This window comes from Dermacentor silvarum, chromosome 6, assembly GCF_013339745.2.
Source record: "Dermacentor silvarum isolate Dsil-2018 chromosome 6, BIME_Dsil_1.4, whole genome shotgun sequence".
Lineage (NCBI taxonomy): Eukaryota > Metazoa > Arthropoda > Arachnida > Ixodida > Ixodidae > Dermacentor > Dermacentor silvarum.
This window is the reverse complement of record NC_051159.1, coordinates 135,086,961-135,375,318: the sequence shown is the minus strand read 5'-3', so window position 1 is coordinate 135,375,318 and position 288,358 is coordinate 135,086,961. Positions and strand designations below refer to the sequence as shown.

Below are 288,358 nucleotides of genomic sequence, written 5' to 3'. Positions count from 1 at the left end.
GCTGCCTACGGCAGGACGCGCAGAAAAAATTGCCGTCTCAACGAGATGTGACACGTACGTACGTGGAAATGAGTTCATCCGAACACGGAGCAACATGGAAGTTGCAAGAAAGTTCAATGATTATTCTTGGTACCGTATATCAAACGAGAGTACGTAAATATGGCCACTATGAACAGTCTATGAACAAATAGCGAGTCTTAATGTTCAAGCATAGAACATATTCCAACTACCGCAAGAACACTGTTCCTTTTGCGTTGTAACACAAACGTATTGTAAAAACAAATGTACTTTCTGCAATACTTCAACAATCCATTGTGGGTGCAATTTTTAAAGCACATTCAGCCAAATGACATTGACTGACGTGCCCCATAACATGCGCCCTATAAGAGTATTTACGTAGGCAGTTCAGCATTTCGATTTTATGTCCATTATTTTCTTTGTTTTATGTTTGTATATTGTTCTATTCGGGAATGCCTTTAATTAGGTCAGTAAACGAGGGTGCGTATACAATAAATGATTGTCATCACTAGTATATTCCCTAAATAACTACCTCTCTCCCCCAGTAACTATATACAGCGTTCAAAAGCAGCCTTATTGAGTAAGTTCTATTTAGTGTGCTAGAAAATCTGTCCCCTTCTGTGGGTACTAAAAAAAAACTATAATCGTACCGCGAGTGTAACTTCTATGAAGGCTAACCTACAGCCTTTATTCCACTATTCAACCGTCGCAAAGTAAACGTCTTTCGCTGTTACATAACATTTGTCTTCATACCAGACTTCACGACGACCTCATCGGCGGCCGCAGTGCATTTCAAACCGCGTCGATAACCATAATAAGGCAGGGATTGATTCGTCTTGCACGACGTCTTTCTTACAGTATTTCGTGCTCGAGAGTCCAACGAATGGAACTACCTTCCCCCAAGTGTCGTATCCAAAAAACCTTTTCGTGATCCATTGGCTAACATTGTATTATCAAGAGGCAGTTTCGCGTTACGAGAACTCACTGTACTTTTTTTTCCTATTGCTTTGTAAGCGCTATCCTATTTGATGTCATATGGCCCTCAAATTATGAAAAATAAATAACTAAACAAATAAATAATTAAATGAAAAAATAATTAATTAAAGGACACCTAAGAACTCTTGATGAGTTGTGAAAGCGAAAACATTAAATGTCAAATTCCACGCCGCTGACCGTCCTTCGAGATGTGAACCCCTCACGGGCAAGCTTGCGCGTTGGGACTGCTTGGCCAGTTTCTCCTAGACAGCACAAGGCCAGTGCACTTCGATCCATGACGTCATGCAATCCTGCCCGACTGCCATAGAATATGATGGGGGCGCTGCCGAATGAGCCGCGGTGACTTCGACGTGACTGCTTTCGACACGCCGGGCTTGGCAGTGGAAATTTCGGTCCAAGTAACATGATATTATAAACCAGACGGCGCAGACCTGCCAGCTAGGAGGTGCTGGTTTAGCCAAGTGAATAAGACACTCGGATTCTGAGCGTGGGGTCGTAGATTCAAAACGCACTATACCACCAACGTTCTTCCTTTTCAATTTATTCTGTTTTTTTATATATACAATAGTTTCTTTATGGCGATTTCTGAGGCGAAGTTACAACGCAGGCTGAGAGCTTCCGCGGTCAAGAAACGCGTGGATAACACAGGCTTTCTAGAGCGATAGCGAGGCCTGACATGGCGTCAGCGGTGATGCCCTCTGCCCCCACGCAACAACTGGCACGCCAGCGCGCCAGCAGCTGTTCCCTTTCGGCCGCTCTGCTCCGTCAGGGCACGCCCGTGACGTGACGTCGCAGCCAATGGGAATTTAAGTGCCATTTCACTGCTACAGACGCTGGCATTTTTGCTCAGTGGACCATTTGATGCTTTCGCATTATTAAAGGAATAGTGTTCTCCAACAAATAAATAACGGCTAGTAGTACAGAAGCGTAAGACTAACAATTATAGGACTAACAACTGAATTTCTATTGCTAGAGAAAACAAATGAATGAACTCCGGTAGTGCTCCCACAGTTGCGCAAAAACCATCACAGAAACCAACGCAAGAACCTAATATAGAAAGAAGTAATCGGATATGCTACCATTCAAGAATCATCTATATATATATATATATTTTTTTCACTTAGGCTTCAGGACGTTGCGCTAACACACGTGTATCACAAAAGTAACGCTTGTCTTAGCATTTCTGCTAGGCAGACATGAATTCACTACTCGTCAGCTTCGATCTCGTGATTGCTACAACATGTGCCCCAAAGTGAAATTTAAAAAGGTTAGTAGCACATTTTAGGTAATCAGCAACAATATCGCTGAAACTTCTCCCTGCTAATGAACTCATAGCCACGTTGCTTATCTGCATAAATGGCCGGGGCCTAGATATGACAGCTTCTTTTAAATGAAAGTGTTTCGCGTGAAAAGAAACACATGCTATGTTATCGCGCTTTTTGTTGTGCGTGTGGAGTTTTGTTCCTCACGCCAGATTCTGAGACTCGTAACCTGGATGCACATATTTCGGAGGCCATAGAATGGCAAATACTGAAGCGGACGGAGGTGCACGCGTCACATATGGGAGGCGTCTGCCCTGAATGACTGCTGGTGTCGAAACGAGTTCAAAGCCAAAGGAATACAGGACTATGCTAATTCCTTTTGTTTGTTTCCATGTTTGTAAATATTATACACCGCAGTAGATGAACTATGTACCACCGCGAGGTCACCTCACATTGTACATCACTACTCAAATGGCGTGATAAGTGCCCGCAGCACTCATCGGTGTAAAAGAAGCAAAAGCAGCGTGTATGTTCGTGAATTTAGCCTACATACTTGCTTATCCCCCCCCCCCTTTTTTTTATTCGTCATTTGGACTATAACCTGGAGCAGCGTGGCAGGCCTATTGCTATATGCCAATCTGCGCAGCATTAAACAATTTCTCCCCTTTTCTCTCATTTGCACCCGTCATCAGTGCACTCGATTTGCTTAGCAGCATAAATAGATCCACGTTCAAAGCTCGGTGCTTCGTAGGCAGCCACGAGGCCAGTCGCGACCAAGACGTTTTACATTAATGAACTCTTGAAAAGACCATCACTCTCTACCGTGGTGGATATGTGTTTATTGCCCTGCCGAGCCCTTCCAAAAGGGTTCGGTTGTCTGCTACAGTGGCGCCGTTCGCGTGTGGGTAGATTCGGAAAGCGCCATTTTGTCTAGGTTAAAGTAAAGGTTAAAGAACTTTGAGTAGTCAAAATTCAGCCATCTCGCCGTGATCTCTTACTCCGTGCAGATGTTGCTTTAGAACATTAGAGACCATCATTCAACCGATTACAAACTATAACCTAAAGGCTGCAACGCAAGTGGCTATTGACATATACTAGCTTAGCCTCAAATCAAAACTGGAATTTTGATGCCCGGGACGATACTGAACATTACTATATTGGGCAGTCTTTCAGGCCGTTGCCTTCCAAGATGCTGCTTTCACAGAGGTGACAAAGTTGCATGGGAATGAAAACTTACCGGAGGAAAAAGTCTGCTGAACCAAATCAGCTTTTAATTAATTATAAAACAAAAAGGGGTTTTATGATGCATTGCATGTCAACCGTCATCACGCACTGTTCAAATTCATACTGACCACGCGTTAAAAATCGGGCACTAAATAATTCAAATTAAGTTTGGGGTCTTAATTACGCGCCAAAACCACGATCTAATTAGGAAGCGCGCCGTAGTTGGGGGACTCAGGATTACTTATGCCTGCGTGGAGTTCTTCAACGTGCACCAAGTGCACGCTACAGGGGCATTTTTGCATTTCGCCCCCATCAAAATGCGGCCGCCGCGGCCGGGGTTCTATCCAGCGACCTCGTGCACAGCAGCGCAATGCCTCAGCCACTAAGCCACCAAAACGGGTAAAAAAAAAAAAGCTCGAGCATTTATTTTCGGCTCGAGAAGCTTGAATGTAAGGGTACCGTTCGTAAACACCAAGTACACTATTTTCGTTACATTTGGACAAAGTGTAATTAACAGCCCTGTGCTTCCTTTCCTCATTTTCTCTCTCTCCTGAATACCTTGCGCTACCGTCAACTGCGCGCTGACGGTAGCGAAACACGCTCGGTGCATTCACCAGCTGTGTAATTGCCGGAGCTGCTAAAGGCAGTGAGCAAACGCAAACAAGTTCGTGAACTTGTTTATGGTGGTTGAGTGCCAACACTGTGCTTGCAGAAGAAGTAGAAAAATGGAGGCGGTGCTCTACTGCTGTACACGAAGAAGGGCTTGCAGTTGAGCCTCGGTCCGATAAATCGCTTACAGGTATTTCGGGGCAAGTTATTGAACTGTAGGGAAGCTTTTACAACGATTGTGCCTTTCACTGTCCCGGTGCAGGTTTAGGACAGAAAATCTCGTCAATAACGATGGTCACTTCTCTCAAATCTCTTTTGGAGACCTAATTTTTTTCCAACACCACACAACTCAGGCATTCACAAAACTTTAATCATCAATAATACAGTGAAAATCACACGCATATTGCTCGCCATCGACTCAAGAAACAAGAAAAATAGTCTCTTGTCAATCACATCATTCTAAATTAAACTTATTTTTTATGTAGCAAGATCCCTACACATCGCCTTCATGAGAAGTGCTGTCCCTGGCACCCTTGTCAATATTGCTCCAGTTGAAGTGCTCCAAATTGTTTTCCCTGATAAATCCGGCGAGGTACTTCGCCCACGTAGGGACTCGGCGTCCGCCGACGGAAAGCCGCGTGATTGCCAGCGGCGGTGGACCTCCTCGACGGATCGAATTATTCGCCCCTTCTCTGCCTTCTGACTGTGAAAAAGACCACACAAGTTAAGTAAGCGAGTGTAAAACAAAACAGCGAGCACAAGCAGTAGGTTACTGCAACACGTTATTGTAAATTGTTATTTGCCTCCACCACTAAGAGTTGTAGAGGGGACCCTAAGGAAACCCGTCAGTTGAGTTGAAATTTCGACTGAAGTTCATAGCTTGCAGCTTTAAAATACTTTCCAAGTAAACTACGATGAAAAATAATACCCAAGATGGCGACGGCGCCCTTCGATAACTTCAAAATACGTTAAGCTAGAGAGTGGAAATGATGTGCTGGCGCTCCACGTTGTTGGTAGCAGAAGGAAAGCAATATATTAAATACAGACCAAACTAATTCTGCAATATTTGTTTAACTCATGCAATAACCAAGGCAAAGGCCAGTCAAATGACTGAAAATATATGACCTAACCAAATTACGTAATTATTTCGGCGCTTAGGGCAAACACTTGGAAAATTGAACCGCTCCCTTATTGAACCGCTTACGCAGTATGAACTTCGCTGTGTCACCCACAGGGCGAACCATTGACCATGACGGCAATGTATTAAAATGTTAGAAGTAAGCTGGCGTAGCCTTATGGTCAGTATAAATTGCAAGCAACGCGCTTGGTGTCACCTCTGTGAAGACGCACATGAACAGAGCTCACTGGCTGATCGCGGGCTCTTACGGTCACAACGTTTTCTTGGCGAATAATGCCGGCAGTCGAGAGCGTACAGGCTTGTCCAAAAGCGAACATACCGTATACCCACTCCTCATCATTTCACGGTGCTGCGCCTCCAAAACAACGGATCACGTGACCTCAAACAACGGCCGCACGGGAACTCACTCGGCTCGGCCTCGCTGTCACACTCGCATGCATGGAGGAAGGAAAAAGAAGAGAGCATACCGCAACGCGATTGAAGCGGATTGTGGTGGCCCAACAGATCAGAGCGTCAGAGCGTGCAGTAGGTTTTAGTACTCCCGGATGACTTTTCTTTTTTCGATACCCATTCGAAACTCTTCTAATAAACAAAACAAAACCAAAGAAAAAAGTCACAGGCCTGCGCGGCACACTCAGCACAGTTACAACGTAAGCTGGTGGAGCGGCTTAAGAGTAGCAATTTCCGCTCCACGCACAACAGGGTCTTCGCGGCAAAGTCTCTTCGCCTCGTTTTGACGAGGGCGATCTCAAGTGTCCGCCCTGCGTCGACGGCGAGCTGTGGTTTGTAATGCTCTCTGCACAGCAGTGTGCTGAGCCCGATGATGCTTGGTTGTAGGCGCGCAGGTAGCTCTACGATTCCCTTCTTCAGCAGTGGTTCGTACCTTGCGAGGAGACGCCATAACGTGTACGGAAGAGGAACCGAGAATACGTGGCGCACAGCTCACATCGGGATCGCGTTCACTGCGTGCCTCGTCTGAATGGCATCTCGTTGTTTGCGCCTGTGCGCGTGGCTCGCCTTAACTAGATGGCGCCACCATAATGGCGGAAGCTCGGGTCGTCTGCGCCTGCGCGCCTGCTTAGGGTGCGTTTATAGGGCCTTTTTCTGACGCTGATTGCAAGCACTTGCGTGGCTGAGTGGTAAAGTATCCGACTCCCACGCAGCGGGCCTGGGTTCGATCCCGGCAGAGTACGGGTACTTTTTTTCGCATTTCGGGTGATAGCGGTTACGCGGCGGTGGCGGCAGACAACAAAGCGAACCGAAACGGCTATTATAATGAGCCCATAACAGCTTACGCTGTAAAAGATCTTTTTTCTTCCTCTATGTGAGCAACTGCCGGCCGAGCGCGCACTGAATAAAAACTACCGGTAACCAAACGTCTCGGCAAATCTCAATTCTCCATGATATCGACGCAAGAGGTCACGTGTTGGGCCACCACCGCTGGCTACAGGAAGCGATCGCTTGCCAAGGCTGGCTGCGTGACGTAATGCTTCCTCATATATTTTTTTCTTCCTCCATGCTCGCATGACACGCATCAAGTCAGCACCTAGTGAAACGTATTAGATAACCCTAGCTTTGCATTCACGCTCCGTTAAGCTCAGATCAGTGCATTGACACAGCACCTCAGCAGGAACACTAGTGTCACGGCCGCTACATAAAAAAAAAAGGTGCCGCCTGCTACTTGGCGCCGAAACGGTGTCTCGGGCCTAGTTATCTTCGCGCCCGCTCTGGCGCCACTACTCGGGTACAGCCGTTCACAGAGAAGCGCTTCCACAGTCGCGTTGGTACGCGCGACAGTGACTCTAATCAGGCCGTAAATAACCGAGTTTTATAGTTGCACATTAGAGGTTGAATATTGAAGTCGTTATTAGAAGTGCCGATTACCCTACATATGTGGAAAGTCTGCCCTAAGAGTGGCAATCTTTGTAAAGTGGGCCTCAATGCTCTCCATGAATACTGCGCGCTCGACTCACCTGAAATGAAAAAAAAAAGTTCTCTATTGCGAATAATCGGGAGTGGATTTACGTGTTTCTTCAAGACGAATCAGTGAGTGATGCAGGCACTGAGGAGGGTGGACAAAGGGCCCTGACGCCTTTTCTCCTGAAATATAACTTTTCCTCTATCTCTCTGTTCTCTGCAATCTGACAAGTACGGCAGGTAAGGCAGGTTAGTGAAGATGCATGACTTGAAATCAGTAGCGCGTAAAGAGACGGTGGCAAAATAAGATACGCAGAAACGACAAGCACTGGTTCTGTGTATGTTTCTTCCTTCTGCCTCCGTTTTTGTTTTTTGGTTTTTTACACGCAGCTCATCTTACATCTTGCCCATGTTTCTTATATTCTTTTTTTGCATCGTACTGCGGATAACCGCGAAACAGTCGGGACCGCAGTCGGAAGCAATAGCCTAATCTTCGTGTTCTCTTGATAGTCATTCTCAGTAAAATGTAATGAACATATCAGCGACATGTCGCTTGGCTCCCACTTGCTTCCTTTCCCTGACCACGGCAGCGGCCGTGCCCTGACGGCCCTTGGCAAGAAATATTCTGCAGCCACGCTTCCCGACGCTGTAGATCGCAGGGGAATTCGTGGTACTTCTCAGTAGCGTCTCTTCTCGGGTTCGAGTTGCGCAGTGGCACACAAGGGCTTCGCGCCATCACACCGCTAGAAAAAACCGTCTGCCACCCACGCGCACACCAAAGAACCGTACTCAAGCACAGGAAACATGAGGCAAGCTTCTCACACACACGATCACACAAAAAATCACCAGAGAATGCCCACGAAAAAACAGCGGCCGCAACTGTTAACTCAGCCGAGATGCGCTGGCCCATTGACGGTGACGCGACGCAGCAGGCCGCACCTTTTTTTTTTTTTTTTTTTTTAATGTAGCGGCCGTTCTAGTGTGCTTATAGTATGCGCGCGCACAACGATGATGGCGGAAGAACGCCGAACGCTGATCTGGGTCCACCACCGAGACGATTGTGCGAAGCGCTGACTTCACTTCGTCATTTTTCCAGCCAAACGCACTCAGCGTCACTGTGGCCATCTAATACTCCGCGCACAAGCTGCGCGCGCATTCACCGTGAATAGTGGGACAGCACGACGACGCCGACGTCGCGAACACACCTCGAGTGCGATTATAATTATAATTATAATTGCTATTACACTTATAATTGCTATTACAATAATAAACTGAGGACGCTCGATTTGAAGTCTTTAAATACGGGCCCAGATGATGCCTTAACGATTGAAAAGCGGAAAAACTTTACTTATTCGTGACAGGACACGTCCCTCCCACATGGTGCACCTATTTTCACAAAGTCTGAATTGCTGTCTGTAATTACAAAATACATTTTAACCTGCCTAACAACAGTAACGTTCTTCTTTTTTGTTTCTTATCGCTCTATAACCCCCGAACAAGACTCACAACGTTGTCAAGGGCTATTGTTCAAATAGAGCTAAAGTCGATACCAACGTTATGGGGTTTTACGTGCCAAAACCACGATCTGATTATGAGGCACGCCGTAGTGGGGGACTCCGGAAATTTGTAGCACCTGTGGTTCTTTAACGTGCACCTAAATCTAAGTACACGAGGGTTTTTGCATTTCGCTCCCATCGAAATGCGGCTGCCGTAGCCTCAAGTCGACACCAATACACCTGATGCTTTGACGTGTTTGCGCTTTCAGAATCTGCTTATGTTGGCAGAGCTCCATCAATTACGTGCACAAAAGAAAACATAACCGCTCTATGTGACAACTCCCACTAGCCTGGGATAAACTGTCCAATTTATGCGGCATTCGCAACGGTGAGTCACAGAGGTCGCGCAATCAAGTTGGGCGCAAACGGTTACTTCGGACGGAAAGCGGCAGTTTCAGGTCAGTTCCTCGCTACTCAATTTTTCAACTCCCCGAGTTGAGTCGCAAAGCTGCTGAGCCAATCATCGGCGCAGAAGCAGCACTTCGGTATACGGCAACTGATATTTGATGTCGCGATGGCGGTGCGAGCAGTCTTGAGCGGCAAGCATTCTCTATGCGGCAAATGTCACGAGATATTTCGGTGTGGCGACGAGCATGACAGGCTTGCCGGTGATAAAATCAGGCGCTGTGAGTCGCTCGGTAGTTGCCATGTCACAATCATTCGCCTGACCTTTGTCTACTCCGGCGGGAATGTCACCTTATGGCATATTCGGGTGGTCGTGTTAGGGCGCTCTGGTAGCGCTACAAAAGTCATGTAAAACAGTTACTAAGCGTTACCGTTTGAATAAACAGGTTCCTCCGATGATAACGAAGCAGGATCATCACTTGCATACCCGCTTACTGTCGCAATACAACTTTAAAGTTGTTTTTCACCAGTTTTGTAGCACTTCCAGAGCGCTCTGAAACGACCACTCGAATATGCCATTAGTATAAACAACCTTGATGCTGCGTCTACCTGGATTTGCTGCTGCTGTATCCAGGTGGTATTCAGGACGCGTTCAGCGGAATCCCGAGTCATCATGGCACCAACGGAGTAATCCTCGTGAACAGAGTCCCACTCTTGGCAGGCGTCGCCGAACGGCAAACCGTCCCGCATCACCAGTGTTGTGGCATTTTCCACAACCAGGGTGCAGAGGTTACTGTTGGTCGCCTTATTCCAGTGTGTAGGCGGCGAACGGGAACATTTCTCCGGATTACTGCGAGGCACACCAGTTTTGACGACATAACTCAGTATTACTGCGAGGCACACTCATCTTAAGTGGATTACTCCATACTATTTCGAAGCACATCTACGGTACTTAAGCAGTTTTGCTTGTCTGGACGAATTCCTCAATGAAACACACACACACACACGCACACACACACGCACACCTCAATGAAACACACACACACACACACACACACACACACACACACACACACACACACACACACGTATTGTAAGGCTGATGTGCAACAGTCGCTAGGTATTAAACATTTGCTCGTAAACTTGAGCACAGTTACTGCCTTACTACGTAGCTGTTATCGCGAGTAGAAAAGTTCAAAAACCTACCTAAACGCCGTCAGAGCAATATTTGAAACTGTCTGCCTCTAATCCAAAGAATCAAACGAACATGCGAATAAATTATTACGTTGCCGGAAGTTATCTCAGCTTTTCCGTAATAGTGACGCCAGATATTTAAAGGTGCCAGATGAGTTTCGCAGAGGATCAGTTATGTCGAAATTTCGAAATATGAGAAGACTAGAGAGAGTAAACGGGAAATCACAAAACGTGCACTCATTTGCGTAGCGCCAAGTGAAAAACTAAGAACAAAACGCTTGCGACAGAAGAGGCATTCCAAATGCCATGTTAAACTTTCAAATAATGTGTGTATTCGTACAACGAACCTGCTGGCAAAATTGCATTCACGGAAAATTACTTAAGTCAGCGACGAATCAACAGAAAGTTACGAAAGTCGTTAATGCCGCCTTTTCGACTAGCAATATAATTTAAAAATTGTCAGAGCAAGAAATTGCGTACGTATCGACCTGTAATTTCCAACGTGTTTCATTCAAAGCACTTTTGAACAAAAACGTGTGGTAAGGGGACAATAAGAGAAAAATAGTTTCAGCTGTATTAGTAAGGTACGCTTCCACAATACCAAAATAGCCGCTCTTATCTTGAGAGAAGCTTTCCTAAGCCAGAACAAACGCAAAATTAAGGGCATGTGTCGATACCACCATGACGTTTATGCGCCACTTCGCTTTGACGTCCTGGAGTTTGGACGGCTGCGTTTCGGACCAAGTTATTCGAGTATTGGTAAAAATGTGCCAAATTTTACTCAAAAGGATCCATAAATGAGCTTAGCAAGTTTCAAGAACCTGTGCTTCTCCACAACAATAAAAAAAACAGAAAATACTTTTTTTTATTCCAAGCGCTCGCGTTACAACGCTGAACTTTTCAACGTGAAATTCCGAAAATGGAGGCTAGGCCTTCATATAGTCCCTTTAGATAATAAACCTTCTACCGCAAAAAACTGATGTGTGTGTGTGTGTGTGTTTGTGTGTGTTTGTGTGTGTGTGTTGTGTGTGTGTGTGTGTGTGTGTGTGTGTGTGTGTGTGTGTGTGTGTGTGTGTGTGTGTGTGTGTGTGTGTGTGTGTGTGTGTGTGTGTGTGTGTGTGTGTGTGTGTGTGTGTGCGTGTGTTCGAATACGCTAGAGCTTTAATTACAAGACAGTCTGCTCTCAAGTTTCGTCAGGCGCTGCATCGCGTCGTGCGCGGTTGGCGAAATTGAAAAGCTTTAGGGTCTTTGCAGGAGATTGAAAGTGTTTGCTCGAAATTGTTCGTTGTGCGAGAAAGTTGAGGGGGTTATATTCGCATTACCAGCTTCGCTGAAAATTGGATTGTGATTATGCAAAGTCGGGCACCTTTGCCAGTTCATTAAAGTGAGCCTTTTCTTTCTTTTTGCCTACTTTCCCGGTTTTCCCGCTGCCTGTAGGGTTGGTCGCTATCTAGGCGGATATATATATATATATATATATATATATATATATATATACTGAAGCTGTATGAAACTAGACACGAAGTGACCTATATAAATATTTTATGTTAACCAAGTACACGCCCCGGTGTGATGATTAAAAAAAATAACTTCCTTCAAAAAGCTTAAACACATAATGTCGGCTCACAGACATATCTACAGAACACCAGTCTGTTAATAGAATGGTGAATTACTTTTACTTGATTCTATTATTTTCCGTATTTTCTTTATTTAGTCACTCTGTATGTGCCACTGGGTTTGTGCCAGTTTTGCCAATCCTCCAGTAAGGGCATGTCCCACTAGCCGCCGTATTCTCACACCATCCTCGACTCGACCTTCTTCCTCCAGCCCACCGAGTTCAACACATCACCATCAATCGACCGAAGAAGACGTTACGCTTCTCAAGAATTGACGTCGAGCGTCAATGAAGCGCATTGACACTTCTGTCGAGGGTGGGCGCTGCCACCAAGTCGAGGTGGAGTGTTGAGTGGAGAGACGTTCTAGAATACGGGGTTACTAAAAGTCCTACATAAACGTTTGCATGCTGATCAAGTACGCGCGCCTCTGCTCTGCGTACCCAAAAAGTAACTTCCTGCGTAAAATCTAAACGTATATATAAAACACCAATGATCTTTTAACGAGATGGTGAAATATTATAATAGTTTTATGGAGTCGTTTATTTTCTTTGTTCTGTTTCTTTTCGTTTATCCACTCCGTATGGGCTACAGGAACTGTGCTCTTTCTTTGCCAATCCTTTAGAATGTTTAAGTCTCACTGTGACGGAAGAGGTACAGATTCACCAAATGATGCTTGATACTGTGTTGTACTTTTCTGTCCATGCACCTGTCATCATCATTCTTCCCTCAACAGGCATCATACATTGTTCTCGTCCTTGTGATGTCACTGCGTATACACACGCAGTGACATCACAAGGACGAGAGCAATGTAAACGTCTCACACCGTGCACCGACCTGATTTGGAGCGTGCATTTCGGCATAGCTTGCGAATGATACAGCGCGTAAACATAAAGATCGCATCAAAATCAAGTTGTTACCTTCGTGGTGGTTAAGATGAACCTTTAAGTGAAGTTACACGTTGAATAGAATAAACGTAAACAAAATCTTACGCATTGCCGTTAGTTGTAAAGCTTGTAATTAACCACTTAAGATTCACTTGAGATAGATTCCAACGTGTTCGTTGGATATTCCTCGTAACTTTTTTTCATTTCGAAATTTCTCGCTTCATAGAACGCAATCTTCACATTTTTCTAATAAATTCAGAACATCGGGTGAATGGGCCATTACCTGGCCCCGATGAACTGAACACGTACGGCAAAAAGAGGAGCGGAGGAGGAGGTGGATTAGACAAGCAAAGTTTCATTGCACAGCACTTGTTTGGCAGCCAAACACCACGTACGCACAATAATAAAGCCTTTCTTTCTTTTTTCAGTTGCCTCTATAAGCCCCACGCTCGAAAGCCCGAGCTGTTAGACTCTCAAGTCTAACACCTCTGACTTCCAAATTTCATTTATTCCGTAAACCTCAGCTGCTTTAACGTTTTTGCCGTATCGTCTCTTCGAACCATCCGTGCTTGAATTTGTCCGCAAGGAAAGGGATTGGCGTTGGTGTCACGGGTGGAAATGTGAGCATGCCTATAGTCTTCAGTATCAGTGTCTTTAAGCATTTTACATAACAGTGCTTAGGCTTTGACCAGTTGGCACGTATTTACACAGCTGCAGCTGCAGTACATAACCGAGGACATGAAGACAAGTAGTGGTACTTGTAATGTGCTTTTTTTATTGAAGGTGTCTAGATTGAGGAAGATGTGTATGTATGTCCTCATTTACTCCATGCCATTTTATCTGTTAAAATTGATGCGTTCGTGCGTTTGTGTACATCAGTGAGAATTTCGGCCGTTTCAAGGCACGAGCTGCTAGGAAACGAAGGAGAGCATATGCTGGCGTGCCCTGCCTCAAGCCACATCAGTCCGAGATAGAAGCCACATCAATGCGAGCCTATGGTAACGCACAGGTGTACTGTGCGGTACCATAGGCTAGGCTTGTTAGGCCTTCAATTCTCAATATAGGGAGCCAATCTTCACGAAGGCTGCCCAGATAACGCGCGAACTTTGCTCCCGAGGTGAGATGAACGATAGCGAAAGTCTACAACACGTGTTGTAGACTTTGTTGTAGTTCACTTTGTTGCTGTAGACCCGTTTTGCCTGAAGCAGGCAGGCTTGCCACTGCCATGACGGACCATGAGGTGGTTTCCGTTTGGCTCTGCTAATGGAAGGTTGCGGGAGAGCTTTTGCAGTGTGTTCCGTAGAATCCATTCATGGCATCTGTGGATCATCCTCCAGAAGTGTCGTTCATGTTCTTTGTTCCCCAATATCTCATTCAGAACCAGTTCCGTAAAATAATCTGCAATTGTACGGAAGACTAGAGTGACCAGTATGGCTCATATCCTTGTCATGTTCTTTTTTCTTTTTTGTCGCTTGCAAAGTGACTCATTTGCTGAGGTGTTTCGTCCTTGTGGAATTTAACGTTGTAATGTTGTGAAATATTTTTATGACATACTCGTATCTTCGCCTTTGTTACATATTTTAGCGTGGTGAAACTTTTACGTGTTCGATACTGTACGTTCACTTATTTACGTAGCTATACCGAGAAGCACAAGAGAAAATCTAATAGGTTTTAGCGGCGTAAATTTAAGAAAAATAGCGTTGTAATAAACGATTGCGGCTATGTTTATGGCAGTTTTACCTGGTTGTTTAAAACATATACAGCTGTCAACCGGATCGAGTAATTCAACGTTGAGCAAACTTTCTTTAAAGGGACACTAAAGAGAAACGTAATTTGAGCTGCATTAGCAAAGTACCCTTCTATATTATTACAAATACCAGACAGGCCACGTTAAAAGGCTTAGTAAGCTAGAAAACAAGCAAGATTGAGTGAATGGTGGTGACGCCGCTTTGAAGTTTTCGCACCAGCTTGCTGTGACGTCATGAACTGTAACACCACGGGCTCGTCTCTAGTTTTTATTTCTGTATGTGAAGGCGAGGCTACATTGTGTCTAATAGAACCAAAGAATGAACTTCGCAAGCTTCGAGAAGATTAACTAAGCCGCCATGAGCCAAACACGAGAATGTAATTGAAAACCTTGACCACACACTGGAACGCCGCTGCTGTGTGTAGCCGCCAAAAAAAAAAAAAATAAGGGTGGGGGGGTTTGGTTTTCAGTTTCTCTTCGAGCTAATCAACCTCTTACCGAGAAATTGAAAAAAAAACTAGAGTCCTGAAAGAATACTTTATCAAGTATAAACTGATTTAGTGTTTCTTTTTAGGGTCCATTTAATGTCAACAGAAGCTGGAAGTCAAGGCGGATTCTTTACTTCAAGTGAACTGCTCGTTATAGTTTTAACACTCACATTGCTTCTTTTTGGGGGCTTGTTTTACGAGGTCTATTGACTTCCTAACCTAAATTCATGTGGCCACCTGGTGATAGATGCAAAGTATTACTTTCGGGGGGTGGAGGAGGGAAAAGAACAATATTTCCAGCGGATAATTATATGCGGACACAAGTGTTCTGAGTTACTGAATAGTGGGCCATAACCTTTAGGTTATACATAACCTTACCCTGTCAATGCGAAGCAGGACAATAGGCTGGCGAGATTCTTGGAGAGGAGAATTTCCGTGTCCCCGATGTTTATCTTCTCCGAACGCAGACCCTGCAGATTGCCCGACAGGTAGAGCCAGTCGAGCATTTGGGGCGAGCCCATCCAGTGCGGCCACCAGCGGAAGTTCGGTACGTGCCGGAAATAGTACGCGTAAACGTTGGGGCCGCCAAACCGCCGCTCTCCGCGTCGCGTGTAGCTCTCTATGAATCGCTTCACCGGGCAGTGCACAGAAAAGTCGCCAATGGCGCGAGAGAGGGCACCGACAGTGCTGCTTGAGTCGTTGCGCTGCAGGAACGTCTCCAGAATTCGCTCGTCGATTCCGATGTTGTGGTGCCTCAGGTAGGCCTCCAAGATGTGTGACGCTGTCCCTCTGTCGATGTCCGTCTCCTGCTCGACACCGAAGAAGCTGAGCAGGGCGCTCGCGTAGGCGCTGCCTTCGTTGTCTGTCGTGCCGACGAGAATGTCCTTCCCGCTCTCGGAGAGAGCGCCGTCCGCTTCGCCGGATTGTACCGGCGAGGATCTCCGGTACAGGTCAACTAGGGTCCCGCCGAACGAAGGGTTGAACGCTGCGACAGCCCCGCCAAGCGTGGCCGATCGTTGGTGCTCGAGCAAGCTTTGTACCGACTTCATCTTGAGACACGTGGTGATGTGCTCGTCGGAGCCGGGTGCCTCAATTTCATCGCTGCATAGCAGCTCGTGAGAAATGTCGCGTATTATGATGTCGGCGTGCTTGGGCATAGGACGGTACGGTGAGCCGCTCAGCAATATTGCCCGGTGAAAGAGCGCGGAGCTAGTCGGAGACAAGAGGTGCAGGCCCACGGCGGTCGCACCAGCCTCGTGGCCGAGCAGAGTGACCTTTTTTGGGTCGCCGCCGTACGAGGAGATGTGCGTGCGCACCCACTCGAGCACCAGGACCTGGTCGGCGATGCCAGCGCCTCGAGTGGAATTATCGCCAGGCATCGTGTAGAAACCGAGCATTCCGACGCGATAGTTCGGAATAACAATCACCTGCATTTACGAAAGAAAATGTTTTTTTAAAGTGCAATAACGTGATAAATAACGGCAATCTATTCTTTTCTCAGCTCTAATAGGATACTGTAATTCAACTCATGCTTGATGCCTCGATACGGGCTAACTAAAGTGCCATTAAGATAATTTATCAAATTTGTCTAATTTATCTATGCCTCTAGTCCTGTTGCCTTATTCACGTTCTTATAACCAAACAGTTCATGTCATGCTGGTGCCAGAGAAGGGTAACATTAATGGTCATGCTGCTGCGGATGTCTTTTTGCGGATACGTTTATGTAAACTACTAAATCATGCTTTCCGCAGTTGAAACATACATCGTGGCAAGTTTCGTATGGGGTGGTTTGCCTATAATGTCGATTGTTATGACAGATAGGTGGACCACACTCTCCGAGTCTCATTCCCTCTATACTGATCCGAAGTAAAATTAAATAAAGTTGAGGGAAAAGCCTATTCTTACTGGACTGTAATAACTGGTGTAAGCCAATTAAAAATAAGTGACTAGATTTTGTCAAGTAATGCCTGCAGAACAAATTTCTGGAAAAAGAAATTGTGGGGCATTGTAACGCTTGGCATCCTGAGGGTACTCCCACCGAATTTTCGCTGTCCTTCCAATATCTACATGCGACTTTTATACATATTCAAAACCTCAGATTTCAGTGTCGGAGACATTCATTAAATACGTATGCGAAATGCACACCGCAACTGTTTTGTTGGCACCAACAACGATGTATGCTGCCAGATCGAGAACCTTTTAAACATTCTTTTTTAAAGAATACATCAGGCTGTGCAAGCGTGTGTGTCAGTAGCGCAACACGTTTTCATCAGTGTTACAGTATAACTTTTATACTGATTACGACTGTGACGTGGTAGATGCGCCATGTCTAATATAACAGGTCCTATTTGATACGCTTAATGAAGTGTCTTAAATAAACGTTTTGATAAACAATGTCTGCAAGCATGTGGCAAACAGGCACACATACACACACATCTATGTGTATGTAATATATATGAGTGGTGGCGCTGGCTAACACTCCCATGGTTACTTCAAGTTTTAAAACATAAATACCCCAGAAAGTGGATGGTAAAAACGGCTCGGCGGTAGCTCAATGGTAAGAGCATCTTACGTGTAATGCGAAGACGTGGGATCGTTCCCCACCCGCGGACAGTTAATTTTTCATCCATTTACATTTACATTTATTTATCATTTCTTTAATTCAAATAGTAAGTAGAAGTAACTTCTCCTATGTTGTCCTTGGTGTCATTGTTTGTTGGCTTCTTATGATATGATTATGTATATCATATATAATCGTTATCAGCCTATTTTAATGTCCACTACACGACGGTGGCCTCTCCTTGTGATCTCCAATGAACCCGGTCTTGCGCTACCTCACTGCACCTGGAAATTTTCTAGTTTCATCCCGCACCTTGTTTTCTGCCGTCCTCAACTGCGTTTCTCTTCACTTGGCACCAATTCTGTAACTCTAATGGTGCAACGGTTATCTAGCCTACGCATTACATTCTGTAACTGTAATTCTGTAACTGTAATTCTGTAACTCTAATGGTGCAACGGTTATCTAGCCTACGCATTACATGGCCTGCCCAGCTCCATTTTTTTCTCCTAATGTCAACTAAAATATCGGCTCCCTTTTTTAGCTCTGATCCACACCATTCTCTTCCAGTCTCTGAATGTTAGGCCTAACATTTCTCCTTCCATCGCTCTTTCCGTGGTCCTTAACTTATTCTCGTGCTTCTTTGTTAATCTCCAAGTTTCTGTCCCATATGTTAGCACCGGTAGAATGCAATGATTGTACACTTTTGTTTTCAACGACAGTGGTAAGCTCCCAGTCATGATTTGGTAATGCCTGCCGTATGCACTCCAACGCCTTTTTTATTATACATATATATGACACTAATTTACAGGCTGGTACACGTTATATGATTCTCTCATATTCGACATCTCTATAATTCGAAAAATATTTTTTAGAGATCTGCGAAACATTTAGCAAGCACACGTGCACAATAACAATAGTAGGGACCTTGTGGCGTTGAGCCTTAGGTTTCTTTATCACGCTTCCCGAATAAAGCCCATAAGGAAACCCTGACTGTTCCTATACCCTTATCAAGGACAGACGCTGTGAGGGGTCTTCGTTTACTCGCTCAAACCGAGACAGAAACGTCATGGAGCAGCCCGATTTTTACGAACTGTCATCTCCAACGGCTGGATCCTACACTGAGGCTACAAATTCCATCGAACTTCCCCCGCCGTGATGCAACTTTACTTTACCGCCTCTGGTTAGGAGTGGCTTTTACGAAAGCGTACTCATTTCTCCTGGGCATGTCCGACACACCAATCTGTGACTCGTGCAACTGTGAGGAGACGGTGGAACACGTGTTGTGTTTTTGTCATCTTTATGAGACCGAACGTGACCTTCTCCGGAGTGTGTTAGACTGATTAGACAGCAGACCGTTTTCAGAGACAAAGATTCTTGGACCGTGGCCCCACGCGTCGCAGGCTTACAAAGCAACGCGGGCATTGTTATGGCACGTACACACTAGCGGCAAAACGCGCGCGGCGCGCCGCCGGCGGCAAAACGCAGCAGCGGCAGGGCGGCCACACCAACCGGCGGCGCGCCGCTGCGGCAATCACGTGACAGACTAGGCTCCTCTCCCCTTCTCGAACTATCCGGGAGCTCACGCGTGCAGATGATAGTGCGAAACGAGAAACAAGCGGTCGGGCGGGTCCGCATGGCACCAGTTTCCCGCGCGCACGTCACGGAAGCGGGCCGCTCTCATTGGTCTCCTTCATCCGCGGCACGCGGCAAACCGCAAAAAATCGGTCCAGGAGCGATCCCTGCCGCGGCAACAAAAACCCGTTTCGAGGCTGCTTTCGCGGCGCGCGTCTTGCCGCCGGCGGCGCGCCGCGCACGTTTTTCCGCTAGTGTGTACGTGGCATTACAGTTCATGAAGTCCACTGGCCTCAGTGACCGATTGTGAAGTGTTGGACAACCGCACGTGTTTATACTGCGAGTACTTTCTTCCCTCTCTCTCCTTTCTTTTCATCCCTTTAATCCCCTTCCCCCGTGTAGGGTAGCAAACCGGACGTGCTTCTGGTTAACTTCCCTGCCTTTCCTTCTTTTTTTCCTCCTCCTCCTCCTTCCCGAATAAAGAGAGCGAGGTCGTTCTATAATAAGCGAAATGGCCTTGTGCTAGGCGCGAGAGACGACCGAGCAGTTCTGACACGCGGGAATAAAGCACCAAATAATGCTGCTCATTTGCATAAAAGAACCGAGGCCTCCACCTGGTTCCAGAGGGAGGCCATGACCGATCCGTCGAACAAATCGTAGTCGCCGCTTCCGCCGGACATGAAGTTGCCGCCCACCAGGACGACCACGACGGGCTTGGGCGAGATGTCCTCGTCACCTTTTCCCTTGAGCGGAGTCCAAACGTTGAGGAAGAGGCAGTCCTCGAACTGCTCCGACAAAGGAAACGGGTGTGACGGGAACGCGCTGTACGCACCGCGGGCGCATGGCTGCGGATGGTCCTGCATTGCCTCGCCGGACAGCTTGGCCTCGTACGGCTCGGCTAGGCCGAAGCGCTCCCGTACCTACAATGAGAAATACCACTGCGAACTAAGTGGGATGCAGCAAAGAGTAAACAGCTCTCTTGTGTGACTGCGCAGTACAGTCAGAGCGTTCACTCGTTATCGTGATTATTACAATCATCGCTATCATTATGTCTACTGCATGACGATGGCATCTCCCAGCGTTGTCCAATTACAGCCGTCTTGCGCCGGCTGCCCCAGTTTGTGCCTGCAAATTTCCTAATTTCATAAGACCACCGAATCATCTACCTTCCTCGACTACGCTTGCTTTCTCTTGGTACCCATTGTGCATCTCTAATTGTCCACCGGTTGTCTACCCTACGCATTACATGACCTGCCCAGCTCCACTTCTTGCTCTCAATGTCAACTACGGTATTGGCTACCCCATTCCCGTTTGCTCTCCGATCCACACCGCTGTCTTACTGTCCCTTAGCGTTATACCTATCATTTTTCGATCCCTCGCCCGTTTTGCGGTCTTTAACTTCCTCCCAAGCTTCTTTATCGAGTACCGGTAAAACTCAATGATAGTAGACTTTTTGAAGAAAGCTGTAAGCTGCCGGTCATGACATATGTAATGTTTGCCCTTTGGGCTACAACTAATGGCATGGAAGCGCAAACAGACAGATATGGAATGCGAAACATGACAAGCAGTTGTTCTATCTAGGTGTCCATGTGTATGCGCTTCGATGTCATGAATATCTGCAAACTGGTCCAGCTGTACACGTTCCTGCAGAGGGTCAACTGCTGTACGTTGTCGTACCCTTCTGTTTCTTTAGATACTGTGAGGAAACCTGTGATTACTGCGTGATGATTATGGCAGCGACCATATGATTACTATTAAAATGACGCTACTTAACCAGTATGATACTTGTGTGATCAGTACACCTGCGCAACAATTTGTTACAATAAGTGTGCACAATACAATTTGCAGCCAGTGTGCACCAGCCTTGCCGCCTCACTGTGACTGCGACCATCGTCGTCCTACAACAGCGTGATTTTGGCCCATGAAAGAGAGCACAACAGCTATGAATACAAAAATACGCTAAACGACAGAAGAAGCCACACGTGCGAAAGTTCATCAGTAAACTGTTCTCGTGCTGCCTAGCTGACCTTCCTAATTTTTTTTTAGTTGCTGCATCCAGCAACACTTAACATGCACCAACAGACCTGCCAAGCTACAATACTGAAACAATTAAAGGTGCAGTCATTCGCAAAATAAATCGGGCAAGCTTTTCTTTCCGCTAACGTTCCTTGGAGCGCATTACGTCGATACAATTTAATGCAATAAACAAATGCCTGGTGCTACTGTAAATATCTCTTTGTTTAGTTTTTTTTTCCTTCTTACAATATTTCTTACAAATGATTACCTGCTTCTTTCGTTTCACAGCGATAATTTTACTTGGGAATCGTGGTACAGCGTTATTCGGTAGCATTGACGTGATGCACAATATAAGCTTTATCAAAAGCATTTTGATGTTCCATACGAGTACTTCCCTCATAATGTGCATCGTGTGGTGTTCTGTATAATGTAACTCAGGGTATAGCTGCATTGTTCTAAAAGTGCCCTTAAGTTGTAAAGCTTTATTCATAGATGTTCTCTAACAGTGTTGAATTTTCGCTACAATGAGGCTCGCCTCCTTTTGCGACCAGATAAAACCGGAATTTATACAAGCATTGATGCAATTAACTTTTGTGGCGCATCAGAGATGATGCAAGCGCAGTGCCTTTGTAGACTGGTGAAATTAGAGGAACACAAATGAAAGAAACATACAGCAGTATACCGCAGGTCTAAACTTACACTTAAGATTAATTTTTTTATAACTCTTCACTTTGTCCAAGTGACAATGGCATTCTGATAATGGGCACGAGGTGATGTGTTCGGTTCCGGATCGTAGTGACCGCATTTTGACGATGCCAAAATCTAAAAGTGTTCTTTTAGCCAACGATTATAGGGCGATATTTTTGCTTTAGTGGTTTGTTGTAACAAGCGGTCAACAGATAGAAATCGATACTCTGTAAGTTCATGCGCGTTCCGTACCAACGTGTCATTGCGCATGATTTCTTTCACTGATGCTCATTTCGCCGCCAGATGTATCTTAGGTGTGCAGCCAGCGCTTGGTGAGCGGCGCTTACATGCACGTTACCTGAGCATAGCGCAGGTTTAGGTATTGCACCACGCCCCGGTCCATGACGCTGAGCAGCGTGCCGCCATGCACAAGCCCAGACCCGTAGTATATGTTCAGGTTTCTGTGCTTGTTCGCGCTCAGCTTCACCACGATCTGAGTGAGCGCGTACGCCAGAAAGCCGAAGACAACCAGGGCCGTCGTGGCTGCTGCAATGTAAATTCAAATCGCGTTTGATTATCCAAAATATAGATTTTTTTCTTGTATTAGCAGAGTATGCGCGCATCAAGATAGGAATGGTCAGTGTGAAATGCAGGAGCATTGCTTATAGTTATAGTAGCCCTTGCCTATAACTATACGTCAGAGCAAGGCTCAGGATTTCACGTGTTCTCGGACCGTCGTGACGCGACTAGTCCTCTACTTTAACCAAAGAAACCAAGACAGTAAAGAAATGTCTCATATGCAAAATGTGCGCTGTAACAAAATACGAGAGAATAGAAGAGATTACAATAATATAGCAAAACTTGAAGACCAAGGGCAGCATAAAAACACACTTGCAAGCTGCAGCCAAGCTATTTCGTACGCGAATTAACACGTCAAACACAGAAATGCTTTCAATACACAACCGTTCAACAATTTAACAAAATGTGTTGCAATCAGAAGATAAATCTTGATTCTACTGACTGTAAGAAGCAAAATATTAATTTACGGCCTTGATTTTTTGAAATACAATAAGCCTGTAAAACTTTTACAAAATGAGGCATCAGGTTTAAAATGCGTAACTCTGCATCAAAAGTAGATACCGCCTGTCCTGCATAACTGCGTCTGTTATAGACCATTTAAAGTGTACAAATGTGACATATGTTTGCAACTTAAGTGAAATTGTTAAAATGCTACGAGTGACTAGCATGTAATATATCAACTTCCTCTCCTTCGCAAGTCTCAGCAAGTACAGCTTACGGAATTGTATTACCTTGTTTTTCTTTTCTCTCAGATACTGAGTTGTAAACTTTATTCTTGGGGAAAATGTAATTTTGGAGATTTTCAAGAATTATATCAAACAATGATGGCTTTAAAAAAAAGACAACCCGTAGAGCCAGCAGATTATGGCCTTTACTTTCAGATGCAACAAATAAAACCGCACCAACATCAGTGAAGTAGACGCCGAGAAAAGGGATTTCTTCATTACCATGCATTTAAATAGTAGCTCAAGAAGTAAAGCTTCCTCTTGCCTCATGTACCACCACTGTTGCACTGCTTGTCGTTGGCTGCACGAAATTGCGCTATGTATGTACACTATGTTGTGTTGTAACCTATTCACTTTTTAAATATTAGGGACGTTTCGCACGTATGCATAGGTGTCTAAACACTACAACCTCGTACTGCGAAGCAGGTTCTCCTTTGTCGCCTAATGGAAGTTTTATCATTCGAACAGGAATCAATATACCTAGTGAGCAGAGTTCAGTTGTCAGTTTTGAAAAACCCACAACGCTGACTTAAACACGGCTAGACGTAATTCCTATAGCGTTTTAACATTATGGAAACAATGCATTCTGCATAGTTAAAAGCTTGTAAGTTAGAAGTCGCTAAGGCATCGGATATATCTGTTTTCAAACGAGACTCAAAGCGGCTGCATATAGGACCACATCTCTCTACTCACCGATAATGTTGTAGGTCTTGCGAGGAGAGGCGCTGGAAGCGATGATTGCCCGGTGGTCAGAATCGCTAGAGCTATCCATTGCCTCTTAAAAAGTTCAGCTCAAGGCGCCAGAAATTGGAGAAACTTTGCTTGTAAGAATGAGGCGAACGAAATGCGATTACGTTCGGCAGGGCGAGCTCAAGCGTGCCCACTTCGTCCTTCTTTATCACGCGCTGCGCTGCGTGGCGGTTGACCAGGAAAGTGCAAACGGAAACATGAAAAAAAAAAACATGTTCACAAAACACAACACGCACTTTGTGTCCGTCCATAAGGGCTATATTTTAATAAAGCGAAGCTTATACATGGTCCGAATGCAAATACTAGCCAACGGGCTTACATAAACTATGTATGCTGACAACCACAGTCGTGTGAATAAACACACCTGTTTCTCCACATGACAAATAAATAAATTTTTACATAAAACCGGAATTAATAATGTCGGATGATGTCTACCTCTAAGGCACACCAACCTCTTATTTGAATAACACGTGGATCAGGCTGCAGTTCGGAAACCCCTAGAGGTTGCTGGATTTCTCAGTGGATGAAGTCAGAAATCACAGGACCCTCGGGATGTGGCGCTGATAAAATATTTCGTAGTTCGTAGCGCACAACTGGTCTTAGAGTCTCTCGGCGCATGTCGTTGGAGCAGTGGGCTTGAACTTCTGGGCAGTCTAGCATAGAGTGTCGATGGTATTGTATAGCGCGCATTTGCAACGTCTTCTCAATCGTCGATGACAAATATTCTGCTATACTGTCTTGGGTGGATGGCACATCAGTTCGTCGAATAGTTCTTGCTTCACATCCCACATCAGGAAACGAACTTTCTTCTCCTCAGACATATTGGGGGCGAGGACTTATGGAGTCGCCATCTATCGGAAGCACCTCGCTTGCCTATTATGGGGAATAATGTGGCACGCTCCTCATAGGTATGGCCGTCGGCTCTCAATAAAAACAGCACGCGGGAGCCCTCCTGGACAATTCTGTAAGTACTCTCGACACGAGGGCGGCTTTGACTGTCGAAGTATTAATACTGGGCAAACAGAAACCACGCAATTGTTTACAGACGCTATCTCTTTACCGAACACGTACAGTGAGTGCCTCCTGCGCGCGGTCACCGCGATGGAGTTCCCCGAACCGGCTTCTTGCGTGAATGGTACAGGTAAACGCTGAGCGTAAACTATGTGAACTATGTTCTTATAGTGGGCTGGCTGTCTAACCAAATGGAGCATAACAGAATGAAGCTTCAATGCAGCGGTCGCACGGTTTTGTAGCCACCGGCTGCGTGCATGTCCGCGCACAGCGTTTCTCGCTCGCTGCGAGCACGTTTTCGCACCGTGGCGGGAGCTTTAGGCCGGAGTATATATGAGCATTTGACACTATACAAGCAACCTTTGTTGCGTGTACACTATCACAGCTGCTCAAAAATTATTTCGTTATAACTGGGACTTCGACGCCTACGGTGACTTGTGATGTGCCGTCGATGTTCGAAATTCTTGGAAGTTTCAGTACCATTATTTCTCCAGTTGCGTCGCACTGTATGTTTATCGGTCTACTGAACGAGCAATTTCCCGCTGCTTCTTTTTTGGTAATCCAGTACATTCATTCCTTGGTGCTAACACAAACTTGAGCATATGCCATGCCTTTTTATATGTGCTTCTTACCTTTCCATTTCAGTGAACTTGCCAGTATCTAGCATCAACACGTTCATAGGCCAAAGCTTCATGACATTAGCCGGGGAGCGCGCGCGGGCGAGTGTCTCAGTGTGCGTATCGCAGCCCCGATGCTGTAGCAGAAATCTTCCTCGCGGAAGTGCTTGCTGCACAACCTAATTGTAGACTTGACGATGGCTGCTTGCCGGTTCTAACTTTCGCGATCCAAGCTTCACGCAGCTTCTTGTCCAGCAGGCACGTGCGAAGGATGACACCACGCTCTGTTGCGTAGGTCCTGCACTGCGGCACCGAGCAGTAGCCTACCATGTCGGACGCCTTCAAAGGCAGCAGCTACCTATTATAGTGCTTTCAAGTGTTGTCAAGTCCTTGTAGCCTGGGCCTAGCTCGATGATCCGAGGCGACGTTGACACTGTCTTGACACTTGGGATTTGGCTCATGGCTTTACGGTGATGTCCTCAACATGAATGAAGCGCCTCCACCAGATGACACGCCGAGGGGATTGTGAAGAACCAGAGGGTGCCAAAACTGTGAGTCCGGAATCTAACTCTTTATTGGTGGAACTTGTGTGTAGAAAAAAATTAGCAGTCAATGCACAACGATAGGCGGTGAACGCAATAGTCGGTCGCTGAAAATAGGGACCAAATTCACAAATATTTCGTTCTTAAGTGCTATTTGTCATTCGCCAGCTGCCTACTATATTAATAAGTCAGGATAATAATCTAATGATTGGTAGAAGTTTTCCATTACGAGCGATGCTAGCGTAATAAGTTTTGTGTGAATACGTGTCATTATCTGTAGGTAAAGGGCGTCTGCAATTTATACACCTTTCACAGTACATTCCAGAATAATCGGTCGCACTCGCTCGCATTCGATAATGTACAACAACATTACGTCACACCCGCCGTCCATTTAGACAAGACTCTTTCTCTGTAGAATCGGTGACAACACGCGAGAAAGTTCTGATACATTTAGGTGTGGCTTCCGCCGACAGATAACCTTATACCAGTGGTTAACCGGGGGAAAGTGCTCATCGGAAAAAGATAAACATTGTGCGCGTATCAATATTCATTGGCTTCGTTGTTTTACTTGAGTTTCATCGACTTCTCCATACCGTACGTGTTACTGGGTGTGTGTCCATCCTTGGGTAATCCTTCAGAATGGGAATACGCCACTCAAGAATGGGTGAGACAACATTCTTGAGTGAGACAACAAGTAGTATTGAAATATACTCAGTGGAACAAATATAGGCCTTCAAGCGCATAATTCCTTAATAAATGTGAAACATTCTACGCCATCTTTCCCGTGGCATGGCGCGTCTGCTAAATCGGCTTCTTCGCGAGTAAGAGGAGACGTCCTTGGAAATAGTTTAGTAGCAATTAGGACTCATCCCGGAAACGGCGTGATAAAAAGTGGGTCCATCCTGGAGACAGTGTTAAATGCAGTCATGTGCGTCGCGTAGGTCGCGTGGTGTGAGTTTTCGTTTCTTGCTAATTTGCGGAACAGGCACGAAGCCACTGTGCTGCAAAACCCGGTACAAAGGATGCAGAGCTTTATAGCTTTTAATCAACTGCTTCACAAAATCTTCGCTTGACATTGGTTCAAACATGTGCGCCGGATGCGTATATTGATTTTAATTTATAAGTGGCTTCATAACACAAGGCTTTCCTTGGCTGCTTATGAACTTCTTGTATGGTTTGACGCCCCGAGGAAAGTACTTCGTGTCTTTCCTTAGGACGCGCATTTGCGCTGCAACACTCGCATATGATAAACCTCACTGCATTTTATCTTGGCTATTTTTTCCCCCAGAGGCATCCAGCCTTGGTCTCTTCCAACAATCTCTGCACTACCGTATTCGCCATTCCGCTCTCGTCTGTGTATGCTTAACCAATTCAAGAACACCTATAGCACTTCACAAGCATTTCACAAGCAGCACAACTTTTTGTACAATTTTACAAAGGGAAGAACAGAAACAAGTGTAATATTGGCACTTATAGAAGTTTGCGTTTTTCGACATGCCTGTGCCTTGCGCAATAATTAGACTCACAACTCGCCCACTGATATTCCATGTTTTATGCGCCATATTTCATTTTATAAACGCTGCCAAAACAGGACAGAGGGACTTTGTTTACACGAAAGGAAGAGAGGTCCGCCTGAGCAAGTGCTCTCTAGCCTTCTAAACTGCACTGAGGAAGAAAAAAGAGGAGCAAGAGTAGTGATGAATGATGTTGAGAAGATGGAAAGGAGTGGTTGCCGTATTTATACACTGCACATCGGCCCTGCAAAAACGATACGTCCAGTACCGTGGCATGAAGGAATTCCAATAAATCCCTTGTTTGCATTCCACTTGTAGTATCAGACCACGCGTCAAGAGGCACAATAGCAATGTTCAAAGGATATCAGGGCCTCCCACCTCTGTGCCTCGAACATGAGGCGCCACCTCTTGTAGAAGACGGAAACTAGCTAAACAGCGTCTACGTTGTCCTCGAGAGGTGGCTGAATGTGCAAACAATCTTATATGGCCTCCAGGGTCATTATTCTCAGCAAAAACGTTTTAGCTTATTTTTTAGGCATCCCTGAGGCCTTGATTCAAAACGTAGTATATCTGAGCCTATGTTACATTATAAACTCCCCGACACCCTATAAACGTTTCGTCAGTATTCTGACTGGGTCTCAATCATGCTGCTCTGCTGACGACGAGCTTGTATCGCGCCACTAATGTTGTCCTCTTCCTCCTCCATACTCCTTTAGCGAACCTTTTCCGCTTCCCTAGCGCAGAGTACGAGGTTAGAACGCCAGAACTCAGGCCGACCTCCCCGCGTTTTTATATATAATATCTTTCTCTCTCTCCTTTGTTAATAATCTCAAGACCACTCAAAATCCATCAGAGTGCGTTGGTGGCACCAAAGCTCCCTAGAGCACATTAACATCATTTAGAAGGCTTAGATCATGCTGCTTCCCAGAGACTCCTACCGCATATGCAGAGAACTAGACGAACACCTCGTTGCTTTTTCCGCGGAGAGGTGCCGCCACAATCCGGTTGTAATGGCGCTGCGGGGTCCGGTTGTTTCGAAGGCTTGTCGTATGCCTTTCGTACGTAGCCCTGTTTGGCATTAGTACCACAGTGTGGCTCTCCGAGCGTGTGACAACTAGTGACAACGAGCGGCGCAAAATTTAAACCTTCAATCCAGCGTTGGGAGCAAAGGCCATCACATTGTTCTTACAAGGAAATCGTTTCTTTTGGCTTCCATAGCTTGAATTATTAGCTTCGTAAAATGCCTTCCACCTTAAGTCCTACCGATGAAGCCAGCATATGAACATCTCCTATAGTTCCTTCATAAAGTATAGCTTCTAGCGTGCGATCCTAGTAAGCTGCTTCCGTTTGGTTGATCATTTAATAACTGAGAGCAACTTCGGATAATGGCATGCACATATTCTAGCTTGGCCTTGCTCGTTCCCAAATTTCTCTTCAAGGTGCCATGCCTAATAACGCATGCAGTGGTGACAGCCAGGTAACGCATTGATTGGCTTGTAGTTGCGGTCACTTATATGCCGCTGTCTGCAGAATTGTTACATCACTATGCTCTGGTTTTGCAGTGTGGTAACTTGCTAATCAATTTTAACCTCGTCCATCAGCACATCATCGCACATGATCGTGCGATGATGATCGGCGTCCATCAGCACATGATCCTCACCTTTGTAAGCGAGTTGAAAAAGTTAACTTACTAGCATCTTCTCGGCTTTGACCTCACAGGCAGACAGCTTTCTGGTTATTATTTTTAGTTGGTCATTCGAGTTGTGCGAATGATATTAGATGTGCGAGTGGTTCTAGAGATGTACGATAAATTATAGCTCTCGTTTATTCAGTGTTGGTAATTTTAAGGTTCCTTTTATATTGACTGTTTTACTCGATTAATGAAATAACAACCGACATTTCTGCTCTATTTGACTAAATTCATTGCCAACATTCAGAGGAACGAATTCCTGTAGTTTGGTTGAGGCTACTTTGCAACAGCATTTGACGATTTCTAGTGTGAAATACTGTTGAACGTTTCAGTCACTCATACCTGTATTTCCCGAGCTATTACCCCAAAAAATAACCTGTGAAATATGAATAATGCTCAGAATCCGAGGGATGGGCTCAAATGTCAACGGGGAACTTGTGAAACACGCAACAGACTACAAGAGCCAGTCGTGTTGGTTGGTTGCGCGGCTTTTATGTGCCATCAGTTTTCTTTTTTCACACGTGTTTGTACGCCGAGCTTTTTTCTTGGTGGTTCAGCAATGTGCTCCAGTTGTTGTTGTTTTTTTTAAAGGTAGGCAATAACCATCGTTTCTGGCCATATGAACATGATTCCTGAGAAAGCTGAAAAGCCTCTACGTGCTTGCACACGAAGGCAGCCACACGATGGAAAAAATAAACACAAAAAAATTTTGTACTCAGTACTTTACTGATAGGTTTTCGGATACCCACGAACCTAAGAAGACATGGTGCAGTGTTAAGGATATAATTGGGAAGACGCAAAACAAGCCATCTTAGGATAGGTGACAAATTATGAAGTGGTAAAACTCTCTCAGATAGGTTGAAATGATATCTTCTAACCTCTGGAGCTTTCGAACCATCAAGTTCCTTTCTTTTTTGAAGCGAAAGCTTCATTACGCTAACTCTGGCAGCCGTCGGCGACTCAACAGTTTTCACCTTGAGAGCTCGAGGTCAAACCACATGAGAACATTAGGGCGCGATTATAGTCGGACGTTACCGGTGTGCGTGTGTGGGTGCGTGTGTGGGTGCGTGTGTGGGTGCGTGTGTGGGTGTGTGTGTGGGTGTGTGTGTGGGTGTGTGGGTGTGTGTGTGGGTGCGTGCGTGTGTGGGTGCGTGGGTGCGTGCGTGCGTGCGTGCGTGCGTGCGTGCGCGTGTGCGTGTGCGTGTGCGTGTGCGTGTGCGTGTGTGTGTGCGTGTGTGTGTGTGTGTGTGTGTGTGTGTGTGTGTGTGTGTGTGTGTGTGTGTGTGTGTGTGTGTGTGTGTGTGTGTGTGCGCGCGCGCGTGTGGGCGACCGTCATCAGACGTGGGCGCGTCGGAGCGCACGCGCGTCCGGTTACGTTGGCGGCGCCAGTACGTCGCACCATCGGTCGAACTATAGCAGCTGTTCTCGCCAACGTGACATAACGTGTGCGCGCGTTCACGCTACGTCGGACTATCTTTAGGCCTTTAGGGAGCCCGGAAACGAGACATTGCCGCCATTGCCCGAGTAGAGTTGGGTCCGGCTGCGAGTTGCAACCAAGTCTCACTACTTCACTGATCACCGCAGTGTCTTCATAGGCATAAAAGATGATGAATAAACATTGTATTCATTGCAAACATGTCTGTATATCATTGCGAAACCAGACCTCGTTCACAGCTCGACAATGGGCCTAGACAGGGCAGTGAAGCTTTCGCTATCAACCAGGGTTAACCAAAGCACAACCACACCAATTTTTTACAATTGTATCATAGAAACGTTTCCGAATTATATTGATATTCTATACTGATGCCTCGGAAATGTTAACGCAATGAATGCTCTAAAGGAACATTATTCTGGAGGATTCGGTGGTGTCAAATCAGCGCCAATACCAGCGGTTTCTGACTAAATGAGGAGTCATTATCAATATCACTAACTTACTGTTTCAACAAAAACATTTCCTGCTAAAATAATAATTACCAGGGTCACTGTTCTGCCTAAAAGAAGCACCGTTATTGGTGAACAACTATGGAATGCAGGTGAGAAAGAGCGAATCGCGAAATACCCCGATTACGTACTAATACTCACTATAAGGGAACAGTCATCATCGTTTCAGAAGCCCCTGCAATATTTCTTTCATGACTGCTCTGTTTGCTTTTCTGATTAGGCTACTTCTTCGGTCGGTATCCCAGCGTGTATATATATATATATATATATATATATATATACAGGGTGTTTCAGCGAACACTTTCAAAATTTATTGAATGTTGCCTGTGGCAGATAGCCCAATTCTAGTTAATGAGCTGGTCTACTCGAAGACGCGGAGATTACTTGCACAAAAAATTGAAATGCATAATCGACTAATTAAGAAACATTTACCAATTAAGTTTTTAACTAATTACCTGATGGCCCATATTGCAATTTACAAATTGTAGCCGTGGAGTTCGCAATTCGGATGCCATTAGAATTAATTCTCAGGATCACACCAGTTTCGAGATATTAATTCCCGAACTTTGCGGAGAAATGCATTGGCGTCCCAGTTAATTGTGTGCTTCAATGCAAAAAGCGACGTTTTGTTAAGCACCTAACCAGAACGCCAATGCATTTCTCAGCAAAGTTCGGGAATTAATATCTCGAAACTGGTGTCACCCCGAGAATTCGTTCCAAGTGGATCCGCCTTGTGAACTCCACGGCTACAGTCTGTACATTGCAATATGCGCCATCAGGTAATTAGTAAAAAACCTTAATTAGTAAATTACTCTTAATATTCGATTATGAATTTCAATTTCTTGGGCAAGTTATGTCCGCCTCTTCGAGTAGACCAGCTCATGAACTAGAATTGTGCTATCTGCCACAGGCAACCTTTAAGAATTTTTGAAACTATTCAGCTGAAACACCCTGTATATTCAACATGAAACTTGTAATATAATATATTAGACCTTGCAGCATGTCCGAGAGCAATTTCTAAGAAAAGCTTGCTTCCATCTATTTATGCATGCACTATTCGGTTTCAACAGGACGCTCCCTGCAGCTAGAATAACTGTATATGTGCATCCATGTCTCGGGGAACTTGTTTATCATTTACTATGTCAGACAAGTTTTACATGGTTCTCAAAAAAAGTGGCAGCATGAACTAAAATTGTCGTACTAAAGAAATGTCATATATATGATTGATATATGCGTTGCAGAGGCTCAGATATAGGAAAATAAAAATTACACAGATATGGGATTTATTAGGCATTTCTTAATGTAAAACATACATCTAAATAAAGGTCATATAGGTTATATAGAATGAATCTAATAAGGCTATATAAATAATTGGAATGGAACGGAATTCTGGGGTTTTACGCGCTAAAACCACGATTTGATTATGAGAGACGCCGTGGTGGGGGGAATCCGGATTAAGTTTGACCGCCAGAAGATCTTTAGCATGCCCCCAATGTACGGGACAGGGAGTTGTTGCATTTCGCCCCCACTAAAATTCGGCCGCCGCGGCCGGGATTTTATCTCACGACCGTGTACTTAACAGTGCAACACCGTATAGGCGCTAAGCCACCACGGCGGGTATAAATAATTGAACGGATATGGTGATATATGCCCTGACTTATAAGAAGAAATCCAGATATGGCTCTAAAGGGTGTCTCAGCAAAGGTGGCAAAACAAAACAAACGATTATGAAACACGCTGAAATATATGACTTTAAGAACTACGGTATTTCTCCGTCAAACCACTGACGATCGAACACCGCGGGTCTTATAACTGTATATTGCACCGTGTTATTTATGCTATTTTTTTTTTCATTTGAATTGCTAGGCTAAGGCTAGTTGGAGCACACGGTATAAACAAACATTTTACAGATATGACCACAAATTGTTGTATTTATGTATGATCATATATGGCTCTATAGGGCCATACCTGCCCAATTCTGTATATCTGTAGACGTTTTCATCGGAGATGGCATCAGCCTCCTCTCTGGACTGTGGCGCGGGAACACAAAGGCACGCGCTGCAGCCTCTACAATGCTCTTGCGTGTGCGCTTACACGCGATTAGCACAGCACAGAGAGCAATATGGCGATGCCCAGGGCGCTTTCGTTGACAATGTGCATAGTCCTATCCAGATTCTTTAATAAACCACCACACTTGCCATTTCTACAGGAGCCGGCTCGGTTTACCAACACGCTCAAAATATTTTGCAACAATGAAGTGCTGGAGAAACCCTCACAAAATAAAAGCCGGCAGGTTCTTTTTCTTCTAACAGTTCCTGATGACAGAAATGATGACACCTTTACGCACCGAAATATTATCCGCCGTCCAGCCCTTAAAAGAAGAAACTAGTCTATTAAAGTTCAAATGTCCCGCCGTATAACCTCACGAACATGTGCTGCTGTGCGGTGGTTAAAACGTGAAGCTTGGTCATTCATGAGTCCCATTCTTGCCACTGGGTGCCAGCCCGCTCTGTGAGCCTAGTTGCTGCGCTCAGCGACAGGTGCCGCCATCAGTCCTTTAGTTAGAAAATAACTTTTTAGTTGGGAGGTTGGATTGTTTTCTAGTTCTACTGTTCTCCGTAAAAGTCCCGTGTTACCTCGTATTTACAAGATTTACAAACCGGTTTAAAATATGGTTCAGAAGTCCCTGTGGGCTCTATGACGGGCAAGTCAGAAGCGAAACGTTGGACAAAGGCTCAAACCCTCCCATAGTGGGCAAATGATATTAGAAATACTTCAAATAACCTCAACTCATTTCTGACACTCATAATTATGATAATGTTTGCGCAACCAAGGCTGCCTTTTATGCGATAAAAAATGCGGGGGCATTGTACGTCTCGCACAAAGGGACAATAACTACTCTGTTCGACTAATTATTCTGTTTTATTCTGTTTTAATGCAGCACGTGGTCGGTGAGCAGCAGTTGTAACTCGACCATAGTCATGGGAGGATGCTATAGCATTGGAACTCTTCACGGTCATTGCGGTTGTGTTTGGCGTAATGTATGACCTCAATGGTTCATGTGACAATGGCGGTGAAAGAAACGGGAATGGACACCTGCGGTGAATCTACAGACCTAGTACTTACGTCATTATTAAATAAATGTATTTATTTAAAGCTCCAATCAAATTTCAGTGTGGCTTAAGTTTGCTCTACTTGATATAGAAATACTTGAAGTGATACCAGGCCGTTGTAGTGGAAGTTGATGTAGCTTTCTGAAATATGACAACTACTCTTGAAGAAACGAAAGTTTGGCAGGTGCTTCTTGGGTCCACTACCGCATGGACATAAAATAATTCATGTCCATTAATTATACAGCAAACTATATAATGAATCAAACGCCCGTAACGTGATAGACGCGTTAATGCAAACACTTGCGCAAAAGTAGGTGCATTTGCGACCTTGAAAAATCCCATCTCAATTTCCAGGCTCGAAATTGAGTTGGGATTTTGATAATTTGAATTGATAATTTCCAGTGCTAATTTGATTTTCAGTTGAAAATTTTCAAAGATAATTACCCCTTCCCCCGTCACCAGCGAAGCTGGAAATTGACTTGACGCACATGACTAGCTTCTTTGAAACCACGCACGTCTATAGCGCTCTCGCGCTGTTGTTTTTACAGAGGCATTAATTCATCCGCACACATTTCACTTCGCTAACATCGGCAATAATTTTCCTCAAGTTTTACCTAAATTTGATCTCGGTGGCGTACACAGTTCTGCAAAGGCAGCGGGATGAATCCTGCGCCATTCGTGAAACACATTTATCACGCCTTGCAGTGCTTGCATACGTAACTTACTGCAAAGGTCACAATTAGCCCACAAAGTTTGAATTTTTCCTACATACCACCGATCACCTACCATTCATTTTCAAGAAATATGAACAAGCTTCCTTTCGAGTTCCTCGAAAACACCAGAAACGCCTATTACGAACCTCGTAAAACACATAAAAATAGAGAAAGAAAGAAGGTTTAGTAATTATTTGCAATGCTACTAATTAAGCCGGCAACAATAAAGTATCGCCACACATAACATATGTACCCCCCTCCCCCAACCTTAATTTTTTTAACCCATTCTAAGCTTGGTCTAGCGTAGATCTCGAGACACTGGGACAACTATTGCGTAAAATACTGCACAAAAATTTTGAACTCTTGCTAAAGGAAGATATCACAGAGAGTGTCTTTGTAACACACATATTTAACTTCGCATACAAATTAACCATAGCGTCCCTTCCCTTTCCGAGCAGGTTGCTCTTGGTGGCATTTATAGTTCTCCCAAGGCAGCTGGCTAAACTCTGCGCAGTTCATAAAACTCACTTATAACCTATTGTCCGGAGTGCTTGAAAACATAACTTATTGCATAAGCCGCAATTAACGAACACAATACTAATTTCTCTTACACATCCCACACAATCTTCTCTTATTTTACAATTAAGCAAAAAGACTGCTTGCTGCGCTTTAATTGTCTAGCTACATCTTCTGGCACATGGACGGCGGTAGGCAGTGTAAGAGGGGTACAGGGTAAAGGAGGGGGGGGGGGGAGAGTGGGAGGGCCATTGAATAGGAAGAGTTAGCAGAATACGACGAAGTAAACTATTGACGTCTTGGAAAATGTTGTAAAAATAAATAATAACTAAAATAAAAGCAACAATAGAAACATTCAACACCATAATTTGCTTGTGCTGTCAATTCAGCGAAATTCCTTTGCACATTGCCTTCAACTTTTTTTTCAAAATTCACTCAGAACTGATTACGCAAAATATTCATTCTTGGCATGAAGTATGGTCTTAGTGTAACTGTAAAGAGGTGGTTTACTCATATTCTTGTAATCTGCTTTCTAAAAAAATGACACTAAATTGATCTAGGACTCTGGGTCGTCCCAGACGGCCGAAAGCAACCTTGAGGTGTGTTTCGAAATCACTCTGATTGTGTGAGAATACCGGACGCGACAGCAACATGGCAATGTGCTACACGTAGTTCCATCTTCATCTCGGCGTTTAAGCAATGAAATGCAGTTTTTATCATAGCAAACATGAGGAGATGATGGAGATACCACGTACATGGAGACGCAACTTTTGGCATCTAATGGTGGTATTAAAATTGCAAAAAAATGTTTTTTCAAGTTCATACCATAACAATAGACAATAAAAACCACCTTGAAGAGCGATTATGGCCCATAGCTGTGTTCGAGTCTACCGAAAAAAATACCGGAAAAACGAAGGTTAAGTAATTATGTTCGATGCTCATAATTAAGCCAGAAACAATAATATTTCGCTATTTAACACACTCATTATGCTTCCCATCGCCACCAAATAAAAACGTACTTTAGAGTAGAGTTCCCTCGGAACATTGAGAAACATTGCAAATAACGATCGTAGACCTTCCGAACACTAGAATAAGAAATATTTTGCAAAGGCTGTATCTGATGCAGAAGTATTTAACTTCCGGTGCTGTTTTTTCATAGTTTTTCATAGTTTGTCATAGTGTTTTTCATAGTTTCCCATTTTTATTATGTTTGATCCCGGTATTATTTGTAATTAAACCGACAGCGGGACGAACTTTATGCGTCTCGTAAAGTGAACATTTTTAAACGCTTAGCAGCACTTGAACATGTAATTTACTACAAAGGCCGCAATAAACGCAGACATACTAAACTTTGCCTATACATTGCCCATAACCTTCCCCCTTAGTGTTACCAAATATCAACAGATGGCTCGTCTAGCAATCGTAGCTATAGCCGCTTTAGCCCCGGTTGGTATCGAGCGCTCATCTGGTCAGACGCCTGTCGGGTGTTCCAGGCCAGCCGAGCTCCAGCGCTAGCAGCGGGCTAGCTCATTGCCCATTGGTGTAGAACGAAATTTGAATTTCGCTACCAACAAAAAAAAACACACTGATAAAAACCAGTATGCGAATTGAAATGCTGCGCCAGGTCTTTTATGCAGCATGCTTTCGCTTTTTTATGCTTTATGCTTTCTTAATTTTTTGTTTTTTGGATTGACCAGGTGCACAATGTTATAGCGTTTTGCTGCGGCGCTTTCTGAAAAAAAAAACATAAAAGGGACCATGTCATACCGTGTGTCACCGGCAAAACGTCTTTTCGTAAGGGCTCCTTCAGCTCGAAGTGAGGGGGTTTACTTCAAGAAGCTTTAGTTCGCCCGTGTGTCTGCATGTTTAATCGTTACTGTGTGATCGAGCACCTCGGTTTTAATGGATGCCAGATGGGTGGGCACGTTCTGCAGCAGCGAGCCAGAAATGGCAGAGGTGCGAAGGCCAGAAATACCACTGTACGAATGCAAGACGACAGGAATGGGCATATTGTACATGTTGACCGTGTGGCGCATTAAGCACCGTCCAACGCATCTGACAACGATGAGGATGCTCCAGGTTGTTGAATAAATAATTGATTATTTGACTAATTGATTGACCGGTTTTATCGGCCTCAAGCAACGCAGAGCCTGTAGGAAACGCTGCAGGAGAGCTCCGTTATAAATTTGACCATCTGACATTCTTTAACTTGCACCCAAATATCTGTACAGGAGCATTTTTTTTATTCCAGCCCCGTTTCAATTCTATTAGCCACGTCCGGAAACCTAGCCCATGCCCTCCTGCTCCGCCATAGAACGCCATAATCACAAAGCTGTCACTGCTACTTATTAAGAGTCACTGAATTTTCTAGAAACGTTTGGTCGCTCTGGTCTAGATTATAGCAGTCGCTGATTGGTGGATTCCCAGGAGATTAGAGGTATACAATTTTATTTTTCTTTGTTATTGTTTTGCACTTTTTCATTCCGTTGTACACGTTATGCAACACGCGATTCCGTGCCTGTTTCAGCCGCTTGCGCCAGCAAAAGTATTACCACATCTCTTACTCCGGCTAACATGGACTGCAGCCTACATGGCGCGCTCACGTACGCACATTATCAAGTGTTCAACGCCTAATACACTCCAGTCTCAGTAGATCTTGAGATTTTATACATGTCAAGTCTTGTGGGCGCTACGCGACTGTATCCATATCATTGGTTCGATTTACGTCGCCTGACAAGTCCTAGAAAAGCGGTGTTCCTACAAATGCGTATAAATGCAAAAAAGCACCGTTTATAAAATTTGGAACCATGTAGGCGCTTAAAATCTGAGGAACTCTGGCACGAGAGTGCTCTACGTGGTAAATAGAAAAGTACATCTACCCGAAGGACTGACCGAGCGTAGCATCTATGTTGAAACTCGTGCTACATAGATTCTGAAGAACGTAACCTCACGATCTCTCTGTGTCTCTCACAAAAGAACCGTGTAGAAAATGTTTGTGCAAGAAGGGATTGCACCATGAACGCCAGCGCTGTACCTTGTGCAGTCATCGACCACTTGTAAAAAGAACGACCGAGACTCCGCCGTTACGAGCGCAACGGCCAAGCTGCTCTTCTTTTTTTTTTCAGCTATTTTCCAGTCACGTGCCTGGATTCCTATCCCGATCTTTCTGCAACCTTGTTTTCAACTCTTAGGGGAAAACGAGTTAACCTCTGATTTACGCGCTCCGTTTTATCTTACGTCTACTCCCACCACCTCCTCTAATTTTTTTTGTTACTGTCTCAATAGTTACCGGCTTTGCCACGCGCACGTACGCCCGTGCAATCATCAGGGGAAGTGTGTTGAATGAAGATGGATATCTCCGGCAGTCGTTACGAGGGCCGTAATGATAATGGAGTGCTTTGAGCTCACAAAGGCAACGCTGCCTTTGGTCCCCGCCGTCCGCCGCTTTTTTAAACTTACCACTGAAAATGGATGAGTCAGTCGGTCCGAAACTCGCCCGCTTTTCGAATCTTCAAACTTTGTTTAGTTGAAGAAAAACTAAAAATTAAACACAAACTATCCCGTGAGCTGGCAGTAGATTCTTCGAGAACGGCTAATCTGGCGAACTTCGCCACCGCTCCGCTGACGTTGACTATACATGTTTCGAGGGTAAGAAACTTGTAGGTGTTTAATTTTTAGTCCACTAGGGGCTCAGTTAAAGGCCCAAAGAGTAGGATGCACGTTTTCGGTGATTTGTCCGCACGAGTAAACGAATAAGAGCGGTTTGTGCGCACGCTCACGCAGTTGTGGTGTGTGCAGAAAGAAAAGAAGTGTGCACAAGTGATGAAGGTAATTGATGATTGTTCTATCTATGAACTTATTAACCTATTGAGGCCAACAATTTCAAGATTTTTTTAATGTTCCCATTCACGTACATAGTTGCAAAGCTTTGAAACAACAAATAATCTATTATTAGGTAATTGCTGGCGCAAGGTATCCATGCCACGCCATGCTCAACAAACAAGGAGACCATTTAAATTTTAACGGTTTTATATCGTTTTTTTTTAGGGAGTCCAAGATCCGACTCTTGGCTAGCTGGTCCTCGTCGTCATATTTGTCGTCGTTGCTATTGTTGTCGTCGTCGTCTCCACATTACCCAGCCTTCTGCGAAGTGGCCCGTGGCAGAATCTCGTGAAGGCGGGATGCCCTGCTGGATGGCCCCCTGCTTGGCACTGCAGTCAGACATGGTGACGGGGTGAGCTGCGTGCAAGATAGGGTTGCCCACAGTCCTTAAACCCGTTTGTCTATTCTACCATTCGCGAACAGCTACCCAACGGAAGGGGCGCGCGCACGTCTCTTGTTCACGCAGTCACTGTATCCTCGTTGCGGACAGACGGGTTTCGCCTGTTGTCTGCGGCAGGGATGAATTCTGCTCGCGTTTGTCTACCGCACAGTGGCGCCACAAGAAGGCATCCAACTGGCTGCCAAATGGTGGAGCCTGGCAGTGTCTCCTTGGTGTCCTCGCGCATACCGCAGTCGATACGCGTCCATATAATATTGGCGACAGTTGTTGCGGCATCAAAACATTACGGCAGGCCCAAGCCACGCCTCCTTGTCATCTTTCATGAAGACCTGCCTGTTTACCACTTTCCATTTGTAACGGTTCGCCCCGACGGCACAATTTCTGCACATTTATGCGCTTTGGCACCATGAAGGTGGCCGCCGCTGCACAGGTCTTCTTTCTTTCACGAAACTCATATCACTGCAAGTGCGGCGTTTGTGGTAGGAGTAGCATGAGCACCAACTATATGCAAGCATGTGACAGCTTTAATTCAGAAATTATAAGGCACGCACGTGAGGCCCTCGCATGTAATGTACGGGGCCTTTCCACTCGGTTGAAGTTCATCGGCCTTTCGTCCGGTCTTCGAACGCTTGCGGTCACAAGAAAAATGTGTACATGAAACGAAGTTATAAACAGTGTACTGAATAGCGGGCCGTTACATACTGTTGGCCACAATTATAGAGCATACTGTAACTGTTAAAAATTCTGTTGACATATATAAAGTGCCAGTGTTTCACAATCAAACGCGCGATAGCAGTGAACAGTGAGTATAACATGAACGCCAAAGTGAACGTTTACCTTTGCTGCTTTGACGTTCCCACTTTTCTTGCGTTCTTTTCTTAGAGTTGCAGTGGTTTCCTGTCCTCTGCGTCATACAAGGCAATGCCTATGCTGAAAAAAAAATCTGGGGTCTTACGTGCCAAAACCAGGATTTGATTATGAATACATGCCATAGTGGGTGACTTTGGATTATTTTTGACTACGTGGGGTTATCTAACATGCACGAAATGAAAGGTACACAGGCCTTATTGCATTTTGCCCCCATCGAAATGTGGCCGCCGCAGCCGGAATTTGGTCCCGCGACTTCGTGCTTAGCACCTCAATGCCAAAGCCACTAAGGATCCATGGCAGGTAATCGTTATGCTAACCGCCTTGCCGTAGCGACACGCAACAATATGGTGGAGACAATTAAAATACTATTTTCAAGGAAAGAGTGAGTGAGTGAAATAACTTTATTGAGGTCCAGAGAAGACGCAGGGGACACCCCGCGCCACCCGGCTAGTCCCACGTAGGGACCGGCAAGCCGAGCTTGACGGCCCGATCGCGGGCACTCTGGACGGCCAGGGTTTGGTCGTTGAGTTCGGAGCTGCCCAAAAGCGCAGCCCACCTATCCTCGCTGAAGGCGGAGCCGATGGCTTCACACTCCCACAACACATGGTTAAATGTTGCCGTTAGTCCACAGGCAGGGCAGTCCGCACTGGGATACCTTTCAGGGTATATAGCGTGAAGAACCGCAAGGTTAGGATACGCACGAGCTTGTAAAAGTCGAAGGGTCACCGCCCGCGCCCTGCATAAGGCAGGGTGCGGGAGGGGGAATACCCGTCTTGACAGATAATAATGGAAACGCAGCAACTCTTGTGTCTACTGTCGTGTCAGATTCCCAGAGTTTTGTGTAGGACGATGCGAATTATTGATACGATCCCCAGCCCCCCCCCCCCCCCCGCCTTTATAAAATTGATCTATCTTGTGAGTTTACCATGCATCGAGGCTTCATTGGCAAGACCAAGCATGCTTTCAGCACAACTGGTGCAATGTGGCTTAAACCAACCACTTTACACCGAAACTTCTGTTATTAGGCTCACCTGTGTATTTATTATTTGCGCAAAGCTTCCGCGGACTTATCGCACGTTTCGTGAGGTCTCTAAAAATTGGGAGGACGCTTAAGCTTCACCTTTAAGAGTGGAACGCGATAGCTTTCAAAGATCCCTGGCTGCTTATCAGGCTTCCCGGAAACTGAATTATATTTTCTCGCATATTCGCATTACAATCCGACGCTATCACTTCAGTAGGCTGTGGTCAAGTCGTACTTTCCGATTTTTTTTTTTGTGGATTTTATTTTGAGAAATTGAATTTTGTTCACTAACGCCTTGCACCACGCGGAGGGCCTGCGCGGTCAGGGTGGTTCGCGATGATTACGCCGGCGCGTTCGCGCCGACGCCGGATTTTCTGCGACACGGGGCCCTTAACGTTATTGCGTTAATAACCGAAGTTTAAGCTCTCCAGCAGAACCAATCCAACGATCTGCTACTGGCATTAGCGTTGTGCGCATGAACACTAGCGCTAGCGTTGTACAGCTGCGTACATAGTGTTGTCTGAGCAGAATGTACAGCACGCTTCAAGCTAGGAACGCCGACGGTTCTTCTCCTGTCTCATCTCATGCATCACTTAGGTGCGATGCCAGACAACGCCGCTGGCGGTTCCGTGATCGGGGTTCACAGCGCGCGCACAGCTAGAAAGAGGGACAGGCAGGGTCAAACAGCCCCGACTTTGAACTAGTTTTATTGTTATATAAAACTGAACATATACAGTAGTAAAAAAAGGAGAAAACAAAACAAGAGACTGATATACAACGATAACGACTTACATATCCATTGTATACTTGTGTATCAGTGGCGGAGCTCCTCATCAGGCTCTACACATCAGCATTGCGAGACATTGGAGACGCCAGGGCTCTGTTTCTGTAGCGCAGCTGCCGTTTCCTCGTGTGCTGCCCCGCGCCAACCTAGAAGCTTCAGCGCACCCGCGAACCTTAACACCCTTTTCAGTGAATCGCCCTTCAAGTGAAACTGCCAGTTTTTACAGCGAAGCTGTGTTTTTTAATTATGGGACTTAATGAGACTTTAATAACAGCTTCAATATGTACGCGCGCCTGGGGGTGCATGTTCTATTTGTGTGTTTTCGTGATTATAGCGGGTGTTGTATTTTTCACCCAACACCTGGAGTAGCAGTCCAGGCCATCTGACAAGTAAACACCTTAAGCGTTGTAATCAAGACAGGCAAATTTCTTCCTCTGTGTCTCCGCCTCCGTATTCAAGGCATAACATCGTACCATGAAACCAGTTGTGCAAATTTTCTTCTTCAACAAAAAGTGGGATCTCACCTGCGTAAAAAAAAAAGAAAAAAAAACAGAAACGGCGCGACAGCCTGGGTATAGATACACAGGAAAAATATCGTTACTGTCCGGAGATGGGCAACTCTGGCAAGATAAGCGTGCTTATCGGCACCTGCCAGGCTGAGACAAAATAAAAATAATAATAAAAATACATTTTATCCAGGGGCACCTAGAGAAAACACGAAAGCTCCGCCAGGGTCCAATAAAGGCGCTAGTGAAAGATCAATGTCCCTGCAGTGGAGCTGGGAAGTCGAATACCACTGCTTACGGCCAGCGACTCGATATGCACTAACTAATGCACTGGATCAAGGTGCGAGAGCTGCCGCAGACCGGCGACCCTAATGAATTATACATAACAGGCCTTACTGGCGCTGCGTTTGCACAGGCTCGAAGGGAGCTCCGTCGGCATGCTTCAGGATCGGGAGGCGCTTACAAGTGGCAGTTGAAGAGCGATTTCGACTTGATTAGGCGCGCTCCGAAAGCGTTTCATTACTGGGAAGTCTTAAGGCTTTAACAAGTAGCGGCACAGGAGGGGATACATTGAGTAAGCGCGGCGATTAGGTTTGCTCGCCAAAGCATAGGTCAAATCAAGTGGGCTGAGTCTGTAAAGCCAACATGATGCGATATCATATAATTTGAGTCTGCGATAGCCATGCTATAGGGAAGGATGCAAGGTATATGATGAGGAACGCTTATAGATGGACGCGTTATTCGTAGAGCATGTCTCTTATGCAAGATTTTATTCCACTTTGTATGACAATATCCATCCCCAATTACCAGTTTTCCCACAGAGGAGAGTGCATTGCAGCCTACCGTTAGTACCGTCCGAGATATTGAAACTTCTTTCACTGTTAATTTTAGGAAACCGGGTTTGTATTGTATACAACAGCAAGCTCATTTTGCCAACTTTGAGTCGTCACCATGAGCTAGAACCAACCGTCGTGGATGACGAGTGTTATAACGCCCTGCAAAGGCGTCCTTATATAATCGCCAATAATGCAGTCTCTCACAAGAACCTTGTCGTATTCAAGAAGAATCATATTTGGTATTGTATGCAATTTTCCGTACTCATTAACAGATGCGAACAGGGAGGGAAAATGTTTGATGTGCTCTTGAGACACGCACATTGTGCGCCGTAAACTATGGGAGATAGTCAGGAGTGGCGTTTACATGAATACGACAGAAGCGTATCGTATCAGCTTTCAAGCGTATCGCATCTCATGTAAACGTGGTAATTCGCTAGGAAGGCGTATCGCATCCAATGCGCCAAACAAGGGTAGTTTGAGATGGAGAATGCACATTTCAGCGGCGCATGTAAACAGAAGCGTATCGCATCAGGAATTATGGGAAAGCATTCGCTGCGGGATTACAATCGGCCAGCCAACCAGCGGCGCGGCCGCTGCCGCACTGCGAGACATCAAAACAAACATGGTGGCTGAAAAAGCAGGTGCGTCGCACGGTCCTGTTGCTCGCGAGTGTTGTGTCTGGCGCTCCTTCGGGACAAAGGAGGCCTCATCGACGGACGTGAACATATCAAGTGCTCTTCACGCTTGTCGTTTCTCGCGGCCGGGAAGTGTCACCGTCAGTCACCTTGGACTGATGGATGTGCAATTAGTCCCCAGACTGCAATGGGTCATCGGCCTCGTGCGTAGCTAAAACGACAACGTCGCTCTTGGTGTGTTTCGTGAAGCACCAGCGCCCGCCCGAGCTACGACGAGGCCCGGCACCGACTGTGACGCGCCAACCTGGAGCCTCTTCTGAGACAACAGCCACCGCTCTCCCTAGAAATGCTGGCTTCCGCGAACTGACCGCCACGGAGAGGCGACTAATTCTTGCAAGGGGCCAGCGTCAAGCATTCCCGTGGGAACGACATCAACGTTTGGTTTCCAAGGTGTCAACCGTTGCCTGTGTGCGGGGGCGATCAGACAAGATTGGAGGCGGAGCCCGGCGGTAAACGATGGCACATCATGAGCGGGATATGACGAACTGGTCGAAGATGGTCTTTGGCTAAGAAGAACCAAAGTGCATTCCCTCGTCGAGTGAAAGAGGGAAACGAAAGGGATAAAAAGCGCGACTTGAGTGTTTTGAGACGCTCGGAGATGTAAACGCTAGAACTTGCAAAGATGTTAGCATGTAGACGGATCCAATATCATGGAGCCCACCTTGTAAAATATGTACGTTTGTATAAAAAACCATTTTTCTGATCTCTCTGGACATCTCCTCCTCTCGGCACTTGGCACGGCGCCATCCATGGAACCTTCGCGGCCGCTCGGACTTAGCGACACGAGTATCTAGGCACTGTAACACGAGTAAGTGTCAACTCGCGTTTCCTTTACGCACTCGGCCCACTACCGGAAACCAGTTACGCCGGAAGTGGGCTTCACTTACCTCATACGACACCATGTGACGCTACATTCTCGCGACAGTTAATGCGCTACATGTAAACGGCGTCGCATCGCCTTTCCCAAATGCGCTTGGAAATGCGATGCGCTACTGTCGCATTCATGTAAACGTGGCTAGGTATGCGTATGCTTAATCAGCGTGTGCTCATCATATAAAGGAACAACGAAACATGTTAAATACAAATAGGTGCAAGAATTAGGTAACAAAAATCCAATTAACCTGAGAAAAAAAATGATATCGTATAAAACTGTAAAAGGAAGATGACAGCTGCACGAAAACTACATCATTCCCTTGCGTACAAACAGCACTAAATGCCCAGAGCGTCTGCAGAACGGACATTTCTTGACTACGTCTCCATACGCGTCGGATTCCTATCCAAATTACGGCAGGCCGTACAACGACCTCTCAAAGGGAAAATAAATAAAAGCAATAAATAAAAGAAACAGCCGAAAGCTATGTTACCTTGCGACAACTAAGTGAGCGAGGACTCCAAAATTGTTTGAGCTATTTCGCTATAGAGGCAATGTTGGAACGAGGAAGAAGCCTGCGTCCATTGCGTTCATTTCTGTGTCGTTCCGTTAAGCGCCAGAGACACATCTTGACAGTGTGTCCCTGAACGTGACAGTTTCCCAACCACAGCGGCGGCTGTCTTGACGGCTTCCCGTGTGCACCGCAGCATAGCCGCTTTCGGTGCTCGCGAAACTTGGGTGCCCGGGGAAAACGGTTGCAGCATTCCTTTGCTTTCTCGAAGTCTTTTCCTGTGGTTATTTTTTCCTCATATAGAGGTCGGCGCCGTCTTTCTTAATTCTTTCTGCGGACCATCACGGAATACATATAAGACGGTACGTCGCTAAGAAATTAAGATGGTGTTAGCTTTTAGAGACTGGTGCAGTCTCTTTTTTTTTTTGTACATGACGTGTTCTGTCACATCAATCTCGGCATTATGAGCATTTCCTGGATTTAAGAAAACTTAGCGTTACTGTCTGATATCCCGTTTCAAAGGGCGGAAAGCAGAAACGCTGCTCTGCTGTACAAGATAACTGAAACAGAGCGAAAAACAAGATACTCGTTCTCTCAGCCTCATCATCCTGACATTACCTCCAACTAGTTGCTTTTTATTGCGATAGCAATTATATGAGCACTCCAAGCGCATTTCTGCCGTCGCCGTCGTCGTTTCCGTGAGGTTCCGTATAAAGTCCACGGTGATAAAATAGTCGCCGCGCGCCGTATGTTGTATGTGCGAGTGAAAGCGCGCGAGGGACGCGCACTTTCACGCAGAGCGAACGCATGGCGGAGAGCAAACGCGACGTGTTCCGTCGTGCGAAAGGCTGTGGGGAGATGGGAGGGAGGGAGGGAGGGAGGGGAGGTGACTTTAGCTGCGGCACCAAATACATATCCTGCGATTGGCGCTGAGCCGTGCTCCCTCAAGGGCTGCAGAAGATAGCGCCAACCTTTCCCTTTCCCTCAAGAACCACTTATCATCATCATCCTGCGACTGGGCGCAAGGGGAATTGGTCACTCAATCTCCCACCCGAAAGGAGGAAAGCTGGAAGGCAACGCGGGAGGAAGGGAGCGCGGCTTCTACTCTTCTAGCAACCGCGTACTTGTACTTTGAGCGGCTGATGGCTGTCACGCGCACCGTATCTTGAAAGCGATCTCCACAGGCTCTTACCTTTGTATGCGCTGTGCTTTCGCCACTCAGTATCCGTTGAAGCGATAGACCGCACGAGCCTTCGGTCGGTGCTGCAACCGCGCTTGCTCATGCCAGCGTTTTGACAGTAGTTGTCTGCGGTCATCGAGTGTGATCTATTCATGTTTGCTTGTGCGCGCTGACACCATGCTTGTTAATACTGTTAGTAAGCGAATGTGTCCAAGTTTATGCAGACGATAAAACTAGTATCCTTACTCCGTATAGCTATCTGCTGGTAAATTTGCTATCGCAATTGATGCTTCGCCTTTCGGGCGAAGCTCCGACTTCTTTTTCGGTGCATCAAAAACGCTTACTCCACCACAAACACAACGAACAAGTGGAGGTCCCGTTCGTCAAGTTTCATATAATAACAGCGGTAGATGGTATGCAGCGCCAGCGCTATACAGGGTGTCCCAGCTAACTTTAGCCAAGCTGTTGAATCAGAAAAGATTGAAGGACCACAGTGCATAATCCAATTCTAAAACCTGCGATGTTTGGTTGTAAGGCCTCTAATGACCGAACACCGAAAGTCATATAATTTGAAATTATACAGCGTTTTTTTTAATTATTATTTTTTCATTGACAGCTTGGCTAACTTTAGCTGGAACGCACGGTGCATAAATGCACTCGACTATTTATTTTCTTCTATGCAGCAATGTTTCAATGTTGTCGATGATTAGAAAACACCTCGTCACTGTGAATGCTTGAGGCCGGAGTGAAACAAATTCTGCGAGTCTTCGTCGGGTGGCGTATCAATCGTTTCTCTTTCACCCCCCTCACAAAAAGCTCAGCACTGAAGAGGCAATAGCCCTCAGACTTATCCAAACAAACACATTCCCAAACCTACACAGATACAGCAAAATATACCCACAAACATATCGCAGCATCTGCCCCTGGGGCGGCGACACACGCCCTACCCTCTTACACATCTCGTGGGGGTGCGGGGGCAAACCTGAACATTTAAAGACGACTAATACGTCATTTGAGCAGGTGGGAGGTACAGCTGACCGGCGATACCCTGGCGGGACAAGAAGCTTTCGTCCAGAAAGTACGTCGAGCAGCCATGGCCAGTGGAGTCCTGGAATGAGGACACCACCCACTCGTCCTCAAGATCAACAATCTCGATGATCTGAATAAATGTTTTTCTCTCTCTCTTTCTTTCACACATCGCATCAAGAACCGCCACTTTCTTTTCTTCAGACATATCGGGGTCGGCGTGGCGGAAGAGGCGAGTCATCTCCTCCGTGAAGATCGTGAGGTTCTCGTTCGGTAATTGCACCTTTGTTTCTAAAGGCTCATTCACACTCGGCTGACACGACAGCGATTTTGGTCAGCCGACTGTTGGCGACAGCCGTGTACAGGAAAGAAAACGCGGTGGCCAGCGGTTTAAAGGAAGGAAAATCCTGTCGCCAACAGTCAGCAGGCCAAAATTGGTGTCGTGTTGGCCGAGTGCGAATCAGCCTTAAGAGAACTTTGGGCCTTTCCTTTCGTACGACACTCGTGAAGGTTCTCACGAAGTTTTCACGAAATACGTCCCATGTCACCAGGGTGGTGTCTCTGTTCTCAAACCAGGTCCGAGCAGCGTCATCTAACGAAACATAGACATGGCGCAGCTTGTCGTCGCTGTTCCAGTTGTTGAACGTCGCGGTCCTCTCGTATATCTCCAGGCAGGTTTCAGGTTTGGCGAGTGCAACTGATTCTTTATAGGGGGAACCTGTGAGCCCAAAAGCAAGGTACACTAGAAGAACAGCGATAGCGGTGAACACAGTCGACGATCGTCGAAATCTGATCAGCGGGTCAAGTGAGTCGGCTTTTTATACAAGAGTCATCGAAGGTTCCAGAAAATTCGCTGGTGCCTGCGTGTCTTCCAGAAAGTACTCCACAATTCGCGTCGCGCATACATACAATCAGATTACGCAAGGTTCGGTGAGAACAGACAGCTGATAGAACCATCGATAGCATTCGAGAATCTTCTGATACATGCAGGCGCCTCCTGCGCTGAGTGATAACATGACGGTGAAACGCTGGTCCCCCGAGACAGATGAACAAGTACACGTGTCAGTATTTTCAACTTTTTCAATTCTCTTTTTTTTTAGTTTGAAACTTCTTTCGCATAATTATGCTTCTAAATGGCCATCTTTAAAGCGTCTGTACGAGCCTGCCTGTACTTTGCTATAAACCATCTTCTACAAGGCCTGCAAAGAACGCACTCATGGGATTGTGTGATTGTGAGTGGCCCCGCATTTCGGCTATTGTATTTCTGTCTCCAACTCCCCTTTGTCACCGAAACTTGCGTAATGTGATTGTATGTATGGCCCATGCTCTCAGAGTAGATACCTCTCGCTGGCCAGAAACGAAGCACTGTTACTTAACAAACGTTTAGATAACCTGTCTCCTTCTTGAAGCTTTATTTATTAGTCAACCTACTTTTACTTGTGTTTGCTACATAAATGAAATCAAAATCCAACATGTAAACTACGAACTAAAAGTAACACAGTGGTTGGCATTGGTGAAGCAATACTCAGTAGTGTTCTGCATTAGCAAAAAACCGGTTTCACGTGCCGAACATACAAACATTCTATGCTATCTTTAACCTAACTACACCTTCTCTCTATCTATCTTCTTTTTCTGTTTGTTCTCTTTCTATCTTTTCTTTTGTATTTTCGCTTGGCGTTTACTGAGCCCCTTGGGTATCAGATTGTACCTGGGTAGGACCTGTGTTTTCAGTTGTGTTTCATTCGTCGGTGACAGTGCATCATGCGCGGTATTATTCCGTGCGTTCGAGATAAACTGACGTGCCGTCTCTCCTCAAGAAATCCTTCCAGCGTCATACCCAAATGAGTGCCTTTTGTGCTTCGTCACATATTTCTTTGACAGGTGACTATAAATCCAAAATTGACTTGCGCTCTAGTGTAATAAGCGTGTACTTCAAATTGTTTTTGCATTGAAAATGTAGGGAAAGCTTGGAACCACATTACAGCCTCTGTCGAATCCGTCGCCGACACAATCCAGTTCAGGAGCACTGTTGGTAATCAAAACTGTCTAACAATGCTGATTTGATTTCATAGTCATTTTTTCTGTTAAATGCCACCACTAACGTTTGTCTTTTATGCGTTTTAACATGCACGCATCTCTGTAACGCTTTAGCGTGGCGAAGGCATAAATTTAGCAATTAAATACAGTAGAATTGCGCTAAGCGGTACTTCAATGGACGGGATAAATATGTTCAGATAGACAGGAGTTTTGTTTACTGGGAGTGATGTGCTGAGGTGCGGCACTATATGTCACACACCCTCTCAACACTGTTACGAATATTAAACGTAAGGAATTGAATTTATCGGCTAGCTTGTCCCGTAGCTTGGACGTACTTCACGGCTACTGGATTGACTAGGCTTCACAATAGTTTTGGCCTCGACGAGTCGCTGATGACGTAACAGAACAAAAACATAACGCTTACTGCTACAGTCAGTGGAAGAATAACACGCGCTCGAGCAGTGGAGGAGTCCAAATTATCGACCGGCGCTCTGTATGACGTCCTAAGTTTCGGTTGTCCTTATTTCGATCGCCTATGGAGAGAGTGGCGGTGCCACGAAGCTATCTTCAGGTCCGTACATGATATGCAATACATATCTATCAAATAATTGCCAGCTTGAGTCTTTCCCGCCGCTTTTTAGGGATGGCTTCCTCAATGGAGGACATGTGTCGGAAGAAATGGATTTCAGATTCTGCCCCTTTCTTAAAACATCCCTTAGAGCGAGCTTATAAGGTTTCGTTTACAGAAAGTTGCGAAAAACTTGGAGCACGCTTAAGCTTTGCCTTTAAGTGTGGAACGCGATATAGCGTTGTCTGGACCCGTTCGCATCGCAACGTTCGCATACGGCAAGTAGGCTTCATTCACTGTAACACTGAACGTCGGAAAGCCAGCTTACAAAGACCAAGCTTACAGTGATCCCTTAAAGTCGGCTTCACTTTGAAACAGAAATGCATTGCTAGAAATACGTTTTTCTAGGCACAATATAAGTAGTCTTATAATAAAATGTGAAGGCTCTAGCACTTTTTTTATTATATTAATAATTGTTTGCTATTGGCCCGCCGCGCGTGCGTGTCCCAAAACGAATTAGCAGGCGAAGTCCCAATTTGACCTGCCTAGGATGTGAGCGCCATCTAAATATCATTTTCGCAAGTAAAGTACCCGAACGCGCGGCGGTAGGTCTGGTAGAAATGCTGGAAAAGGGGTTTGTGTTTGAGTTTCCTCGTAGCAGAATTAGGTTTTCTCGTACATTCAAATGATAATCCAAAAGCTTTTTTTTTTCGAGCCATTAGTCAAATACAAAAGCAACCAATTTAGAGGTGGTTGTTGCGTTGAAACAGTCATCACATTTAAGCAATCTATATTTGCCAAGATTTGCTGTAACCGACTGACACCCATCACGGGAGCTCAGTTGCTATGGCTTTGCGCCGCTGAATACGAGGTCGCTTGTTCGATCCCGGCTGCGGCGGCCACATTGTGACGGAGTTGGAATGCAAAAACGCTCATTTACCGCGCATTGAGTGCACGCTAAAGAACCTGCAGGGGGTGAAAATATTCCGAACTCCCTGAATACGGTCCAATGACGAGATCATGGAAAGCCCCATGCATTATTTCTAACTTTTTAGCCATTATAAATGCTCTCGAGGACACTGCAGTTTTCTTTTTTTTTGTTACAAAAGACCAATTGAAATGCTTAATTTCTGTAGATTTCGTACCAGAATGTAGCTCACAACTTCATATCTCGATCAGCCCACACTCTGGAACAGCGAGCGTCCCGATGCTGAGGATCCAAGCAAACACAAGCAGTGGAGCGTGTCGCTGAGCCACCGGTCGGCGTCATAACCACTCAGCTGTGAGATGCTAGACTCTTCGCATCGTCCCGTCTTTCTTATCCCTAAACTCGTGTCCGCCTTAATGCACACATGGCTACCGCCTCTCTCACCGCTCCAGGGTTTCTCCGCACGTTCAAGATCCTTGCTACTGCCGGATCCCTCTTGATTCAAGGTATGGCGTTCTTTTTTTTTTTTTTTACCAGCTTCCTCTTTTGTTTTCTTATTTAGCTTGTTTTTTTTTGTGTGTTTGCTAGCCTTATCACTTTATCCGCGCTGTCTCACCCGTTTCCCTTCTGCCGTGGCCGTTCTGAGTTTTTCCTTACCATTTTGGAGAGGCCGCCTCCGAGTGTCGAGACTGACTCGCGCCTGCCAGGTTTCTCCCTCCTCTGTTGTTACACCGAATAGCCTGGCGAGGCTTCTCAGTGCGCGACCATTACGGTCCCGGCAGCCGCGTACTTTACTCTCCGCTTCACTTCGTCCTCCTTTCTTGCCTCTTTCTTGCCCTTCACCAGCCGCTTTCCTTTTGTCTCGCGTATATATATATCTAAACTTGCCTTCTTTTCCAGTACTCAACCGGCGTGGAAAAAAAAGAAGCACGGAAAGGAAAGAAGCAGTAGAGCTGAAGCCATTGTATCTTTTCAAGTTTTCTTGAACGATAGCTTCGAAATGCCGACATTACACTCGTTTCCTACGCTTAGCGAGTTTTTATCTGTCTACACTGCTTTCTTCGCCCGTTGTCAACGCTGAAATCGTTGTGTTTTTTTCTTAATGCCCGCTGCCTTTGCTTATGGTTTCTTCATTGCTTTCTTTTTTCTTTTATTACAGCCCGCAAAATTCTTAGCTGGATAGCTTCCGTGCCGTTCAGAAGTGGCAGTGGCCGAGCTTTTGCGCGCGCCCGTTTTCTAACTGTCCCCTAGTTCCGCCATCTTGACTTTGGTTCTACTTAACTTCCTCCTCACACAGTGCTTATCTTTCTTTTTCTTTAAAGCTCAAGTTTAGTCCCACCTTTTTCTTGCATTCTGTTTTGTTTTTGCGCTTTCATTGGGAGCGTGAAAGTGGCGATGGCCACCCGCACTGGCTTGCAGTCGTCTCTTCCTCTTAAGATATCGCCGATTGTAGACCGACTGTACGGGAGCGATAGCTCGCCCTTCTTCGTTTTTTTTTTTTTTTTCGTACAAAGCCACTCGTGGGCTTGCGTCTTTCATTGCATCCCCTCTAGCTCCGCAGCGTCTGTAAATCCGCTTTTGTTCGCTTCAGTTTAAAGTCGATCAGCTATATATTTCGTACGGCCGCGACGAGAAGGGGGCTCACAATAAGATTCGCTCGTCAGTCTGTGCGTTCGTATACGGCGAAACGCGTTTCGACATTCTCGAAGACGTTTGACGTTCTCCATTCTGCTGCTTAGGTATTTTTGCTATTTGCTTCCTTCTTTTCGGTGGCGTCTCTCAGCGATCATAGCTCGCCGGTTCTGACCGTTTTAGACCTCCGTTTGTGATGATTTGCCTTAGTTGCATTGAACTCGATGCCTTCAGACAGTCTGAGCTTTGTTGAACTTCGCTTTTCTTTTTTGGCTGCGTGCGGTAAAAGAAAGAAAGAAAGAAAGAAAGAAAGAAAGAAAGAAAGAAAGAAAGAAAGAAAGAAAGAAAGCATTATCGAACGTCCGCCCCCGACCGGGCTGGTGTCGTCAGGAAGTGGACGCCTATTATCCTCCCAGAGACGCATCGAATGCAGTGCTGCCCCATCTATTAGCTTGTTCACCAAGCCATTTCGACCGCCAAGCTCACAAGGATCGCGGACTCGAAAGGCGGCGGATGAAAAGATGAGCCTCTTTCAGGCCTGGAAAGTTGCTCTGAAAGAAGTCGCGAGTTATAAATTACGCGTCGAAGATGTTTGACGAAAAAATATTAAAAAATTGACGAAAACTCTGGGAGAGAAAACGCGGGCGGAGCGAATCTATTGACTCAGCGCCGTTCGTTTTCGGCGCGCTGCGTTCTTTGAAGCGAGTGCTACACGGTTGCGCGCGAGAAAGAAAGCAAACAATCTGAACGATCCGCGTTTTATCCGTAAAAGCCACGTTCTGAGATAAAGAAGGCAGGCTAGGATGACCATTTCTGCATATCACGATAAAATAAAAACTTTTGAAATTTGTTTTCAAAGAGCGCATAAAGTTGTCAAGCCGGCGGCGATGCAAATTTTACGAATGCATCTACCCGCCGCATATTTGTTAAGCCATTGCTTTCACTTTTTTCTTCTTTTTTTCTGTAAAGCTGCAAAGTCAGTCGCTGGAAGAAAAAAAGAAAAAAAAAAGAATGACAAAGCTGTGTTTATGTACACACCGTCGCAACGAATATTTATGTGGCACCCAGATTTGAAATTCAGATTTTTTCGACACAACTCGCAGCCATATCTCTGTACATTTGCCGACAAATTATGCATTTAATGGTCGTTGTAGTGACGTCCTGATAATCATTATTCGAACATGCACAGCGCACGCTTGTCCTTCCCGTATCGCTGCTATCGCTGGTTTTGCCTTTCGCAAATGTTGTCCAACCGCCAGTAGTGAAGTTCATCGAAAGGAGGTAATAGGATGCACAGGGACACATGGTACTGCTTTTGAACCGATATAGAGCTAATTTTTTTTGTTATTCTCTTAAAAAAAACTGTGCTGTCTTCGTTGTCTAAAAAAAACACGTGGTCTAAATGTTTCTTTGTAGTCTAAATGTTTCGTAGCTGTTACTCATTCTGAAATGCTAGTAACTTATAATTACATATTTATTCCGACTTGTTCATTCTTTTCATAATGTCCGATGGCAGTGTCGTTTCACTTTCCTCAAAAATTAGAGGAGCCGAAGGGATTGGCAACCGCATGAATCCAAAGACAATGAAGCCAACAAAAGCACAGGGGTACTGAAATATGTATTTATATTTTCACTTAGCAATACTTCTCGCCGGGATTGTTGGTGCATATTCAGTAAATATAAAGGAGTGCAACGTGGAACACAGACGAAAAAAGAGGGCGGCTCTCGTCCCGTCCATCTTCTTCATCCATGTTCCTAGTTGCGCTGCTTTATATTTACAGATTTCAATTTCACTTTCGAAGTAAGTTGAGTAAAAGGTTAAACAGAAGATTAGTCTATTATAATAATTTTGGTAAGAGGACAGGGGGAATGAAAGTATAAAAAGCACCACCTGGCTGCCGGTGGTCACCGAACCCGTGACATCCGCACGACGAGTGCGGTGCTATATTAACCGGCTTTCCTCCCTCCATCCATGCTATTCCGCACTATTATCCACTTATGCTTGATAGACTTCCTACTCGAGGTCATCGGGGCGAACGTGCAACGTCTACTAAAACCACTCGCTCCACGTAGAAGGTGATCTGAGAAGCAGAGAGAGAGAGAGAAAACGCAAGGCTAGGAATGGCAAGCAGGCCAATCAGTTGAGCATCCCATTCGCTCTCCTGCTCAGGAGTAGTAAGAGATTGCTGAAATAAAAAGTAGGAAAAAAAATAGAGAGAGAGAGAGAGAGTGTGTGTGTGTGTGTGTGTGCGTGTTTGCGCGCGCAGGAGGATGCAAATGACTATAAGTGGTTACTCAAGCCAGTGAATATCAAGAATTGAAACAGTGCTCAGACAGCTCTTTTTTTTTTTTTTTTTTTTGCGGCTGCAGTTACACTCTGCAGTAGAAACCCGCGTACGCTACCACGTGCCACTAGGGCTGTCAGATATGCGCTCAAGGAGCACAGAGGGAAGTGATGCACTCAGTTCCCCCCTGATTCATGTAACAACTACATCGAACCCTTCGACATTGAAGTGAAAGATCGCACAGTGAACTCGAGGTGGCCACTGTCACGCATTTCCCACCCCTTTATTGCTTTTGAATATTACTTGCTGCCGTTAAACGAACAGCAAACACGTCATTCTTTCTAGCTGCTTTCGCTATCAGGGTAGCAGTAGAATGTGTTTTAACAGCGGAGCTGTTTAAGCCGGCCCTTATCCACGGCGCGTCAGAAAAAAATGCGGGCCGGTCCTGGTGGTAGTGCAGAAAGGGTCCAAGTGCACAGGCACATACTCCTGTGAACTAGCAAAGCTGAACCTGGATAAATCCAGCTAAGCATGCCGGGACTACTTAGACTTAGGCAGTCATCGATAGCTCATCGATAGCCAATCAATACGTAATCGATAATCGACAAATAATAAATAAATTTCGGGAAATCCTAGGGATGACTTAGTAGTGCTTAGCCTAGCCCAAATAAGTGGCCAATACCTTGCGATAGCCAATCGGAAAAATGCTGGGGATGACTTGGTAGTGCTTAGCCTAGCCCAAAAGCCAGGACTAGCTAGGTCCCCAGCAGCTCCGCTTTCTCTTTAGCATTGCGCATCCGGTGCAAGCTAGGCTAATTTTTAACAATATAATCCGTACAAACACACCAGGTTGCAAATTACCTCTTATTGTTGCCACCGTTGTAGCCTCAGGTGCAGTTGTAAATATAATTGTCATCTATTTAGCTACAGCAATGTCATAGTCAGGGGAGCAATTCGCGTCGCACCTTGAGAAGCGCCGGTTCCGCTGCTGTGCATGAAATTAAAAGAATAAATTAAAAATAGAAATGTGATAAAATACGCCGACCACGATAATTAATAATAACAAGTTTCGGCTTCCACACGGCAGCCTTGTTCACAACGAAAGGAAAGGATATCAGAAGATTGTTACCTAATCACCTTCAGATTTGCTTTCCTTTCATGAGGAACAAGGTTCCTGTATGGAAGCCGAAACGTCTTGGTATTCGTTATTAACAGTTGTTTAAAAACCACTTGAAATGCTAACATTATGTAGTAGATCTTTACTATATAGCTGTGATGCAGGTTTTTTTCTTTAATGGTTCATACGGTCCTCTTAGGCGAAGCCTCCGAGAGCCCAATTCAGGATAAAGCCGTTTGTTTCCAAAAAAAAACACACACAACAAAGTTTTTCATGCAACTCGAATAAAAAAACACAAAACAAACTATCAATGAAAAATTGACCTCCCGGAGCTATCCTCGGCCTCCTTGAGGTTAATGTCAGGACCTGTGTTGGTCCGTTTCCTGCCTACTTCTCTGTTGCCCTTTTGTTGCGTATCTAATTCTAACAAAAGACCGCGACGGCGTTCGGGGCAGTCACCGGACAGAGATTCGTAAACGCTCCAGCAGTAACTGCTTTCGGAGCGCGCATCAAATGATTGCTCGAATGAGCTTGCGTACGACTCAAGCTCGCGAATCTTTGCCGGTACACTTGCCCTTTCGACCTCCACGACCTTGAGGCGAAGCTGGAAAACTCGTGCCTCCAGTTCATACAGTTCTATTTCCGCATCTCGTTACGCAGTCCTTTCCTCTTGCGCTCGCGCCTCCGGCTCCTCGCGCCATGCGTTCAACTCGACTCCCTTGAGCCATACGTTCTCCTAAGGCCACTAATTCTGGCATGCTAACCATGGCTCAAGCTATTAAAATAACGAGAAAAACCAAACGAACGGCTTTGTCCTGTCGCGGACGCCAATTTGTGATCCAGGTTCTTTTAATGGTTCATGCGGTTCTCTGAGGCGAATCCTCCGAGAGCAAAATTGAGGACAAAGCCGTATGTTTAAAAAAACACACACGAAGGTTTTAAGGCAATTTGAATAAAAAAAGGCATAAAACTCAATAAAAAGTTCACAACAGAAAACACACTCTGATCTAGAACGCTATCAAGGATACGCGAGTTCGGGCAGGCCGCGAGTGTGAGTGCGCACTACAGTTCTGCGTGGAGAAGCGCATACTGAGAGTTTCGCTCTTCTTTCTCACAATTCATAACAGTCCAAAATAATTCGGGTTGCCAGATGAGGTCAATTACTTTAGGGACTACTTAGTTATCATAAAATCTGTAAGAGATACCTTCTACTACGTCCCAATGTTTACAGAAAATAGTGAAGAATTAAATTCAGGTTTGAACTGAAGAATATAGCAAATCGAATTTGAGTTTCAAGTATCAACTAATGAACACTACTTCTGGGCCCCACAACAAAGGTATCCAAGCTCTTCTAGCCTACGACCTATCGAAATTTAATACATTAGAAAACTTTTACTTCCGACAGGAATAAGTGAAACCGAACTTAATTTCAAATGCATCTCAACTGCATGACAAAAGACATCGTTGAACAAAAGGTATATGACAATTTGCCTCTAGTCGTGAATTATTTTATGTTGTTTCTTCAATTGGCAACTAATTCCTGCTTACTACCGCAACGTTCCCGCCCTTTTCATGACACAAGGTTGCGAATGAATGTTCGACTTCATTCAATTCTTCCTGTCAGCTACGAAAATGATCCCAACCAACATTTTGAGACAGAAAGAGAGACAAAATCAAAGGAAAGACTTGGAGATTAACCAAAAGGTATTTCCGGTAGGCTACCCTATTGGAGACGGCGAAAAAGGAAATGAAAGACCACAAAAGAAAGAGGGAATGAATGAACAATATAAAACTGTCTTTGTGGGCACTGTCACACAGTCGGTGAAGGAGCTACTAGGTCACCCACAGTGTCATACAACGTCACACAGTGCACAGTCACAATTTGTCGCAATCCCCAACATTTTAGAGCAGTGCGGCGACTCCGTAGTCATGGACAAAGAAAATTAAGACGGCTTAGTGTCTGCTCTATTCTGATACATTAAGCGATGTTGTGAGGTTGTAATTGAACAGGTAAATAAGAAAAGGGTTAACTGAGTGCTGCCTGCGTTTTGTCCTTCAAGTACATTGTCCGCGCCAGTTGTCTTCTTCCTTGATCGCGTCTTTTAAAATACATTTACATGTTCATCATGCTCAACGAACTCGCCCGTCTCTAGTCGCTCTTCCTTTTGGCAGGGTGACCTAAACGCACGCAAAAATTACAGCCAACCATATCGTTGTTGCTTACAATGCCGCCTCCTCACAGTGCACTGAAAGGTATGGATTGATGAACTGACACGTTGCTACCGTAGCGCCGTTGAAGTAAGAGGAGTAGTTGTAAATGGCACCCAATTTCTGTACTGTGAACTGTATATCCCAATTTGAATTGTCAATCTTCACTTGAACTCACTGTGAAAGACAAATGGAGGCAAAGCAGTACCACCAGCTATATTTATTTTATTCGGGAGGATTTGCCACGAAGCATAATGCGTAAAAGAAAGTTCAATAACAGCTTGCGATTCAGCATCGTGCAAGCCTAGGTGTCACGGAACACCGAAAGCACAGCGACACTCCAAGACGACAGCGCGGTTCTCATTCAGCAATATTGTGCTCAAGGGGGAATCAAAACCATCAGGTTAGCATTTAATGCTTTGCGATGGTTTGGCGGTAGTGACTGCTGGACATACATTGTAGGACACCGTTACCGATTGCACAGGCTTACTTGATGAGCTCGATAAATTTAGAAGCACGGTTCACCTCTAGTCAGCGTGTATCGGTGATATACATCTAGAATTTGAGGTACACAAGCATTTAACGCAGGCACTCACGGTCTGCAGGACTCAATAAAGTTTATTCCATCCATCCATCCCATCTATACCCAAGTGGAAGAAGTGAATTTTTTTAATTACTGCAACATCCAACCCTTGCCTTTCTAAAGCATTGCTTTGAAGCATACACATTCAAACAGTTTGTCACTAGCTGGTCGTCTTCTCAGGCTTCATTGCATTGCGCTAACAGAATATTTCTTCTTGTCTCGTGCTTGGAGATAAGGAGACCATTGTTTTCATTCTCCTTAAGGAGAAAAATAGTGTTACTTGTTTTCTTCAATTTGAGAGCCCATACGAGTATGGTCCTGTTTTATTGCGATAGCTATATATGGAGACTCTAGGCATATTTCTGCCGTGGCCGTTGCCGAGAGGTTCCGTATGAAGTCCAATGACGATAAAGTCCAACGCCGTGTGCCGTATGCTGCATGTGGGAGACAAAGAGCACGAGGGGAGCCGTCGATTGCGGCTAAATTTGGCGTGCGCGAGGGAGGAAGGTGGAAAGCAAACGTGAATCACGCGAAAGGCCGTGACGGGATCGGAGGGAGGGAAGGGGGCAGCGTTGTGCTCCGGCACCAACTGCGTATTTCGCGACCAGGCACATGGGGAACTGGCAATCCCGGCTCTACCTATCTTGCGAGCGGAAGGAGGAAAACCGGTAGGCAGCGTGGGACGGAGGGGGCGCGGTTTGTACTCCGCCAGCAACTCCGTACTTTGCGCGGCCGCGCACTGTCGCGCGCGCGCCGTATCTTCAAAGCGATCTGCAGATGGCTCATATCTTTGCGAGCACTGTGTTTTCGCCTCTTAGTTTCCGTTGAAGCGTAGACAGCATAAAGGTCACTTCGCTGGCTGCTGCCACCGCGCTTGCTCACGCCAGCGTATTGACAGCGAGTGTGATGTGTTCATGTTTGCTTGTACGCGTTGACACCTTGCTTGTTAATTCAAATATTAAACGAATGTTTCCAGGGTTTATACAGTCGATAAAACTACTATCCTTACTTCGTATAGCTGTCCACTAATTTGCTGTCGCAATTGATGCTTCGCCTTTCGAGCGAAACTGCGACATTTTTTTGTATTTCACACTGAAAGAGAACTTGGCATCAGACGAGCCTTACGCTGCAACTGTTATTTGTTGAATTATAGGCTTAATACCCCAGTGCGTCCCAGGAAGGTATATTTAAAATTTGCAACTGCCTGTAAAGCGTGCTTTGCCATGGACTTATTTGACTAGGGAGAAAGCCATCGCACAAGCTGAAGGAATGTATTTTTTTACTGGACATTCACGTTGAACAAACTCGAAAAAGAGATGGCGCTAGCGTTAGGCGGAAAGCGGAAGAAGCAGAAAGGGAGAAGGGGAAGGCATATGCTTGAAATAAAATAATAAAGTTTAACGGTAATGCTCGCGGCTGCGATTGAATAATGAGAAAGTTCACAAGGTTAGTATGTCAATGCATTGAATGAATGAAGCTGCTGTTTCTCCTTTTTTTTATTTGTTTATGTGTGTGAGTAGCTGTTTGTGTGTGTCCGTGCATGCGTACGCGTGTTGCATGCGTGTGCGTGCATGCGTGTGCGTGCATGCGTGTGCGTGCGTGTGTGTATGCGTACGTGTGTGTGCGTGGGAGGAAGGGGTGTACGCGTGCACACAGGGAACCACGCGTAAATTCGCGCCCGCACGCACACACGGGCACACCGTCTTAACCAGAACGGCAAGGGATTGACATAAGGGATTGACCGTAAGATTAATTACGACTATACTCTGCCCAAAATGTCTACTTTTAAAAGTGGAACATAGGTAAAAGGTGCAGCCCGTGTCCCTATCAAAACACTTTGCGTAAAGTATACTTACTTGACCCTGCAGCTTGAATACGCTATAGATTTTAAGAGAACTCTTTCGCTGGTTTTCCGAGCGAAACAGCATTCAAACCCACCGATCTATCGCAATCTCCGACTCTAGTGGAAACAGCGTTGCTCAATGTTCACAGAAAGAGTAAATACAGGTTGCACTAATGCAAAGAATTCGGTACACTTTTAAGGGGAGTTCGCTTTGAGCTTAAGACGGCCTACACTACGTGAGGCAACAGCCCATATGTCGTGGGAAAAGGTACCAAATATAAGGCAACATTCGTTATTTCTTCTACCTGGCGTTTTACGTGCCATATCCAGCTCTGATTAAAAGGCACGCCGTAGTGGAGGGCTTCAGATTAATTTTGACGACCTGGTGTTCTTTAACGTGCACTACAACGCAAACACACGGGCATTTTTGCATTTCGCCTCCATCGAATTGCGGCCGCCGCGGCCGGGATTCGACCCCGCGTTATTTCAATACTCCTCTCTACAGCAATATATAAAGTTCTCTGTTGAAATCAAACAGCTATTAGAACACTGTCGTTTATAGGTTCGGGCTCCCGTTTTCATATTTATCATCATGATCAGTGTAGCACCTATCGAGAATAGACAGAACTAGTATGGTAGAATGGGTTCTTGCGTGTATTTAAATAGGCAACAGAAAAAAGAAATGCGAATTCAGGCACCCTGGCATGCGATTTTTGTTCGTTTTACCCGGGTGAGGGCCCTGACCTTCGATCTGCAACCACACTTTCATAAAGCAGTGTGAGTAAGCGGCAGTCTCGAGCATACAAAAAAGAATTCCACGAGCAGCTTGCGTCCCCCTGTAATCCTTTTGCCGGGCAACGAGCGTAATATGACTTGACGAACGTTGTCGACGCTTGTCTCCATCCCTCTTGAGCCTCTCTTCCCCACATAGAGGATGGAGAGGGCAGCAGTAGGGGCGAAGCGGCTTTCGGCTGACAACCCGGCGTTGGTTCATGCCGCCAAAGCCGTCTCTGTGGTCGGCGCTGGCGAGCCGGAATTGATTTAGGTTATACCCTCGGAACAAGCCTCCCCGCAAGGCCTGGGGAGTGTTGGCCCATCGACTGGCATCTCCTTACCCGCTGTCGTGTCGCAACGTTCCTCTTTCGCCGAGGGGGAATGATGAGCGCGCCGAGACAATATCGGGGACGTAGAACAAGAATGCGGACCAGCTTTGTGCGTGCGTCATATATTTATTCCCGCGTGTCACTAACAGCTCAAGGAACGCCAAGAGACTCGTATGTCACTTTCAGAGCGTGCTGGCGGGTATCTGGCACCCGTGAAGACAGACGAACTGAAAACCGAGTTTGATTCATGGTTCGGTGATTCGTTAAAAAAATTAGGCGCACTCACGTGCTTTTAGGGCAAGCAAGATTGAATCAGAGCAGTATGGCTCTCTCTACTAATCCTTGTTAACACATAGTGAATGAACAAGAATATAGAGCACTAGTGCTTCAGTCAGCGCTTAGGGCTGAGAGAGAACTTTCATTTCCCTTATTCTCGCAACATAAAGCACTTTTGTTCTCTTTTTCCCTTGGCGTTTCTAAAAGTGCCAAGAAGAGCGGAAAGCTGTGCGTAACGGTTTCTGTCTGCCTACCTTTACCAGCATTGCGAAATTTCCTTAGCTTTTTCACCCCTAAAAGGAAATATTCAAATCGAAGAAAGCATTTGGGACGGACCAGAGGGCATTCTGGTTTTAAGTTTTCAGTTTGAAACAACTTAGCTCGGATCCTGCTTGAATTCTGCTGCAGCATTACAAATGAAATACGTCTGAGTTATCTAGAGAGAAGAACAAAAAAAAAGAAAGCAGGAAGGTATGTCTGATTTGCTACCCTGCACTGAGAGTGGAGGAACAACAAAGATAACATAAACAGCAAGCATCTTTCCCAAGCAGTACATAGCTGAAAATGCGGTAGTCTAAATTGAAAAAGAGACGAAGCTGATAAACTTTCCATGCATTGAAGCATCCGAGAAAGTCCTATTGATTTCAGATCATCCTCACATATCGCCTCAGGTCGAATAATATTTATTTAATGAGGGAAGTTTACCTAGTAAATGTATAACGTCATGCTTTCATTGAAAAATGATCAAACTCTGTGCCTTGGAATTAGACTTGAAAAACAAAATGCGCATACCATTTAGAGCACATTTTAATTTTACGTCAGAGTTCCTGATTTAGTCAATTTATTGTTTATTTTTGCTTTTACTGTTACGAGTATTCGATTTCTCATTTCTCGCCTTCAACACATACACAATGCGGTGGTGCTGAAAATGTAGGTTTAATTTGTCTTGAAGTTAAAAAAAGTAAGATATATATTAATCTTTCGCCTTCCACATTAATTTTCCTAAATTACCTTTACCGACACATACTGTATGTGTCGCCCTAAACCTAAGAATTAAGTTTTTAATGAACGCTTCAAACCTGAACTTTGTATGCATGAAGTCGACGCTGCTTAAACAGCGTCGACATAATACAGTGCTTATGCGCCTGCTCTGAAGTGTTGCTATGCCACATTGGTTTCGCAAAACTTCGAGTGAACAAAGAGACACTGCAAATGCAGGAAGAAATTCAACGTTCAAGAGAACAAGGATGCATCCACATGTTCCAATAACACTCTTGAGTCAAGTATTTTATTGCAAATGTTTTTATTCTAAGTAAAAACGAATCATACAACAAAAGTTATATTTATTACGTCTTATTGTCGTCGCACCTTTTCTCCATTTCCTTCGAAACTAAGGATCGGTTAATTTAGCCATCCTTGGACTGACCTTCAAAACTCATTCTCGCTCGATTCTCACACCAAATAAACCTAACCATTTGCTTGTTCACCGCATACCGAGAACATCAGATTAATCAACGTTACAAACACTCCCACAATTTAAATATGCAAACACCGAAAATAAAAAAGCGACTTGTGGACGAGTTCACTTCTGTTTGCTAAACGCATCTGTACAATAACATCAACGAGGAAGTGCTCTATTCCAGCACCTTTTTGACGTATTTCGGTTTGAAAGCGAAAATTGCAATATTTACATTGAGCTCAGCGTCCATGGAAATTGCGAAGTTGTGGGTAAAAGAAGACGAGGACGTATACACTTGACCTACTTTTTTGACAACCTACTCTGGAATGCTAGATGCATATATGTTTGTTATAAAAACAAAACTCTCATCTTCGAACGTAATCCACTCGCGACTTTATTCGTTGCACGAACCGACGAAGAACATGATCTCTCAAACTGAGCCGGGGCCACCAGGCTAAATGCACGCACAAAATGGCATTCGCGTCTGTGTAATCCCCTAGGCATCACGTGCAGCAGACTTAGCGCGTAACTGCGTTTCTACGACCAGCGACTTGTACGTTAAACAGCAATAACTTATAAGGTCAAGGTTCCATTGTCTTCGTCATTCATTGCCAAGTGCGCCGCATTAAGACGCCTAGCTCAACTCCGCAATTTCGGTGAACGGGAGCTTTAGAGACGCCGTTGTACGTATAAGCGAATGTTTTCATACCAAACGTCTGGCGAACACACTCGACTCATGTTTCGGTACCCATCATTTTCCTTCAAGTTTCCGGCATGCTCATCAGAGCCGGAGCACGTGAAAGGCCCCGCTCTTCGGGGGAGCAGAAGGGAGGGGGGGAGTCTCTGAAAAACAGTCTTGACACCACCGGGCCGTGCCATCGGCAAAATGTACACAAATGCCTAAGCAATGAGTAAAAACGCAAATGGCGCACTCGTTTCTAGTACGAAATCACCGCCACAATACACCTGGGTAAAGTTTCTGGCATTTACAACAGTATACACAGGCACACACATACGCTTGCAACCTAAAGAGAAGAAAACACTAACAAAGGCGCAGAAACACCAACGACGCTTGCACTGCTGTCTTGTTTCTTTGCTTTTTTTTTTGCTTTGTTTTGTCGTATCTTTATGCTGGGGTCTCCAACACGCTGGCACATTCTAGACCGCTGCGGCATTGTTGCTTCAGTATAAGATAATCACTTTGGGACGGTTCCAGTCACAATGGTTAGCGGTCTTCGCACTCTTCGCTGTGTTTCACTTGGGGCCTTCACACTGGGTTTGTCAAGAGATGTCCGCCGTCAGAAGGTGCCAACTCAACCTTCGCTTCCGAAACTCACTAAAGTAACTTTACCCTTTGTTTTATAGCAAATCAAGCTCTCACAGCCTCCTCGCTACGCCAGTTCTCGTTGCCCGCGAGAGCCACGCGATGGAAAGCATCGAGCAGTCCCGACTTATGAGCAGTGAGTTGTTCATGTTTCCCCGTGTGAAGGTTCTATGCGAAGTTATTTTTGCAGAAGCAGTTCATCTAGCACTTTCTGCAGCACTCGCTTGTCTCCAGCGACGCCCTTAACGTCTACGACAGCAGAATCTGAAAGCCGTTTCGGAAGAGCGTGCCCCTTGATGTACTCCGGTCATGGGCAGCAGACTCAAGTCACAACTGTGCTAAAGTCCACTGTAAAAAAAAAGAAAACAAAAAAAGAAAACAAAATCAGCAGCTGACGAAAGTGTTCGACAAAAGTGCACGAAGCCAATAGATTTTAATGAATTAAAAAAAAAAACGGTTGACTGCTGCGAGCAAAAGTAAGGAATCCCTGCGACCGTTTCATCGGACCGTGCCGAACCGCAACACCGTGCCACATATAGTGTCTTGCTGCTTGGGCTCCTGCGTGTCGAGAGCCGCGAAGTGCGCGTGTCCATATTGCTCGTCGGTATGATCATTGGCTTCATCTTATGCATCGCCTTATCACTTTTGGGAGACAATTGCTAGCCCGCTTTTCTTTCTCTTCTTTCTTTTTTGTATGTCTTTGCATGATTAAAATATAATAATCAATCAATCATTAATATACCATGCCCATGTACTAACCTAAGTTCTGACTGCTGGCGCACGCATACATTAAAAGATAAAGCTGCAGGGGAAACTAAGTTTTAAAAAATAATCCCTTTCTCGGTTTTGTTTGAGAGGCCGCCACCCCTCGGTCGTCCTAACGCTCTTATACTGCACTAAAGGAATATCTGCGCGCCACTTGTGGCGTAAGGCGCCGCTACTACGCGATCCCGCCAAGCCGTACGGGGTCAGGCAGCACTGGCTCACGCAGAACTCATCGGGCTAAGGGAACAGTCATGACCACGAGTGATATAGTACGCACATGCGCACTACGCGGGACTTCACATCACACGAGCTCGAGCCACAAGGCAATACGTGGCGTGGTGATGCAGCTCGGCATAGCCTGGCCAAGCGCTCGCAAGGGTCCGTTACTTTCGCTCATTGCAGTTCATTATGAAAACTTCATTGCACGCGAAAACACTCCAATTTCTCATAACGCGATAATTGCACGTGTACACGTTAGTGTTGCTAGAAGAAATTCTTTTGTTGACCAAGACTGCTCAATAAACGGCGAAGTCCTACGAATACTGATCCTTCGGGCGTTTAAACAAAGATAGCTCCACGTGTCTATAGCACCACATCGCTAGCATGAGCACAGCGAGCGGCTCTCTATTCGTTCCTTCAAGGTCTGACGAGCCAGAAGGTAAACTCTTGAGAAATTGATCACAACAGACACGGCTCTTATGCAATTAGGAAGAAAAGGCTGCCGTGTACTCGGTAGCGAAAAGCAACAAAAGGCAGCGAACTGCGCCGATTACTCTTGAGTACGCTTCTCTCGGTGCTCCCTTATAATCTAAGGACCAACTTTCTCCCGAGGGCATGTCTCCGCAAGAATGCGAACCGAACCGCGAGCGCCGAGACGTCGCAAAGGAGCCGCGCAACGAAAGACGAGAGCGCGGTCGGGCACTGGGCAAATCGCGTTAGGCTAACGCGACTTCGCGAGGGACGACGAGACGACTAATTAGAAATATGAGGTTGAAGAATTCCTTGCCCTGAAGGGGGGTGCAACGACACGGAGACGTCATGCCGTACCTTTCTCCTGTCGCTTGGCCCCCCTCGTCTTAAAGTATACGCCACCTCCTCGCCTCCACCCCTCTACACCGCAATGCAAGACAGAAGCCCACCTTCCATTGCAATCCCCAACTTGACTGCCAAACCTCCTTCCTTTTGCAGTCATCTCGGCTTTCCCTTCCGAGAAGCACGCCTAACTTCGATATGAAGCAATTTGCAATGCAGATGTAATATCACCGAAGCATACCCCGCAGGTATTTCCGGCCCTCACTTGCCAGAAATTTGGGCCGAGCACGGCTTTCTGCAACGTAGAATGGCTAGGATGGGGTGTTGAAGGGGGCTACTATAAAGGCACCAACCCGCTACGCGTTTCCGTTCCTGGACCTTGGAGCCGAAAGACAGTTGCCCCAAGCGTCACGCTTTTGACGGCTCTACCCTGGAGACGAGCGACGCGCTTAAAGAAAGCCGCCTTGCCGACATCACGGGCTGTCGTCCATAGCGGCGCATTCAACGTCTCACTCAAGCTTATAGTGTGGAAAAGCTGCATAACCGATACCTGGCGATAAAAATACCTGACGCATCGCACACCAATGCCCCCGAGAACGGTTGATGTAAGGTGTGCCGAAAGGGTTCTACGAGTTTTGAATGCCAATTTTAATACCGTTTTAGCCGAACAGCTCTTATTCGAGGAGCGTAGCAGCACTAGTTCTAATAGAGTTACTCCTGTGTGATGAAGCTCGCCAACAGCATAACTGAGTTAGCGCCAGTTGAATCCTTTTCAGAAGTATTCAGTTATTCAGAAAGATTTGAATTTCCAAACTTCCTGTCTCGCAAGGTATCACTGGAAAAAGAAACCAGATTCTGTTTGAAAGTCTCGAACATCATACTTTTTTATGGGCGCTCGTGCGCAATACCGAGGAACGACGTGTTACAGCGGAGTTCCCAACAACTTTCTGACGCCTTGCGTTGAGTGTTTCTGACAGCTGCGCGACTTGAGCAACATTAGCTGCCTCCCGTGTTTCATTCTGAGCTATATAGGCGACGCTTCTCTCTCTCTTTTAAAAGCAGGATACCGTATTAAAGAGCCTCCCAACGACACTTTCAGTTTTTTATGCAGTCTTTGATACTGAAACAAGACTCAGAGCTATGTCTCTTCTTTTTTTTTAGATTTCCTTTGTCTGGAAGAAATATTTGGCACATGCGACAAAACAGCCAGAAAACATGAGACACGAGTGACTTCGAGCGACATTCTATGATTTTGCTCTATAGAGAAACATGTTATGAGCATGCTCTGAATTCGCCGGTTGTCTTTCTTGAGTGAGACAGCTGTCGCTTTCGATATAACATTCTACGTGCTGAAGTCTGCCTATACATGTATCTAAGAATGCTACACGTTCTTGCGTTGACCTAATTCTCTGTATTTTTTGCGATTGCGATACGGGGCTAGCTTTTACAGCTTGTTGCTTTTGTAGCAAAATATCACAATCACTAATGTTTAGAAACGAAAGCTCAAGCCAGAACAAATACCAGCTAACTTCAATACGTTAGCTGGCAGCTTTTCAACCTGGTTGTCAAATGTAAAACTTGAACGGCCGCGCACATAGTCTATACACAAAAATGATCAGTTTCGATCAAATCGCAATGCGGAAGTCACAGCTGTCGCAGTACTGCGCACAGTAGTACTCGCTGTATCTCATGCAGTACCAAGAAGTGAAATGTGCCGCAAAGTGAGAATTCAGCTTTCTGAAATTTCTTAGATTTTTTTTTATTTTCCACTTTTCCTTATAGTGGGAAATAATTGTCAATCATTGCATGGATTGCTGCCGAACCTAAAGCACGCTACATCAAACCAGATCAGAAGCTCGTAATGAACACATACATGCGCACAGAGCGATTACGAGATATTATGCTCACAATGACAATACCCTTATGACGTTGTGAAAGATTATCATGGTTGTAGGGGTCAAAGTATGCTTCTGACAAGCTGTAATGCATCGACAATATGTGCGCTAATTTATTCCTAATATTATTACTGTTATTTTATTATTAGGCCATATAAATCACAGCGTGCCCGTCCGGCTTTTTTATGGGTGCTGTCTCATACGCGATAGGAAGCATTACCAACTCAATTGTGTCGCACTCTCCATTATTTCTCGCGACTTTCAGGAGACCACAATGTTTTGATCAAGTCACCGTCAAGCGTCCTGGCTCGTAATGCCTGCCTTATAACTTTTAACATGGTGCACGTGTTCGAGCGTTCAAGCACGGCTTTTCTGGGCTTACGTGCCATAACGGCAAAGGTTAGTCGGGCTCCATAGTGGTGTCGCTGCAAAAACCGCTGCTTAAGTTCCTAACAAACACGGCTCCTAAATAAAAGCGCGAGAGAGTGTCATGTGTAGGACGGAACTGTGAGAGGTCGAGTTCAAGTGGGTTGAAGCTCGGACCTGCAACCTGCGGTTGTGGCCATAGAGTCTCTGTGGCTTCATTGCAGTCCGTAAACAATGCCAAAAGTTTACACTACTATCGTTTATTCAAATGCCCAGCGCCTGCGAATTCGCCGAAACAAGGAAAAGTGGTCAACCCTTCTCGATACGACCTCGGGCCCAGAGTTTCCGGCAACCGATACAGGACCACGCCTGGTTACCTACACTGCTAGCATTTATGTGCCCGCAGCTTCGGTTCTTTAATATTCCAAACCAGCGGGGACCTCTAATTTGGGTCGCGGGGAAAGGCGGGCCGGAAGCAGCGTGCATGTGTCGCGCGCTGCGCCGCGCCTTCGTGGGGACGAGCCGCTTCGATTCGTATTCGCCACGTGGCGTGCCGCTCACTTTATCGTCGTGTGATGGATGGTCTGCGCGTGTATCTCCTGGTGGTGCGCGGGCTTCATCCGAGCTCCAGCGTTCCACGCCGGACAAGCCGCGTCGCTGACCGGTGCCCATCTTCGCTGTCGTAGTCTGCGCAAATAAGACCACGACAAGGAGAAGCGGTGACACAAATGTATTGTGATACGTAATGCGGAACACACAAGGACGAGCCAGAAATTACTACGGTCCGAGATGAACAAAGCAACATGTTGTATGTCGTTATACGGCCAATTAGGCAATGACTATGTAATTTGCGGCACATTGTAACGATCAATGCCGGTACAATGCCTCACAAAAAAAAGAAAACCTTGCGGAGAGAAGCTACTTACAAAATCCTAAAAAACAGTTCAGCACGCACTGCACCAAACCGTGACAGTGACTATATCTGATTTATACACAGCACATTCGGAAAGGGTTTGCAGCAAGGCCTGATGCACAAGCCTACGTAAAGATGCTCAGGAATTGTCTGAAAGACGTCTAGAGAAATAGATGCAGTTGAGGTAAGCACGGTTGCTTTTTGCTTTCATTTTCAGAGGCTTCGTTTCAAATATTGGCTTGCTTTTTAAGGTTGTTGCCTTGCTTAAGTTTGGCGATAACGGCGGCGTCTCTATAACAGATTGCAAACTTGAAGCGACCACTACATGAACAGCGAAAATATTCCGGATATTCTGCATGAGTTTCAGGCGGGTATGGGTATAAAAATAGCTGTGAAGCCAGCTCATGCCAAATTGAAGAAATTATTTTGTTCTATTCCGTCCCAATTGAATTAGGTGTGTATTATACCTCCAGCACTTACATCATCTCTGTACACACCCGCCGTGGTTGCTCAGTGGTATGGTGTTGGGCTGCTGAGCACGAGGTCACGGAATCGAATCCCGGCCACGGCGGCCGCATTTCGATGGGGGCGAAATGCGAAAACACCCGTGTACTTAGATTTAGGTGCACGTTAAAGAACCCCAGGTGGTCCAAATTTCCGGAGTCCCCCACTACGGCGTGCCTCATAATCAGAATTGGTTTTGGCACGTAAAACCCCATAATTTTAACCATCTCTGTACACCAAGTTTGCTAGACAGGCGAGCAGAATTTTTTTTTCAATAAATCTTTAAACAGACGACTTGTCATCAATAACACGGCGTCACTACCCCATTCGTATGGTCGCAGTTGGTGTTGTCAGTATACAAGATGTGCGCTACAAACAGATAACCGCAGTTCACGAAAACGTACGCTGAATTTAAGCCGCTGAAAATTCTATGAAGGAGATGTACCTTCTTCGAAAAGTGGGCTACCGTCACGTTTCATGTCAGCCAACAACGAGAGCTTTCCGTGGGGGCTGCCGTGGCCAATCTCCACGATAGCACTGGAAAACACGAGAGAGCGCCACCAGCCATTTTTCTTGTTTTTGCGCTTGCTTCTCGCGTTATTGGTATAGAACATCCCGGCTTGTTTGTTTCATTTATGCCGCGGTTAGCAGGTATTTAATTCTAATATGGCCCAAAGTTTAAGAGCAAGCAAGCAAAGTCTGAGGAAACAGTAGATTGTTACTTACTACAACGCAACGACTCACAATGAGCATAGACCCCTTATAAGTATATTGAATCATAAAGAAATTTGATGAGAGGTTAGGCCCAAGTACTGCAGTGAATGATGTGTTCTCTTTTCTACAACCCGTACCAGCTTGCAAGTTTTTCCTTGGACTCGCTACATCATTGTTGCACCCGATGACTATTGCTTAGACGAGACATTCGGAAACGAATACATGCGCTAGCGTCGCGGCTACTCGGCCACGCTGGGCAGTATGTATAAGACCTCTTTATGGCTATACGTAGGGTTTGGTTAACGGATAGATCATTTGGAGTCACGAGCGTTTCTAAGTCCATATTTCTCGCATCTATGCACTCTTCTTCACAGGTAGAAGCGGCACACTATAACATATAATACGAGCTGCGTTTCTGTTCCGAGTGTACTGCTTTTTATTCCCAATATTTATCACAATTGATAACGACAGCACATGATAATGACACCTTAATTGACTTCTGAACTTATCAGCATCAGGTACTGTCAGGAAAAGCTCAAATTGTTGTGACATGAAATTATTATGGCCTATCGATTATGGCCTATCGTGTGGCCAATTGTCGTTAAGCGGCGAATACAAGTTTGTTCAAAAGCAGTATGCTTGCTGGCTATACCAGTGCAATAAATTTCCAGCCTGCAAAATTTTCATCGACAAAGAACTAACTAGCATTAGTTGAACGAAGCCGAGATGAAACACTGCACTATTTGAGAGCGTCATAACACATTTTCGCACCACACTCTTAGACGGCGCACGGATGCCACAGTTACGAAGTAAAAGTAGGTGCAAAGACTGGGTTTCTCCGCAGGAATACTTTACTCACTTTTCGCGTTCTTCAAGTCGTGGTTTTGTGTTTGCTGAAAGGAATGAAAAAGAAAGAATTGTTAGCTCATTTAGCTCAAATGTTCCCGAAAAGCTTAGCTGTCTACAGACAATCGCACACACGCGCGCATGCGCTGCAGATATTTAAGCATGGAGTTGTGTCTGTAGAACCTTTTCTGTGTAACTTACTGGACACTATACTTCGCAGCAGTAACCATCATTATTAGCCTAGTTTGAAGCCACTACAACGCGAAGACATCTCAGGGTGATGTAGCACCTTACCATCTAATGTGTTACCGTCTGGTACGCCGCGTTTCTTCCGCTTCCGTCCATTTCAGTTACTCTAATAGAGCAACGGCTATCTGTTTTACACGCTTTACACGACCTTTCCAACTCCTTTTTCCTTCTACTCTCACAAGGAATATGAGCTGCAGCCGTTTTTCTGTCTAGTCCATACTACCGTATTCCTATCTCTCAATGTAATTTCGCGCACCACTTTCCGTTCCACCGCTCGTTTCATGGTCCTTACCTTCTTTTCAAGCTTCTTTGTTATCCCTAAAGTTTCGTCCCCTTAGGTTAATACTAGCAGATGTACGCTCACAATGTTACCTGCAAACCTCAGGTTTCTGAGATGGACCCCCGTTGATCCTGAGAAGTCAACATTTCAAATCTTGCAACTGGAATATTTCTTGCAAGCGTATAGGTAGTAACATTTGGAGCCAGTGTGTCTGCTTGCCTGATAGTCTCTTTAACCGTCATCTTTCAGCGATTTTTTAAGGAATTGTGCAGTTGCAAAATATTTGTATATATTTCCTAAACTATTCACGTATGTAGGCTAGAGCACTGCACAGGCTCGGGCTTACCCGAAAGCCCGGGCCCGGCCCGGCCCGTGGGCCGGGCCGGGCCGGGTAGAGGAGTTTTTTCACGGGCTGGGCCGGGCTCGGGCATGACGTGTGCTTTTTGACCCGGGCCCGGGCCAGGCTCGGGTTTTTTGACGCGGGCCCGGGCCGGGCTCGGGCTTTCTGCGAGTTATTCTCGGGCTTCTCAACTCTGAAAAACATGTATTTTTCGGTCTCGGGCCGGGTTCGGGCCGGTTTCGAGTCGGGCTCGGGCCGGGCTCAGGCTTAAGGTAAAGGGGTGGCGGGCCGGGCCGGGTGGGTAACGTAGATTACTTCCGGGCCCGGGCCGGGCCCGGGTCTCGCCATAAACGTTTTGATCGGGCTCGGGCGGGACGCCCAATGTAAAAACGGGCCCGGGCCGGGCCCGGGCCGCAAAAATCGGCCCGTGCAGTGCTCTAATGTAGGCCCCTCGATTGCGCTACGCCTCCACGACGACTGCTGCCTCAATTGAGTCGAATGCATTTACGTAGAAGATGAAAGCCCTATTAGGGCGCGTCAAGATTGAAAAAGAAAAGCAGCATGCTGCTCGAGAACTTGCCTCATGCACACTCGTACCTCTAGATGGTGTTTATGACCAAGAAGCAATAATCATAGGGCTGCTTCTTTCAGTCGTCTGGTCAGTTCATCCAACACAGCGAACAAATTTCAGTCTTCAAGTTTAGAAGCTTGTTTGATAGCTCTCGTGCGCCATCTTTATGCAATTTAAGGAGTCAGGAATTATATAGCGCTATATACGATGATCATAGCAACTTCCATCGAACGAGTGCCATAATTTAGGCCAACCCTACGCTTTATTTTGTTTCAAGGAGGGCAGTCGTTCATTCACTTACAATCCCTAGCGCAAGCATTAAAACCAGGGAAAATCGTATTTTAGAGAACTCTCTACAGAATGAAAGGTCATTTAAACGTTTTATATTTTTTTTCGTCGCTAATAGGCCGCGCCTAAAGTGGCCCCGATTTCAAAAACGCGGAACATCGCGTTGTGTACCGCGTTAAAATATTCAATGCAAGAGTCATTAAAACGGCGGTTCCCGCTCTCAAAAACTGAGCGCATCAGGAAAATTACTGCGACACGGGCATCACATGGAGAAGCGGGGGATCATTTCGTGAAGGCAAATGGCATAAAAGGAGCGAAAGATGGAAGCCTGAATGACGAAGGGGCGGTTAGAGCAGGCACACTATTACGTAGAAGAGACCACTCACACTGAATGCGCTTTCGGATAACAACGATGCTAATAATAACGATGAGTAGAACGATGATGATGACGACGCCTCCGGCAATGCCCGCCATGATGATGAGGTTCTCTTCTTTCAGCAGAAGCTGCGCCCAGCCGGCGGGACCTGCGCACAAGGCACGGTTTTATGACGGCGGAGCATCACAGCCGCGGCGTCAAGTTTCATCGTTTCGGAGAACACACATATAAATATGACGACATGCACAGCTCTGCGTGAAGCCGCGTCTTGACAGCGATACCGGGTGCTCTCACTATACTCGAACCGCTTGGCCAAGTCATCAGAATCGGTGTAAAGAAGGAACTGACGAGAGTAATTCGAGTGTGTTGGTGAACGACAAAATAAGTGTACGAGCAATGCTCCACAGAAAAAGACAAAGGTAGGGGTTGCACGCAAGCGCACCCTTCCTTCAATATTACATGGCCTACCCGAATTCCATTCTTCCCTCTTAATCCCCACTATGGAATATCAACTACCCTTATTTGCTCTCTGATCTCCACTGCCATCGTCCTAGTTTTTAAGGTTACACCTATAATTTTTTCGTTCAATTTCTCGTCACACGCCCCTTCTCCTAAAGCTTCTTTGTTATCTTCCAAGCTTTAGCTCTATAGGTTATTGCACGTAGAATGCGCCCATTGTGTGTACTTATCTCTTCAAGGATATTAGTAAGCGGCTGCTTGTGACTTGAGAGCGCCTGCCATATCCACTCGAACCCGTTTTTGTTCGTCTGGAAATTTTGTTCCCATAATCCGGGTGTACCGGGACTTCTTGAGCCCAAGTAACAGTACTCCTGTACCACTTTAGCAGGCGTACAACAAATCAAGAACTCTGCTTGCCTTGCCAGGCTGCGGAATGTTACTTTAGTCTTTTGTACATTGCTTTTGAAATCTGTAGCTAAACTATTGCCGGTTGAAGTCGTCCATAAATTAATGTGCGATACCTGCAGCATTGCTGAACGCGATAACGTCATTTGCAACCCGCAGATCGCTGAGCCATTCTCCGTCGACCCTTACATCTCATCGTCCCCACTATAAAACCTTGAATAATTCTTGCAAGTACGTAGTGAATAACGTAGCTTACGTAGTATTTTTTCGCTTCTTTTGCGCACTTGAACTTGAGTATACGTAAACCCGGTGTTCTACACTTACTCAACTCTGACACTCCACTGAAATTATTAGCAACCACTAACAACTGTGCCATAAGGTCCCAGTAACACGCAGTTCAAACTGAACGAGGAACGGATTCTATAAGTATTATACACGATCGCACGCATATTAAATTTAGACAGAGAAAGAATTTGCACGAGGTTCATGCAACTTTCAGCCACGAAATAACGGTGATTCGTATAAAGCACAATTATTATGTCAAATTAAACTCCGTTTGTGTATATGCGTCGAAGTGCGGTTGTACGTCGGCCTTAAGGGGCCATTGCACCCTATAATCAAATCACTTTATTTCGTACCCTGATCCCATGACTGATATTTCTCCTCGAACACACGTAGTGCAAATAACTCGCGAGGCGCTTCGCAAAAGCTGTTTCCATTCATAATAATGCACTCAAGTGCGCACCTGGGATGTTGTGTTGCTGCGTTTATGATGCACCCGATAATCTTCAAGGTGCACCAGTCCTCAATATTTAAATGAGAATGGCAGTTCGAAGTTATTCCTCTTATCTGTTACCTATACGAGATAACAGAATACAGTTGTTTTCTCAGAAAAAGATAAATTGTCTTTACAGTTCTCACGTTCACCGTCATCTGGCAATAAGCAGAAGCCTGTCTTTGTGAACGCGGAAATGCTGAATAGGACCGATAAACCAATGAAATAATCGATCAGTTTTGTTTTCAATGTGGACAGCTTCCTTGCTTTATAGCCATGTTGTTATGCTGGAAAGGAAGAGAGGCAGGAACTTTGTAATGAATCCTTGAGAGGTTTGCCTTGCGGCAGGCCTAGCATGCAATATTTAAACGAAAATGACGAGAAATGACTGCTGCTGCCTTTGGAAACTGTAGGTTGCATTGATGTCTGCTTTTCACCGGCAGTGGTGGCTCTGCGACTATACGCCAGGCTGCTGTTTGACACGATGTCTCGGGTTCGTTTAACGACCCAATTAAGGAGGGGGCGGTAGTAAAACGAAACTTGTGTACCGATGTTGAGGTTCATGTTAAATGACAGCGACTTTAGAAATTAAACCAAACCTCCTCGCTATGACGTCTTGCATTAGGGCTACCTCGTTTCGCGTCCATAATTTCAATCTGTCAATGCAGTCAACCAATCAATCTCTGTTTTTCACACCTTCATAAATACTGTCAAAATTGGATACACTGGCTACAAATTTATCCTAATGTGAAAAGCAAAGCAGAACTGAAAAGTCATTGTACGCAGTACCAAACATCGCTTTCTAAGTAAATATAGATATGCGGGATATTTAGGAAGTGATGTATTCCACAAATCAGTGTTATGGATAAAATACGTCCACCTCATCGATCCAGCGCAGCAAGTAAGCATGCTTTAAGAAAGCGATACCGTTTCATCTTGAGACACCCATCTTGCACCAAGAACCACTGTTGATGAGCGGCTTTCTGTTAGAAAAAAAAATCCTTCTTGCTCTTCAAAGCTTCCTAGACTCTACACAAACAGCAAGACTGCCACCGTCCTCATACCTTATCAGGCGAGGTTGGTTGAATAAAGCGAGTTGGAAACGCTAGAACGGCACGTGGCACCAGAGCGGAAGGCGGCGATTGGGTATCTCGCGCCACCTCCGCGTACGTTATCGCTACGACGGCCAAAAAGTAAGTTCCAAGAAGTTCTCGCTGCTTTCTTACGTTCCCTATATATGCAATCAGCGCGTTCTGCAGGAGGTGTCATTTGCAGACAAATTTATCTAGGCATCCCCCGCCCCGCCGAGTTTCGGCGATTCCCAACTCCCCAAGGACGCGTCGTCGTTTACGTATGAACCCTGATCTTCTTTACGCGCATACACGTCGATGAATGGTTGCTCAGCGGTGCGAACCTGCCTTCGCAAGGAAGCGAGGCTGGCAGCGAAGCAGCTGCCGCCTCGCACTCCTTATCGGGCAGCGCGAGCGATTGAGCGTCGGCTAGCGGAATGGAGAAAGCGCGTAAGAAAGACATACAGAGTGGATTCCTTATCTCGCCGTGGGACGTCTAATGAGGCACGCGGACAAGGTGGTGGGAGAGGGAGGGATTATACAGAGTCGTCGATAAGAGGCCACCCCGATTGCCTTAGGCTTCCTTGTTGGCGATTACATTTACTTGCGCTAAGGCAACTGCAAACTAAGGACGCCGGACAGCTTATCCCGATGGCACTTGGGCGGTCGTTAGCGCTGCCGCTCCCTACCACGCCCGTTCATGTACGGGATGTGAGCAGCTAAGGACACTGAGATCACGACTCCGTCTTCGTAGGGCAATTCTTCCTGTCTTTTATTTTTGTGACGGTGTCTGCTACAGCCTTCAGCCGCTTTCTTCTGCCGCTCGTTAGCATAGTGACCCGTCAATCCCGAGTGTGCATCTTGCTTGATGAAGATGGAGAAGCCTAGCTTCTGGCAGGGCACGCGGGTTTGCGAGGAAACGCGAGTTCACGTGCGTGCTTGCATGTGTGTGTGTGTGTGTGTGCTTCGCGTATTGAACATAAGACTCACTTTCAATGGCGTTACGCAATTTTTTTTTCTTTCACGTTTTCTTTTGGCAAGCAAAGTGACCTTTAGACTGCAGCACTGCTTACGCAATATCCTTCCAGTCTACTAATAAGTTATTCTATTATGCCCTTTAGGTTTTATAATAAAGCTCTTCTAATTGTACGTGGCCTTTGCTTCCATTTTCATAAAGAGGCTTAGAAGCAGGCGCTTTGTGTAACGCTAGTGTTGGACGCTTCTTCCTGTTCTTTTATTTTTATCCTCTCTCAATTTTGTATAAAGGTCACGCTGGAGGATATTATCATCAGTTGCTTATTTTCGCTATTATAGCGTTTATTCCACGTGCAAGGTATCAAGTGTTGTATTCCCTTTACTGTAAAAATAAGCTGATATATTGAAAAAGAAGTTTGCTGTAGCTTCTTTATGTCTAATTTGTAAGTTTAGTTTGTTTATCTATGACTACATTTGCAAGTTGAGCAACGTTGTCGGTGTTTTCTTTTTTGAATATCAAAGCCAACATCAAGAAAAAACATGTTACTGAAACGCGGCGAATAAGCTAAGCCATGTCGGCCGCACTCACACTTAAGGAATCATTTCGCCAACAATAATTATAATGCTTGCCGAAGGTGCAGAATTTGTTTTCATTTCGTAGAGAAAACAGAATAAATGCCAGAGATGCGCGAAAGACACTTGGAAAAATCCCCCAAATTGTTATTGCTTGACTAATTAAACATAATTAGTTACGCTAATATTAACAGTATTCCTTGACCGTCGCTTTGAAAGAGTCGCGAAAATCTTAAAAGTATTTTTTTTTCATGGAATGCTTACATTTTAATCGATTTTTCTGTAACTTGTTCTCATTCCAAGACGCATTGCTTGTGTTATTCTTTCCTAAGATGTTATATATACTTCTTTTAATCATTGTCTTAGGAAAATTCTGCCCTAGCTCTTATTAGAACCTGGCTCAATAATATTTTTCACTCACCCTTCAGCCCATGAAAAAGACCCAGCGGGCCTCAAAATTTCGCAGGAACCCTCGGCATTGACTTCCGTCATATATCAGCCATGACTTCGGATGACCAAACTCTATCCGTTATCGAAATATAAAGAGTAAAACAGAAGAGAGAACCTGCGGGGATGTTAACTACACGCACGTCCGGTTTGCTATCCTACACTGGGAGAAGCGGATGTGGGGCCAAAAAGACAGAAAAGAAGGGGAGGGAAAGTCCGCTGGTTGCGTCACAAGTGAAGATACGCTGAAAGTTTATAAATTGCCAAAGCAAGGCCGGAACGTTGTCGTCCTGCTAGTCACTAGTTCAGGCTCTTCGCATGCAGTTTACTAACTCCAGACGCAGTCAGCTCGAAGCCCCTGCATTCAATGTTTGTATGCCTTAGGTGAGAATCATGGTTTTACGAAAACTAAGCTATTTGTGCAATGCCCATGCGCGTCACTGGTACAGTACGGAAAGAATTTTCCTGCAAAACTTCAAGCCGACAGGTCTGTGGGGCCATATATCGCACTATCAAAATAGTTGACTTGGCTATTACTGTAGGGGGAATTTGATGCTTCATGCGAGCAACTATTCCTTACTAAAAAAGAACAACTGCATGGAAGTAAGGGATCACACTGTATCGCAACACACGAGTGTAAATACTCCTCAATATTTCTTACAAAATGTTACAGTGCAATAACCGTATTTAGCCATATTGATGCCATTGCGACCACATAAGTGACGTAAGAGCATACAACAAACTAACAACATGGGCAACTTGTTTTCATTTCTTAATGCGCTACGCATAGTAGAGATTAACTGTGCCTAAATTACTGCATAAAGCTAACATATTCGAGGCTCGAGGTAAAGTGAAAACTAAAGAAAGAGCAGCAAAGAGATTCTCCTCCTTCGTTTCACATACAACCGGTCCTTTCATATAGGATACAAAGGAGCGCGTTTGTCTCGTTCAGACCATGTTTTTTTTCTTCTATTTGTTGCCTGTCTCCGAACGGCTGAAGGCCCCGAGGACACGCGTATAGGTATCGGCCACACTCACTGGGCAGCTTGGTGAGCTTGAGCTGGCAGGGCTCGGAGTTCCCGACCGCGTTGCTCGCCACGCAGGAGTAGGCGCCGAACGAGGTCCGGTCGGGAACGATGAAGGTGCTGCGTGGACCGCGGTCCTCCTGCACGGTGCGGTTGTTCCGCAGCCAGATGAACGCGACCACGGGTGGCACGGCTTGGGCCTCGCAGCGAAGCACCACGTTGCCTGACGAGTCGTGCTCCTTCACCACGGTACACTGTGGGCGATCTGCGAAGGTGGCAAGGAGAACAAAAAAAAAAAAAAAAACGCTGAACGGTTGTAGATTACCGCGATACCCCGTGCACCACCACGGGCGCATGCCACGTGCGTGTTAGAATCGACGTCAGGCCGGAGCGTTCTTGAAAACAGTTCAGCCATCACGACTAAACTGTTCCGACTCGCTGAAATCCCCACTCTGTTTATTGAAAAATCTTTAATTGAATTTAATGCGAAGATGCGCATGATGCGTGCAACAGATCCAACGCACCTGTAGGAATCTATGAGAAGCAAAACGTTCGTGAAGTGGGTAAGTAAATGCTATGTAACTCAATTCGACGTGTACAATCGCCTTTATTTCAATCCGACGCAACGTGCAGTTTCACGCAATGTTTATGTCAATGCACCGCTCTGGGGCTAGCTTTATTGCCATGTAATGTTTGTGCTAACGCACTATACCGTTCACAACCTATACGTCTAAATACGAACAGCAGTTTATGCAGGAATTGACGTCGATGCAGGAATTGTCATGAGCGCGTAGGCGATGTTTGATGTTTTTCGAGGGGAGAATGTGGAGGATAGACGTATACGCAGACAGATGTGTAAAACATATCAGCAAATTTAAAGCTTCCATATCCTCCTGTGTCACAGTGGCAAAGACATAGTGACATATATTTGGTGAGCCAAGAATGGAGGAGGCTGTGTAGTAGAAGAAATATACGAATATCTAGGTAGCCGTTGAAAATAACGCGCTATTTCATTAGGAAGTCTCTGCGTTGTAGAGAAGTATATGCATTGTATAGATATGTGCCTACATTATGGTTACAGGTTTTATGCAGTAATTTATTATTTGAAAATGCAGAACATTGGCGCACTCACCAGCACTACATTGCTGATCGAAATTCATGCAATATAAGCATGGAGCATCCCATGGGACACACCCAGTCTTTAGGCTATGGAGAGTGCAAATTAAAAAAGAAAAAAAATGTGTTCAGCCATTCAGTATAATGCGCTATGCCATTAAGATGTTTGTGTGCTTTAAATATACTTATGAAACTACATTATACGTGAGGTTTCATGGGGTGATATATTGTTTGATTATGCGGAACAAAGATGTTCTGACCTGCACTACTTTGTCAGTCAACATGCAGTGGCCACAAAGAGTGGCGCCAATATATCGGTCTAAAAACATATCGTGCGCGATACGGACAGGCGGCATCGAAACCGTGATGGGCTAGGTTCAATTTAAAAAAGGTTCGATTAATACATATAGATCTTATTCACTGTAGAAATTGATGTTATGCCAGGCCTTTTTCCAGCCCATCGACTATCGCTCCAGGTTCGACAAAGCGTCGAATGAACGTTTTCGTGCAATGCGAGAGACTGCGTGGGATGCGAGAGCGAGTGGGACAACGATTTCGATGACGACGGTGCCGAGGATAGTGTGATGGTGATGGCACAGTGACTGTTCTGTTGTACGTACTGGTTCTACTTGTTGTTGTACTTCGGCGAAGGAATGCTATAGGGTTGTGCCGCCGAGGAACACATCACTAAGGTCATCCAATATTTATAAAGGGGAACGTATTCTGCGACAATCACATTCGGCGATTGTATCGCTTCGGCGGCAGTATCGGCGACAGGCGCGCGCAGATTGGCTGATTGAGCAAACTCAGGTGAGCTGATTAGCTGGTTGAGCATTACGTCACGCGAAGGCGATAGCATCGCCGATGCGAACGTCGCAGAATACATCCTCAGTGCGCCATTCATAAGCTGTGCCGAAACTAAAAAAAACTGAATCAGGAGGACGCACAGTGTGATAGGTCCACGCGGCGATGTCGCGAGGACTAACGTGACATATGCTGCTTGTCACAGGAAGAATGGTGATGAGAGGTGTACGGCACAGAGAAGTACGACAACTGTGGGTTCTATTCGAATTACACTAAAGGAGGTTCTATACCTCCTGTATCACAGTGGAACATACGTACATAATCTGGAGAAATTGCCAGGAATGTTCCGCAGTATCCTCTCATCCGCGAATGCTCTGACTCTCTGTAGTTAAAGGCACACTCCCGAACTATTCCGTGGTTAAAAGGAAGCACACATCACTACGCGTAGTCAAAACGCCTTCTCCTATAATAACTGACTCAGCCCAGTTCTTCCCGCTTTTTCTTTCTGTTATCTTGTCAGAACTCGCTTACTCATGGAGCCATGGCCGGTGGCAAAGAAAAACACCAACAAAAAAAGTAGGACATCGCGTTTCTCAGTAGTAGGAGCACTGCAGGCATAATGAGGTAATTGGACTCCCCCTGAAAAGCTTAACAAGCAAATTATTTAGCATGTTGTTTCAACGGTTCATTTCGGAATGTAGCTAGTCAACGGCATTTTAAAACATTGGTTGCAACCTTCGTCCGCGGAATTCACTATTGCCTTCCCCTTTTTTTTTCTTTTTTTTTTTACTGTGTAAGAGGTTTATGGGCTGCTTTCATCTTTCGGTGAGAAGCTGCAGCAGAAATTGCGTCATCACTGGCACCCAACTGAACTATTATTATGGTACGCAACAGTTGATATTCTCTCCTTAATACCCGTATCAAGTGGACTCCTTCCACGTTCGCGTACTTTTTATCCAAAACCAGATATTCGCGCGCTTTCTTTTTAGTTTTCCGGGACATGCGCAATTTTATTTATTTAACTTATTGAGATACCCTAAAGGTCCACAGGGGCATTACACTGAATCGTTTATGCTTTCAACCTAGTGATGCAAAGCAGTGAATGAAACCAAATCAAATAATTATCAGTGCAAATTCAAAAATGCTCAAATCACCAACGCAGAAAGCTCTAACTCTTTTGTAATATATTTGCTGCAGGATTCTGGGAAGCCTTGAAAGATAACGACTTTTTTTTTTTCATGCCTCCGTGCCTTATCGCTCCCCCTTCGAGCGTATCCTATACCAAAGTAGGCATAGGCACCGCAGTGTCAGCACTGAACATACCGTACCTCTTGGCTTAATTATGCAGGTAGTTACTTCTTTCCCACTTCCAACCTTGTCAGACAGAAGCCATGCAAATTTCAAAAGCCGCGTAATATTCCTTTACAACGGCCGTCGCGCAAATTAAATTCTGCACGTACTGTAATATGCCTCTCTCCACCCCCGACAAGATTAAGGCGCTTTCGTTTCTTCTTCTTTTTTTTTTAAGCGGAGAGGCCAGTGAGACGGGACGTGTACCCTTACTCTAAACTGACGCGCTTGGAAACTTCTGATACAGGGCAAAACAAAGCGCAGCATCAAGTGGGAGATTTAGCTAGGCGCTGCAGTGATGCACCTGTAACGAGGGCGGACGTTGGGGCTCATTACCAAACCATTAGCGAAGCCAAGCAGGGCGGAGACTGCGCTCGAAGCCGCAGCGATAAGCCTCCGTGTGAAGGGCAAGCGATGGCGAGGGGGAAAGGTGTCAAGAAGAAATCGATGAACTTGACGCGCCAGCAGCGGCTTCGCCTTCCGAAACGCTTGAGACGTTGTTTCCGCTACGCCTTTAATATTGGCGGCAGGGGCATGACTTCGTGGAACATGGTTCCCTTGGACCGGACGAAAATAAATATAAATAAATAAGTGAAATAAAAAGGCGAGAGAGATTTCGAGTTCTTAGATGGACACGCGAGAAGTTGCGCACCTAGTAACATACAAACTTCCAGACTACCTTTGACTTTTTTTTTTTTTTTTTGCCGTACGTTTTACTCTTCTGTTACTGTACAATACTTATATAATTCTTAATTTTTTTTTTCATTTCATCGAAGGGCTGTAACTGAGACAGTGACTTCAAAAAGCCACGGAACGTGTCCGGTCTCATCAGCGAAGCTTGGTCAATATTTTTCTGCTGCCTAATACGCTTTATATACAAAGTAAACTTGCTTAGTTCAAATGACCCGGTTAATTGACCTCCACTCGCGAAACTGAGGAACCGTCGCTGCCAGAAAAAGATATTGCAGTCTCACTACTATGCTGTAAAATGTTGGTGAGGACGTCAAATATCGTGCCTTGAGAAAGCAGCCGCCTTTGTCGCATGCCACGCCACTCATGCAGTAACTAGGGTTTTTTTTTATGTTGCACTCAACGAAACTTTGCCCTTCTTTTAATCAATGACTGTCCACCTTAGCGACATTCTTCTGACTGTCATTCATAGTGCTTTAGCTAATTTTTATCCTGTCGTCTCTGGTCGAAATCATGCGTGAGCTTTCCTTCTTTTCATTTGACTGACGGGAATGCACGTATATGTAATATTCCAACGCAATACGCCTAGTTGCCGTTATTTCTGATTTCTCTCAAGTTATCTACCCAGGCAGTCAGAAAATCTAACCACTCCTACTCGTTGGTTTCTTGATTTTTTTTTCATTGTTAGAATCATAAAAATTGCTTTCAGTCGGCGCCACCTCCGCTGTTATCAAATGGATACAGTATATCTCACATGAAAAACCACTGCCGAAGCGATGAAATTCGGGGTGGCAATCATATTTGCCTGCGCTCCGTATTCCAGGCGCCTACCACGCGGCTACGCATTCAGGTGGCGAATTCTAATCTGCATCGTTGGAAACGCGGCCAGCCAATACAGCCGCCACCACGGCGGCGTGCAAATCCTGAAACAAACATACACATGCCTAGGATGAAACGAATGCACCTTTCGGAGCAGACAGAGAAAACAAAAATATTGCGCGAAAAGAGCAACTTGCCACGGCGTATCCTTCATCGGCGCAGGAAAAGGAACCGCAACCGTGCACATCAACAACAACCTTTTCGTTTCCTTATTTTTAACGAAACGGAAGGAACGGCACGAGACACAAAACGCGACGCGGAGCTCGAAAAATTGAAGCTGCCGGGGGAAGCGAAAGCCATTTTGCGGAAGCCAACTTCTTGCGCGGCCTGCCAGCTCGAATTCCACTTCAAGCGATCGCCGGCTGGCGGAAGAGCAAAGGGCCACGTCGTAGTGAAAAATACGGGTGTAGAGAACGAAAAGGGCCAAAAACTCGTGACTTTTAAAAAAGAAAACAAAAAAAAACACAACGTTGACGTATTCCCAGCTTTCGTGGAGACAGGCTGCCCCGTCATACCCCTACGCGTCCTCCAGAAGCCGAAGAAATATGCATTCCTCTTTCCTGCAAAGTATTGCTGCACGGCCGGCATGCTCTTTGTTTTCTGAGCGTCTCTTCACTCTTTCATTCGACTTATTCTTGTTTTTACTTTTACCTTCAAAAGTGCTTTGCCCGTGCAGTATGCCACTCGCTTATTTCTTATTCCGTTGCGTTCCGAAGGTTATACCACGGGACACAAAAGCAGCCAGAGGCAGCACTCGGCTTCCCAAAGCAAACAGCAAACGTCGGGCGCAAGCCATTGCGCCCGAACTAAAAGATACAGCTGCGGCTTTCCAAACCAGCAACCACTGCTGCGCGCTGTCACGATGTAAAGAAGAATCAAATAAGCGCCGGCCAACGGGGACGTACGTGGTTCGAGTGTGCACAGCCGCTTGCTTGTAGAGAGCAGAAACACAGATCTACACAAATGCCGGCAAAGATACGAACATATGAGACTATATAGCGCAGCAGAAGTGAGGGAAACAGAAGAGGTACGTGGATGCCGCGGGTTTTGAAAGAGTCCCTCGCCAAATAACTTCGCAAACAGCAGAAAAAGAAAAAAAAGAGAAACTCATAACCCGTTGCCCGCATACGTGCTTCGGAGTAGCCCTCCGGTTGGAAGCCAGCTTCCGAGCGTGGCGCGACCTGTTTCAAAACTCAGGGTGGCCCGCAGCAGCCGCGGCCAGCGTGGATCTCGACGCTGCGTTATTGCTCGGCTGACCACAAATGCCGGGGCCCCCATTTCAAGCCGCCGCCGACGCTGCTGCCACCTTCTGCGCCGCCACCACCAACACCGAAGACGACGTTTCTTGTGCGCGCGGGGAATCCCGTCGACCCCGTTCTGGCCGGTTTCTTTCTATTCCTTTCCTCTGAAGCACGCACCGACTCCCACCTCTATATACTCCCCCTTTTGCTTCCTTTGGCGTCCCTACGGTTCTTTGGCGCCACATTTTCGCTATTCTATTCTCGCGTCGTGACTCGGGCGTGCCTGGTAAGGAAACAGCGCCATACGCGACCCTGTCTTCCTTCGAAAGAAAGCCGCGGAGCTCTTATTATTATTTTTATTACCATTATTTTTTGACACTGAAAAGGTGGCGAACACGGCACGGTATTGCGTCTATTCTGTGTGCGCCATTCGAAAAAAAAAGTGGGGCAGGAGGGGCGGAGAATAACGCAGATAAAAGGTAGACCACGCCGGAATGACGTTCGTCTTCACTGTTGAGGCATCCTTACACTCTTCTTCCTTCCTTTCTTTCTTTCTTTCTTTCTTTCTTTCTTTCTTTCTTTCTTTCTTTCTTCTTTCTTTCTTTCTTTCTTCCTGTCTTTCTTTTCTTTCTTTTTGTTTATTTTGTTTATTTTGTTTCAAACCTATTTCCTGTCGCCCCTTTGTTTTCTACGACTGCGTTTTCCTCATAGAATGTTTTCTGCTCGTGTTTTCTTCATTTCCGGCCACGCACTGTTTGTGACGGGTGACTCTAGTCATCGCGTCCTTCTGTTTCATAGAAATCACGAGGAAGCGGCGGATTTGACCAGAAGGGCGCATAGCAGAAAGGGGAGAAGTGAGCGTAAAAATAAAGAGAGAGAGAGAGAGAGTGAACGACGACAGAAGTGCCAGAAAGCATTGTTCTTTTTTTTCCCCCCTTTTTTCTTGATCTAGGGATTTTTAAGAATCCGGACAAGAGGGATTTAAAGAATTAAGCTTCACGGGTTAAATCTGGGTAAAGAGAGAAGAATAAGCCGCCAAACGAATGGTAGCAGCAAAGTAAAGAGAAGGTAACCCCGCCAACGGCACTGCAGGTCTGTGATCCTACGCAACCGTCACGCCGTCAGCTAAAGGACGGTACCGACGTCACTGAGCTGCTGCGTAGAATGAGGAACCTCAAAGAAAAGAGAAAAAAAAAACAGAAAGCAAGTAACATACTCAGCTCGAATCGATAAGTTTCAAAGAGACGACAGGAAAGGCAGTGGTCCGTGAAAAGCGTTCGCGTGATAAAGAAGGCGATTAAGCCCAGAATTGAACTCAAAAGGCGGACCTCGCCAATGGTTTCCAGCAATGAAAAGGTTGCGGAAGCCAGTGAGACTGGAAAGCGAAGAATGGGGAAAATAGGGAGGACACTGGATGGAAGAAGAGTGCGGATATCTTCCTTTCTTCTGTATAGACGTTATCCCTGCCTTTGACACTGCGAAGGAAAAAGAAAAGATATTCCTTTAAAAATGTGCGAAAAAAAAAAACTGGCAACCTTAAGATGCGGTTTCTTTTGTTTGCTTTGTTCGGCGTATAGGGCACTCACTCGATTCAGCGTTTCTGTTTTATGCCCAATCAAGTGTCGTAGCCATTTTAAGTGGTTTCGCCTATTGACATTCGCAAAACTCGCAATGTATCCGCTTGTATGTTTCTTTGCTGCGTCGAATGAGTTACGATTTTATCACATGAAACCCGTACATTGCGAAAAAAAAATGTTGTTCTCATGAAAACAGAATTCTACCTCCATCCCCCGAGGTATGCAATGCATAAGGAGCTTGCTACCAGCTTGCTGGTGATTCCGGTCAGTTGGGTCATAATGATGCGCGGAAACTTGGCGGGCAAATTTTCGTGTGTTTTAAAGCACTGCGCAACAAAAGATCTCCTCGGCGTCCTGCCCTACGGCTGTTTCTGCCCGAGCTGTTACCTTTACCAGTCCCTATCACGTGAGTGTAGAGAACTCTCTAGGATCTATCAACTAGCAGATGCGTCATTACGCAAGCATAGCAGAATGGATGCAGCAGGTGGTGGACCGCTCCTTTGGTTGCCAATGTGATCTCAATGTGCCGCGTTCTGCCATTCCTTTATGTGCATGAACGTCATGATGTATACAGCTCGGCTGAAGTTCCACTGCTGTATACACATGAGTCGAACAACTCTTAAAAATCGCTCATATGCGAGGGTGACCCGGGCTAAGCATCCAGTATAGCTCTAGGTTCTCAACGCTTAGGAGCTAACGAGTTAACAGTGCATCACTAATTCGGAGCGCAATGCGACCGATCCAGCCACGCTCTGGGGATGCGAGGCAGTTGTTTTTTAGACGAAGCTTTATAGGCTCACAAGTGTCGGCGGTGGTGGTAGTGGTGGCGGTGGCGGTGTCACGCTGAAAAGTGGGCCGATCGTGGCAATAGTGCAGAAAAGGTCCAAGCTCAATGGCTCATACCAGGGACAAAAAAGAAAGAGACAGAGAGAGAGAAAGAAAGAAGGAGGGAAAGAGAGAGTGAAAGGAAGAAAGAGAGAAAGAAAGAGAGAGTGAGAAAGAGAGAGAAACAAATAAGGAGACAGGGAAAGAAAGATAGAGAGAAAGAGAGAGAGAAAGAAATAAAGATAGAGAGAAGGATAGATAGAGAGAAAGAGAAAGAGAAAGGAAGTCATCACGAAGGTTAGAGAAAGAAAGAGAAAAAGGGGAAGGAAGACCGAGAAAGAAAGAGGGAGAGAAATAAATAGTAGGAGAGAAGGAAAGATAGAGAGAAAGAGAAAAGAAGAGAGAGAGAAGAAAAGAAAGCCACCACGAAGGTCTGAGAAAGAAATAAAGAGAAAGAGAGAGAGAGCATGGAAGAAAAACAGAAAGAAAGAAGGAGAGAGAAAGAAATATATATAGAGAGAGAAAGAAAGAAAATCACCACGATGGCCAGATACACACAAAAGCTTCGTTTACCCCCATTTTCTCGACAGGAGAAGGGCTTGTGATTTTTTTTTTTTTTTTGTTATGTAACGTTGGGCCAGAACGCTCGTACGGTGATTCACTTACGCCTGACGGTGACTAGCGTCGCGGCCATGGCTCGTCCGTGGCGGTTGCTGACGACGCAGGTGTAGTTCCCGGCCATCTCCCTCGAAGCGGTTGCGTTGAACAGCAGGGTAGGGCCGCGCGAGACGGTGAGCGCGCCCAGCCGCCACTGGTACTCGGCAGTTGGGTGCGCCGACGCCGAGCAGCTCACCTCACGCGGCGGCACTTCGCCTTCGGAGAGGTCAAGCTGCACCACGGACACCTGCAGCTTCTCCGGGGGATCTGCGAGTCCACACATAAGCCACGTTTGTACATGAATGGGACACTATAGCGCATCGCATTTGTCAACGCATCAGGCCAACAGCTGTGCGACATAGAAGCCGACATTCCTTGCATGTGACGCATGACCCTTCGTCCTAAGCATGCTGGAATCTGTCTACCAGCGATTTGCGCTCCACCTACCAGCGGAAGAGCTCACACGCCAGTAGCCATCGGATTTTTAAGCCAAGCTTTATATGGCTAGACGTAATCGTATATGGCTAGGCGAAATAGCCTGTGTACAGGAAAATATCATCGTCAGCATTGGCTAGAGCGTCGTCGTCTTCTTCTGCAGCTGGCTTGCTGGCGCCCCTCGGGTTGCGCTCGTGCTAGTGCTCGGCACGCGCTCGTGCCACTGGTCCCGCATTCGTCGTCGTCTTCTTCTTCCACAGCTGGCTGCATTGCCGCTCATCATTCCAGAGTAGAATTTCACTTCTCTTCTGTCTCCCTAATGGGGAAGGCCACGTTTACAGGTATATGAGCCATTGCTTAAGGGGGTATGAGCCATTAATTGTCTTACGTAACGGACAGATTTAATTTTGAAGCAATTTAATTTCCAAGAGTCGCAAGCGGCAGTAGCGGGCGAATGCTGCTAACCACTCCGCCGAGCAAACTCGCGAATTCAAACGCGAGCGACAACGGCGAACTGCAGGCATACCATCAGTGACGCCGTTCTCTAGGTCACATCTTAACGTGTGTGTGACCTCATAATTGAGAAATACTTTAATGAACCCTCGGAATTAACCCAATGATAAACACCGGGGCCGCACGTTTCAGCTTCGCTGGTTAACCATCTTGACGGAGTGGAAGGGCCGACAAATTTTTTTCGTCTCTCACTCAATGCGATATGCTAAACATGCGCCGTGTGAGACGACTTACCCCTGTAGCATCATTGCAGTTTGCCTTCCTATAGCGCATTACCGCTGTTTACATAGATGTGATGCGGTAGAAATGCGATGCGATTCTTGTATACGCCGCTATAAAAAGGAATGGACCGATTTCAAGAGCAGTGTCACTACTTCACCACTGCCGCAAAGTATAGCGGTAGTAGTACTCCTTAGAAGGCCGAAGAACAACTATGGTAAGAAACGTGTTGTGTTTGTACCAAGATAAATCCAGTTATCCCTGAGATCAAAAGGCAGAGAGGTGAAAATAAAAAGATCCTACCAATAAGAGTTGGGTTCAGCAGATGCAACCCCTGCATTCCCCCTAAACGTCACTGATAAAAATTCACCAATGGCATTGTCCTCGGCATTCCCCTTAATGTTGCCCTGAAGCCAAGTACAACGGGAAAGTGGCGAGGATGATTCTCATTATGGCGCCGACAGGACCTCTGCGCATGCGCTCTTAACGAGGTAAGATCTGTCTATTGGGATGTATTGTGCAGCGTTACATGGCCTGAAATACACAAAGGTAAATGAACGACACCAATGAAGTACATATTTTCAAATACAAAATTTCGCTTTGGGATCCGCTGTTCTTACACCATAGAAAGTGCGTCATAAATTCAATGCGATCCCAATTCAGTATGAATGAGCAACAAGCCCAAATTGCTACGTATGTCGAAAAATTATTTTGCAAGCGTCATTCATCCTTCTTTATATATGGCGTGTGAGTTATGCGAGCGTTTGAATGCTTTATCTTTCTTTTTATTCCTGTATATCCTTGCGGCGTTTGCAACTGGTGTATGTCGGTGAATGTGTCTGATTGCGTGTGAACGATTCATTGACAGACTTTAGGTTCGCGCAAGGAAAGAACTGTGCTCAGACAAGTCATTGTTGCTGTAGTCGATAACTTAAGTTTTAAGGATGCCATTGAAACATTCCATTAAAATACACGGCTGCAAAGGCAACTCGCACAAATAGTTTATGTGACAGGCTGGATAATAAACGCAGTGATTGTGGCTGCTTGCAAGCATTCAGTTTGTACCGCTATTTTGTCTTGCTTACGTCGTAGTGCTAGAGTAGTGGCAAACATGAGATGCCATAAAAAAATAATAAATAAAGAGTCCACACAATTCTTTCGGGTGAAATTTCAGCGTGGGTCAGACAAAGCTGACATCAACGCTACGAGACTAAAACAGCGAAAAACTATGTCGCACATTTCCGCGCGCCTGCCTCATACAGAGAACGAACCAAGCTATAGCGGTTGCAACCAAGTGTACTTCGGAAATTTACAATGGCACAAATTTCCGAAATGGCTCGACCAAAGGCTTACAGAGCGTTATTGGGTGCTTTGACCCCTGTCGCTTGCAGAAAAGTACACTGATACGACTAAACTCTACTTTTAGAGAACTACATTGTAATTTATCGCGAAACGACAAGCCTCATGGTGCACCGTGTCACGCTGATTATATATATATATATATATATATATATATATATATATATATATATATATATGTACTTCTGCAATTTCTTCAACCGCGTCCCTGACTTGATCCCCGACAGGCTGCACCCGAAGGGGGAGGGGTCGTTTCTTTACCCAGTCGGGCGCCTGTTCGCTGTCGGAACTTGACAAGCTTGCCTGCCCTCGCTCGCGATCGAAAAGCGTAAACTCAATTTTCACTTTTATAACCCCCAAGCCCCTCTTCTCCCGACCCCGCAACCGTGAACCTCCGACAGTTGTCTTTTGAGATGCTGTCAACTACTCTTTCGCGAGACATTTTCTCTGCGCACGGCATTTTTATTGCCGCTATTCTCGTAGTGGCACCTCTGTGTTCCCCCCTCCCCCCCTTTTTTTTTCTCGTCTGGGCCGTAATGTATCGTGTTCGAGCTTTTATTTCCTCCATTTCGAAATACGACATCCCGTCTTTCTATGTATATTACTTCTTTCGTGCGAAGTTGAGGCAAACCGGGTAGCGGTTATTTCCTACGCTACTTCTCACACTAAAAGCGGGCAGCGTTTAGGCGGAGTCCGGTGCAGGCATGAACTACTCAGCAGGTGAATTTACAAAGGTGGAAGCAAGGCGTAACGGTTACCGGATCGGCCACATAGCCTTGTTAGCTAGTCAATGAAGATAACGAAAAAAGCTGAGTGTTCACATTGTGGGCTTACAAAAACATTGTTTGCATCTGTGCACGAGGTTCGCAGACCCTCTATACAATGCCCACGGTCAAGTTATAATTTATATGGCTGCTTGAGACAGCACATGAAATGTAACTGAATTCCCTTTAAGAGCGAGAGAGATGCTGGCTTTACTGAGAAACTATAGATTGCAGCTTGGCTGACGACCAGGCTGTTTAATACTTAACTAACTTGTGGCAGCACATTGATAATCAACCATATTTTATAATATGCTCCTCGGTTATGCTTTACATTATATGTATATATATATATATATATATATATATATATATATATATATAGAGAGAGAGAGAGAGAGAAGCCAGACTGCTAAAAAAGATGTGTACACACTCCTGCCTTGTCTGTATCTTGTGTTTGTTTTTGTTTTTCTTTTCAGTTTCCTCTGTGAGAGCTATCCAAGTCGCTGTCTAATGACGGACCCTTTCTTACTTGCTACAAGCACCGTTCCTCCAACTGAGAGCCTCTCGCTGGTTCCGACGCGAAGGCTAGATCTCAGGGCGCTGCACCGAATTACCCAGTCGGGACGGTGGCACTCTCCGCCCGCAGTACGGTCGCGACATTTCCGCAAATGTCTCGCGATCATGGCGCGGGGTGCGCACGACTTCGGCGCGCCACGCGACCCCTATCGCGAACTACACGTCAAAGAGCAGGGATCAAAAAAAAAAAAAAAAAACGAAGAGTAGAGCCTCGATCCCCCCCTAAAAAAACAAAAGGAATGAGGAACTACTGGAGGGGGTAAAGTGGTGTGTGGCGGAGAGGGGGCGGGAGGGGAGGGGGAGGGGGGCGGTCGTTCTTGATGTGGCCTTTTTCCTTGACTGTCCATGTCGCGCGTAAATGACGAGCCTCCGGCTTTTCTATACGCGGGCCGCTTCTCGCAAAGAACCAAGAGCGAAGCGAATGAAACGGCGACGTCCTGTGTGCGAGCTGTTCTGACGGCGGCGCGGCGGTGGCCTCATAAAACCGCGCTGTCGCCGTGGCGCGCCAAGTGTGCGAGCGTGGGAGCAGCGAACGATGGTAGAGAAATGAAAGAAATAAAAAAAATGGAATGGAAAAGGACGGCTTGAGCAGCGGCGGCAGCCGGAGGGAGGTGAGTCCCTTTATCGCTTCCTGCTCCCTGTTTGCCCCCGCATTTTTTTTTATTCCCGCGTTCCATTCGTTATGTCGCGTGCTGGTGCCAAATTAGGGACGGCACTCTGTGTTTGACTCTATAATGGTGGCCCCGCGGAAACCTCGCGTCTTGCGATCCACCGCAGCTCAAACGAGAAAGACTCCCTGCTTCGCATCTTCTTTTTTTTTATTCCCCACATCTTTCCTTACTGGCAGATGTCGCAGCGAAAGCCGGAGATGTCCAGTGACTATATTTGCCGCAGGGTAGTTTCCGGATTCGGGGTTATTAGGTCTTTGTGTGCTAGCGGGTTACACTGCACACTTTGTGACGCCCTGTGTACGTGTACGTGGCACCGACGCTGTATGTGACTATATAGTTCCTTGGGAGTATTTGTGGCAGTGACCGTACAGATAGTTTTGGTTGGTTCTTCCTGCGCATATTTTTTATATCATCTAATATAGCCCTTTTCCTTCTCACTGCACAGGGCAGTCAATCGGAGATACCCTCTTGTTAACCTCCGGGTCTTTACTTTTATCTCTCTTGTGGTCACTACACAGTCGAAAGGCAAATATTAGGGGACACAAATGTAGAAACGGTAGTCGACATACAATAATAACTGCATTATCACACAATATTTGTCTTTCTTTTTTCATATGCGCAGCTCAGACGCGGTGAATAGAAGATATATCGCATCCTCACAATGCGCGCATGCATGCGTCCAAAAACTACACAGAAGTGTCTTTAGCGAACATGTGCACTGTTGGTTGCCGCTCCGAACAAAGGCTATTTCTTTACCACCTATTATGACACTTGTAACGGTATGCCTATACATATGAATATAAATGCTGCATGGTTTTACGAGCCGAAACCACCATATGATTGTGAGGCACGACGTATTGGCGGGGGCTCCGGGTTAATTTTCACCACCTGCGGTTCTTTAACGTGGACCCAGTGCACGACACATGAGTGTTTTTTGCAGTTCGACCACATCTAAATGCGGCCGCCGTGGCCAGGATTCGACCCCACGACCTCCGGCTTAGCAGTGCAGCGCCGAAGCCATTACACCGCCACAGTTGATGTGTATGCATGGGAGCGCAATACTACGCCTAGCAATACCTGTACTACTCGAATGATATCACCAAGCTAGTGTCGATTGAGTATGACGCCCTTCGATGTTCACAATATTTCACTCACACTTTCTCCTCTCTGTCGAGAAAAAGAAAATGCTTGCTTCTCTTGTCTCCCATTTAGCTGGCTTTGTATACAAATACTCAGCGAATGAAAAACTGCTCAAACAGGGTACACGTGCTCCTTACGTTCGCGAAGTCTTTCTTCACTCACTTGTAAAGCAGAAAAAACTCAAACTACTTAACCGAGTTTTAATTAAAGACACTATATAAACAGCATACACGCACAACCGTTTTAATTGCATCATGGTTAACTATTCTCCTCGTGTCGACATTGTGCGCCGCAGCAGCAACACTTTTCTCCTTATTTGAGGCTTCAGCGCAACCACAAATAATGAGCGCCCGCCGTCACCGTTTGGCGGTATGCAACTGCCCTGAGAGAGCATCAAAAGCGTGGCACTCTCGAAGTGTCACGTTTTCCTGCATAAAATGTGCATATTATTTCCTGATGGATGGTACGGTGATGCATGCTGGCCGCAAACGAAATAAATGAGAGAGGAAGGCACGTGGGCCCGACAGATTTCCCAACTAAGAAACCACTCCACGAATTCGCTTTCACCGCCGAGCTCTTGCATCAGCTCACCAGTGTCAATAATTCTTTCTGTTGGATCGAGCAAACGACTGTCTGCTGTATTTCACAACCGCTTCGCTTGCAGCGAAATAAACCCTTCCGCGCGCTAAACGTATGCAGATGAGGTAAGGTGAAGTAAGACAGGGAATGTTGAAGCAAACGATTTTGCTGTATCCCAGAAAGTTCTACTACCCGGGGCTGTAAACACTAGATCCCATATTAGAGCTTCAGGTCACGTGCCTAGACAAAAAGATCGTGTTGCTCTGAATGTGCTCCGGAAGGCACAGTTTAGAGTAGGACAAACTATCTTCTCGTTTACAAAATAAAAATGAAATACGTATGTGATTGGCTGGATTGCACCAGTCACAGTAGTGTTCGGTTTGAACACAGCGGGACTGGGACAGAGTTGGAGGTCATAACAACACTGCACAAGCTCTGACAACCCTGACCTGTCGTTTTTGTATTCTCCTGGCTTCATCTTAGTCAATCTATGTTTTAACAATGTATAAACCAACTCGGCCAAATCAAGGTTTTGCTCAATGGAGTTGTTTGAGATTGCACAAGCACACGCACTAACACTCTTCATGCAGTTCCAAATTATTCTGTGCGCCCCTTACAAAGTCGCGATGCTGTTTTGCTTGAAAGTTGCGTTAAGATCAATATTCAAATACCAATGGCCTTGTGGGTGCAACCTGAGCTTCGAGTATTCGGGTCTTAAATGGCTTTTCATCTAACACGGGGTCATATTAGGACAACTAAGCAAAAAATCGGACCGCTTCGAGCGCTTTTTTGCTAGTACACGTTTTCTACGTCAAATGCAAATATTTGATCTCTCTTTTTTTATTGTCGACACTAGTGTCCCTGGTGGTGTGTTTCGTTACGGAAGGTCCGATTTTTGTGGATAGGGTTTTACGCGCCAAATCCATGATTTGATTATGAAGCACGCCGTAGTAGGGTAGTCCGGAATAATTCGTACCACCTGGAGTTCTTTAACGTGCGCCTAAATCTAAGTACAGGGGTGTTTTAGCATTTCGCCGCCATCGAAAGGTGGCTGCCGCGGCCGGGATTTCACCCCGCGACCTCGTGCTTACCAGCCGAACACCGTAGCCACTAAGCAACCACGGCGGGTGATTTTTGTTTCCTTTCACTTTCTCGAAAATCATTTCGCTTAACCTCAGGGTTTTAAGAAATGCGATGCGTAACCGTAACTGTTAACTGAAATGTATCATGGAAATTTTCGCAGGATTTTCACTAATGTCAAATCTACGTCGATGTTATTCTGATCGCGTTCTTCGCAGAATAATAGGAGAGTTTGAGCTAGGAACGTTCGTCCTTCCCATCGGACAAATGTTGTGCTTGACAATAAGATGTCAAAAATTAAATAACATCTGGGGTTTTATGTTTCCGAACAACGAGCTGATTATGAGGAATGCCAAGGTGGGGGACCCGGGATGAATTTTGACCACCTGTAGTTCATTAACATGCGCCCAATGCCCGATACACGAGCGTTCTTGCATTCCTCCCCTCATCAGAATTTGGCTACTGCGACCTCATTTATGATCAGAAGCGCAACGCCACAGTCAACGAGCTCCCTCGGCGGGTTCCCCTAAGATTAAAATTAAGTTCTCGAGCTTTACGTGCCTAAACCACAATATAATTGTAACGTAATCCTTACTGCGGAGTCTTCGGGAAAAGCTTGACCACCTGCAGTTTCTTCGACGTGCACCTAAACTTAAGTACAGGTGCTTTTTCTTGCGTTTCGCCCGCATCGAAAGGCGGTCGCCACGGCCGTGATCGAACTATACACTTCGAGCTCAGCAGCACACCACCTGACACTAAAATTAGGCCTACGTGGAGCGTGAAGATGATGCATTTTGCTCTAAAAGCTCATATACATGTGGCGTTAGCGCACAAATAATGTCAGCGCAGTATACTCACATTCTACGCGGAAGAGCATGGTGCTGGAGACGCCAGGCCCGACGGCGTTCTCGCTGCTCAGGCAGGTGAAGGTGTTGTAGTCGAACGACGAAGGCGGCAGCTGGCTCATGTTCCACGAGAGCATCGAGGCGACCGAGTGGAAGTGTCCGCCGCCCTCTGGCCGCACCGCCTGGCTGGCGTGGAAGAAGGGCGACTCGTCGAGCGTCTCGTTGTTGCGAAGCCACCGCACCTCGCACACCGGATCGCACTCGACCACGCACTCGAGCGAGACGCCGGTCGCGTTGCGAAGGCTGCCGCCCGTAGCTGGCAGCGAGCGCACGAACGACGGTGGAGCTGCACGCGGAGACAAAGATGGTGAACAAGGTTACTGTGGCACGACATATTTACTGGCGCACGGCGCAGCATAGAGCTCGCTCTTCACGACGCAATAGAAATATCGAAAATACATGCTCGTCCACCTCTTGCTGATGCTTGTAGGTGTTAAGTCGGCATTCTGACGGCTTATTCCGCCGTTCTCTTGACTGCTTCTACGTCCTCAGTTTGATACAACTGTTATATTCGTTACATCTTCGACTGGAATCAAAGGTGAACATTCGGCAGAGATCTACCTGGTTGAGAACAGTAACGAAATTGAAAACCACCCATGTATTATATTGATTGTAACGATTTTACTTTGTCTTTGTTAGCTTAAGGTGAGCTTACAGGTCCTTGCTTTTTCGCTCTTGAATTTTATTGCTTTTTATACAGTGCTACTTTTCCAGTGATCGTCTTTTTAAATTATTTATCTTTTACATCAGCAACCAAGCGCTGTAGTTTGTGTTTAAGAACACTTAATAGAAGCACTAGGTCAGTTTAGACTGATAAAGTATGCATTGAAAACTCTATATTCGCTAATTCCGACACAATGCCTCGGCTATAGAATAGAAAATGAAGGTGAAAGTTAAACTTTCTTTTAATTTCACGCCAGAATCCTCTGCACAGATGTATCGTCACGGATTTCAAAGTGTTTTTTATTTTCGTATTTGGACCGTGTTAACTAGTAAGAGTTCCCGAAACGAGCCATTTTCAAGCTTTGTCTCCTTCAGAATACGTTGTAGTTCATTTTTATCGATGAACCATTAACTAGGCCCTAGAATATGCTGTCGAAATCCATGACGTCACGGTGAACTGGTCCTGCAACTTCAAGGCAGTGGCGCCACCTGTCCTTTCCTTTTCGGGCCATTGAAAATATGCTGGCATGTAACGCCTCTTTTCGCCGTAAGAGTGGTTTTTGTTGTATTCTAGAGGGGTGAGTAACTAATAGAAGTGAGATCACTTTTTTTTCTCTTTGGTGCCCCTTTAAGGGTAAAACAAATGATGATCGTGGTTATAATGATTGCTTCGAAGATGATGATGGTCGGTTGGGAACACGCAGTCCGTGTAAGAAAGCAAGCTGCATTGCGAAAATGAGCGGTGTAATAGCGGTCACGTACTTGCGAAGAGTCGAAGGCAGTTTTTTGGGGGGTTTTTTTTTTTTGCACAAGCGCTATCAGTACATGTATTAAAACGGCAAACCTGATCTCTCTCTGACACTAGTGTAATGAGGACAGCTGTAGGTGGGAGGCAATGGCGATCAATGCAAACCCAACAGCAGACGCGGTGTCGAGCTAGACCCCCCCTTCTTTTCTAGGTTTCTCACTGCTCGCCGCTCTCGCTGCATAATCAAGGAATGGAAGAACTGCTGGCGTAACACTGTGCTGAATGCGAGTGCTTTTTTGTGCAATGAGACGACCGGTGGTCGGCTCGTGTGTCTCATTAGGCGTGATTGACGTAGGGCGGTGAGCTGCTTACGCAATACTCCCCGGGGCCCTGCGCGAATTCTCAGTCGTTACAAATAGCAGAAAGCAAGTATTCACGCGAACGTGACATTTTCCACGTACTCGTATTACAGGTGCAACGTGAATACTGATTTCAGTTCTGTAACGACTGCGTCTGGAACGTGACCAGCGGAGTGTTAGCGCAGCGTCAGTTTAACGCTAAATTAACTAGGTCGAATGGTCTAGCGTAAGTCTAACTAAAGCACGGTGCTCCGACCAGCAGTTTCAGTTTTCGAACTGCTGCTTCCACAAACTCATTCCTATAATACTGTCGAAGTTTGTTTGCTATGAAGAATACCAGCATCGCTTTCCGTCTAATGACTAGCGACCGCAAAAGTTATGAAATACATTGATAAAGAAATAGAGGAGACGGGGGGAAGGGGGGGGGGGGGGGCAGGGGGACATGCGTGCTTACTTTACAGCCTGTGAATAAAAGGGATGGTATGGAAGCCTAGTGTATATAGAGTTAAAAAGATGGAACAAAATGGCTGCATGGTTGTTCAGTACAATTTCTCACAAGTGTGAGTTTCGTGTATTTTTGCGTTTGTTTTTGTAGCGAGTACCTATTGATACAATACACTTATTGTCTTCTACTTCATTTCTGCAGATATAAAGAATCATAAAGAGAAAACACGCTCCGGTACTCGGTGGAATAGACACTGCAACAGCCGCTATGACAGTCATGCAAATATACTTTCCTACCAGTCTCCATTTGTTGGGCTTCATCTCGACCAGCTTCAAAAAAAAAAAAAAATCCCGAGTTTTAGGTGCCAGAACTACAATATTATTATAAGGCGCACAGTAGTGAGGGCTGCGCATTAATTTTCATCACCTGCAGTTCTTCAACGTGCACCTAAATTTAGGTAGACGAGCGTTTTTGCATTCTGCACCGATCAGAATGCGGCCGCCTTGGCCGGGATCAAACCCACAATCTCGAGCTTAGCAGCACAACGCCGTAGCCACTAAGCTACCTCGGCGGGCGAGCAGCTGAAAGAGCTTGCGACAATGACCGAAGACGATTTTCGAGGGCAGCTCTTGGGCGCGCGTTCCATCTGCAAGCGTCGGCGTTGGCGTAACCGAGCGAACGAGCGCAGCGAAGGATCAAAGACGGCGATAGCGAAGAGAGCGCGGGGAGGAGGGTGCAGCGGAACCATGAGGCGGGAAGCGGAGGTGGAGGGTTTGGCTAAAACGGGAGAAGAAAAGCGTACTGCCGCGCAAAACGGGCTCTGGGGCGCCTTTTCCTCCTCACTACCTAACTCTGTCTCCCTGTGGCGACGATGGCTACTAGATGGCGCCAGAGAAGCGCGCGTCGTCTGGAATATCTGTCGGCGGTGGCTGCTGTGATTCGCGCCCACGCGTTACCCACGCGCTGGTTCTCGCGATCTCCAGATTAGCGAGGCAGTCGCGCCACTCTTCGCTCCGTTAGCAACGTGTCCCACGAGACATATGGTCCGCGCCAGCCAATATATCGCGAAACGAAAACACGTATAGAGCTGCGCTCAAATGTAGCATTAGGGAGTGTCGTAATCGTCGGCGAATTTTTTTTTTCTTTAGTAAAATGAAGCTCGACATGGGCTTGCCTGTTTGTTTGTTGTCTTTCTATCTCGCCAGAAGGGAAGCAGCAATCCGCACGTGTTAATTTGATTTAATATCATTGTATACGTTGCGGAAACATCGTTCAACAGTTCCTAACTGATGCCAACTCACTTCAATAATACCAGTCACCATCGACAGATGGAGCAATGTTGCAAGTGGCTTTCTTGCTTGCGCCTACTAGCCGACGGTTCATGTTTCGCTTCAATTTAAAAAAATGCGCCATCACGGCTGTAAGTTTTCTGCGAATCCTAGCGTTAGGTATAAATTCAATCAAGCGAGAGAGAGAGCGAGAAGGAAAAACAGGGAGGTTAACTATAAATTTATCAAGTATCTTGTAGCAATGGAATGATTGAGCTTATAGACTAAGAAGACCAACAAGCGCACGAACAGACAAAAGCGTTTCTAACGACTGATTTTATTTGACGAGGCAACGGTTAAATATAAGGCCATGGAGGACGATAATTAGTGTTAAATTCATGTTACCTTTATTCTGGTCTCTATCTTTCATATCGGCTGCGGCTCATGCCAAAATATACATGGGTGGTGAGTGGGGAGCATATATACCAAATAATTCCTTTCCTCTGCATTTATCTGTTAATGTCCGTTGCATCGAGTAGCTGATTCAATTACAATGGAGCCCCGATACATCTAACCCACATATAAAGAATTATTGTGTATATCGAACATCGGTAAAATCCCCTTGAAAATTTTTGTATAGATCTTTTATTTTATATATCGAATTACCGATATATGGAACTTTTTTGTGATCCCCTTCAGATTCGATATATCCGGGTGCGACTGTATGACGGTGGTGCGACTTCATGTGAGCCATTTAAGACAGGCAAAAATAACGGTAAAACGAAATCTGCTAACAATATTTGTCCTTTGCATGAAGCGCGTCCTTGAACTCAGTTACATGTGCCCACCAGAGCGATTGCGGCGATTGCGGGCGGCTCGAGAATAAAAGCCAGGCCAGAGCTTAGCAACGCAATCAAAGTATGCTGTCTCATACCTAGATTGTGATGGCTCGACAGCTGAGTACGAGCTCGTCATGGACAACCTTGTGCACCCTCATTTAGGAAAGGGACATTTCTATACTTCGTATCCCCTCCAAACTTGCGATTACGTGCACACTGTGACGTGCTCGCTCAATATACCTCGAGTTTTCTGATAGATACCTCCAACGTGGATGAAGTCCGCCTACAATGCTCTAAAGAAATGCATGACTGACCGACTGGTGGCATCGAAGCTCTGTCTTCCGCGACAGCAGCCCAGTGATCTAACCATTGCACCGCGATCGCACGCACGCTTCTCTCGTGCCAAAGTCGCTCTTTGAAACGTCATGCGCGTAGGTTCCGTGCCACATTCGCATTCAGTTTTTCACATTCTTTCCTCGTGACAGCTAGTACTTTGAGACGCCGTGTTAGACTGCAGTGCCTATGGGACTGGCCCACATTTTTCGTCACACGGGGATACCTAATAAGTGTGTGTGGTCCACTTATAATGCTGTCGCATTAATTTCTAATGAAAATGGACAGTTCTATTGAGGGCCCGCGTTTCAGAAGGGATGTTAAGCAGTCAGAGGAGGGCAGACGGTAACAATTGCGCAGTGCACGCGATTCACACGAGAACGCCAGTTGCGAACAACGAAGCAAGGGCAGCGGACGGGGTTGCCATCCGGAGGGGAGGAGGGGACGAGAGGCGTGCGACGACGGTTCATCGCTCTCAGAACTGCGCTGGCTGACCAATAAATCACGGCTATCGCCCAGCAAAACCCGCCGGCGCGTGCGGTGGCCGCGGGAACGCCGTCGCCGCGGACGCCGGCCGCGCGCGATTTGGAAGCATTACCAAGCTCGACGACGGAAAGGGGCGAGCCCAGTTTGAAAAATCGTACCGAAGGGTGACGGAAGTGGTCCGGCCGAAGGCGAGGGTTTTATCGGAGAGCGAAGCCGATTTGCTGAAAGCGGTAACGGAATGCGACGGTTGCGGCAAGCATTCGCGCTTGTGGTAGTGAACGAGGAACTTGCGCGCCGAACTAACCCTGTGTAGTCTGATGCAGCTTTGCGGCAATCGCATTCCCTAGGCAGCTTCTGCATTTCCCTCTCCCTCCTTCTTCAGAGCAAGCTCCGAATACTCCCAAACTGTTCCGTCAGGCATCGCGCATTGCCCGGCTGTGTAGATAAGCGGACAGTTTTGGTGTGCAGTCGTGTGCGCTGCGACAGCGTATCTGTGATGTTTTGGTCACCCGGCTTTAAGTCGCCTATCTGTTTCGATCGCACTGCCTTCCGTTCGCAAATCACTGCGTACAAGCTGCGAACGCTAGTCGGTCACCAGGCGGTTACTGTGACTGCTTCCGGAAGGATCCGTCATGTCGAGTACGATCACCGCTTTGCTCATGAAGTTAAAAGCAGGAAAGCGAGTTTCGATAACGCCTCCTAGATAGCACAAGGCACGTACAGAGTTGTCCACACCTAAGGTGAACATCTTATTAATATTCAAGACATCATAGAAGCTGATGTCCAGTACATAATTCGAAAAATAATTATTGTGTTTATCGACACCATGATTACACATCGTATAACGAACATTTCACTCGTGAAGTAGAACAAACGCTGTAGTTTTACCGGCTTGAATACTAATGAGGTGTTCACCTTAGATGTGGCACGTCGACCCTGTACACTTCGATCCATGACGTCATGACCTTGCGCGAATGGCATTGAATCTACTGGGATGCTCCCGAGTAAAGCACGGTGATTTTGACGTCACCAGTTTCGTCACGCCAGGCTTGACAGTGGAAATTTCGGTCCAAGTAGCATGGCGTCATAAAGCAGTTTGTACAGACCTGCTATCTAGGAGGCGTTGGTTTCCACCCGGATATGATTCATTCGACCAATGACACGTAGTCAACGCAAGGTAATGCTAATTCTCAGTGCCACAAAATTAGTACTATTATCGTTTCTCTATCTTCAGCATCTATGAAAATAGTAATCAGGAAATGATGAAAGTATATTTAATTTTTATGATCTACCTAACGTCCACAAAAGTGGATTCACGATCTGGGTCAGAATTCTCAGAGCTTTTCGTAGGTTTTTACCAATGTGTGGCCGCTTTCGCTGATAATAGTTTCAGCAATACAATTTGCTGGAATTTGCTCTTACGAAAGCTCTATTGCTAAAACTTCTTTGTGTTTATAGACGGTGAACTCACCGAGGTATTTGTAACTGTCTGTAACTGTAACTGAACGTCTACTGTGTTCGTTAAATACCCGCCCATTTGGGAAATTGTCGTGACATCCATCATTATCGTAAAAATATAAACGAAAAAGAGCGACAGAGTGCGGAAAATTGTGTGCATCTTTTTTTAAGGAGGGCATAATTCTAGTCGGCTACTTGAACCTTCTTGATTTTAAATGGAAAAATGGTGGGCGTTTCTTGAAGTCGAACATTGGAATGGGTTGTCAGTTGAAAATCTTGTAGGATTTCCTTGGTATTAATCAGCATGTTTCGCAATCAACTCGGGATCAAATCTTCTTGACTTGTTGTTTTTCCTTGTCCCTGATTCTGCATCGAAAGTGTGCGTCATCCAAGGTATAAATGATCATAAGTTGTTGTCTCCAGTTCAGCTGGTATTTCTCCCCACACCAAAATTACTAAGTCAAGTGAGGTCTACCTTTTCTATAGAGTTTTTATGCACCAATCTCAAAGGAATTGGAGAGACAATATGTAAGGTTTGAAAGTTTCACTGAAACAGTAACCATTAACGAGGTATAGTTGATTTTTAAGAACCGAATACTTATTCTCCCGCATTCTTACACCCCTATGGTTTCAAATAATAAATTAAAGAGAAAAGAAATGCCATAGATCAATGGCGAATGTATCCGTTTGACACGCCGGCGCAACTGAGCGTATTCTAAGCACTGCAAAAGAAAATCGCCCTTCACTGTTAACAAATTGCGACTTTTGACAGCAACATATAAAGAAAAGTTGGAGTGCGAAGATTGGTATTTTCACACCTTAGCCTCAGATTTTATGAATAATAATAATAATAATAATAATAATAATAATAATAATAATAATAATAATAATAATAATAATAATAATAATAATAATAATACTCAATAATTTCTTGAAATTTTTAAAAGATGCAGTAAATAATGCTCTGGTCCTCCTAATTTGGCGTATGAGTGCAGGTTACTTAGCGATGTAAAACAAAAAGCTGGTGTGTTTAATGACTAGCGGTCCAGTTTCATTACAGCCATCTATAGGACAATATGCTGCAATGGAGCCAGTGGTGAACTCTCTTAACGGTGTAGAGAAGCTCCTTTCTAATATTGGTTAATCAAGTTCTACCGGGCCAGATGGCTGTCTTCCAGAGTACAGAATGAATGCTCGCAAGTGGTGTCCAAACATCTCCTGCGTGCTCTACAATAAATATCTCCATAATGGAGAGCTACCCGACGATTGGAAGCTAGCTAGCGTCATACCAATTAAAAAAAAAGGTTCTAAACCTGATGAGTTACAGGCCTATATCGCTCACCCCCGTGCTGCAAAAATCTTGAGCATATTCTCTGCTCAGCTTTAATAAAACACGTTACCTTAAGCGGAATTTTCAATAACAATCAACTAGTTTTTTCTAGTTTATTGGCTTCTAGTGCACTACCCAATTAGTAGATTTTTACCATGATGCAGCCTCCACTCCTGATAACAAAGGACAAATGTAAGGTCTGTTGGGTTCCGTCAAGCTACTGTCGTAGCTTTTAGCCCAAAATGACCGTACGGTTTTTGTTTACTAAAAAATAAAGGTTGATTTGATGTGATTTGAAATCGACTCTTTATTTCTCAGTTTTCGAGAAGCTTTTGATGCAATCTCCCACCCTATATTAATGCAGAAGCTTGCGAATCTTAACGCTGAGAATTCTGTTAAAAACTGGATAATGGCTTATTTAACTTGACGAGAACAGCAATTGAAGCGTTCTTAGTGGATATTACGATATTACTGTTCTATTCATATTTCGTCTGGAGTCTCTCAGGGATCTGTGCTAAGGCCACTTCTGTTCCTAATCTTTATTAATGATATTTCAAAAGAAATGAAGTTGACTGTATGGTTATTTATCGATGATGGTGTCTTATATGCAAGAATGACCAATGAGACAGATTTTGCACAGTTGCAGGAGGATCTCGATCGTATTTAAGCGTCGTGTATATTGAAAAAAAAAAAACGATGTCGAACACTGCTAAGTGCGTACACGTGCGTTTTAATAATAAAAAAAAGGCTATAAATATTTTCAATTCCTATCTCTTAGATACCTACATTATTCGACAGGAATCGACATTTAAGTAGCTCGGGTTGTTATTTTGTTAGGATGGATCGTAGTATGCGCATATTGATAGCGTTGTTCGTATATCCGCTCCTTCACTCGTGTTCCTTCAGAGGAGCCTCAAGCATGTGGACAGGCATGTTAGAGAGGACGCTCATAAAGCTTACATTAGGCCAATACTCGAGTATACCTTCCCTGTGTGGGAGCCGTCTCATTCTCTGCGCATTAAAACATTGGATCAAATTCAGTCTAATGCTGCAAGATATGTTTTGGAGTGGTATAGCCGGTACGATAGAGCAACAAATATGAAGAAAGCTAGGCTGCGATTCTCTTTGCGAACACCGTAAAAATGTTCGCTTAAAACTTTTGTGTAAAATTTATAACCAACTCAGAATTTTGGCTCCGTCGTACTTACAACCACCTCATTATATATGTACCAGAAGAGACCACGTTTCGGAAATTCAGGAATACGTTCCCCCAGGACAGATATTTTTAAGCTTCCTTGTTTTCCGAGGACCATTAGCAATGGAATTTTGTTACCTGCCGAAATCGTGAGCCGCAACTCTGTTGATATATTTTGTTCTGGGTAATGCCCCCTCCTCGCGTTTTGGGTTTTCACTGAATAAAGAATTAAGAATAACCCCAGCACTTGGCCACAAAACAGCGATCATTCACTAGCCGCAAAGTACCACCATTCAGCACTACATGAGTGTCCTAGGAACGAATTCACCAAGCATTCCGTTCGTAAGTGCTCCTTCTCATTGGCCAGCCTGCTTCGCTAATGATATGTCCAGCGTCCGGATTGGCTCCAATTGTTTTTTCTTTTAGGAACAATCCCAACGCAAGACGTTTTAGTGAATACGGGCCTTGGTTCTAGCGAAGGCGTACCTAGGCAAGTCTCTGCCATCCGTCAACTAAATTTCTATTCGTGTTGACTCCGTGCGATATTAACGAACTGCACGCCGAATCGGCACACGGGAAGAAGTTTCGCGATGAAAGCAAACGCTGTAATGGCGCTATACACGCAAGCATCCCGACTATTGATAGAGAGACCGAGAAATTATGTTCAGGTGCGTTTATAGACGAATATATTTGCCGTTTCTCTGTTTCACCTTCTTCAAGAACGGCCATATCTCTTCTCTGTTGACCCGGTGCACTTAGAGGTCTAAGTACAAACCTCATCGAAACGCCCCTGCACAAGTGGGCCTGCTTAGTGCACCTGTCATGATCTTGATTAAGGGTTCGCGCTTAATATGCCTGATTGTGTGCAGCCCGGTAACGGCTGAAGCCATAACAGGAGAAGATATCGGAAGCGATGAAGAAACATGGCTGCATGTTTAGTCGCCAATTTTCACCACCAAAAATGTACACTATTTCCGCTCGCTTTAAACATTTCTTCTTTTTTTTTTCTTTGTACTAAGTGTACTGCCTACTTCCTAAGTACATCTACGTAATTAGGTGAGACCAAAGGAGAACTTGAAGAAGAATAAAAGCTTGGAGGACTTGGCTGATGAAGGAGGGGAAAGTCTTAGCCATTTCCACGTGTACCAATCATGACAAGTCCTCTCGACGAAACGTTCGCGCCGGAGATGCTTCCGTATTCTGTTATTTCTAACTTGTGATCTTGTAACTCAAGTAAATAAATCGAGAAAAAGGGTCACCAACTTAATATTTTCACAAAACAGTGACAGCCATATAACATTCTCGAGATATCCGCTAGCCCTTTCGGGCTCTCACAGCCCTCGGTACACTGCAGCGAATTAGTGGAGAGACCGGGCGTAGCCCATACTTGGCGCGAACGGTTCCGGGTGCGCACGACGACGTGTTTGGTAATGAATGATGCGATTCCGTCCCTAAGCTCCGCTAATTGCTGATCGGGACCACGCTTGTCCAGTCCGTTGAATGGGCCTCCTGGAGGATACGATAAGCGATTACCGGTTCCCTCGCTCCGGCGCGGCATTTAAGCTCCCGAACAAATCGGTTTTCGGGCGCGGGCCGGAAATTTGAGCGTGTTGGAATCGTGGATTACTTGCGATAATAGTTTATACGCGTTATCTCCGCGATGCCTCAGGTATAGCGTTCGTTCGCTGTTGTCAGTGCTCTGAACGGATTTTGTTTTTATTAACAGTGGAGCTGTTTAAGCTGGCCGTAAGTCCGTGACGCGTAAACAGAAAATGTGGGCCGATCCTGGTGGTGGTGCAGAAAGGGTCCAAGCGCAATGGCACATACCCCGGTGAACTAGCGAAGCTTAGTCGGGTTAAGTCTAGCTGAGCATGGTTGGGACTACTTAAGCTTAGTCAGTCATCAATAACCAATCAATAGCCAATCAATAGCCAATCAATAATCGATCAATAATCAATAAATTCCGGGAAATGCTCGGGATGACTTGGTAGTGCTTAGCCTAGCCCAAAAGCCAGGACTAGCTAGGTGTCCATCAGCTCCGCTGTCTCTTTAGCATTGCGCCTCCGGTGCAAGCTACGCAAATTTTTTTTTCGTATGGTGTACCTGCAACTTGCGCTAAACACGCATTTTAGCTTCTACAAGTCAAGTAAAAGCGCGAAATCACTTTGGAGCGACATTTTGTTTGCGTACTTATTATACCCTTTGTAGCTATCTTCCTTCGTTAGTGTTCTCCCGTCGTAGGTAATGGCGAAGAACCAGTTAACACTAAAAGAGTGAGTCAGAAACCTAACTCTTTATTGGGCGAATCTCTGCTTCCAACAACGAGCAGCATTCAAATCACAAAGGTAGCTGCAAGCGCAGTCATAGCTCGTCAAATCTGAACTCACGCATCAAGTGCGCTCGCTATTAAGCATCACTCATCGCATATTCCAGAGTAGGTGCGGGATCAGGCTTACATCCTAGAACGTATGCAACACGCTTCGCGACGCACGGACAATCTGATTAGACACGTCTCCTCTGCTGTAGAGTTCAGGACAACGTTAAAGAAAATTCGGATATACATGCTGTGTAGGTGTCTCTTGCATCGAGTGACAACTTAATAACAGTAATAATCCGATGTAAACAAACAACGGCAAAAAGTGGAGCGACAACGCGAGACAGTATATTAACCTGTTCCATAAACATTACTTCAACGAGACAAGAAAAGTTTAACAGGAGTGTGACAGAATTCTCCGGGTGTACTTCAAAATTCGCAGCAAGGCAAATATCCTCAATCCGAATGCGAATGCTTGATGTTCCTGTACTTACTCTATAACCAATGCGCAATAGAACCGAATGAATAGATAATCAAAGGAGCGTTGCTTTACTGCAAAGACTTAAAATATGCAAGGCAAGGAAGCGGCACATCGCAGTCAGAGGCTTTTTGCGACCACCTAGAACCCTGGCAGCAAATACGGCATCTTAGTGGATTAAGTTGCACGCGAGTGCACGCATATTACGAATTAAGTGCGACTACAGACAAGGTTTATAGACTATCGGGACTATGTTAAGCCGCTAACCAGTGGAGGACGCCTATTTGCCTCCGATCATCTCCTTATCCTGCCTACAAAGTCTGTCATGGAAATCATGATGATGCCTACCGCGTACGTAGCACTTCGCGGTGTAGTTTCTGCAGGAAGCACATGCTTTCAACAAGGAGCTGATATTCTCTGCAGGAGGGATCATAACTCAAATATTTCATCAACAAAAAACATTACTGCGATTTTCTCACTTTTCTATATGAAGAGAAGAGGTGGTATTTGGGCGTCGAAAAAAAAATACCGCACCAATATCACAGAAGCAAGTAAAAATAAAGACAGCAGTATTACCTCGGAAACACGAGTCGGCGAAAGTTGCCGTACTGTAACGACGTGCGTGTGTGTCCTCGCGTGTGTGCTTGGGTGCGCATGCGCGTGACCCTGTGTTTCTTACATAACTATAATTTTTGTTAATGCCCACCGCACATTGTTCGCGTCCTGTTCAGAGTAGCCCGACTAAACACGGCCTGTCTTGGCGGCAAAAGCACGCTAGCGTGGTTCAATCTCACAAAGTGAAGAGCCAAGGACGGCAAGTCATGTCGACAACGCCTAAACACGTCTTTTTTTTTCTACAGGGGGCAAGCCCTGCCTGTAGCGAAATATAAAGCGCGTATGCGCAAAGCATCATGCTCTCCCATGTAGTAGATGCGCAGCGTGTAATGATAGGCTAGAGCGCTGTCACGCGTTGCCTCACCTTCCGCTCACGGGTTCGTCACTCGGGATTCTTTATGAAGCGACAAGAGACACGCGCTGCGACCGCTATACAGCGTAATTAATTTATAATTACGTGTGTTACCAGGGAGATACTGATTGAGGCGAAAGGCCGCAGCGCGTGGAACATTTCGTGCGCCGGCGTGGCTGTCTGTTGATCCTTGCCATGGTAACCTGGGGCTACGATGCGCAAGCATTAGGAATCAATTAGTGATTCGACGTGAAAAGAAAACAAGTGGTTGCTTTAAAACAGCTTGCTATCATCTGCCAATCGCACCGACACTTTCGTTGAAGGTCTTCTAAAACCATCCCCCCCCCCCCCCCCCGCCCTCACTTTACATGATAAAGTTCGCCCCCTATATGTTCAATTTTATCGCAGAGAATTTGAAATAAGCGTACATGCAAGGTTGACTTGGGCAGGGGAAATTATGGTTCAACTGTGTCCGGCAAACCACGATTACATTTCCATGTGCCCGAAAGGTGGAACAGAAAGTGTACTTCTTTTTCAGAGAACCTAATTGCTTCCCTTCAGTTTTGTTACCTGACAACGGCTACAATCATTGCTGGTGTTATGCCATTATCCAGGCACCTGGAAGATCTACTTTTTCAAGGTTCGTAGTTTAGCGAACCAAAATTTCTTAGCAACGACCGTACAAGGTATGATCTTCCAGGTAGTATATCTAATCTATAAGAAGGGAATATACGGAGCGTTTATTTTTAAGTTTTATGGAACTTTTAAATATCGCCTGGGGCAGATGCCATAATTCTTGTCCTTGAGCTGTACTATTTGAAAAGGCTGACATTACTAGCATGAGAAATTGAAGCATATTCCACTAAATAACAAAACTTTACTAATTAACTTCCTAATTCATTACTTTACGGCACATATTACAATTTATGAATTGTAGCCGGTGAGCTTGCAAGACGCATTTACTTGAAATAAATTCCAGGATTACACTAGTCGGACTAGACAGAATACTTGGTCGTTCCAGTTAATTTATTTTGTGCTTAAATGCCTAAAACAGCGCTTGCTGAAAAAGTCAGGGGAACAACAGTGAACCTTTACAGTGAGTTTGATGGCGCATATCTGCAAACTGGTGTCATTCTGGAAATTTATTCCAAGCCTTGCAAACTCAGTGGCTACAATTAATAAATTGTCACATGTGCCGCAAAGAAATAATTTAAACGTTGATTAGTGCATTTTTGTCAATTATTTCAATACGTGTTAGGATTTCTCGTGCAAGTTATGTCCGCCTCTCTGAATAATCCAGCTCAAGAAATAGAATTACGTTATCGGCAAGAGGCGATTTTTGAAAATTCTGTAAATTTAAGAAATGATCACCGCGTTAATTCCTGGATGCCTTACTATCACCTACATCGTTAGCACTGTGACGAACTCGTTTTGGTGAATAATTCTATCTCTACTTCAACATGCACATAGCCAAAGAAAAAAAAGAAGGAAAAAGATGGCAAGGTTAATCAGACGTAGCAGGCTGCATTTGTCATAATTTAACGAATTCGCAATGCTTGCGACATCGAAACACCGCGCACGAAAAAGAAATAAATGCTCACGGCAAAAGTGGCACCACTGTTGCTGAGGTGAAACTTTATGCGCAATGTCACGTGTCTACACCTCTAGCGTCACGTATAACGCAGCATTAAGAAAAAAAAAAAAACACTACGCTTGCTCTAGCGGCAAGAAGTGCTCGAGGCATATCAGAAACCACGCCTCAAATGCTAGCTTCTTGCGCTGACAAATGCCTCGCCATTGAATTCAAGAAAGAACATAACACGGAAAGAAGCAGCGAAAGTGAGAATCACGCACCCTGGGCGTCGAGTATCCAGAATGCCGGCGTGCCCACGCCGACCTGGTTGACCGCGGCGCACGAGTAGTTGCCCTGCGTGGCCGTGGTCACGGGTTCGGTGACCAGCGTCGCTCCGGTCACGTTCAGAGGCACGCCCCCGTGCTCCCAGCGGAACGCCACGCTGGGCGGCAGTCCCGTGTCGTTCACGTGACAGCGCATTGTCACTCGCTGCCCTTTCAGCGGGGGCAGAGCCCCACTCTCGGGCACCAAGATCGCAGGGCCCGGGGGATCTGCGGTGTTCGGCGATGTCGGAGGACGAATGATTCAGTCGTATAGAAACTGCGCATTCATGCTCGCATATGGCAATCACAAATGCATTGCTCTGAGACGAGTGTTACATGGGTATAGATACGTGATCACTTGGTAACTTGCGAACATATACAAAGGCGCCTCGACACGAGACCAGGTTGTATGTGGCGCGGCCCTTCGTCGGTCCGACGTGCTCACAACAGTTCATCGACGCTGCTCGGATATTGCTCAGCTGCAAATTTGCAGCGTTGCTCTTTTAGCTTCTACTCCAAGTCAGTGAAGAGAAAAAAGTGCTCCTTGAAAAAAGCCCCTCCCCCCCCACTCGAGGCCTGGGAAAGTGCACTCAAGACGGATGACCAAGATTTCCAAGTGATGATGGCAGAGGTGGGCTAACCGCGTCGCGGTCACATGGCCTCCACGCTAGCTCCTCTGCCAAGGTCTCACCTACCGATTCACGCCTCCACTAAAGTTTACTTCTGTCTCTCTCTCTCTCCTCGAGGAAACGCCCAATGAGAAGGAAGGTGAGGGATGTGTGTCGGTCCGATTATGTATGCCCCAGTAAACATACTAAAACCAGATGGGATGGCATGGTCGTTTAAGATCTTTCATACCTTGCGATTATAATAAGCTAATTGGGCTTTTTACACGTAGTAAAACCACGTTAACAGAGGTGATGTCAGGGTCGGTGCGCCTAATCTAAATTGCGAGATCGTTTCTATTTTATTTATTTATTTATTTATTTATTTATTTATTTATTTACTCATTTATTTATTTATTTATTTATTTGTTTATTTAATTATTTATTTATTTATTCATTCATTCATTCATTTATCTATTAGTGTTGGCACTTTAATGTGGGGAATTAGTATAGGCCACACGATGACAAAACGAGAACACTGAGAAACACTGACGAAATTCTAAAAGCAGCCAAACATGCAAAGTTCCACACATGAGCAAAGAATTGCACGAACACAGTGTACGAGAACAAGCACACACAAGCTCAGTTACGCAAAGAAGTGAAATTGCTGAACAAAAGTTCAGTTTCACAGACGTGTAGACCAATGCAAATACACATAACGCCATGTTCCAAAGATAAGGGCACGTTAGACGGACCCTTACGTGCCCTTGTTGCATTTGTAACTGTGGTATCAGACACGAAGATTTACGCTAGAACAACAACTAGGTATGTAACACGCAAAGGGCGAACTCGCGTCGCTCGACATCTGAGGCTGGCAAGAACAAAAGCACAGTAGAAACCCTGGAATTGTGTAAGAATTATATTTATATATATATATATATATATATATTCGCTAGTTCACATACAAATGTTCATTTCTCTCTCTTCTTGTTGACAACAATCATCGCTTTAAAGCATTGGAAGGGTCAGAAACATCAAGAACAAACAGTGGGGTAGAGTGCTCTTTCGTTCCAACGAAATACCATGGTTCGAGTCTGGAGATCAAAACACACAGAAAAACAAATTGCATGTCCGTATCTAACTGTCACGTTTTCCCGGCTTGCACGTACCTGAGCCATGTATACAACAAAACTACGAGCACTTGGAAGAAAACAGCATCTGGATCTCTCTGGCAGCGAAATTGAATAAGGATCGCCGGAATAGTATCTATCCGGGCACAAGGAGAGAGGCAGCGGCTAGCCCGGCAGACAAGGGCACTGCCACTGCGCTACAGGGCTCGCCTACACCGCGCGCATGCGCAGTGGCCGGAGTAGCGTGGCGACAGCATCTGACAGTCGACGGCTACCAAGGGGAACGGCGGTGAACAAAGTTTGTTGAGGAATGTCCGAAATTCGCCGGTCGACACACGCAAACGAGGGCTCAATTGTCGGTCCAGCAGGGATGCGACTCCCCTTCTGTCTCCTGGTCTTCCCCCGAAGCCTCTATTGGGGATGCGGGAGGAAGAAAAAGAGAAAGAAGTGGGGAGAGCTAGAGGCCGAAAGAACGCAGGCGTCAACCAAGCGTGCGAGCTCGCCAGCGAAGCGGTTCAGCTTCGGCTTCGGCGGCAGTGACGGCTGCCGCAGTCGATAAAGCACACATCGATGTCTCCGCTGGCGGACACGGCGCGTTCGCGCTCCGTCGAGCTCCGATCGATGACCAGCGTCCCCTTTCCCCCCTCCTGTACAGCCTAGCTGCCTCCATCCTCTTTTTTTTTACAGCGCTGGCCTCTTCCTGGCACCCAAACCCAGCCTCTAAAACCTCCCGATGTAGAACGTTTTTAAAATTCCTTCCTTTACCCCGGTCTTCCCGCGCTCTTCCACACTGTCACTTATTACTTTGTTCGCCGCTTACGTTTTCATACACGTTGTCACTGCCGCTCAGCCTCTGTATGCCTTTCTCTCTCTCTTTACTCTCTCTCTCTCTCTCCCGCTTGGCTCACTGGTTCTGCACGAGAAGTAGTAGCTTGCCGGAGCGTGAAGCGTGTGAGTCAAGTTTTATCTTTCGAGGTTGTCGTATTTTTCGCTCGAGCTTCGCATATTTTCTTCTCTTCCTCCAAAGCGCTGACTTACACGCGCAAATTTGAAGCGCGAACGCTGACGTCGCGCCTGCGTCCGAGCATGCATGGGTGTGCGTGAGCCACGTGTGTGTTTGAAGTTTTCGTTTCCTCACAGGCACGTGATTGCCTCGGGGAAAGAACCGAAGGGGTTAATGTGGCGCATTTTAAAGTCTAGACATGGCAGGCAGTTTTATTAGAGTCAACGAGGAAGAAATGCCACGGCCGCGCTGCCTTTTACAGCTTATTCTCGGAAAATCAACCTTTTCTGCGAGGACCGACCAAGTTTATTCGAAAGATAGAAAATGCAAGAAATGAATGTGCGCACACTTTACTTTTCACTTTCAAGTAAAGACGCTGCAGATGTGTCTAGATCGCATATGCGCATGAAAAGACGTATAGGCATCTAACTCAGCATGTACATATTCCCAGGCGTCTGCGTGGCTTGTGCACCATGCTTTGCTTAGGAACAAAATGAAAGACGAAATAGCGGAGAAATAGTCTCGTAAGCGTACGCCAGATTTGAAACGAATGTCTTAAGAGTATTTCTTGTGACTTCGCGCTTGAGTGTAATTGAATCCATGCTGTAATTCGCTAGGTTCTCGAATTTTACAGCGCAAAAAATAACGCTTTCTACGCCACGCACACTTGGTATGAAATGTTTCAAAATGTTAAGTGATTTTCCATTTCCTGAAGAAGCCATAGACTCATACCTTATGCTTACTTATTGCTTACTCCAGTAACGCCCATAATCGCTCACTTAGAGACACAGTGTTGCAAAAGCCGATGTCCGAGGGGCCACGAAGGTTCCATGTATGGTGCCGTGCCAGGTGCCGAGAGGAGGAGATATCCAGGGAGATTAGAAAACTGTTTTATATACACTGTACAGGGTGGTATTTTACAAGAAGGGCTCCATGATATTGGAGCCGTCTACGTGCTCACATATTTGCATGTAGTAGCGTTTCCGTCTCCGAGCGTTCTACATGGTCGAGCGTCTCTTTATATCCCTTCCGTTTCCCTCTTTCACTCGACGAGGGAATACACTTTAGCTCTTTTAGCCAATGACAGTCTTTGATCAGGTGGCCATATCCCGCACGTGATGAGTCGTCGTTTCTCGCCGGGCTCCGCCTCCAATCTTGCTAGGTCGCCCCCGAACACAGGCAGCGGTTGACACCTTGGGAACGGAACGTTGATGTCGTTCCCCCGGAATTGCCAGACACTGGCCCCTTTCAATATTCGCCTCTTCATAGCGGTCAGTTCGTGGAACCAGGGAGGGCGGTGGTTGTCTCGAAAGGGCGCCAGGTTACGTCACAGTCGGCGCCGGGCCTTGGTGTGGTTCGGGCGGCGCTGGTAACTCACGGAACCGCACCAAAGGGTGACGCCGCCGTTTAGCAACGCATGAGGTAGCCCGGAGACCAACTGCTAATCCCTCAGTCCCAGGTGACAATTCTCGGCCGCGAGAAAGGGGCGCCAGGTTGGCGCGTCTGAGTCGGCGCCGGCCTCCATTGTCCCGAAGGACCGCCAGACACAACAACAGGGAAAAAAAGGTGCATGCTGAATACTCGTGACCACTTATAAACGTTTACCAGCAATGTCCCGATAAATTTTGTTGATTTATCGTTCCTTCGGAGGGCCATCACAGGGGACAGCACACCTGAATTACTATTTAGTTTCATCACTGTCTCGCTTTTGAAGCTCAGTCTCTGCATCAGTAATTTTTTGCGGTCATTATTATTCCGGTTCAGTTTCACAAAGTTTAAATTGTGATTTCGCCAGAAGCATAATGAGCTGTTCAATGCGAAAAATGTTTGTGCATATTCTATTGAAGTTGGGCTACTATGCATGTAACAACTAAATAACATTTAAACATACCTGATTTGCCCTCACAATGTATCATGCGTTCCGAGAGTGCTGCCTTGTTTTGCTGCGACTAAAGTATTGAGCTTGCTACTGTTGCAGAGAGTGGAAAAATCTAGTGAGGACGATAGTTCGGTCGTACTAAGAGCGCTTAAACTGGACGAACAAAATTCGACATCTAGACTACGCGAGGTGTCTAGATAATTCGCAAATCTCTGTTGCAAAGACCTCTTGCTGTTACGTAGGCCTAATGGTGCGAAACTAAGTATGCATGGAAAAATAAACCGCGATTGCGAGGGAGCTATCAGGCTTCCTACGAAAGCTCAGATGTATCCAAAGAAAGAAAAATAAGGGGGGGGGGGGGTGTTCAGGAAACACAGGCTTGGTGTTAGAAAGTCTTTTCTGTAGAGAAAACGCACAACGCCGACGTGCATTTCCATAATTTTCCCTAATGTGCGCTGCAACGTCTATAGGGCTTTCGATAGTGACCGCTTCAGTGACCATTAAACTATAGCCAAAATACAACGCTTAATTTTATGAGCCGTTGACTAAGTAGCAGACCGGGCAGGGCTTGAAAGGCTCTTGATCGACAAAAGAGAAATCGCAGCCAATTAGCGAAGTGCTCTCCAGTTTTCAAGACGTTGCATCACCATGGTGTGCGCACTCAACATTGTCCGCTCGTCCGTTTACCATAAAGCTTATCCTGTTAAGTGCCCAGTAAATCGGCTCGAGCATACAGCTGCTTTCTTCTTTTTCGTAAGTTATGCTCATTAAACTTTCCGAAGGTTCAAGCCTGCTGGCTTTTCTGAAAGCTCATTACGCCACCTTGTATCGCATTATTGCAACGGCATTATAATTTTTCTTACTCTGACGCTCGTTCCGGTACATCTTTTCGCATGGAAAGTTACAGCGTATACATGCACACAGATATCGCGGAGCGACAAGGGACGCTTTCGCGTGAAACACGTTACGGCCAATAAAACAACACTTGGCCGAGCAAGACTGGGGGTTGCGTGGTGTCCTGAATAAATGTCACAAACCACTCGTCCGGCGTATTTTACAGCCGCACAAACGCAGACGAAACAATAAAAAGAAGCGGGCTACAGCTCGCTTGCGGCAGAACTCTGGACAGAAGCCGACACTGCCCCGCCGCTCTGCTGAGCGCAATAACATGTAGCTTATCGCAAACTGCACCCACGGTGCGACTTTCGCAGGCCCGATGTGCGGGGACAGTCGCGGCTTCGCCCGCCTGGGAATCGGACAGGAAATAAAGCCACGGTCACTGAACAAGTATCGTCGGAAAATAAGCGAAGCGACGGTGGCGCCACCTCTCTCTCACAGTTAAACCGACGGCCCAGCAACCCTAACACGACCGCCCAACGCGGTGAGGTTTTTTTTTTTTTTTTCTTTCTCTCGTGCATTCCGCTTTCCGAATCCAATCATAGCACGAGAGAAGGGAACAACGGAAGAGTTTTGCCGAGAAACAAATACATAAACAAAAAAGGACAGTGTCGTCTGCGGCTGAGTGGGGAGATTCCGCAAAGAAACAAAGCTGCAAATATAAAGAGCACAACGAGCGCTAAAATGACTGGTGATGTCGACATCACAGTCTGCCTGACGAGCGATGGTCAGCGCCGAGCGTAAAGCCAGTGCGCTGTCAGACGCCTTCGGGCAGAAAGGCACGTCCAGTGGCCAGTCAATGTAGTTTCCTAACGCGAACTGTAATCAATAGTTCGACGTTTGCCCTGCATGGACTTTGAGCGCGCTTATGTATTTCTCTTCCTTCTGACAACCTATCCTCCCTATGTATCGTACATCCGATTGAGCAAGACATCGCCTTCACTGGATCTCACATCTTTTTACTAGAGAATATTCGCAGTTCCTTTATCTTCGCTTGCATGGTATGAGCGGCAAAAAAAGAGAAAAAAAAAGTTAAAAAAAAGTTCACTCAATTCACTTTGTTATTGTCTTATATTCTATTTTCGTCTTTGTCGAAGGTGGCGAACATGTCGAAGCGGTGTTGCAATCCGGACTATCTATACGTGCAACTAGCTTTTCTGAGTGTCCTTCAGATCAATACAACCATTACTTTATACAGAGAGCCGCAACCGAAAATACGAGATGTACATGCATATCACTATTACCATAAATAGGAAAGGAATATCAACAAGCTGCCATGCGAATGCACCTGAGAATAACGTTGACGATGTCAAGAGGTTTATTTTAGGAGTGGTATCGACGGCCCTCTCATGTGGGGGCTTTATATTCCCGCTTAATTTTAGCCACTGCAATGTCCTTTTTCAGAGTGAAGCAACCACGTGCACTCTGTTGAAACCAAATGAGCTGTTTCTATGCAGACGTGGGCATGCTGCACGTTAGCCCTTATTTTGACATAGAACATTAGTGCATTTTGCTGAGCACTTTGCTCGTTGCTTTAAACAAATGGTTACGGGCGTTTATATGCGCATTCAAACCACGTTATTGAAAGCGCGAATGACTGAAGATGTATGAATGGCTTGGACTTACCGACGTGAGCACACACCGAAGATATACATCGTGTCGTTCTTTTATATAGCATATTGTTACATACATACATACATACATACATACATACATACATACATACATACATACATACATACATACATACATACATACATACATACATACATACATACATACATACATACATACATACATACATACATACATACATACATACATACATACATACATACATACATACATACATACATTACATGAATGCGCACTCACACATGACGACAAGCGACTTCTGTGGAGACATGGGGCTCCATCCGGCGTCGTTCTTCGCCTCACAGCTGTAGTTTCCTGTGGCCGAACGCCGCAGTTCCTCGAGCAGCAGGTCAGGCTCCTTGGTCTCGTTGACCAGCTGCCCGTCGCGATACCAGCGCACTCGGCGCAGCTGCTGCGGGTTGCCGGACTCGGCCTCGCAGCGAAGGAGCACGGGTCCCTCGCCCAGTGCCACCACCGACGGGTTCACCCAGACGCTCACCAGCGGGGTGTCTGCGGACACGGTTTAGATCGAGTGAGCACAAGACATACGAAAGAAGACAGTGAACGAGAAGAAAAAGCAAAATCGAGGAGATAGATTTTTTTGGGGGGTTACAACGATATGAAGCAAATACACAATGAAGCTAGTGAAAGGTCATGAAAAAATTACCTTTTTTGTAATATAGAAATGATAAGGAAAGGAAATATGAATGGGGACGAAAAGGCAACTTGGCATAAGTGGTAGTCGAATCCGCGTCTTTCGCAGTACGCGTGTGGGGCTATACCATTAGGCCTGATTCCCCCAGCTCTCAAACACTCCGTCCCGTCACCGGAGTCTGTAATGAAACAACGCTTCTCGTCGGTTTTTCTTCAAAAATGAACACCGGCTACGTTAGGAGCACCGGCCGATGTCACCAGCATTCCTCTTCTGAGGAAAAACCGGAGAGAAAACGTTGTTTCATGACAGACGCAGGTGTGTGTGTGTGTGTGTGTGTGTGTGTGTGTGTGTGTGTGTGTGTGTGTGTGTGTGTGTGTGTGTGTGTGTGTGTGTGTGTGTGTGTGTGTGTGTGTGTGTGTGTGTGTGTGTGTGTGTGTGTGTGTGTGTGTGTGTGCGTGCGTGCGTGCGTGCGTGTGCGTGTGCGTGTGTGCATGCATTAAATCCTTTCCAAAACGTGTTGAGGCTAACTATAGCAATCCCAATGCCTCTTTCTACCCGTACATAGTGAAATTCGGCCTGTTACTAGAGAAGTTGTACACTCAACAACGCGTTAAAGACTTGCGTCTGTGCTTTTTGTGAACGAGCCAACTGGACTTCTTTTCTCTTCATTTCTTTACGTCGCGGGTTGAATTCGCGGTCGCGGCGGCCACATTTTGATAAGGGCGAAATGCAAAGCCTCTCGTGTCCGTCGATTTAGGTGCGCGCTAAGAAACACAGGTTGTCAAAATAATTAGTAGGCCTCCACTCCGGCATGTCTCATCGACCCAATGCTGCTTTTAGACGTTAAACCCCTTGAAGAAATTAAACCCTTTTTTTGGTTCACAGGAGTGAGGAGGAGAATGGCTAATAATCGGTAAACGCGATTCATCAACTTATTTTATTTGCCTCGAAGCAGGGCACTTTGAATCCACCTTCTTTTACGAATGACTCCAAAGACAAAGTGTTCTGTCGTATTACGGCACATAAGTGAGCTTAATTAACGTCATTGTTTTCGTGTATCCGGAAACAGGAAGGAAAGCATTCCGCATGTTCCATCACATCAATGTTCGTATGAGAGATTCCCCATTCCGTTGCCAGAAATACCTATGTAGGAGGGAATCCACTGAAACTTTAGAGTAATGTCTTTGCTGTTGAGTTCTTTCACGAGGGCTAGTGATTTGCGCGGGAACTTGATGGATGGCAAACCACGGTCCTCGCAAAATCAAGGCTCCAAAGAGTAATCAAGTGAAACAATCTGACATTAGAAATCACTTTGGGTCGCTTTGGGTTCCACCACATATGCCCTGCGTAACCAAGAGATTTTTCACCGACAGGAAGCCTCACTTTTATATCGAATAAGGACAGGATCTGCTTGTACACCAGCCTGGTTATTTAAGACGGGGCGAATCAATTCACCGAACTACACTGCATGCGAAGAGACAGGAGACAATGAACACTTTCTGTGGTCGTGCCCGAAATTCCAAGATGAACGGGACGCTCTCCTGCAGTTAATCTGCAAAAAAAAAAGGGACCTTCCGCATGCCTACCTACAACACCTTGTATTTCACGTCTCCTTATCGAATTCTTAAGAGAGACTGGTTTGATGGACATATGGTGAAACCCTGTAGCAATATTGTAAGCAACGCTCGGGCGGAGCAATTGCCGGCCTTGATCGCCAGGCTAAACCTGCCCGTTGCTACAATTCACCACCACCATCCGCATTCCGTTTACCGTCCAACGAATGCATGGTAAAAATCGCTTGTGTGCGTTGTTCCTCTCCTTTAGGGAAACAAAACGTGCCTCTCTCCTCTTTCTTCCTTCATTTCCTAGAAACAAATTCATTGCAATCAGTGCTCACAGTTCCACAATTTTGCACAACCGCTCCTCTTTCCCATTTAGCTTCAATGTCGCGCTGCCTTTTGCCTATAGGTTTTGGTTTGGAGCTGCGCTTCGCCCTGCGTACTTACAGAAAACGTCCAGGTATACGGAGTTCGATGCGTTCCCTCGTCCGAACGCGTTCTTCACGTGGCAGCTGTATACACCAGCATCCTTGCGCGTCGCGTTCCGGATGAGCAGCGTCGTCTTTGGCAGTAGCCTGTGTCCCCTGGGCCTGGGTGGCAGGAGCTCGCCATTCTTGTACCACGCCACCTCGGTCGCGTTGGGAGGATTTGCGTCGTAGTGGCAGGTCAGGTTGCACGAGTGCCACTCGGTCACGTTGACGCCCTCTGCCGGCAACACGCGGACCGCAGGTGGGTCTGCATTACCAGAAGCCGACCCTCTGTGTCGCAAGGCATAGGTATTGTGCGTGCAATCGTATAGCTGACCAACAATACTAAAAGTCGTGATTCCGAAGGAAAGGACAGCCTTATAGGACATATATTCGGCAGAATCAGAACCAATACTCCAGCGAAGCATAGTTTGATGCAAACATGCTGTGACACCAAATGGTGTATTCGTTATTGCATCAAAGCGTTCTCCATACAAAAAAGTTTCCGGATTCTGTAGTATACGGGACATTCTTCACTCCGTTTACCGTGCGACCGGTGCATTTCAAAAACTGCATGCGTGCAAGTTTTTGCAGAACTCAAGCTACCTCATGAGTGCCTCCGCGTGCAGCGCCGAGACATTTGCACAGCTGCCGCGCATGCGGCGTTGAACGCACGGCCGCTTATAAGTAGCAACAGGAACCTTGCACTAGCGCAAGGACACTAGGCCAGGGACACGAAGTACAAAGCCTGAACAAGTGTAGTACTAACTAATAACTGCCGTTTATTGCATAAAAGGCAGTTATTAGTTAGCACTCCACTTGCTCCGTCTTATCCCGTCACTAGAAAATAACAAGATGATTTAGTTCTCACAGTCTGCTGGCAACGACAGTTATGTAGAAGTATTTCTATACATAGTAGTTATGTCCAAGTAACTGTTCCTAACCTTTGGACAAGTGAAGCGATTTCGATAGTTCTGACAATACATTAACGTGCTCATACAGTTCCTTTTGTTTCGGCATTTCCTCAGCCGCTCAACGATATCCGGCCATGGTTCCCTACTGTGCTTGTTAAGCTTTCTTAAGCACCTATTTACCTTCGGCTGTTTTACAGGGGGCCCTTTAGTCGTCCAGTATTAACTGCGCCGAAGCAAGGCTGTAGCAACAGGTGCCACGCAGAAGCTTTGTGTCCACGTTCTTTCTCTTTGCACTTGAGTTCAGCTGTCGTGCGCACAAGCAACCTCATTAGCGCTTTCGGTGCTTTAGTCCTTAGGTGCACTTTCGCTTTTCCAGAAATATGCATACCTAATTAAGTAACTGTCTGCAATGGTAAGCTTCCGCGTTCAGCTATCAACAAAGAATAGCGAAAAAAAACAAAAAAAAAACATTATGCTTCTTTAACAATAAGAGGTTTACAAGCTCAGGATTATGCGTTTTTCTTAGTGGTGCCTCGCTCAACTTCCTTTTACAAAGGGATGTTTTCATTATGCTTCAAGAGAGCAGCCGGAGTGCAATTAAAGAACACGTAAACTCTTAGTGAATGTTCGCATCAGGCTTATTATATTTTTTATTAACACGCGGATTTCCCAGTGTTGTGCGCCTACTCCATGCTTTGTATCCGAAGAGCTGTGGACTAACTTTTCGCAGTCCTTTCTTTTTTTTCAATTCTTTATTGTTTGGCTTGGCTATGAAAAGTGAATTGCTCACTTGATAATCACAAAATGCCAGTTTTTCATGGGAAATAACGATAAAGACATCTGCAGCGAAGTATTTCTAATGTTGAGATTGCCTTCGGCTCCGAAGTGGCCGACACCGCAACCTGTGACCATTGCGACGAAGATGAATTCATGTGTCACATTATGTGCCAGTGTCCGCAGTATTCTGTGCAGTGACGTACAATAACCACGGTGCTCAAATATTGGACTTCCGACTTCTGTCGTAAGTGATGATCCTACAGCAAAGATGTTACTCGATGTCCCATAAAAAATACAGTGAAGCCTTATTGTCCTTTTTTTTTTGCAAGGCACAGGACTCAGTCAACACGCAAAGTAGTTACTAGTTTTCTCTTACAGCGCATGAAACAATGAACGAAGGTGGAAAGGAACACATTCGATGGAACGGGCGCTATCAGCTCGCATCCTGTCATCCTGAATGTAGCCCTGAAGCTCCTATTAACCTGAAAAGTCATCCTGCATGTACGTCATGAACGTACTTCCTGAAGGTCCTGGGAATTAGTGCCCACCCTGTCGCATGTTTTCCTTCCTGCCTTCGTTCTTTGCGCCTTTAGAACATCGTCCACAAGATGAACCAACTCGCCGACATCACGGTTGACTTTTTTTTTCATACTCTCTCTTCGCTTCTTTCTAACACCATTTTCTATCCATGCTGGATAGCAAACCGAACACTTCCATCTTGTTAACATCCCTGCCTTCCCTCTCTCCCTCTATTTGCACATGTGAGCAACAACCGTTATTTATGGAATGAACGTTGGTCAATAACAAAAAAACAACTGATATAGCTGGTCCCTTTACAGGTTTTGAAGTGCACAGGAATGCGCCAATATTTCTACGACACTTTAAAAAAATTTCTACACCCTCTCAGGCGTACCTAGTCTCCAAGCAATATTTGTCATCACAGGTACTCGCGTTTCCTTTGTTCAAAACTCTGCGCTCACTACTTTCCTTTGAAGAATGTTGTCACTCTGATAACACGCATGCCGTTGACGATGTGGAAGTTCCGGGTGCGCAGCGTTAAATAAAGAAAAGACACCCAAGATAGATGGTCAGCATTCAGTTGCGGGGGACAAATCTACGCCGCAAATTGTCTAAACTTTTTTTTTAGTGTAGGCAAAACGAATAGGTGATCCTATAGGCGACTCAAGGGAGCGCAGTAGACGAAGCGAGGCTGGTAAACTCACAGAGAACTTCTAGTCGGACGGCCTGCAGAAGTGGTGCCTCGGTTCTGTTTTTGAGCACCTGGTTGGTTCCTTTGCAGAAGAACTCGGCTTGGTGGTCGTAAAGGCTGGCCACGAACACCAACGTGCTAGCGGTGCGGTACGTGCCGTCGCTCATAAGGTCCTCAGCGGCCGGGGGCTGTGGACGCACCAGTTCGGACCGGTTGTACCACGTGATGTTTGCTGCCGGCCTGGCGCCCTCCACAATGCACGTGAGCGACACCATCTCGCCGGCCACAACCGGGTGGTTAGGGCCACGTAGCCGTAGAGCAAGAGGCCGTACTGCGTGGAGCATGTGTGAACATGAGCATTATTCAGAGCAAGCGCTTCTTTTCATCGGACCCTTGCGCTACACGCTGGCACGGGGTTAAATGTGCACCCTACACTACAAGCATTAGACGTAAGAAGAGCTCAGGTAAAGAGCACGTGTCTCTTAGCTGGTGGAGTTGTTCTAGCCTGCATAAAGCGGAAGATCAAAGACTGAGATGAAGATGTGCCTCAGCCAACAATCCGGGAACCTACATTCCTTTCCAATCTAAGCCCCAACATCGGGCGAGAGCCGTCTCCTTCCTTAAAATAAAGGCTTTATTCATTCATTCTTCAACCAATTGTTCGACAAGGCTATTGGGATAGGAATTCCAGAAGCGAATGGTAGTGCTAAACATAGAGTAAATACAGGCAATGGCGTTTCTAAGTGCATGTGTAATGTTGATGTGGTTACTCCCACGTTTAGAGCAATATGCGGGTTCAGAAAGCGTGTGGCTTGACATAGTTTATTTATTTATTTATTTATTTATTTATTTATTTATTTATTTATTTATTTATTCAAAATACCCCCAAAGGCCCTCATTGTGAGGGTATTACATGGGGGGGGGGTCACAGGCACTGGTCATATATTATGCATCATATTATAGAACAAGACAATATAACAAAAATAATAATAGAGTGATACAAAGGTAATATACAAAATGAGTCACAATTATTTCAGAGAAAACATTAGTACATATTAGGAGTGAATGTAGTGAATGTATTTCCAAACCAGGGGCGTAAATACTATATTACGCTGTCTACTTAGCTTAAGAAATAAACGATTGAGTTTGATTTTGGCACATTCAATGGTCGGCTACAACTCAGAGACTAAATATTTATTTACTTGTAATTATCAAGTGCAACTTCTCGATTTCGTGCGTATCATGAACGCAGCAGAAGCTTAAAAGATACTGGAAATGTTTGGCTTCATTTAAAGGTGGTGTAACACAACTGCGTTATGCGCGGCCCACCTATACGCCGCCCGCGTTTGCGCTCCAATGCTTGACCCCACAATATTACCAAGAAGTTGTAAAGTATACGCCCTGACCCACCATGCACGTCCAGCTGGACCCACTTGACGACGGGCGCGGGTGTGGCCTTGGTGATCACGACGCACTCTAGCCGGGCTCCCAGGTCCCAGCGCGAGAGCACAAAGCGCGCCGTCGACGTGACGTCGTGAATTCCACGTAGGTGCGGCGTTACAGACGTCTTTACGGGCAGCTGGGCGGACGCGTTTCGCCACAGCACCTGCGGGGCTGGTCGACCTCCGGATGAGAAGCAGTCGAGCACCACTGTAGTGCCCTCCAAGTAGGGACCGAGCAAGGAGCCATTGGCCAGGCGGCGGCCATCCATCTTGATCACGGGCTCCTTGGGTGTGACTGGAGATCGCATGCGCCATAAATAGCGATGAAAAAGAAAGAGCACATGAGCAAAGAAAGTAGAGAGATATAAAAAGAGAGAGAGAGAATCGACAAGGGGAATTCAGGGATGTTAACAAGGCTGAGCCCGGTTGGCTACCCTGCACTGGGGAAGGGTAAAAAGGGGCTGCAAGATGAGAAGAATGAGTAAATTCCAGAGTGTGCCGGGACACACAGAAATGAAGGGTTCGTAATACAGCATCATCAAACGCGGTAATATAGGATAGCGCATTTCAAGAAACGCAGCAGCGTTTTGTCGCTTTGCACGTCGCATACGCACGATGCGACGGTCCCAGGAACTTCTCTTTTAAAAAATTACAGCCTATCCACGGGGTGAATGATGATGAGTGGGCGAAGCTCCGGAGGGAATCATCGGATCTCCCGCTTAAGGGGACGCTAGCACAAACGCGTTAGAAATGTGCAGTACTCTCTAGTAAGGGGGAGCGGCCACAGCGTCTTACGCAGCCATTTACACATGCCGGAACGTGCACCGCGTTTGCCGACGCCATCACCTGACTGCTGAGAGAGTATACCCCCCGTATTCATAAACGCTCCTCGACTTGAACTTGACTTGCCACCGCTTTGGGCAGCGCGTTCGAAACGCGTTGAAGGTAAGGCGGAGAGGTCACAGCGTCTTACACCAGCTTCTTACACGGGCCGTAACGCGCTAGCACAAACGCGTTAGAAACGCGCTAGAAACGTGGCCTTTCGTTAATGTTGGGTATTTATTGCCATCGTGGTGCGTGTGTCCATGTCCGCTTCGTAGCGTAGTGGGCTAACGCCGCGCGCTCGGAAGTGAGGGGTCCCTGGTTCGATTCCGCGCTACGGACACAACTTCGGAATTTTTTTACTCATTTTTCTCAGACTGGTTACACACTACTGGTTACACACTACTACTTACGATGACGGGGACGGAACGGGTGCCGCTATAAGGAGCTTCGCCCCTAAAAAGCCTGTCATTTAAGTGCCATATAGCTGTCCGAAGGATATCATTCCATTGCTTATCAATGCGCTCATATTAACGACGAAGTTGAAATAAAGGAGCCTGAAAGCTCGCCGGATGAAAAAAGAATACACTCAGCTAGAACACGCATCACTGACAAAGTGCTCGTATACTGCGCTAATGGTTGCATAACAATCAGCGAAAACCATGTGACGAGGCAAAACATGACAAACCTCATCGCAATACGTGATCGTCGTACATCGGAACTAGGTTAGCAAGGTCACAACATCGCCGACGTGCGATGTGTGTGAGTGCCAGTGTCGCTTTTTGTAGCCGAAATCGCAAAGAAACCAGTTGAATCGGTGAACACAGTCTTTTTTTCACAAGTTCTGTACAGGCATTGTATTTGCTGAAGTAGTTGTCTGCAATTATGTCTTCCGGAAAGGGGCACTGCGAAATGTATCGTTGCTTTATTCGATAGACATAGCAGAACGATTCAGGCCTGCGATCTCTAGTAAGAGTTGTCTTCTAGCCCATGTCCCTGCATGGTACTAAAATAAGAACACTGCCCAAGCACTCCGTACAGATGGTTAACCAGCGAAACTGAAACGTGCGGCCCCGGTGCTTGGCAGTGGGTTAATCCCGACGCTGTATTGAAGCATTTCTCAATTATTGGTTACATGTTTGTGTTTCTAGTGGAACGCAAGCGCCAATGGCGGGCGGATGCTGCTAACCACGACGCCAAGCCAACTTGAGATATCGAACGCATGCGACAACGGCGAGCCGAGGAGGAGGCGTTGCTGGCTGAGCAGCGTCAACGTGGCAATGGCGGGAACGCACTCGCCTGCCGACGCCCGCTTTCGGTGGGAGTTTCTCGAGCGGCACTTTGGCTTCGGCTGCGACGAAACGTCCACGTTGAAATCGCGAAGTGGAACGCAAGCGTCAATGGCAGGCGGACGCTGCTAACCATGACACCGAGCTAACTCGAGATATCGAACGCATGCGACAACGGCAAGCCGAGGAGCCCGCGTTGCGGGCAGAGCAGGTACAACGCAGGGAATGACGTCACTAACGGCGCTGCCAATGGCGCGCACGCTTGCGTATGACGTAGAGGACTACGTAACTGACGGCGCAGCCAATGGAGACGTTTAGAGAAACATGGGACGAACGGTTTTTCGTTGCCATATACAGCTTTCACTGTAAAGCAAGAATCATCACCCTTTGTAAATATGGTGATATAGATGTACGGTGATACAGATGTGATGACCACGTTATGTACTCCATGTTTGGGATAATTCTACTTACTCGTCAGCATGCGTGCTCGCCAGCGCAACAAGCGTCAACATCCGTCTTATAACGATGACAGTTGTTTGCACTTACATGCTCAAAGGGATTCAATAGAAGCTTCTGTCTCCAAGCTCTTTATTCTGTTACTTTGGTTAAACAAAAGTTGGACCAGGACAGTGCTCAAAACGAAGTAACGCTTCTCACAGCTCGCTCTCCTCTCTTTCTGTCTTTTTGTTTTTATGTTTGCCTTCACAAGTCTTTCCTACGTGAACGCAATTTTCCCTCACATTCAATTTCTTTCTATTTCCGCTTTCCAACTCACGTTACGCGCCGAAGGAACACCGAAGTAAACAGAAAATGAACGAAGGCCAACTAAGTATTTGGGAGTGGAAGCCAGGGCCCCGACAGCGTCTCCTTGATTAAACGCAGCCTTGCGTAAATGTTTCAAGTTTTCCTCAGGCGTTTCTGCCATCTTTAACTCCAATGGCCTCTCGAGCTACTAAGGGCGGCTAAGGAGAAAATAACTTTGCCCCTGTATTTTCTTTCGATTGTCTGCTTTTGGTTAAGACGCGTTGTTTCCGAGAGTCTTTATGCCGCGTTGCACCCCACAGACAATAAAAATAACAAAGGAATAAATAATGTTTGGACAGATTGCATCGCTCGTGCGAGTCTAAGGCTGTTGCAATCATGAGATCTAGTTTAAAGGATTTTCTTTTAACAAGACTGGTTAGAAAAGTGTTCTTCCCGCTGCAAAGCCTGTAAAGGTTTGCCGACATGTCAAAGCAAAATCAAAACAGTGCCCGATCAACTTCACAGCGCTTACGCTGTGCTGCTGTTGCTCCTGGATTGGGTTGGCGACCTGCGCATGCCTGTGTGGCTAATCTATCAGTCTTAATCTACTTGCGCTATCACGTGCGCATTCCCATGGGATTGCATGCATTAGTCGAGGCCAGATAATCTACGTAACTCATAAGAACATCTGCGCTGTCGTCGCCACATAAAATAACTACACAGCTGAAGTATTTTTACCGTAATTTGCATCTATCACAAACTTGTACACGTTACAGAAAAAATGTTACCAATTAGAACTGCAGTTACTTCAAGCCAGAATGTAGTTGTAATGATTACAGTTACCAATTACTGCCCCACGAACATAACTGAGCAATTATTAAAAAGTAGTCGTTTACTTTTACGTTACTTTTCTTCCAATGTTTATTAATATTGCAATAAAAAATAAGTAGATTAACTAATATAGCGAGCTGGCGTGGCTCATTCAGTGCGTGGTTGCAGCCCTTCAGGCGTTGTTTAGCTTCCTTAAGAGTTGCTTTTCAAAATTTGTGTCAGTAATATTCATTTTTCTTTTCTTCTAAAGAGGCCGTCACCGACACTTTAAGCTCGCTCGATGTGCGCACTGGAAGGAATGGCGGTGTTGTAGCGCATGGAACACCTTGCGCACGAGATCGTGTTTGCTCAGTGCCACGATGCGCACATCTGGGTCCTCTGTGAAGCATAGCATTTCATTGTTAGTGGACCTCGGAAACGATAGTCCTGCTAGGGAGAAGCTGAAAAAAAAAGGAACGTGGGTGATTTACCGGCTACAACTTCCGAAGTTGCCATCGGCGTAGATTCATAGCACTTTCGGCTCAATTCTTCGGGCAAAGTCTGGTGGAGCTTCTGCCGGTCTCCTTTACTCGTTAACATTTAGACGCATACCAAGGAATTGTAAGGGACGCCAGCAGAAGTTCACGTTTCTTGAAAAGGTGGCTAAAATTGCAATGTGATTAAAAAAAACTGCTTATCATTCAGCCCTCAAATTACTGCTTGCGTTACAATCGCAAAGTAAGTGTATGCACGAGTCCCGTATCTTGCAGACAGACAGGAAGACATGCGTTTAACGGCCCAAAACGGATCTATATGGGAGATATCATAGACTACGCTGAGCAAAAAATTGAGTGGCAACTCTCACGGATGCTATGCATATCGCCTAAAAGCGCCTCCAAGAAAGGTGAGCAAAACTCGGGCTTGCCCGTCGAAACCGGCACATCCACGAGGCTGCCGCGTTAAACGACCGCGGGTGTCGTGCTTTAGTTGCCGCTAAATTCAAGTGCTAAAAGGTGTGTCTCCTGTTACAGCTTGTCCCACCAATAAAGTAACTAGTTAGATGTAAGTGATTCTTGAAAAATGTAATTGAATTACAGTGAACGTTACCGAGTAAAAAAAAAGTAATCGCTAAATTATAAAATTGCTAAGAAATAGAAATCTTTCCAAGTAAATAATTATATTTCAGTCTTTACGCGCAAGTCTGATATATCAGCACATTTTTAGGAACGCGGGGATCGTTCTTAGAGTCGTGCGTTGCAGAATCGAGTTCATTAATAACTTCCCGTGTTTGAACCTCATAGGCAGCAGTCTTGCGAAACGTTTAAGCGCCTGCTTGTTAGTTTTAACGAGATAATTTTATGCTTGTAACAGCGCAATAAAAGAGTAATTTTATTTTTATTATGTAATGCACTGTTATCTCTGTCCGCAACCACAATCCCACTGCTGCTTTTAAAAACACGCACCCATGCCCGGCACAGAAGTGTACGGGGACCTTTTATAGCCTCGAGATGAAAGAATTGAAACACCGCCATATTCGTTATTATCTCAGATATTCAATTTAGATGATTGGATTTTACTTCGTGAAATGTTCTTTGTGAAAGGCACTCCACCGTTGAACATAAGTCCAAGACTAAAAAAAATCGAAATAATCTAAGTTGGAGCAGGCACATGCAAGTGGAAACTTGTCCACAAAAGCAAACGATAGCACTGGCTTAGTGACTCCAATTTTCCTTATGGCTAGAAATACGATCGTCACTCTAGCAAATGAAAGTTGGGGTGTATCTCAGAAGCTAATCAGGGCTCTTTCTCTTGAGGCCCTCTCTGTGGTGAAGGCTCTGCTTAGTTTTCTAAAACGCGCACTTTGATTCTTCCTAACTAAGATAAAAAGGACAGCGAGTTAAGCTTAGGCACGCTAACCAGACCTCACTAGATAGTAAACTGGGCTTCTGACTTCTCGCTCTTTCAAAAAAGCACCTTTTTATTTCATACGCGCTTTTGTTTCATCCACTGAGATACGACTTCCGCAGTTTCTTAAGCTTGGGCTGGTCTGGCGTCGCTCGCCGCTGTGTTAGGCAATTTCAATAGCTAAGGACAATAGAAGTAGCCCAGTATATGAGTCGGCCCTAACGTTCAATGGCACAGGTCCATCCCTCGAAATAACGACCGCTGTAAAATCGAACGCATTCATATTTTAGTTCACCGATAGGGCTGGTAGAGGCACCAATAACCGTTATATATCAAAGCCTTCTGATTGGTATATATCGTTAGACGATGGCATTAGCGGCAGTGTGAAGCAGAAACTGATGTTAAGCGTTGTCATGAAAACTGAGAAGCTTTAGGGAGAATGTGTTTTTAGGAAAAGGAGTCAAACAGGCAAAGTCAACTGGCAGACTTCCTTATATGTGTGTGCGCTTGGATCAGTAACAAGTGGCCTAATATAGCTTTGACTTAGCACCATGAGAGAGAGAGAAACGAAGAGGGAAAGGTAGGGAGGTTAACCAAGGACGTACCCGGTTGGCTACCCTGCACTTGGGGACGGGGAAAGGGGAAGAATAGATTAGGAGAGGAAAAAAATGGTCAGTCATTCGCAGAGTCAGTCGCAGAGGAATCTCGCAGTATCAAGCGCCAGTGTAACCCTACCAACGTAGACAGGAAAAGAGTTGAAGTTCGATTGGGTATTCGGTGGAGCGTACAGCGGCTTGATTAACACCCGAAGATGATACTAAGTCAACCCCATATAGTTTTACACTTGACGTTTTGGGGCCGTATTCACGGGCAATCACTTTCGGGGATGTTTTCACAATCGCGAGAGGCGTCTGTGAGCGACAGCATTATTACCACAGTACCAAGGACGCTCTCTTCTACTCCTAAACTGCCTTCTGCGGCAATGAAGTGAATGATACAGGTATGGAGCTTCGGCACGGGTGTTACTGCGCCAAGTATTGCGGCAGGCATTGGAAAATGCTAGGAACAGATGCTGAATTAGCGTAGCTTCCACGTACGATGGTTTCGTATTATACCCACATGTCGAAGGATACAAGCTGAATAGGCTACATTTTGCACAGTGTTGCAATTTGTCTTACTTATTTGTTGTATATAAGACGTTTATGTTTTCTCTTCCCCAGCTTAGACTAATGCAGTTGTGAATGTAGGACTTCTTTCCGGAGCACTCTACTTGTGCAGGCTTTCCCGCCGTCCGTACCTGCCCTCCATTGCCACAGAAAGTTGTTCGTGAGTCCCAGGAACCAGTGACTCACGAGTCCGCGAGTCACAGGAACCAGGAAAGAGTATACTAGGAGCGAGTATACCAGGGACGAGTAGTACCAGGAACGAGTAGCACCAGGAACAAGTATTACCAGGAACGCTGACACATATGCGGCTATAGTCCTGCAAAATCTCGTGAAAGGGAAGGTATAGATGATTTTTCAAAGCATGACGGTCATGATGAACTACATGCTCTGCTTCAAACGCTTCTGGCAAAAGGCAAATGCAGTACAGGCAAGAGCGTAGCCTTTGAGATTAGTTTTTCTTTCCCTTAGAGATCCACCGCTTGGGGGTATTTGTACACCACCTCTCCTCAAAAGTGATCGTTCGAAATTGCCTCCCCTGGATGAAGTCGATAGTCGCTACAAATAAACACAGCTCATGCTGTGACAAGGCTCGCACGATTTCGCCCTGCAACAGCGACAGCGTTACTCACTTAGGAAGATAAGCCGAAAAAATAAAACAGAGTTATAATACAGCGCTTACAAACGATGGACTGCTTCACATTGTTTAACATTGCTGAGAACGCTCAAGAAGAAAAGAAAAATATTAAAAGCAATGTTAGCTCTACACCAGGCGAAATTGATCGGTAAAGTCCCGTTGTTTACGCTCTTGAACGTGTCCTCTTATTGTACTTCTAGCATAAGAATGATCCATCTTCCCTAAATGTCATATTTGCTATCATATTCATTCGATTAAATCGTTTCCTTTGCCGAACGAAGATATGCAAACGAAAATTTTGCATAGTATTTGTGCGCAATATAAATTTCGGAGCTATAGCCCCTGTAAAGATGAAAAGTTCTATTTGCAAAAAAACTTTCGACGGGGCACTCTCAAGATACGGAGCTTTTTTTATTACTTAACAGCGGTTGCACTATGAGTTGCGTCACGGCGTAAATTCACACAATTAAATGTAAAATGGCCACTTCTGTGCAGCACAGTGGATTTTATTCGCTAGTAGATAAGTCGACGGCTTTTATTAAAATGTCTTAACTAGTAATTGTCGATTTTCGTTACCATTCACTAATTGACATTTCTCACTGTGCGCCAGATACAGGGTGACTTTCAATTGATTGTTTGAGTCGAGCTCCGGCGATTTCTCATTCCATTCTTGCTGAGTAGTCGTTGTCAAAAGGCTATACTGTCAGACCGGAGCTCTGTCATACGCGCACAAGGGCCACAAGACGCACCTGCGCACTTTTTTATTTCTCACGGGAGAGAGCTAGTGAGCTAGAGCGCAGCAAAAAAAGTATTTGGCTTATATTTTACTATTATGTTTCAATGTATTCTCTAACCTGCCAAAGACTTTGGCATGTTAGGGCCACATGTATGTCAGTACAAAATGATATAGTCGCTGTAAAAGCGCCTATTAAGATACCTAAATATTTACAATAAGTGTGATCCGATATGGAATGTGAATATTTGATTGTGGATCTTGCTTTACTATTTTGACACTTTAGCAAAACGTCTTAAGAGGTGTAATGATAAAATTTTGCCCCGAAATAATGACCGACTTTAATATTGCAGTGTGAATATTTGTTTTCAACGAAAATAACACATATTCTTCTTTCAAGTGCATCTTCTGCCTGACGTTTCTCAGAAGCGCATTATTTATATATCAAGATTAAAATTTTGAAATATTGTTTTTGTTTTTTGCCATCTGGTGCGGAGCACCTGATGCGCCCAAAATGATCATGCACATATGAACTGCCAATTGTATGTCGAGCACTAATACCGTTCTCGACGTATCAGCGGTGAAGGCACCTGGGCGTTCGAACTTGTATGGCCTTATAAAAATCCTCCAGTAAATCGAAGCCTGACGCAGTACTTTGTGCTAGTATGTCGTTTCTCATACTATTATCGGTATTTGTATCAGCCTTACCTATTAGAAGACGAGCGCAAATTCACAACACACATAGTAATGAGAAAGACGAGCACTAGGTGAGTGTTAGTCTTAGTATATTTTCCACTTGCTACTTCTATATTTTACACATCCTAGGTCTAGTATTTGCATTCGTTAATTTCCTTCTTCTAGATTAGCATTTGTTATGCCACTTGAAGGACATTCCGCACGTCTACATACCTACAGAAAATTGGTGCTCTCTTTCCAACCCCTATATCCCTCACCCCAGTGCAGGGTAGCAAACCAGAAACTCGCCTCTGGTTAACGTCCCTGCCTTTCCTCTCTTCCTCTCTCTCTGTGGTGTTCTCTCAGTCTCGAATACGTTTAACAACTCGTGTAAATTTGGCTATGGTTCTTGGCTCTATCTACAAATGTATGTTTTAGCATTCTTTGAGTTTCCGCTGGCCAAAGCATCACACTCAACCTTTGTTCCTTCGTCTAACCTGTGATACACTAGTGTTGGAGGTTGAGGCATCTCTCATTTATGCCTGTCTCACTTTCTGCCCCTTCATCTAGTTTTTCAATACCATAGCAGCACAGTATCAACATAATAACCCCAAAAGCACACCACGCAAATAAACTCTGTTATCTTTGACAATAATAAATTGCTAATTCATTCGTTACTCACGCTAGGGGCTCCCTCAGTCTGGGTGGCAGTGTACCACTGTTCGTCCAGCTAGGGCAACATTATATTGGAAACTTTTGAACCATCCCTCGTACTTTCAATTGGCTGGGCAGAACTACTCCAAAGGTGTACATACAGTATATATGATGTGAAAATCTCACAATTGTAAGTGTAGTTCCTGTTTCAGAGTATACAAAACGCGAGCTTTTTATCCTTTTTGCCTCCACGTTGAAAGCCCTAAGCGTGCTGCTACGACTTCGCTCCCAGTAGAGCGCTATTCTTTTTTTATTTGTATGAATGAACATCTAAACAGAACAAGCAAACCTTAATTAAAATGACCGTGATAGAATGTAAACTTTAGTGCACACCGGAGTAGCGTCATTAGTTGCCCGGCTTCCCATGTGCGCGGACCACTCTTGATAATCAAAAAATATTGCTTGCATCCTTTCAAATGTTTAGTTCGGTATGTGATGGCTGTATGTTTCTCGTAGGAGAGAAGTACACAGAAACAAAACAACCATAGCGGAGTATGTGGCTGTAAGCACACCTTAGAGTCTGAACCTAAAGGCACATGGGAACCAAGATAGAGATCGTAAACCTGAAATTTAGTTCGGCAGTAAAACAACATATCTGGGCTTAGCTAGACGTCAGACTCCATAGATTTAATCCTTCTCGCTTCTGCTGTACTTGGCGAACGCGGTTTTATTTCATCGAAACTGGGTGCTGCCCATCACTAGGGATAGGAAAAGCAGTATATTTTAAGAACAACCAACTCCCTTTTTTATTCCGGACAAAGTTTTATGACTGTGATAAAACCAGTGCGGCCCCAACGACACGTGTAATAAAGAAATAGTTATATTAACAGAGCGTAGAAAAGCTGCGGGAACAACATAAAGGCATTTATACCAACCTTTATGTAACGGCTTTCACACTGAAACGGTTGTTACAACGTGGAAGAGTACAACTGGCGGAAACGATACTTTCATTTGCATGTTATGGTGAATACTGGAGACACAAGTAATATTTGCTACAACGATAAAATCGCTTTTATGACTAAACTTAGATACACGTCTTTCACAAGTAATAAAAGCTGCTTCAAGAAGCCGGCGCTTTTCTATTTGTTCCCTGTATCGTTTGTTTATCTCGTATTTACGCGTTGTATTTCTTAAATGAAATATTATAATATGACACTTGTGAGGGTCTTATATCGTGCTTTTTCAAAAAAAAATCAAAAGTACAACACCACTGCCAAAGACACGAGAGGAAGCGATTCATTTTCACGCAGAAAGGGCAACTTATTTCTTCGTGCTTATATTATATGAAGTTTTGCTTTCGATAGCTATGCACACTGATGACTGTAATAAAAGAGAACAACTAAATGACATTCAAGACAGTCAGCTGACCCTATTATGGCAACAAAACTAACAATTAAGGCACATTTTTAAACAAAAAAGCGACTAATTAAGTAGCTAATAACTATGTTTCACCAATTAACCTAACACGAAATACTTTTTCTTAGGAAGTACTAGAACGTGAAGTCAGAGGTACCCTTTCTCTGCCAATCATTGCTTGTGTGCCGCGTAGGTGTCCCTTTGTATTTTGGCGCAGCCTGTTCATCCGATCGTACGCAGTATGTGACGACTACTTTCGTTGACATTGGACGAACTCTTACCATTGTGATACAGCGTGATTTTTTGATGCATCATTGCCCCGTGAGGGCAAATAATATGCATATGTCGCGGCAAAGAAAGAGCCAGTCACCAATCACAAATTAAAGTGGACGTTAGCTTTCCACACAACAGAATAGTTTGACAGTCCGGGAGAAGTTCGGCGGTGGTACTATAAATTTTGATTTTGACTTCCGGTATTTCCTCCATTTTTTCACGAAGCCCGTGGCAGTGTTTTTCTTTTCTTGCTTAACTTCATCAATATGACTTGGCAGTCGTGAGGGTCATAGTAATAACATTGTGTTGAACAGCATGTTGGATCAGGTATTGACCTTAAATAAAAGTATTTAATTGTTTCTCTCGTATTCAGCCTTGGCCCTTTGGTGAAGTCAAATTGCGGAACCTTCGAGACCTCACGCTTGTCGGTGAGGCTATCAGAAGTTAATTAGGGGCATAGCTGACCGAGTACTGTTTTGTAAGATGCCTAGGACGTGGCCATCCACCGCGGTCACGTTCAGCATTGTGTAAATGAAGAGAGGCTGTCGAGCGACGGCTCGGTAGCTTGCAAGCCATTGCTGCAGCAATGAATCCAGGAGAGCTAATCAAGAAAGTAACCGTCTCTGAAGGATGCAGTTAAGTAAAAGTACTACTAATTGCCTTCTCAGTTGAATATTTCAGCAAATATGTCGACTGGTATGGCCAGCACGTTTATTCAAATGGCTGCTCGAGCAACTATGCCAGTGTATGATTTAGAAACCGCGATCACTGGTACAATTCTGGTGAAAACACCCCTTTTACATGGCAAAGACTCTGCGAAGGGTCGTATTCACAAAGCTTTTCCTCCGAAAGTGCTGTTTGCAATTAGCTTGTCGACTTCGCTAATACCACCTCCAGCATCAGAATTGGTTGGAATTGCTGGCATTTATAGCTTTAAAAGCTTTTTTTTTTTCTGAATACGGCCCCAGACACTGCAGACTATGGAAATACTGAACCTTTGAGCCGCACTACGCACAACGGAAGAAAAGAAAATACACTTACCGAGCGTCTGTAGCCTGGTGAAGGACAACGACGGGCACTTTCCTTGGACGTATGTGACGTCACACTTGTACGTGCCTTCGTCCTCGACGGTGAGTGGCTGGATGCGCAAATGGGCGGACGCGTTGCCCGGCTGAAAGGTTGCGCGGTGAGGCTCGCTCAGCGGGCCCATCACGCGGTTCACCGTCTCGGAGAACAGGTACACTCGCTGCCAGTCCTGTGACACGTTCTTCGTCCACGTGATGAAATACACGCGGCCGCAGCTTCGCTTCGTCCACCTCGCAGGGTAGCACGGCCGAGCCGCCCACGAAGCCGGTGACGTTGTGTTCGCGCCCTGCGAATAATTAAGACAGAGAGGAAGAGGGGAACGTTAGTTAGGGAGAACGACCAGAATCGAGAGCTCGAAGCATTGTAATACTTTCAAAAGACAGCCCAGCAATTTAAGCAGTTTGCAACTCTGGTGTGTCAAAACAGACTAAACAAGCCCCTACCATGCGTAGGCTGGCTATAACTGTCCCGGCACATGACGCGCGATAGTAGCTATACACGGGCGCTGTGTCTTCCTAGCTAACATGTAGTGGGCATCGATGTAGAATAATTGATTCATCCGTGGTGTGGAACATTTCTAGAGTGTTGCACGGGGAAGCTGTAATACAAAACTATAGGAGTGATTTCATTCACGCTTATAAGAACCTGCACATGAAGCAAGCTCACCGCAATGTAGAAACATGTCTTTACTATTTCCTAGGCACAAAACTTTCCTTTCAACGAAATTAACGTGAATTCGTCCTCCCGTTGCCAGATATATAGTATATCTCCATCTTTCCTTAATTTCCATCATATTTATAACACGAGAAGCACTATCCAAAATACTACGAGAATCATTCTTGTGTGAAGCGCGGATGTTTAAAGGAGACACAGAAATGAGAAGACACGAGGGCGAGTTGAAACTTACGACTGCTGTGATTTCATTTGAAGCGACATTTATAAGTACGTATTCCAGAAGGAACAAAAACCCGGCAACCGGAAAGAACACGAAAAAATGACGAAGAAAACAAGGAATCAAGACAGTTAAAAATCATTCACAAGTGAGCCCGCCAAAAAAAAAAAAAATGGTTAGTCTAACAATGCTTTTGAGGTCTTACTGACACAAAAGTCTTATCCGCGCCCTGAGTGCATCTTTAGTGATAATGCGGGTGCGGTCATCTTTGTGCCTGCTGGCGACAGAAGTCACAACAATCTCGACAGCGAAACACAAAGTTTCTTTCCCATTTCCCACATTGTTATGGTCCCCCCGCAGTCGATTGTTCAAACACCTGCCGCTCCTACTCCAGTAGTGGGCACCGCAGAAAAGGGGTATTCTGTAAACAACTCCGTGCACTCAGTCAACATACTGCTTGCCTGTTTTAACCGGACAGTTGCCCGTTTTCATTTCTGACTACTTATGTGGAGCCGAAAAACAGCCTGAACACCCAAACCCTGTGCCAGCTTCATTAAACAATGCGAGATACAGTGCATGTATGGGATGACCGCAACATTTTCCCGCGTATACGCAACTAGCTATATCAGCTATGCTACGGCAAGAATGCAGTAACCAACGAATTGTTTGTAAGCAAGAGCAGCTTTGGATTTTCTTAAATTTTTATTTTAGTTTGGTAGGCCATCCTGGGTTATATTGTGATTGTCTATCTGACTTTGCAACAAGCGTGTAATTGTTATAAGTGATACCACTAAACTCTGTCTCGACGGGAATGAGGAGATAAGATGAGGACGCATTTGTTCTCCTGGGAACATTTCGAAGCGAGACCGGGAACGATCGGTGTTACAGTTCTTATGGATAGTTTTGGAAAAAATTTCATAGAAACATAACTTCCTATAGATTTCCTCGTCGTCTGGAAACGGTGGCATATCTCTATTATTATGCGGAAACTGAAATAATACAGTCAATAACTTATCTCCCGCCGATGAAAAATTATTCGCAGCTCTCTATCTGTGTTTTGCAAACACAAAAACGAAAGCGAAAAAAAAAAACAGGTGTGACGAAGGATGCTAGAACAAAAAGCTAAATGTAGCTTTTGAAAAGCACGATTGAGACAGGACGGGGGAAAGTTTAAGTAAGATAAATCGCAAGCATGCACAACAACCCTATATACTACAAAGGGGAGGTTCAGGCGGGACAGTTCTCCCAGCACGTCCTTTTTTTTTTTAATAGAAGGATCAGACGGTGCTGTTCTTTATATATGCGATGAATTTTGCGGTAAAAGAAATACCTATCGACGAGCGCAGACTGTGTTTCGCTTGAGGAAGCAGATAAGACCGAAAGCGCCTTTGCCGAATGCTCTACTGCGGCTCCCTCGAAAGATCTTCCATTGTCGACGCTGATCAATAAATCATTGGGCCATTTCATGTGCCGCGGATGGGTAAGAATGTATCACAAGAACCAAAACTGGGTGCTAAATAACAACGAAAAATATAAGCGCAAAGAGAAAAAAATGTGGACGTCCCGTCTGCCTTCGTATCTACGGCGCACTCTAATTAGGACGTCCAAAGTTTTGAATAAATCGCGCTTTCAAAGTAAAACGCTCCCGGACACAAACCGGCATGAGTTATATGCAACACATTGTCTTTTCATTTCAGACTTCTCTTGTGTAGGCCAAGCAGTTGTTATCCGGGCCTGTATGCACGAATAAGCGTGAATTTTAAATAGCCTTGCATTCAGGATGTTGAGCGGTTCTTGCTCCAAATTCAATTTAAATTGGTTCCTCCCTTTCTTGAATTCAACAAACAAATAGAGAGACATGTGGTCTCCTGAAAGACCATTCTAGTTGGTGTTTGAATTCTTTCTGCACTACGTGGTAGCTGATTCCGTCCTCAAAAAAATTGTTTTTCCAGTGCCATGGTTTGGCTAGAACCTGTGGCTGACGGGAAGGGGAGGGGGGGGGGGGATAAATAGAAGAAAGGCAGCCGCACTCGCTGTCGTGCTCTTTTTGTTTTGTGAGTGTGTGGACGGTTTTCATTTACGAAATTTGCTAGCGTGGCAACTTTTCATGGGTAAGGGGCCTTCAAAAACATACGCGAAAGGTGGACACACAGACAGAAAAAAAAACAAAACAAAAACAGTGAGGGTGGGGAAAAGCAAGAAAAAAAAAAGAAAGAAAAAAGACGAAAAAAAAAACCCGGTAAAATAGGTGAGGAAGCATGTAGCGAATAGAGTCCCCGGAACGAGTACTGTACCGTACCTGTTCCCATCCCTTCCAGGGGTGATGGGGACCGAGGAATCAAGACAGAGGCTATGGAAACAAGAATCTGTGAAGCAAATTGCGCGAGTAGTTGTTCCACCTTTGCAGGCTCGTCGAAACCAAAATTCACTAGTTGAGTAGTGTAAATTTTATCGATGGGGCCGTCTCCGCCTTTTAGTACGCAGCTACCAACACCGCTTGCCCAGCCCAACAACTGTCCAGAAAAAAAGGAATAAAGAAAGAAAAAAAAAAGAAAAGGAACAAAAAGGGCGAGCAGGCTTTTCAGTCCACGTCTTAGTCGACTTCATGCGATTGAGTTCAGCCATCCGGTCAATGCTCCCTCACCTGTCGCGACCGAGGCTAAAGGCTGCGTAGTATACTTGGAACGGTGTAATTAGTACGTTTATTCGCCCGTGATTGCGCTGTGGAAACGCATGTGCTAAGTTTGAGATGTTAAACGCCAAGCTAACCGCCCTGTGTGTGCATGCCGTCAGAGAGTGGCCGAGGCTATTTTCTCACATAGTCCGGCTACGTGGCACCGAGAAGCGACGTTCTCTGAATTGCGAGCCTTGCTCGTCATGCTCCTTCCAAGCTATCCGATATCTAGCAAGTGCTGTGTGCCGGAATGCTGAAGAAATTACCTCAGCGGGCCCGTCCGACAGGCGTTGTAGTCGTCCAGAGAAAGACAAAAACGGAAGCGAATAAATGTAATTTCACGCGATGATCAGCAACTAACCAGCAACTATAAGAGAGCAGCGTTCTAACAATGGTAATTCTTCGTTCTACGAGACGTTGCTCCTTTACTGATTGCGCTGAACATATTGTGGCTATTGCCTGGACAATCCTGCGTGCATTTATGCAGATAAAGTTTGATCAAGCTCTTTTCATGCTCAATACCAAGAGGGCGCGCGAATAAGGACAGCCATTTATTTTGCACCATGCCTGTTCTTTTTGTTCGTGAATACTTATAGCTATGTAAAAAATTTATAAGAGGGAATTCGAAGGGCTCTAATGGGCATCTCTAGATTGGTCACGCTCCTTCCTGGATTCTTTGACGTGGAGACGTTCTCACGACGCATACACCCTCCTTTCGAAGGCCTTTCCTCGTGGTGCGAGAAATCCGGGATAGATCACCGGGGTCCTAGGTGAAAAGGAGGCAGTGGCCCACCGTATCACTAGGCACTACAAACATACCATATCCCCCTCCCCCTTCCCCCCCTCTCCTCAACTATCCATGCACTCGACCCTGGGACAGGAGCTCCGGCGCCTTACCGCGTTTGCGCCCCGCGGAACCGGCGTCTAATCTCATTATGCGCGCTTCGTCTTGTGTAGAGGGCGCCGCATATATCTCGAGCCCTCGCTGCGGATTGGACGCCGGCGATTTCCGTTTTCCTTCTATATTATCTTTTCTCTCTCACACGAGTGTTTATCGAGAGGCGGCGGTGAAACTTTGCAATAATACGGCGGCGTCGGCGGTGCCGTGCTTCCCACTATGCTTTGTTTATCCTGGGCGCTTGCGTACAGCGCGCTTATTCTTCGGCCTTTCCCGGCCCACGATGGCCCTCTCCATCGTATTTGCTTTCCCGTTCGTGAGACTCCCCGCCGCAATGAGATTATTCGCGATAACGAGTAACGAGGAGGGAGATAGATCCGCGAGAAATGAATGCTTTTGCTGTGTACGGTTTATGCGCGTATATCAGAGGTGCCGTCTCTGTATTCCGAAAAGCTCCGTTGGAAGGGGCGCTCAGATTACGGGTTATTACGGTGTAGGTCGTCTCTTTTTTTCTCTCCCTCTCTTTTCCTTTTTTTTCTTTCTTTTTTGTGTGAATCGCAGATATTCTGTTGGGTGTTGGTAAATTGCTAGGTTTCTTGCGCGTGCGAGTGTTTGTACTGTACGCGCGCGCTTGTATACGTTCGTTTGCGGAGACGCTGAAAGTGACCGCCTGTCATGCCTATTGTGCTTGCTCCAGGCAGCGTTCGCCTTATTCAGGGTGCTCGGAGGATGCCTCGCGCGCGTTATTGTTTCTGGCTTTCGCGGCCAAAGCGAATGGGAAACAAAACATGGAAGAAACCATGTTGACAGACACGGTAAAGTGGCTGGACGCGTTTGGCAGCAAATAACCAAATGTTCCGCTGAGTTCCTTTATTTCGACTTCCGCAATAAATAGATCACCTTCACAGGCGCCTCCTGCCAACAGTTGCAAGTTTCCCAGCAGTCCCGTCTCTATGCTTACCGCCAACACCGCTATGCAACGGCCTTACGGGAATCGCACAAGGTTCACAGATGTAAGTTCGAAATCCACGTTCCAGCCGTCACTAGCTTTTCTGCATTAAATGAAATGGTTTCAAGAGCATAAGAATTCTTCAGAAGTATTTGAAAACAACCAGCAACCATGGCAGATAACGCCTCAGCCAACAACGCAACATTCACTGGTGCACCGCACGCCTTTTCAGATACAACGTCCTTTCCCAATAACCGTATACATATACCGTACCTTGCGAGAATTTCATCGCTTTCAAGGTGCAAAAAAAAAACAGCAATGAAAGATACGGCAAGGAGCGACATACCCAGTTCATCATCGCGCTGAGCAACAGCTCTTCGGTGCGGTGTGCGATATGAGAACTCTGTCTCCATCCGCGCACCCACATTTGCTTGATACTTGCGCAGTCACTATATAGTCTTTCTTTCCTTTTCTTTCTTTTCCTTTGCATCGCTTCGGGCTTTGCGATTCGAGGAAGCGATCAGCAGCCATGGTGCATGTGCCAACGTCGCAGCCTGACCGACTTTCTCTTCTCGAGCTCCCCCGGAAGCAACGCAAGCCGTCTCTTCTGAGCGGGCAGCATCCATTTGTCCAAAACTCGACGGCGCTCCGAAAGACGTCAGGTGGCGTGTATTGCTCAAACGCCTTCGCCTCCACCCCTTGCCTTCCCCGCTTTGGCGCCGCATTCGAGGCACGCCTGGCCACCGTGCCGCGGCAACAGGCGGCAGCAAGCCGGCTGCACACGGACGCCGCTAGCCGCCGTTGTTGCGTTTTCCCGCTTCATTCGTTGTTGCAGATTTCTGATTTTGTCGTATACTTTATTGTTGATCTTAGGGCAAGATATGTTCGTGCTCGCCGGCTCGCCGGAGCTGCTCGCTGCTGTCATCCTAGTCAATGGTGATACTGGGTCGTTAATCACGAACTGGCGCGGCGCACATTTCTGAGACCCCGCGTGCTGTCGGGCATCACGCCGTGCACGCCGGGGGATTACCGAGGCTCACCCTCTCGCTCTTTCTCGTTAGCTCGCGTGAACGTATGGCTCATGCTTCGGGCTTATCCCTCCTTTTTTTGTGTGTGTGTGTTTGTGCGTTCTTTTGGTGTTTGTTTGTTTTCGCTGTCCACGCTCAACAGGAGGCTGAATAGTTTTTCAGTGCCAGGAGTCTTTTCGCCGCCCTGCGTGTTCTCCTTCATACGCGACTCATCATGTCGTGTTTGCTTGGCGAGACCGATGGTTCTTGCCATGTCGCCTTTCTTTAACCCATTCGTCTTCCTGTCCTGCAACTTTGCTCCACGGAGTCGTCATTCTTGATGCGGTTATTTACTTTTTTTTCTCTAGCTCTGTGATATGCCCGTCTGGGTCTGGTCGTCGCTTGCGTTCTTCTTTTTCTTATTTCTGTCCTCCGTGTGTACATCCCGACCTTTCTTTCACATGTTGGAGTTGTCATCTTTTTCCTCCAGCTTTATACAAGAATATGAACTAGGGCTATCTTGCGAGGCATTTTCGATGCACATATACTACTGAGTTAGGATGCTGTTTACCTGATAAAACTAAACTAATTGTCACCAAATATGGTTTAAGTTCTTTTACGCCGCGCTATTTTAGAGCTTCGACATTTTTGATGGTGTCTATTTGCAACGAAGCCCTCACAGAGAAATTTACGCTTGTTGTTTCTTTATCGGTACAATGCGATAAGTCTAAAAGAGAAATCCGGCTTTGCCGTGTTCTCCAAGAGTCAGCTAAAATAAAACCTTTAAGCCAGGTCATAAGGTTCATTGCACTCTGTTGTTCTTCGCCTTTCGTGTTATCATGTTTTTTTTTTTTTTTTTCACTTGGCTCCCCCGAAGCACGGTCGGTTCCGTGTTTGGGAAGCCTAAGGCCCCGGAAGCTTCCTGCTTCGTGTCATGAACAACTGCGCTATAGCGTAAACACAGCGACTGACAGCTCCTGTAAAGTGCGGAAAAGGACCTCAAAGAAACGTCAAACAGGGTAATATCCAAAATTCAAGCGGATACTAGGGTAGAGTTCGATTGAAAAGCTAAAATACGTGAGACTTTCATAAAGCAACATCAGTTGTTTCAGAATTCACCGCAGCAGGAAGGTGTTGCTCGGTGCAGGTGGACCTAGCCTTGCAAAGGTTGCCTGCAATTTCTCCTTCCGAGTGCCACTTTTAAAGTGTGGAAAGTTCTGAAGCCCGACACATAACATTTGCTGACATATTAGCATATGTTAACGCAAGGAAATACTAATGGCGAGGATAAATTTGAACAAGAAACTCTATCAGTTTCATCTTAATCCCATCCCATCTCCTGAAATCCTCTTTTTTTTCCCCATGCAGGATAACAACTATGAAAAAAAAATATTTCACCGTCCGTGTAGTACTACGTAAGTATTAGGTGGTGACAGTAAACATTTTCGTTAAGTTGTGGATGTTAGCTACCATCATGCTTCACTTACAAATTGGTACAACATTTGTCAGTTCTTCATGGCACTCGGCGGTGTGTTTCAAGGGACAGTTACGTAAAAAATACAAAAAGCTATGGGAGCGTTTGTTCTATTATGCTCACTCTTCTTCAATTTGATCTATGGTCACCGTGGTTCTTAAATTCGTTTAGAGCTGTCATCATCCTGTCTATTTCAAATTCCTTTATTAATTAAGGCCACTCTTTATATTGGAGCGATCATACACGATACGTTTTACACGCCAAACCTGATCACCCATTAGACTCATTCTGTTTTTGCCCCCATACTATATGATCGAGGTTTTTCTCTTCGCTCTAACAGTCCGTTCCATGATCCATCCTTCACAGTCGGTTCCTGTCACAGTTAAGGATCAGCGACGGCTACCACAACTTGTACGCTCCCTCCAGCCGCGAGAAAAAGACGAACACGAACCGCCGAGGTGCCTGTTCGTGCTTCTCTGCAAACCACTGCGCGCAGCGTGCTCTGTTGACCGTGTCCGGTGGCCGTTGCGGCGGAACTCGCGTGTCCCGACTAATGGCAAGATGGATGATTACGTAAGTAGACTAGCACGTTCGGCAGCGGGGAAAAAAAAAACGTCGTCTACACTCTCTTCTTTCTCGCGCACTACACAACCCTATCCCTTCCTGCGGTCCGTTCTTCGGGCAGCCGCCCGCTCGAAAAGAAGAATGGACCGACGAACCACAGCAGGCACGCTGGAATACATTCCGGTGATGAAGTTCCTCCCGCCTCCGTGGTCGCGTAGCTCCTCTAGAATGGACGCGGCGTGGCTCTTTTTTTTTTTTTTTTTTCTTCCACTCGCTTCGCCAGCTCTGACTTTCTCGGGGTCCCCACCGCAAGGGGCCGTGGCGCGCGAAACCCCTTCGGTGTCCGCCTGCTGGCTGCGCCATTAATCTTGTTCGCCCGGGGTCTCTCCAACCTGAAGCAGCGGCGGCATGCTTTTCTCGCGGCGCGAGCGACGCGAAAAGGACCCGGCGCAAACTCCGCGGAAGCGCAGCCAGCGCGCCGGCATTCGAGCCTCGAGCGCGTTCTTCTTCCGCTTCCGGGGGCTCTGGCGCATGGCCTCCGCGGCTCCGCAGGAGCAGCTTCTTCACCAGGAGGGGACGTCGGCCCGAATTCACAAAGGCTTTTCATTTGTGAGTACTCATTACCGTTGGCCGGCCAACATCGCTGATATCTCCAGCTCCGAAATTGGCTGAAGCTTGCTCCTAAGAACAATTCTAGCGTAAGAACGTTTTTGAGAACACGAGCTGGCTTTCGCAAGTGGTGTTTGCGGACCCTGTGTGACAGCTCTAACCGTAAAGCAGTGTAGAGACCCGCGCTTTCCAGAAATCGTAGCCTTGCGTGCGCCGCTATATGATGTTGAGAAAGAAGAACTTCGTAGAGCGTAAATTCAGTCATGTGGATATTTTACGCTATTAGGTAAACACGGGAAAAAAAAAGTCGATACGCGCTTATTAAGACAACATGAAGGCCTTTTAACTTTAGCAGTGCGGTTGAGTTCAGGGGTAAAATTATAAGAGCGTGCTACTGAACAGCGAATTATTAACCACAAAGACACGTTCCTGTAATTCAGCAAAAGTCAACTCAATATTTCTTTTTGAAATGCCAGAGATGGATGTTTCTCAAGGTTCTCCTAAACTTCTCTGTTTATACAAAAGCAAAAAACAGATGAAAAAATTGTCACGTAAAAAAAAATAACACATGTGATTTCTCTCTCTCTTCATAGTCCTCATCACGGTGAAAGAAGATAGGTGCTCCGACGGTGCGCCCGCGCTGGGGCGAGAGAGCGGCCACTTCGTGTGACCGGAAGTGAGCGCCGCCACTAGGGGCAGTACGTGTTCAGGAGGCCTTTTAGAAGCGGCACAACAGTGTATAATTTACGACCTCCGTCAGCATTTGAACACCCATACCCAAAGATATGCAATTTTTCGTTATTTAGACGCCAAATCCTGCGCAGGTAGAAGGTTTCATGCCACTTACAGTCAAAATACCGTCATTTCGAACACGAGAGAGACGCGTCGTCTGCTCGAGCAGACGGCGCGCTGTGCTTACCACTGCTCGCCGCGTCGGAGTCAATCGGAATGTCGGCAGAAATATAAAGGGACGTTCCTCCAACCAAGTAGAGTCGTTTTAAGCAGGCGAACGACCTATATTCATCGAAATAAAGCACTTCAGTCGCGCGTGCCCATAAAAACGCCAGCAAAGCGAGTGAAAAAGTGGCCCCCAGAACAGGTGCTGCCCCTTGCGGCAGCGGCGTGCGCAGAGTCGCACTAAGTGGCCGCGCCTCGTGCCGCCATCGGATCACCTTCTTTTTTACACCGTGGTCCTCATCAACAGTATTATTTCTTTCCCAGTTCTTCACTGTGCCCTGGTGCGCTTATGACAAGACATCAGGTATTGGTTCGTAGTTGACGTCTCTACATTTCCTGCTTATTTCTTTGCTTGCCCAACTAAACAACTGTGCGGTAAAATACAAGCTGCGATTCGATGAATAATATAATTAGTCTTGCACTAGTATTGGTATGAGTTCAGATGATCAGCTCCAGCGCAACGTCGTGCATAGAAAACTGTAATAGGTGGATGCTACGTCAATAGAAATAGGAAACACACAAAAAAACACTACAACACGTAGGAAGGGAGAGAGTGAAAGAAGGAGACCGACCAAGAGGGAATGGCAGGGAGGTTAAACAAATTAGTGGCTACTCTACACTTGGATGAGGGAAAAGGGGGGATCATGAATGAGAAAAAGAAAGATAATAAATGCAGTAAAGACACAATAAGTGTGAACACACTCGCAGAAGAACGTTTGCCGAGTAATAATGCAGTGGACATAAATATAGGCTGATGATGAGGATGAAGCGGTAATGCCATTCCATGCGGAAGTTGACCTAACGAAGCATATGAAGTTTTTGCATGCTCTTAGTATTTCACAATTGCGGAAGCTGGAACTGACTTCGCCGTGTTCTTAAATGCATGAAAATGAACGAAGTGTGCAATATTTCCGCATATTTGGTTTGGTGCGCTTCAGTCAGGAGGTGACTCCATACAGTAAAGCGTATTTTGCGTTCAAAGCTTCGCTCACTGAGTTCCATTTAATGGGTTAACCTTGTCGGCAAGCGAGAGCAGCTGAACAAGGTGAAGGGTAAACTATCGATCCTCTTTTCATGCACACGGGAGATTTAGCTCAAATGAGCGCTTGAACAGCTATCGCGTTAAAGCATCAGTTAATTCCGGGAAGGGCCCTAAAGAGCCCATTCGCAGAAAGGCATAAAAAGTTAGCGCGGTTTGTAATGAATATGGTAAACAATAGCCAAGCATGCGGGATTCTTACTCAATCACCAATACTCATATTGTCCCGTTATATCAATAGTGGAGACGCAAACACTGTCAAACTGTGAATTAAGAATTTAAGTAATTATTGTGCGAAGTTGTGCACAGAACAAGCATCACTGAAAGCGTCGAGTACAGCCGTCGGCCTTCAAAATCTGATCTCAGAGGTGAGCATCTTGCGGCTAAAGATACTTGATAAAAGTGATAATCTGGTTCGGTTCCAGGTCCTGCATCCTTTTTTGAGGTGATCCATACATCCAATACAGAAAATCGTTACCTCCATGCATAAGTATCGCAACTATAGCATTTCCCGCACACAAAAACAAGTCGTATAGAAGATTTCGCATACGTAGACTCAGGGACTTACGATTTGGTTTTCTCTCAATATATGCAAGTGGTCATCAATTGGTTAATTTCCTAACTCAGTATAAAGTCTTTTGGAACCGACAGTGCGGCTGATGTAAATGTAGGTAGGTCGGTGGGGGAGGGGGTGGGGGGCGTTCCTTTAGGGTCCTAAGGCTTGTTCTACACTCGTACAAAATAAATAAACACCAGACATTTTAAACAGCCTCGACAGAGTTATTTTCTTAATTCCGCCTGCACCCTTACAGAATGAAAATTTTATTCTATCTACCAACTCAATCAAAGAGCGCAAACTATTCAAGCTATTGCAGGAAAAAAATGGGGAAAAAACTAGGATACTCAAGTACTTGACGCTTGCAGAAACAGTTTGTTTTGAAGAAACAAACTCGAAAACGATCGAGACCTGAGCCTGCGTCAGCGAGTTCGGCGTCCGTCACGTCAGCGGGAAGGCAAACAAACGTGCCATCTTTTTTCTTCTTTTTTTTTCTGTCTTTACTTCCGCTTTGACACGGGCCGACAAACACCGCTAAGCTCCTTTTCCGGAGAAGCGTACTTCAAGATGCCGGAAAAGTTAACGACGCAAGGGTAAGCAAATGGCGACCGGAGGCGAAGTCAAGCATGGCTCGCGTACTTTCTGCTTTTTTTTTTCGAACGTTTCGTTTCTCCTTTACTGTTTGGAACAAAGACAAATGACCACGTGCGCAAGGTGGTTGTCGGTATAGAAGCAGCAGGCATCGGAACAAACCCGTGCCACGAGCCACAGGCTGGCGGTTTGTTTCCGCTCGCCCGGGCAACAGGCCGAGTGTGGGCCTGCTCACGCAGTTCTGCAAAAACCAAGCGGCCCACTCTCTAGGGAGTCGTGAAGCGAAATACCCCCACGACTGACTCCTCTCTATCCTTCGCTGCGCGGACTAGCTGGGTTTATTTGTTTCATCTCTGTTTATTTTTCTTGCTTCGGCCTCTCAACTCTGTACCACAGCCACGGGAGCGTTGCCGTCTCCGTGCACCCGCTGCACATCTTGTTGATGTTTGTCGTAAATTTGGCTGTTATTGCGAGTTACACCGAGCTAAGCAAGTGCGCCCGGTTTGCCGATTGCTGTCGATTCCTGAAACGTGCAGCTTGGTGCTACGTTTTTTTTTTTCAGTTTGAATCTTTTTTTTTTCTTTCTACAGATTGGTTTTGCATCATGTTTTATTTCAATATGAACGCGTGTGTTTTTATCACTGTTAGACATTGATAACTCTGTGTTTTCTTTCTTTTTTGTGCGCTGTCTTTGACAGGCATCGAGTGAGTAAGATACGATATGACTGCGGTGCCTTCAACTCGGCTGTTTTCAAGACCAGCGCTTCAGCTTCGAGATACTGCTTTAGCCTTTGCAATTCAGAAATCTTATCAGAACAAGCAATAACTGCTTCCGCAGGCCGCGTTTCCTCCACTGCATGACCGCAAGAAAATGAATTTTGCAAGAAATATTGACATGGGAAAAGTTGACAGTCTGAATTTCGAAGGGGAATTTGAATAATACGTTTCAGCACGAATTCACACACTCATATTCCTAAACCTTTTCTTTCTGGAAAGCTTAATGTGGTTAATCATTGTCAGACGCTTTATTGCGATCGAAGACGCGCTTACTGCTGCTTCGGAAATGGAGAGCGAACGGAAAGAAGCAGGGTTGCACACCTCGGAGGCCTAATTATTTGAAATTGCATGTGTGATCATCTTGTAACAGAGCGTTAAATGCGCTCCGTCAACCGCACAATGTGTCCCAGAAGCATTAACACCATTGTCCGACACACCTGCTCACATTGACAACATTAAAATGTTGCAATTTTCTTGTGTTCACATTTCATAGCAGCCTGATGGTATATACGTCGCTTTTTGCAACATTAAGTCTCGTGGCCTCATGATTCATGTCCCTCCCTAAAATTATAAGCACACAATTAGGCGTACTTCCTTTACGCTTAATGCGGCCATTCTGTGTGTTAGAAGACCTCATTTTCGATTTATACTTGCTTTTAGCTGTAAATGCGACGCGCATTCATGCAGTGAAAAGTTCGCCCTAGACTGTTGGGAATGCGGCCAAATTAGAAGAAACAAAATTGAAAAGCCTGGCCAAGAGCACTTTAATATTCATTACACTTAGGCGATATGCGGATGAATGCCTCTGAATACAGAACGAGAGACCGAACAAAAAAATAACCAAAGAAACAAGACGCGAACGGAATGACATCGTGCCTGCGTCTGGGACAAAGATGAACACATTATTCTCGCAAAATTCCAGAGCGATAAGGCATCGCCAGAGCTCTAAAGGAGCGGGCCCCCGGAAGAAAAACGACCCGGCGAGAGGTTTCTCAAGGTGAAATGAAAAATGGTGCCTGCGTGTCGTGGACGTTCCTTCTTTATACGGGATTCCTTGCGTTAGAGTGCGCGGAACCTTTTTGCCTCCCTTTCGCCTACGTCTTCCCGGAATAGGCACTTGTTCTGCAAAATGTTGTTCCCGAGTTTCTTGCCCTGTCTGCTTTCTTTCTTTCTTTCTCTCTTCCTTAATCAGATCTGGTGCAGTTCTCCCAAAGTGACTTCGATTTGTTGTTCTTTTTCGGAAGAATTTAGAACAGTGCATACTTTTAAACTTACGAAACCGAGTCATAGCTGCGCCCATAATTACATCCACTCCCACACTGCGGATCCGTACAATCTCTTTAAGAAGTTTGTGATGTTGCAGAAGAGAAATTGCTCATATTTATCGCTGTGGTATGAAGAGAGAGGAAAAAAAAACAAGGTTAAATGAAAGGCAGGGAGGTTAACCACAACTGAGGCCGGTGGGCTACCCTGCACTGGGGAAAGGGGTAAAAGAAAGGAAAATATTGAAAGACAATACGAGTGTAGGTGCAGAACCGAGGTTGTCCCGAACTTGTTGTGAGTCTGCTCGCGTGCTTTCATTGGCATATCAACTCAAGCTAGTGCGCTCACGAACCAAGTCATTGAGCAAGTATTAGCCTACTCGCTCAACGGCTATCAACCCTGCACGATTGACGCATTATTGAAGTCTTGATAGTTAAAGTAGGTGGACATTTCCTTCGTGCGCTGTTAACAAGTAACGTGAACAGCGATTCTGTGCGAGCGAGGGAGTGATTGAGCTTGAGTGGGAGATTGCGTGAAAATGTGAGCAACTATAGTTAATTGCTTCCACCAAACCCAGCCTTTAAACGCAGGAGTTGCCAAAAGAAATGCGTGGTGTGTTTAAAATATCACAGGTACCTAACACTTGTAAATCACCGGTGAATTTCTCGCATAGCTTCGCTAGGGACATTTACGAATGCTAGCTTATGAACCTGACATGGTTAGCGGTTTTTGATGCAATGAAGTTATGGTTCAACCTATTTCTGCTTGGTTTTCTAATTAAAATTGTGAACGTGTTTATCTGGACACGCAGTGTTTTCACCCACACATGCCAAATGATCTCTCTTCCATACGGGTTTCTTCCTGACAGACTTCTGCTCAACCATCATCGAAACAGTAGGCAAAGGTATCATTCCGATCCGTAAGCTTTAAGTATACTATAGTGTGAAGTTATTATCCCGAACAAGACATCTGCTCCTGCAAGAAGACCTCGCAGTATAGTGTCCCAAAGATCCGTTTCGAGGATCAGTAAATAGAGCTCCAACAATAGAGAAATATTCATTGAACTACATAAGAAGCATATCTTCAAGATCGAACACGGCGATCATGTGAAAGATACTCAACGCCAGGCACCTACTCGCACCTGAATTCATGATAAAACCGAGTTTCTGTTTTCTCTATATAGCGCTGCCGGCTAGTTTCCTTCCAGCTTCGTCACTTACGCCGCTCGCCTGAATCGTTTTGCAGCAAGAAAATTCCTCGAACTGTTCATTTTGAGCAGGCGCTCATCATCGCCACTAACATATTTTGTTTGAAGTTTATTCATCTAGTTGATTGAGGAAGGCAAGTATTGTGAGAGACTAAGGCTGGGAGTTCGCAGTTTTATCGCAGGGAAATCAACTTGTTCCTGCCTCGGCTCTCATCACGCAGGCTTCTTTAGAGTACCTTTCAGGCAAAGTAGCGCTTCTATTACGCCCGCCTCTGGAGCATTGAGAAATTGCGTGGAACGGAATGAAGACGTTCATCGAGGCCGGCAGAGGAATAAACTAACAAAGCGGTTCGCGATTACTGCGCGAATGCATCTCGTCTTTAATGAATGAATACTGAAACTTTGTTTCGCCCATCTTTCTGTTTCGCTTATCTGTCGTTGAGCAAGCGTCGTGGAAATTCCGCTTCTTGAGGCGAAGAGCAGCCAGGAATGCGTACCCCGCGCGGAAGCGGCATCTCCCATTTCACATCTCGTATCGCAGACTCGTATGCCGTTGTTTTTGTCAAGAGCCGTTCGCTAAATTAGGTACGCGAAAGAAGAAAGGAAGAACCTAGCCGAGCTGACGTCTCTTGCGCGCATACGCGCGTGGCGAATATCTCTTTCCGAGCAACGGCGGGTGGCTTTCGCGGCGTCCAACTTGTTTTCCTCTCTATGTATGGCAGGGAGCAAGCTTCTCGCGACATCGAGCCCCTTCGCTCGGCACGACGGAGAGGCCCGCGTGAAGCGCTGAAACTGGCGGTCCCCCACTTTGCTTTTATCTATTTTGGTTATTCTTTCTTTACTTCCCACGGGCGCCTTCGCCGAGGCGTGAGACTCAAGAAGTCATTCCGCATAAGCACACACCGCACGTGCCACCGTTCAAAATGCGAGCGGTGGCGGCGGCGGCGGTGGCGATGAAGTCGGTGCACGCGCCGGAGTGTGCGCATAGGAAATCCCAGGCTCCATCTATCTGCAAGACCGTCGGCTGTGCAGGCGACTGCGTGAGTTGCACGCCACACGGCGACAAAGTGAGAAAATATAGAAGAGAGGCTAAAGTACAGAGAACTCCCAAACGCAAGGGATCAGATGAAGGTGGCACAAAAAGTCTAACACGGTAAAAATAGAAACTTTAAAACCAACACGGTAGCTGAGCGTATAGTTGGCATGATCACTCCTTGACTGCTTGTTTTATTTATTTATTTATTTATTTTTTTGCTTATGTTGTGTCACCGTTGTCACAACAAATTTCTACTCTATTTGTTTCGTTATTTCTTTCTTTCCTTCTTTCTTCCGGAGCTCCGGCGGAATTTCGTTCCTACAACCTAGTCAACTTTTCTTTCCCCACGTTGCAGACTTGAGCTCTGTCTTCACGAAATGAAGAAAAAGGCGCGGCCTCATCACAAATGTCGCAGTAAGGTTCCCGTCACTTCCTTTAAAACTTCTTTTCTCTTATTTTTAAAGTCGAGCAGGAGTGAAAGTTTTGCCTTTCTGGTTTCCTTAATATTATGCTGTTTCCACTGTCTCTTACTCATTTTTTTAGAAACTTCTTGGCACCGGCATTTTCTTGACTTTTGTTTCAAGCTTGCTCTATACCCTTGGATTACGCACGCGTGAGCACATCACGGCCGGATTCAAACAGAATCACTCCTTCCGTATCAGGAAAGCGAAGCCTGAAAAGAACTGGGGCCTCGGAACGAAACGAAAAAAAAAAACAATACAACGAATGCAACGCGCGCAAGGGTTCCATAACAAAGCGAGCCCAAAACTGGGAGGAAACAGAGGGGTGAACAAAAGCACGACAGACGACCCGAAGTCGTCTCGCTTCCAACACCTTCGCAAGCACCTGCAACGCCTGCTACGCCGCAGGAAGAGGGGTCCATTAGTATGCGAGTCACCGGTCGCGTTTAGAATGCACCGGGCCTTGATTTTTCAACTGCGCACGGGGCCCGCGCGAGGTCGTTTTAAGCCGAGATCACAGAAAACACGAGCCACAAAGAAAGCAATATACAAACCAGCAAAATAGAGGGATGCTATAGTGGCAGCTAACGAAAGACGCTTCAGAGTCGGCAATGCGCCGTCGGGTTGTCGGGGGGAAAAAAAGGAGAGACGGGAGCGGGGAGCAAAGAGGGAAAGCGGGACGCCGTTATATTATAGCGCAACGCTCTTTACAGAACACCCAGTGCGCTAGAAATCTGCGAACCGGGCAGTATACTGACGGCTTGGGCGCGGAGCGGACAATTACGGCCGTCAGCTGGTGCCCCCTTCACGGCGACCGTTTCTCTCTCTCGCCCTATGGCTGTGGTTGCACGGCCTGTGGCTCGACGCGGTGATTCGGCGAGCAGGAAGGACTTTTTTTTTTTTTCGCACGGATGCCTTTGAACGCCGCTGGGGAGCCTGAACTGGTATAGCGCCCGTATATACCGTGTACGTGACCTAGTTGAAAGCGCGGCTCTGTAGCGAGTATAACTTTGCGCCGCGTTATGAGCCCGCAGAGCGGTCCGTGGGAATTATATGAGTGCGGCCTTTTTGTCTACCATCCGCAGCCGCGTAGAGGTTTCGCGAATTGCGTGCTTATTAACGCCCAGCTAGAGTACGCGTTTTTTGGGTGGTTCGCGAAAGCTGGATATGTGAATTGCTGGTTTTCGTTGAGTGCAGCGGTATGAAAAGAAATTATTGCATTGAGCCATGAGAAAGAACGATGAAGAAAGAAAAATTGGAATGCTATCAACATTCTGGTCGTCAGCGTAACCTTCTGCTATGTTATAACGTATATGTCATAGATTTAATAACTTGAGAAGCATGACCACAATTTTAAGGAACTACATCTTTTGTTGTGTATCTTGAGCAGTGAGGCTACAGGCCTCACATTACTCAGACAAATTCTGGCTTAAAAGCTCGATAAAGGTGCTCTGGGAGACGCAGTTAAGCCGCGACACGCAAGAGCTTATCATTCGCCCAAGAGAATCATCTGAAGCTTTTCATCATGAGCAAATATAACATTGCCCTCAAATGGGCTAGCAGTGTTGGTGAGAAACACGTTAATTGGGGATCAATTGCTCATAATTTTAATTGCACTCGGTAGATTAGTGCTTGTATAACATAAGTTATTGCCTCGACTATTTCAACCGTTATCATGTGTGGCAGAGAAGCGTCATCAAAGCTCACTGACAGAGATCACCACTCGATTAAATTTTTCACAAAGCTCTGCAACCTCAGGCGCCGTAAATGAATGAACAACTTAGAATTCCTTTTTTTTCTGTGTTTTTTTTTTGTCAGCGAATTCCCGCGCTTGCTCACGAATTCGTTCTACGCAACCACGAACACTCACACACACAGGTAGAGGGAAATAATGAAACAGTAAGGTAGTCATTCCAAGTACTCAAGCACAAGCTATAGCAGTCATAATCGTCACCAGTCTGAGACGACCGCACAGCGGGCGACCACAGCGGCCTGCCTGTCTGAGCCAGCCAAGCCTCTACACTATCGAGGCTGCCATTTGCGGTCAACGAGGTGCAATCATACAAAGAAATGGGAAAAAAATAAAACAAACCAAGCACCGCATCCCGACCGTGTAGTAAGTAACACGCCATGTACTCTCTCTTTCTCAGCGCGCCTCGGGGCATTGTGATGAAAGGAAGGAAACAGCACATCCGCCAAGCCCGGCACGTGTCCCACGCTCGCGTGGGGGTGGGGGGTCTCAATTCCGCGCGATCACCACTCATGACGGGTCTCAACGCCTGGCCTAAGGCACGGCTCGGCTGTAGCAGCTCCCTTCTCTTCTATGAAAGATGAGAGGAGTCGCAGCAGTGCGATCACCGCGGGTTGCCGCCCCTCACACCCCCCTCTCTCACACCCCCCCCCCCCTCCGTCACCTATATGCTGCTGCGCCCTTGCCATGCAACCTCCGCAGCCAACCCTCCCCTCTACTGACATCATGTACAACGGGTGGTGTCAGCGACTGCCTCATCTGGCGTGCGGGGCACGGACACCTCGCAGGAAATGAAACGAGACAGAAGCACAGGAGAGCAGAACAATAGCTGCGGTCCCATAGCTTCGCGTTCTGAATCTCTATTCCCCCAACACCACTGCCCTCTCACTTTCTATCCCTTTCTCTCGGTCTCTACACAGACGCACACGCACACACACACGTGTGTGTGTGTGTGTGTGTGTGTGTGTGTGTGTGTGTGTGTGTGTGTGTGTGTTCACTGCGCATGGCGCTACACTGATTGTGCGTTCGTGTCTGTGCCCGTGTGTGCCGAAGCAGGATGGTGTGTCCTGTTCGGTTAGCGATGGTCGTCGCAGGGGCTTCGGATTTTTTCGGAGGCTTTTTTCTTCATTACTGACGCCCGCTACGCCCTAAGCGCGTCCTGCAGGACCTAAATAACGTTTTTCCAGTCCAGTCGAGACCCACCTACTTGCACTTGTTTCAATATGTTTTCTTTTGCTTGGCATTTCAAGCCCACTTCGTGAGATCATTGTTCGCGTTATTAAATGCCACAGCTCGTTAAGAGGGCAGACATTCTACCCCTGCCTCATAAAGCAGTGAGTGACGCATCAAACCCAGTGGACTGTCAAGCTGGTTGGACAGCTTAGCCCTCGTTTGAGGGTAGCTTCTGTACGGTGCTAACGATCTCAAATAATCTAGAACCGTTCCTTAGCACGAGAAGTCAGTGAGACCAGGGTCTTTGATGGCGAAGTGTCTCAGCACGAGACGACGTATCCTTTTCAATAGAGAACGCGATGAATGGGCAAGTTCCCCCGTTTTTCTTTGATTTCCGTTCAGCGCCCCCTCTAATATGCACGATGAAGCCGATATTTTTCACACTACCACATTCTTGCCACGAAAGTGTTTTATATTTTGCATTGTCAAGGATTTCATCCTCAAATTTATGATCTGTTCTCTTTTCCTTTTCCTGAATCTTTTGCTTTGTTTTATGGATGCTAAAAAACGATCACGAAATAGTCCTCGCGATGAGATCGGGATATAGATGCGTTGAAGTTGAAGTATGAGCCTCGAACCATGACAGAGATTCATCATCATCATCCCCATAACTTCTTTCTTCCATGTACAAAGCGCTGAGCGTATTTCCTGCAGCAGCTGCGCTGAACTCATCAACTACTGCGATCTTGCTTTTGAAGTTGCGTTCTTTACTATCCTTGACGTTCAAAGTTATGCGGTGTTTGTGCGATGCCTGACTGTTACTTCACCACTTCGCAACGAAGCGCAGTACAGCGGCGACGCTAGTCCTTCCTGTTCGCGATGCTGTGCCCCATCTGGCGGCAAAGTTGCTTACGAGAAGAAAGTGTTTCGAAGGGCGTCGCCAGTCAGCGAGCTAGTGTAGCGAGGAAAGAAATCAAGACCGTGTCGCTGAGCGAAGTTTGATAGCTCCCAGGTGGTGATCGGTGCCTAACGTTAGAGCGTCGTCCTTTGCAGCCGCGCATTCCGCGCTATCATCTTGGTCGCAACTGCCCCGCTTGTCGTGTCGCCCGAGATGAAGACAAAAAGAGCAGGAAGCAGTTCACGACAGATAGCCCATCTGCATGCGCCTGGGAGACGTAGGAGCGAACATTCTGGCTCTCGTTAATTCTAATGCAGAGTGGCATTAATTGCGCGTTAATTTTCTTTTGACAGCGGTCCCTAAGTGGTATTCTGACGGGTGCGAAGACAGCAGCTCCCTCGTGTATTCTGTGTGTTTTTCCTCCTTTTATCGTTATTCTTTTCAGTGCTCCTATAAAGCGGATGTCCCCAACATGTCTAGCTCTCTTGCTTCTGTCATGAAATTAAGACGGGCTAACGGTAAGAGAATTAGGGGGGGAATTTATGTTGGTGTAATCTCTGGCTAAAATACAGAGCGTCAGTCTTCAAGCTGGCTCCATCTTAAATGAGAGAGCATGTGTCAATATCCTTACGCGCGTGTAAAGTACTTTTGGAACAAATGAAATTGCAGACAGTGGATTCAGTTTCACGTCACCTTGAGGTCGAGTTAACAACATTAAAAATATATCTTAGAATAGAACCTCCATAGCCCACTGTTAGCCTCTTCACGCGTATTTTCCCCGTGCCGTATTGCCTGTCAAATACGTAGCAGTCGGATGAGCTTCTATAGGCAAACCAAACCTGTACAGTCGCCTTCGGTATTTCAAAACCAGCAAATCTCGCCTCTTACCGGCTTATGCAAAGTGGTTCATATTCGTTCGAACTAGCTTGAGTGAGAGAGAGAGAGAGAGAGAAAGCTATTTATCGCAATACAGATTCTGCCGGCATATAGGTAGGCACCTACATTCTACTCTGCATAGGGAACGGGATCGGAGACAGGAAGGACCTAGGAAAAGGAGGGCGATAAGTTAAATAAGTAGAAAAAAAAAGAGGCAAGAAAATATATTGTCATGATATATGTACAGGGGAGATAATGGTGATGGTATCGAAATAAGTAGGTTAGAGCTTGTCAATTACGTCAGTGTTTTGAAGGAACAAAAAATGAAACTTCACGCTGATTTCAGAGAAAGCATGGGACCAAATATGCTTCCTAGATCTAATAAAGTTTGGGAAGCAGGCCACATTATACGAAAATAACATGTTGCCCGATGTTAAACGGGTGTCCGCGCTCAGCTGAGATTCGATACGCTGTCCACAGAACCCGATGGTGGCCACTCATCTAAGGAGGAGGGAACCGGCGCAGACTGAAGCTTCTGAGGGGTTTTTAGTGACAGATAGTCGCCCAATAGAGCAGACTGAGTGTACTATCTCTAATTTTATAGTACTAATATTCTATTAAAACTTTATGTATGGCCCAAGGTAACGAGATAAATATTTGCGCTCGCGAGGACTGTTTTGTCTTTGAAGTAGTATGACGACATCAAACTTCTTACACTCTCTTCGCTTCTACGTGTACACGTTTTTTACATCAGCACACCACTTTCATTGGCTTTAGAAGCGTTTAAACGGTGTTTTCCTATACAAGGCAGTATCATGGGCACTACAAGTCATAGCATTCTCGTCGAAAACAAGATGGAGGGAGGGGGGTTGTGGGCATGTCTCACCGTTGCAGACACCGCAACCTCGAGTACTCTAATATGTTTGCCATATTCCTTCCACAGTTACCAATACCATCCTAGCCCGTGCATGAAATTGGGCCCCATGGTTCATATGTTCATGCATTCAACTCGACTAGCGCCATTGCTGAATTTTACTATTCTATTCTACTATGTACCGATTCCTTTATGTGCACTTCTGTAACCTATTTATTCCACCACGTTAAAGGAATAGCTGTAATAACGGATTGCGACCATCGCCTCGGCCTGCCTCCTCGAAGTCGCTACATAATTTTTGCTGGCAAAAAATTCAACAACAAAACCAGCAACACAATAAGCCTATATGGCGTCTGGTTGGCTGACCTCTTCTTACTGGCAAAACATTGATTGTCACGCTACTATTCCTGGTGTCTAAGGATCTGAGCTTCAAGCCTACTGTTGTATGGGAGAGAATGACGCAACGCACACGTCCCCACGTTTACCCTCGCTAGTGGCAACTTCAAGGTTATGTGTACTAGCACGGGGCTTTGTCACACTGCCAATAAACAGCGAACTTTTCACCTTAGCAAAAGCAGATATCTTCTTTCTCAGAAGTGTTCCATCCGAACAGCCTGCGCCTGATCTTGAGTTGAGAACCATGTATCTTATTCGCATTGTACCCTCGCGTTAAAGATCAGGTTAGGAAGATCCCTTCGTCCTTTACCTCCGGATCCATTCGGTGAATCAAGGTTGCCACAAGGTCTTCGTGATATGCCCTGCAACAAATCTGGTGTCCCGCACTGCGGCCTTCATGTCCTCGTACAAGCGCTCCCTTTTCATTCAAGCCTCTAACGCAGTGAAGTGTACGCGAATGCGCAGCCTCGGAGTTTAACCCTATATTGATAGGTCTGCTTGTGCCCTCAGTGATCGAAGTGTGCACCGACTTCGCTATAATAACGTTGTTTCACTTCTTATCCGCCCTTGTTTTGCGCACTGTTTCATTTCGAGTCAGTGGGTGCCGGTCTGCGCGGTTCCCTCGGAAAAAGCAGGGCATTTTTCACGCGGTCAGTGTTTTCCGCCATTGCCTCTTTATCGCTCAGCACCCCCCCCCCCCCCTTTTTTTTTTTTCTCCCACGTAGTTCCAACGACGACGTCGGCGTGGTGTGTCGGTGACGAATAGCGCCTCATTGACGCACGAGCGATCTCGGTAGGCGGCGTGTGATGAATCGAACGACAGGGGCGTTCGGTACCCTTCGCGTTGTGCTCTCTCGCTTTTTACTTCAGCTCACGCGGGACTCCTTTTTGTGTGTCCTTGTGGATCTTTTACTCCGTCCGTCGCTCCCTTACTCCAAACCTTCCAGTTCTTTCTAACTTTTTTTTTATATTGCTACATTGCCCGGGGCGAAATTAAACTGGGTCACCAGCGACCTGCGCTGGGTGAGGCCATACTTCACAGGTCCCTTTATCGCTGCCTCTGGCTTTCAGCGTTGGGAAACAAGAAAAGACAAAGAGGAATGTAGGATGGATAGAAGGAAATTCTAGAAAGAGCCAGATAACTGAACTGCCTTTAAGAGGGGGGTGTCAACACCGCACTTGATGATGTTCTCATAGTGTGTTCTGTTTTAGTTTTGCGTTGCTGCTGAGGGCCGCGAGTAATTCGGAAGTCTTTGCTTGAAGCTGGCCTGTATCGAGTAAAGCTGCAGGGCGCGACTCAATTTGGTTCTTCACTCTGATGAGGTGCTCGAAGCACGCTTAGCTGAGACTGTGCTACAAAATGCACGGACATGCCCCGGGCGCAGTTTTTCAGAAATGACCTTAAAGAAGTGCTAAAGTGTGTGGGGTGCTCTACTGCCTGAAATTGCACGAGTGCGTGTGGGAATTACATTAGAATGAAACAAATTTTGAGAATGTGTCGGGAATTTTTGAGTATTTAAGCAGACCTCTGCTTATTCCTGAGCGACCTGCTATCTTAATACAGAGTACTTTTTTTGCATGTTAAAGAACCTCAGGTAGTCAAAATTAATCCTGATTCCTTAACTACGGTGTGCCTCATAATCATGTCATAATTTTGGTACGTAAAACCTTAGACTTTAATTAACTAGTTTTTTTCTTTCTTTCTTACTGCTTGCAGTGCTTCTGCTGGCACTGAAAAAAGTTTTCGCTTCTGCATTTTATTTTAGTGTACCAGAGCTTACTTTTTTTGGACAAATGAATCTGCTAACTGTTACGTTTGTTGACATGAAATTCAGTAAACAGGTGAGACCAGATTTCTAATATACGTAGAGCGAGTCCTCTCGTAGCACACGCAATATTGACACACCTGAGAGAATTCATACCGCCAGTCATATTGGTAGATACGTCGACAAAAGTACGTTTACTTCGCTCTCTGTCCGTTCCATCCGCAGTCCTCAACTGGAGACCAAGCGTGAGCCGAGGATCCTTTTTTTGGAAACTGGTATACACTTTCTATCATCCGCGGGACATTTCTTGTTTGTGCCGTGCTCGAACATGTCGGCCCTCTTTTTTCGACCGCTCCGCCCAGCGCGCAACGTCGCCGCCGGGAAGGAAGGCCATTTTCGTCAAGCCAAGTCGACAACGAGCAAAGTGTCAAAGTGCTTTGCAACAATTTACAACAATCCCAAGAACGGGAAAGAGTGAGTTTCTTTTCGGAGGCCGCTGGGCTGGTCTAGGGCTGAAAAAATAAATTTAAAAAATACAGAAAGAGAGGCGAAGAGAACGAAAGGAGCAAGGCTTGTAAAAGAGTGCGAAAGAAGATGAGAGTGCCAAGCAGCAAACTAGAGAACGGTGAAAGATGGGGAGCTGAAAGGGGGAAGCAAGCAGAAAAAGAGGGACGGACAGAAAACAAATCAGCGCTCGGGCAGCCCTTTGGGATGAAGAAAAAAGAGGCCCGGGCCGCTCGTTTATCTGGCCGCCGAGATGGCCCGAGAAAGCATCAATCTCGGAGACCCTCGTGTAGCTCGCGGCGCCTCGCCTCGCTCCGTGGCGAGGCCCTTGGCGCGCCTGAGGGTTCAGATGCGTGGACGAGGCTGAATGAAGGAGGAAGAGGCTGGATTGAGGAGGGAGTTGCAGCGTTATAGAGCCGTGGCTCATCCTCGGCTCACTATACTCGTGCACTGCTCTCACTCTCGCATTGCCTTCGGCTTCCTATCCCTTATACGGCCAACCAGAAAGGGAGGAAGGGCGCATGCTGGATGAAGGCTAGCAGCCCCACGCCAAGCGCAACCCCGCATGTGGATGCATCGCGTGGCACGAGGCAACGCAAACCGTGATACGCGCTCGTGCGTGGGGGCCGCTGCCACAACTGGACGGGCCGTGTCCTCTCGTTTTACTTATTTGGGCCAACGACGAAGGAGAGGAAGGGGGTGTCATTGAATGATTTTACTTTGGTTGCGTCTCCTCACGTTGCGCTTATATATCTCTGCTGGTCGGATTGAAATGAGACTGGAGGTCGTGGCAACGTCTCGGAAAGTAAGGGCAATAAATATTTATGTAGTACGATAACTCCTCGCCAGCTAAGTAAGCGTGGACGGTAAGGCGCGCGGTAAGGGCGAAGCGGCCGGAAAGGAAGAAAAATGAAGACGCTTTTTATGTTAGCAATGTCTTTTTTGCAGTGCGTGCCTTGAAGCAAATGTATGCACAAAAATGTTCTAGCCGCATTAAGTTTTCTTTTTATTCTCATACGTTTAGTTTCAATACTTCTCATTAATATCCACTGTGCTTTCGTTTCGTCCCGTGGCCGAATGCTAACGTATGCCTAATACAGAGCTAGTAAGAAACTGTCTTTCGTAAGGCGGAACTTAGCGCCGTGCGCAAACTGTGGCAATAATCTCTGTTAGGCGAGCGTATACTGTAGAACCAGACGTGTAATATGTTATTTTGAGCGGCGCCATATCTCATTCGCGTTCATCCTTTTGGTTGCAGTTAGTTTGTTAGTCTGGCTCTTCTGAAGGTTATAGTAATGAACCGGCAGAAAGTTTCACATTTACCAAAGGGTACACAAGCGCTTGCACGCAGCTTTCAAGACTGAAACGCTACCTAACCGTGACTGTTGGGTTCCTATTTGTAATTTTAGGAATAAAAAATTGTGCACTGTCTCCTTACCTTGAGAATGGTTCTGCACAAAACGAAGGTCGTCTACAAAAAAAAAATGAGAGAAAGAAGAAAACCTAAGAGTGCTCGCAATTTTAGCGCCTACTCTGTCCTCACATTTCTATATAGGAAACACGCCGAAAACAAGAGAAACAGCGAAAGTTGCAAAAGAAAGGACCACCTTGGATGTTAACAGTTCTCAAAGCCGACGCAGAGCTTCAAGTTAAACCGTCAACGCGGAAATACCATCATGATATACTCAGTGCTTTCGGTACACGCCGAGAGTTAAGCGGTTTCATTTCTTCTATCCCCGTGTATCGCTCTTCTGCGACTGCACAACAGTAAAAACTTCGCATTTTTCTACAAAAAACACTCCCGCGCGCTTTTGTAAGAACGCGTCTCTCCATACGATGAAATCGTTCCTCCTATAGTCGCTGTTATACCCCCGTCTCGCTCGTCTATTAATTTTTTTCTTATTCCCACGTGTGTAGGCCCACGCATCTGTCGGTCCACTCCGCACGCACCTCCCGACGTCCCCACCATCCCCGTCGCCTCCTCTCTCCCTATTCCCGTCCTTCTCCTCGTTCTCCTTTTTTTCCCCCACAGCGCCAGCTCCCGCGCGTTCCCATTGATTGAGATGGAAATGCCGGCGCTGACCAAAGGCGGCGTGCCGGCGTACGAAGCGCATTCGCGTTCCCGGGAGCCCCACCGTGGTCTGGTTTGCGTTGAAAGCCAAGTCAGATCGGCGTCCCTTATGCAAGGCGCCGAGAAGGCGAAGAAGATGGATGTCTTCCCGTGTAATTCTTGGCAAACAATGGCTCTCTCCGTCCTGCGAGAATGCGCGTCTAGCGCGGGTGTGGGGGTGGTGGGATTTCTGTTGACTTCTATCGTTTTCTTTCTATTTACTTTTATTTGTACCCACTGCCTTTCAAAGCAAATAGCGCTTTCTCCTCCTGTTTCTCGCGCAAAAATAGGAGTTGACGCAGAGTCTTCGACCTGCCGTCTTGGCTAAGTGCGTTCTGGAATGTTCTTTTATAAATATTTTTTTTCGCGTGCTTGAAATGATCATCATGTAGTTAGCTGCCAAATACAATGAACAAAAAACAACAGAAAGTACGTTTCAAGCAAAGAAAGAAAGAAGCAAGAAACAAGAGAACAATCTAGGCTAGACTAAGTGCTCACCATGATACTGCATTGTGCAAGTGTGGTGTTCATATTCCGAGTGCAGAAAAACTTTTACATCTGCAATACCCCAATCTAACATTCCGCAAAAATGTCGTTCCTTACAGTTTCATAAGCCCAGGTCAGATGTCTACGCACATGTTTATACCTGGGCATAATGTTCGCAATGTAAGAGCAAATATTATGGCTCGGTTTTTTTACTGTCTGCGTATAGTGATGGAGTTAAAAATAGCCTCAATCACCTTAGAATTTAAGAACCCGTGTTCAAAAAAATTTACCGACGATTGCGATATTCCCTAATGCGAAATTTTAGCGCATTTGATTTTGAGCGTTTTCATTTTGCGATATATTTAATTTCGCACCCACCGTGGTTGCTTACTAGCTATGGCGTTGGGCTGCTAAGCACAAGGTCGCGGGATCAAATCCCGGCCACGGTGGCCGCATTTCGGTGCGGGTGAAATGCGAAAAAAACCGTGTACTTAGATTTAGGGGCACGTTAAAAACCCCCAGGTGGTCCAAATTATTCCGGAGCCCCCCTCCTCCCCACCACCTATGGTGTGCCTCATAATCAGATCGTGGTTTTGGGATGTATAACCCCGTAATTAAAAAGAACTTAAAATTGATGGCGTCACACTGACATGCCCGCGCGGTGGTTTCCGCGCGAAATTCAAGCGACGCAGTTTCATTGTAATTTTTTCTTCTAATAATGCATGAAATGCAGCGTAAATAACAAAAATACCGTTTTGAGAGTAGACCTTATCAGTCTGAAGCGATTTAGAGTTTTTCTCGGAGTGTCCATTTAACGTGTTACTCTTGTTACTCTAATGCTTCCGTCTTTCTAAATTGTTTCAGAACATGACAGCCTGTTTCCGCGGTTTTGTGTATGTAATAAAGAGCGCAAACAACCTATGAAGAAAAAGGTTCTTCAAAGGTAATGCGAATTCATGGTACATGTCTTTGGGACTACCTAGTCAAGCGCTCGTAAGAGCAGCACTTGAGCGCGATAAGCGGGCATTAGGTACTTTGCATTTTTATTTATATTACGTAAGGTATACTATATACATTGGGTTATTTGGTCACGTGTTCCAGATTAACAAGAGAAATCCCAAGGCCTCATCTAACGTTCCATGCTGAATTTGGCTTTCGCTCATTTTCTCTTCAATTCGGCGAACGATGTCCGCACGCTCAGCGTTCGACAGACATCAGAAATGGATTTTGGCGTCTACGTCCATCGTTAGCATATTTCATTCCTTTCCGTTTTTCAAAACGTACCAAGAGCGCTATTATATAGGCACGTGCTGACGATAAAGCTCTCCGAATGGCATTTTTCTACGCACTGCGCATAATTGCTCCCACTTGTTTTCGGCTTTTTTTGAGTCTCCGATGCCCGCACTATGAAAACGTAGAGTGCCGTAGGACAAATCCGCTTTCGTCGCTGCAGAAATATACTCAAGAGGAGCGTCCGACATTTGTTTGTAGAGCTTTCTTTCATTGTACGATTTACTGTATCATTAAATGTATGATTTAACGACGCTGAAAGTCTACTTTTGTTTGACCTCATGATAAAACACCTACCGTCGATCTTTCCTCACTGAGAAGATCGACGAAAGGCTTAGTCGCACGATGTGTGGTTGGACCATTTTTCTTTTTTTTTTTTTAACTGATATGTGGCATCCCACTGCTAATGACTGCGACGTCAGACTGTCTGCGAATCGAAATGTTCAATGTAACTATAATTTCACCCGAAAAATCCCATCTGATACTTTTCCATCAGATGCCTCCTCTATTATTTTAGCCCGAGGATCACTTCTCCGTCGGGACACACGGGCCTTAACCACTTCATGTACCCTCTTTCTCGCAATCTTTCGCGGGTGGAGGAAGTCCCTCTTCCGAGAATACGGTCAGGGGCGGCCCTTGCATTTTCCATCACCTGGACCTGGGGTGAAACACCTGAAGGCCCCGCGAACCGTTCGAAGCGCTCTGTTCCAGTGCCTGCAGCGGACATTGACCACCTGTTGTGGCTCTGTCCAGGAACGAGTAAGAGGATTTCAAGAGCTACCAAGGCGATGAACGGACCAAACACAGTTACAGGCGTTGGCTCAGGGAATATAATATCGCTAAGCCACTGGTGCTATTTCTAAATGTGGAGGGCCTACCCGCTTTTAAGTACGCTTGTATGCCACCGGGCCAGCCACGCGAAATAAAGAAAGAAAGAACCAGGTTTATATTATAAGTAACCGCTTTATTCCAGCCGAGCTCGTGCTGCCACCACGAAGATTAAGTCTGTGCAGCTGATGATAAGATGTGGAAGATTTACAATGGATGTTATGTACAGATGATGAAGTCTGGCATCCGTTGTGATCACACTAATTTCCTCTCGCTGTGGAAGCGGCAACCTGGCCGCGCGGGAGTATTATGAAGGGCGTCCAGTGTGTGCTTATAAACGAGAGACATTCACATTCTCTGTCCGACGGCAACGGTGATCGGACGGCGTTCTAACGCGCGAGACGCGGTAGTTAACCGGGGATGTCTGCTCAATGACCGTGTAAGGTCCAATAAATCGAGTGAGGCATTTTTCGCATAAGCCGGGAAGGGAGGAGGAAATAAGAGAAAGGCAGAAGGCAGGGAGGTTAACCAGGATAACGTCCGGTTGGCTACCCTACACCGGGGGAATGGGAAGAGGGAACACAAAGATGACAGGGAGAGAGAGGAGAACGCGCACAGGAGTCCAAAGGAGAACTTCGTCGCCAAGAGAAAAAGTCACAGCACGGTGAGTCGAGTCGTAGCGAGGCATTCATTACGTGGGTCGTATTGAGCAACTGCTTAGTATACATTTTTTATGAACTCATTATTATTATTATTATTATTATTATTATTATTATTATTATTATTATTATTATTATTATTATTATTATTATTATTATTATTATTATTATTATTATTATTATTATTATTATTATTATACAAGAAAATAGAAACTAATAATTTTTGTGGCTCAAGCATTTGAATTATTTTCGTCCCTGTTCTTCATTGGGTCCTTTCTATGTCGCACGTGCGGCAATCATTTTGAAAGCATAGGGACAGATTTCAATAACTGCGTCGACACAATTTTCTGACGCGCCCGCGTCGCGGACTTAAAAGAGAGAGAGAGAAAAAAAAAAGAGCATAGAGGAAAACGAGGCAGCACAGAGTATTATTGTGATACGGCGCTTGGGGCTCTCGCCCCGCGCGCATAATTCTACGGAACGGTCCATTTTCATTACGCTGCCACTCTCGACGAAAAACAGGGAGACGCGCGTGCTGCGACCCGCTTTGAAGAGATGAGCAACCGTGGCGGCGCCCGCTGTTAAGGAAATGGACGAACGTTGGAGAACCCAACGTTGGCAGCCAGCGGTTCCGTCTCCAAGCAAGCGCCGCAGTCGCAAATCGGAGGGCTCGCCATCGGGCAGTCGTATACCACGAAGGGCGGGCACGCATTTGCGAAAGCGGCTGATCGCCGCATGTACGTGAATAGGAAGAACGACAAGAAACGGACAGAGCTGCGACGAAGAATATGAAAAGGAAGAAAATCCACGCCCTTCGACCGACGCACGGGGAACGTGATGGGTTACAGCAGGGCCTGCGAAGGAAGCACCAAAGAAGCAAGAGGCAGCGGAAAGAAATAGAGAAGACGTAAAAGAGACGCATATATACACACAGGCTCGAAATAGCGGCTCTAACGACTTTACGGATCATTAGAGGACGGCGGTCCTAGATGCGTCCCGCGCATGCTAATGCCTCCGGAACGGACTCGCCACGGCTTCGGCTCCGTCTTCGGACACCGGTTTGAGCTCCGATATTTTTTTTTCTCTCTCTGGTTATTTCTTCGCGTGTTTGCCTCCTTTTCTCGTGAGGCGGGGATCGTTCATCGAACTATCGCTCGACGACGTGGACGTGTTTCTCCGCATCTCCGTATCGTGGTTGTACTGGCCGGTGCAACCTGCTCATTTGTCGATCGCAAATCTTTTTGCGACTGATACGAATGGCGAGCGAGCGTTCTTTTTTCGTTTTCAATCTCTGCTTCATATTCTGGGTCGAAACGCTCAAATCAGCCAGCCGCGCGCATATAAGCGTGGCAGGATTAGGAGTGTTCCGTGTTTTGAGAATGTGCGCTGTATGTGTACTTCACCGTCATTATGAGAACTTGTATATTCCGATATTTGCTCAATATGTGGTGTAGAAGTGCTAGTGAGATTACTTTTTCTTTATGTTTGCGGCCATCTTACGAGCGCCATTTGGGATACATATTGTTATTTCTTCTCTTTTGCTATAGATGTTTTATTTTGTGATGCATGTTTAATATGTGATACATATTTTTATGAGTATTGACTAGAGAATCGGGGCACGAGTCGAGGATATTTGATAGTGTAAGTTCTACCGAATTAATGAGCTTAGGAGATCTTTTTCGAGGCTAAGCGTTTTTCAATATGACGTCGTTCTATGTACCATTGAGATTTATAATTCACTTGGCCCTTAGGCATGCAGTTCACTACCTGCGGCCAGAACACGCTTGCAGATAAAGATAACTTATAAAGTTTTATAAGCGTTCTTCGAGAGCAGGGATATCTCAACGGTACTAGATGGACGAGTGATGATAAAACCATAACAATAGCTATTGCATTTCATACACGAATAAGCTTCCTTTATTGCACGCATACGCATTATGGATACTCGTGTGTCTAAAGGAGCAGTTTTTGTTTACCAGTAAACTCTGTAAAAGGGCTTTAAATATTCATCTATTACGTATCACCATGAAGCCGCGATTATAGTTGAGGTAAGGTCTATAATACTATGGCGTTGATGCACTACGTGAATGACATGGTTAGAAAACCGAAAGCAAGGAACGGCACATGTTTGTGAACTCAGATTAAAATTTTCGAGCGGTGTCAGGAATGAAAGATAAACGAATGCATAAAGTACCACCTAAATTAGCGGTAGCTGGGCTGCACGAAAGAGAGAGAGAGAGAGAGAAAAAAAGGTAAAGGAAAGACAGGGAGGTTAACCAGAGGTTATCTACGGTTGGCTACCCTGTACCGCGGGAGGGGTAAAGTGACGCGAAAGGAGAGGGAGAGAAAAATAAGTAAAAATAAGGAATAAAAAAAGGAAGGAAAGAAAAGAAAATCACACACGCACACAAAACAGAACTGTTTCTGCGGGCACTGTCACGCAGTCTGCGAAGGCGTTCTCGTGTTGCTTAGTGTGAACATTCCATCCTACGTAACACAGTGTAGAGTCACAATTTGTCACTGAGTCCGGTGTCTCTTAAGTAACGCAGCAGTGCCTTCAGGGCGGCTCGCGCCGTTGTTTGTGTAGGCCAGTTTCCAAGGATGTTCTTTTCTGTTATTGAGCGTTTGTCCAGTTGATCTATTGTCGCTGAGAGAGCTGCTCTCTGCGGGTTGAAATGAGGGCGCTCACAAAGAAGGTGTGCGATTGTTTCATTACACCCGCAGAAAGCCTTCTCGCTTTCACTTAGTTGTGGAGTTTACCCTAAGCCATCCATGCAGGCCATCCATGCAGGCTTGTCGCAAGCTTGTCTTGTGACAAGCTTGCGCCATCTGCGGAAAGCCAAGGAAAACATCATATGCTCTCACCTCACATACCTGCTCTTCACTCCTATCACACTGCCGTTAGGCCCAGTTCTCTGCTCCTTGATAGTAGCGCGGCCGATTCTTCTTGCCGGCAATCGTCTGCCGCGTTTTACAGCTAAAGTTTTGTGAAACGTAGAGACGAACGAACGAAAGTATGCTCAGAGCCAATAACAGCCATGCGTTACAAAATAAACCGCGCGTTTTCAGGCTCCACTCTATCATACGAATCCGGATAACCTGGAGCGAAGTTGTTCGGCAACAAAATAAAGCGAAAGCTAGAGAGAGAGAGCCTATACCCGCCCACTCAGGTGTCACGATAAACTCGTGGCTCGCTTGTTCTCGCTATCACTTTTGCACACCCGGTCTCTATCAGAGGTGGGCCTCCCTGAACGAAAACGATAAGCCTACCGCGGGGCCCCGTAGATCAAACGCCTCCAACGCGAAAAGAAACACGTTCTCGTCATCACCCGGGCCACGAAAATCCCCAACAGCCCGCTAAGAGAGTGAGAAACGAAGCGAGAAAGCATGAAAAAAAAAGAAAAAAAAATAATAAATAAGAAGTTGAGCACGGTGCGTGCGCCAACGCTTTTACGGATAGTGCAACGGCGTCCTCGCATTGTTCGTTCACTTGTGCCTCCTTGTTGCCGCAACCGATCACAGGTTCCCCCCTCGGCCGCAGAGCCTGGCGCCCTTTTCCCCTCCGGGTTCGCCCGGAGCACCTTTCGCCGGAGCGCAGACTACAATAATCGAACTCGTCACGCCACGACGACGTAGACCGTTCGGGGGAGAAAGGCGCCTCGGCAATAAAGATGCCAAGTTTACGCGCACTACTATTCTCGTCTTCGCCATAGACGGGAGAGACCGCCAGTCCCCGCCCGTACCACGCGGTCGCCATGATCGATAGCAAAGGCGAGTTTGTGTGGGTGTGAGTTTGTGCGCGTACGCGTTTAGTGCAAGAACAACACCGCCTAGGGTGCGATATCGCCGCAAATACGTGCACCGCCTTGCGTCTGGTTAGGCGTGGAGATCGAAGCCGCGAGCTAAGTGCGTCCCTTAGGTGACAGTTCTTTATATACTAGCGGTTCCAAGAACGGATCGCCACGAAGGCTTCGCTGGTACGGGCTACCAGACATCATATAGGTTTACCCGGTGCGAAGTTGAATGTGTATAGGGGTCGTTAGAACTTGTATGTTGTAATGCGTATAGGGGTCGTTAGAGCGTTAGAGTGGCATCGCACGTGAGCGGCCATACACATGTTCAAATGTGAGCCGCCGTGGCACCATATAATGGTGACGTTTATTTGCAGAACTGCCGCCGCCCGTATATGCCGACTCAGATAGACCTACATTTGTTTAGATGTATAAGAACACGCCGACGGGTCTGAGAAGATGGTTATAATATATAGGAGTACTCATTAGAGACCAAGAAAAGGAGTTGGGTCGACTATACAAGTTAGCTACATAAACATGTTCGTCAGCACCATGAGCCTCGTCATCACCATCAGCACCGAAGGCTTGAGGGAAGATCAAAGTCGATTGCAAGACACGTGCTTGTCGGTCCTGTGTCCTGTGTAGCGGTCTGTGTAGCGGTGTAATTATAGCGGTCCTGTGTCCAAGCAGTAAAAGTTTATGAAAATATGCAGGCATGGGTATACGATTTGCTTCACATAAGGTGGGAGTTCCAAGCACTGGTGCGCTACAATAGTTACGTGTTAAGTAATATCACTAAACCACTGTGTCTTTATTTTCAATGCTTTATTACCCGGATTCGGAGTAGTGACGGATGTGCGCATGTGTTGACCTCTCGGATTTGAGGACTAAACAATCATGCTCACCTCCATCGTGTGCGTATAAAGGATGGTTTCTTTATGGATAATGGCAGCTGATATATCTTTTTCACCAAAGGAAAATACGCAGAGTTTCGCAACTATAGTAAGCACCTCTTCTTCCTATGGCGAACACATAATACAGTTAATGTCAACGCGGCGTACGTTACAAAAGGCTCTAAATGAATGCCATTACTCGTCACATCACTCGAGTGGCCGGAAGTTTCAATGAGAAGAACACAGTGAGCTCCGTTAATTAGGAACGAACAAGAGGAGTCGTCCCTTGTCTGCGGCTGATTCTGCCACGTTCTGCAGAAGCTTCATGGAAGGATCAGCAAGCTACAGTTGATAAACACTGATACTTTACCCATACTCGAAGCGTGTTCTTATATTTCTAATGTATCCGACAGAGCACATTGCCTTCAGTGCACTGTACGGAACATAGGAGAGACTGGTGGCGTTGGGCTGCAAACCTGGAGCTGCTGCGTCACGGCGGAAGTCTCCACTTCTTGTGTTAACGAAAATGTGTTGGTAAGAATCGGCATCACCGCTTAGCAAAGCAATGAACAATGCAAGCTTGCCTGTAGCGACTGCTGGGGTCAATACAGCGCTAAATTTGGTCAACCTCTTTTTATGATGCTTTCCAACGCTTCCGGAATTGGCGTTGAAATCGATCGATGGTCTCCTGTAGAGTCACGTTTTCTCGTAAGTCATTTGAATGCTATTCGCGTGCATATAGTCTGTTCACGTGTAGTATGCGCCACAAGTTTGTGCAAGAACTTGTTGGTCGCAAGAATGGGCTTTTATTGTATGCTGTCCGCGTTTTATGTCTGAAATTTGTTTTTCACAGTGGGCTTCTAATATAACACGACACAAGGGATTTTCTTAATTCTCACTCTCAAGAAAACAGAGAAAAAATGTGTACATCGAAGCTTGTCCTCGAAATACGGTAGGATATACTCTCGCACGCTCGCAGATCCCATCTACCTTTCCTTTCCTGCCTCTAAGGACGGAGCCCGCGCCTGCTGCTGCTACTTGTCCTGGGGAAAACGCTAAATCGGCCTCCGGTTCGTGACAGCGGAGCAAATATTGATTCTACACACTGAAACTTGGCGAAAAGAAGGACCAAGTAAGAACACAGTGCGAGAACCCAAAAAGGGAGCAACCTGTGAAGTAGAATACCATAAAGGAAACCAAAAATGCTGCCAGCTTCCTGCCGATGAGCGAGGCGGGAGCGGCTCCTTTGGCGCCTCTGTCTCGGGAGCATAAGCAGCGGGCTCCGTGTACATATCGATCTCGTGCAATGTGGCAAGGGTGGAGGACGGGGCGCCTAAACGCTTCACATTTAAAGTCGCTCGACTAGCCGGTTGCCGAAGCTCGCCCTTGCCTTCCCCATCGGCTGAGCCTAGCTCTTCTTCTTTCCCTCTTTTTTTTTCTCCCTTCACCCAAAAGCGGGCGCAGATGGTTCAAGTCAATTTATGGAGAGGCGTTCCGGCTCCTTGTTTGTTTGTCAGCAGCAACCTTTGTACGTAAGGCTTTTGTTCAGAGTACCTGCTAGACACCCGGTGTTCCTGTTTGTATTTTTCAATTCTCTTGCCACCTCGCACGGCGACCGGCTCTTTTGTTTAGGCACTACGTGCGCATTGCTCTTCGTCCTGCTATCTTTGTTCTGGGCTCAATTTCTACGCTGATGCACTATCTTTATTCTGTTTCATTATTTCTTTTCTTTTTATCTTCCTTTCCTTTGAATCCTGCAGGAGGTCGATGAGCGCACGTGCTTTATTCTCTCATGTTCCTCTGGCGCTGAAGTCATATTGTTTTGCATTACGCTTCTTTTCAATGCAATGCTGAACGTAAACACTTCCTGGGTTGTTCGATCGAGTGATCGCACGCGGGAAAAAAGCTCCAATGTTTGTGTATACCTGTAGATAGGTGCAGCTCTTGTATGCATACGCGTGTGTATTCTCTTGTTTCTTCGGGCCCATATATTTCGATCGTGTTGCGTCATATATGGCGCCACTTCTTCGCTTATACATAGCCGAGAATTTCTTACACCCGCTGCCTGAAATTTGGCGTTTTCAACGACACATGCAGGTGTGCCTTCCATATAAGATGACATTGGGGTCTGTCTCGGATTGGGGGCGCTGTTGCTACAGCATTGTGTTTAAAGTGTTAAGCAGCCTCTGAATTCTGAAATACTTGCTTCAAGCTTGGATCTTTTTTCTTTGTCGTTTTGAGACAGTACTTGTCTACAGCTAAATTTCTCAATCCATTCACCTTAAGGGTACTTAAAGCATTAAGGTGAGTTATTGTCGCTTTAGAAGGAGTGATGGCAAGATAGTGTACGTAAATACTCGCTTACGAATTCACAACTTTCTAATTCAATAACTGTTTGTGCAGCAGCTGTATAATAACATCATACGCAGACTCCCTGTGCTGTCGAGAAAACCCACGTTCATCCCGGAAAAGGCATCTATTTTCTTTTTACGACAGTCACTTAGTGAACTTTCTCTCGTTTCTTCTCCTTTGCGCCCATGCCTCAGTGCAGGGTAGCAAATTGTATACGTGGACGTGGCTCTGGTTAATCTTTCGGCCTTTCATTTCTTCTTCTCTCTCTATTGTATAGTCAGCCACGTCCACTGCGGTGAATTATTTTGCGCCGCACAATTAATCACGCTCAAAAAAACACATTCTGATACACGCTCAATGCCTTCAAGGTATAATGCCAAAAGAAATTCACGCCGCCGAGACGCAAGCCCAAATTTCTCTCGAGTCGCCCATCTCTGACCCAACGTTGGTTGCGTCTGGCTGGAAACGCGATGCGGAGCTGCGGAAGGCGTAATTTTCCTTGCTCCGTTCTTCGAGCCGGCTCCGACAACGCTGCACTTCCTCTGCGTCTATCTTTCTTCCTCCCTTTTGGGCCTCTCTTTTTCTACGCCAACGCCGCGGGCAACTTGTGCAAGTTCACAGAAGCGAGGCGCAGCCGCAGCTCGGCGGAAGAAACGCGCGCTGGCTATTGTTAAAGCAGGGGGCAAATATCGACCACAGGGACGATGCCCGCCGGCGCGGCAGCGCAGGAACGAGAAACGAGAGAGGAGCTTAAAAATAACGGACCGAATTCTATTCAGAAATGGCAGGGCTATCGGCCCCGCTGAATCAATTTGTCGATGAAAAGGGAGAGCGCGCAGTTGTGGTCGCGAAGCATAAATTGCTCTCTGCGTGCGAAGATAAAGCTGTGGAGGGGCAGCGCACGCGAGGCATACCGGTCATCTTCAAGTTAGTGGCACGTTTGAAAGGCGACACTAATGGTTTACAACGTATACGTGCAGTCGAGACTACTCGCCGCGCAGTCGCGTTATGCTTAAACTAGCACCGGCGGTCAGTTGCTTCGAGGCATCATTGGTTTAATGTTACTGCAAGGCCGCCGGGATTTATGTAGGAATGAAAGTGAAGCATTGTGGGTCTGCCTAATAATTATAGTGGTTAAAGTCTTTGTTGCGTTAAGGCTTTTGTTCAAAGTGAAAGAAACTTAATGTTTTGTAAGGTTAAGCGAATTCTGGTGTGTGAAATCTTCTTTTAAATTGCCTCTAAAATTTCATTACGGCATTAAGATCGGCGGATGGGAAACAAATGCACGCGATGCCGCCTGTGCATGCATTGCATATCACCTAACTGCGCTTTCAACTTGCTCTTTTATGTTGCGTTGAGCGTAACTTTGAGCAACAACGGAACCGCAGTGCAAAAGTAGGTCTAAGAAGCAGGGAAACACAAAATTTTTAAAGTTCACTAGAGAGAAATTGGCACTGATGTCTGCGTGCTCCACCAGTACGTGTTATTCATCCAACAGGGCCGTGACTCTGTGGATGAATTTTCCGCAACTTCGTCCTTCTAGCTTCGGACAACATTGTCTATTGTGATATTCACCTTATTGATAGTCAATGTTTTATTAGAAATTCGCTGCATGGCCTGTAATACGTCTCATTTAAATTCCCATTTCCATCATTCAGCGTCTTTCAAAACATTAAAGACAAAACATAATTCTCTAGAATTAAAAAAAAGAAGAATATCACTGCGCTCGGTGAGTGTACAGAACATCAACTACACTGAGCTGAAAGGTACGCTCGAAACTCGGGTATTTTGTTGATGCCCTAGAAACCACAGGATTGAATGAAATAATTGGAAACGTTAAGCAACTGAATGCTCTGAGGAACATGTTGAGGTTAGAATGCAACACGTCATCCACGAAGAACAATAGAAGAGGCTTCAACTTCCTAATTTATGTCAAATTGTCGAAAAATGCAAGTACTGCCCATGTTTCGTATGGTGGATAAGCGACTGCCGCGTCATATTAACGTTTGCCAGGCCGCATAGTAATCATAGTGTGGAGCTCTACTTCATCTAAACAGCCGAACACTACAAATCTTGCCAAATTCACAAATTTACAGTTGTCGATTAGGCCTCCAGCATTAGACCCCTTGTTATAGTTCACAAGTCGTTGCTTTAGCGGTAGCCAAATGCTAGGTACGTGTTTGCCCTATATTGCTCCTTCACAGTGAGGAGAGCCCCTTTTCAACACTATACAGGGTCTCCGAACTATCATGCACCAAGATAATATATATATATAATATAATAATATAATATATATAATATATATATAATATAATATATTATATATTATTATTATTATTATTATTATTATTATTATTATTATTATTATTATTATTATTATTAATTTGAAAACATATACATTTGACAAGAAAGGGAAAGCGAGGAGCAGGCTGGCAACTGCCACCGGAAGGGGCACAACGGCTGCCTACTCTTCAGAAAGGAGGAGATAGAAACACAGAAATGGAAGATAGGAAGAAGGAGAGGAAAGAGGAAAGAAAGGGCAAGATGACAAATCTAAAAAAATAAAGTAGAACACACAGTACAGGTCTCAAATAATATAATTAGATTAAAAGTGTCATTGATAAAATTGTAGAGCAACATGAAAAACCCCCGATACAGCTTTTCGTTACTCAATACGTGCTACATATTAGCGAACATTGTTTAACTGCGCGAAAAAACGGACCACAGAAACAGCATGGGACAAGGACGGGCGCATCTTTCTGTGGTCCGTTTTTTCGCGCACTTAAACAACGTTCGCTAATATGTACCAACTCGCCCAACAACAAGTTCTTCTAAACTACATACCTGCTACATAGTGTTTTTCACAGCGTGAAAGAAGCCCGAGAATGCACGCAAAGTGCCTCGAGCGGCCAGTAGCGCGGCAATTTCGCGTGCATTTTTCGGTTGCTCAGGCCCTCCGTGTGCGTGGGGCGAGCTCACCGCGCCTTTCCTCCTCCCCCCCCCCCCCTCTCTGTCCATCTCATCTTTCTATTCCCTCTTTCCGGTCTCCCAGGGTAGGGTAGCCAACCAGACGCATCTCTGGTTAACATCCCTGCCTTCTCTCTGTTTCCTCCTCCTATGAGAGCAGTGTATGTTAACAGAAACTAGCAGACTTCGCGAGGACCTTCGCCGCAAAAGGTGTCCGATCTTACTAATTGACAAACTTGAGTAACTGCTGACTCAGGGTGCCAATGCCAGCGACCGAATTTGCCCTCTTTTCCTGAAAGCGCACTGTATAGGTACGGGCCGAGTGTGAGCACATCGTTGTTTCCAAAGCGACCGCGGTGCATTAATCGTGCGCTGGTCCATTTACACAAGGATCAATTATTTATACGCACGTTCCAGTCGAAACCTTGTGCCGTAGAGCAAACAGCGCAACCGGGTGAACAGGGACGGAGTAGCCTAAGCCGTCCTTACAACACTACTGCGCTGCGGTGACCACTGTCGCAAGAAGGGCGGAAAACAACGATTAATGTCAGTTTGGGGCTTTTTCTTCTTTTTTTTTACCTTTTTCCTCTTTCGGGCGTCGAGCCCTCTGTGCACGACAACCTCCTTGGCCTCAACCCCAGTCATTAGCCTAATGAAGCTGGAGGCAGCAGCGACGGTCGATTTCTCGCGCACGGCGCCCGGCCAACGCAACATTTGCGCCATCATTGCGTCCATATACGAGTCGGTGCGGTAACGTTCTGCAGGTCCCCGGCGTTGTTTACGTGGCTGACAATCTCGTCGAGAGAGCTCTGGCCCAGCCCGCTTTTCTCTCGTTTCGTCGTGTGACCTTGAGCTATGATCTGTGTCCGAGACCACTAGAACAAGCAAGCGGACTTCGTTTGACGTTCGGCACATAAAAAAAAAAAAAAAGCTACGCGGTCTGCTTTTCGAGTCCACTTTTATTTTCATTTTCCCCCAGCGCTACCCAGCTGTGCTTACTGCCAGTGTATTGACACACGGAGCACGCTGGAAGCTTCCTAAACTGCTGTTCGCGTTTGGAAACCTGCAACGGCGTCACAAGACGAAAAACTGTTTTTGATTAAGTCCGACATCTGCCGCAGTCTGTTGAGACCAAGGACCAGGAACTAGTAAAAATGTGTAAATTAAAAAAAAAAAGGGCATTCACTAAAGTATAATCCGACGGTTCGAGACCAGCCTGGTCCCTTCTTAGAGGATACCTACGGTGTCACAGGAATGGCTGTTTTCCTAAATTGATTTAAATTGAATAAGAAAGAAAAAAAAATTACGGAAAACGGGAGGTCCGGTACCACCGTAGTCAGCCTGAAGGAAGGAGGCGACTCGGAACCGAAACAGCGCATTTTTTTTTTGGAATCTTCTTGCCCTCACGCATAGTTTAATTGGTGTGTGAACTTTTTCCTATAACTTTATCAGTGTCCCAGATATGCAGATTTATCTCATATGTTTATGTTTATACGCACAAAAAACAAAACGTTATGAAGTTCCTTTGCGTGTTCTTTTATTCTCGTTCGTGTGTCTGTATTTACCTACAGGAGGCGGGCACGCTAACCGTTCACGTGACTCGGCCCCAAAAGTGCGTGTAGAGAAGCTTCTTACCATTAGGATTCCTTCCACCCAGTCGCGTCCACAGTACAGGACATATAGCGGCAAAAACAAACGCAGAACCAATGAAATAACCGATCATTGGCCGTGTTGTTCGCGGGCTCAGCGTTTATCGTCTCGTCGACTCGCTTTACATTTTGTCTTCTCTCTTCGTTCACTCCCCTTATATCTGCTGAGTCGTTTTCGGCCGCTCCATTCCCATTGGCGATTTATCCGCCAGGCCACACCAGCGATTTTGCGAAAACGCATGAGCACCTCTTTTTCGTGCCTGCGCTTTCAAGAAGCCATCAATTGCGGGAGCGGAAAGGGGGGGGGGGGGGGGGGGGTCGCAAACAGAGCAGAAGGCTTTCGGTCGAGAAAAGAACAATCGATTTGTTCCCTATTTCTTTTCGGTACGTCACGCTACTACAACTCCTCCCGTATTTTCCGGTTGCGTCTCGATTTGTTGTCCTAACTCTACGCTTTACCGCATCTTTTTTTTTTTTTTATTGGCATACGCAGGCAGTACTGGAGAGCGTTCATGGCACTCCTTTTCGTGGACTCGTTGTTCCCGGTATCTTCGACCGTTAGCACAGTCGATTTGAGCCTGCTTTCCAACACATTAGCTTGGCGCCACCTTTTCGAGAACACCATCTTTTCTCTCATTTTTGTTTCATTTATTTCAACAGGGATAAATGGGAAAACAAAGGCGGTAAAACGGTGGCCCGAATTTAAAGCGATAGGCCACTTCTGCTGATCCCTTACCAAAGATCGAGCTCTTTGGAAGCGTAAAATTCTTAAATATTGTCCCGATCAAACTGCAACGCATACAGTACTCGCGCTTCCGTAAACATTCTACGAATTGCAATGTTAGCATACTATGCTACGCTAGTATTTGTTACTTTCGGTATAATATTCAGAGTGGGCATCAAGTTATCGACAAACGGAGCTTGCTGGGGCCCGAATTCCATGCAGATGTGCATGCTGTAAAGTCAATTTGGAGTTAATAACGTCTTTACGCTACGTATAGGTATACACATTGGGAAATGAAGGACACCTTAGTGGAGGTCTAGAGACTGTTTTGACTACCCGTACTTATTTAACGTGCAGACAAAGCAGGCCACCCGAGTGTTCTTGCTTTTTACTCTCATGGGAATGCGGCTTCACGGGCGGGACTCGAACCAATGACCTACTGCTCAGCTGCAGAATGTTATAGCCACGTAGTGGCTATGACATTTTGATTAGAGAGCCACTTAATAACGTGTACTTTCATTTTGGCCTGGCTAGGCCTAGAAAAGGGGGAGCCATATCAGAAAAATAAAATAGAAAGAGACGGTCTTATTTCTTGACAATGATTGTCTTGGAATACATTAGCGTAGCACCACTGCTTTTTTCAATACCTATAAATATAAAAACTAGTTCCGAAAGGCCGGCGGAGAAATGTATAAAGCGATAGGCCCGTTTCATTCGTTCTTTTAGGAAATATCAAGATCGTGTAAATTTACGTTGCGTAGAAACTTTCAAATCAATTTGATTTCTGCTCGTGTATTTTTCTGTTAATTATTGCTTGTTTTCACGGGTTTTCTGCAATGGGAGTCTTCTGTTGCTTAATTGCTGACACATATCTCTGTCACACACAGACGCGCATTTTTTGGAAACCTGTAGCTTCCATCTTCTTCATCTCGCTCCTTCATAAACGTAATAGCCGAGAGAACTGGACATACTGAGGGGCTCCTCCAACATAATCGGTTAACTGCTACCAACTGACACCGGTCTATAGATGCAACCTTGGGCCACTTGAAAAGACAGTCAGTTTTATAATAAAGATACAAATCATATGAAATTGTACATCGATTTTAAACAGAAGATTAAATGTGACACAACAGTCATTGCCTAGTTACGTATGTACGGCTATTTGATCATTAGTGCGTTTAGCTTCTGAGGGAACGCATACAGCAGTATAACTTTCAAAGTGTTGTAAATTAAAGGAGACAGATCCTGGTCCCTGAAATATTGTAGCAGTGTTATTTTACTGCGTGGAAGATTGGAATTAATTAACGTAGAATTACGAAACTAAATAATGCTAATGTCAAGTATGCGCCGATGCGGCGTCTTTTGCGAAAACGTTACCAAGATGTGCGTTGATAAATTGGGATCGAGTCTCGCATTTCGCGTTCTCGTATTGTACTCTATTGTGCTGCTATTATTCCTGTAATATGCTGTTGGCGCTTCTAGCCATTATTTCATGCGTATCCCGTAATATTCTTTCGTGTGGCTCTTACGCAATACTGTTGCATTCGTTAATGTTTAAGCTGGCATTCCGTATAATCTTCGATATGCCGCAAACCCCCACACACTTCATGGGTAATATATTTCCCATTAACGAGCACAACCAAATATTATGGGCGCCTCATGAAAAAGCTCAAAGAAAGAAAAATAAAATGCTAAACGCCTTAAGCATAACCAGAGCATCTTTACTCGGCTCGAAAAAACTAGCGGCAAGCAGAACGGTCAGCCTTGCATGAGGCTTCCGCCGCTCAGATTTTTATTCGTTAAGCTGAAGGACCTTCGGCATTTGTATCACTTAAACGCTGGAGCGGGGCTGCAGAATCTCTTCTCTGCTATGTTCACAAGATGGGAGCTATGCAATTGTTGCACTCGCGCCCCCGGATATGAGCAATGAGGTGTAATTAGCCATAATTTAAGTCTGCTTTCCGATGGTACGCTAAGCAAACAAATATTAAAGAAGCTGCTATGCTTCTTCTATATGGACCGATTTGTTATAGACAGGATGAAGCAAAGCAGGGTACTCGTTGAGTAACGATAATTGCGTCAGCACCGGCTCCTGGGAACATGGCCGGGTTTTCATAAGACGCATAGCACGTGCTTAAAAAAGAAACGAAGCGAATTACATCGCATAGAATGCTTCGCTGCAAAACTGTCGTAATGTGTCTGCTTCAATGCAGAAATACACGGGACGAAACCACTTGTGATAGTTCGGAAGGTTGATACTTAATCATTCTTAACTGTTGCTTCTGAATGCGCTAGATGCTTCGGTTAGGAGCGCAATTAATTCACATAATAGCCAAAGTACGGGAAATCTACGTACAAGGTTGCTCGCCACTTTCGGACCTCGAAACACAAGTTAAATGAAAGCGCGATTGGTAATAGTGCTAGAAAGCAATTAATGACTTCCAATGGTTGAACATTGAAATCACAGGTATGCGAATTTTCACGAAAGAAGAAAGTAGATTTAGAGGACGTAGCTATACATGTAATCCGCAAGCAGAATAACCATCTACATACGCAGTCCTTTAGACGCTCGTGACGGATCTGCCCTACTGCGCCCGAAAAGTATCACATTGCCTACTTTGTTGCATTCAACAACATCGTGCGTTGGAGCCACAACGTGCGGCGACCAGAAGTTAAAAACCAAGCCAGAAGCCAAAACAGGCAACCCGAAGTTAAAAGAGAAAAACGCTGTCCGCAAAATAATTCACTTACGAGCAAGACCGGGAGGCCGGGGAAGCCGCAATGTCACAAACACAGAGGCACGTAGGGCGGGCAGTTGCTCGCTGCCTCGGCCATATATCACGCGGACAATTCGCGTCTCTGACTGTATATGCACCACCCAGATGAAGCACCAGGGATACCGCAACGCCGCCGTAGTTTCTGCTGTTCGGCGCGTCGTATAGGGTGGCAAAAAAATGAAGAGTTGAGCAGAGTGCAAGAAAAGAAACAAAGAAGGGATGGCCGCAAATAGACAAATATATAGAATAGTGGCAGAGGCAACAATGGGGCTTGGGACGGAGGCTCCTCAGCAAGACAAATAGCCCCGCGGTGCGTTGGAAACGTGACCGGCGCCTACTGCGGTCTGCCAGCGGCACGTCGCATTCGGCGCGTGCCGTACGGGTGATTGCCGCCGCGCTTGGCGGGTGGTATATGGCGGGGACCGTGCTGGTGGCGGAAGCATGTCCAACCAACGGGACCACATGCTTTTTTTGTTTTGTTTTTTTTTTTGGCGACTGGGCGTGCCCCATTGCACACGTTTTCCAGCTGCTCGGCATGTGTCTTTTTTTCTTACCTCCTCTTTGAATAATTCTATAACAACCGAAGACCTCCGAGAGCTTGCTACTACGTCGACCGCTTACCCCGAACTTCAAACGTATTTCCTCGAACACTGTGCCCATCCCTAGAACAGGGAAAACATTGACAATCAAAAACAGAAACGACAGTGTGGTCCGCGCAGCAGCGTTCACTGTAGAATGGCGTGTTGTGAGCTCAGGAATGAGAATTCAGCCGCAGTGACGCACGTGCGGGTGGTGCAAGGTTTATTCTACTGGTTTACTGCAGTAATTAAGACCGAAGCGCGTAAGCGCATAACGTCTACTTGGAAATGCCGCTTCGAGAAACAGTTGTTAAGAAGAAGAAGAACGTAAACTTTAATATCAAATCGATAAGATTTGAGTCCGGCGTATTTTTAGTGGGTCTGGGCACCCGCCGCGTACGCGGTTCCGAGACCTTGTCTCGAAGCGGCTTCCTCGGCTCGCTGGACGGCCCAGAGCTGTACTGTCAGGTTCGAGCTGACCAGTGCGGTCTTCCAACGCGAGCGGAGGCTGGCGGTGGAAGAGACGGAGGTGTCGGCACTGCCCGAATTGTTTGTTATGTCCTGACATTCCCATAACATGTGATTAAGTGTGGCAACCTCGCCACAGGATGTGCATCTGTTTGTAGTGTACATGTCTGGATACATGGCGTGCATGAGTCTTGAGTTTATGTAAGAATCAGTTTGTAATTGCCTGTAGTGTACTGCTTGCGCCCTGTCTAACCTAGCGTGAGTGAATGGGTATACGCGTCTCTGTAGTTGTTAAGGATTTTTTTTTTAGCGCTCCCGAACTTTGCGGACCATGACCGCTGCTGTCTTGCAGAGTAGCTCACACAGAGAGAAAAAGAAAACGAATGAGATTTACGTGTCCGACGGGGAGACCAAACCTCGGTGTCCAAGCACAACAGATGTAAGCTTTAACCCTTACACCACAATCGAACGCCTACTTCTTTGGTGCCAACGCCCATACACCACGCGTCGCACCATTCTTCCCTCAACCAACGTGGCCTGCGTCCTCGTGACCTCGCTGTGTCGGAATCTCACAGTGTGCATCCGCCCGAACTGCTGTTTGCATTCCGTCATAGCTTGTTAACTGTGTAGTGCATAAACGTAAACACTGCATAACAATAAAGTTGTGACCTGTGCGTTGCCCAAAGATAAAATTTCCTTAAATTCCACGTTGAATAGAATGGAGACAATACCGGCTTTAGTACTCATGGAATAGTATCTGGATAGCACAGCAAAACACGGACACAAAAAGAAAGGAAGACGATGACAAGCAATAAAAGATCTCGTTGTACTAGAAATTTAACGCAATTGAATCTTTGGGCAACGCACAGGTCACAACTTTACGTTATGCAATGTTTACGTTTACGCACTGCACAGTTAACAAGCTATGACGGAATGCAAACAGCAGCTCGGGCGGATGCACACTGAGAGATTCTGACGCAGCGAGGTCACGAGGACGCAGGCCACGTTGGTTGAGGGAAGAATGGTGCGACGCGTGGTGTATGGGCGTTGGCACCAAAGAAGTAGGCGTTCGATTGTGGTGTAAGGGTTAAAGCTTACGGCTGTTGTGCTTGGACACCGAGGTTCGGTCTCCCCGTCGGACACGTAAATCTCATTCGTTTTTCTTTTTCTCTCTGTGTGAGCTACTCTGCAAGACAGCAGCGGTCATGGTCAGCAAAGTTCGATTGGTAGAGCGCAAATCCACCTCCAAAATTCAACATGTGAAGCTTCCTCGCTGCCTTGCGTCATGCTCAGCCCGCCGAAGCTCCTTGTCGCACAGACAAAGACAAGCTGTGCAGAGCCTTTAGTCGCTTTCGTAGCCATTTTAATTACGCGCTCGGCACAACGACCGAAATGTTGTCTTTGCAATCAAGGGTTTACGATTTACGCTTTCCTTTCCGCGAATGGACGTCTTAGAATAACAAAACATTCTGCTGTCCTAATCGGCTTTTGTCATGTCGCGCAGCCAAAGCCAACTATAGCGGTAGCGGGTCGCAGCGACAAAAGAGCCGAGCCAACGGCTTTGGAAAATCTGAAAGCGCAACGGCACGTTGGGCTTGATTAACGCACTGTGCATAAACGAAAAGGCTCCATTCACAAAGAAGCTGTCACGCTTCGCAAATGCTTGCACTGGTCGGCGCTCTCGGCTCTTCATGTACATTTATTGATGTTTCTTTTTGTTTGTTTGTTTGTTTGTTTGTTTGTTTGTTTGTTTGTTTGTTTGTTTGTTTGTTTGTTCATTTGCGCATCGTCGTGTATGCAGCACCCACGGGCATAAAAATTGAATGTGCCGGTGTTTAACGTTTTCGTGGAGAACCTGAAAATCGTTTTAATTAAAAGAAGAAACGTAGGCTGCATAAGCCGCTATCCATGGAACTATACACGCAAGGTGTTTGTATTTTTGCGATCAACCTATAACCTGGTAATACCCCTGTCACACGGACAGCCTTAACCGAGGTTAAGCTAACTACGGTTACGGCTGACCGCAGTTACCGCTAGCTACACGGCAGGCGTAACCGTAGTTAGCCCCCTAACCATCGTTATCGCAAACCGAGCTTGACAACCTCGGTTTACTCTCGCAAACCGACGAACAGGCAAGATGGCGGACGCCATGGCAATTGCGAGTGCACCAGCGTCGTCCGAAATCGCAATGAGCCAAAGGCGCAGTAACTGGTCCGACGCTACAACAAGGACATTTATACGCGTTTGGGAGGATCACCTTACCGCACTGCGGTCGAAGACAAGGAATGCCCGAATATATGCTAAAACTCGAATCACACACACAAACCACTTGAGCACAGAAAACACACGACGTGAAATATTCTCAGCAAAGCCTACTGGCCATACGACACTTGTAACCTGTAGCAGAGGAAATAATGCGCACAAAGTGCTAACACACCGCAACTACCACGCACAACAAAAAGAAACGCAATGGAATGCGCTGGCTCTCGTAAAGGCTACTAACCGGCTACTAGCCACTGTAAACCGGCTACAGCAATCAGTGTTGAAAGACTTAATGTGAAACTCGCCAAGTTCATCAACATTATTTATTTACAAAGGCTTGTAGTATTGAAAATGTGAGCGTATATTTTACTGCAACATTTATCTGCATGCTGGTTATTATTTCTTTATTATGCACAGTGAACTTCGCGCAAAATATTTTGCACCCATGAGGACCACGTGATTGCATCGGTTTGCTTAACCAAGTCCGTGTAGCAATGGCAGACCGCGCTCGCGTTAACCACGGTTAACCCTGTAAACCATGGTTAAGCTTAACCGCGGCTATATCTGCTCGTGTGACAGGGGTATAAGACAAACAATGAAGCATCTCTACTTTGGCAAGTTTTCGCTACTACCGGTTGCTAAGAAACGTGAGCAATTTTGGTAGATCACTAAAGGTCACCGCGAGTAGTTGTCGATTGCTTTAAATCTTTAGTCAGACGACGTGCAACGATGACATCTAAAAAGCAAGGAAAACAGTTGAACGCGCCGTGGATTTCCACAATAATTCTGCCATGCGGTCTGCGCTATTCCTATAGACTAACGAATGTCGCCGTAGTTGGCGCGTTATTAAAGAAGTTCTACTCCATATGAGAAGAAAAGAACGGAATTGTAGTGCGATCTTTCTCGAAGTAGTATGAAACTTTGGTGCACTCTTGGGGAATGTTTTTGATTCCAGAACGAGCCAGTGCTACCGTGGGTCTCATTAGCAAAGCTTAGTTGTTCATTTTTGGCAGTTGCGTGCACTATAAGTTTCAGCGCGGATGCAGTCGAAAAGATTGTGACTTTTATTGTCCTCCTTAATATTAAATATCTTTAAAGGGACTCATTAAAACATCAGTACGTGCTGCCTAGTGCAAGATAGTGCAGTTTCCACTTCATCTGCGTCATGCTGTGACAACTGCAAACTTTGCATGGCGCTCTTCATCGGTTGTCAGTTGCCGATGTGTTGATTGCTATCTGCTCATGTGAATGCCCCCCAATAGCTGATTGTTGAGTTAATTTCTTGGGTTAGATGGTGCAAGTAGAAAGTGGACGGGGTCACGTTGGTAATGATGCTGCTACAAGCGGGGTTAGCTTGCAACACGTGACATAAAATGCCATGCCTGAGCCTCTCTTTCCATGTCATAAATGGCACTTCGTTCTCCTCTTCTTCCATCCTTGCCGCAGCTTCAGCGTAACAATATTATAATGACTTCAGCAATCGAGTATCTCGTAGAAATATGAGTAGATTGCACGACACTAACTTTCACACTATTCGCGGTTCTTGATAAAAAAAACAGCTTCTTCACGAATATTTCCTAACGAACGTGTCAAAAGTGGAGAACAAGCTGGCGTCAATACTAACTGAGCTTTACTGTCGACCAATTCTCAGATGGCGGCTATAATGACAACCCAAGCTGACCGCAACTGCCTGGTACGAGGCGAAAGGGATCACTTCGGCTCCTAATCTTTACTTACACGAGGGATGTTTATATCTCTCTGTGTCTGGATACAAAGCCTGTACTAAACAACATCTCAGATTGTACTAAGCCGAGAGTGGATATATGAAATAACCGGGCAGTAATCTACCCATTTTCTGTATTTTTCTCATCACCTACCTCCTTTCAGCTTTTCTTCTTCTTTTTTTTTTTGCGGGGCAGCCAGGTCAAAGCAATCTCCAATGCCGTACGTTATTACGCAGGCGAGTCGCAGACAGGACTCAAAAAAGACAGAACGCTCTTTTGCAAGCAACTGAACATATGACTTTCACTCACGCGATCGTCGACATCCACGAAGGTGGACACCGAAAAAAGTTGCGCAGTTATTACGATCAACATAGCGCCAGCTATACTGTTGAAGCTTTCGATGACGTTTCGATGTAGGGGGAGCCGTTCATTGCTGCACCGATATTTCGCCGTAGTTCTGCTTACCCCAAAGTATATATGCCCTCTAAGTTTACGATGCGACAGCCCGCCAGCACCTTCGGAGTCCACGCACAACTCATGCGGCTGCATTCAGCTACGCTATCCCAGAGGCAAGCGAATAACGAGGAGAAGCCGACGAGCAACCAGGGGAATCCCCCCACTCAGAAAACACAAGAAGGAAACCCACAAAGGCAACACAAAAGGAGAGACAGAGCGTCTTGAGGCGAAGACAGTCCGGTCGCCCATGCTCTCGCGCTTGATTTGTTGAACCTATCGAGATGGAGAGGAGAGGGCGTGCGAAAGGCGGGGGGGGGGGGGGGGGGGGTGACCAACCTGGCGTCGACGTATAACCACGCGTCTTGCTCGCGGCTTGTTTTCCCCTTCATTTACCGCCCCAAATGATGAACTGCTAGGACCAGCCTGCCTGCTCCTTGCGGCGCCCTTCCCCGCTATACCCATCGCTCGAGGATAAGGAGCCTCGCGCTGGTCTTCTTATTTTCTTTGTCTCACTTATTCTTCCTACGTGGCTCCTTTTCTTCTGCTGGGCTGCTTTTCGCAGTGGGTGCCTTTTTATCGCCGCGTACGGCTGTCGTTCGCGCACCACCCCCGCCTCGTCGTCCACCCCTCCTCCTTCTCCTTCTTCCTGACTGTCTGCCTTTCAACGCTGCTACTCCGGGGTGCCTGATTATTTACAGCCGCCGAACATGTTGCCGCTGCATTCTTCTTTGGTTTCTGTGCCTCGTTTGTCGTCTTCACCTCCCCCTTCCCGCCCCTCCCTTCCCGCTCTTCAAACCGCTCCGGGCTATGCCTAGACACTATATATATATATATATATATATATATATATATATATATATATATATATATATATATATATATATATATAATACAACGTGAACAAGCGGGCGTACATCCACGCGCACGCGTTCAGCGCCTTCGTTAGCAATGTTCTTGTTTTCCTTTTATTTTCTCCGGTCTTCTTTCACTAGCGACTGCGTTTAGGAATGTCCTGCAATTTTTTTTTCTTGTTTTTTTTTTGCTATCTTGAACGCAAAGCAAAGCACCGTTCCTTTTTTCTGTATTTAATCGTGCCTTTGTGGAGGTGACTAAAACTTAAGTACAATAGTCAACCGAACACAGTGGCTCGGTATTCAATAAAATGAAAACGCTAAGCAGAAACAAGAAACTGCAAATGGTATATAAGAGCAGTCAGTGCGCGCTTCAATGGACATGGTTTTTGTTTAGCTTTGCTGATGGTACACTGGCCCGACGACACACCAGCGCAGCGCTCTGCTAAGCGAAGATAGGAGGGGGGAGGGGGGGGGGGGGGGCAGTGGTGGGGTGCTTTGTGGAACTACAGGTTCAGCTCTTCTTGCATTAGTTCAAGGCAGCCCGTTATCACCTCGTCTTTTCACCAAAATTTGAATGCGGTTATGAACCAATGAACTCGAAACGAGCATTTAGTTTTGACTGAATGAATCACATTTGAAGCACAAAACATATGTTTAGTGCAGTTATATCTCATACATCTTAACACGCACATAAACGTTTGCTCTGTGAATAAAACAAAAAGATGGCTAGAGTGAGATTAAACCTCATTAGCCGAATGCTACTCTAGTTAGTATTTCATACGGGCAGGTAAGGCGGCTGCTCATGGGAATTTCAAGTTTAAGTGAACGAATTGTTTATTGTTAGTTATTCTATTTGGATCTGTCGTCATGCACGCATATTCTGTCATCATGCACGCATCATGGTACACGGGCCCACAAACCTCATTACTCCATTGTCCGATGTGCACTTACTCAGGCTTCCAGTGCAATCCAGATCGATTTTTTTTTTTGCGTACATGATAAAGGAAAATACACGACTTCAGATAGCACCACGCGTGAAAATGTAATCGACAATCCCATGTTCTTCCCTTCATTCCTGTCATTCTTCCTGTCCAATAACCAAGCTATCATAACTACATAGCAAGCCTTAATTAGGCTTGTTAATCAGAACGCACAAGGTAAATCAACTTGTACAAATGCTAGCGGCTTCCCCGCCAAGCATCTAATCAGAATACTGAACAAAGAGCAGCAGCCATAATTTATTACTATAACGCGCACTTCGTTAACACGGAGGTGTGCTTCTTTTTCCTAATTAGCAAAATTCCTGCGGGCTGTATTCTTTCGCCCGTCTTAATCAATATACTGTCAGCTTTAATTGCGAAGCTTTCTTTGTGAGCCACTCAGCAGACAGAAGGAAAAAAATAAAGCGCGTTGAAGAAGAAAGACATCTGTTATCACGAACGTGAGGCCGAGATCCAAACGCGGTGGAACGCGCCCAGCTACGCCCAGAAAATGTTCCAAAAGGCCCGAGGGAGGCGCATGACAGAAAGAACAGGTTTTGATTAGCACGCGCAGTCTGCACACGGGCTCTTAAATTAGGTGCGCTGGTTTGATTGCGGCTCGAAATGCTGTGCGAGGAGACGCCTCTGAAACACTCCCAGAGGCAACGACTTTGGAAAAAAGGGAAATGAAAAATTACCTTTGCGCCAGGGGCGAAAGAAAAAGGTATCAATTTATTTCACCGTGAGCGTTGCCTCACCTCTGGGAATATTCAACTTCTCTAATTATTGTGTTGATGGTGCCTGTTGTTTCTACAGACCCGCCTTATGATGCAATGCGATGTCTGAAGAATCCTGTTATTCAGTATTAACAGAGCCCTCCCGAATGCCACACCTGGAATATATCAAAGCAACTGCCATCTGCCACGTCCATGCAGTTTTCTTCAATATTATTTTTTTTCTCAACAGCAGCGGTAATAGATGATTAACATAGTTTAATGATGTAATCAGTATACGTGAACAATGTTTTATGCAATCCTCTCAACATTAATGAAAACCTCCAACCCCTCAGCTGACGGAAGTTCTCGGCAGAGAAGCGCCATTGGAGCTCCTCTGCAAGGAAATGAACTGTGCTCGAAGTTTTGTCTTATGCTTTTAAGCACTAGTTAAAGAAGAAGCTTAGTTCTACCATCTGTTTTGATGGCCGAACTTAGCGAGGGGAAGCGTCAAAGTGTCCTGACGTGGCCGCGGCCCAATGTTTCTCCCGAGAGAGTCGAATAGCAAGAGGCGAAGTGGTGTGTCTCCTCGCCAAGCTACGTATAAATGAGGTTGCTGTTGGCCACACTAAGCCTTAATAAACACGGGCACGCAGGCTGGAGCTCTCATTAAGCGTAGGGGAAGAATTCTGCCGGCAATGTTATTTTTTAAAGTCTTCTAGTTCGTGAATACATCCATGAACATTGTCTGTTTCACGCTTAAAATCCGTGTCAACCAAAGTCTACGCGTAAGAAAACAAGGTCGGTGTACAGGGTACGCGTATTTATATGCATTGAAATTAGGGAGAGGGGAAGGCGCAATAAAGAACATGTAATCTTGCATAATTGCATGATATATTTTTATTACTTACATTATTGTCTTCCTTCTATTGTCAGACCTCACTTTTTTCTTTGACCCTCCATTCCTTTTATTCATGTCGTGTAATTTCATTAGTTTTTGTTTACGTGCCCATGCATCCATGTTGTCTTCTTTAGAGTCCACTTTGCTTGACGCTGCTTTCTTCTTTTTTAAGTTTTTCGTTTTCTTGTTGTTGTTTGTTTTTTACCAAGAGGCCATGCGTGCCGCTCCCGGAGATTAGTGCAGTCTATTTTGCAATGTGGTTAACTTCTTCCTATATTGGTGCTAATTACGCTCGTACCATTAAATTTACCTACCATGCGACTAATTCTAGCATCGTGTCTCATTGAGACTGACATTTTGACATTTCTTGCGACTCGCTATAACATGCCAGATTAAAAAAATTGCCCATTTTTTAGGATGCTTACATACATGGATAGACAGATCCCGTATACGCGAAACCCGTTTGAAGTCAGCAAGAAACATCTCGTCTTGAAAATGCGTATCCTGTTGACTCTTATATCAAAGCACACTGCTTAGTATGTGTGCCCAGGAGCAAACAGGCTGATGTAAGATAACGAAAAAGAAAAGTAACAAAATGACTGAAGCGAAGCTGTTGCAGAGGGTTTTAAAGACGCTGTGCAGTGGCCTCTGTTCACTCATTCTCTCGCTTCTGTCATTCATGATCTTTCATCTATATATTTACATCCACGGTGACGTCATTAAAGATGACAGCCATCTTTGTCAGACTTTTTTTGAGATGAAAAAAAAAAAGAAGTTCTTGGTACAAGGAAAATACAGAAACGACGCGTATAATTGCGTGTATGTTGGCAAATATCGCTTGCATTCCCACTGTTTAACTAGGTCTTGCTTAATTCAGTTACACTGACGGAAGAAAAACGAAAGGGTAGCGAAAAGTTTAGGAACTGCAACGCAATACAAATTGCTTTCAGTACACTTTTTTTTGTTGGCTGTCCCACTACACTAGGTCGCTCTACTGTCAAGCACGCTTTACAGGCCTACTGCTTAACTTTAGTAGAACAGTCGTGTCGTGTGTGCGTAATGATTTCCACACATTCCAGCCGGCATTATGTCAAGTTACAGGCCTACATATGACTGAAGATACATAACACTGGATGTAGACGTGCGTATGTTACAAGTTAGACGTCAGGGGTGAAAGATTTAGATATTAGAAACGTAAGCAAACAACTGCGCAAACCATCGGCTCCGTTGGCTACCCAACTTATCACCGTTCCGTAATTATCATAACATTTATGCGCTAAAGCAGGAACACCAAGAACACTGGCTGATAATGAAGACACACTCAACTTCTTATACTCAAAAAATACAATTCTTGTAGTAGTTGCAAACGTGCGAGCAGAACTTTTGAACGACGCACAACCTAGCTTTCACGGCTGACATTGAAAAAAAAAAAGTTTCTGTTATCGCAAGTCCGATCTGGTGACGGAGTGGTGGAAAATGAAACGCACTCTTGGGTGCCAACAGAAAACGCATTCTTCCAGGCCTAGATATGGCTACAGATTTAGATAACCTCCACTGCGCAGCGTTGCTCTCGCTTGCATCGTGCATCGAGCGAAGCGCGGGGAATAACAAATTCCTATTACAATCACCACAAATCAAGTGACGTAAACGATCACCGCCCTGCCGCATGTCGTGCACCCCAACTCGATTTGCCCTGAAGCGGGCAGAGGTTGAAGAAGACGGTGATCGCGCAACAGTCCGGTGACGATGGCGGAAGAAGCGAGGACTAGGAATCACTATACGAGGCCGAGGGCGAAACAAGATTGAAGAAAATGAAGAGAGAAAAACGAAGAGAAACGAAAACAATCGAAAAAAAAAAGAAATGAGGGTCGTATTTTCCGCTGCCCCGGCGTCGCCAAGTTTCCCCGGGGGAATTTCGCGAGCCGGCCACGTAAAATTCGATTGCAGTCAGAACCACCAGCCCTTCCTTCCCGTGGCTTGAGCAAGCGAGGAGACCCGCTGCAATGCGCCTGGCGTCCCGGGCCGGGAATGTGAACCAAGAAGGAACTCGGCTGCCGCCCGTGAGTACAGTATATATACGACGGCGCGCGACGCTTGGTCAAACGGCTGGCGACCCGTTTACCGCTTCTTGCGCCGTCCCTAGCACACACGAGAGGCCCGGAGACACCGAACCTTAGTAGCGCGGTGTCCACGCAAGAGGTACGTGTAAACAAAACAAAAAGAAATAAAAAATAAAACAAGAAGAACGTGAGATAAGAGAGACTAACAAGTGCTCAGCGGCCCCTCTTCTTTATGGAAGGAAGAAGATCGCCAGTCCTTCTACTATGCGGGGCACAAAGGCGAGGCCAGCAACCGCTTGGGCACTGGACGCCTCACTGCCGCTTGGAAGCGTTCCTGTGTATTTCCTTCCGGAATGGAATACGTGAGGTCCCGGATAATCACGTGAAAGTAAAAGACGCGCGCTCCGGTGAAGATTCGTATAGTTTTGGACGAACGTGTTGGGCCACTCCCCGGTCGGTGAATGCCTCCGAGCGAGCTGTTCTTGTTGTAGCCCGCTCTTGTCTGCCCTTCGTTTTTTGCTCTTTTTACTCATGCTCACTTGTCTGGGTTATTTCGTCTCTTAATATTGGTTTTTTTTTTAATTTTAAGATGCTGGTTCGCATTTTTCATACTCACCAGAAGAGCAAGCATGAATTTAAGAGTATGGTCCGCTTTCGCTATTTATTCACTGTGTTTCTTCTTGTTGTGTTCTTTGTTATTCTTTCTTTTTCTTGTGAGAGAAGTATTTCAGTGCCAGAGTTTACTTCTTGCATTCGCCGGTAAATTTTTCCAACGATTCGTCCTATAAGCAGCACATTTACCTTCTTTTTTTCGATGGTGTCACCTAGTAGCAGGGTCAGCTCTTTTCTGCAACTAGCGTTATCGCTGGAATTGCAACTGTGTCCTTTAGCTTCCAGCTTTCTAGCGAACCAGAAAAAGGCTCAAGGGAGATTCAACCGAGTACCACGAAACCTACTTCGCAGCCACTCATTCGGAGATAGCCGCTGTTCGTGACACCAAGAACTCGAGCGCTAAAGTTTTGTCTTGGTCCACCCCAGGCGTACGCCTCGAAGGAACGCAACCCTAACCAAACCATCGATAACAAGAATGGATCTCTGGAATTGTCTTTTAGGTATGGGTTTGCGTTTGAAGGGGTTGTGCGCTGTGCTCTTTCTAGCGTACACGAGGCACTCACCTAATGTAAACCACAGAAGCCCCCCTTTTTTTTGGCTTCTGTGCATCTTCTTACTTCTTTTGCTCCTATACAAGGTGAATTGTGAATATCGAAACTTCGATAAAGAAAAGAAAGGACAATTACGTTAGGGGTGTAGTCATTTTGCATAGCAGCATGCATGGAGATAAGTACGCATGAAAGCAGCCACTTATGCTGCAACAAGAAATATCAGGAAACGTGTTCGTCCTGCATTTTGGGACAATTATTTTATAGCGTTTTTTCGTGAATTTGGTCGTACCAACGATTGCACACAAGTATCCATCTGCTACCCCCATTGCAAGCCGTCTTTTTCTCCGCGGCTATCAATTTCAGTAATACGAAATTTTGGAAATGTAGATGAAGAGAAGGAATAACTTACTCTGGTTGGAGTAAGGGTTGCTAAATAATTGAAAGAATTTATGGTTTGTTTTATCTCAGATGCAACGCCTATTATATGGCCAACGCGACGTGCCGCCCGAGTGTCGTAAGGAAGGGAAACATGAAACTGTTGCCCGCGAAGTGTTAACACGAAGTCATTCACGTTGACCGGTTCATGCTCACATAGTTGTTCCCGAAAGCAAAGTGCTCCCTTGCAGAAAAAATAATGACATGCAAAATGCCCTTCCGAAAACAAGAATAGGCATTTTGATAAAGACGTCCCTGAAGTAGCAGAAAGTACAATATCTATTTAACAGAGAAACAAAAACAGATAGTTGAAATACTGGCGCATGCAACAAAATTAGGGTGGACAAAAAAAATCGGGGTAGCTTGCTCTAGTGGCGCAAGCTAAAGACACAGCGGAGCTGATCAGTTCCTAGCTGGCCCTGGCTATACGAAGTGATGCTAAGTTATACGAAGTAATGCCAAGTCATGCTAAGTTGTACGAAGTGTATAAACATTTCCTCGTGGTCCGTGGCATCGGGGAACACCTCGTCAAGCACTTGCAGTCTGAGCACACGTAGGGGAAGTGGGGCAAAAGATATGCACAGTCTACGGGTAGCTTAAACAGCTCCGCTGTTAAAATGCAGCTATGAAGGAACGGTAGAGCGTGATCTTCGTCTTGGTAGCAGGAAATATACACTGAGATATAACTAAGAAAAAAACACGAAGGGAGAATATTGCTTACCGGCTCAGTGACGTCAAAAGCCGTGTCCAAGCAACAATCGAGACAGTGTTTTGGTATTGGCAGTTTTCGGCAAGTTTAACTGTGCCATAAGAAGCTTGACACGCTTGCTCCAGTGAAACGGTGATATTCTCGCTTTAATAATTCGGAAGATGCCGGTTCGGCTCACAGCTGCAGTAGATTATCTTGTCATCCCCCTTTATTTTTCCTGTAAACATTGTTTCTACATTTCAATAAACATACCAATCACTTCCTCTATGCTTCATGTTCTTTCATATGGTTGTGGCAAACAAAAAATATTTGAGCCCCTCGGTTCATTTTATTCTTCCCCATCGTATAGCGATTACTGCACGACGCAACGTCACTGTCAGCTTTTACAAAAAACACGTATCATCCCACCACGACCTATAATAAACGTTTTAACTCGATACGCTGTTCGTAATGCTACTTTCTTCTTCCGCAGTCATTTTTCCCCCCAGAAGGCTGAGTGAGATGTGTGAATGAAATGAAACGCGAAAGGGTTTAATGCTGGCAGTAGCCAGATCAAATAGTAAGAGCAAACATGCACGTTCCTAGTCCACCAAAAGCTTTGAATCATTTAATCCCAAAAGAGCTAGATTGAGCCGTTCAGGGCCTCTCTGACACGTAATCTCTTAATACCCGAGCTTACCGCATTTCAGTCGTGCCGTTGCTTGATTTCTTCTTTTACCTTGTCCGAGTAATCCGGGAAGTCGTACACAAATTATCGACGAATGGTTGCGTTCAGATTAAGTTACGAAAGCAAATCGGTGACTTTTCTGTTATTAGGACGACTACATTTTATTTCTTATTAGAGCCTTGCTAAGGTGAACGTAATGGTGCAAAAGCAGCAGTTTAATGAACGAGCAGGTTAACGAGATATGTACGCATTAGTGGATTAACGGGTAGCATAGTGTGGACGTTATGAGCGTTGCTAAACTATTACAAATGAAAACAATATTGTGATCATTAACGGTTTTCGAATTGTCTGTTGCACTAAACCACCGTATCATACATAAACAGCTGTTGCCCAGTCGTTTAAGCTTTTCTGCTATCCCTGCAATTCCAAAGCCTTTCGGCCGACATTGCTGCTTCTGCACAAAATTTTCCAATAGACATTGTACCGCTAATAACGGGTGCGAATTATTTTGGAAAATAACAATTGCTTATCGGGATTTATTTATTAGGATATAATAACGAAATCACTAAACGATTTCAGTGTTAGCGTGTGTTCGCCATCACGACACAAACTGTGACTGCTTTTTAAAGCGAACATTTCTTTGTCTCTTCCCTCCCAGATTACCTTCCAATCATCAATAACAACACATCAAAGCAGGTCTACCCGAAACCTGTCACTTTGAAAATCACGCTCCGATATTTTTAGGCCAATGTTTGCAATTTTGTTATTTTCGCCACAATTAGAAATAATTGCTGCTTACATCCAATCCTCCACGTGATGCCTCTTTACTCACTTTCTAGAAGAACGCTTCGAATTTTTACAAGTTACACGAGGTTGTTTCGACATGTTTCAGAAATTAAAGTAGCCGCAATGTGAGAGGCCAATGAAAGCACGCTTTCCACTGCGGACGTAAGCCACTGTACCCCTGCTCAGCATGATGCTATTTTGGGTATTGTAGGAGCTAGTCACTATGCACCAGGTTAATGCTTTCAATTACATGTGCCGGCAGGGACATCTGTTTACCCGCGATTCGGATGACACGCGTTTTAAGTCTATGACTGTCACCTGCTGCGCAAAAAACCCTTCCAGAAAATAATCGAATAAAGGCAAGAAAATAAACGCAGCAAGCTTAATAATATCTAAGTCCGTTGTGGCCAAACAATACAGGCTGAACGAGCAATACAGAGGCAAAATTGTGAGACAAGCGCGAAAAAGGGATTGGAAATAAAAGAATTGAGCAGGATATTATTGGTTATATTGAAAATGCAGTTTTTTGAAGAAGTATGCAATTGCCATTTTTGGGTAAAGAGAGACGGTGTAGTGATAAGCAGCTTTTTGTATCACCCCTAGCGCTAGAGATCGATTGGAACCGTAAAAAGTTGCAGCTTAACCTTCCGCCACTCCCTATAGCGTCCAGACGGTCTCACGAGGCACTTTCGCGACGAAAAGCCACTTATAGATGGCGCGATCGAGACCGGTGCTCATATGCGCTCTTCTTATAGCGGCGTCTTTCGATTACACGTAAAACGGAACGAAGTTCGAAGGGTTGAGCTACTGGGGCGAAAGGGTCTGTGTGTCAGAGGCGACACATTTCTCGGACTGCTCGAGTTAACAACCCTTAACCGAGCCGGGCCACGGGCGCACAGCTGTGCGCGGCTCTCGGACCGTCGGTCGTTGCGAGGCCCGCGGAGCGCGTAATGGAGGCTTACTGCTCCGGGCCAGCTGCTGCCCCCACGATGGTGGCCGGTAGAGGATACTTCGTCCTACTCTCCTCCGCCATTCTTTCCGCCCGTCTCGCGCTTAAGCCGCCGTAATTTGAGGCTCTCGTCTGTGTCTCCCGCCGAGCGCTGTGCGTTAGTAATTCCGTGCAGTGCCGGTCGGCAACGTGTCGCGAGGAATTTCGCCTGGCATGAAGCCGGACTTGATGGGGGGCGACCACGGTTGCAAAGAGAATGGCACCGGCTGCTTCCGCAGTAGCTAACCAAGGTTCTGCCGTGTGCGATTACTGGTGACCGCAGCTGCATAGGATATCAATGCAACAACAGGAGGCATTTTTTTACGCTTTCAGAACCACAAATATGGTGAGGTCTCGAGCAAGTTGCTATGGCTATGGCTTGCCATGGTTGCCAAGGAAATTACCGCAACCAAACGCAGCGCACTAAAGCAAAGGACTCAAGACAGCGCTGACCAATGAAAAGCAGTATACTCATTCGACAGTGTGATATTAGTATCATTCCCCGCGCCGATTGTCGGCACCGGCTATGGCGGCTGTGGAGCTGGGCTGTCGACCTTGACGAGAACAACAGTGGACTGATATTTGAATTCATTAATGCAATTCTTCGCACTACTATGGTCTGTGAGAGCAATGACAATATAGAATAATTTGTTAGTATTCGCTGCATGTCACAAGCCACGCTAAATCATATACGGGACATTAAACCCTATGTCGAAGCACATTCACGTGACATGTAAGGCGTCATAAACAGGTTTCACTGTGATCATCTCCAAATGGTTTGTCACGAACTTTTTTTTTTTTTTAATTTTTGCACATGGAGAGACACATACGTGTCGGATACTGAATGGGGCCCGCTCTATTGACCAAGCCCTTTTCAAAAACTTAAAATCTTTTTTTGCAATGAGGCGTGTGTTCGCATATGTTTACTTTTGCTATAACTTTATGCGTATGCACCCGAGACACGCAACAAGCAAACTTCAAGCCAGCTCGAGAGGTGGGACACTAAATAATTAACAAGGCGGGCAGCTAATGGCGTATCGCCGAACCCTAATTGGCGTGACTTCGCGGCATCCCCTGCGATGTACGCAACTGGTGCAGACCGAACGTGGCATCGCTCTCGCTTCGAGACATCGCTGCCTCCAGCGGGGCGGAGGCCTTCAGCCGGTTCAATTTTATAGCGTGCGGAAATTGGGGGATTTGGGAAACGAGCAGTGTGAAATTGGAAGATTCTCTATATGCCTCTCTGGTGCGTCCGTCCGTGTCCGGCGACAACTCCTATTGTTCTCCTTCTACTTCTAATGTTCTCCTATTGCGTGCTCTTGTTCTTTTGAATCAACTTGCTTTCTTTCTTTGCACGTCTGCTAGCTTCAATTTCTAAACACCCCCTTTTCCCAGACCATTAGAACGTACCCGGTGCCAGCATCTGTCGTTGAGCACGAGCAGGAAGTCATTTCAGTTTTGCAGCGCAAGACACGCGTGCGGAAAGTGACTGCGCTTTCAGAGATCAATAGTCGTTGAGGACCTACCTACTTTTGTCATATTTTCTGTCACTGCACTGTCATAAAAATTGGGATTAGTGCAGGCAAAGTGCAAACTGCCTAAGCCACCATGGAATGAAGATTTTGTATAAGAGATTAGATTAAAGCAGGCTTGCCTGACTGCTCGACTGAATTAAAAAAATAATAATTACAATGAAATAATTATTTAAATATTTCTGTAAAGGAGTCACTGCCGTAAGTGCGATTACACTATTTAGATCAGTTTACAACTGAGGACAAGCGTTATTCCATTTTCAGAAGGGGGCTGGACCGATCTGGAGCTGTCTATCCGAGGCACGTACCTCCGCCAACTATAACAGTGATATTCACTGTGCATCCTTGGTGAATGACACTGGGTGTCAGAAAGTGCTTTACTTCTAGCAATAGGTGCTCCCAAATATTGAAAGCGTGAAAGTAATGGCTTAAAATTTGATAGCCGCAAGAATTTAAATTTAATATTTCAGCCCCAAAAAGAGATGTGGCTCATGCCGAGGTCGAATGCCTCGGTTAGCTAAAATATGCTCTCTCTGGGAGCAACTGTTTCCCATCATGCCCACATTCTTCCTAATGTAGCTTCTACTGATTTGTGCCAGTCGAGCGTATAGACGCGCATGCTTGTCAGCTCCGCTGTCATCCCTCGCAAAACAACCAGCATGAACGTTAATGCAGATTACTAAATTTAAGGTCCTATCACAATCCATGTTATCAATGCATGTTGCATGTACCAATATAAATACAGTTTACGTTACCAAAAGGAAATAAATGATATTCGGCTCCACAGCAAGCGCCATTGCCGCTAACGATTATTCAGGCAGTGTTTCAGGTTTCTCGCGCAACAGCGTTCTATTTATTTAAGAAATTCAACATTAGAAATTAGGTTACAATGCAAGTTTTCAGGGTATCTGCTGCTGGATGACTGTTCTTTGTGTGTGTGTGCTCAAATGTGCTTAATATATATATATATATATATATATATATATATATATATATATATTCACCAGTAATCGCCAATTTTTTCTGTGGTTATGTTGTATCCCCTGCATACCCACCCCTCATGTAATGTTCCTCAGGGGACCCTTTAGGTATAATAAATAATTAAAAAATGTATATACCTTATGGTAGTTGGAATACCGGCAAGGAACACCATAATATATATATATATATATATATATATATATATATATATATATATATATATATAATATGGGGTTCCTTTCCGCGGTATTCCAACTACAATAAGCCCATATAATAACTGATCACATATTTCTATTTTTTTGTCTAGTGATTGCAGTCGTGATTGCATTTTACACCAAATAATTAGAAGTGGAGTGGCACAGCACAGCGCTTACTATGTCGTGCGAAGCGGGAAATCTGCACAGGACTGCTTGGTACAGCATAGACAATGACCCCGTACTTTCCTTTGTATCAATCTCTCACCCCGCCAGATAGCGACAGCTCCTCCAGACAGGCTGTATTACGCAATTATAAACAACAGACATGGAAGCCGCTTACGGGTGTCCGCAGAATTTCGCTAATGTCACATGGACACTATATAGAGTGTGACATTCGTTTTAATATACATATACGCTTCACGTGCTGCCACGCTATTGGAAGGCACTTCCAACATTACTAGAGCTCTTGTAGGGCCGCTCCCTTTTTATCGAAGGGCCGCTTATAAAATCGTTCATTTCTGTTATCTGTCTTGATGAATGTGTTATAACGAAGGAGGTTTTATATTTTTGTTCATTTGTGGCCATTTAGGTATGTACAAGTACTCAAAGTTACACACCCGAAAACGTTACATTAAGAAAGGTTGTCTTTTGGCAATACGTACGTTAGAGACAACAGAGGGGAAGCAGAAAAAAAAAAAACTATTTTCTTTTAGTGGCCACGTGCGCATGGCAAAATCAGGAAGTTGTTACTTTCTTTTTTTCTTGTTTTTTTTTCTTGTTTTAGCCTGATGTTCAGGAGCCCGTATGTAGCATGTCAACCGCGGGCACTAAATAAAATCATTAAGGTAAATCGTCACGCGGGTTAAGAGGGCTTAAATTTACCTACACCCGAAGAGACAAAGGGGTGATAGTGTGGTACGCTTGTCTCGGCGTGATAGTCATGTGACCGTTTGTGATTGAGACCTAAACCACTTAACTGACATGGATGGGCTGATTAAGAGCTGAATGTTAATTATTAATTAAGACCTTGTATGTTAATACAATACAGACTCTGACCTTCGAGGAGAGCTGGGAATAATTGGGAGCTTGTAGAGCTGTCGTTACAGCCGCAGTTATCGCGGATACACCATAGGAACGTCACACATACACCTAAGGCTCGGAGCGATGCTTAAAAACTAACGCACCGTCATGACCGTCTATCCTTCCTGGTGTTTCACAATCCACGTTTATGGTTTTCATTCATTTAGCCTTCCTTGGGAACTCGCAGCTATTTCGCGGGACTGTCCAACCGTTCTTGTGGGCCGATCCCGAAGATCGTAAAGTCTAGCACAGCGGTAAAAACTGCACGCTGATACGGTACCACCGTGCGGCTGGTATCGGCAGTACTGGTACCGCACCGCGGTACCACACAGTGGTAGCGTTCTTGCATGCTTCCCTCGTGACCTCAGCAAGACCGGTCGTAGACGCTACGCTCAGTTCCCAACTGGTCCTTAAAAGATGGCACTCCAAGTACCGGTTGGCTCCCGCGTACCGGTAAGACAGAGTGGTAAGGGGAGCGCCCCTTATAGCACATAGTTTAACACAGGGCCTAAATGCGCTCCTCCCAAAGCATGCTAAAAGCATTCTTGGATAGCAACCTGGGTTGCTACTTCATTCATTTTATTTGATGTTCATCAAGCGGTCCAATGCCACATGGTCACTATTCACAGATTTACAGCACCGCTGCGCCCCGTGCCATATGGTCCGAGAGAACCTCTGGTCCTGCATGTGGTGGCATCAAAACTTTTGGCAGATACCACACCTCCAATCATTGCTATTGTTGTTTAATCGCAAAACTTGGAGCTTTCTCCGAGAAAGGCGCTGTAGAAAAGTGCAAACTTTGGCGCGAAACTCTGCGACTGCAAGTACAAGCGGGCGCACAGTGTCGTTTCCTGTGTATAAAAGCTTCCACTATATTTTTCTGTTAGAGCGGCTTTTTCGAAAGAAACGCTTTGCGCTCAGCTCTTTTCTTTACATTGCCAAGAACGGGAAGAGGTATGAAGCGGAAGAGCGCGCTTTGTGATTGCGGTATCGGAGCAGCCGAGGGAAAATGCCAAGACAAAATCTGGACAAGGAAGAGAGGGATAGGAAGTGTGAGGGAAGTGGAACATGGCTCTTCTAGGTTCAACGCCGGCCAGGAAATGTACTTCGCCCTCGCGTTTTCTCCGGCCTGATGAACGGCGTCCCAAATGAGCGATGGGAAAGATCGGCCGGAGGCGGAAATGGGAGCGCGCTGGGCATGCTCAAGTTCGGACGCCTTCCAGAGTTGCGACTTCCGGTCGTCGTCGCTGCGGACGGCAATGACGGAGAGAGCGAATGAAATGGATTTCTATGACCGCAGATATTTTATGAACGAGAACTTGAAATGAAGTTGTCAGCAGACAAATTGGGATTTTTCCGCTTAGCAACGAACGTTACAAGGAGAACAAAATAACGTACCTCCGTTAAGTGTCACGATTCTAACAAAGTGTTGTTCTGGACCAGCGCTACTGTTTATCAGTGCACTTCCACCATCACTCATAGACGAGAGTTATAATAAAAAAAAGACACGAAGGGTCATGTTTATTTTCGTATGTCAGAATCTCTTTGGTTGCCTAATGTCAGTCAATTAGTTGTATTGGTGTTATATGAAGTCCTCCTTAGTTGGTTAAGCCACTTTCGTCCATCTGAGGCCTGGGTCCACAACATCATCACAATTACCAACAAATTTCAGCAATGTTGTCTTTATTAAAAAAATTTATTACATCTTAGTATTCCTGTTTGTCTTCTATCATGCATTATAGCTCGAGAGGAATGAATAATGTACGCTGCAACAAAAGCAATGACAAAAGCGAGCGCAGCATAAATGCTCTACAAGAAATTGTATGAACCTACAACGGATAATGAGTAGAACCTTTTACAAGGACAAGTATATTGCAATAAAAACTAACCGTATAATGGACCTTGAAATAACTGCCGTATTCAGCTAATGCTCTTAAATGTAAGCCTCTTGGGACTGACGCAGCCCAACACCTAAGCAAGCTGGCGCAAACTATGACATTGGAGAAGTGGCATACAACTGAATTCGCCCAACATTGGTTGCATTCTCTCGACCCATCTATGCAGCTGCGGCTGTTGCCTGGACTTCCTCGAAATGAGGAAACAATGCTGTGCCGCTTACGCTTGGGTGTTGCATTCACCAATGCTTACACGTGTTTGATTGGAATGGCTGATAGCGCCGAGTGTAATGCCTGCGGTGTCGATGAGACTATAGAACACCTACTATGCTACTGTCCATCTTTTCAAAACGAAAGACATGACCTCTGCAACGTTCTCAATAGCTAGGCTAGATAGAAGACCGTTCACTTTGAGCAAGATCTTGGGACCATGGCCTCGAATATCACAGCTGCAAAAGGCCACAAAAGCGCTGCTGCGATTTTTAAAAACTACAGGACTGAGTGACCGTCTATGACCCGGACTGATTGATAATCAGTGATAGAACAGAGATCTGTTGCTACGTCGGCGATATCAACAGTGGACTTTCTATTCTTCTCTTAATCTCTCTCTCCCCTTTTTCCTTCCCCCAGTGTAGGGTAGCCAACCGTGCTCAGTCCTGGTTAACCTCCCTGCCTTTCATTAAATCATTTTCTCTCTCTCTCTCTTGGCATGAAGCACCGTGATTATTGATTAGCAGGCGTCAAGCTGATATTATGTAAGCTCAAAGTCAGTCTGTCAAACTTGGTGCTATCTACTGTCACCGTAGCATATAATATCTGAAGAGTTGATCTACGCGGTCAGTTTTGATGTAAACACGCCATACATATTTAAGTCTTAAGCGTAGTATTCATGGCCCGGTCCGAGCAGCAAGGTTTCGTCTATTCTAATCGTTCGTCTATCATTCTACTCGATCTACTGTTCTCCTCCTCTATAAGATCACCTGCCCGTAATAGCTGCCTGGACGTCAACTTTTACATTTTTGAAGAAAATAGTTTTTCGGAATAGTGCGAACGATGGAACTCGCCTTCTTTTTTTAACTGCCACGGGCTGATATCAAGACGCGCACACAAGCACTAAACATGTCTTCACCAAAGGCATCCTTTGAGGAAATAAGATGTCCAGGCCTTGAAACGACGAGCGCACAGGGCGCGCTCTTGTCATACACAGGAGCCGCCTGCAGCGTTCGTCGAGCTTAGCGCGTTCGTCTCATTCCTTTCCAAAGATGGAGATGCGGAACGCACCGCATTCAGCACAATACCGCCGACCGTCTCCGGGGTCTGCTCGCTGTCCCCTCAAGCGGATCCCCCCTCTCCGCTCAATCCGCTGCGGGCGCTTCGAGACGTCTGTGTGTGCTTCGAGCGCGGGGACGTAAAAACGAGGCGCTGGTGTATTTCCGAGAATAAATGCAGCCAGACACGCGCACAGGCGTCCTGTGCCCATTGGTATCCCTCAAGCAGAGGCCGGGGCCGCAAGCACGCACAAAAGAACTCGTCTTCCGCTTCAGATAAAATCGTACAAAAAACACGGCTCTATGACGATGGTGTAAAAAACCAGAAAGCCTAACATTTCTTTTTTGTGAGGAGCTGGGAAAGAATAGAGAAAAAAAGCCTTCGACGCTAAGGCAGGGCCATAGAAATGAGAGGAGGCGTTTAAAGAACAAAACAAAAAAAGTTATAAGGAAGGACACACTTCAAACGGACCTAAAGCTTGGGTGTCGCACCAAGCGAGCGTGTGGGACTGCCAAGAAGCACGTCGCCCCTCTTTACAACAGCCATGCAGGCCTCCGGCACCATAGGAGCCTCGATAGCGCCGAGGAAAAGAAGATAAGCGGGACAAGGGACAAGCCGGCTGTTTTTGGGGGAACGGGGCTAGTGAGAAGATGCACCGCGGCGAGCCGGGCGCAGTTTTGCGTCGCCACCTCGGCTCTTTCGATCGGACGACCAATTTCAGTGAAGAGTACACCCCCCCCCCCCCCACACACACACACCCTCCCCTTCCTATCCTTCCCCTTCTCACCTCCCTCATCTGCTGACGACGGTGCTGCTGCCACGAGCCCCGGGTTCTGTAGTCACTCGCGTGCGAAAGACCGCGCGTACCGCACGCTAGGGGACGCTTCGGTTCTCGGGTTCCCCGTGTTATTCCGCGATAGCTGGAAGAAAAAAAAATAAGGAACGGGCAGCCTTTGGCGTTGAACAAAGAACCGCCTTCGTCCTTGTTGGGGGCCCACCAAGCCTCAGGCCCAATCCTGCAAGTCGTACGGAGTAGGGTGTGAGCCGGAAGAAGAAAAAGCGCAAGAAAACGCTTCCGAGTCTCGCTGTTTTGTCTATCGGCCCGAGGTTCCTTTATTTATCTCTCGTTCCATTCTTTCGCGCAGTTTGGCTTGCGTACGTGCCGGTGAGGTTGCGAGTTCTGTCCTCGCTGCCTTCCATCTGTTTAGCTCTTTATCCGTGAGCAGCGGCCCTGGCCGCTGCCCCTTGCTCTCCGCGTATCGCGTCTGCCGCGCCGTGTTATCGTGGCACCCCGGTTCCTCGTGCATGCTGCAATCCCGCACTTCTCCCCCTTTTTTTTTCCCATCATTATTTTTTCCCTCGGATTCTCACGAGCGGGCGTGGAATGTCGGCGGCAGGCTCTTCGTTCGCTGCGCCATTTGTTTTCGGCGTTTGCCAAGCGCACGCGCTGCCACTCGGATTTGCCTAGCTGTTTATTGTAGCGGAGTGCCCGTCAATGTTTAGGGCCGGCTACTTGTTCAGAAGCGCTAAGCGCATGGCGCCTGTATTGGTAGCTTGAAGACTGTGACAGCTTGGAGACGTGGCAAATGGACCTTGTCTCTTTTCCGCCGTTCACTGCTGCAGTTCTTTCTTTCCTCTACCAGACCTGCTCTTTTTCTCACACCTACTCTTTTTCTTCTAATTTTATTCGTTTCGAAGCGTTTTTTGTGTGCGAAGGAAAGTATTGCGTTATTTTCTACACAAATATAAAAGGGCGAAAAAAAATACACTGTTTCTGTCTTTGTTGGCGTCGTTGATTTAATTTTCATCAATTTTTAAGGCGGTGCGTATCTTCTAATAATAAATTTAAAATAAGTTATGGGGTGTAACGTCTCAAAGCAAACTGACGGCATATGATCTACTCCGTAGTGGAGAACCCTGGATTAATTTCAAGCACGTGGGTTCTTCAACGTACACGAGTATTTTTGCATTCGGCCCCTAACGTAATGTGACCGCCGTCATCAGGAATCGAGCCTCGAATTTGTTCTCAGCCCCACAACGTCACAGTCACTGAGTAACCATGGCCGGCAGCATGTCTCTTAAGACCACTCCGAAAATTATCACTTGACAGTAAGAAAAACCTAGCATATACTTAAATGGTTACCTGCAGTGCCCGCAGGTGCCAACTTCCTTGTGCTCATTTCTTTAAAGAAGCGGTTACATCCGTAAAATAACATTAAATATAGGTACTCCAGCAGCCGTGACAAATTTTGATAATGCGCTTTTCTTAGGCGAACGACAGCGCAAAAGGGATAAAGACATTTTAACTTCTGTTGTGCGTATCCCAACGCGCCAAATTCCAACCACAGTAATTCTTGTGTTTGATCATTTAATTGTGATTGCAATAAAGCGACGTGGTCTGAAGTTTGATTTCAGTTTCTCACGAGCACTATATTTTCAGTTCGTCAACCCTGATACGTCTTATGATGGGATATTGCTTGCACTTGCTGATTCGTCAAGGCACGAAGTTCATATTGCTACAGCCCTGTGGTGCTCTACCTGTGTAAGTAACGCGTAATACTCAAAGTTTAAAAAAAAAATCAACGTAGCTTACACTGGACGCGCAATGCTAAAGGGACAGCGGAGCTGATGGGCACCTAGTTAGTCCTGGCTTTTGGGCTAGACTACGCACTACCAAGTCATCCCCAGCATTTTCCGGAATTTATTGATTATTGATTGATTATTGATTAGCTGTTGATTGGCTATCAATTAGATATCGCAAGGTATTGGCCACGTATTTGGGCTAGGCTAAGGTCAACCAAGTCATCCCCAACATTTTCCGGAATTTATTGATTATTGATCGACTATCGATTAGCTATTGATTGGCTATCGCAAGGTATTGGCCACGTACTTGGGCTGGGCTAAGCCAAGTCATCACCAGCATTTTCCAGAGTTTATTGATTATTGATCGATTATCGATTGGCTACTGATGACTGACTAAGCTTAAGTAGTTCCAACCATGCATAGCTAGACTGAGCCAGGCTCAGCTTCGCTAGTTCACAGCGGTATGTGCCGTTGCGCTTGGACACTTCCTGCACTACCGCCAGGATAGGCCCACTGTTTTGTGGACGCCTAACGGAATAACGGCTGGCTTAAACAGCTCCGCTGATCCCCCCCCCCCCCCCCAAAAAAAAAAAATGGCGCCTTTTTCGGCAAGATCATTTGAGGGCTCCAGGACGTAGGAAGCTAGAGTGCTTAGAAAAGCAATCATCTGCTTGTTTGTTTTCTCAGCCAGTTCAAACGTATACGTTAGCTTAAATGTACGTCCTTGATAAATAGAAATTTTTGCTAGCAGTTACTTTAGCTTAGGTGACACAAGCAGGTCTCGAGAAAGAGCCTGGTTGCGTCATCTTTTATGCAAAAGCGCTTCACATCGAATGTGTGTGGCTACGAAAAGCTGAAAAAGGACGGAAGTATTGCGTAAAACGTCTTGAAAGACTTCTGCGTTGGTTGTTTGGCATTTATTATTATTTTTTTTACTGTTTGAACTCTCAGAAGTCATATTTCACAGTGACCTTGTTCCAATAGTTAAACTCATATAAATAGCATAGTGCCACGTAATGTGCTATTTCTCTATTGTTAGGTGGGCTCCAATAACAAAGGTGTTTTGTTTTTATTTCATGCCGGACAGGTGCGTTTCTTATCTTTCGCCGCTTTCTGGTTCCCCCAGTACACAACTGTGCTCGTGTCGATTGCACTCGAGCTTGCGCCCGTGTATAAATACTCCCCTCAGAATTGTCACGGCGTTATTCCTGCGTCAACCGTGTACTGTAGCTGACCACCCCACAGCCGCACCCGTTTCAATACCCGGGCACAAGTTTGCCTCAGTAAAGCTTGTTTCAACTGATCCTGAGCTCCTATAACCGCACAAGTACCATCACGCAGCGCATTACAATATACGACAATGACAACGCAGCGACCATTCCTTCCACTTATCGTCGCCATGTCCGAAGCGTTTCTCTCTTTTGTAAATATAACCAATTCACTGCACCCCTGTTGCGTACCCGAACAGACTCTTTCGATTATTGCTTTTCAAGCTGCAATACCGATGGACATGTAACCTTGATTAGCAAAGGAAAAAAGAGCAAGCAGATTATCAGCTTCAACAGCAGATCAAGCGGCAAATCAGAGATGACAGAACTCAGGAAAACGCTACGCAGTCTTGAGAGAAGTGCCGTTACTCATCCACGCTGGTGCCAGCACGGCGAAGTGGGCAACGAGATTGTCGCCTACTTCGTCCCTTGGAACAATTCTTTGGGCGCGTAATTTTCCTCCGCGGGTAGCGGCCTTCTGCGGCTCTTCAGAAAGTACCCGCTATCCTGCTTCAGACAGGAAGGCGTGTTTCCGGAGAATGCCTGGGTACTACATCTTCGCCGAGCCATCTCCTTCCTAGTTACTCTGCGCGCACCGAGACGAAGATGGACTAGACGCCTCATGGTTGCGCAGCTTCCCAGTTAACGAGTGTGGAGACGAGTGTTGCGTGAAGGCAATTTCTCGGAGAACGTTTGATGCCTACTTTTTTTTTTCTCTGGAAGTCCCTTCCGTTATTTTATTTCGTGTTCCTTTTTTTTTATTCGCATCAATTCACACAGATTCTCAGGAGGCAAGCAACCAAGGCGTATCTACTCGCGGAAGAGAGTGTTCTCTGTTAAAGCCGTGCCCAGCTACAGCGACGGCAAGTGACAGCCCCGGTGGACGTGGTATTCCTTCTACGCGCGCTCCGCAAATGGGGCAGCCGCGCATTGTTTGCATGAGGGGTGGTGGTATACTTGAAACAAACTGGAGTAAGCTGTGATTGCTGCCAGGACAACAACGGTCATGCTAGACTGTCCTGGCCAGTGGTCAAAGCACGATTATAATTGAGTTTGCGTTCAAGGACGCTTCCCCTTCCGCGACTTCAAGGCACCTTGACAAATACGACTGGACGTAACGCTCCATACCAGAACGCGGCTAATCATGCCATCTGTAAGACAAGTGAAGATAGCAAACGTGTAAAAAAGCAGGACACTCAAGAGTCACACCTTTAAAAAAATACAGCAAGGACTATTGTTTGCCTGTAGATGTTTTTTTTTCAAAACCACTGAGAGATGACTCATTATTTCGGCCACCTATTGAACGAACTCTTAAAGGATGGAGCTCAAAGTACATTTGACGAGAGATGCTGGGTGAAGGTAGGCAGTAGCTGGCCTCGCAAAAGTATACAGACAAATACTGGAAACTGGTAAAAAAGACCCTGAATGTAACTATGGGAATACATCTATTGCATCTGGTCCAGCACCTTCAAAAGAGAAATATATATTTTTGGAGCACACATATTCTATAACGACAAAGCAGCAATGATTCCGGTGGGAGACTACAACAGAACACAGAAGCTGCTTCCGCTACCACGAAATGTTTAATCAAGGTTATGCCGCATATGAAACAATTATTCGCTTAATAAGTCATTTAAGTTAACGCTACTATAGGTGTTTAAGTATTGCTGGTAAATTGAATGTATATATATATATATATATATATATTGCAATGATAGAAGGAGATGCTGGCGCAAAGGTACGGCACTCTACTCGCCCCATCATTTTGGTGGATATTCATTAAATAAGCAGCCGATTAGTCAACGCAGGACACTGATTGGTTAACTAAAATGACTGTCTACCTTGTAATTACTCTCGCAGTATTGTACGGAGACATTGTGAGCGGCTAGAGAACTTTACGCAGTTACAAAAGCCATCATTGGTTGAACTATTTTTTTACTCTTTCTCAAACTTCCCCTTTTCAAATCTGCAATCGGGAACACAAAGTGGGCCTGGCACGATGCCCACATGTAGATTCACGCTGTTGGGAAGCGGAGCAGCCCATTTCGATAGCCTGTAATGCTGAGGGGCTAAACATGTTACCGCGCACTCATATCACAAACATTGGTTTGTCGCCAACGTGCGCTTCCCGTTGTAAGCCGCGCTTACCGGAGGTAAGCTTGTTGGCTTAACCCTTTCCGATCCAAAAATGAGTCTGACTTGCCAAGCATTTATTACAAAATATGCCAGTGATGAGTCTCACTCGACCAGGGATTTGCTTCTCGTCTACTGAGTGCCACGGATGAGTGGCAGTCATTTCATCATTTAGGTATGAGTGCTGCGCTATAAAATGGCACCAGCTTCCCAGAAAACTAAGTTTTCGAGGGCGCAGTCTGCGGTAACAAAGCGTAAGTCAGGCTCTTCTTGCTTTTAAAAATGGCGGCGCGGAGTGAGGCAGCTGCAGGCGCAACGGCCGCCTTCTCAATGCCGAAATAGTGGCGTTTTTGGACGTTTCTTCGCCTGAAGCACGCAATTAGTACTAGTAATGACGATTTCGAAAACATTTAGAGTCTCTGGCGACCTCTCTTGCGTGCACGCGGCAGGACAAAAAAAAACGTTTTGCCGGTGGTGCCTCCCCGATTTCTCTTCGACGCCGCGCCAGCAATAACGTGGTGTATGGAAGGTAACACGAGCACACCTGTTGCAAGAAATAACGCGCTTCATATAGATTGTTTCTGAGGCCTTGAGTGTCTGCAACTGAAAAATCTAAAACAAAATATTCACCTGGACAGACAAAATAAATCAACAAATGAACTACTGATATGGCAACAATGAAACCTGCCGACAATGAATCAATAATAATGAATATATATATATATATATATATATATATATATATATATATACACGGGAAGTCTTTGTGCATTTCTTACAAAACATTCAGTGGCGACTTAGCGGTAAATGCGAGAGGAATGCGTGAGCATTACGCCGCACCTCTTAAGCTAATTTACGCTAAGCCGACACGACACCGATTTTGGTCTGCCGACTGTTGGCGACAGCAGTTTACTGGACGGGAAACGCCATGGCGAACGGTTTAAAGGAAGGTAAATGCTGTCGCCAACAGTCGGCAAACCAAAATCGGTGTCGTGTCGGCTTAGCGTAAATTAGCTTTAAAGGGTCCCAGATCCACGACCTCGTTTTACATAATATACATATATTGCGCCGTTCGGCGAAAAGGGAATCGGCGTGTGGGTATGTATACCCATGGCTGAGAGTTCTTCTATAGCATAAATCCGATCAGTATCAATCAATCGATCGATCAATCAATCAATCAGTTGAGTATTATTTTTCGCGAAAACTTTTAAAAAAGTGCTAAGCAAACGAATCGACGAGTCGATGAGTATATTGCAAAATATCTACTACAAATCAGCGGCGCGTTTTCCAGAACATTACAGCCTAGCCTTTACAGTCAAACATGAGACTAATATTAACAATAATAATAATAGCAATAAAAGAACGGATAACTGGACTTTCAGCCATGGGAAGAATGTCATGCTCAAAACTTGTATAAAGCAATATTGATTAGTTCAATTGTCTTCTGTTTTCTTGGTGGTTTACGACATGAATAGGACATATTGATTCAACGAGCACCGTTGTAATACGCGCAAGATGTCCCGCACATTTGGTTACTTTATCATCTAGGAGAACACGAATCTTTATGCCGCATGTCCGGACATTTGTTTACAAAACGTTCCGATCCACCAAGCGATACCACGGTAATAAACTTCCCGCACGCGACAAAACCCGGTCGATACGCTAAACGCAGCTTCGGAAATCACGCACGCAACGTTCTCTGCACGCTTGCTGCCAACGTCTCCCCTCCCCGTTGCCTCCCCCCCCCCCTTTTTTTTTAAGTATTTCTTTGCGACTTCAGCTCACAGCGATGTTATTAAGGCTCGCGAATTTGAGAGCAACTTTCTCTGCAAACCACCACCGCACACGACGGAGGAAAGAGACATTCGCTTATTCGATCTGAACGAGGCACGCGAGGCTCGCGAGTTTCCGAGCCGCTCCGTCCGCCCAACAACGCGCGCGGCGGATTGATGAGTGTACCGTCGCCGACGTTGATACGGCTTCAGCACGCGGCACAAGAGGAAGGCGGTCGCTCAAAGGAAGTCCAATATATGGATAGGCTCCGCGCTTCGGACCGCCGAAGATTGATTGCGAACGCCATTCTCGGTCGGGCGATCGGAAGGGGGGGGGGGGGGGGGGGGGGGAGGGTGTACGCGGCCGGCGTTTTAAGCACGCGCTGCGCGCGCGCGCAATATGAGCCACGCGAGCGAGCTATGGAGATTAATAACTATATACCGAGCACAGAGGGAAATCCTTAGTCACCGCTATATCGCCAGCCGTCCCGCGAACAGAGTCGGCTTCCCTCTGATGCCCCGCCGTCGCGAACGATGGAATTCCTCTGCCGTCGCTGCAGCCTTGCCTATGGTGCGTCAACAATATTGAAGTGATGAGGTTTAGAAAAAGACTTATTGGCTGACGGCGCCGGTGGGCGAAAAGGGGAACGGCGCGTGGGTTGGTACCCGTGGTTGTGAGTTTCGAGCTGAGTGATTCCTGCCATCCTCTTTTCCTCTCCCGTTCTCCCCTCTTCCCCATTTCGCGTAGCAGCGACTGCGGTTTCATAGGAGGGTGATTGGTTGTTAGAATCGCGGGAGCAGCGGTGGACTTGTTGCGTCGACGAAATGCTGTGATTACGGAAGCGCCGAATAGACCGAAACCCGGGCGTTCTGGATAATTCAAGAGGATTAATTCTTCCTCTTGAGACGACGCTACTATAAAGTAGAGACGACGCTACTATAGAGAACGAGAATGTAATAAAGGCGCATGTTTCCCGGGGGTGCATACCGTTCGTATATGCCTGCCTGTGTACTAATGTACCGACGTACAAAGCAGACACAAAGGCTCGATCGTCCGCTGTATTCGCCTTGTACTTCAATGATATAGGCACATAGACTTGTCAATTTTGTCATTTCGTAGTGGGCACATTGTGAGAATGGGCTACGAGAGGTAAGAAGGTCTGCATGAAATGTTATCACTTTTGTTGAATGCCGGGTATAACTTTCCATACGAAATGTGCAGCCTTGAGCCTTTCTAAGACAGCCTGGATTCGAGACGTGAAAGTTCCATTTTGTGGTCCGTATATTTAGAGCTGTCACTGGCGTCTATAGGGTTCTTGTTATATTTGTGCGGGCACGGGCGGGGGGGGGGGGGGGGGGGGGGTTAAGAGGGGGGATACATGCAAAGCTATTCGCATGTCCCCGTCGGATTGCATATGCGATTCCGCCATTTGTGCGCAAACTAGGTACAACGTTGCACCCTTATTTGCACCGTGCAAAACGTGTTTGATGTACGGTTTACCCGCCACGGTGGCTTAGCGGCTATGGTGTTGAGCGGTGAGCACGAGGCTTCGGTATCAAATCCCGGCCGCGGCGGCCGCATTTCGATGGAAAAAAAGAACGCCCGTGTCCCGTGCATTGGGGGTAGGTTAAAAATACCGTGGTCGTCAAAACTAATCCGGAGTCCTCCACTATACGGTGAGCCTCGTAATCAAATGGTAGTTTTGGCGCGTAAAACCGCAGAATTCAACAAGACAAGATGCACGGTTTGCAAACCGCAGTATACGTCTATACCTGCCGGAGGCACGTAGAGTACGTATGTAGTGCTTTACGGTTCAAAATAAGAGAAAAAAAAGTGCGAGGCAACAATAATAATGGTGCAGTTTCAATGGATAGCGATCGCAATGAAACAAACACAGAGACGCGAAAGCGGATCCCTCAACTCTTGTCCGGTAGCTGCAGCCTCGCGGAAGTGCAAGCAACCGGACACTTCCACTCTTCCCGTCTTCCCTGTCGCCGTTACGTTGTCCCCCGTCTCTCAGGAGCTGCAGACGGATTGGATGTCCATGCGAGGAGGGGGGGGGGGGGGAGAGGGGCTGTCGAAATGCGCGCCTACGTCTCTGTGCCCGAAGCTTCTACCATCGAAACGGGACGAGCACGCGACGCACGCTATGTAGCATCGGACGTCGCATTCGGACACGGGGTTGCCCCCATGAGCCGCCGTGTTTTTCTTTTTCTTCTTTTTTTTACTGGGCGGAGCGAGATGGCGCCGCACACGGCGTTCGCGGGGAATAGATTACATTAGGGGAAGCTGTCAGATTCCTAATGGATTATGTGCCCCCGCGCTGAAGCGAAAAAGGGGGGGGGGGGGGGGGGCACTACCGCCGCACCGCAGCCCCATCGACTGGAAAGGTCTAAAGCAAAAATGAATTGACAGAAAAAGGAAAGGAAGTACAGCGGTTCCGGCTCCGATGAGGAAGAAAAAAAAAAGTATGGAGGAACGAAGAATAAGGGCGTCGAGAAGGATCTGCCCCGGAAAATTGAAATGGCGGCTGAGCGGGGGAGCCCCCTCTGCGGCTGCGTGCACGCGCGGCTCTTAAGCGCGAAGTGATGAGCGCTCTAAATGTATACGTCCGACTTAGACGGCCGGGGCATCGTAGATTGGCGGAATTGGGGAGTTGGAGGGGGTTGGTTGGCACTGATAGAAATGCTAACACGAAGCGTAAGAAAATATGCCTACGGGGAGCAAAAAAAAAAAAAAAAAGGATTTGCGCTTTTTTTTTCTTTTACTTGCCGCTTTTTTTTTTGCATATATACACCGCAGATAACGTTGGCTAAGTTGTTCGTGTTTTCTACAAGCCCTCTGTAACAAGCTTGGTCTTGTTTTCCTGTTGTTGTTTTGGGTAGCACAGTCGGCGATATTGGATTGCTCGGGAAAGGAACGAAAGTTGTGCGGAATAATTTCCCGGTCTTCTCCTCACATCTTTTTCTTTTCTCTTTACTTTCACTAATTCTTTCCGTCTTACGCAGATTTTCTGTTTGATAATGTCCTTCCAACTATCTTTGCGTCATTCGATACTCCGGTAGGCAGTCCTTGCTTTAATCCAAGACCATCTAAAAAAAGAGAAAGAAAAAAAGAGAGAAAACGGGTGGAGTTTCTTTTCGTCTTCTCACCCCTTCTTTGAGGATACTGTGTCTTGCTCCACTTTTCTGTTTACTTAGTTTTTTGTGGCTTGAATCCTGTCTCCTCTTCTTCTTTTAATTCCCGGAGTAGTTTTCAAAGAGGAGTTTTGGAGGCATCTCGCTTGCCAGCTCTCCGGAAAGAGAAAAACTTGCTCCTTTCGTGTTTATTTTCGTTTGACCTGAAAAGAAACCGAGATGCGCCTTCTTTGATGCCTCCAGGACCCGCAAGGGATGAAGATAAGCTTTTGAGTGATACGCTTCTCAGGGAAGGGCTTACGATGTTACTGCCGGAACGCAATCCTTTCCGAGAAAGACATGCATCAACTTCAATCTTCCTCCGGAGTTCCGCCCGTCTTTTTCATCTTTCTCCGAGAACTCAGCTTTCCCATTCGCGTTTAGTTTAGTATTCTCAGTTTGTATTTCGTTTACTTCCAGTTTTCAATACTCACTGCCTTAAGTAGCCTGCCCCATACCGCAATCACTAAAATACTTCGTCCAGAGAGGTTCTACTCCGTTCGCATGCTCGATGCGAAGGCTAAGCTACGCATGCACTCTGGGCGAATGGTGATAGGGTCTCGCGGAGACGTCAGAGACGTCTCTCAAATCTTAGAGAGTGATTACTCACAATACATTTTTTCCACCCTTCGGCATGCTTGTGAATTCTTGCATTTTCATACGATATTTTACGAGTGTCACGTTACTCTGCCTTCGTGCAACGAAAAATGTCACTGTGTGGATTTAGTGAAGAGCTTCGCCCACTATTGCCAAATAGTGCTCATGCACCACGTGGACGAACGAATGTAGAGTGTAAAGGTGAAAATGACTTCTGTGTTTTGACATAACGTAATAAGCCATATTTCCAGCTGTTTCAACATATTTTGCCCGGAAAGATGCTTGAACAGTAGCGTCTGCAAACACTGTTTAAAAGTGCTTCAATTTCAACGATACCTCGGGAACAGCGTGTACGCTGCAGCCTTGTGCTGTTCGAAATAACATGTAATATAAGCACTTCGAATTAGGTCGTTTGAAACGTAACATATCGATTACAAGCCTTATCTATATATGACAGAATTCAAGGATTCTTGCTTTTACTTGAACGATGATAATGCTCGTGCGTGTGGCGTGCTCTGTTTCCAATTCTTCACCGGAGTCAATGGGAAATGCTCGATCCTAGCCAGTTGATCGACAAACGCAGAACTATTGTGTTTTCTTGTGTTCTTCATTTGGGTTGCTTACATCAGCAGTCTCTAATAACGTCAAACGAAGCTTTCGCGGAGACGCGATCAAAAAAGTGTGCTCACTTTGCTTTAGGCGATCACCCCGCGATATGGTCTCGTATAAACGAACTCGTACAAACACGAATCTGCCCTCGTCAAAGTATCAGTGCGGCGGTCCACGCAATGAGGGGAGGCCGCAAATTGACACCGCTGCTGGGAAAACTGCGACTGAGATTCACGACATCGCGTCTGGACGTGCCGGCAAGCGAGCGAGCGCGCGTAGTCGTGTTTCTCTCTGCAACGCACGTCACACGCCTAGTGATCAAACACGCGGTCACAGTCATAGAGCGAGAAGAAGCTAATATATAGGCTAAAAAGAAAGAGAAACGCGAGAGAGTAATCACGCGGCGCACAAACGTACGGGATAGGTGGGACGGCGCAAGTACTCACACAAGCACACAAGTGCAAAACAAGAACGCGTATGTCAACTCAACGGATACGCATCCTCAGAAGTTATGGGCGAGAACTCTTTCTCTCTCTCTCTCTCTCTCTCTCACACACACACACACACAAACACACGTGCACAAAGACACGCATAAACACACGCACAAACACATGCACACGCGCGCATGTAGGGGGCACGGACACAAGAGCGCAAGTGCCAACGTAGACAGAAACGTGCACATTGCAAACGCTATACAGCCGCCGGTCTCCGCTTTTGGCAGTTGCGATGGAAAACACGTATACTGCGCAGGGGGGAGCCAGACTATGAAGCGAACACGGTGAGCGCTGGCTGCGATGGACTGCGTGGTGTTGGGATTCGCGTCGCTTGACACCCAATGCCGGACGGACTGGGACGGCGCGGTGCGGCAAGGCGGCTCGGCGCTACATGCCGGGGACGGCCTAATAAAACGGCTCGCTGCATGCATATTTGACGACTCGGCAATGCGCGCGTGACGTCTCCTTCCGGCCTTCCCTATACTCCCGTCTCTGGGCTGCCGCACCCCTCCTCACTGCCGCTGGTGCCACGTGGGTGCCTTTTCTTTTTTTTTTTTTCATGCCGGTTCTTTTTCTTTACACGCTTGGATTTTTTTCTCTCCCTTGCTTGTTCTCTTATTTAGTTTCGCTTATGACTTTTGAATCTGTGCTTTTTTACTTACAATCCGGCAAATGGAGCACTTAATCCGAGCCAACAGTCTTTCTTTTCTTTTTTTTTTTTTTTTACCGCTGTCGAGCTTTCGCTTCTCTTTCGATGGTTCTACCGTAAAGGTGCAAAGGGAGCAAAGTAAAGGAAACGTGTTGCTACAAGATGCACTTTCTTACCAAAATGAACAATAGAGTGCTGTATGCACGCGCTGGTGTAAGAGTACATTGTGTGGCGGCCGGGTCTTGTCGCGGATCGTTTTGTGCTTGCTATCTCTGCTACACAGAAATGTCTCCGGGGGGGGGGGGGGGGGGGGGGGAGGGGGGAAGGGGGCTCACGTGTGCGTCGGCAATTTGTTGAAAGAAAGGTATACGTAACTTTATGTAAGAACTGAGAAATATTTGAATTGTGATTTGAATATCATTTTTTCTCGAATATTTAAATTCGATTTGATTTGGACATCTATGATAAAGAATATTGAGCCATTCGTCTCTACCGCGACATAGTACTCGTTAAAAGTCACGTGCAATGAGATTTAGCAGGTGATTCAGTGCATTGCTTTGCGGTAACAGATGGATGGATGAATAACTTTATTAGGGTCCTTTAGGGCGCAACAACAGAGATTTAGGAAAATGGCGTACTGGGCGAGGTGATGTAGATTCATGGTTGGGCAAGTACACATGTTTGAGCACGTGACGGTTCCTTAGGTCGAACAACCGCGGCACCTCTCGATATGCTCTGTCGCCTGTTATCATTTCTATACCCCACACTTGCACAGCTTGCACATGGTAATCGTTCGTACACTACAACAACTGTTACCATGGGAAAGTCTGGGGCCGAGCACTGCACTGTTGATTTTCGGTTTGCAGACAACCAACGCAAATGAAGGCGCATACACCCCCGAAACCGAGATTAGGTCCCAGTCCACTTTGCCTTTTTGTATGTTTATTTAGCTATAAGTCAGCGCCAGTGGCAAATATAGCTTTAGTGTTGCCACTGCCGCTGGCCCTTAGCTAAATAAACATAGAAAGAACCAAAGTGCAGTGAGACCTAATCTCGCTTTCGGGTATGCATGTGCCTTTTACTTGCGTTGGTTAGCTCAGTCTTGGTTGACTGAGTCCTGGTTAAACTACAGGCCTTTCATTTATACTTTTCCCTCTCTCTTAGAATTGTATGGTACAATAGATGCTATTTCAATGCAGTAACCGCTCCGTAACATTATTGAACGCTTTGATGGCGAACTTTATTAATGTATCCGGCAGCATGCCGCTTCGAAAAAGAGCAATGCCGTCAAATTTGGTCGCCAGCAAACGTATTTTTCAGGGCTGTATTATTAATAGTTTCTCTGTTGCAACAGAAAATCACTACACGAAAGGGCAAATTGAATATACCAAACTATCTGAAGTTAGGTTCTCGCCAGAACTGATTGAAACCTCCTGTTTAAAAGACTGATATCAGTTTTTTTCTTTAGTTTTTTTCTTTTGAAGCTTCTCGTTTTTCAAAGAGCATATCAATGCAGTTTATGCTCCGTTTTCGGTTTATTTATTTCCAGTTCGATAGCCAAATGTCATTTCCTGTCTACGTAAATAAAATTTACTTCTGCGCGCTGTGTCTGTGCCAACCACGTCACGAACGCTGCTCGCCTTTCTAATTCAACTTGGCAAATCGACGCACGGTCAGACTGCAAAAGCTCCGAAAAGAGTTCCTCCTCTCTTTGAGCCGTTCCACAGATTATTCGAAAAGCTCAATGTACAAGTCAATGCTACTTGCCCTCTAGATGTCTGCGAATATCGTCCGCGACACAATCTGTGCTTCACCTAAAATGGGATCGCACAAAACATTTTCAGTCCGCTTTCATGTTTCTGTAATATTTTAGACAAAAACAAAAGAAAAGACGATGAACTGGACTTACTCAAGGAGGGGAGGGGGAGTGAATGAAATAGAACACAGCCATTGACCTGAATATGATCCAATAATCCGCTGAATTGCCATCTGAAAATTGTAGCCTATAACATCCACAGCCGCGGCGCGCTGGATCCCATCGCTGTTTGCAGCATTTCGTGAGTTGTACCGGTGAGCTCGCAGAACAAGCATGGCCGAGAAAGTATACACGTTGATTGATGTTGGTCTTTCGAGCTTTCGTCAGGAACGTAGAGTTTAGATATACTGCACTACATGACCGTTTCAGGCTCACGATAACACTTTTAAACATATTTAATTTTTTTTCGGAACCGGAATGCGAACACAGGAAGGCGAACACAGGACCCACGATACAATAATACATATTTCCAACTGTAACATCAATCTCCTAAGAACCGGCCTGACTAGGAGATAACAACTCGGGCGAACAGATTGGGCGAAATGATGCAGATATTTCGCAAATTAAGTAACAAAAAGTTCTGACATGTTCTCAAACAAATGGCGTAGAAGAAACACAACAAATTACAAGTTCTACGTGCCAAAACCACGATCTGATTACGAGGCACGCCATAAGGGGGAATGCCGGATTAACTTTGACTACCTGGTGGGGCTCCGTAGCGTTCACTTAAGTCTAAGTACACGAGGTTTTTTTTTTTTTTTTTTATTTCGCCCCCAATGAAACGCGACCGCCGCAGCCATGGATTGCATCCACGACCACGAGCTCAGCAGCTCAACGCCACAACCACTACGCCACCCCGGCGCCGTTTCAAAGGAGCTTAGAAATTGCTCTGTGGTAAAAGCTCCTTTCCGCAGCTTGATGGGGTCCACAAACCAGGTGCGGTAGAAGTGATTGCAACATTACGCGCAAGCTCTCTCACTCGGATACATATAAAGGCAGGCTTAACGAAGCGTAAGCACACGACTTAGTATGAGACTAAACAAGTTACACAACGTTAACGTGTCCGCTTCATGCTGCATATGCTTAGAAGCAGCGAGAACTGCGCATCAAGTTCAGAATAATGGGTATTCATGCGCTCCCTTTAGGGAGCATGATCTTCTCCTGACATTGAAAGTAGGACATTGTGGGCTGTGAGGAATTTTTTTGCTTTATGCATCCTAGCCTCAAGGGAATACTGACAGAGTGCGCGTATTCAAAGGTTATTTTGTTTTTCAACCTCGCGTTTAATTGTGGCATTCCGTATTTGGGCATTTGCTTTCTTTCATTGTTCATAAGCATTTCTTTCGAATAACTTTCTTCACTCATAGCGGCTTATGGCCTATGTAAATAGAAAATGAAGTAGCCGGAAGCATTTGCTTAAAACGTCTCCCACCAGAAGCCCAGCTAAATCCTTACCGAATTCCAACACGCGCGACGCGTCAAACGGCTTGATAATGCAAGGAACGACAGAAAATAGAAAACACGCAAGTCTCTAAGTAATTTACAAGTTACGAGTTGATCTTATCGACATACATAAATACTTTTTATCGCTCTTTCTTGCTAATTGCGATCCGTATAATAACAAGGCGGGGAATAATCACGCAAATGACGAAAGAGAGAACTGCGAACGAGGAAGCGAGATAAGAGCGGCTGGGCTCAGCCGGCGACGCGCCCTTTTCTCGGCAGAGCACAGCGAGAAAGCGCTCGCGCATTGGGGGGGCCAACCGTCGTCGTCGTCGTCGTCGTTTCCCAAATTACGGCGTGCGGTCCCCTGCCGCCTTTCTTTACCTCCTCCTCGCTCGGGGCCACAGCAATCCACCCCGGTGCCCCCCCCCCTTCCAAGCGGGGCCAACGTCTTGGCGGCCTCAGATCGATGTGCGAGGCGGCGGCTGCGCAGCCCCGAGGCGTTTCCCCCCTGTTGCCAGTTGTCGCTCGCTCGGCCCATCAAATATTAAAACCTCGGGGGCAGAGCGCTGCTACGCCTATCCGCCGCTGACCCCTGGGTGTTTAAACTGGCCGACCCTTCTCGCCCCTGTTCTTTGTGTGTTTTTGTTTTTATTTTCCTTTTTTTCCGTTTTTCTTTTCTTCAGATGAGGAAGCTTGGTTTCCGTCGCGCTCCTGCCACACGCTCTGTTGCTGCGCTCGAGCAATGTGCGCATCTGCAGTTTCTTATTATTTAAAAAAAAGAGAAAGAAACGGAATTGGATGCGGAAGACTTAGTCATCGTATAGTAGCGGCAACTGCGACGCTGTTTTTTATTACTAAGGAATTATAAATAAAGGCAATTAAGAAAGAACTCAATGTAAAAAAATAATTTAATGGAATGTTAAATTGTTGGGTTTAACGTTCCAAATGTGCACAGTGGATTATGACGGACGGTGTAGTGGAGACCTCCGGATTAATTTTGATTACTTGAGATTCTTTCGACTGCTCCCAAAGAATGGTACATGAGCGTTTTGGCATTCTGCTTCCATTGTAGTGATCCCAGAAATGCAGTCACTGCAAACTTAGCTGCTCAATGTAAAGACATTCCATGGAATGTAGAAGGCTGTTTGTAAAACATTTTGTTAATTAAATGAAGTAACTTCTTCATGGTAAACTTTGTAAATTAAGGAGCCGCCGGTTTTTATTAGGCCCGGCAAGTTAGTTGTGGTGTCGGATGTTATTTTTCGTTTGTCGAATCGGAAGTGGAAGGTTTATCAGCATAGAATAGAGCGTCGCGATGTGCGGCTGAATAAGTTTGATTTATTTCCGCCAGGTCTTATGGAGTATTACTTTAAAGAATGTGACTGTCTTGTTTACTTTCGATATAGTGCCCATGAATCCATGTCAAATTGAAGTGCACTTCTACAAACATTGAGTAAACCTGCAGTTCACAGTAGATCTTAAAATAAAGGAAGCGATGTTCTCGTCAATATGGTACAAACGTGTCCGGCGTATTGCACAATACGTTACAATACAGTGCTTCACTGTCTATCTCCTTTTTCCTGTTCCCCTACTTCATCTACTTCGGGCCAGGAAGAATACGTTTAGTAAGCCTAAGCATAGCTTTCCCAAGTTCTTTGAGCACATTCAGTCAACCTCGCAGTTACCGCAAATTTAGCTTTTATTCATTCAGAGCTGGTGGTTTGTAAATTACTTCATTTTCGTACCTTAAGTTTTTATGGTTACAAATATTTAGTAAACATTAAGTAACTGGATTACACGGCTGATCACATTATCGACGCTTCAAACTCACTACAGGTGGTATAGAAGGAGCACAGACGACAGAAAGTGATGTTGCTAAAAAATCTGATTACCGTAGTTAATAAACAACAGAGAGACTGATTGATTGATGGGGATTTCTTACTTCAATGTAAGCCAGGAGACACGTTGAACTGAGCCGCTGGGTAAATAATTTTGACAACTCGGTGTTGTGTAATGTTCACCAAGTTTAACGGTCAATACGCAGAAGTATGAGGGACTTTCAAACACTTGCAGCGAGCAAGCAAATACAGTTCTCTATACTAAGAAAAAAACGGCTTTTATGCGTCGTGGCTCTTTCTGCCAATGTCTTTCTCCATCACCTTCAGCCTCCACTTTTCTATGCGCCGTGTTGCACACGACAGGAGAAAATTGAGGTCCTCTGCTTTGCTAAAAAAAAATTGTGCAAGGCCGCTCTTGCTGTGCCTATTTTCGTTTCACTATTTCCCTTTTCTATTGCAGTAGAGCCGTTATACACCTACCACGAACGCGATTACCTGGATAATAATGCGTTCAAAGCACGGGATATCGTGCTTTACCTCTTTATGCAGTTTTCTGTCAGTAGAGAAAATTTGCCCGGGATGGTATTAAAAAAAAAACGATTATACTAGATGCTCAAACATGAGATGAAAAATGTGCTTAAAGGTCCATTAGTTCGGCACTTTACGTCGGATAAGTCATTGTCTTCGAACCCCAATTTACAGACTATAGCAAACTGTTTCTTTTTCTAAATGGTGCTCGCCGGTTATGTGAGTTCTCTTTATTTCTTGCTTTCTCACTTTTTTTTTTTTTGCTTCATGGCCTACCTAAGCTTTTTTTTTTTTACCTTTTTACGCACTTTAAAAGACAAGAACGACGGGCTTGTCTTTACGCTAAAAGAGAAGAAACCAGTATAAGTACACTTTCCTGGCATTCTTTTTTTCCCCTTCTTTTTGTACACCGGGGGTGAAATTGAAAAAGATTGTCGTTCGTGTAGAGCTCTTCTCCATTGGTCGGCAACGTTCACTAATGATATGTCAAGCGTCATGATTGGCTGCATTTGCTTTACGAAAAAGTTTAGCGTAAGCGCTTTTTGTAAATACTTTCCCAGATGGCGCTGCAGTTTACGCTGCTGACGTGAACCCAAATGAACCTTAATCCCAAAATGTGTAGAATAATAGCATTCCTGCAGTTTTTATTTTATTTTTTAACGCGTTAGCTTTCTTAGGGTATACTTCACGCAAAGAACCTCTTTCAAACCGACATGTATCACTTTAGATGCCGGACTGGGTAAGTTCCACTGTGCAATGAAACGTTTTGACGCCGACTTGGAGTCACTCGTTCTGTGCTAGTCTTCAGCGAACTTTTTCGATGCCAACTTGGGTTCACCGAGTGTGTGCCAGTATGTGTGTGCCGTTCTTCAGTGAACGCACTTGACCCGAATTTAGGTAACGACGTACGGGCCACTGGGATTGCGCCGCTCTACAATGACGGAAAAATGTCCCTTAAATTTCTCCTGTGCTTAGCGCAATCAAACTCGCGTCACAAGGGTTCCTCAAGGATAGCAACCCGATGCTTTAGCAGGCTGCGCCAAAAAATGTACCGGGTATGTGCCGCATTTAAATGAACGTATACTTCACGCCAACGTTTTAGCAAGCTGAGCCGTGAATGCACGGGTTGTGTTCTGTTCTTCAATGAACATCTCGCCAACTTGGCTAACTAAGTATATGTGTAACTGGGTGTGCGGCAAGCGAGGGAACAATTCTCAGCGTTCGCAGGCACCGGCTCGCCATGTTCCTACTCTCAGAGGCCACGCGTGGACTTTGCAGCAGCGCCACCAGATGGAGCGCGTGTTCAGAACACCGCGTGTTCAGAAAGAAGCGCGAGAGAGGAGCCCAGTTGTCACGTGACACGCGTCTAAGCGTTCGAGTGCACCGGTGAGCCATGGCTTTGGGAAGTCATGCGCAAGCTTCGTGGCGGCAGCGCTAGATGGCGCCAAGCGTTCCTATAGGGAGCACGAATAAAGAGTCCCGCTGCAGCACACGCCTCATGCAGAACTTGTTTCGGCGGTGGTAATACCTTGTGACGCTATGTTTAGTAAATCATAAACACGTTACCGCCGACAGTCGTGGTGAGATGTTTTCTGCCGATTTCTTTTTTTTTTTTAGCTCGTGTCATGCATGACTCTGTAAGTTATCTGCCTGTCAGGTTATTTCGTACTTCTTGAATTGCGTTTGTGTCGAGAAGTACGCTTTCTAATCGGCCTGTCTTTCAGGTGAAGGGGAAAAAAAAGGTATCATAAGTATGAAATAAATATTAGGCGAACATGCTTACAAAATGGTCCTCTGTCGTTTTTAAGAAAAACGTAGATTTTTTAAATTAAAGAAACCGCAGTAGAATACTGTGTGCGGGGTCCTGGTGGAAAATCGTGGCACATATTAACAAGAAAAACTGTTACGCTTGAAGTGCTCCTAAGAGCAAATTACATCTAGACCTGATGCTGGACGGATTATTAGCGAAGCCTGCTGGCCAATGAAGAGAACTTACGGACAGAGGGCTTAGCAAATTCGGCTCCATGGCCGGTATCAACGAAGAAATGCTCTAACGCTAAAATTGCTCGTACAAGCAGGTGCCAGCTATTCAGAGCTGTCGGATGTTTGATATATAATTTTAAAGACAGCTGCAAAATACCATACAGCACTTAGGAACGAAGTATTTGAGGATTAGCTTTCAAAAAATCCATGTTTCATTGACGTCTACCGTCACGCTTTGCTTAGATATCCGAACGGTTTTTAGTGTCTATGTGCGTGATCCATATTTTCGCTGGGTACCATGATAACATATTCTGGTTCAATGAAAATAGCACAAGTGTGGAAAAGCACAAAAAAAAGAAAGAAAAAAAAGCAGGCAAGGAAAATGTCGAAGAAGCGAATGAAGAAAAAAAAATTCTCTAGGCATAAGCAGTACTGTACATCTCTTTCATACCCGTTCTGTCTCTCAAGCTCGGTGTTACGGGTGAGAACAGCCGCTGCGTTAGCCGTTACCGAGAGGCAGAGACGTCTGCGACGTCGTCTTCATCATCTATCTCGTGTTTGCTCAACCACACATTTCGTTCGGGTAGGTGACGTCTCTTGAGAACATGTCCTTACGAATGAACAGCAAATCTGTCATCGGTCACGAACGCGCGTTTCACATCTTGTTGCGTGCAGTGAAGGGATGAGTAGTTGCGCAAACGAGCTCCTTCTGCGGAGAATATCGTGTCGTACAGAAGAGTGTAACGCATCGGTGTTGCGAAAAGATGTGGTTCAAGACTTTCGGTGTCCACAATTTCTTGCTTGCTGATGCATTATTGGGTGCTTTATGGAGCCGTCCTTAAAGGTGAAGGCGGCAGGTTATTTTTGGTGCCAGGCAAAATCAGAAGCGTGCACGATTGCAACTTTGTGGCGTTTATTTGTAAATAAAGCCTGTAGACGTTTTTCGTGGTCTATTTCGGGAAAAATATTAATAGGTATTTTATTCACTCTGAAAACTATGAATTAACAGTGATTAGAGCTAAAACACTAAAGGTTGCAGAATACCCTCGTCTGAAACACCGCGTCATATAGGTATGTTTGGGACTAAATTTCTTATTACATATATTGAATACATGCTTCAGCAGCACGATGTGAGACAAACACACTAGACGAAGGGAAAAGAACGAGCTATCGAGTTAATACTAAAAAGAAAATTCGAACGCATTAACACACGTAAAATTATGGTACGCGTTAGGATAAGCAGTGTGGGCAATTTATGGTTGCGAAAATCATTTCTTTTTGATCAGTGATTAGCACAGGGTGTCTTCAGTTGTGTTGAAAAGTTTTTGTTGCGTGCGATCTATTTTATCCCGTGTTTGAAAACCTATTGGAAGAATTGCTACAAAATGTACGAAAGTTTTAGCCTCCTGTGGAGACTATACTGACTCAACTAAGGACGAAGGGTCTGCGCTCATGGCATACAACGGCAATCTTAGTGGTCCTAGGAGATTCTTACGAATCTCCTGGGACCACTGTGTTGGGTTATATTGAAGAGCGCAAGGTACCCTGGTAATAAATTGGTCCTTTCGTCAAATTTATTAGCCTGAGTAATAAGGTCTTTAGTTATCTGACAAAAGTATAACACCACAAAAACTGTAATTTTGTGTGCTAACAATAGCATTCGGTGGAATAAATTGTCACCTTTCATCAAACTGCGTGAAAAGAGACGCATCGTAACAACACGTCATAATGCAGTATTGTTAAGTAGAGAAAGAAAGGATTAGGCTGTGCCTAGAACAGTAGACCTGCAGCAAACGTCTTGAATGGCACAGTTCTTTTGTAAGCCGCAGAGTTTTTGCTGTAAGCTATGAACTTCTGTGAGCTTCTGTATGTGTTCTCGGATACTTCCAAGTACTTTAATTTATTTTGCAACTGCAGATGTTTATCTTCTGTGGCTTCTTATCCGACTGTTACTCTCTTCTGTGGCTTTTTATCCGACTGTTACTCTCTTCTTTGGCTTCCTATCACACCAGGCCACAGCCGCGGAGAGGGAAGAGGAGAATGCAAAGAGCCATATACCACTGGTCACGTACAAAGACATAGTGGAGTATCACAGAAACGGGAAACAGAGCTTCCCCGAGCCACACCTCAAGTTAATGAGGGAGCAGCAGGCAACATATAGGCAGATCCAGACAGAGTCGTTTCCCCACCCCCGATTACTAAGCAGCATGTACCCGAGCCAGTACGGGCGAGAATGCCCTGTGTGTCACGAGCCAGGTACACTCCAACACATGAAAGCAGCATGCAAATTTAGCCAACAACACCCACCACTCCTCACCAACCCTAAGCCCGACATGATCTCCCTACCCATCCAACCCCATTGAGAGCGATGGAAGATCTTGCTGTCCAGCCCCGCCCTGGAAGACCAGCTTTGGCTCGTAACCAGGGGCCAGGCGGCGAGAACTGCATATGAATTCCCGTGAAGTGGGAACCACTTCCATCCGGCGCATGCGCTGAAAAGCTCACGAAATAAAGTTTTTCATTCATTCCTGGAATAGTGTGCAGAAATTTGTATGTGCTCATGCTCTGTGACTCTACTCAGCGTTTTTAACAGCGAAGCTGTTTAAGCCAGCCCTAATTTGTGCGCGTGCCACGAAATTATCATCCTCAGCATTTGCTCGAGCGTCGTCGTCTTCTTCCGAAGCTTAAGCCAGCCCTAATTTGTGCGTGTGCCACGAAATTATCATCCTCAGCATTTGCTCGAGCGTCGTCGTCTTCTTCCAAAGCTTAAGCCAGCCCTAATTTGTGCGTGTGCCACGAAATTATCATCCTCAGCATTTGCTCGAGCATTGTCGTCTTCTTCCGAAGCTTAAGCCAGCCCTAATTTGTGCGTGTGCCACGAAATTATCATCCTCAGTATTTGCTCGAGCGTCGTCGTCTTCTTCCGAAGCTTAAGCCAGCCCTAATTTGTGCGTGTGCCACGAAATTATCATCCTCAGCATTTGCTCGAGCGTCGTCGTCTTCTTCCGAAGCTTAAGCCAGCCCTAATTTGTGCATGTGCCACGAAATTATCATCATCAGCATTGGCTCGAGCGTCGTCGTCTTCTTCCGCAGTTTAAGCCAGCCCTAATTTGTGCGTGTGGCACGAAACTGCCACGCCGTAGCCATGGCAACCAGGCCTTGCCACACAGACACGGCTCCGCCGAGCTCCCGCCAGCTGCGCGCTACTGCACATGCGCCGTGACGTCACCCTGGCACGTCTGCGCTCGCCGCCCGAGAGAGAAAGAGAACTTTCTTTGGGAGAGAGAAAGAGAAAATGAGAGCGAGACAGACAGAGAGAAAGGCAGAGAAAGAAGGAGAGAGAGAGAGAGAAGGAGAGATAGAAAAAGAAAGAGAGGAAGAAAGAGAGAGAGAGAAAGAAAGAAAGAAATAAAGCGAGAAAAAGAAACAAAGAGAGAGATAACCTAGCTACAACCAAGAGACGCAATCAATCGGCCAGCTTCGCTGTGTCTTGAGCTTTGCGCGGTCTAGTGCCAGCTTTCGCCATTTTTTAAATAGACTTTGTGATTTCATTTTGTTTGCCATGTGACGATGTGACGATGATGTCACCTAAAGGTGCCGACGTCTCCGTGAAAATAAGTTCATTAAGAACAGAGCTTTGAATTTATAGACATTAGCAGTTTCAGCACTGGCAGAAGCGGATATGCGCCTTGACCACAAAGGCAGAGTTACTTCGCGCTCTACCAAAATAAACATCAGGAAGAGCAGAAAGGTGCAGTTACTACAGTAAATTAAGGTTATTCCAGTTCGCACATGCAATAGTATCTTTTATAACTGTGCACCTGTTTGTGCGTTTTTGGTTGAAGCCGGGAGGGTGGCAAGACTTTTACATAGAGTAAATGTATAATTCGATATCATGTTTCCAATAGTGTAAGCTATACATTAATATAGTTAAGAGGTGCAAAACTGAAGACACTAGTCTCAACAAAGTTGACACACTGCTACACGATTAGAATATTCTTCCGAAAAGATTGAAATTTTTAATCTGGCGCGCCATAACGTAAAATGATTCCAAACTATTTTGATTACAATTTCTGCAATCAGCCTCCACGATTGGTCAAAACATTTTCGGGCCACTCCCAACTTCGCCTGTCTGTCACGTGACGTCACGAAAACCGCGATAGCTCCCCATTTGATATAACGTGTACACACTGATTATGCGTGATTAAACCGCACGAAAGAGAAATAATCATTCCTGATTCAACGCATTTTCACCATTAGCCCTCTGCAATTGGTCCTATGTTTTCTGGCTACGCCCACTTTGCCTGTATGTCACGCGACCTCACAAAACTGCGACAGCTCACCAGGTCAAAGTGATGTGTACGCGAAAAAAATGCATTAACATGCCGAACAAAACTGAATTTTTTTCTGAATAACCACAGACTGCCCCGTTCCGAAAGGAATAGAAGATGGCTGTCCGCCGATCGCTCAGGCCCTTGCTACTCGCACCTGCCGGTGAGCATGTATTTATTTGCGCACGATAAACCTTTTCGCGTGGCAGTTAAACGTTATCGAGCCCTTTCGGCATGCATATGACATCGCTCTGCCAACTCTTCCTTGCTCAGGATCCGTCTTAGCGGCATTCTTATCCTTCCGTTGCACGCCGCCGCGATTTTTGACCAGCCACCGCAAGCTAAGTAAGGCGAAGCGGACCAATCGGAGAAGCCGGAACCGTCCTCTTCGTGCGGTTATCTATTTTCACTGTGCTGGCTCGGCCCCATCGAAACCCTCTCCACTAGAGTGTGCTCCTTGCCTCCTGTCAGCCAATTAGATAAGAAAAACCGCTGAGTGCAGACAATGTTATTGGTTTTGAAAGCGAACAAAGGTGACCTCCTATAAACGAGGAGAGTGTTTGATTGGGTTGTTCAGACAACACTGCGAGTCACCGCCCGATGCTTGCGTTGGTGGATACGTAAATTTGACGTCAGGAGTGCCCCTGATCTTCTAATGCCGACGATTTGCAACATCACTGGTCGCCGTCAAATTGCCACACTTTAAGGAATAAGCTTTCGTCGGCGTTAAAGGGTACTTCAGGAAATCTAGAAGCTTTCCAAAATTTCACATTTCCCAATACAACACAATTTCACGATACAACAGATTATCACTGCCTTATGCATTGCGATATATCAGTCAGGAAGTCGTACGCTTAACACTCCCACTCACCGCTATGCAATGGGCCGGTCAGAATTGCTCTTAAACCTCCTCACGTTGGATCTACACCGAAGATCAACGAGTTAGCTTCCGTGTTAGTCTTCCTGTTTTTTTAGAGACCACTGCTCTTGTCCTCCAGATAGCTAGATTCAGCTTGAGCGAATTTCAAGGTAAAATAGGAAATTATTTAGTCACTCTACAGCTACGAGGTCTTCACGAAGCACGATTCACTATAACTGGCCTGGACGAAGCACAGGAGCGCTTGCACAGAATGCCTCGTTCTCGGAAGCACCAGCGCGGATCGTAATCGATTCCTTCGATTCAAGAACTGCGCAATCGTTATTCCTGCGTGCCCAGCGGAGCGGCTGTAATTTTGCCGTCTTCGCGAAGACCGACCAAAAGAAGGCGCAGGAGCCCTGACTGCGCTCAAGAAAGGTATTTCCCGGTGAGCTAGGTGGAGGAATAGAACAAGAGAGTGGGAGAGAGAGCAAACTAAAAGGATTGATTTTCGGTTGCGGCCGGCCGCAATGAAAACGGTGCTCCTATGTCGAAGACGAACCTATTTCCTTCGCACCTAGTAAACAAGTACGCCCATCTTGCGTCGCGGCTGTGTTGCAACGCTTGCTGTGTATCGAATTGCGATACTATCCAGACTTCGGGTACATCTGCGTCGACGCCTTGCCTCCGGGAGCCTTTTCATCTCGTATGATGCGCCTGCTTGCGTGCGCCGCCAGGAGCCGTCTGACAACGTGTCTGTTCCTTTATCTTTCTTATTTTGTTTACGGCTTCGTTTTCAATTTTCGTGGGGAAGAGGTTCGATTTTGTATCGCGCCGTTGATCCGGGACTTTGAGTGCCTGTAGTGCACTATCAGTAAGGACACCCGTCCGCCTATCCCCTACGCTTCCTAACGCCATTGTGTTTCCTTGAAATAATGAAAAAGAATGTGAGTAATAATGCCTTGATGGTCATCGAGTTTCCTGGCTGCTTGTTTTCTCGTCAGCTCAATTACCTTGGTGAAAAGGTGATAATTTGTTTTTCTCTACTGAGATAAAATTAATGAAGGACTCGTGCTTTTCAGTTTCGAAAATTTAGCCTTTTTTGTTTTGTAGAGCTAATCCGATTGTGCCTGAAATCAATTGTGTGGTAGACGACACACCGAATCACTTCGGCACATTCTTGTGTCACGGAAACATTTTTCCTTATAAAAATAACCATATAGCTTCAAAATCTAGTATAGTGATAAGGAGTATAAGAAACAAAAACATGTTAGTGAAGTCAATGTTTCTGGAAACACATTGCACGCTGGTCCCAGGAAATCGATAGCCCACTCGTGTTTGCCCGCCGCGGATAAACTCGAGTACAATGGGAAAGGCGTTCCATAGGATGAACAAGATGAACAGGAGGTGCATCTTTTTCGCTGCAGAAGCATACATAGCAGTTGCTGTTCAATAATCGAGAAACGCATCTCTCTCTGCTCTTGAGCCATTTATTTTCAGCTTGCGCACCACACACACACAAGAGGCTTCTGCCTCGTATTCCGGGGAGCCACGTAGTGCATGCGCCATGACAAGGCAACTTCGTTCTTTTTTTTTTTCTTTCCGCGTGAGTGTGACCGTCCGCGCCACGCTCAATAAATGAAGCGACAATGCCGCGAGCGGCTCAATTACTCGCGCCATGCGGGGACATGCACTCCCAAGCTCGTAAAAAACCGTGCCGGCCGGCACCAACTTTGCGGGCCACGTGCTCGAGCGCTCCTACAAACAGACAACCAACAGCAACACCTCATCCCCCCCCCCCCCCCACTACACCAAAAACACACACATTATTTCCCCGCCCTTTCCTGCTTAATTTCTTTCTTTCTTTCCTGCTTTCTTCTTTCTTTCTTCTGTTTCACGTAACGTCGAGCTGACACGCCCACTTCGAAGATCTACCAAGCATACGCCCTGTGAGCTCGCTTTCTAACGCTCATACGCGACCGCGGCGGGGAAATAACCGTGTGAAGAAGCTGCAATAAACTACGCTTCACTCTAATGAGGTTCTGATCAGTTCTATACGTTTTCAATGGTGTATGCTTCGACGCAACACCATCTATGCAACATCCGTTGTTCCATCGCGTGCTCAAAGGGATTTGATAAAAAATACTCCTGAGAGATCACGCCAGACAATTTTGCGCTTGCGTGTGAAGAGTAAAATAATTCCCCAATGTTTACACTGGCAAATGAATGCGAAAACACCACAGGTTCCTAATGCGCTTGTTACACGCGTATTATGCAATCATCCTACGTCTAACGAATGGTTAACAATAAAGTACACAACAGACGGAACACGTTTGCCCTGCAAGTTATTCGCTTCATATAGGCGCGTTTACGAAGCACGTAGTGTCCTATAAGTTGGGCTCCGAGCAAATATTGGGAGCCCGATATCCGAGCAGCCTATTTGTACTTGCTTTCCGATCGGGGACAGGGCCCTTCATTTGCATGAGGCTGCCCTCCTGCCACGTACGTGCGCCAAGTCCTTGCCAAAACGTTCTTTTTGGATGCTTGCCTCAGAACTGCTAAGAAAATTAGCAAAACCACGTTTAGAACGTTGCTAACGATAAGTACAAGTGATACTTAAGGAAAAGGTGGGGAACTCTGAGAACATATTGTGATTATTTTTATTCTATTTTAGCGACTAGTTTGTCCACCTCACTTTTATTTGTCTGCAGCGCGCTACCCCACCATTACCAGCTATCACAAGCAAGTACAACTATATCAACATTAGCCGCCGGTGGCTGCAACATCAGAGAAATCGTAGGACAAGCGAATCGTAATCTTCTCGTAATCGACGACAGTTGTTGGCAATGACTCCTTTTACTAGCAACGAACGTCGTCCTGCCTGCAAAAGTGTTCATTCGTAAAAAAAAAAAAGAAACTTTACGATTTCTGTCTTGGCATCACTGCATCTCGTTGCACACTGTACAAAAGCCACCTTTCATAGCGCGGGTACCAATTTTCAATTTTTTCACAATGATAATTTGTTGACTTTCCCAAGCATCACAAATTCTGAACATGAAGCCATTCCTGACTACTTTCCGCATCACCTTTTTTCCTCAATGTCTTTGAGACCTCACATTTGATTGCAGCAGGTCGAACGAGTTTATAAGCGTTTATTTCGCGTTAAAATCACGAAAGTTAGGTTGTAATGTTTGAGTTGTAAATTTTGTTGCGTTCGTTTATTATATATATATATATATATATATATATATATTATCAATTTAAAAAGTAAATCTGATGGCAGAAGCACGCGCAGACATGAAGAAACATCGCGAAAATATTACATTCAAGCCGAAAGCCGGAAAAAGTGTTCGCAATTTTTGCACAATAAAAACCAAATGGGCTGAACGCCAGGAACGTTATGAACTAAACAATATCGCCCGCGCGCTAAATAAGGGTGGCATTTCTCACTTCGTCCATGGTTTACTATGTGGCTTCACCGGCGCCGAGCTCTGTTGCGTTCAACACGACGTCTCATGCCTTTCTTGTTTTGTTTTTTTCTCCCCGTTACCTAGAAACCAGACTCCAAACACTGGTTTACGCGGCATCTTCACACATCCACGTAATAAAGAACGTTTTTTTTTTTGGTATTTCTCTTCCCCTCTGAGACCGAGCTCGTAACCTCGCAGAAAGCCCACGGTATGTGGCGGCTGCTTCAGCGCGCGAAGCCCTGCTTTTGCGAAAGAATGAAATTTAACTATCCTTGGGGTGGCCCGAGTTAATCCACTTGTTTGTTTTCCCCATGCCTCCGTTGTTCTCCCGGGAAGCCCACGAAGAGGGTTTATTAACTTTCGCCGGCGAGGCGCTCCGATGCCTCGTTTCGCCCGAGCCTTTGCCGACGCCCCCGGGAGTGGAAGGCATGCGTTGCAGCCTCGAAGGCCGTGGATATCAAAGTAAAAAACGCATACAAAAAAAGAAAGAGTAAGATAAAGTCTGGGAACACTTAGTTTCTTCTAGTAAATTAACATCATGTTAGCGCGCTTTACTCAGGAGAAAGCACCCACATCGTGCGTTAACGCTGTAAAGTTGCAAGTTGCTTTATAATGGCGCTATGCCGGTTGGCACGTGGTAAAGGCCTTAGGAACAGGGCATTTCGCTAAGGACCTCGAGGGATTCACCGTCCTCAGTGTGCGCAAACATCACAGTGTCTGTGAAGTTGGCTTCCTGAAAGTTTTCAAGGTTTCCTGGATTATCTACAGTTGTGTAGCTAGGGGCTATGCTTATGGAACAGATCACGCGCTATATCGCTCATAATACGCGCGCTCTTTATGCATCCTCGCTGTTCTTATAAGACCGTATAAGGGTTCAAAAACCATATTATGTTACTGTTGTAAAAGAATGCTGTAAAATATATAATCATTGCAAAATTATTGCTAAAATTTAGCATAAAGAAACGACCAGTCGGAAAATCTCGGACCTGTTTCACTTAATTGATGTGTCGGTCTTTCAGCTATCGGCAAGGGGAAAGAGGTAGCCAGTGTTATCGGGACGATCAGCTGGGTCAGGTTAAAAACACTTGCCTTTTGCTTCTTCATTTCACCGGCAAATAAACTAAAGCGCTATGAACAAGTAATATAATTAAAAAAGAATGCTAATTAAATACTTATCTTTCGACGATCCCAAGGCGAAGCTGTGGCGAATCATCAGTAAAAAATAAATAGCTCCAGCTAAAGCTAAAGCTTGTTTGCTAACTGTTCACCAAAGCCTACTTCTTGTACTTGCCAGATAATAAGTATTTTTGATGCGAAAGCATCCAATGGCCAATAAGCGAAAAAGCCGGCGTCTGTAGCCGCGAAATGGCGCCTAAATTCCAATTGGCTGCGACGCCACGTCACGTGCGCGCCTCGACGGGGCAGTGCGGGTGATACGGAACGCCTGCTGCAGCGATAGCGCGCCAGGTGTTGCGTGAGGGGAGAGGGCATCGTCGCGGTGCTACGTCACCAGCTCGCCTCGACTGAGCACTTACGGCGACGCGACGCCACCGGGCGAAACGGGTTGGCGGCGAGGCGGTCGCACGACGCGCGCTAGCGGGTGCCGCCATCTCGATCTCGGAAGCCGGCGCGCGGTCCGTATCTCTCCCTCTCACCCCCCCTGGGCTTAGCTGCTGCGCGTGCCTGCTGGCTTTGGTTGCCGCTGCTGCTTCCTCGCTCCCTCGTCGCGCAGAACGTCGGTGGCATGCGGCGTCCTTGATTTCTCAGCAATACCGTCTAAATAATTCCGGTCTACAGCCAACATGCTAACGTAGAAACTGTAAAAAAAAAGAAAAGTAAGAAAAATGTTCACGAGCCATTGGACTCTGTGAAGGCGGATGACCAGCGAAGCTGTTTAGCGCATAGCACAGAGGTCGCGCAGAATTTTGAAGAAAGGTACGAACATATTTATTGTCCTGATTGGGGGTCATCGTGACGATATATGTACGCACACACATTCGCGTAGCACCTCTGTCATTAAATCTGTCCGTCACGCAAGACAATGAATGGCTCACACCCCCGTAGACGTGGCCTCCCGATTACGACGACAGAAGAGAAGGGAAATTCTACGCTGGAATGATGAGCGGAAACGGAACCAGCTGTGGAAGAAGACGACGGTGCTCGAGCTATTGCTGGTGAGCGTTCTTCCGCGCGGATGCCGTGGCCTAGCCATAGACAGCTTCGCTGTAAAAAATAACCCGCACCAATTTAATCGCAAAAGTCGCAAACCTTACTCACCGCGCCAAACTGGAAGGATCGCTCAGCGGCGTTCAGTTGGACGTTAATGCTTCCGCATCACAACTCATTAAGAGTGCTTAGGTGTCCTCAAATTTTTCATCAAAATTGATGTGTGAGTGTGTGTGTGTGTGGGGGGGGGGGGGGCAAAATTTAAAAGGCAGGAAACCTTTTCTTACGAAGAAGTTTATCTCATTTGCCGTCCTGGAGGCAAAAACTGCACACCTAGATTAAATAATATATCCCGCTCCCCCCAAAATGGGAGTTAAGAAAACAGCAAGTAAAGGTGATGAAAAAAAAATGCTCACTTCGAAGTAAATGTCGTCAAGATCTGTCATGAGCTCTTTTAGATTATCGTCTACAAACGCTGATAAAATGGTGCCAAGTTAGCTTCGCCGCCTAGGCCCAAGTAAAACCACTAAACTGTTTCAGAAGTGCTTCTTTTTTGAGATAAAAAGCCGGCACGTATACCAGCCACTCTTAAATGAATTACTTCATTATCACGTTAGTTAATCGGCTGCATGTTACGGCGCTGTTTTTAGCACATCATCCTTTTCGATGGCAAGCAGGAAAACAACAGAGTAAGGATCCTCATTTTTACATGATTATTCCGCTGTGCCACGGCAATTGAATTAGCTAATTCGCTGAAAAGCAAGAATAAGAACGCTTCCATTGAGTAATTTTCTTTCTTTTCCGCTCTTTCGGATCAAGACGCACCTCCAACAATGGCATCGGTTTTGGTCTAACAACTATCCCTAAACTACGCTTTCTCATTTCTTCGTGGAGTCTCACACACAGATATTATATTTTCATAGAATAACCTTCCAGCCCTTCTAATTCCACTGCTGTAATGAAAAAAAAAAACACAAAAAGATTAAAAGAGAGAGAGCAAAAAATTTAGGCTCCACTGCTCGGCATATTGAAGTCAGCTCGCGCAGCAATTTGCTAATGGAGGCCGCGCAATGCTCTCTGCGGCTTAGCGGACGCGAAATAGATGGGGCCAGAAGCGACCCTAGCGGATCGCAGAAGAACCAGCAGGGAACAAAGAGGGAGGTTCGCCGCACTGTGAGAGGGTAGAGGGGTAGTAGCTGCGGATTTTCTAAAACATGACCGAGCTCTAGGGAAACCGCCTAACAACGAAAAAAAAGAAAGAAAGGAAGAGCAAGGGAGTTCGAAACCCCAAAGAGAGATAAAAGAGTGGATTATCATGAGCTCTTGCTCGCCACCATTTGTCTCGAGCCTGCGCGTGGAACGCGCTTTAGCTTCGAGGCCCTCCGACCGCACGCGTGTTGGCTCGGTCAGCACGCCCTTGTGGTTATACGCTAGGGAGGCCGACAGCTACCGCGTGCCCAAGCCCCAGTGCCGTGCGATCAGTTTATGAGGGAAATGGACAACCAACGAATGCTAGAGCTTTGCAAGGATTTAATTTTTTCGACTCCCTCATAACTTCTCCAAGCGCGACATAATTTTCATCGAGATCTGTATCTTTATTATATTTGTATATATCGGCTGTTCAAAATAAAGCTTTACGGAATTTTAAAAAATAGTGCTAGGTAGCATAATTTTTATCTTTGTGCCGGGTTATTCGAAGAGGCGCACATTAGTAGCACGAAAAATCGAAACACATGTTCAACTAATTGAACATGAGTAGACTAATGCACTTCTTAATGAATTACTTTACGACACATACTGCAATTTACGAATTGTAGCCGGTGAGCTTGTCAGCCGTATACCTACTTGGAATGAATTTCCAGAATGACACCAGTTCAGAGATATTATTTCCCAAAGTGTGGGACAAAATACATGGGTGTTCCGGTTACTTTTATGCTTCAATGTATAAAACAGCATTTTGGTAGGAAAGTAGGTGGATCAACAGTGCATTTTCACGGCGAGTTTTATAGCGCATATCTCAAAACTGGTGTCATTATGGAAATTCATTCGAAGTGGATACGCCTGACAAGCTCACCAGCTACAATTAATAAATTGCGGTATGTGTCATAAAGTAAATAACTAAGAAGTTATAGTAAATTTTTGTTAATTAGTTGAATATGTGTTTTGATTTCTTGTGCTACTAATATCCACCTCGTCGAATAACCCTGCACAATGATAAGAATTATGCTACCTGCCACAGGCGATTTTTAAAAATTCCGTAAAGCTTAGTTTTGAACACCCGGTATGAATGCGTTTGTAGGATCCATTGCGAGCATAACAATTTGCTTAGCCATTATAGAGAGGGCGCCACTCCCCCACGTGACATAAGCAAAAAAAAAGTAATACTAGTATGGACAGGATCAATCTAGCAGTTAAAGCCAATTTCTACCATCGCAGTAGCGATATTTTGGGTAGTTTGCGACAATTGCTCAATTTTGTAATTGTCAAACTTGAAACAGATGTTCGCTTTAACATTCGTAATTGACAAAAGCATCTTTTGTCTATATTTAAGGACCTTGCGGTATTTTGCTACATTCAACAAGCTTGAAAAAAGCTAAAAACAAGCATAGACATTTCCTTATGAACACCTTCTAGACCTTTTACTCAACTTTACCAAACAATATTTCTAGGAATATATTCAATTAGATCTGAGAACTCTCCTACGGAGTACTGTCGCCTATACCTTAAAGTCTATAGCAGTGAAAAAATTCACGTAAGGATATTTCTAATCTCACATGGTGCTAACGACAGACCCAAGGGAAATGGAAGCTATCGGCCCTGATTTCACGATGAGATACATTCGGCTGAATTTGAAAGTTTCTCTAACACAAGTTTTATTTTTCTAGAAGAAACGAAAAGAATTGGTGAAATTGAACTTAATGGAATGCCGGCTGCTTGTGAACGATAAGGAAGTTAAGCCCTTTCATGTTCTTGCAAAGGTTGATATCTTCAAGATCTTTCTCCAAAACCACCTCCTCAAACAGAAGAATGTTTTTAGCTGTAGTTTGTGCGGTAACTTGCACAGCTACGTAGCTTCTTGTGTAATACCTAAAATGCATTTTCAGCTCAACATTCATGACATACTTTCAAAGAAGCTCGTATGCCCAATGAATCCCATATTGAATGTTTTCACATGATTTATGGGAACACAAGGAACCTCTTTTGGCTTTCTTGATGCGCATTTTTCGCATAATAAATTCGTTTTTAACTGAAATTTCAAACCAGAAAAATGGAAATAATCAGTAGCTGTAGAATACTTCAGGCTCTGAAATTTCGTATGTTGCAACAGCGTAGCATCAAAAATGCATTGTAAAGCAGGTTAACTGTGCGTGCAAACATAAATAGCGTTCGAGCATGGGTAAAAGGAAAATTTCTCATAAAATTTCTCTTAAGGAAAAGCTTATGTAGATCCGAAGGATATGTTGCAATCACTGCGAAGCGAAACTTTCGTGAATCGCTTACTAAAATGATACAAAACTACATTCGATGCGCACAATTGTGTTTATTGTCATCAATGCAACGTGTAATCTCATGCAATGTTTTTGTTCACACAGTACTGCTCCCGAAATTATAGTGATGTAATGTTTATTTTTATGCGCTACACCGTTTAGAATCTAAGCCGAAATTAAAACAGCAGCTCATGCGAAATCACACTTCGAGCCAACATCTCTCACACTTCGAGCATACATGTGTCCTACCCATGCCTGCGTCCTTGGCCTAATAGAAAGTGGCGTGTGCGCACATGCTCTTGCGCGAAGATGGCCTCGCTCTTACGTGGCCTCGCGCGTACAAGACGGAGCCAGCGACGATCAGGAAGGTCTTGGAGGTCTCGCTAGGAGAGCTTCGTTTTAAAAGGTAATGCGGTGGGCCTGGAGTTCCAGTGGGGGTGCGTGCACCACGCGCATGCGCGCACGTGTGTATGTGTGAGTGTTCGTGTGAGAAAGAGGGAAAGAGAGAGAGCTCCGTGTGTGCGCGCACGCAAACGTTTTGGCATTACCATGACTTCAGATTAATTCACTTGCTACCGGGAGCGCTCTATATTTTGTGCCCCTGTAAAGCTGGCTTTTTTTTTCTTAGGCCGACTATGAGGGAAAGCACAACACCAATTCAACTCCATTGCAACAAGAGGACAATGATATATGACATAGTATATTATTGCCATAACAATTATATGGTCACTGCAAGCAAATTTTCGCCGTCGCCATCACCGTTGCCATCGGCGCTGCCGTGAGGCTGCTTATATATTTAGGTATATGTATGCTATATGCCAAGCTGTATGTGCGGGTTCTATTGCTGCGCATTCTATCACTAAAGTTGGTCATACCGTTTTTTACTAAATTATTGCTCAGAATTTTGAGAATGGCAGCCCACAAACAATGTCATGAAGCATAACACTCATAGCGCATACCTTTTAATTGTAATAGTCTTCTCGGACAATTAAATATTAACGGTGCAAAACAATGTCAATGTTTGAACCTGAAAGTGAAGTAATTTTACTAGCTCGGCTTTTTACGGGCAATGTAGTGGAGCCTGTGTTATGTCATTACAGGCCCTACTAAGCTTGGTGAAGCTTTTAATGGTGCCAGAAATCTTGGCGAACCGGCGTATATTGCGTCTGCGTTAGTCGGACCCGCATATATTTAGAACAACGTCAGCCAAGTTCAAGCGGAACTCTAAACCTTGGTATTAGAGTCACTGCTTCGTTCTTCGGGCGAAGCTTACAATCTTTATATTACACTGCATATAATAGAATACATATTATGCTCATATGAATAGCCTCTCAATAATGTTTATTAGAGAACCCAAATGTACATTTGCGGTGTGTGAATATTTGGTATTTTTATTTGAATTCCTGTTTTGCGTTCTTTACCTTCTCGCTGTCTTTTGCACGCACTTCTTCATGGTCTCTAACTTTCCTGTCACCTTTGATATTCGTACTTTCGCTCATGAGCCATAAATTATGCGAAATTCTATCTTTACAAATGACATTGATTAATTGTGTTGATTCGAAATCGTATCAAATAATTGGAAAATTATATCCAACATATCCAACAGCACGCAAAAACGGTGATGATTATGATGGCGACAAGCTCTCTGTAGTGCTAACAGGTTTTACACGTTGTAGAGCTCAGAAAAACATAAGAATAGCCGCACATAACAATAATGGAGCATAGGTACTACAGTGCTATAAACGGTTACTGCTTAATTTACCAGCGCAAGCATATTGCAACTAATCAGGAAATTTCGGGCAAAAAGCTGTATTGCCAAAAATGTCCCTTCAAATATAAAACAACGCACCTTTGTGAGCGCGCGTGTATTAAATAGTTGCTCAAAGCGGACAAGAACATCAAAAGCGGATCAGGAACGTAAGTGCAGCGTATTCGCGTCTACAAAGTTTGCTATGTCTTCCTTTTTACTACACTGTAAAAAATAATGGCAAAAAATCTGTCTCCATCTCCATTCTACCCTGTGAAAGCGGTTGTACAGTGAAGCTGTTGCCGACGGCAGACAAGCACAACCGACGTGAGACAAGTACCCCCACCCCAACTGACGTTAACCGACGTTAGACAAGCACCATCCCCACAGGCGACGTTAGACAACCACAAAGTGCCGACGTAATACTTTTATTTGGACACTGTTTGCCATAATGTTGATTGCGGTCGCAGCACACGCTCGGCGACAGATGCAAATAGCAGAGCGCCCACGCATCAAGAACACATACATTGTGTGCACATGTAGGTCACGCGCGCACGCACGTGTGCGTAAGTGCAGCATGAATCCTCATTCTTGTAGGCCTTCCGCCAAGGGCATGAGCCTCATTGAACTTACTGAAAATTGAAAAGTAAACTGCGCCGGAAAATTCGTTCAGTACGTCTTACAAGCTGCGGACATGATGGCTTCGGGTTGTAATTCGAATGTACGAGAAAACGGGATTCTGTTACGCGGAAACTCAAAGACAAAGTGCTTTTCCAACTGCCGTTTGAGGTCTGTCTGGGTGGCTGCGGCCGCCAGATGGCGGTGCTGCTATTGGATGAGCACGAGCAGGCGAAATAGACAAGCACCACCACCGTGTTGCCTTCAATGTGAACTGCAACATGGTGCCCTTTGCTGAAGGGGCTGAAAAACTGTACTGTGGCGCCGACATACGAGTAATTAGTTAAATAAATGCCAGGAATTGGCAAGGGGTCTAGTTCTCTGATTTATTGCGCGACTGCACCACGGTGCAGTCTTGGAGTTCCTTCTACCGCCGGCGCCATGTTGCAGCTCATATCGAAGGCGACTGTACATGCTTCTTCGCCATTGAGTAGGTCTGAGGCTTTCATCTCTCTCGCTTGCCTTACCTATTCGTATTAAAAGAACACGAACAGAAAAAAAGGACAACCTACTTTTGGCATTCCTAAAACGCATATTCCAAACGTCTGTATTCGCTTCGCTGTCGCTGTTTTTCCTCTTACTTCAGCATCAACGCACGAGCAAGCACACACAATGTGCAGCACCGCCCTCGTTAACAAAGAACCTTTGGCGACGGCGGCCGCCACGTGTTCTCAGGTAACTCGTTCGCTGGGGGATATATAGAAAAGCTTGTTGGAGCTGGGAGGGGTGACGGCACTGATGGTACCGAGCCAGACCAATTGTTCTAAGTACATCCTCGCAGTCGCGCGCTCCATTGTTCGCCGGCTCGGGCGCCTTCCGCACTTCGAGAGTTTTCCAAGAGTGGGCTGCTTCGATGGAGGTGCTAAGGAGCTGTCAGAATCAGTGCTCCTATCCCCCACGCTCCTAAACTTAACTTCCTCCATAGGGGACTACGTTGCTTTTCACGTCGTCGAGGAGGGTACAATGGTGTTGGCGTGCCGGCGACTGCGTAGCGCCACGGCGAAAACAAGCTGGCGCTTTCAGAACGTGGAGTTCTTTTCGTCCGATACTCCAGCTGAAGCGTGTCACTATCATTATTATTGGCATAGTTCGCGCGTGGGAAAGACAATTAAGAAATTAGACTTTCTTGAAGGCTAATCATAATTACTACGTTTGTGATAGTTTGGTATCATTTATTTCTTTTCATAGATGAGAGGGGTTGCGTGTGGAAAGGGCTCGTTTACATTTGTTTGTTAATACGATGACACGCGCATGATCGTTAGTGTTGTAGGGAACTTCGCAGCCTCGTATATTTTGTTATTACCTGTGCACTGCGAGGAAGCGCCTCCGCGGGAGACATTGGGATCTTGGGAGGACAGGCCTTGGTGAGGTGTGAATACCACTTTTGGCCTTCTGCTCCATAGTTTGTTTCCTTTGGCGAAAGAAGCAAAATAAAATTAACAATTCATATTTATGTTCATGTTCAGCATAAAATTACTTAGACCCATGTATACGCATCTTCGTTGCCTTAGCATAAAACAGACGCTTCTTGTGCCGTATAATCTCGGACAGGAAGCGCATAGAGATGCAGTCTACGCTTATCGTGAGATTCCTTTCAATTACGCCATCTCGCTATCTCATCTACAGGGTAAAGAATTCCCACCGAAACGTTTGGACGACATAAATGATAAAAAACTGGATGGTTGCAGTGTTCCGGTCTTGTAATGAGCGCTCAATGTTTCCTTCGGGTCTTCGCTTTTTTCCCTTGAATGCAAAAAAAAGAGCAAAAAAGAAGCTCAGCAGTTTTTCCGTCTATCTCTCTCCCCTTGAAGCAGAGGGCCCATCAGTCTGATCGCGGAAAGGAAAAGATCGAGCTCGGGTCTGGTACGGGTGGCGAGCGAGGCGCAAATGAAGGCGCGCCGTTGGCTCGCGGCCCAGCAGGCCCTCGGGTCCATCGTCCGAAGAGGCGGAGGTCGTCTGGGGAAGGAGCCGATCAGTTGATGAGTGCCTTGCTCTTTTTTTTTTCTCCCCTCATTGGCGCGACGAAGGAGGCAGTGACGACGACGACGACGACGACGACGACTAGGCGACCGAAGCTTCTTCTTTCTACGCGTGCCGGCGTGCATTAGCGCGGCCAATCGATCTATTGAAGCGGACTCGCCTCTCTTATACGCCGCGATCCGCACCCCCTCGTCCTGGTTTCCCCCTGCCTTGCCACACATTCTTTCATCGGACCGGTGGTGGTGGTGGTGGGCCCGTCGTACGTTGCGATAGCCTGTCCCCCCACCCTTCTTCCCATCTGCAGCGACGTCTCCGTGGCCTCCTCGTTCTCCCCAAGCACGTACGATGGTCCTATTTATGTTCCCCACTTGCCCTCCGCTCTTGGCCTCCCTTCAACGGACCGCGAAACTGAGATGCCGTGAGGAGGTGGCGAATCGCGCAGGCTCCGAAAGTGAGCAGAACGGAAAGCCCCACTCGTCCTAACAGCCTCTCTATACACCCGACTCTCTCTCTATACGCTCACATCCTTGGCGCAGCACAGACTGCGGGCTGGCGGTAGAACGGCTTTCGAGACGGCCTGGAGACTGCAGTACCGGCGGTCTCTATAGCTACTGGTATCGCCCTTTTTATTTATTTTTTTCCCTCCTGCTGTTGCAGCGCCGCACAAGCACGGAATCGTCCGCGATAAGCCTCCTTTTCGTCGAGAGCTTCGTTGCATAGCAGAATGCGTTGCTTGCGTGCAGGAGCTTAACATTACTTTCCTGTCTGCGTGCGCGAAGAGCGCAGTTTTTCAGTACAGGATCTCGCGTTTCCATTCCTTGAGAACTACGCACGCCTATTCGACAAACGCGCCGTCTACACAACAAAGCGTGCGAGTCGAATGTTGATCGATGAGAAGCGTTTCTTTTTTTCGCTCATTCGTATTTTTTTTTTTGCATGCGGTCGTACTAGAATACCCACTTTTGTTCTGTCCCTGAATGCCACAGAAATGTGTTGTGTTGCCTTCCACTCACGCCCCCTTTCCGGCATAATACTCATGCGTGTCGTCTTTCTAAAACGTGTTCCCCATAGAGTGCTTGCCTCCGGTCCCTCAACACTTGGTCATAATAAATATATTGGTTATAGTATTTACATATTTTTGTCCATGAGATATTGTGTAAAGTGATTCAAATTCAAATGATCTATTCGTTACCAATTCAATACATAAAACACAACTATAACAAATATTATAGTTGTGTTGTAGTATTAAAGCACCTTTTTTAAGGCGACAAGGCTTATGTTGAGACGGAAATGGAATACAACATTTCTTTTGTTTTCATTTTCCATATTTCCTTGTGTGTAGTTGTACAGGAGCGCCATCTCGGTTCACTTAATTCATGTTTAGGAGATGTTGGGTACATGTTTCCTGCTAAGGTGTGTTGCCCTTCGGGCCAGCATCGGAGAGGGTCTACGTAGACGGCTAAGGAGACAGCCGAGACAGCTTTGAGCCAAAGTAATGGAACGCGTCTCGAACTGTCTGCAATACGCACTGAAGATGCCTCTGCGGCCTGACAGCATGTGCACCACCTCGTGACGACAAAAAGGAAATTGAGAAAAACACATATTATTTCTGTACTTTAACTCCTTGCGTGTGAGAACCCACGAAAAACACGACGTGACTTACATTAAGCGCATAAACAAGCGTGACTCCGTTTTCGTGTGCGCGGACGACCTTCCCGACGATTTTGCGAGCGACCTGCTGAACCGCCATCTTGTTTGGACAGGAAAGTTGCTTGCATCGTTTCTGACATAGATGCCGTCTTCGCGAATACGTCTTCTTTGACGTCTTCGTCAGAATTGGAAAGAAAATTAAGGTGGCCGCTGTCCGCTTAGCCATGTATTTTGCCGTCTACCGCGAGTATTGGAACAGAGCCAATGTCTCACGTCGTCTGTACCTCGATGAAAGAATCGATTTACATCAGTTAACCTTACTTCGGAAGGAACAGGGATCGGAGAACAAGCAAGGAATCGGAAGGACATTTTGTTCGTTTTGTTATTATTGTGCAAGCTACAAACTTTACAAATATCTTATTTCGTGACTGCTTTTTCCAAACGCTTTTTTGGTAGCTTCTACAGTATAGTATTTAGTTGCTTAGTCATTTAGAGTGCATTAATTGAGTACTAAGTTTTGAATTCCAGCAGAATATTTGTGAACTTCTTGGCCGTAAGTCAAACGTAACCAAGCATCATACGCTTAGTAAAAATCCATTCACACGCCAATCATGCCTTCGCATGAATACCTGTCCCTGCAATGATTTACTTACAAACTATAGTTTGTATTTTTTTTTTGCATATAGCAGTGCCAGTACCAATTAGCGCAGCACACTTTTTGACGGCCTCTACGCTGTACTTATTTTTTAACTAGCAACAAGCACTTGCTTGTGTGGATATCCGTTTGATCAAAAGGATTATTGAAATTATGAGGACAGCCACTATTTAGGTGAACCAGCAACAGGCTTTTCAAACTACATAATCCACGTCGTACTATCAGAATTATATGTCACATCGCGGAAAAAAAAGCTTCGAAGCGAAACGCAATAATGGATATCTTTAAATAAATGCAACAGCTTCGAGCGTGCAGGCGCACGTAGCTTAGATGTCGCCGTTATTGCCGTTATTGTTCCTTTTGAACGCACTTCGAGCATAGAATTTTCCAGTACTGCGTGTTCATATGATGTTGGTAGCAGCAGCAGAAGCCTCTTTCAATGCTGATAAAGAAAATATGAGTGAAAGAGAAGAGAAATTGGCAGAACCGGTTTCCTAAAGAACGGCCTAGACACGAGCTTTTTCTCTCTACACAATAGAAGCTATTACCCTTCCTTTTTTTCCAGGCTGTCAAACGTGTCAAGACCAGCACGCCTAGCAGGACATTGAATTTTTTTATCTATCTTTCGCATCTTTCTCCCTTTTATTTTTTTAAGTGTGCATGTTTTTCTTTTTTTTTTTCACCTTGTTAGAGCCTTCACCACAACTCTTTTTCTTCCTGAAGAAGTTATTTTCTTCTTTTTTTTCAGGCGAATATTGAATTTTAGACGCGAAAGCACACGTGTGTTTACCCGATTCCCTCGTGTCTGGATGCTTTTTTTTTTTTTGTCGTGAACGTAGGAAAGTAAAAATCGCGACTGGAGATGGTGTGTAGATACATGGCCAACGCTGCACTGGAGCTGTGTACCCAACGTATCGCTACTAAGAGGAGGCCCTTGGGACGCTTTCAGAATGCGTTGGCGTGTTGAGAGCTGAGCACACATGGTGGCACACCCTACAACTCTGGTACAACTTACGCGGCCGCGCCTGGTGCTAAGCGCAAGTAAATGCCATTTTCCGTGACCTCGTTCGCATTACGTCACCACTAACACGCCTTGCAACATCTAGTTGCGCAGACGTAAGAGAAAAAAAAAATCCCGTAGCGTAGTTTTGAATCTCGCGCCGTGGGAAGCTCATGAGTGGTATCGGACGCGAAAATGATGTACGGAGTATTCCTTCGACCCATGCGCGGCATCTGCTTGCTTATTCTTTATGCATAACTGACTTCCATCTGAGGTAAGCACTTTAAAGGGATGCAGACGCCAGTGGACATGAAGTGGAAGCGCGCGCCTTAAATCACAGCTTATTCGGTGTACTTCGATGGTCATGAGCTGTAGGCTTAGCGTTACACATCTCCACATGGGGGACGAATAACCAATAAATGATGCCACCTGTTCGTTACCGTTCCGATGCACAGTCATGTGATCTTCTAAATATTCGTTTAGCTTCGCTAGTAGTATACTGAAGCGCGCATGTAATTGCTGAAAACTTAAATTATACTTTCGAAAGGTCCAACATGTGTGCAAGTGGGCAACAAGAAATGTCTGCAGCGCAAGTATAACAATTCATATTGTGGCATGGATGCACTTGATTGTGGACACATCGCTGAACGTAATGAGAGTATCTATGACCAACAGGGACAGAATGATAACTTTATCATCTCGTACATGCTTAAAAATAAATATACTGAATCTATCATCCCCATAGCATAGGGCGTTGAACTTGGCAATAGATGAATAACACGAAAATAGCCACCACGCTATGTTTTCTTTCCAGTCTCAAACAAAAGATGAAAGTCTATAGCTATAAGGTGTCAAACCGTTAAGAAAACATTTCCCGCAAGCACAGTTGCAGTAGGGTTTCCGCGCGCCTGCTTGCTACAAGGCTGCAACGAGAAACAGAGTATAATTGCATCTGTCCGGCGTTGCTGATTGAAAAGCAGTCTTTCCACCCTGAAGCACAAACTCCGAATAGCAAACCAAAGACATAAATAAGAACAAGACAGCGGGATAATAACCCACTGCTCACTTTTGGGAGCCAGCGTCATCAGCAACGCGCGCACGCTGCGAAAGCACAGAGACGGCGCCACGGGCCGAGATGGTGCGGTGTGTGCCTAGCTAGCCCCGGGGAAAACAATGCTTCTCCCAAAACAAAAAGTAAGTACAAATTATTCTTCCTGCGCCGGTGTAGCCATACTAAAGCGGCGTTTTCCTGCTTCTTCTGAATGTAGTTGTGATAGTGTTGCGTACGTAACTTTATTTTTTTTTACTTCTCTTTCATACAAAAAAAAAAAAACTGATTCCGTTTAAAATGAGAAGGACAGGGCTTACACATGGAGAAAAGAAAGGACCGGGGAGGATCAAAATCATGACATACGTTGCTTCGACTAAAACAAAAGCTCTCTCCCCCCCCCCCTCCCTCCGCCCCTCTACCTCACCAGAAAAAAGAAAAGTTGAACAAAGAAAGATAGACGACGTAGGAACTGGAATGAGGACAGCCGAGAAATACAGAATTCAATGTCTGCTGCTTCTCTTCCATCACCAACTCCGCTCTCTTCCTTCGGGCTAAACCCATTTCTCCGTGCCTGATGAAACAAGAAGAGCACTCATGTCTGCCCTCTCTCTCTTTTCCCTCTCTCCACACAGCGCTTTCTTGCGCATCGCAGCGTGGATTGTGCCTGCTGCTTCACTTCAACTGCGGGACCTTATCTTTCCCGCGCGCTTCTCTTTGCTTCCCTTCTTAGAACGGTAGGGGATAAAGCAAATGTAATGAACGTAACCGACAGCTACCGCGCAAGAATCCCAGCCCCGAAGACGAAGCGGCCCAGTGTTATGCGGCCCCAAAGACCGCCGCGGGCGAGCCCTGATGGAAGGCCGCCTGGTGGTTCTTCTTGCCTCTTCTTCTTAACGTCCTTACGCGTCCGGTTGTGTTTGTGCCACGAAGGCAGGGGACCATTGGTATGGTTGTTCGCGGTCGAGTGAGCGGGCCCGATAAAAGTTTAACAGTTACCCGCGTGACGTCAGTAGGGATGTCTGCTTTCTGTAGCGCTAAAAGGAACTCGCTGTGGGAAGAGGAAAACAAATAGAGAGACAAAAGGGTGGAGGTAAAGTCAGGCGCGGGACATCTAGAAAGACGAGTAAACAACTGTGCAAAAATTGAGAACGAGAATGCTCCGCACACTCTAAACACGTATGGAACCAAAAACGTCATTTGGTCCTGCTTTATTACTTGAATGTTGCTCCTTCCTTTCTTAGCACTAAGCTGGTGATGCGTCGTTATTTCAATTCAGTAGATTCAGTTCATAAAGCAATGGCCGTGTAACGTTAAGAGGACGGATACAATAACGTTGACAGGACGTTCGTCCGGTCACCTTTCTTGGGTCCGTCGTGTTAACGCTGTCCTTATTGCGTGAGGCATGAACTGACTAACACAAGAACATGTTTCGATTCGATACGTTTCAATGCGACATGAAAGCCTCCACCAAAGTCACATGCCAACCGTCATCAACGTGTCCTGCGAAATCGGCAATCTCACTTTACCACGGCCAATATTGAGAAAGAAAAGCAGCTCGCACTAGGGCAGTCGCGATTGGATGGTGCTTGACGATGTTTTCCTTTCGTCAACTCGTTCCACTGTGCTCAGCTTAGTTTTAAGTTTTTATTTACTCGCCTTGAATGGATGCATCGAGTCTGAGATGCTGATCACGCTGGTTAATACGAAAGACTATGCTTTCCGCAAGTTATAAGGGTACGTCATACGGAGCGATAAGGAAGTGATAAGGGTAGCGTGTGAGATTTCGCAAATATAGTATATTTTATCCGCACGAAAATTACGCGAATTATTTGCACAAACTTTTTCCGACGTTCCGCAAGTCACGCACATGACGATTATACTTAATATCCATCACATGCGAGCACATCCTAACACATGCGCATAGGCACACACAGTGTCGTATAGACATGTGAAGACATGTGTATTTTTTTTTGTTTCCTGCAGAAAACCACGGTGAAGCCATTACTCGAATAATAAGGCAAAAAAAAAACTTTTATTTTTCTGCTGAAAGACGTCTTCATGCGCAAATTTTAGCGGTTTTGTGTTCACACGCTAAAGCGCGCCAATAGGCGGCTATAAACCGATATGCGTGACGCTGTAGGCGCATGATGAACAATAGTACCAGTATTACTGCTTGTTACTGAGCTAGATGGCTAGTTCACAACAACAACAAATAGTTACCAGCAGCAGAAATTGTTTCATACGCACGTATAGAGCGTGTGCTCGACACCGCTAAGATAGGTGTGCTGTTTTCTCCGCATGAATATAAATCTTTTCACTGCCTAAAATTATGGATGTGATTTCTATATGAGTGAAATAACATAATACGCTTTTCCACGTTGCTGATATTCAAAATTGAGTGAACCTATGATGTACCTGCAGCTATATCAGATTGTATGCTATACACTCATCAAATGATATTTCCCTGCACTTCAAATGATAAACTAATAGTATGACTAGTAAACGTTTCCACCGCCAGTATTACAGTTACCGCGTTAGTAAGGGATAAAGTTGCGCCGACGAAAGGGAAACACCTAATATACGTAGTTATGTAATGTAATTTATATTGCTACAAGGAAAAAAAAAGAATGAATTATGTAAACGCAAGCAGATGATAACACAGCACAAGCCCGTCCACCCTCCTATGCGTGTAAGGTCGAAAGCGATCAGGGTCCGAATTCACAGAGCTTTTTGTTCCTAAGGTCTGTTTGTCATTGGCCAAACACCTTTCCTAAAGATATGCCCAATATTAGCATAGGGTGTCACCTGTTCTTACGAATGTTTCTACCGTAAGAAGTACTTTGTACATACGGGTCCCGTTTAGTTGGGGCCTGTGTTTCTTGAGCACTCGTCTTTTTCCATCTGGGCTTCTTACGTAATTATTGCGCTGTGACCATGCAGTCTAAACCAACTAGCTTCACTGTAGACCACATTGCCGTTCTTATCTCGTTTTACATATTCTATATTGCGTAAACCTTACCAATGCTACTGCTGTACCTTTCGTTGTCATTCGTATATTTCCATATAACTGTATTGTTAGAACTTTCATTAGGCGATGGTGTAACAATTCACAGAAAGCTCATTTTTCATATTGCTGAGGAGGAAAGCCAATGGAAAGCATGTTGGTTGATAAAATGAGCAAGCTATAGGGCTATTTGTTCCAAAAGGAAGGATTTTACTAGGGAGCAGTTTATTTTACACATTTTTTGTTTGTTTTTGTATTTGATGCTGTGTTTTCTGTACCTCTTAGTAATTTAATACACGTTGTCACGTTTCACAACCATGCTTTTATTGGCAGCTTGAAAAAAGAGAGGTATTATATAAGGACTAACTAGACTTTAACAAACCCAGTGACGAGCGCCCTTTGTTTCATGGTAATGTTGATGCGCGTTATGAAACACCACTTAAGTTGGGGAATGCATCGACGTGAAGTACAAGCGTGGATGGATTAAGGATCGTCATAAACCATTAGCGCATCCTTATGAAGCACGAGCGTTGTGTTTGCCACAGTAACAATACTTCAACTTTCTTTATTAAAACCAGTTTGTCTTTCGCAACACGTTGGTACCTCGCCCCCTCCCCCACTTGCTTTACAACACTTGCTTAGAGAGCGGCATCCATTGTACAACACAAGGTGTTCAGAGCAGTTGATCGCTAAACAGGACCTTAGCGTACAGGAATACTTTTCACAACGCTAGGTATATATAAAAAAGATTATTTATTTATTTTTATGTTTTGCTTTGCCTTCTACTTTATTCCCACGTCCAGGCGCTACGCGGTAATAATGGCCTTTAATTCAAAGCGCAGTCCTTTTTTTGTGTGTTTTTGCTGTCAATGCGTTATGTATTACCCAACGTGCTTATTGCTTCTAGAAAAAAAAAGAAGAAGAAAATAAAAAAAAATCTGCCTGGTAAACTTGTACTGCTGGCGAGGATTCGGAGAAACAAAGAAGACAGAATGCAGTGAACAATTTATTTCAAAACAACTTGGCTCCGTTGACTGTTACTGGCGTGTCATGAAAATGAAATGAAACCCATATCGCGAAGAGAAGGAACAATATTTGCCTAAGTTGCAAAGGCAACGAAACTAGCTGAGCTTAAGTGGAGCTGTACTTAAGCGCAGAGGCGGAAAATGAGGCTTCAACACTACACTACCCCAGGTGTTCGCGAACGTTCAAGCTTCAGTCGTCGCATGCCTCGTCGCACGCGTGCAACCGCTAAGCTGAGCTTGCAACGTAGAAAGTCTCACAATAAACTACCAGTTTAAAGGGAAGCTGGAAATCTTTACTAATTGGAAAGAACGAAAAATTAAATACTGCAGGGCCAGCGAAGTGAGTAAGATTTAGATTTTTCATACACTGTCTTACCGACGCTAGACGAAGAAAAGAAAAAAATGCGCCGATAGCGCCGAAGCTTCTAGCTGCTTTCCGCGAGGTGTTACTTTTGACTTTCTTGTATAGCATCACATCGTGCGCAACAAAATCGCTACAAGGCACGTGCAGTCAAGGTTGTTCCGTACAGTTCAGTAGTGCTTTTTGTGTCCTTGCCTTACATTGTTATAAGAATTCATTTGTGGTTTGATTGAGTATTTGCTGCCCTCAGTAGACTTTATGTTGAGATACAATTGAATGTCATATATGAGTTTTCTTAATTAGGGATGGACAGTCGCTTTCTGACGTGTCTTTGTTCTTTCACTCTGCATTTTATCCTACTGTTTTCTATCAAGAAAAGTCAGTTGGACATTATCGCTCGTCCGTTTATATTCTTGTGATCAAGTCATTTTTCTCTTACTTCAAGCCTACAATTATGCGCCATGCTTTCATTCCACTTGAAGCCCTGATGCCTAGCAAGGCTGGCTTCACTCCCTCAGCGGTTATGATGTCCAAGTGCGAATATATATATATATATATGTATATATATATATATATATATATATATATATATATATATGTTACCCTGCAATTGAAGGGCTTCATGAAATAGGCCACATCTGCATTTTTTGTGCGCTCTCTGTCATCCGTATATCCGCCTGTGCACAGATGCTCCAAAGGTCTACCGTAGGTATGACTGCGAATCGTCTCTCTCTATTGCCGAGTCTTGAACTGCGGAAATTCTTCACGCTCCTCGTAGTTGATCGGAACATGTTTTCAGTGACTAGCGCAGTAGCATTATAACTTTTACCACAGAGTGTTCTTGAATCCGCACTTGGTTGCGGGCCAATATCCGAACAGAGGGGGCGCATGTTTCAATACTAGACTACGTGGCTGTATTATTTATAAATCGTTTTGTAACGATGCTTGCCATTACCATAGTAACATCTTCAGTAACATGACCACTGTGCATGTTCGCTCGCGATTGCTTCTCTTCTACAAGCTAGCCTCTGTAAACGTTACAAAAGTGAAAAACCACTTATGCAGCGTCACGGGGAATGAAAACACAGTCCAGTTAGCCCGCGGCGAGTGGAAAAAAGCGTTGAAGCACATAGGGACTTCTTTTTTTCCCCCTAAGTACACCGAGAAACCGTGGTAAGCTGGCCACGTTCAGGGCCTCAATTTTTTTCCCGTCCACCGCAAAACGCACTAGCCACACAATAGCAGCGGCAGCCAGCCGGCAAACTGGAAGCGTAAACACGAAACGCGTGGCACGAACGAGTCGCGGACGCGAGAGCGGCCGCCTGTCTTGCTCTCAAATGGACGCGTCGCGAGCGAATTGGCAGCGCGCGCGCTCGTCGGCGTCCGTGCGTAGCCGCTGAGAGGCGGTCGGGCGCGCATTGTTTGCTGTCGGAAGCGCGCAGTCACGTTAAAGAGCGGGGACACGATGCAGTCGACGACGCTGACAGATGGCCTGCCAAAAACGTGCCCCGCGTGACCGGCACGTAGTCCTCGTTGGGCCGGCGTTAATGCTCACTCGCCCAGCGGCCGCATCGTTGGTGATTCTGCGATGCTCTTTTCTGTCGCTTTCGGCCGCAACCGCCCGTTCGGCCTCCGCTGCTGCTCTTTGGCTGCCCGCCGCAGCGATGCGGCAGAGAAGAGTGCGCACCGTCAGACACGTAGTAAGTAGCGGACAGCCCAGCCATGGAAGGCCTTCTTTCTCCCTCAATGCAGCCACTCATTCGTCCCTGTATATGCCGGCGTGTTCCTTCTCTCCCCACGATCGGACCAGGGGGGCCCCCGAACGGAAATTGCTTCGGCCTTTCATTAGGGAAGGCCGCCCATTAAGCATCGGAACGATGCCGCGGAGCCGGACACTCCGGGATCCTGCAGCAGGCTGCTCCTCTTGCAGTCTTCTAACTGTTCGTCCCTTCGACTCGCTCGCCCCATCTAGTTTACGCGCGTCTTGCCCTCCCTCTTTCCCCCTAGCTATACCTTTCAATATCCCTCTTTTTTTTTCCCTCCCTCTCTAGATGAAGTTTTCCTGCGGCTCACTAAACATCGCCGGAAACTTCCACTCTCTCACCGCTTCCCTGTTTTCGTTTCCCGTCGAAATGGATGTTCGACTATGCGAGTATACAGGTGATGGTGCGCGTCCCAAATTTGCCGAAAGCTTTCGCTTTGAAAGCGTTTGGGAAGTTGCGATAAACGCTTCCATTGCGCGGACACGACCGTACTTCCCGGCGCTGTATCCTTTTCTGTTGCCTGCCATGTTTTGCTCTGTGTCTTTCCGCACGCGAGAGATAAAACTCCGCGGAATCGGGTGCGAGAGAGAGAATAAAGCGGAGTTGGGGCGAGTGAATGGCGCCATTGAAAAACGCTGATGTTTGACAGCCGGCCACGCTTTTAATTATTACAGACGCCTTCGGTGAAGCACTGAGCTTCTACGGGGATCGGCAAAGGGAAAACAAAAGAAAGAATTTAACGCAGCCCACGACGTAAAAAGAAAGCGGAAAAAAAGTGCTGCTTTAACAAAGAAAGACAATACACGGGAACCGGCGATGTCGCCACGGTTATTTTACTGGAATTGCAGTATTTTTGTTGCTTTTTCTTCCAACTTCGCGGGACATGTTTGCGCAACGCGGCCGGAATTTAATAAAACCGTTGACGCTGCCAAACGTGCGACTCCTGCGTTACAATTTGTTTACCAGGAAGCGCTGCCTGTCGCTGCACGGATGCGTCATGCTGAATCTATATGAAACATTTGCATAAAGTCAATACGTAAACAACGCTAATTAGACTCAAAGATGGCAAGCTACGCATCGGTGGTGCTTGTTTAAAAGTTTGGCGGGGATCTCTGAACGCCAAGTTATTTTGCCCCTGACATTCTTGCCGTGTAAACGAAGGAGCCCTTATATGATACGCGATGAGCGGCACAGCGCTCACCCGGAGACTGCGCAGGTTCATCATTACCTTTCTTAAACTGTGGCTCGGAACAATGTCCTTCCTCGATTTCCACGGATGCTTCAGATGCTAAAGTTCGAAGCATGAACACTACGATAAACTAATGCGGATTCTACAGTCAGCTAAAGCAAAAAAAAAAAGTCGAAAGTAGGTCAATACATAATGAGAAAACACGGCAGATTTTATAACACGCGAGAAAACAGAATAAAAAAAAGACAAGAGTAAATGTCTCTTCTTTCCTACAGCGAGATCCATCAAGAAATATCAGCTAAAGAAATCAGGAGTGGCGTGTTCTACAACCGTAACACCACGATAACCATGATCCACCGAACAGAATATGGCTTCCTCAAAACGGAGGGCACAAAAACTGCAACCACCATTTCGAGCTCTTCACGGCACTGTCAAGAGAGATTTCTCGAATGAAACAAAGAAAGATGGCGCAATTCTTCTTTTTTTTCTTTTATTCTGTTTCTTGCGCAAGACTATAAAACAGCGGCCCTCTCGCTTCGGCATGGAGCGGGCGCATAAAAGGCGCGCGAATAACGTAATAATGGTTGCGCTTTACGCGGCAGGACGGAAAGAAATTTCGACCCTCGCACCAGTCTCTCTTTACTTTCAAACTACGTTTCTATCTACGTCTTCTCCGTCTTCTCTTTCGTTCTTTCGACACGTGTACTACACTAAAGCGCGGAAGACAATGGGACGAACAAAACAATAAGGCGTTGCGTGTCATCTTCGCTTTTCTTTCATCTTTCTCTTGAGCGCGGATAAAAAAAAAGAAAGGGATGATTACGAGACAATAGGAAAGAAAGAGAGAAAGTAAAGATGCAGCCGAGGGTTCACGCAAAAGCGTGAACCCTCGGCTGCTCGCGGCGGCGCGGCCCCTTTTATTAGACAGCACGGGACGCGCTCCGGTGTAGCGGAGGCAGCAGCAGCCAGTCCCGTTTCCAACTTTCCGCTTGCTGAGGCGGCAGCCGTACAAACACACGATAAGGCATCGAGCCACACGGAGCCGGCGTAGTGCTAGACGCTGCTGTCACGTGTTGGCGGCGGCGGCGGCGGTGGTGGGGCGTACAACGAAAGACGGAAATAGCATCGGTACAACGTCGGCATCGGCGGGCTGTCTTCGGCTTCCTCCGTCGATGTCACAGCGCGAGGCGCCGCAGCATTTATTCTTTTCTCTCTCTCTGTCTCTTTCTGCGTTCGTGTGTGCGCGCGTGTCTGTTTGTGCTTGTGTTCTTTTGTCTTGCAAGATCTTTCACGCGCTTCTGGAGCGCGCGACACGAAATGAGAGAGGTCCGTCGGATGGCAGAAGGAGCGAAGCACGTCGGGAAGCGCAGGAGGAGCTGAGGGAAAGGAGATGAGGGTAAAGGAGGAGAAGGAGGTGGGGAACAAGGACCGTAGAGTTAGTATACTGGCGAATAGCGACGGAAAAGAAAATAAGCGGAAGAAACAAATCGAAGAAGCCCGGCCGTTCGGAGCAAAACATTTTCTTTGCTGGCCCCGCGGAACGTTTGAACCAGTGCGCAGCGGAGGCATCCGGGAAAGTGGCAGGGGCGGACGGGATGGCGGATGGTGGGGCAGCTATAGGCAGAGCTGGCGAGTGGTGAAACCCCGCTTTATACGTTTCTGTTCTCCGCGAGTGTTCGGGGGCTCTTTTGTGTCCCCTCTTTATCGCCGCTATTGTTTCTCGACCGCCTTTCTTCTTTTCTTTTTTTTCCTCGACTTTCATCTGTATACCGCGCGTACCCGTTTTCCATCTTCTCCCTTTTGACTCCGTCAGAGCTGGTTTCCGTACCTCGTCCCCCCTAACCCCCTTTCCTTCAACGCGATCACATCTCGTTTTCTCGTCGCGTCTTCGCTCCCCCCCCCCCCCCCCTTCCTTTTTTTTTTTTAACGCCGTGTTCGTCTGACTTGCTAGCACGCGAGCGATGCCTCCGAAACAGGGCTGCGTCTGTCGTCTCTATTCTCGTGTGCATCCTTCCACTCCTCCTCGCGGGGTTGGCGCGGGGGCGTTGTTCGCCACACGCAATCCGTTTGTTCGTCGTCGTCGGCCGCCCTTGGCCCTGTGAGACGGTGCCCTGCCTACAACCAGCTCTTTTATTGTTCTCGCTTCCGCGGCACCCGTCAAGGATCCGCGCGCCGCTTCACCCTTGTCGCGGAGAAATATATATCGCGGGCGATATTTCAGCCAGCGTGGCCGGGGCACGTCAGGCGATCGTCGGCACCCACCCCTCGTCGACTGCGGGGCATCTCGCTTTCACTGTCTTTCTATCTGTCCTTGTTTCTTTCTTATAGCTCTCCCCTTTTCTTTTATTTTTCTGCGCCTTTCGTTTGGATCGTCTTGCACGCTGTTCGCATGTTGGCCCGTGTAGGATGGCCTTCTGTTCTACATCTTCGCGGCTGGTGTCTCGGGCGCTTTTGCAGCGGCATCACTTCTTGGGCTTGTCAGCCCCTGTTACTCTTAACTTGATAACGTCGATGATCACTCATCTAAAAGGAGAACTTTTCTAAACGCAGATTTTATTAAATTGGATCTGCGCGGATACTGAGTAATAGTTGCTCCTTGAGCTTGAGTTTATCCTTTCTTAAAGACAAATTACGTTTGACATCGTGATGGCAGACTTGCACGTCGTTTAATTACTTTCTGGCAGATGCGCACACGGACATAGTAACAGCATTAGGGCGAAGCTGGTGGCTTTCAGTGAGATAATTTTTCTACGAAAAAAATGGCGCACTCAGGTGCGTGTGTATCGTGCCTCGTGCTGCGAGCTGCGAGATTAGAAAAAAAAATGAAACAAGAATAAAAAAAAGTTTCTTCAGCTCCTGCCATCGGTCCGAACGGTTCCCAAGTCTTTCTCACGCTGACTCACACGTTGTTATAGTGGACCTATCCTCAGTCCCTATAAAAGAGTTGAATGTTGGGCTAGTTGGCATTTTGACATCAGGACCATCTTGAAATGGCGCGTCTGTGTTCGTCTTCCTTTCTGTTGTGCCGTCCCACTGCGCGCCATTCCAAGATGGTTCACGGTCCCTATAGCTGGTGTTCTATAATCTGATCGAAGGGTGGTCAGTAGGGCAGTCGTCTCTGTATGTTAATAAACTGATACTGCTAATCATGTTGCTTGTTTGCAATGGCTAAATGCCGTACGGTATATTTAAGTGTCGTCGCGCTCTTTTAGTATTCACGAAAGAAAAGAATATGCTTAATAATATTGAGCACTCACATAGCGTGAGTTTATCTGTTTAATTAAGAATTATTTCCGCCTGTTTTGTCACTGTTCAACCAACCGATGCCTTAGGCAAAGGCTGGTCCGTGGCATACTTCGACATCTTGCACGAATGTCGGCCACCATTTCAATCTTTGGAAGGCAGACAGACCTGCCTACCTGCACCTCGCTTCGTGAATTTAGCGGGTGCAGCAAAACAATTGCGTACTTTCTTTGCGAGTGCCCTCGTTTCAACAAGCAAAGAGCAGCGCTCTCCTCCACACTAGACCAGATAGACCTGCGCCCACTCACAGAAAACACAATTCTTGGGCCCTGGCCGTACACGGACATCAGCAGGAGCCGCTATTTATTTATTATTTATTTAAGTACTGCCGACCTGTAGTTCAGGCCTTAGGCAGGAGTGGGTATCAAATACATTTCAAGGTAGTGTAACAAAAGAAAGAAAAATATTGCGTAACAGAACATACGTGAAAATACAATACAAGCTATAAACGCACTTCTGCGCTAAGTCTAAAAGAGACCGGATTCTGCAATAAATTATGACTGTCGACATTGGGTACTGTGTGATGTTGTCCCTCGTACATTGACACTGTGTAATTACTGTGCGGTACCTTCACACACTATGCTGTGATCGCTGTCACAGAAGTCTGTGAAGGCGTCACATTCATTCATTCATTCATTCATTCATTCATTCATTCATTCATTCATTCATTCATTCATTCATTCATTCATTCATTCATTTTTTCATTCTTTCCTTCATTTTCTCTCATCTTTCGCCCCCATTTTCCCTTCCCTGAACAGGATAGAGAGCCGGAGATATCCTCTGAATAACATCCGTGTCTTTGCTTTTATCTCTCTTCTCTTAAGGCTTTACTCGCTTACTATACCGAAAACGTATTCTCGTCCAACGGTACACGACAGCGTTGTCGGTAGCGCTTCAGCCGCAGCGTAGTGACTATGATTTTGCGCTGCAGAGCTCATGGTAGCGGGTGCGACCCCGGCCGCAGCAGCTGCATTCGATGGGTGCGAAATTCGGGTGCACGGAAAAGAATCTCACGTGGTCAAAGTCAGTTTGGAGTCCCCACTATTGATGCGCCTCATAATCATATTGCTGTTATGGTACGTAAAATATCAGATTTTTTTTCATGAGTACTTATTCGTACCATCTCCTAATGCAGCACACCCTTTTGAACAACTTCTGCCGATGTTAACCCACGAGTACGCCGACCTGATGCCGCCGCACTGCAGCGCCTGCATACGCGTCGGCCCTCCGCATTGTAAGCAGCAAAAGAAGCTTATGCGCCCAAGTTTTTGGCTCTTGGACAAGCGCCAGTTTTCTTCCAACACGGAGACGCCTTGGTGTGAATGCTCGGTACGAGTACGAGGGAACAGGATATCATCGATATTCTATAGCACGTTAAAGACGCCGGCTCCATCGATTACTCGAGGCTGCTGCGAAACGCGGTTGCTGTCGCTTTCTTTTGTTTACGTAAAGCGTTCTTCCTTTTCCTGCCACGTGCATTTATTGATACTTGCTCGAAGAAAAGTGCAAGGAACGCATCATCTCTCGTGCATATATGCGGCAGAGGCATTCTTTCCTTGTCTTTTTTTTTCTTCTATTTCTTGTTGCCAAGCCCCTCGTCATGCACTTTTCATATAACAAGTGTTTCATAACGACCAGTGTTTTGCGCTGACGCATAAGTTCGTCAAATACGCGGAAGCGATCTGGGTTCCCATGGCATTGGCTCGATTTCTTTTTCCTGTCTCTGTTGCTGGTATAGTGAGTAAAGCATCCTTCGGAAATATTCGCGCGATGTCGCTACGGTTACGAATTGTAAACATAAAGAATTGATCATTGTTTTATTCAGCCCTTAATGACTAGAAGCTACCGCATGAATATGCTTTACATTATATCTATGGGTTTATTTTAGTTCTTAAGTGAGTTGGCCCCGTCACTTCTCCGCTGAACTAAAGACAAAGATGGTCATTGCTCAAATAACGGCATTCAACCCGCGTGAGGTACAATCTACGAATTACAAGCTTCGTCTCAAAAATTGGGAGAATTGTGCGCACACACACCGATTGGAATATTACGCAAGAGCTAACTCTACAATCGGCAATAGTTTCCGTTACATAACAGAAAACATATCCCTTTAAAAAGTCAGGTTTTATTTTGTGTTGCTACGCTTAAGCGGAAATACGTTATTTTCGCCCCGTGTCTATGCAGCAGCTTGACGAAAGGTACACAAATGTTTATCGAACAAAAGGTAACGCAAAATATGTCACGCAAATTTGAAATATAGCGTTTTATAAAATTTTTGTTTGCAATAATTTACACCCTGCAGATAGGACTTTCTTAGCTGTAAGTCTCAGGTGATTTCAAATGTCTGGAAGCCGTTGCATTAATAAAATGAAAAAAAAAATGTGTAGATATCTGTAATAACATCGTAAGTTGTTGCTGCAAACATTTTTTAACGAGGAATTACGTAGCACTTTACATACACGAACAGTCTCATTTTCCTTTCTAAGAATGATTTAACACAAGCGGCAGAGCAAAATGAGGTTCCTCACGTGGGTTAAAAAGAAATTTACCGATCTCGCTTCATAACAGGGCCCCCCCAGCAATAAATAATGACAATATAATAAAACGCCGTAATACATTACGGGCACTTGCCGACATTTGTTTGGAACACTCTAAAGATATTACACAAAAAATACTAGTAATAAAAACAAGGGGCAGTTTTCAAGGTAAAAATCAAGACAAACAGTCTTCGAAGGTATGCGAACGTGTCAGAACAATAAAAAGATAAATCAACTGCTATTAGCGAGCACGGTCCAACGAAGCATGCCGGCAAAAGAGCCTCTGTGTCGAAACAAGGCATATAACTCTATAATCTCCAGCCGCTTCATGCTTAATATTAAAGAAGAAAGAAAACGAAAAAAAGAACGGCGCTCTCTTCAACTACGTATTGCTATTAAGAGACCCGCTATACATTTCTACGTGTTCAGAAATAGCACAGGCTCGGGAAAAGAAACACGTAACTGACAGAAAGAAAAGTACTTACCAGGAAAATAGAAAAGAAATTGGAATTTGAAATGAAAGAAACGGGTACAAAGACCACGTATACATGAGCATCGCGTAATCCCGCCATGTATATTACATATGCACCACAGTTGCTCCTATTTGGCTGCGCAAAATAAAAAAAAAGAAAGAAGGATAGGAGCAAGATGAGACAAAACATTTTCTTTGACAGCGTTTGTACTCAGGAGATTGAGCATGGCGCGCCACAAGCGATGTGCCACGTTTGTTGCGAACGCTTTTTGTAATTCATTACGGCTTCCGTGTTTCTCAAGCCGCTCGCCGATTTGTTTCGTCTCTTTCGGGCCGCTCCTTCCTTCAACGTATGCTTCGCTTTCTCCTTATACGCTTGTTTCTTTTTTTTTTCTTTTCATCTTTCTTGCAGCTATTGAGAGCCTTTTTCTGCATATGTCTCGTCCCAAAAAGCTCATTCCGTAAGGGCTCATTAGCTTTCAGCAGCCTTAATTACAAATTGGTGTGGCGGTTTCCTGAAATTAGCGGTTTTCCGTAACCTGAGGAGGTTTATGAAGCGATGCACCCCGGTAAAAATACGCGCGCAATAAGCGTAAGAGAAAAAAAGAACAACAACAACAAGGCGCTGCCCATTCGTTGTTTTTGTGTCGTTTAGTTTCCAGAGCGATTTTAATGTGTACGGAAGAAAGTCTATAGGTTGGTTATGCTATAGGCACATTATTTTCCATTATAATGCCAAGTCGATTTAGCTAAAGCACCCACAAAACAGTAAGAAAGAAATGGAGGTAAATGATCTTGTAAAACCAACGTCACCGGGCCAAAATTTGATCGCTCATTTTCCTTATTTGATGAGTGTTTTAAATTTATTGTCGAAGCGTGCCATTTTCTTGCTTCCGCAAACATTCAATACGGAGTTTACAAAATTTAATTTTAGGTATATTGTATGGGCAGCTATACAGGTGTGACTCCACATAAATTTTTGTCGTGTCGTTTGCCTTCCTTCACAATAGCTTATTCTTTTATTGCGATATCCATTATATGAACACTCCAGGCGAAATTTCGTCTTCGGCGTGGCGTTCCGTATAAATCGCAAGTGCGATAAGATCCTAACGCTCACCGCGCGCCGTATACTGTGGGTGCGAGGGAAAGTGTGCGTGTGTGAGTCGAGAAGCATGGCGGCTTGATGCGCGCCCGATGTTGGAGGTCACGTAATGAGGCGCGTGAAAAGCGGTTTGGGCAGGAACATACGTGAGCATGCGGTACCATGATCAAGCGCGTGCTTGGGTAGGAGGGGGGGGGGGGGTTAGATGAGCGCGAATTTCCTCCACTGGCCCGGTTGTGGCTCTGCCTGGCTGTCTACGCGGCTGGGCGCATGCACCACCCGTGATCTATCTTGGAGGTAATCATCGGCAGGTGCAAACGCCAGGCCGAGCCGAGATGGCTGGTGGCTGCAGGTGTGCTGTCTTTTCATGTACCTAGTGCTGTGGGCGGCGCAGTCTCAAGTTTCGGAGACGCGTTGAAGCGAGAGGCAGCAGAAGCATTTGCCCCCGTCTGTTTGCGCTCTTCACGCCAACGTTGTTACAGCGAGTGTTGGCGTTCATCGAGTGAGATCTGTTCGTGATTGTCTGTGAGCACCTGGCACCATGCGCCTGTTAATTTAATTAGTAAGTGAATGTTTACTGGAACTTATACGGCCGTCAAACCTACGAACCTTACTTCGTGTAGTTTTCAAATATTTAACTATCACTATCTATGCTTAGCCTTGCTGGCGAAACTGTGACTTTCATATATCTATATATTGCGATGGACACTTGCCCTGAAGTGCAATCTTTGCTATGCATTAGATGTGTGCTGTAAGACCTGTATTTTGTCTGAATTCAAGCAGTATTTCGTGGCTTCTGTTTTCGTGCATACGAGGTGATCGTAGCTGGTACAATTGCTAGGGTATGGGAATGTTCCAGTGGCAAGCCTGAACACGCTTATGTTAAATGATAGGCATCTTTCTTCTGTTGTTGGAAGGCAACAGTTTGGAGTGTTTCATCCAGTGAGAAGTACGGCCAGTTCCGCGTACAGGTGACAGCTGGTGTGGACAAATGACAAGTGAACCTTATTTTTATTTCCAGCCACTTGTAAAAAAATGATAGCGTACTTCTGCTTACGTACGGAAGCTCTGTCACGCGTTCTCTTTAGTAGTACAGTGCAGCAGAAACACGCAACTGTTTCTGGAATTTTCATCGTGTTCTTTTATTATCCACGATGTACGTAGTTTTCAGCACTGCATGTCGCTGTGTCTCATGTAATGCACGTTGCGTAAACGTGCCACCTTCAGTACTAATCGCGTAGCGCTATACAAGAAGGGACCTGTGACACACGTGTTGGTTTTTATTCCATACTCCCGGATGAGCACTAAGCGAGGATATCAATTGCTTGTTAGATGCCGCTCCCCACTGTCGGTCAAAGTTGTCAATAATGTGGTCAGTATTGGCAACATAGCAATGGTCTAAGAATTTTCTTTTTGTTTCAAGTTGATTTACCATTGAAAGCATTAAGAAATAATTACTTAAACACCTGGAAAGAGATATCCATGAAAAATTGAGAATAGAGATATGGGGGGCTTTCAGCAAACAACATATTATAAGTTATTCACCCAGTTCCTTTATATCTGTTTGCGATTAAATTTGGAACACGCGACATGGATCTAATGGCAATTCTAATCTTTCCATTTGTCATCACGCGTACGGTGGAAGACTTGCCGAAGTTCACGGCGTTAGGGTGTAGAATATTTTGCCACTTACTGTTAAAAAATGGCGGGAAAATTTTGAACTGTCTTGCGAGAAATTTTATCTAAATAACCAGAAATATTGAATTAGTCGATCTAAGTGATTATATATGGTGTTCTCTCTCCGTATACATGTTTTTTTATAAGCAGGGAGTTTACACACATACATGCTTTGTGGTTTTGTTTTGCGCTTTTGTACATATATTTATACGAATACATGTTTCGCATTTTTATCCTTTTACCGAAGCTATGGTGTACTGAGAATCCGGTCTCACCGCTCATGACTGCCCGTATACGGAAACACTGTGCCATTTCCAGTGCACATGCATAATCCGAACTTTTGTGAAAGTGCTGAAAGTTGGGGGAGTTAGTGGTTATTCATTATGAAACTGTAGGGCGCGCACACACCAAACGAGGGCCCAAGGCAAAGGCTGCAAAGGCAAAGTTGCACAAGAGCTGTGCCACTGAGTTTATTTTTGAAAAGGAAGTTATATATATATATATTGTAGAGAGGCACTCTGGTTTTCATTAATTAGAGCGTAGAGCACTACAACGAGAGGTTACACAGCTCAGCGCTCAGGCTACACAGGCACAAGGCTTCAACCAACACGTCGTCATCGTCTTTCTCGAAGCAGTGTGTAGTGCTCGTTCTTCTTCAGTACAATATATATATAAACCCAGGCTAACTACAGTAAGCATGTTCAAGGGTATTCAGAATAAAACTAAAAAATATAAAGAACAGATAGCTTCTACATGTGCAAAAAAAAAAAAAAGAAAAAAGGTCCCATGGCGCTCAAATCAGCACTTGCGTGTTTCCGTTTCCTTGTGTTCTCGTTTGTTGTGTGCGCGCTGCTGCTTCATAATGATCTTTTGGGTTCGGCCTTTCACTACCTCACCCCCCCCCCCCCTCCTTCTCGCTACATTCAACGAGATTCAGATCTAATTCCCATACATTTGAAACACATTCCTGCCGGGATCGTGCCTATCTCAAAAACCACTATAGAAAAGAGGCCTATACTGCCGGATGACCCTCCATAAAAAGGAATTTGGCACTTTATAGATCGCATATGACGATCTATATAGGCTTGTCCTTTTGAGCATGGAACGTTTTCGTAAGGGCCACAGAAAAAGTTCAATAACAAGTCTATCAGGCTTTCGTCTGCGTGTGGCCCATAGTCTTTCAATGCTGTGTACATTATAGTTATGGGGGACGCCACACCCAAAAAAAAAAAAATCACCGTTCTTTTTTTTTTCAATGAAGACGCCAAGAAACCCCGAGCCGTTCTCTCGAACGCCGCAGCTGGTCCCGTAAATAACGAAACGCTCATTCGACTCCTCCCCCGCAAGCAGCGAACGGTCGCAGCATTGCATTCACTGTTTCCGGGCCATTCAATTTCGTGACCGGACTGATGACGCTCTCATTCAAGATAGATGTCTAGATTGCCGCTCGCAGAAAAAAGCGCGATCGTAATCCGAGGCCTGCGGGTGCGCCGCTAACTATTCTCAATCACAGCTGGCATTCGAGAAAGACATTTACAACACTCGGTCAAGATAAAGACTGAATGGTCGGTGCTTTCCTTCTTCTCGTTTTCATTTGGACTCGTAACAACAGAGCAGCAGTTGCCCGCGTTATCTTTCGTATTTCCTCGCGCTCAATGTTCGATTAAGGAAATAAGCTGAAGGAAATAAGGTGCGGTGCGACTCCTTCTTCTAACGGGCTTCTAATCGACTCCGAGTTTTAAGCGTCATTGCAGGCACTTGCATTAAGAAGCCCATGCTGGTTTAATGACCTCCAATTATGCTGCCTGGCAAGAAATGTGCAATTATATCTGTTTGACTGAGGATCCAGTACGAAATATTCACTGTTCTATTATCTAAGATGTCTTCTCATGCGCGAGGAAGGCCATAGAAAAAAAATGTCTATGTTAAGAATATGCCGTCATTAGTACTCGCTGTCATTTGTTGGCGGACTCCCCGTGATAACGTTTTAAAGGCGTGGTTCTTCTATAGTCACACTATGGTCCAAGAGTCCTATCACTTCAGGTCAACATTAATTATATACCATATCGCTGTAAAAACAAACGTGACAACAAGAAAAATAAACAGAACGGGACACTCGTCGAGCAGCGTCGGAAGTCTTTACCACTTTATCGCCTCGCAACGTTTTTACATAAATATGCATTTGGTGCTGCAGCTAAACGTCGGCTCCCGTCCCCCCCACGGCCTTTCGCGCGACGGAAGAAGTGGCGTTTGCTCTATATATATGGTGATTGTAAAGGAGGAAAGAGACACTTGATTCTGCAGCCCTTCAGGGAGCACGGCGCAATACGGGCGTTTGCTCTCCGCCGTGCGTTCGCTGCCCGTGAATGCGCGCGTCCCTCAAGCGCTTTCACTCGCACATACAGCATACGGCGCGCGGCGACGATTTCATCGCCGTTTGACGTCATACGGAACCTCACGGCGACGACGACGGCAGAAATCCTCTTTGAATGTCCATATCATTGCTATCGCAATAAAAAGATCCGCAGCAATTCGCGATGGCGAGCAAATATAAGCAACCAGCTTGCATGCTTGCATTATGTATGCATGCGTGCTTGCATGAATGCACGTATGTATATATGTATATGTATGTATGTATGTATGTATGTATGTATGTATGTATGTATGTATGTATGTATGTATGTATGTATGTATGTATGTATGTATGTATGTATGTATGTATGTATGTATGTATGTATGTATGTATGTATGTATGTATGCATGCGCGATGTTGTATATGTGTGTGTATGGTGAGTGACTGCCGTAGTGTCTGTATTGCGTGCGCGAGCACGCTCAGATTCACAATGTCGTCATTAGGTTTCTTTAAAATGTGCCTTTTCCGCAGCACATGTTTAGTATTCAAATTGAAATCACTAGACAGTGGTTGTTATCAGGCAATGCCCATTGAAGAAGAATATTTGAGCAAAGGAGTGCGTAATTCTCCTGCGCTAACCCGTAATAAAAGGCAAATTCGGTGTTTGCTGCCACTAAGGTTTCATTTAAAATTCCTAAGAATGAACAGGACTGCAAGAAACTCATCGAGAAATTCTCTCATAAGAGTTTCCGCAAGTGTTGAAGGTGCCGCCGAATCCAGTGCGAGCCAGGGCAAGATAACTTTTGGTGGAGTACTCTCGATAACACTGTTGTGGCGATCACCAACGCTTTTGTGTCATTGTGACCCTAAAAATCCATTTGTTATTAAAGCGATGGTTATTCGGTAACGGGCTGGCAAGAATGCGTTACGTTCTACGTACGTTGCACAGGTTTCAGCGTTTCATTAAAGAATTGTACAGTGCTATAAATTCCACTTTGCGAGCCCACGCCGAGCATGTTCCCTATACAGTTGCAAGAACGTTATGTTTGCTAATGAGCGTGAAAAGGGCATAAATACCATTTACCAGTTATTGAAATACCTCGACGCTCTATCAAAAATTTTAGCTACATAGAAATGATATTCCTAATTGGCTATAATTATAGATCTAGCTGGAATCAGCTAGCACAAGACAGGGGTAATCGGAGATCACAGGGAGAGGCCTTCGTCCTGCAGTGGACATAAATATAGGCTGATGATGATGATGATGATGATAGATCCAGTAAAGGCTCTTTGAGGCAGGATGGAAGGAACCAACGTAGCTTTCTATGTAATTTATGGCCCCGATTACGGGCTTTCAAAGAAGTCTGATTTGCAATTGACCTCCTCTTTAGTATCCAGAAGGACAAATAATACAACGACCCATCATTATTACTGGACATGTAAGTTTACCCAAGATTGGTTAGGGCTTTGTTCAACAAACCAAAACACGTGCTTCTTCAATCTTATCCGAAATTCGTTCTGAGATTACGGCTTTGCTTCATATTATAAGGAATTACAAATATGTTATGAGTAATGCACTTGTACTTCTAATGCTTGTGGGTAACTGCAAGTAATGCACTCAGTAAATGATTGTATGCATTATTCGATAGACATTTTATCTTTTCTAATTTAAATACATTTCCAATCATATAAACGTTTGAATTACACTACTTAAGCTGCTAGACCCCTTTCAAAGAAAAACGGTCACTTCATATCGTCGTGACGAAGCATGTGTCGTGACGAAGGAGGAAGTGAATGCGAGATGGGCCAGGATATTACATTTCTTGCCAGAAATCCGTATAGGCCATTTTCAAGCGTACACAAGTGAGAGCGCTTGCACGACGCTGAGCGCGAGACAAAAGATGCCAGCCGCTCACCTATGATTCCTTCACTGGACGCGGCGGAGACGTGGACATGAAAGAGAAGTCTCATCGCTGCTCCCGCCGCCAGCACTGTCCACGAGCAGAGAAAGGACGTCGACATATCCAGCCGATAAGATGCGGCCGCACGGCTCACCGCACGCTGGCAGCGACTGCGCGAAGAGGTTGTCACACTAGATCGTAACGTGTTCCGTAAGCGACGACAGAGCGGCCGTCGACAAAACTGACGGCGGCAGTCCAGCAAGTCCTTCGCGGCCAGTCATAATCACGTGCAGAAAAAAACGTCAACTGCGATCGTACGCTTCTGTTGGGACACTCAACCCGTCTCCATGCCACCGAAGCACACGCGCACGTTAATCTCGGTCAATGCCACGTTTGGGGCGTTTTCTGGAACAACTGTATTCCGATGGGTGTATAATTAGTCACATTGAAACCACCAGGAAGTTGTGACAATCCTAGATGTTCTGGCAGACAGTCCAGCAAAGTCCGAACGACGTCATCAGCACCACCACTTGACACTTATTCCAAGCAAGTCACAAATGTGCACGGAAAGTGAGCAGGGCGCCTCGAAGCAGCGCTAATTCCCGACTGCCTCCGACGAGACGTCTGTGGGCTGCTTTCAAGCGTGCGAAACTCCTGCAGAATCACCACAACAGCCAAGAGCCTGGGCGGCACTCGGCTCTTCAAAGCTTGCAATGCGCCGGAGAAGAGCGCGCGAAATGAACTCCCGCGGCGGGATGGGGAGGAGTGCAACGAGCGGCAAGATCAGCGCTGACACGCGCACGTCCAAAGCGGCGGTATAGCGGTCGCGTTCAAAGAGAGCGGCGACGATGCGACCCGAAGCCAACTTTGCGGAGCGAGGGGCGCATCGCAAATCGGCGTGGCGGTGGCGGCAACGACGGCCTCCCTCTCCCAGGCGCCACGGGTTCTCTGGACGAGTTGGACTCCGGCTGGAGCCTTTTAGCGCGCGCTCGCTCAAATGTTTGCGCCGCCCGCCGTCGCTCCCGGGCCTCGCTGAGAGCAGCGCCGCCCGATAACCCGCGGTGGGAGCCGAAAGCCGGTGCGCGCAGTGCAAGCGGAACGCGCAGGGCGGCGGGACGGTGTTCTGCTGAAGCTCGTGGCCTCAGTCGCGTGGTTCACGCTCGCACGTCTTCATTCACTCACTCGGTGCGCTTATAGCGAGGTTCGTGGGAGTGGACAGGGCGCGCCGCCGGGACGCCGCCGGCGCGACTTACCTTCCGTGGCACGAATTTGCCTCGCTTGTCGGGAGCGACAACGGTCGGCCGCTTGTGATCGCGCTGTGCTTGTTTATTATGTAGCAGGGAGTCCAGTGAGTGTTTTTCTCAACGATATGTGTTCGTAAAATCGTACTGCTGTTAGCGAAATCATTCTTCGGTAGAATGAGGTCGTGAAGAAGCAGGAGGTATCGCGTAAGAGTAGTTAACGGGATAAATTGTCAGCAGTATTCCGAAAAGCAACGTACACTTTTTAAAAATTTAACTCTGAAGCGAGCAGTGTCACGTTCATGCCTTTTGCGAGGATAACCTTGAGGATAACATGGCTGCGCAGTGCTTTTATGGTAAAGTAACTTGCGATTCAGTCCACCAAGCACTAGAGACATTCCTTGATTAAGCCACCTGACCACAATAATTTCTCTGTCAGTGCGCAAATAAAATATGTCTTCTATGAGAACATAAAAAGCCAGAGGGGTATGTATGAAGCGAGTCTGCTCATGCACTGTACACGGACACTTCTCAGCTCATTGGACGAGATGCTTTGGCTGTTGCCAGTGATGATGCAGCGTGGTGCGATTGTCAGTATGGTTTGAAGGCTGTTAGGGGCACCAGCGCATTCACAGAAAAGCAGGCCGAGCGTGATACGAGGATATTGCTTGACGTGTCTTACTCATTTTTAAAAGCCACTTTAGGATTATTTACGAGCCAACTCCAAACCATCCTAAGAGTCAAGACGAGAGTTAGATAAATTGCCGTATATAATGTGGGTGTGAAGCACGTGACAGCACACGATGTGATCACGCTGCTGTGATCACGCAGGGTTCGCCGGAGATTCGAAGGACATTTCACGTTGCAGATGTTAGTGTGCTAGTAATTTCCACTAACTGTGTTAGTGGAAATTTTTCATTTCCAATGTGTCATCCATCGAACAAGTCTACGGCGCCTAAAGCGCCTGCCATTCCGGCACCAATTTCTCGTAACTGGGTGTTTTAGGGAACTTGACATGTTTGTGATTCCATGGCTGAATTATGGTCGCGCACAACGCTAAAAAAAAGTCACAGTTTCGCCCTAAGGGCGAAGCAATGAATGCGATAGCAACACAGCAATGTCATACGAAGTAAGGTGAGCGGCTTTGGTAGCAATATGAATTGTAGTAAACATGAGCTGATTAAGTAAGCAGGTGTGCTGCGCCGTAAGTAGACCGACATGAAGAGAGACTCGATGACCACGAGAAGGCGCGTGTGAAACGGTGGTGTTGATGAGAAGCGCTTCCCGTGGGCAGCGCGTGCGAAGGAACACACCTATAGCGCTGCACTGCCGATCCGGGCAGCATTGCATGTGTAGCGTGCGTTGGAAAATGTGGCCCGACTATTACTAACTGAAATGAACAAGCGTGGTGTGAGCGCGCACAAACAAACATGAATAGATCCCAGTGAATGACTGCAGACAACGACTATCAAAACGCTGGCAGCAAGCGCATACGCCGCAGCGGCGAAGGTACGTGCGGTCTATCGCTTCAACGGAAACTGAGCGGCGAATGCACGGTGCATAAAGGTCAGAGCCGTGGGGAGATAAGAGACGGTGCGGGCGAGCGATGAGCGCGGTTGTTGGCAGAGTAGAAGTGCCCCCCCCCCCCCCCCCCGCTCCCTCCGGCGCTGGCTTCCTGCTTCCTTGCTTGCGCGTGGGAGATTGAGTACGTTCGCTCTCCGTGATAGCGCTCGTCCCCGCACGCTTCCGCTCGGGCATACGGCGTGCGGCGAAGATTTTATCTATAGGAACCTCACGGCGACGGCGACGCCGACGGCAGAAATCCGGTTGCAAGTGTCTAAATAATTGCTATCGCAATAAAAAAAGGGGGCGTAATTTCGGAGCGTCAGTTTTTACGAGATGAAGCAACAAGTTCCAAAACTGCAGAAATGACTTCGTTTTCACTCTCTTAGTCGTAGTATATTTTGTTGTTAACATGAACCTATACAGATAGTGGCTAAGCAGGAGCTACTATTAAAAAGGCGTTGGTTACGCCGCGAAAGGATCCGGGATGTTTCTATAATGATTATAACATGGATTTCTATTGACTATGGGCACCACCTGCATTGCCATTGAAGTACACCGTGTCTTCTCCGGTTTCTATGTTTGAGCAGAAAGAAAGAGACAACTTGTTCAGGGCTGAATAGAAAGCGGGTGCTTTCTAGTCAAAGGCCTGATATGGGGCCGACGCCTCCTCCCTTCTTAACCCACCGCTATTGATAATGCACATTATATGTATGCAGTAGAGACAGGCGAAGGAAATCAGATAATGCCACAAAGCGTTTCGGTGAAGCTAAATCAGGCTGAAATGTCGGGGTGTTCCTGCGCATAAGGTAACGTTATGGGCTGCAAAAGCTGCGCAGCATGCTGCATTACCTAGCAATGGTGGCGAAAACCGGAAACCAGTACCTGAAGATAATCTCGACAGCAAACCTGATCAACTATCATGTTGAAGCGAGCTTTTATTCTGCCCACATGCTTTTGAAACCCGTGTCTCAAAAGATGACATTACGCGAATCAGTCGAGGTTTCCTCTCCTTTCAGTACCTCCTGTTTTCCATCACGCTCTTGGTACCTCACATCTGTTCCCATTCGCCGTTCACGGTGCACCGCTCCCAGACTAGCGTCTATATTTCCTTTGAGACCCCCTGCGTGACGACATGAAACCATATACGTTCCACTATAGATAATTCTTTCTTGCTTTCGTTTCTTTGCTATGTTCTCCACATAGGCAATGCGTGATCTATGCTGCTGATGTTTTCATCCTTAGCTTGAGTAAGTGGTGAGCGTGGCCTGCCCGGCTGTTTGTTCCTTTGCAGCCTGACTTTTCCAATCTGCGTCAAGGCCTTCCTTCGTGCATTCAAGCGAGGACTGAGCCGTATTCGTATTTCCTCTCGGATACAGGAGCTGATCACAATGGGATCCACCCGTTACGCTCTTCTGACCACGTATAGCACTAAACAAGGTGGTGATAGTCCTTCTGCAGTGGCCAGCCATTCACGTGTCATGAGCTGTTATAATTCAACGGAGTAGTCATGGCAGTCGAACAGCTGCAGCGGCAGCTCACATAAATGAAGCTTGCGGCAGCAAAGCACTACGTCTGGGTGACGCCTGATAAATTCCAGCAAAAATTCCACCTGAATAATGTTTTGCACAGGAATATCTACCATATTACTGAAACTTGCTTTGTTTCCGCCGGATGTGTGTTGTCTCATTCCTTGTCTGCGATGCAAGCAATGAGCTCGCGATGTTGTCTCTCGTGTACACCATTGACCTCGGTTGTACGCTATCGCTTCTTTGCCAACTTTGACATAGGCCACATGTTGATGGTGGTCCACACGTTCTAACTGAACGGTATATCATAAGGAAACCGACATCGTATGAGTGCATGCATTGCACTACTGCGCAAGCTTCTCTAGAAGCAACATCTATCTGTGTGTCTGCGACAGCGACCAGCAGCGAGAACTTCCGCGGTCGTGTCATCAGCATTTGATGGACGTTGTTCTTAGTGCAGAATGTACGTCTACGTCGATCATGTCCCAATAAGCACATACATGCTGTCAAATCAATACGGTATTCTCTCGTAGACGATGACCTGATTAATGCTTGTTGAGCCGCAGATTATGTAGGTTTATTTTGAATTCCCACCATTTGCTCAAGCCTATACATAATATTACTCTATAAATTTTGAGGTAAGAAACGTGTAGAATAACTCTTCGGCTTGCACATAATGGGCGGATAGCGTGCTTGCCTCTTGTATATGAACAAGTGGCAAGCAATTTTATCCGATGTCTTTTTTTTTGATAAATGGTCAGGTTTTGATAGTATTACCTCATTTATTAGCCCCTTTAGTTTATTCTGTTACTTTTATTGACAAATATTTTGTAATATCTGGCCTTTTCAGTGGCCCAGAATTTTATATGTCCTTTGCAGCTCAAAAAAAAAAAAAGAAGACACACAAGCCAGTTGCCCTACTTGCCCTGATGCATTATGCCCATAGAACACTGGATGGTAAAATCGGAATATAGAGCACCACAATAGCTTGTGTAGCTCAATGCAGCGCGTTAGCGTTTGTTATTTAACTTATTACATGCAAAGTGCCTCGATTAAGACAAGCAGAACCTCCAGGAAGATAAGGAAGAAGACGACCAAGATTGAAGGGGGGAGAGAACAGAAGATTATTAAAACGGCGGAGACCGTCTCATCTGTATTTATTTACGTGACATAGCACCATTATGGAAATTGCTTCTCTTCAGTCGTTCCTTAGCTCAAGCAAGTGGTCTGGCGTGAGTTTCCGAAATAATATTCATGGAAATACGAAAGCACCATGCTATGGGACAATTTAGGGAGTCTAGAAAGATAGGCAACGCAATTTCATTGCATTTGAATTGAAAGAGGTTAAGCTGCCTAACTCTACTGAAATCTGCCCATTGTTGTTTTCATCGCTGTCGCAAGGCACTCCACGAAAAGGCATCACTTAAATTAATGTGTTGGCACACATCAACAAAGACTTTCTGCACACCGGCAATTTTAAAGTGCACGCTGAGCATTGGTCCCGCGTGCCCCAGATGCTTGCGACGCCTCGAAAAAGAAGGCTTTTATCCGTGGCTATATTCGGTTGATCTCACACATTTCGCAATGGAGCATCGCAGGTGCGTCATTGTAGTCTTCGTGAAAGGCGATGCCAGAATACAACGGCATCTGACTCGGGGAACATTGACCGCATGTCTCGCGCACCTCTCTAAATTAAACTTCTGTGAGTGTTGCGCAACGCTGTTTCCAGCGCACGATTCTTGGAGGCCTATATGCCGGCACAAAGGCCGAATCCCTACGTTGCCTCACTGGCTACACCTGTGGTAGGAAAGAATGACGACGCACATTCGCACCTATACGCGCAGTCACGCAAACATACACTAAGTCGAAACCGGTGTGCCGGTTCTTTGCTTCATCAGCAATTGCGCTGGCTTACGTCCGCTGGCGTGAAACAACATGGCCTACCACTCCAGTTAGTCACGTGCTACGTTCCCCATCCTCTCGGTTGGCGAATTCACTCCTTCCTCTTCCCAACGTTTCTCCAACGTTGTGGCACACCGTCTCGCTCCACTGCTTCAATCCTGCGAACAGTGTGACGTAAGGTTGCGTAAATAGGGATGCTTTCGCGCCAACCTCTGACAGTTGTTTCGCAACTTTTCGCAAACACTGAAGACTGGCTAGACGTTGACTGATGGAAAGGGCGGCAAGGAGTGGAATGCTGTACGCGTCCATTATCTGCGCTTGTTGAAGAAGTACTGTTTACTTTTTTTTAACTTTCTCTAGAACTCTACGGCACAAAGGAGAGCAGATTTGGAGGTTCAAGTTTAGTTACCCTTATGCGCGTTTCGTAAGCCTTTGTGTAAAGACCCATGCGGCACTTTGCGTCCCGTTTGCCAGAGTTTCCTCTGCAGCCAAATTGAGCCTTAGCGCAAACTCCGTTGACATGGCTTCAAAGACCTAGATGAACACAGTGCCCGCGTCAAACCACCAACAGCCATCGGCACCGAAGCCTGTTACTACTTGCTGTTTTCAATACATGCCGTTTGTCAGCAACTAGCGAAGGCAAGAAGCCATTCATGGGTGCTTTTTGCTGTACTTGAACACTGCATTCCGTATACGCTCACAATCTGCACACTAAGTAAGAGATTAATAAAGGAGGACAAGAACTTACTTCACATTAGGCTTTGTTTAGGCACGAATGAGCCATCGCGGAAAAGAGTAGCATTGAACAGTCTCTGGCCAATCTTGGCATAGCTGAAAACAAGCGACAGGACGACTTCCTTGAATATTCCTGCGACGAACGGTAGCCTAAATGGATCCTAGCAGAATGTTAGCTACAAATCCTGGTCTTCGCTGCATGAATGAAAGGTGTAGATACAAAGCCAATTTATCTAAAGCGTGGCTGATCTATTACGTTCTTTGTTGTGTTTTGCTATTTCTGACGCCGTTCGAAACGATGTATGCGCGACTCGCACATTCATTTTTTTTTTCATTTTTTTGCGTAGATGTATCTCATGTAACGAGAGAACCTTAGTTGCATTGTCTATTTTATATTTCGCATTGCCAGTATATTGGATCAGCTTGTAGATAATTAGATTTAGCAGCGATCACTCCGTTCTAAGCTTTAGGTCTTGTTTACGGAACGATCGAATCTCAGTAGTTACTTTCATGTCACCCGTTCGGCATGCACGTTCACTTTCTGATACATCTCACCGCATCGCCTCGTAATAGAAACTCGTTTGAGAAAGCAAAATGTGCGCCACATTGCCCAGAATATGAAGCTCCATAGCCTTGATGAGCACTCAGAGATCGTACATACTAGACTTCTTACTTCAGAGAAAGAAGTCTTAATTTTGAGAAGCTCGTAACAAACACTGAGAGGTCACTAAATTTGACTGATATTGTTTATCTGTCCAAAGCGACACAGTGCTTATGAGAGATGCCTTGTAGGCGGATCGCGTAATAGGTTTGACAACCCGTGGCTCTTAAAGCGCACCGAACATATGGCCCTCAGGTGGTCTTGAATTCGACCGCCATCGAACCAAGGCACCCTATATCCCAGAATCAAACCAGTGTGCTTCTGCCCTGCAACAGAACTCCCAATCTACTGAATATGGTAAATCAGTTCTGCAGAAGCCGGCAGTGTGGAGGAAGGTTCGTGTAAGGAAATGTTGTAATCCACCCGGCTGTTGCACGAGGCTGCTTGCTACTGAGGCCGGGTGACGAAAAGACTCGCAACACACACACACACACACACACACACACACACACACACACACACACACACACACACACACACACACACACACACACACACACACACACACACACACACACACACACACACACACACACACACACACACACACACACACACACACACACACACACACACACACACACACACACACACACACACACACACACACACACACACACACACACACACACACACACACACACACACACACACACACACACACACACACACACACACACACACACACACACACACACACACACACACGCACGCACGCACGCACGCACGCACGCACGCACGCACGCACGCACGCACGCACGCACGCACGCACGCACACACACACACACACACACACACACACACACACACACACATTACCACATCATATTTCATGTGAAATAGTAAAAAATGCGAACATATTCTGTGTGACCTAAGAATATTGTTGCATTGTGGATTTTATATTCCTCACTACTATGAAGTGAGATAAAACTGTCTAAATAAGAAAATAGTGAACATCCTTTAGAAAACGTGGGCTTTTTTCTCTTGCTGTCAGTCCTGTGCTCACGTCGTTTTTTACACCCCCATTGTAATACTTATTACCAGAAGCTAAACTCGGAACACTCCGACCGAAGTACTCACTTCCCATTACGTTATTTTTCACTCCATCCACTTGTTTGATCCTGGACTTCAGTATATGTACTTAACGTGCGCTCCTAGCATACGGGTAAACCCTCACGTCCGAAAAACGTATAGATGCGCGAACGGTGAAAGAAAAGGGGGGGGGGGGGGAAGAAAAGCCGTTTCTTGAAAAGCTGCACTTCGCCGATAAGCCCACACGCGGCGGCAACTCGTGTTTCGGCGTACGAAATGCGAGCACGACGAGGCTTAAAGAATAGCAAGCGGAACTTGGGCGCGTTAGCTTGTTTTCAGACTCTAACTGTTCCCGGCTATATTATTTCGGCTGTCGGTTTTCACGGCAAGCTAGCCAGGCAGTCCGGGCTTTGTACGGCTGTGACTGCGGCGAGTAGCGAAGCCTGCGTATTCATCATCCCACCGCGCGCAGCTCGCGTCACGGACCATTTGAAACAGGCCGCGTTCTCCTTCGCAAGCTGCCAAAGCCGTAATTTTTTGTTCAGTTTGATCCTTTTTTTCTTTTCTCTCTCTTCACTTTTACTGGCGGCCGGTGGGAAGGGCTACATGACGAACATTATCTTCAGGCGAGCTCTCTTTGGGTGCTTTCTTCGACTTGAAACAGGGCAGCTGGGCGTTTTGTGAAGGCACATTGCTAGAGAGGTGCCGTTTTGAAGCTGCTTTTGCTAGCCATGGGCACAGGCATGGTCCTAGTTGAAGGCGATGAAAGAAGAGCGATGTCGTTTGTCCTTCTATGATTGTGTTCTTTTTTTTTTCTATAGCTCACACGTTGCACAGATGAGCCGTTCGTGGAACGTAGGCCTTTCTGTGTGTGTTGATGCAGAACGAGAGGACAAAGTGCGCTCTTTTGCTGCTGGGACGCTGGAGTGCTTCGAGCAGAGGGCCCCTTCGTGTTCTTTTTATTCATTTGGTGTACGTTAGCAGTCAGGGATTGCACTAATGAGGTGATGAAAACCAGATACCACGTCTCGTTGGCGATGTTAGCGGAAGAGCCCAATTTGCGAACATGGGTCACGCCGAAGCACTGCTGGCACTTGTCGCGTTGGAAATGTGTCCGCATAAGCTTGTCAGGCCACTGGCACTGCTTTACGACCACTATAATATGCGCATGAGGAGCAGCTCCAGTGCGTTGGCGTTGCTGCGGTCATCGTCGTCATTTTTGTTGCAGTTGTTTTCTAAAGTTTAAAGTTGCAGCCAGCAATTTGTTAAATGGATTTTTTATATATAACAGCTTGATCAAATAGGCTGGGTGGTACATATTTGCAAAGGGCATACTTGGACCTTTTAACATTCTGAGTGATTAGTTTTGGCTCTCATTGGGTGTTTCTCAGTCGACGTGAAGGCTACAGGTGTCTTGAACTCTTGTTTGTCTTTTTAGCACTCACTGCACTGGAGGAGATGGAAAGTAATTACGGTCATGTAATTAAGATTGAGCCTCCCACAGCAGTAGAACTAGATATAAATTTTGATCAAGCTATATATGCTGATGTAGTCTGTATTGTATTCAGCACTGCATTCACAGCAATATCACGAGCAAATTCCTGGCTAGACTGAGCGTCTCTTGTTAGAAAATAATTGCTCAAAAGAACTACGCATGGCGCGCATAAAAGGTACGTACTAAAATGCTTCCTGTGTTTCTCATGCGGCACACCGTCACGCGCAAATATTCACCAACTATTTCTGATGCCGCCGCGTGCAATGTTTTGAAACCGAATGGCCAAGTGGTCAGATGAACACCGTGGTGGGGTATGTTCACTCCTGACTGCCTTTTCTTTGTTTATGAGAGCTCTGCTACCATACGCCTGGCAGTGAAATTACTTACAGAAGCGCGGCACGAGATTTCTAGACGCTGGCATCATCACTTCTGGTCAGCATGCCTGTTCTTAATGGGGTACAGTAGAATACCTTTGGCTATAATGGATTTGCGCATTTCTGGTTAAATTTGCTTAGCGCATCTGTCTCGCCGTTCATATGTTTATCTTATATCCTTTTGCGATGCTTCTTCAGCGCGATCCCGTAATAAAGCGACGTTTCCCTTATACCCCCCCCCCCCCCCCCCCATATTTCGGGTGCAGCCTGCTGGCTGCTGTATTCAACGATTGGCCGGTACGGAATATAATGCAAACCGGCACCCGATGCAGTGCAAACAACGGTGGATCAAGGCGGCAGGTGATGTGCGCAACTGTGGATGTTAGCTCCAACAGAAACACGCCGCTGTCGTCATTCCGTCGACAATTACGATGACGATTAAAACCGTGTCCTTAAGAAGTATGTCAATAAATTCTCGAACTATTGCTGATGGCATAACACCAACGAAGGCCAAGACATCATGAAGACAATACAGAATGAATGTCAAAAGCACGGTTCTTTTGGCGCAATTTGCCTGAGCAGATTGGGATTTACAAATATAGTTCATCGACTTGCCTATTTGCCAACTTGCAGAGTGCGTACGCTTAGAGCAAAGTTTTCAGACAGTTTCCTGCTTACCACAAGCTACTTTACTCAGAATGCATTCGTCGTATTGCATCCTTTTGACTCCTCAATAATTTCGTGTTCCTGTGCTTTCAATCTTTCTTTTTTCGGAACAATAGACTAGCCTTCTCTTAGTGCTTTCTTGGCGAGATTTCGTGGATATGCTCGATTCCTGCATTCGCCATATGGCATATAATGCGCCCGAGTAGTTCTCAGTTCCCGGCCTCCCCGGTGGTACGCAAATGTAAGTGGAAAAGAAAATCGTAAATATGTTGCTGAGTCGATAATGCCGAACAGTGGGTCCTCCTTTTCTCGTAAAAGTCAGGAAGCGCACCCGCTCCCTCATAAAATACGAACGTGCTGCTTGCGTATCTCGGCTTAAAACACAATACGCAGCCACAGCGAGACGGATGCGGTTGACTGCGTCACTGTACACGATGGACAAAAGGGCTCATGTTTCCAAAAGTTGACGAAATCATGAATAGACGTGCAAGAAAAAAAGGGGAAAAAATGAAGTCTGGTAAAACGCAACATGCATAGAGAAGGATGAAGGGAAAACAATCAAACAAAAATGTACTAGAACAACTCAGAAGCTTCATGTTATAGCCGTAAAAGAAGGGACGATGACAGCTTGTCTTAGAAGACTTCTGTGACCCTCCAAAGTGCCATCCGACTTCGTGGCGCTTCCAAATGGCGGCAACCACTCTGACTGTAAACCCAAAATTTTCGGAGGCAACATTATGAGCCCTCCTTGCGCACGCTAAGAAGATAAACGCGACAGCAAACTAGGGTGCAGTTTTTTTAAATAAGAAGAAAGGCAAAGAATGGGGCAGCGTTTTCAGCTTTCTCTTGATGCTTTGGGGCTTGTAACCTCTTTTGTATATACAGGGTTGTTTACATAAAGTTATAAAATTACTAGAATGGTATTCTGATAGTGAAATAACTGCGGCACGCATTGATTGATTGATTAATTGATTGAGTTGTTGATTGACTGAATAATTTGATATAGTGTATCAGAGTTCATTGTGATATGAGGCGCCGTCTCGGTGACTCTGGGTTAATTTTTGCCACCTCAATAGACAAAGAAGCTTGGGCCTTTAACTAAAGTCTCTCTTCAGAAAGCAGCTGTGCAAATGAAGAAACGGTAAACTCCTCTTTAACTGTTCCTAATTAAATTTTCTTTATATTACTGTTTGTCTTCTGAAGCTTGTATAACAGCAAATGTTTGCAATGATTTCTGTTGGAAAAAGCTATCGCTCTTGCGAAATAAAATTTGCCTGTAATAATGACACGCAGAAATGACATAGTCCCGCAAAAGAGGCTTTGATAAAAGGTTAAGAGGATGGCCGCGCCATACACCCGACATGTCTAGGGTTTCTTTATGTCATACGTGCTCACAACACACTTAGTACAATTGTCTGCGACGATCATGCTAGTCATGACAAAATGTGTGAGAAAGCAAAAAAAAAATCAGAAATAAATAAATAGGAAAACGGTGGTACCATACGCGTGTGCTGCTGTGCCACGTTGTACATCCGCCTTCCCGCTGTCTGTAAATTGTGCACGTGTTACAAGCTTGTGACTTTCCCATACAGTACACGTCTCCGCGAAGCGCCATCGGTAGCGTGATTGAGGGAAGCCGGTGATTCCGGATCAGTGGCCTTGTGACGTCAAGCGCGATGGCGGGAAAGGCACGGCACTGCCTCGATTAAGACTCTCGGGCTGCCCCGACCGCTGTGTCGGGGCCGCCCGAGAGTCTGCGTGCGAGAGTCTGTGTCAGCCCTGAGTCCGTGCCCGAGAATCGGTGTCACCGATCAGTGTCAATCACCGATTCTCCACGGGTGCAGCGAGCGTATGTACGGTCCGTCCGCTTCTCTACAGTACTGAATCACCCAGCACAGGCAGCCTGCACAGCCCTCGTTATTGCCGCAAGGTTTCGGACTATTCAGACAAAATTTCAGTGTTCACATATAATTGGTGAATATCGATGTAGTCGTCATTCATGCATATTACGAAAGTGGCCCATGTGTGGCTAGTCATTGTTGAGTAATTTAACTATGAAATTTACAAAGCGCCTAAATGGGAAGGCAACGTGAACTCTGCAGAGATAGTCGCAGGGTGGCGCGATATACAGTGGGGGAGGGAGTATACCTACAACACCACGTTTCTAAAGTTGTGCGGTGTCATAATTACTTGATATTTGCTTTCACAAAAAGATGATATCTTTGGATTGGCTGAAAGACAAATCTGTATGCCGCTAAGTTACAACGTTTGTCTCGGTGAGCCTCATCAGTGTAACCTTTTGTAGCAATTTCATAATATGCCTTAAAATGAGTTCCGAACGTTTTTAACGACGATGTGCCATTGTTTTACACGCGAGAAGCGTGTACAAGTTGAGAAATATGTGTCACTAATCCTTTACTTCATCGCAGTTACTAGGCGGCCGCAAATTTTGTTCCACTCTTTATGTCACGCATCATTCCTCCCTCGCATCGTCGGCAGCGTGTGGCGTTTCTCACGTCTTCGTCATCACTACGGCATCGGAGACCCCGCGTCTGCAGCGGGCTGATTGAGTGACTCGGAAGCGATTTGTTCCCCTGCGCACCGCGCACCCCGTTGGACGGCGGCGGGCACTTCATTGTTCGACGCGACGACCGCTGCGCCTCTGTTGAGCTTGTTCAATTATTTTTTTCTTCGTGCTATTTTTTTAGAATGCCCTCTCAATCACTTTTCGCGGAACCCCCTGTACGCTGACTCTCCCATATCTGGCACGCTGTGCCTCTCGATGCTTCTCTATCCCCGTTTTGTAACTCTATAACAAGGGGTTGAGGAGGGTGTAAGTGCGAGCGTTCCACGCTTGCGCTTTATTCTTTTTTTTTTAGTTTGCCTAAACCGGGTCGCATGCAATTCCTCTCCGCTTAGTTGATTTAGACGCGTGAGAGCATCGCAAGACTGTACAGGCCGTCTCCTTCTTTATGGCGTTAACGCTGTCTTCCGGCAACTGTTCTTGTTCCTTCGCGGTTTCGAAAGCAGAAAACAAAAATGAAATATTCGCTATATATAGCATAAGTCGCAAGTAATGACAATATCTAGAGCAAGAATAATAAGCGGATCCGGGGAGCTCAATATTTGTTGAGGCACAGCCACATGAAGCAAGAGCCGATGAAACCAGAGAAAGCACAGGGGAAGTTATTTGTTATGTTTACTTGAAATGTAGAAATATCAAAATAAAAGGAAATAAAAGTGGACAAAAAGATAACTTGCAGCACGTAGAGACCCAACCCACATCTTGCGCACTTTGGGGACAAAACCCGTATTTTGCTGCAGTAAAAACACGTCTGCGAAATAAGCACTGCGACACCATTGTATTAGACACACGGTTTCAGTAGCAGGAGCCTTGGGTAATACTTGACGCTTTCAAATCGTATATTTGCAGAACTAGCTACAAGTGGACGATAAATAGCTGAAGCGACCAGCTAGGCATCGTAAAGGAAATTGGAAAAAACCCACAATAAATGGCACTAGCACAATGACTCACGCGGAGAATTAATAAAAAAGAAAACATATTTCTCATTCTGTCAAACAGGCTGAATAGTGCAAGAGTGAAGGGAGAAATTTTCCTGCGCAGGGTAGCGAAACAAGTGTTAGGAGGAAGGGGAATTCCATTTACACATGAATGTCTCTGAGCAAAGAACAAGGGTGCTTTAGCTTTTGAACTTGGAAGAAGTCTTCACATCATGAACACAAAGGACACTGGCATACATATAATGGAGAGACCGACTGTGCAAAGACAACCACAATTCTCGAGAAGAGATACAGAAAGCATAAAAAAACTTCAGTCATAGGTTGAAGAATGAGAAATTATTTTTTGATGTCCCATAGCTTTTAGATGAAGAGGAAAAGAGGATTGGTGCATTATGAACAGCGATTTTATTGCTACCGTGTATCGGTCGCTTATTGTGCCAATCTGAACTGCTTCGGAACGGATGGTCTCACGGCTTATACGGGGTGGGAGAGTAGCAGCGACCGCACTTCGCCGCACAGACACCGTAAAGTCGCGTCTTGCCGATCGTTTTATTCGTTTTCTTTAGTTCATCGCCATAGACAGCCGTTAATAAGCAATGCATAAGTTGTTCATAAGTTGTTCATTGCAGAGGACTCATTATGATGACGTCGATATTGATAGCCATTCAAAATACAAACTGTCGTGAAAATATATTTCGAGGCGGGATAATGGGTTAATATTCATAGGGATATTTTGATTGCACCGCTACAGCAGCATAAAAATGTTAATCTTTCACCCTGTTGATTCAGTACTTGTGCAGGGTTCCTTGCTTTGTTTTGAAGACGTTCTTTGTGAACTGAGCTGTAAACCATACCATGTGAATGATGCTAGTGGTATTGCTTTACTGGGACAGTAAATCCTAAATAAAAAAAGGTGGCTGACTAATGGAGTAGCACACGAGGAATAAGGATTATAAACAGGGATGAGGAGCCTCAGAAAGGCTGGCCAACGTTTCGATAGGAGGACCTATCTTCGTCAAAGGCGAGTGTGTGTTAAACGTAAAGACGGTCCGAGCGAACTAGTATATCATTTTAGGAGACAAATCTTCATTCGGACGCACAGGTGATGGCAGAAGACAAGTGAGCTTACGTGCCTTTATAACGCGGTTTGGAGAAATATGAATGCACAATGTGCTTGGGATTTTGGATGTTTATGTTTTACTTCGTGTTTAAAGCTACGTTTCTGAAAATGAAGTTTTTTTTGTAGATCTGTCATTCGCAAACACTGTTGCATAGCCGAAGGAGTGTCTTTGAATATAGCTGAATGTATCTCAAGTTTGACGATGAATATCTCAGAACAGACGTGCTCCAGGAGAATCAAAGTGATGTCTTTAAATACGATTGTCCTTAAATTTCAATTACAACCATATACCACAATTCCAACAGCGAAATAGTTATTATGGATTTTTCGCTAATTATGTGTTTGGTGACTCCAGCCTTTTTGAAAAATTGTGTCTGCCAAAGCGCATAAATCACGTGGGCAAACAGATTTGGGGTTGCTAGTACGGCGTTTTATTGTATTTACTGTTGGTTTATCTTTGAAGACCCTCTATAGTTTAACAGCTGCACATGAAAAATTACGAAATGAGGCACACTGCTTGACTAAATATATAAGTGACAGCCTCGCTGAGATCCAAGGG

The 288,358-nt window shown here is 45.8% G+C and overlaps 2 protein-coding genes across 3 annotated transcripts; both read right to left on the bottom strand.

The window, feature by feature from the left end:
* Nucleotides 1–4,602: 4,602 nt before the first annotated feature.
* Nucleotides 4,603–23,905, bottom strand: LOC119456915 (acetylcholinesterase). The gene is made up of 6 exons (XM_037718731.2): nucleotides 23,827–23,905; nucleotides 22,188–22,375; nucleotides 19,741–20,046; nucleotides 15,373–16,421; nucleotides 9,675–9,915; nucleotides 4,603–4,812 (listed from the first exon to the last, which is right to left on the bottom strand). Exons 1-6 carry the CDS (start codon nucleotides 23,903–23,905, stop codon nucleotides 4,603–4,605), a joined length of 2,073 nt encoding a protein of 690 aa, XP_037574659.2.
* Nucleotides 23,906–63,984: 40,079 nt separating this feature from the next.
* LOC119456071 (hemicentin-2-like) lies at nucleotides 63,985–272,921 on the bottom strand. Of its 2 annotated transcripts, XM_037717669.2 has the most exons (15): nucleotides 271,975–272,921; nucleotides 138,848–139,178; nucleotides 126,654–126,980; nucleotides 125,257–125,574; nucleotides 122,323–122,610; nucleotides 119,902–120,171; nucleotides 112,471–112,740; nucleotides 97,687–98,019; nucleotides 89,502–89,759; nucleotides 80,367–80,618; nucleotides 74,635–74,772; nucleotides 72,534–72,567; nucleotides 71,406–71,497; nucleotides 70,105–70,230; nucleotides 63,985–65,833 (listed from the first exon to the last, which is right to left on the bottom strand). In XM_037717669.2, the coding sequence occupies exons 2-14, from the start codon at nucleotides 139,014–139,016 to the stop codon at nucleotides 70,160–70,162; spliced, it is 2,820 nt and encodes a 939-aa protein (XP_037573597.1). In that variant the 5' UTR covers nucleotides 139,017–139,178; nucleotides 271,975–272,921; the 3' UTR covers nucleotides 63,985–65,833; nucleotides 70,105–70,159. The 2 variants fall into 2 exon arrangements, with proteins under 2 accessions (XP_037573597.1, XP_037573598.1); XM_037717670.2 differs by lacking the exon at nucleotides 71,406–71,497.
* Between the last annotated feature and the right edge of the window lie 15,437 nt (nucleotides 272,922–288,358).

Bases quoted from the DNA above. Each gene is read 5' to 3' on its own strand.
- LOC119456915 (XM_037718731.2), bottom strand. From the start codon at position 23,905: ATGGATAGCTCTAGCGATTCTGACCACCGGGCAATCATCGCTTCCAGC. The intron at 22,376-23,826 runs GTGAGTAGAGAG...TTTACATTGCAG, and splicing joins CAAGACCTACAACATTATCG to CAGCCACGACGGCCCTGGTT. The intron at 4,813-9,674 runs GTAGACGCAGCA...TCTTTTTCACAG, and splicing joins TACAGCAGCAGCAAATCCAG to TCAGAAGGCAGAGAAGGGGC.
- LOC119456071 (XM_037717669.2), bottom strand. From the start codon at position 139,016: ATGGGCCCGCTGAGCGAGCCTCACCGCGCAACCTTTCAGCCGGGCAAC. The intron at 120,172-122,322 runs GTAAGTACGCAG...CCGTGTCCGCAG, and splicing joins CGTATACCTGGACGTTTTCT to ACACCCCGCTGGTGAGCGTC. The intron at 98,020-112,470 runs GTGCGTGATTCT...CTCCGCGTGCAG, and splicing joins CTGGATACTCGACGCCCAGG to CTCCACCGTCGTTCGTGCGC.